This window comes from Syngnathus typhle, linkage group LG7 (genome assembly GCF_033458585.1).
Source record: "Syngnathus typhle isolate RoL2023-S1 ecotype Sweden linkage group LG7, RoL_Styp_1.0, whole genome shotgun sequence".
Classification (NCBI taxonomy): domain Eukaryota; kingdom Metazoa; phylum Chordata; class Actinopteri; order Syngnathiformes; family Syngnathidae; genus Syngnathus; species Syngnathus typhle.
The window spans coordinates 17,637,653-17,913,934 of record NC_083744.1 but is presented as its reverse complement, the minus strand read 5'-3'; the positions used below and the strand labels follow the sequence as shown (position 1 = coordinate 17,913,934).

Below are 276,282 nucleotides of genomic sequence, written 5' to 3'. Positions count from 1 at the left end.
AACCTTGGTGTTTGTTTGCGAGTGTGTGAGGCACATTTCAGCCATCAAGAGGACCCTGCACATTCCTCGGCTCCCCCTCCCCCTCCTCCTCGGAGCTTCCTACTCTGGTTAGGACGTGGGGGGGCGGGGTGCAACAAGGAGCTTCACTTTTTCTTCTTCTTCTTGGAGAGTATGTTCAAAAAATCCAATTGAATGATCTTGTAGATTTTTGGAAACACTTTTCAAAGGCAGCACGGTTGAGTCTGAGGTTGGGGGTTCAAATCTCAACTTCCTGAGCAAACTTGGAACGGATAGATGATTATCTCATTTTTCCACTAACACCGTGTTGTTTTCTTCATCTATTTAAAACTCTTGCCATCGATGAGACTCTTCCGGCCATGCCGCCAGCCGTGGCCTTCAAAGTCCCAGACAAAAAAAAAAAAAAAAAAGCCTTTAACACTTAACACTACAGACTTTGGTTACATCATCTCACCCAAAAAAAAGATGACTCATGTGGGCATAAAATAGCAGAAATTAACCTGCGGGAACGTTTGACCGATGTGTTTGAAGGTTTTTTTTTTGGATTCCAGCGTGTGATGGACGCTGGTAGTTGCAACTATCGATCGGGCCCACTGGATCAGAGTGTGCGAGGCCAATGTGTTCTGTCAGGATAATGTGGCACCCGAGTTTATGTTTCAATCACAACACTTGCCGGGCCTGTAACACACACGACGTGAACATCCAGACACCAGCAGCTCCCCAAACACAGACAACAAGGCCCTCCCCGCCCCGCCCCTCCCCTCCCCTTTCACTCCATTCATTCACAACAAAAGAGACATCGATTAAAAATGCAGCAGTGAACATTTCCAATCAGCGCCGTGGCCCTTCCCTGTCAACATCTGCATCTGGGCTTTTGAAACTAAAGGCAAGGCAAGGGCAGGATTTCATTAAGAAAATGATGTGCTGGCACTCACAAAGAGGGGAAGTTGGAGCCAGACCTCTAATTTAAACCGTACCCTGAAATGCGACAGCCCGACTGCACGTACTCCAGCCACACAGCCAAGAGCGGAAGAAAAGGCGCACGAAAGAAAAGACACGGATAATAAACATTTCAAACGTCAACAGATTTTTTTTTTTAAACGACTCAAGGGCAGGGATTAAGTCAATAGGGATTTATTTACACGTGAGGATGTTTACACATTCAAACTTTCAAGGGAATTCTACGAGTCGATGTTGTCAGAGGGCAAACGCACACAAATGGACAAAAGTATTGGGACAATCCGTGTATTTAAATCCAGTTCGTTGGAACATGTGTTTTCCCGTCATTCCGACTCAGCTGTCGCAATACTTTTCTACACTCTGGTCAACAAAGGCTCGAGGTCATTAAGACCAAGCTGTTTTGTTTAGTTATCAAAGAAATATTTCAGCTTTAAAAAAAAAAAAAAGGATATCTATGTCGACTCTCGGTCCCGTGTTGGGTCACGGCCGTGCGAGAGATTTATGCCCGGCGGCAGATCAGGTTTACCGTAATGAAGGAGAGAAAATCATGTTTCTCCAGTTACATGTGAACAGCCCGAGAAAATGAAGCGCTTTATTGTTCCTCTCTGTCCACAATGAGCTTCTGTGCTTCCCCCTCTCGTTTGGAGATGTCGACTGACATGGGCCTCTGCGGCTAATCCGCACACAGCCACATTCAAAGAATGCGCCGGCCGGCCGGCCCGCTATTCCGAGTTTGAAAACGACGGACGGCTAGAGAGCGGGCCGCAACTGTCCCAGCTCCTCTGGGGAGGAAGGGAAACAAATCGGGAGTCTATTTTCGCCCGCCATCGGACCACGGGGCCGAAATCATAGGCCGATGTCTGGATTTATAATTGTGGGCAAAAACGGTCAGGAAATAGAAACAGCCCGCCGCACGCCAGGCAAGCACATTTACAGTGGCGGCTGAAAAAAGGGACCATTGTTCCCCCCGCTCTCAGCCTTGAGAGGAGGCAGGCAGCACACTAAAACACTAAACTAACAGTTGGACATTCCATACATTTTTAATGGCATCGCACGTTCCTTATTTGTTGCCGTAACCTCCTGCCCCCCCCAGGACGGAGCTGAATGAATGGCGCCATTGCCGACGCGCTGCCGTGTGAAGCCGGAGAAGATGGCAGCGGAAACCCTCCGCACCGTTTGCTAGGATTTAAAAAAAAAAAGGGGGCAGAAGCCTTCTCAGAACCCTCGGTTGCTTCGACACTGTACACACAAACACGCACCTCATTCTGTCGGAACACAGCGCACTGTGTTACCTTGACTGACAAGCATGGTGCCGGGAGATTAGCCCGAGAGTCACGCATGAGGTTTTTTGATTAATCTTTATCTGTGAGCCCTTCAGAAGTGAGTCAAACAGCCGACAGCGCTGGCACCACACTGGCTGGCCAAGGAAGACAGATAAATACTCAGCCCGCATGCTTGTTTCTCCTCGTGGCACGAAAAAAGGTTTTAGGCGGCGTCGAGGACTGCTTTCCATTAGCGCTGCGGCCGGCGCGCTATTCTGCGCGTGCACGGGCAACATTCTGAGGAGGACTTTTTTTTTTTCCCCATTTGTTTTATTCCTGTAAAGATCCTATATATAACTACAATGTGGCTCAGTTTAGCACAAAGCTGAATTGTGAGCGAAAGGGAGGGACAAACGTGTGACGCGGTCGCAGTCTGTCCAATTGTTTGTTCGCGAGCCGGCAATTTCCCCAGACTTGTAGTGCCATTCTATAATTGCCTGTGCGGGAGGGGCCGGTCATGCCAGTGTGGCCTTGACAATAAATATTTTTAGTGAACACAATAAAATCATCTCTTCTACCAAAAAACAACAGATACAATTAATGTCAATGAAGTATCGGTGACTGGTATCGGCAGCCTCTGCGAGGACCCGATACTTCAACATAAGGCATCGGTACTTGCTCATCCAGCTTTTTCCTACGACCACAAACAAAGCGTGCCTTGGAACACATGATGCCATCATCTTTGTCGGAATCATAAGCGAGTGTCGCGCCGCTCTGATGCCACGCTAATTACGGGGCGGGCACGGCTCTCGCCATCTTGCCGCCACCCGCCGCAGGGAAGGACAAACCAGATGAGAGATTAGGGTGCTAAGCGGTCCCATGGTGAGTTGGGCTGGACTGAACCGGACGCACTTGAGGACTTCTCGACTCGGACAGCTCGTAAAAAACGGTTTTAAAAATAGGTCAATGTTTACTTGGCCTTATGTCGACATAACTTAAAGGACAAAAATGGATACGTCTTAATGCAAAGGCCAGATGGCTTTTTTTTTTTGGGGGGGGGGGGGGGGGAACAATCTAGTCTGCAATCAAGCCACAAACAATCAAAACAACTACAAACGTGCACACACACGCCCTTGCGTACACAACAACGGGACGGACGGACGGACGGACGGGGGCATGCTGGCGAAGCGTCGCCGAGGACATCGAGCGGCAGCGCGGCCTCCGAGAGGAAAAGTTGAAAGTGGATTTCTGATCACAGTCTAACAATGCTGAGAAAGGGAAAATGAGAAATGTGCTTATCGCTCTTATCAATGGCTGCTTTCTGTGTGTGTGTGTATGCGCCTGTTACGTAAGAGGAAACGGAAAGCGGCCTCCCAGGACAGGAACAGATACTTGAGACGGGAATTGTGGCTTTACACGGCCACGCAGAGAATAGAGCTAGGGACCCCCCCAGGATGTGAAGCACCGAGCTGGACGCCACAAACGGGGTGACGGGAGCCCCTACAAGATCGCTGGGCTCTCCAACATTCCTCAGGCTCCCCCCGCTGTCAGAGTGGCGGTCCGCCTCCTCGCTACTGCTACAAAAGCCAGGCCGCTTTTTTAAAGCAGGATGTTTGTCCGAGGACTCCTTCCCCTCAAATAAACAAGCCGCAAAACCTGATTTCAGGGGGCATGGGTGGAAGCACTCTAGTCACATTATTTCCACATCCCGTATCCTGGAGCGTCGCCGGCCGCTCCTGAGGGAGTGTGGGCGGCCGGGCCCTGGGACCGACCGACGGACGGACGGGGCTGGGAAAGACTCGGTCGGGTCTGCGGTGGAAACCCGAGCAAATGTGCCAGGCTGGCCAAAGATGAGCCCAAACTACAAGGTGCTGATGAAATCCTGGCAGCGACATCCCCTCGTTTGGCCGTGAAAATGTCAAACTCGTTGCACGATGGGCCGCTTTTGTCTTTGACATCACTGGGCTAGCATATTCCGCAGAGAGCCAAACAATTACTGCAGGGGGGGGGCTTTTGATAACCCATGACCTCTAGTAAGCGGTCATTCCAGGGAAGGGGGCACGCCATGTTTCCGTTTCTTCAGTCCAGCTTTCCTACACTGGCAGGAAGGGGAAGAAAAGAGGGCAGGCGGGCAGCCATTGGGGGGACTTTGCACGGCAAATGCGAGGGAGCCCTTGCAACCACGGTGGCGTGACAGCGCGCCGACTGCTACGTTGACAAATTGTGTCACGCAAGAATGCAGGCAGACTGGAGCCGCCATCTTACAGCAGTCTCGACGGCTTGCATCATTCATTGATCGTAAACATGGTCGGCTATTGCTGCCGCGTCTACAAACAAACGCACGCATGCGTTTTCAGACGTACCGGTTCAGTACTTCTTGACTATAAGTCGCACCGGAGTATAAGTCGCACCAGCCATAAAATGCCCAAAAAAGTGAAAAAAAACAAACATATATATGTATATAAGTCGCTCCTGAGTATAAGTCGCCCCCCCACCCAAACTATGAAAAAAAACGCGACTTATAGTCCAAAAATTACGGTATTAGGATTCACCGATTCATAACACCGCGACGCCAACTACTGGCGAGGAGGACATGAGCTGGTATCAGAAGCCTAAATATCCGATATGAATACCCCAAAACATTTCAAAGAGATCTTTTAAAACCCTCGTTTTGAAAAGTACAATTACTGCCAATGTATTTGCAACTTCACAGCTCCGTTTTATGATTTCATTGAGTCGACATGCATCGTCGTAACAATGCACTTCCCCGTCATGTACTACTTGCCAGGGAATTGTCTTTGAGCAGGCAGGCAGGCCAATTCCAGCTGGTGAAATCAAGTTTGCCCTGAATGAGAGAGTCGTAATAAAGTCAATATGAAGGGAGACAGCGGCCCTCAGACACTCATACAGGAAGCAATGAGGCCTGCTTCAAAGGCCTTCACTCCCATGTGCACACGACGAGTCCCGGGCGCTGAGGAAACAGGTGTGCGGCGGGCGGGCGGGCACGTTGGGAGGGCAGCGCAGTCCGAGCCGCACACACACACGCATAGCATACTTTGCGTGCACAGGCTCCCAAGTTGGCCTGACGTAAACAGACATCCCAGCAGCGTGTCTGCTGAAGGCTGTCTTTCTCCCATGTTGAAATAAACGGCTGGGAATGGTCCAGATGGCCATGAGCACATATTAGCTAAAGATAGCAGCGAAAGACGGCCATATTGATCATGGCCGCCGGCTCTTTCATGCTTATACACGCCAGCGGAAAATCATGATTGAGAATGGCGCCGATGATTTGGATTGAAAGGACATCAAATGCTTTGGAACAGAAGCGTTACCAAAGCAACCATTTGGAATGTGCAACCATCGATCATTTGCGCGAGCCCGGCCGGGACTGCATGCTGGGTTTGATTATTCCACACATGAAGACCCCACCCACCCGTGTTTACTTGTTCTTCTGACAGGGTTAGGAGTCTGGCTCCCATTCGCACACCAGGCAGGCCGGCCGGCACGCTCGTGAGCTGAGCTGCTGGGCGGATGGATGGCGTGGAGTGTGATTTCCAGGTCAGCAACACGCTAAATGTACGATGACTTGACAATTTGCACCACCGCCGGCCGGCAGGTCGGAGTGAGTCCAGCTGCGCCACGGACAAAAAGATGGGCAAGTCTGCGGAGACATCAGCTTCTGGTCCGCGGCAAGACAGTAGGAAGAAACCCAAGCCTCGCTTGTCTCCAACCTCCCTGCTCACCACAGTCTCACAGGGATTGTGGTGCACGCTCTGACAAGCCCCTCATTTGTTGACTCGGGGAGTGTCGCCGCACTGGGTGGTGACAGCCGTCTGGCAGGGGAGCGAGCAGCCTCTCAGACGGAACAGCCTCCGAGCGCTCCCTCGCAAATGGGGCGTCCTCCCTGGTTTCCGTGATGCCACCGGAAAGCCTTGTTTCATTTCAAATGAGAGGACAGTCTGTCTGTCTGTCTGTCTGTCTGTCTGTCTGTCTGTTTCCACTCACTTCCTTTGGCGCCTCGCTTCCACGACAGCCACGCATGTGCGCAAGTTATGCGTGCGTTCCTGAATGAGCCCGGATCTTATTACGCTTTTATCCCACTCAAATATTTCTGAAAGGAAAACAGAGGGTGGGGAGGCCCGCCCGCCCGCCCGCACGCCCTGCGGAACCGCTACTTACAATGAAACCTTTATCTGAGCAGCTCTGGCTCTTAATAGCTTTTAATGAGAAGGAATAAAAGACAAGGCCAAAATGAAACCTGGTCAATTTGTGCATTCATTCAGCCGCGCTAAATACAGGACTGACCTGTTGTCAAGGTGCTTGTGTGAGGAACTACCTTTTTTTTTCTTTTTACTATATACAAACAAACTGGTGGAAAGCACTTATTATATTCACACCGACAAGTTTGAATTTTTCTTTTTTTTTGTAACGGTCCGTAATTTCGAAACGTGCAACGTCCAAAAGTGGATCTCTCGCAAAAACTAATTTCTTTATAAATATGAAAGGCTCATCATGATTTTCTAAAACAGAACTATTGGTGTAAAAAAAAAAAAAACAACACAAAAAGCACACATACTTATAGAGTCATGAAAAGCAACCAAATGAATTCCTCCGTGTCCAAATCCGATCCTGATTTTTGTTTCTCTTTCCTTATTTGGAGACTGACGACAGTTGGAGGAAGGAGCACACCCACCTGAGAATTCCCCCAGAGTGACGTTGGGTGAGCCGGCCGCCTCGGTTTCAGTGTAAGACAATGTGGAGTCTGACAGGTCTGCAGGGAAAGGAAAGAGGAATTAGCCTCCTCATTAGGTGCATCAGGCTCCCTGCAATGTTGCTACAGGCCTTCTTCTCCTGCTACTATTCATCATTGCTAGTGTCAATATCATGTTCCCCATCCACTGAAGACTATTAGTTTCATCCCATAATAGATAACAGCGCAGGCTCACTAACAGGCTTTAACTGATGACATCTCCCTCCCTCCCAGTGCTTCCAGAACGCTCAGCTGGTCTCGTGCTAGCCGGCCGGCCCGGCAGCCAGGCGGCACTCGCTATTAAGGACAGACTCTTTTTTTTTTTTTGGAGTGAAAAATGGATACTTCACTGGATCCCAACCAGCAGCAGGAGACTGAGCCAGGATGTTTCCGTTAAAGCCGGTATTGAAAGAACTTCACTAAGTTGTTGTCGAGAAAGGCTTGGAAGTTCGAGACGTGGCATGTGAAGCTGACATTAGGAGTGCGGCTTACCCAGTGGCTTGTGTTCTTCATTGGGGGACAGCCTTGAATATGGAGGTGGGGGTGACTCTGCAAAATTCAAGATACGCTGGTAAAAATATATACATTACGGCACAAGAAAAAAGGAAATGATGTGCAAAATCGGCAAAATATAAGGCCGATTCTTCCCTTGTTGTCAAATTACCGTTTTTTTCCATGTATAATGCGGCCCCCACGTATAATACGCACCCTAGAAATGGCATGTCGATGCTGGAAAAAAGCCAATACGCACCCAAATTTTGACTCCTACTTAAGTCCGTAAACGTAAAATGATTTCAGAAAAAAGATCATCTTTGGGAACAACCGGATGTTATTCTGCCGGTCAGTATCACTCGCTAGCATACTCAATAGCGAAGAAATGTTTCGGATTTGTGTAGGGTACATTGTGACAGACAGCAAACGAGCAGGTGATCGAGCAAGCCTTGTCTGATACGAGAGCATTGTGTTCGTATGGAGCGTGTTTGAAGTGAACAGCAGAGAAGAAAGACCATCTGTAATGGCGGCCTCCATATCATCTCCGGATAAAAATAAAATAAAAATTCTTTTTTTTTTTTTTTTTTTTTTTTTTTTGTACCCATGTATAATGCGCACCCCAGATTTTAGGACAATAAATTAGTTAAATTTTGCGCATTATACATGGAAAAAAACGGTAAATACAAAAGTAAAAAGTCATGTCAATAAATGTTCTGGCCCAAATGTATATGTCTTGTTTGGACCAAAAAATAGGTTATTTAATTCATTATATTATTTTATTGATCGGTATACAAAGTACACATTACGCTGATAATAAAGGTTACGTGAACATTACAAACGATTATGATTGTGGGATAAACTTTAAGCTGGAAGACAAGCTACATCTTGATCCAAAACTCTTGGAGCGCCAATCCACTAATACAATACGACTTGATTTATATTGCGCATTTGGCCGACGTCGAAACTTCCAAAAAGCGTGCTACTTTCTGACAAGGATGCTTTCATCTTTTGTCACAAAGACAAATGAGGAGAGGAAAGTTAGGAGCGAGGTGAAAAGCAGAAGAGCGGCGAGTCCTTTAAGAGTGGCGGCCAGGATCTGAGCAGCTCACTCACACACACACACACACACACACACACACACACACACACACACACACACACACACACACACGCACACGCACAGACACAGCGAGTCGCTCTGGCGCCAGCAGTATGCAAACTTTATATTATCACCACTCCTCCACCTAAATAGCACGAGGGGGACCTCTTAGGACAAAAGGGCTTTTAAAGGCGCAACTTGAAACGGAGCTCATTTGAAATGTACAATGCCCGACCAAATAAAAGACGATGGCGGCGGCGGCGGCGAGATTCCCACAACCAATTTCAGTTTGGACTCCGAATTTTACGTTAGCGTTTCCCAACAATGGCCGAGCCGGTGATTAAGATCTCCATTCAAAGCTTGGGCCTTGAATAGCATGAAAGAAATACCATGGCTATCGGGCCACGCGTGGATGCATGCGAGCTATGTCTACTACCGGCCGGGGTCCGAGCTGAAATGTGAAGTCCCGTCTCCCATTTTTAGAAGGGAGCAAGCAAGACATTCCCATCTTCAAAAAAAAGAAAAACCCAACAACACCCAATGGTGTGTTGCTTTTAATTTGATATTGTCGCCCGCATGCCTTTGAAGAGCCCAAAGCAGCCAGCTGGCTTGTAAAACATGGATGTTATGGAAAATCCACCTCCTGCGCCAGAGAGGAGACCGAAATACCGACACTCGCCCATCTTTGCACATGATAGTGTGCGTTGCCATGGCGTCGCCGGGGGTCAAGTGGCACCGTGTTGGGGGGTTTAGCCAAACTGCAGTCTGATGTTTAATGTTTGCAATCAGTCAAGGAGCCCCACGACACGCGTACAATAGCCCAAGTTCGCTTCGTGACGATTATTACGACAATTATGGGTGTTCAATGGAATCCGATTCAAGGACGCTTGGGGAAATATATTCAACTTCCAAACTCTTTTAGACACGTGCAAGACATTAGTGAATGGTTGCAGTGAAAACGTTTTTTTTTTTCCTCTCTCTCTTTTCTCAAAGAGGCAAACACACGGCGGGCGTCATTGTCAGGCCGATATGTCACAGGCCGCCGGCGTGAGTGATGCTCTGCTGTATAGACTGAGAAATCCTTTTTTCATGGCCGTATACAAGTTCACGGAGCGTTCACATTAGAGAGGAAGAAAATCTGTACGAGTTGAGCAACTAGGAATGGGAGAAATGACCAATTTCATTCTTCCGACATTTGGATTGTTCACTTTCGGCAATGATGTGATTCGAATTGTCGGTAGTGCTTCGGTAAGACATCGAAATGGTCATATAAAGCGAATTGAAGGAATCCAGAAAGATTAGGAGTAGTTCTTTTGTATTTACTGATCATTCGAGATTGTCTGCCAAAAGATGAAAGATTCCCAACCAGTGTGCCACACGAAATGCTCCAAAAAGGCTTTTTTTTTTTTTAATGACAAATAATGTCAATTGGTTAATGCCATTTTTTTCTGCGATTTTTTTTCAACTGTAAATATTTCTCGGCTCAATCATTTGGCTTTAGATCAGTCGTTCTTTACTGCTCATGGGCTCCCTCTAGTGGCGCACAATAGCATCACTGAATCAAACTGCGTAAATATGACATACACTTTTCTTCTACAGGTTAGTTGTATTTAATCTTCTGGGGTTGTTTTTCAAACATCGACATGCTTGGTGACTGAGTCACTTTGATTTAAGCGAACGTTAATGCTCAAACGGTGCTAACAATACTTTGTAGGGACTAAAACCCAGCGTCTTGTTTTGGGATGAACGCTTGGGCCTACTAGGCTACTGTATTTAAGTCTGGGTCGGCGGCATTTCAGTGTTTTGGAGCTGGGACTCGGATAGACTTCTATCGGTGGAGTTCTTACCTGGCCCACAGAGGCGGCTGTAGTGATAAGGATTGCAGCATACAGTCGGACTGTCCGGGCCCCAACAGCTCTTGCACTCACAGAGCGGTTTGAGCTGGGCCGGGTGCTGGAGGTCGGCCCAGCGGTACAGTTTACACACCAGCAGCTGCGGGGGAGCCACAAAGCCGCCCAGCTTCAGCTCAGTCCGGGACACCAGCACACAGTCGCTGGGGAGGCCGCCTTTGGACTCCACCGCTTCCAGTAAAGTATCCAGCGCCTTCTCCTTGAGCTTTTTCAAAAGCAAGTGCGCGGCCGACTTGAGTTCTTGCTCGTGCACGGTGCGCGGCATGGCCTCCTGGCCGGCCTCGGGGGTTCCGGCGTCCCGCTGGCCGAGGCCCCTGAAGTGGCACGACCCGGGGGGGTCCCCGCTACCCGGGGCCGCCTCTGGAGCCCCGAGCTCGGAGTGGTCCCGCTCTTTAAATAAGCAGCACGTCACCGTCCGGGAGTCGCTGTCCTGCACGGAGCGGGGACCCCGTTGCTCCTGCACGCACCCAGCGTCCCCATCTTGGTCCACCACCTCCACGGGGCCCCCGGCGTTCCCGCTGGGGGTCACCGGTCGGAACTCCGTTTTGGGAATCTTCTGCGGGTTGTTTGCCAACGCATCGTCCCTGCACCCCTCGCTAGTTTGGCCATTTCCACCGTCCCCCTCTTTATCTGGAATCAAACGGCTTCTCCAGAGTCGCCGCACAAGACCTGAGCGTTTCGTCCTGAACATACGACAACTTGACTATCTATTAGGGTTGGGGGGTGGGCGGTCTTGGCTTAGGCTGTCCCAACGTTGCACACACTCGACATGAAGAAGGGAGCGAAAGGCCGTGCAAGGCATGCACAGCCGACCGACGACCACTGCTGTCCAAGCGGCAACATTAGACGCGCCACGCGCTGCTTGCGTCTACGCGCAAGAGAAGAAGAACATTAGCGAGCATACCGTGCACAAATGCAGCCAAATGAAAAGCTCAAGAAGGCGTCTGTTTACAAGCCAGCTCCAAACAAAAACAAAAAAACGCGGAAGACGTGGAGGTCCATCATTGAGGGGAGAAGGGGGGGGCAAGAAGAAGAAGGAAAAAAAAAGGAGCACCGCCAAGCTCCAAAATGCAGACTTGGAAGTTTGCCACTTTGTTACACGCCGAGCGCGGAAGCGACGATTAAATCCCAAAACGACGACGCACGGGGTATTAACATCCTCGTCCTCTTGAGACGTCACTTTGTGTTTTTTTTTACAATCCCAACAATGGATCCATGCGAGCGGACGCCAAGTCGAGGAGCGATCCCGGGGAGCAAGAAGCGCATTCCTGCTTCTCTCCTCACAAGTCCAAGCAAACTGCAAGCAAGCCAGCTCGCTTTCTTTCCCAGTTTCTCTCCTTTTCACTCCCCCCTTTCCTCTCTCTCTCTCTCTCTCGCTCGCTCACACACACGCACACACACACACGCGGGGCCCCCGAGGAGAGCGCTGGAGCCATTGGCTGACTACCATCATGTGCTAGTCTAGACACTTTGGCGGCTGGGAGCTGCACTGATTGTTGCGCAAACAAGGTTTCAAGTTTCTTAACTCTTAAAGGCGAAACGGCCACCTCTCGCTTTAACTTCAACTCACTTTAAAAAAAAACCAAAAAAAACGTATTTACATTTCAGCTTATCGGCCACCGCGGAAAAATAACAAGCAACTCCCATGTTATTCCCAAGATCCTTTTTTTTGTGGCTCTTTCATACCCGAAGAACACGTTTACATGCATCAACGGTCTTATTTGGAGTTGAAAAAAATCGGGCATATTTTGGTTCTTGCATGCTTTTATGTGGACTTCAAAACCCTGATTATTATATTGGGGTTCTAAAAGGGTGACATGTACATTTAGTCACTGATGAAAAGATAGAAAACATTGCTGGGCCTAATAACCCGAGTGCAATTTTCATGATCATAGAAGGATCCAGTCAGAAGTCGTGTACGAGTCTCGCATTTGATTTGTGTACTCATGTGGGTGTTAGCAGATCATTTTCAAGGGCAACGCTGCTGTTGTTATAATGAGCAAATAAGTTTAGTGCGAGTTCAACGCAGGAACCGGGCCGTGGATGTCGTTTTTGTCAAGGGGCATGCAGGGGTCAAGCTCTCCCGCACCACCTGAGCTGAAATTCGATTGCCAACAGCAGCGTTTCCATCGCGGCCGTAGGTTTTAACAAACACGATTAGCAGTGTTTGTGGGCGGGAGGCCAGCGAAGGGTCACCGTTTGCTGCTTGAGACTTGATAGTCAACACGACAAAAGTGGCTCAACAAAAAATGGAGTATTGAAGAAAAAAAAAAAAAAGGATTAAACTATTTTTCTTTTTAAGTTTAACCCCTACAAGCTTGTGCAATATGAAATGTTATTTATAGCTGTGACATTTTGGAAAAAAAATATCATCACCTGGTACTTCACCATAATCCATATACATGACAAAATATATAATTACCGTAATTTTCGGACTATAAGTCGCGTTTTTTTTTTCATAGTTTGGGTGGGAAGGCGATTTATACTCAGGAGCGACTTATATATGTTTTTTTTCACTTTTTTGGGCATTTTATGGCTGGTGCGACTTATACTCTGGTGCGATTTATAGTCCGAAAATTACGGTATATTACTATTCTGAAAAAAAAGAGTATGTGAAGTCTCACATTTAATTTTTTTTAAGATCACCTCAACGTGTGAATGAGTCGTCTTGCGTATGTTTTCATATCAATAAAAACAAAAGACGGAACGCCATCTTTACAAATTCCTACCCGCTTATGTAATTTGTAGTCAGATATACAGTAGAGTCAATATTACCAGCCACAATTAGATCCACTCACTGAAGTCAAAGGTCAAAAGGTCACCAGGAACCACTTGAGGTTACTTGCTCAAAGAAAGTTTGACACTGGCCCCACTCTCTCCGACTATTCCATGAGCGACCAGAGTGAAAGTCAATGTAATCCGGTCGCGATAGGTACGGCGTCCTGGCTCGAGAATCAGCGTGGCCGGCCAAGTCGCAGTAACAAGATGCTCGGGGGGAAAGAGTTCAAGTGTATGAATTGGCTGGCGACCCCTGCTTGGAAAAAGTCACAGTGTACAGTGGAATCATCTTTGAAGACCCTGAGATGCATCATCATATCATTTTGGGGCATCAACTTATCAGGTGAAGGGAGAATGTCGGCTTTCACTTCTTTTTACACTTGTGAGGCAGTCAAGAATGTTGATGATATTTTCTTAGTTCCAATGGGGGAGGGGGGGACTTCCTATAGTATTTAATTTGTTAAAAAATCCTGTATTCTAACGGCGATGTCATAATGAAACGTGCTTGAAAAGTAGCTGTGTTATTTTCAGCCGCCATCGTGTATTTTGTGCGCACATGCTCACCGCCGTCACCAGGATCATCTTTGAAGCTCTCAGGGTTGCACCCGCCAGGAGTCATGTTTCCTTGGCAGCCCCGGCCGGGGGGCGGGGGGGGGCTTTGAGCCACAGGGAGGTTACAGCGGGAGGACACGGAGGCCATCACGCCTGCGATGTGTTACGGGCACCTGTTGCAAATGCATTCTCCTCTGCAACTCAATCACAGGTCAGACAAGGAAAAGAAAACTGTTATTCCACAAAGCCGGTGTCAAGCAATTTCCAATTCATTGGAAGGGCACAAAAGGCTTATTATTTAGGTGGCTTAATGAAGCCTGAACCATATGTTCGCCCCCTGGTGGTTGATTGGCTTTCACCTCATTTTGAAGAAAGGATTTTCAAAAAGGTAATAATAGCCAACACAATCTGTTAGCGACAGATCCGGCTGATGTTTCGATGTGCCGTTTTAGATGACATCCAGTTAACACGACTGACAAGCATGCCATTGCCTAAAATAGGCTTGAGGCGATCTGCCTGAAATGTTGCTGTGGCAGCTCCGTGCAGATGTACACAACAATCATTAGTACCGCAGGACGACCATGCGCTGCGGTGTTACAGCGCAACCAAAAACCCCCACGTCTTAAACATGGCGCCATTTGTGCTTCTTAAGAGAACTTGATGGCTTTAAAGTGCATGATGAGCAGCTGGCTGTGTTTACCGCTGGTTGTTGGAATAGTTCAAAGCAAGACGGTAACTCCCTTGTGACTCTCCACCTCATGGATATTTCAGGAGCGATATTACAAAGAGCGAAGGTGGTCGATCGGAAGATTAGCGGCGAAATACCAAGCGTGCCGTGATAAACATCCGATTGAATTGTGCAAAAGGCTTACACGTTCATTTTTTTGGGGAAACGGTGCAGCAGCACTTGTAGACAGGCAATAAAACGACTCTCACCGGCATATATTCTTTACTGCCACCAGGTGGCCATGTGGAGCAAACCAGAAGGAGCAGCGCCAACAATTTATTAAAAGCATCAGACTGCGTTGCGGCTCCACAGTCCCAGTGCAAATTGCGCGTATCAATAGTTACGACGAGCTGAATTCATTTGCAACCAGTGTGAAAGTAATCTCTGTTGTCAGCCATCATGAATCAATGGTGATAATGTGCGCTCGGAAGCCTTATTGGGAGTTAACAAGCGGTCTACATTCATTATGACATTAATATTTCAAGGCGTGTGTCACACCCAAGGCATTAATATAATTGGAAGCCTAACCCTTGCAGTAATGATGATGCCCACAGTTCAATGCATTACAATCCCCATCAGGCAGCCATTAGCTCCTGGCCTGCAGTGCTAACGCTGAAACACCGCACATTCACACTGCAAGCGTTCGTACTAATGACGTGCGAACAAATCGAACTGCGTTTGTATTAATACATCAGCGGTTGAGTTGGATTCCCTCGGGGCAAGTCCGGCTCCGCCCCGCACTACTGGGTGTCTGGCATATTTGACAGCACGTAAAAACCCGGTGAGAGGATTGTCCGACAACCTCGGGTGGTCAGCAAAATAAATAAATAAATAAATAAATAAATAAATAAATAAATAAATAAATAAATAAATAAATAAATAAATAAATAAATAAATAAATAAATAAATAAATAAATAAATAAATAAATAAATAAATTGGAAAAAATTGGACAATTTAGGTGGGTCTTTTTTTTAACTGAATTTTTAAGAGTGTAGCTCTTTTTTTTTTTAATTGTAATAGGACTGTGCCATATTTTTCTCACATTTGCAAAAAACCCAAAACACGTGGTTGGAGTGAATCTATTTTGTCTAATGCGTTTAAGCGCAATAAAAACTCAAACATAATTGGTAAATAATGTTCCAATTGAATCTTGCTTCATAACATTGGCAGCACAAGTGAAGGGAAAGGAAACGAAGTTACATGCTTCAATTTAACCAAAGCAAACAAATAGAAACGGGAAATTAAAACTCATGCAAACAGAAAAACAACTGAGCTTTCTGTCAGGAGAACACGCTCCTTCTGATCAGTTCATTCTCCGGGCTTGACCTACCGGCTCCTTCATTCATGTTGGGTTAGGGTTAGGTAACTCTTGCCCTGCCTGCCATGCTGTAAAAAGGAAAATACCGTTCCTACCGACGAGCGTCGCGGCCAAAAGCAACTGGCACCCCGAGGTCATTTTCACACCTCGGGAAGATATCGTACACCCACGTTGGCAAAGCGCTCTCAGTTTCAAGTATCCACATCCTGATGAGTCAAAGCTTATTAAATCCATGTTTAGTTTCGCACAAGCGGGCAAAAGCCCTCGTGAATGTTTTTGCAAAAACAAACCCTCAATCATGTTTGAACACACACTTCAGCGCTCTCATTTTTTTTATTCAGTGAGAGCATCGGTTTTTACCGCCGAGTTCCGGTATAAGGACACTTGGTATGAGCCCTTGTAGATTTTCGTAGCGGCTTGTAAATCAAAACCTCCCGAATTCCAGAGTGAAATATTCGGCCAAGTATGACTTCACCTCCTCAGTGACACAATTTATGATTTTTTTTTGTCAAACAATTTACAATGGTCAGGGCCAAGCGGCCTCAGGAAGCAGTTTGGAAATGAGACGCCGCCACGCTCGCCAGCAGAGTAGCTGAACAAGTTGAGTCATTCACTCACTGATCATTTGTTTGGACAAACTATGCAAAGGCAAATTGGAGTGGATAATATGCGGTCGGTCAGTAGCTGTGCGCAAGTTACACTCTATATCATAGAAAGAAATTGGCCTACTCATAAGACCATCTAGTGGTGAGTGGTGATATTACAACATAAAATGTAGCTTTTTATCTTTCACAGATTTCTTTTTGCAATCTTTTTTTATTCCCAGGTTTTCATGGGTTGATTTTCCCCATTTCTCTTGGAATGTTCATCAGTGTAAAGACCACGGGGGTCATTCCCGATGCATATCGTCGATTCCTACGTTTTTTTTGTACTTCAAGGGAAAAAGTCGTCCTCATTTTGCTTACGTGACTGCCCTCCACCGTGACACCTCCATGAAGAATGGTGTTGTTCACGGATACTCTCCCCTCCGTTTCCCTGTTCTAGGATGCTCATTAGTCGACAGAGCAGCTAATCTGGTGTCGGGGTCCCGATAAGTGCCCTCGCTTGGCGTCACTCAAATAAATTGCCGTTACTCCCTGTTAAAAGCCGGCAGTAGATAGCGGTATCAGGAGACTGGCTGCAACGGGGGAGACAGAGTGTCCGGCTCCAAATGACCTCCTGAAATAGACCTCAAGGCCCGAGAGCCGCAGGCACCGACAGCCAAAGCAAAGCCTCCAAGACGGACGGGACGGGGCATTCTCAGGAAGAGCGTGTCATCGCAACCGTTAATGGTGTAGAGATACTATGCGAGGAAGGCGGCAGATATTCGGTGACCTCTAACCCCAAATGATCATGTGGTTCTCCGACTGACCACAGACAATTCTGAGTGGAATCGAGTCGACGTTCTAGAGCAGATGGTAACATTTTGTCTTCATAGTAAGCAACAAAGCCAAACAGCGAGGCTTGTGAAATAGGGGCTTGTGTTTATTTTGCTCCCGACCGAGTTCAAGGCTAGCTTCTCCACTATTGTTTTCCCTAAACACCTTGAGGTTCGGAACATCCAGACGGCAAGAATATTTGTGTTTTGCGAAATTTGGTGATATAAGCCCCGCCGGGGTGGGGCTGAGCGAGCCCATCATCCTCCACAAAGCATAGTTCCACTTCATCCATCCACAACGCCGGCTTGGGGAAGGCTAATGACCATCGCTGATGGTCAACTTTAACCGCTAGGCTCCAAGCAACGTCAATAACATGGAAGAACAGCAGGCACTGAACGGCGTATTGAAAGCGAGTCGCCCCGGCGTACGCTGCTCGAGGCGGCGTGAGATCAAGTGAGCGAACGAACCTCGGGAAGAAAACATTATCGCAAAGCCAGATGGAAGGTCGGAGGATTCCGGACATACCTGCAGCTCACATAAAAGATACGAGGCGTGATTTGATGTGGCGTGGCAAATAACTAACATCCACAAGGATTTCACCATGCACAGAAAACATTGTAAAAGTTATAACAAAACACATGGAGTGTTTTTTTTCTCCACATGTCCATGACAGACGCAAAAGATTGACAGCCTAACTTTGGCTTGAAGGACAACTTGTTTCAGTTTGGATTTTGGAGGAGGAGACAAGTATTCAAGCTTTGAGGAAAGCAAAAGAAGAAATACAAAACTAATCTATGGCTGGAATACAATATGAAAAGTGAGACAGTCACTCAAAAGAGAAGATGTCCCAAAATATTATCTTCATAACGCTGTGCGCCAAAGGAACAGTTGCTGATTAAGGTCCTTAACGACTCCCAACTATCTTGGAGGAAACCACGGCTCGCCTGCCAGTCTGGCGCTTGCAGTCTCCCCGTGTGACCTTGGTCCATAGAGCCTCAAAATAGGCGGTGCAATGCCAAGGCACTTAAAAGACGTGGCAAGGAAATGTTGGAAGAAAGGCGAAGCCAAATAAAAGTCATTACTCTCGAAAATGGGCTTCCCAAACAACTCGGGTATATTTGTATCTGTATTTTTTCCACTGATTATTAAGATTGATTCAATCATGAAAAACTATTGAGCAAAAGCTGACATTTGGTTTAGGATGGTACTGTCAGAGAAGTTTGGATTTGTTGTGGTTGTTGTTAGCGCTGGTGTCAGCCTGCGCGACATCATACTAAGACAAGCTTCCTAATTTAGCATCATGACAGCGAGGCTAACTGTTAGCGACACATCAGTAGTGCACGCCTCTCACTGAAACCTCTTCCTCAAGCAAAGCAAAGAGCTCGATTTAGCTTCTGCGGTAGAATCGAAAACACGTCGAATGTACCGTATTTTCCGGGTTATAAGGCGCACCTAAAAACCTAAAATTTTCTCAAAAGCCGACAGTGCGCCTTATAGTCCAGTGCGCCTTATATATGGACCAAATTCCTAAATTTAAACTGGCCCGAAGCATTGTGTCATGATATCAATCATAAGTGGCCCACTGAAGACTATGAATCATGAATCAAAAAGACTATGGACCATTATTTTGTGATTATCAAGTCATTTGTTGCGTCTGAAGTTGAAATAAAAAAGATAAACTGGAGAATGATTTGATTTGGATTCAAAATCTGACATGATGCATTAATGGTGCGCCTTATAGTCCGGTGCGTCTTATATAAGGACAAGGTTTTAAAATGGGCCATTCATTGAAGGTGCGCCTTATAGTCCGGTGCGCCTTATAGTCCGGAAAATACGGTACACTTCCACTGCGACAAATAGAACCAAAAATTGGCAATCAGCGAAGGTGAAGGGAAACATACACTCGTATCGTTATATCATATGATGCAGGGGTGTCAACAAATTTTTGTCGCGGGCCGCATTGTAGTCATAGTTTCCCTCAGAGGGCCAGTATGACTTTCAACGTCTTCTATATACAAAATGATGAATAACTAGAGACTAGTAAAAACTGTTCAAATAGTTTAAAAAAAATGAACGGTCATAAAAATCGCTAGCAATATCTCTATTTTTGAAAAGTGAAGACAATTTGAAATTTGAGCAATGACAAAGTCTCGGTCTAAAACGATGCGGCGGGCTGTATCTAGGCCCCCGGGCCTGGGCTTTGACACCTACGATATAATGAGAGGCACAAGACGAAGCCAGAAAGCGAGGGATTTCCCAGCATATCATCCCCTCAAGGTTATTAGTGTTTTTGTTACAGCCTCCCTCTGTCCTATAAACAATACCTCTCTTTGTGTCACTGACTCAAACAGGGCCCGAGTCTCTTAGGCATCGGGCCGGCTCGCCAGAACTCAGTGGGTCGGGGGGAACTGCCGCCGCGCCATTTGTCATGCGGTATATTTACAGCCGATGTCAGGCCAGGGGTGGGTGGACGCGAGACGTCTCCGCTCTGCGCCTGGCGTCGGCCGAGTCAGAACCTCCCTCCCCTCCCCTCCCCTCATTCATCTGTTTACTTTCTAAATATGCCTCTGTTTGGACTTGCATCAGCGGGGAGACAATATCTAAGAAAACGAGGAAGGAAATCTGTGGAAAACAAAGGAAAGGGAAAGAAAGCCTATGTGATAGAGACTGCCTCTCGCTGTTCCTGATTACGGGCGATTTGCGCGCCGGCGCTTGGCGCCATCCAAATCAGCCGGGCAGGCAGGCAGGCAGGCCGACTGCTCGTGACGCTAGAAAATAACAAGTAGGGGAAATATTTCAGTGTTTACGTCTTTTAGATGAACGTTTGCGCTTTGAAAAGCAGGAGGGGGAAAAGAGACAAACAGCTTTAGTAGTTACGAAACTTGTTTTGTACGCCAACTGGCCAATATAATTGCCCGCGATGCAATATTTGCCGCATGTTTTTGTTACATGACACATTTCCGCGCCGTATTACTTCACAGCAAGCGGGGAACCCTATCGCACATGAGATCTTATACAATGCCTCTCAAAGTGATTTGTGAGCCCACTTCCTTGGAAAGAAAGGTTGTCTGAAAATCCATTTTCAAAATTCGACTGACTAGGAGTTACCATCACACCCTTGTTTGAGAGACTAGGCTCTGACTCACTCATAGTTGAGTTGCTAAAAGTACAAACATTTAAAAAAATAGTCAAAAGACAAATAAATAAAAGTGAAGTCGCAATTCCTGGTAATATTTTTATGGGAAACGGTCCGAGGCCATAAATTAAAAAAGATCAAGCGTATCATCAAGCGTGAGAAGAAATTTTTTTCGACAATAATCTTTTATGACTTTGGGAGTGTTTTATCACTGTGTTTACAAAGACAGGCTAAATAATGACGCCACAATCTCACCTGACGCGTTAACTCCCAACACAACTATGAAGGAGGCCGCTTGGTTGACATCAAAACTAGAGATACGAGCTCCAAAACTTTGATAGTACATGCCCAGTTTACAGTGCAGTCAAAAAAGCCCGCCAAATGTCATCGTATGTCATCCAGATTAAAATACAAAATCTTTGGATATCATTTTTCTATTTGTACGCATGAATACTGAGATAACAAGAATGTTTGGGTCACAGAAATGAAATGGCATGAGTTGAGGCATTTGCAAATTGAAACATTTTTTCTTTTTTTTCTTAATTAACTTGCTAAGATGACAGCTTCCCGATGCTCAATTTTCACCCCCCCAGGGAAAATCTTTCAAAATGACATTTTTCTAAGTTGTCTGATCATCTCTTATCTTTTTCGGACATGTTGAAATAGGCTCTGAAATGATTTACAACATACGCGCTTCAGCGTCTTATTACCGACTTTGTTTTGGATCGGAACGCAGTGTTTGATTCCAAAAAAGAATGTGTCTCTTCAAATTCCATCTCGAAAACTTCCAAATTGTTCACAAGCAGCCTGTCGAATGAATAATATTTGTTATCTGCTTCGTACGCTGCTAAAGCAGTAATGCCTCGGTGTTTTATGTCGCCACACTAAGTCAGTCTAATCTCGGTTGAAAAGAGCAAGAACGCCGTAAAAACAACACGACTGGCTGGAGTCTGAGGCCAGAGTGAAGAGAGGGAGAAAAAAAGAATAATATCAGCGGTAAAGATTTGAAACAGGAAGAGCGTGGCGTCAGTACAGGCGGGAGATAAGAGCACTGCGCTGGATACACAAACACAAGCTTTCTGTGGCTGAGTGACTCCCCACTCTTGGTAGCTGTCCTTTCCCCACGCTCAGACTGGGGAGCACCACCCAGCCCTGCACGCAGCAGATCCACAGTCCTGATACACCCTAACTGACTCCAGGGGGGAGGGGGTTTAAAGGGATTTGTGCAAGCCCAGAGAACGGATGGCCTCAAACAGGAAACCCTGGGGGGGCAAAGTGGTCTGTGCTGCCTTTCGGACCTTCCCGTCTAAACGTCAACACGAGTTGAAGGTAATTGAAGCCGTTGAGTCTTGCGGGGGTCGATTCAAGCTGCCACGGTGAGGAACCGGTGAGGAACACGGAAGGCCGAGGAGATGCCATTTTTGTCATTGGCCCTCTGACAAACGAGGACATTGAGCACTTCTCTTGAAAGCACGCTTCAAATCCTATTATGGGGAAAATCCTGAGTCAGTGCATCTCACATGGATGCGTGGTATGAAATAAAGCAGCTCGGGCACGGGACAGAAGAATCCCAAAGTGAAAAATTGCAAAATGCTCAATTCCTTCTTAAAAGCTTTAACTAATTTGCTAACGCCAGTGTGCGACGATTTATTGAAGTGGCAGCAGCAAGTAAACCTTCCAGGCTGGGTTAATAAAAGCAGCCGGGTGGGGCAGTGTTTTTCCAAGCGCTCTCTGTGATGTTTGAGCGAGAACTCAGACAAGCCTTCACTATGTTGAGGCCCTTCAGGATTGCCGGCTGCTTCGGTTACACTATGACTTTCTCTCTCTATCTCTATCTATCCCGTTCGTCCTCTGTAGCAAAACATTTCATTGCCTTTTTCCCCCCCAAATCATACGCAAATAAAGCAAATCTGATCTCTTGACAGGCAAAGGACACATTGTTTGTCTGAAAGAACATCTAAGCAGCTCAAAGAAGCATAGGGGCATCCTCGTATTAGTCTGCACGGCTCGGCAAAAGACCCAAAAAAAAGATGAATAACCGTCGAGTCGACTTAACTGAGTCATCTTTGAAAAAGTATTCATTATTCACGGAGCCATGATCACAGACTGTTTTGTCTACTTTGTAAACAGTAAATTGTCCTCCATGGCTCCTATTAGTGAAACAAGTGGCTGGTTCTCATCCCGCGCTGTGTTTACAGACAGACTTGGACTAAGTGCTTAGAGAAAATTTATTATGTTGAGCTTTTAAACCCAGACACTTTTAGAAAGACCCCATAACAAATCTCAACTCGTGAAGCGATCACTGGAAAGGTACCGTGAATCATAAATATCCTCAAACAGGAAGCGGCACCATGTAAACGTTCCTCCTCTCGGGGTCAGATAAGGCAGCGTGTCGGAGCTATGACACCGCAACGCTCTCTGGGCATCCCAAACATGCATTTCGTCAAGTGGCGCTGATAGGTCCACGCCGTCGGACACTGAAGGTCCGTGAAGTATCGAAGGACTCCCACTATGTTGTGTCTAGCAACGGGCTAGGTGCCGAGAAATTTCGCTGACCTCTCCTGTGGTGAGCACTTGGGACGGGTCAGCAAAAAAGCACGGCGAGAGCCTGAGTGATGTCACTCGAAAAGTTTGTCCTGTTAAAAGATCAGCTGACTTTCCATCCCAAAGACCTTTGACCTGTTCATTCTTGCCCTAAAGTCTCTTCAGAGACTTTTATCTGTCCATCGGACCTCCTTAAACAGCAACCCGTGAAGAAAGTCAAACAGATTGGAGACAGAAGTCATATGGGGCAACGGTCAGGAAGTGGGGCGGAAAAAAAACAAGAGAAGCTTTGTTCAGACACTTCTGAAGCGTTGGGTGTTTTCAGCTCAGGGTCAGAACGGATCTGTCGTGTATAAAGATGTGGCGCGCTTAGATAGTGCTGTCTGCACATGCTGGAGTCGGAGCTCCTCGGACTGCAGATAAGACTGGGTGGGACAGTTCCAGAGAAAAAGAATGCTTGCAGAGCCAAGAGAGTCATGAAGGAAAATAGCTGGGCTGTGGTCAAAGTCCTGCAGTCCTTGCTTGGCTAATGCTAACGCTAAAGGTTTGGCCTTGACGGCTTTCTTCACCGATTGCACTGTCGCCGCCAACTGCCTTGAATTCCACGAGGGCGACACGGAGTTATTCCCAGACCAACTGCGAGATATAATCCGATGTCTCCAGCGCTTCCTCGGGCCTAAGCTTCGTGCCTAATGGGCATTCCCGGAAAACCATTAAGAAGAAGACATCTAAGAATCATCTGAAATAGATTGGGGAGACGTTGGGGAGACCAGATTGTGTGGACCGGATTGGACCGGGTCTTCACTTTGCATATCAGACGGCAACAACAGCATTTCTTTTTTATTTAAAGAGTCTGAATATAGAAATGAACCATAAGACAAGAAATGTAGCGTTATTCCACCTCAACACTTGCGAGCCTGACCACGGCGGGGCGGTCCAAAGTGATTGTCGTACTAATGGAACGTTGTCATTACCCGACAATTTTACAGCAGCCAGTCAGACTGTATGATATGGGCATGACAACCATTAAGGCTGACGTCCGTTAATATCAATTGAAGGCAACATAACCTGCTCAGCTAAAGACCAAAGGTCCAATTTTTTTTTTCTTCCCACGAGTCAGTGGTAATTGATTCATTTTGATGGAAAGTAAACAAATGGCTATTATTGGTGGAGCACTCCATTTCAATTTGACAGCTCGTCTAATAAAAGAATCCAATGCTGTTTGATATCAAACATTGTCGAAGCAGGATTTTCAAAGCAAATTTCGGGACACTGCGGCTCATTGATGTGGGCCCCGGCCGGGCGCCTCGCCGCAGACTGTTGATGTGAGCGCCTCTTTCTTTGCAGATTTAACGTGGTGCCAGAGTCAAGCGGCCGGCCGGCCGGCCGGGATGTGCAGTGAATACAGTCTGCGAGATAAACAGTGCCTTGTTGAGCCATTTCTTTGCCGCTGCTGAGCCAGCTGATAACAGCGGCGGTGGGAGGGAGGGAGGAAGGGAGGCTGGGCGGCTGGCTCTCCCTCCGAGGCGCTCGGAAAGGCGAAGGGAGGGAGGGAGGCAGACACTCTGGCAGCGACGGCCTTCACTCCCCGCCGCCGGGCTAATCTGGAGCCTTTCTTTTTCGCTCGCTCTTCACAAAGCGCGACTGTTCCGACGATGCGTCCCGCAAAATTGTATTTCTTTTTAATAACAAACGCAAAGGTTTATTACAATAAACAATACGGGCTGGTCGCATAGCTCGTTTTACCGCCAGCGGACGAAAGCCGGGAGTCAAAGTGCTCTCGGCAAGCTGTCGTCTCATTGTCTTGGCCCGGCACCAGCGGCCGGAGTAATTGCAGCAGTGCGGCATTGTGGGGAATGCTTTGCATTCCGACTTTCACAAAGAAGTTTTTCTTCTTTTTTCTCTCCCTCACGCTTGAAAACGTCTCCGACGCAATCGTTTCCTCAGGGATGCCGAGGTGAGGTCGTCACGGATGTCGAGCGAGGGCGCAACTTATGTTGCTCTCCAGTCTTGAATAAATGGGAAAAAATCTTCCCGACACATCGTGGGCCTTGGACAACAGCCGATAATGTAATTAGACAACGTGACTCTCGGAACCATCTCGCCGGCCGGCCCGAGCATCGGCAATCAATAACGTAGGAATGTCTTACCCGTGAAAACTCCGCACCCCCGTCTTCCATGACGACCCCACCCGTTTTGTGAAGGGCCCACATCTGTTTTCAATATGGTTGCCTCCGTGCTGGAGAGTTACGCAATCCTCATCGAGGGTGTTTTTTCCCCAAACAGAAACAATCACAAGTACGGATGAGGAGCAATAGCAACACTCTTTTATGGTAGGAGAACAAGATGTCACTCGGTGAGCTCGGAGGATGTGTTTAATAGTGCGTTGTTTGGAATGCAATCCAACTGTTGACATTTCCTCGCTCCTGCATTGCAAAAAAAAAAAAAAGATTTTGGAGGCTGTGCCTTGAAGCAACCGTTGAAGGGTGGTTATATTATTTTGGCCATGTTTTTGTTGCCTGCCAATTCTTGAGATTTTCATTCGCGGCCATACCCGAATCTATTATGCTGGCTAATTCCCGAATGTTCCTCTCATTTTTCTTCTACGTTGGACTAGTGGGCACATGCGGATGATCTATTCCCATGTTCACGACCATCCAATTAAAAGCCTCCACCAAACAAACACCTAGAGTAACGAGGTGCTTCTTTGTATTTTAACAATGCGCTTGAAAATATTCAAGCCATCTGGCCAGGCCCATTAAAGTCAACCGTCTCAGTGGGGAGCTCTTCCTCACATATGGGAATTCTCACGGCTGCACCAGGAAGGAGCCTCCATAAAATATGGTTACAGTCCAGATAGGCCGAATCATACGTTACGCAAGGTGCCGTATTTCAACTGGATGACAGACATTTTTTTCGTCACACCCTTACTTAGACGGGACTCAAAATAGCAGCCAAATTGCTGTGTCCGACCATAATTGAAATATGATTAGCGCTGTTCCGTCCGTGTTTGTTGGGCCGGCTAACATTCTTCTGAGCTTCATAGCACCGCATCTCCTTCCGTCATCACATAAAACATCAACCTGTCTCGCTTTTACTTGATTGCGTACTTTCCAAACAATGCCCAAACTGGTTCTTTACTGGCACCGACTATGATTCAGCCCAGACGGGGAAAAAAAAACGCCACAATGGACTGTGACCTTAATGAGTTAGATAAAGTGAGTATGTCACAGGAGCCGTTGGGTGATAACATTTATGACCCGCTTTGTGCTCCACTGGTGCCACTTTGTCTTGGACGCACAAGGCGATAGAAGTACGGTTCTTGTCCGTTTCCCGCAACCGAGTGCGAGCTCACTCGGCATCGTCGCGCATATCAGCGACACCCGTTGAGTCACGCCCGACGCTAGAGAGAGCCGCCGGCGGTATCCGCGTCATCGGACCCTGACGATAGCGAGGAGACAAGCGTCAGAACCTTCCGACGAGTTTGACGCCGTTTAGGGTTTCTGCTCCCAAATGGGATTTGATCCGGGTTGCAATTCGGGCAAAAACTTCAAGTCCGGTCCGCGCCAGCCAAGACTCCAAATACCGTATTTTCCGGACTATAAGGCGCACCAGACTATAAGGCGCACCTTCAATGAATGGCCCATTTTAAAACTTAAACCTTATATAAGGCGCACCGGACTATAAGGCGCACCATTAATGCATCATGTCAGATTTTTAATCCGAATCAAATCATTCTCCATTTCATCTTTTTTATTTCAACTTCAGATGCAACAAATGACTTTATAATCATAAAATAATGATCCATAGTCTTTTTGAGTCATGATTCATAGTCTTCAGCGGGCCACTTATGATTGATTTCATGACACAATGCTTTGGGCCAGTTTAAATTGAAGCATTTGGTCCATATATAAGGCGCACCGGACTATAAGGCGCACTGTTGGTTTTTGAGAAAATTCTAGGTTTTAAGGTGCGCCTTATAGTCCGGAAAACACGGTACTCTCTCTGCCGCTGAGTCGACTGAGGAAATAATGAAGCGCCCAGGCTTGTTTGATTTCCTCTGGAGACAGCCGAGTGGGAGTCTGATCCTCATTCAGCTCTGGCTCCCCGCTAACCCAATCTCTCCGTCTCTGACCTACAGACAGTGTCTGCGCAGGCCTTTTTAGGAGCCATCTACGCACCGTGATTTATTGTAAATTAAAACGCTGGGAGCCGGCTAAATGCCCTCCCTCTCGGACTACCTGGCCTTGCTCCATCCAGTCTGGGCTGGATTCCATTTGCTCTCATGTCAATGTTGTTGCTATTGTAGCTGACCGATCCTTTGCGTGGAATTGTGTGTTTTCAAGGGGAAGGAGCGTTGAGCCCTGACGTTTTGTGGCCTCACGCTAAAATTAGACAAGGGGGCATATATGAATATGATATGGACCGCGGTAGTCTGCCGTTTTGGCTGCATTTCACCACGCTGTGGTAGCCATATGCAGTAATTAGCCGCTCAGGGAAAGTCATGAGAGCGCACAACCCGGGCAGTATTCTTCTTCTGGGAAATCAGCGGCTCGGACCAACGAGCACGGAGGCAGTCGGCGCTGATGTGCCTTGGCAGGCCGAGCGAGATAGGGGCAACGCAGTCATCATCATCTGGCCACACATTCCGAGCCTATCTGTGCAGTAAACTGGATCTTTTTCTCCCTCTTATCAGCCGTGAGGAATTTTTTCAGCGCGGGCCCTCGCTCTCAATATCTCATTGGATTTTTTTTGTTTCTTTCTCCCTCTTCCTGTGCCTTCCTTCAAACTGACACAAAGCAGAAGCGGTTAATGGTCATTAAGATAAGGGAGCGAGGAGATGGTAGGCGGCTCCTAAATCCAAACAGCTCTGATGCATGAAGGGAAGCCCCCGTGAGCCCCCAGCGAGCAGCGTTCCATAACATTCATTTCTTTAGCTTTAGCAATACATAGCCACATGTGCATTTATTGGTTTGGGTTTGATTGATTTATAAAATGTAGGTCATCCCTGCAAAGGTTTTAAGGAAAATAATATTTCACCTCTCTGGCTAGCTCAAATTGTGAGTCGGTCTTATTCGAAGGCCGCTCTTTTCAAAATGTAATAAATGCTGGCTTTATAGGCGTGTTGATCTGGTTGCCGTGGCAACAACAACAGACGGAGGCCAGCGGACGCTTCACTGGGAGTCGAACGGCTTATAGAAAAGCGCAGATCGCATATAGTGTGTCGACGCAACAGCGTGTGATGACTCAACCCTTACGCCGAATGCTCGACGTTAGCTTACAACAGTGCTTCTCAAATAGTGGGGCGCGCCCCCCTTGGGGGGCGCCGTGCTATACCTGGGGGGGCGCGTGTGACCCTGGGGAACAGGCTTTTTTTTTGGCAGTACTAGAATAAAGTGTAATTGCGCATCTTCCCAGCAGGGGGCAGTGGCGCTCTCATTGTTACTTCTGTGACGTTTGCGACAGTGCAACATTTTACGACTTACAAGACAAGTTAGGATAGTCACGGTGGGGAGGGGGGGGCGCGAATAGTTTTCTTCTTGCTAAGGGGGGGCGTAACAGAAAATAATTGAGAAGCACTGGCTTACAACGACACAGCATCCGCACACGGCTGTGTAATTAGCGCTTCGGTCATAGGACATGACTTTTTGGAAGCGAGCAGCTGAACATAGGAGCTCCTGCTTCAGCGCGCAAAGTGTTACATGACATTTTGCACCAGTGCCAGAGGCCCTAAATCTTAAAAGTCTTTCATCCCAGTTGGAGTTTCCATTGGTAATCTTCCACTGCTGCCGCCGCGGCGGCTATGTAGCAATTAAGGCCAGAAGGGGCGCAACCAAAGCGAAATTCAGCGCACACTTCAATTTCGACTTCTATTACAGACATAGAAGGATTCAATAAGTCATAGAAAGTTTGTCATTTCAATTGCTTGGTACACTGAGGCAAGTCATAAAAGTGCTCTGGTGAATTTGCCTCCAATTCTGCTAAGCTCCAGATGAACTCCAGATAAGAGTGCAACGTTGCCACAGAGCTGCATGTGATCGCGCAGCAGACACGCAGGAATGCGTTTTGTCACTCGTCGCACGCACGCACGCACACAATCCCAAGAAAGCACTAGTCATTGGCTATCTTACCATCAGCGTGGAGGATGGCAGATGTGCGTCTTTTAGAAAGGCAATCTCCACAGCCAAAGCTAGCATCAAAATTTCCATCCAGAGGAACTTTTATTTTCCTCTGCTGTGAAAGTCGAGAGTTCTCCTGGAAGGACGACGGCATATGCGACATTTGTAAAAAGCCAACTTTTAATGTTTATGCTTTAGTTGTGATTATTTTGCATATGACTGTTTAGATGGTGAACTCACCTTGAGCAAGCATCTCGTTCCACTTCTTGAAGTCCTGCACTAGCTGTTAGCGTTTCCTTCAGCTGTCCAGGTTCTCCCCCCACCTCTCTCCACTCATCCAAACCTTTGTGGGCAAAGCACCTGGAAGGAGGCCAGTGTTGCTGTTCATTTGGCCTCATGATTCCGTTCAATCCAGCACAGGTTGCATGGAGCTAATGAGCAGCGCAAATCTGGCCTCCCTGCTCGACTTATTACACCAATTAGAGAGTGGAAAATGACTCCGGGGTTGTGGAGGCATTAATTGAAGACATGAATGAAGCTGTCTCTGATCAGAGTCAACCCAAAACTCTGACTGGGAAAATTTCAGACCTCATCTACCAGACGGAGTGGTCCGATTTGGGAACGGAGCGTCTTTTTGCTTTAGCAACATCCGCATGTCAAGGACGGAATGTTGAATTCGGAAGCTGAACCGCAGTAAACAAAACGTCTTATAATATAATAATTGTTGAAGCGCATCTATTGTACTTCCGCTTGTGTTTAGATGAACTAGGGTGCGTGCGTGTGTGTGTAGTAATCTCTTTTTGCTCTGTTTATTCATGAAGAGGCTTTGTGGGTGGCAGCATTTTTGTGCAACCAGTCTTGTATATAGAAGGACCCTGGAAGAGACATTAAAGTAAAAGTGGAAAATAGCTTTGGTAGAAATTAGTCACCTTGTAGAATATTACTAGACTAATAGATTATTTTCAAAGTACCTGATTATTAAAAAATATATATGTATTTTAATTAAATATACTTAAGCATTGGAAGTCAAAGTACTGTTATTCAAAGTATTGTTACTATCCTGTCATTGGAAATGTTAGCTCACATGCCTCCATATCATGCCGATATGCTAAGAGTTGAAATGTGTCAATATAGAGCTGCTAGCGGCCCATCGACGGCGTTTCGCATGGCGTGTCAGCTTTAAGCTAGCCGACTTTGACAGAAAAAGTTGACGTGGTTCGTTTAAATACACACATGTACTTCTCATTGACGTTGTTTAGCTTGACAGGAAACTTCATCTGGGAGTGGCAATTAACATCTTGACGCAAGTACCGTAAATTCCGGACTATAAGCCGCGACTTTTTTCCAAAATTTTGAAGCCTGCGGCTTATAGTCAGGTGCGGTTTATATAAGGATTTTCTTTCGTGATTTTTGTGATGACTTGATCACTTTTATACACTGCGGTATCTTGAAGAAAAAAACAACAAGAAAAATACTATTTTGAAACACTACTATGGCTGCTGCTTATTCTGGCTGTGTTGCTTGTGACTATTATGAGCTTTAGTAGGAATGCACGCTAGGTGACCTGCGTCAAAGGGCTCTAAACCCTTCGTCACAGGCAGTGTTTAGAAAGACATGTTAAAGTATGTTATTAAAACTTTAAAAAGGCTTTCTGTGAACGGTCTTTCCTTGTAAAAAGACACGTGTGCACGTGCGGCTTATAGTCCGGTGCGGCTTATATAAGAAAAAAACTAAAATATCCCCCAATTTTAGCTGGTGCGGCTTATAGTCCGGTGCGGCTTATAGTCCGGAATTTACGGTATTTGGCTTTTTTTGAAGTATTGTTACTATCTGCCATCGTGGCACTTGTGAACTTCGCTGCCACCATGAGTAAACACTACAAAAATAAACCTGGGGGGGGGGGGGGACAAACAAGAACCTTAAACCACCTGAACAAACTTAAAGTGCTCAAATAGTGCAAAAACACACACTTATAAAAATGTTCAAAGCTGTCCACTGCTCTGGCTCGTTTCTGTCTTTAGTAACGGGCAGGGCCTCTCTGTCATCTTGCAACTCAGTCAAGACCGTGAGAGCCTCCAAGGTTTAGGAGTTCCTATGTTTAGATGACTTTGAGGCTTTTTCTGTTGGAGCCGTCTCTAAACTGTCCAAACATGACCACACCGGCATTCATTTGCACTCCATCCCAATGCAGCTTATCCTGACCACACAGTCACAACGTTTCTTCTGGGCGATACGAAGGAGATAGCCGTCCAAAAAGTCTTTGAAACAAAACCGGCGGCTTACGGGGGGGGGCTCAACAAGAGGCTCCCTTTTCATATTAAAAGAGAGGGAAAGTTCAGCTTGCTGTTTCGGTTTTGGCTGAACGACGAGGCTCCGAGAAGAGGTCGGACCAACTCGGGCGGCACGTGACCATTATGATCACAGGTCTCCAAAAAGGTGTTTCATTTCTCCTCTCTTACGACAGGACATATGAATTCAGAAATGTAGATGACTTTAGGGAAGTGTCGCAATCTCCGTTTCAGGTTTTATTTAAGTGAGCTTTGTTCCATCGCTCCACTGAGAGCCCTCGCTGCACAGGTTTAATTAAGCGTGTGCCTGGCGACAGCGTACAGCAAATTCCTGTCACCGTATTGTCCTCTCGCGGCGGGCCCGCTTCTGCAGGAGAGCACTTAGCCGTGTTTATAGCCGCGCAGGTTCAAAGAAAGGCCAGCAGCACAATAGAGTGGGACGAGTCGGCCCAAGCGCCGCTGTGACCAAAACAGCCAGGACTCAAAACAAAAAATAGAAAAAGGAACAACTTTGGAAGGAAATGACCAATCTCCAGCCATTCAATTGAACCCTGACAAAAACATTTCCGCATCAACAGGGGTTCCTACTCTTATTTGTTTTACTGCCACGAAGTGGTAATCGTCAAAAACATTGTCCAAAATATTTTCCAGGGGATCGGGAGTTGCTGATGCCCGTCGGGGTCAGCCATCGAGTTCTAGCAAGGTGCCGCGTGGTCTCGTTTCATGCTGGCTTCCCGTCATTGGAAGCAAAACGTGTGCCCGTTTGGCTGACCGTTGCAAACACGCGGGCCGCATGAAAGGGATCGAACTGGAGTTGGAGCATTGAGTCAATGTTTAGCTAACACTGCTTCATCACCTGCTCAGCTTTTAACTAAATAGCGGGCCAGCAGCAAATAAAGTCCGGGCCAGCGGTGGCCTTCTCACCCCCAAGCAGCGCCTATGACCCGTCCTTCGGATGCTTTCATCCAGCTCACCTTGTCAAAAGCGCCAAACCTCATTCAGAACAAGCAGATGACTCTGTGCACGCCAGTGGCACCTATAAATAGACATTTCATTGAGGAGCAGCGGGCTGAATGGGAGCTATTGTAAACAGCGGGGCAGGCTAAAGCCTCTCGGGGGCTAACCTGGGAAAGTGATGGAAAGTGACGTGCTGCGGCCGTGAGGCACGCGGTACAATAACAAAGTGACAGCGCCGGCCTTCGCTTCACGTGCAAAGGTTTTAGTTGACCTTGAAAGTGCACAATAACCCCGACGCATTCCTTCCGTCGAAGCGACAAATCGTGCCGACTGATGGTTCAAGAAGAACCTCCAAAGTTGAACTCTAGCTGTTCTGTGACGTCGGTTGATGACGGCCGCGGAAGCGACTTTTCCGTTTTCGGGCATGTTTTTCCAGGAACTTTGGCTTGAACTTCACTTTCCAAGGAAATCGTTTCAAACATTCTGGTGATCAAGTTAAGTTAAAAAAAAAGTCCCAACTTCTTTCGAAATGACAAAGAAATGTGTGAGGAAATAAAGTAGATGTGCTGCTTTCTTTTTAGAAGCACAGTGGCCTTCTCTCATTGGCTACATTTCCTTTCTTGATCATTTCATTCCGGCAAAGACGCTTTCATCGAGGCACCTATGTACTAAAAGCATGGGGGAGAGAAGCCAGAGAGTGAGGACAAGAGCCGGAGGGGAGCTGAGCCACGTTTAAGCCACTCATTTGATTCACAATTCACACGCAGATCCCAGCCAGGGGGCAGGGATTTCGAGGAGGAGAGATCAGTAGCCAGGCTTAAGTTAAAATGTCAAACGCTTTACTTTGACTTCATGGAGAGAGAGAGCGAGAGAGAGAAAAAAAGAAGACAGTTCAGAGACCCATAGCAAACCGCACGCTACCAAACATTTGCCCTCCTTTTCGTAAAGAAAAAAAACATGAAGGCACAGGCTGGCTCTTTCACGGAGCTCTGACGGCCAGTGATACTCCATCATCACGCTGCCACTAATTGGAGAAGTAGTGCTCAGTTATTTGGAAGAAGGTGCCAAACTCAATGAACCATTTAATGCAATCCTTACTGAAATGTAATCTAAATAGAAGGCCTGCCTTCACAGAAAAAAAAAAAAACTGGGTGCATGCACACAGAGTTTCAAGTGAAACAAATAAAAAAGAAAGAAATTGTGACGTAGTACCACGGCTGACCTATGAGAGGCAGCATGTCATCTTCGGGCAACCAGACTACCGGAAATCTCAAAGAAGAAGAACAAGGATTAGTAGAAGAAGACGCTAGTTTAATTGTTAGCTTAGCTCGTCATTACTTTGCGGTAATAAACTTCTGCACTAAAAACATTGCTAATTCAGTCCTAAGTACTCCATTCACAAATTAAAAAGTGAGTTTCAAGGAACGGAACATTAATGATGCAAGAGTTGGACATGATCGAATCGATCTTTATTGTCAGTCACACATGTACAAGGATACCTGGTTGTGTGCCTGACCGGGACAGGAAATGGTATGTTTGCATTGCGCCTGCCTCATCTGAGAGGTGTTTTCCAGGAACTCTTCAAACGGCTTCCTCTGGATGAGCTGCCAGCCTCGAGCTTGTGACTGCATCAGAAATGCAACTTCCATTTCATTGGACACCTTTTCTTTCATAACACGAAGATTGCACATTTATTTGGGATGACAAAGAAATAAATGCCCCAACAGAGTTCTTCGGGACTGCACGTAAAGGCTTTGCTGAAGGTTAACACGCTTTTGATAAGCAGCGCCCTCTGGCGGTCAGTCTGTCTCCAAACGTGCAGCCTTGAAACTTACAACCACACGGCCAAGCTTTGAAACTTGCATTCGTCTCACTCGCAGACCATGAGAGGGGGAAAATGTCAGAATATCAAATATACAATAAGTATTCAGTTCAACTAAACAATCATTGGCCACCGCAATTAATCCCCCACAAAATGACGTTTAATCAAAGAAATAAAGTGGTCACCACAAACATCAAACCATGGAAAAGTGAATGATGGAAAGCCATTTTTCTCGTTGACTAAACCAGAACAGACACCCTCAGCAATGGTAAAAGTATTCCATAATGATAGATACCAACTGCATATTTGTCACGTCTGGTCCATCGGCCAATACGAGGTTTGTTTGAAATTGTCGAGACAGATGATTAGACATAATTCCATACAATCAGTAGCGGCAGTCGTGCATCGGGACTAAAGACATTTCATCTGGCTCGCTCGGTTTCTATTCAGCTCTCCAACAATAACACCTCCCCAATGAAAGGAAATTCCACCGCCTTCTCTGCCCTGGGCTGAAACACACTTAATCCTACTCTGGTAATGAGGTCACCCTCACAAGCTACATTTTCAGCACCAGGATTGGCTTTGATGGGACCTCCATCCCGAGTGAAAGTTCCACTTATTGAATTGGAGGAAGGTACTACTCCCACTTTTTCACGTTCTATCGAGAACCACGGCGAGATCAGAGTGGAAGTGACAGCGTGGCTACCAGACACGTTAGCGCTGGGAGGAAATTGGAGGTAAACGGACACAAAAAAGCCGGCGAGGCACAGGGGGCAGGAAATAAACTTGTATTTAAGCTGATTACCCGGCAGCCCGACTTCGCCGTGACCAATGTTGTTAATTAGAGATTGTTGAAGGGGGGGGGAAAAAAAGCCTGCCTTGTCAGACTGGCTGTAGTGTTCGTGATGGCTGGAGGAGGAGGGGGGGCGGGGGGTTTCACGCCGAGCTCATAATTGGGGCTGTATGCCGTATCGGTGGCCGGCCGGCGGGTCGGAGCGCCGGTGATGATTGCTGTGAGCAGGTGGCCGGGGTGGCAGCTCGGTCCCGGGCCAGCCTGTCTGTTCTCGTCAGGGCCCGGAAGAGTGAGCAGACAGCTCCCGAGCCCTGCCGCTCATTACGCCAAGTTGCCCGCCTTGTTGCCTAGTGACGGCCCCTCCATAACACTTCCTGCCCGGCCGGCCCAACAATGTAAGCCGCAGTCATGGCAGACCTCTTCAACTTTGTCCAAAGTAAAACATCAACCTGCTTTAGGTTCCATAGAAATGATTTTTGATGAGCTTTATGAAGTATAAACAAATCCGCCATGTTAAGACTCATTTGGGAAAAGGGCGTGTGTGGAAAAGTTTTGGCACAAGCAAAGAAGGAACCGCTGAGGTTTAACGATGACTTTTTCAACAGAGCACAACCTTAAAGTGTCAAAGGAGATGACATATTTGATCCAGGCTCGTAAAAAGTTGGAATAGCAACAATATGATCCGATACTGCGCTCACTAATCCGGCAGTAATAGATGCCTCTTATATATGACGTCTTGAATAAACACCGACTTTTTACGACACGTCTAGGATCTGCAATCGAGTTCATTTCATCCAATCGGCAATAAACCGACGACACCGGGTGCAAAAAGTCAACGTGAAATATATCACAGCCGCAAGTCGGAGACGTACAAACGTAAAATAATCGCCCGGAGCGGTCCAAGTCAAACTATTCCGCGGTGTTGACCCGGACTACAAGAAGGGAAAACTTCATTTATCATGCCAAGAGGCCCGCAGCGGTGGAAAGTTGAAAATGCCTTATCATTAGTCACGGGCAGGACGCCTGTCTGGAATGTCTCACTTTGGAAGCTCGGGCCGGGATATCGGTGGGCGGGGATCGGAACTACGCTCGCCGCGTCGGGGCCGTCAAAGCGAGCGTCGCTAGCGCAAGACGGTGAATATATAAATTGCCAATCTCTCTGTTAGCAAAATCAGTAGGAAACCGACCCAACGTAGTCTTTGGATTCATCTGACCCCATTCCAAAGCATCTTTCATCACATTGGGTGGGAAGGTAATTGGGCGTGTCCGACTCACCGATAGAACAAAATGATAAATGGAATCATTATGGAAAGCCAACAGTAAAAAAAAGAATCATTTTCTTCCGGCTGGTCTGACATTACAAGCCTGTTTAAGGTATCAAGGGAGGTGTGAAGGATCCTGCCAAAGAACCAGCCGGGCTTACCAGGGGGCTTACAAAATGAGGGAGAGGACAGGGAGAAAGAGAGAGGAAAGGAAAGTCATTAATCACACCGCAGACTCGACGTTCTGCGTGGAGAACGGCCAGCGGACGCTCTGTACGGGTGGTCAATTAGTTCATAAATTTCAACTCGGGTTCCCAACCAAACCGCGTCGTATTGGGGCCAAATTGTCATGCCGTGACCCCGTGGCGTCCCCCCCCCCTTCCCCCCGCCTGCGGCGCTCATTCCATTTCAAGCCCGGCCTGAACGGTTTGACTGCGGTTACATGGGACGGCCTAACATCCTGGATCTGCCAACGCGTTCAAACTCGGTTCACTAACTTTGCCGCTTCCAGGAGATCCGAACATTTGTCATATCTTTTCCATTTTGCACGCAGTCCCGCATGATTAAGTTGCAGAATGTTTCGGAAGTACGTCACTTGACGAAAACAATTGACAATCGAGATGCAACCTCGCATTAATGCAAGAACAACTAAATGGGGTCGTAAATTAGTCAATAACCTATAGAATATCCATTGTATTATTATTATTGCTATTTTATTGCCAATTGCGCAATGACAGTCTTTACTATTTCCCAATTCCTATTTTTTTTATTCTTTATTCGTCCCAAATGATGGCAATTTAAGATATTTCGGAGGTTAATTTGCATGAATTTAAACATGCGCAACAAATACCGTTTTTTTCTATGTATAATGCGCCCCCATGTATAATACGCACCTAAATTTTGACTCCTACTTAAGTCCGTGAACGTAAAATGATTTCAGAAAAAAGAGCATCTTTGGGAACAACCGGATGTTATTCTGCCGGTCAGTATCACTCGCTAGCATACTCAATAGCGAAGAAATGTTTCGGATTTGTGTAGGGTACATTGTGACAGCAAACGAGCAGGTGATCCAGCAAGCGTCTGATACCAGAGCATTGTGTTCGTATGGAGCGTGTTTGACGTGAACAGCAGAGAAGAAAGCGCATCTGTAATGGCGACTTCCGTATCATATCCGGATAAAATAAAAAATAAAATAAAAATTGTACCCATGTATAATGCGCACCCCAGATTTGAGGACAATAAATTAGTTACATTTTGCGCATTATACATGAGAAAAAACGGTACATCAAATACAATTGACGTTTTGTATTGAAGCTCTATTTCTTCTAACCTAACTTTCACATCAGCCTCATAGTTGTGAGCTTTGAGGTCCAAATTCCATCTCCACGTCTCTTGATTTCAAGCAAAGAATTTTTTTCATGCCATTCTGCGCCTACATGGAGATATTGGCCAGCAACGTATCCATCTCTATCCGTGGTGATGAGCGTCAAACACAATCAGGAGTCAGACGTGTGTGCGTGCAGATATGCACGACCGTACTGTATATGTGTGTGTGGGGGAGGTCGGAAACGGATATGTAAAGGCTGAGGTAGTTCCTTGGAAACAAAGGCCCCCGAATCACATGAGTCTTTCCTTCCACAGGCGCCTGAGGCTCCCGTCCACCTCAGTGGAATGCTTGAGAGAGAACATCCTGGAGCTGCCCCCCTCGTTTCCCTTCACCTGACCTAAAGCACATCGCGGCAATCAATAACGCCGAACAGCGGCGATTGTTACGACAACGCTGTCGTAATAGGCGCTTTGGTCGACGAACGTAGTCGAGTTATTTTTTTCAAAGAAAACAATGACCGCGTGACCTTTCTAACCCCTCACGAGACAAACTCTCAAGGTATCAGCTTTCGCTCTGGATAATCTTCATCTTCACCCCTCCGCTTTTGCAATGCTCTTTGTTTTACTAGCCCGACTGCACTGCTCAAAGGTCAACCCCGCTTCTCTTTTATGCCCCCCCCCCACCCCTACCGCCTCCCTTCCTCCGCTCCTTTTGGGAGGCCCCTTTTCCAACACGCCCAGCATTCCACAGAATGTGGGAGCACCTTCAAACGGCATAGCGGACGGACGCTGACACACGGCCACATGGAGGGCTGAGTGAGTCGTGGCCTCAGCTGCCGTTAAGCCGCCCGCCCGCGCGAAGGAAATGTCAGAGCGGCGGCGCAGTACGCGTGATGACAAGGAGAACGCAACTGCGTCTGGGGTGATAACGGCAACGCATTAGCCACTTGCAAGCTACCGCACGGAAACACGGCCGCCTGGTGCTGGTGAAGCTGGCAGCTGCTTCTCAGAGAGCACTTCTTCATCTGACCTCCCCGAATCCTTCAGGTCACTACGACACTAATCCACACCTAGAGTTTTCCAAGCAAGGCCAAAAATATCACGTGACTACAGTTTGGAGACGCTACGACTTCCGGCACTTCTTTTGACGTGTCTATTGACGAGTCGATTGTTTCTCCGGGCGGGGCTTTGGCTTTGTCTCCTGTCATGCCAGTTTGCTGTGATGATCACATCTGGATGGATTTAGCCAAGAAAGAATTTAATAGGCTCCACTCCTCTCACAGTTTTGGCGACCGACCGATTAAGAGGCGTTTTAGATCTCGTTCAATGAGCACCATCTGTGATTTATTAACTTTTCACTTGTTCGCCTTCACTGGGATAGATCATGAAGACTGATGAGGATTTGCATGCAGATTTGAGGAAGAGGGAAGGATGATGATGTTATGTTTCTTCGAAAATGACATGTTGACATTGCATTCACTCCCGAGAAGGGCAATTAGCATTTGCAACTAAACATCCAATGCAACAATGCAGCATGAGCTAGCACATCCCAGCTTCTGAGGCCTAACTGGCGTGACTCTTGTTGCTTTATTATTGGGCTAGAAATCATCATCAACTGTCACAAATGAACTTTCTCATGCCATAATGTTACAAATTGTCACTTCAGTTCGTGGGTTAACAGTCAAGTTATGTACAAAACCACATATAAACTACTGTGGAGTTTTTTTTGTATCAACCAAACATGTTCCAATTGTGTTTCAAGGCAAATAAATGTTAGGTAAAGAGTTGTTTTTGTTTTTACCTTATAAGTTGAGACTTGCACTTCAGTAGCGGGTGCTAGTTACTATTGTTCAGCACGAGGTGTCGCCAAATATCAAGTCAAGCTGACGCTGCATTTAAGGACATTTTTAACGTCGTAAATTCGCTAAACGTGCAACACTATCAACGGTCGCTTCCAGATAAATTGAAAAGTATTGAAAGTGTTCAGGATCAAATGTTTCATTTCATTCGTCACTCGTCTTGGTTTGTTATAGGTGAATAAAAGTACATGACCTGAAAGTAAAAATGTAAGATAACAAACTGCTGCCTCGCTTGGTGATGATGAGAATTCCTACGACTTCAAAAGCAAGCACACGTAAGTGACGTCACCATAGGAAGTAAACAGGAAGCGGAGTTTTGCACTTGCGGGCATATGCTCGTTCATAAATCGTTATTTTCAAAACAGAGTCTGCTTCCTTGCCACACTTTTGCCTCCGCTATTATGCAGCTCTAAACACAACGGACAACAGAGGTAACGCTTATATTCTACTTCGGGGAATGGAAAACACGCCGTTCTTATTTTCCCCGTTACAATCCATCCCAGTTCGGAATCAAGTCTTTGTGTTTTAAACTCAGTTTGACTAACGTTAGCAATGTCTTACTCGGCTCCGTTTTTCTCGCGTTTGAAAACGAAATGGCGCTACGACTACAACACAACGAATCGCTCCGTTGATTATTTGTGACAATTGCGAGAGGGAAAGAATGACAGACATCCTTTTTGTACTCGCCCTGCACAGCTCCATGCACAGCTCCATGCACTTCTCATTAAACGGGATCTGCATCGACCTTGTTCAAGTTGAAGCTCATCTCACCTCCATTTTATTTCAGTGTGTGGTATGCTCACGTGAAACCAGTAAAAATGCACAGCCGTCTACAAGAGTTGAAAAAGGAAGAGGAGACTCTTCTCAAAATCAAAGTCATGCTACAAGACCAACTGAACAGGTTAAAGGTGAGCATCCGACTTAAACTGCGTTTGGTTTGTATTCTCCATTTTGTTTGCTCTGTGTTTCAGTTTGAAGAAGGTGCCTTGAAATCAATTATTAGAGCTCAAAATGAGGAGGCGGAACCCAAATGCCCATCTCCAGAAATTGAGGTATCCTACCAGAGAATGTCCATTCAGATACTTAGCAAAACCTAATCACATGCAAGAATTGTATCAAGAAAATTGTTTTTGTATCTGCAGGACGTCAACCTCGACGATGAGAACAAAATTAACTGCACCAAGCTTCTGCTGAATACTGCTGCCGATTACAATATGGAGGAAGAAGAGGAAGAAGATGAGGAAGAAGATGAGGATGATGAAGAAGAGCAGAACGAAAATGATGATGATGACGACGACCAGTTTGTGTTTGTGCCCGATGGGGATGAGGAACATGACGGCGATTACTGAGCTGCTTGGGTTCTTCCTTCATGCTGGCCTCAGCATCTAAACACTCCAACCTTCTGTAGATGTGTTGATTTGTCCGACGGTGTAGTATTTTCATTTGAAAAGTTTAATTTATTGTCACTAGTTTGTGGCTTGTTGGATTTTAGTCTGGTGCTCATAGTATCCTCTCCACTAGCTCGTGAAATGCATTCGAATTTCAGTAAGTCGTACCATCTTTGTTTCAAATGTCGTTCGAAATGTCACACCGAAATATCCGGTCACGCGTAGGTGCTTTATTTTTTTTATCCATTTGATTATTAGGTACCAGTGTTTAGCTGAAAACCACAAATGTTAATGTTAAAATGTGCCTGTTAGCACTAAAAAGTATGGCTGGGCCATATAAAGATACCATAAGCACAAAATAAACCATTTTTTGTATGTGTTTTCATTTTCTAGAAGATTATTTTTATTGACATCTTCGTTTGACATTAGTGAAGTAGTGTGTAAAAGCATTCTTGTTTCTTGAATGTCTATCCAATCCAGCCAATGACCACGCTTTAATTCTTTCTGTATTCGAGGCCAATGAGTTATGCCGTGTAAACACTTTCTGCCAACAAACCATTCAGCGTTTTCCGACAGCGACAACAAAGCAGCGAGCCGAACAATAGGAGAAGCTTTTGAATGTCATCGCCGGGGGCCAGGTCTGCACACACGTGCACTACTAACTGCAGGAGGCGGCTTTACTCTCGACATCTGTACGCAGCTTTACACTCGGTGGGCTGCAGTCTCGGGAAGAAGGGAAAAAAAGATTTGCACTGGGACGGACGGGACGGAGATCACGTTGCCTACAAATGACCTCTTCGTAAAAGACAGGTAATTGGATTGGACTTTGTCACCCTTTAAAGGGGAAATGTGGAAGAAGAAGCAGATTTGTGTGCTTTCCTAAAGAATTGTAGTTTAAAATAGTAATAATACAAATGTAAATAATCACAGAAAAGTGCAACTATTTACTAAAAGTCTTAAAATGTTCAATTTCACTGGGTTCAATAACGCTTATTTTAAAATGTGGATCAAACATGCTGTGGAAAATGTAAACATTTGCAAAAGTGTTTTTAGTTTAAAAACCGAGAGCATTACAATCTGCACAACCGCTACATTCTATCAAATACTTTTTTAGAAATAGAGTCGGCCTAAATCTCACACTGCATAATAATGATTTTGCTTACAGACGTGATATCGTAGTTGTGTGAGTTGTGTCAGTCTCAGCAAAATAAGTTCACGGTTCATTGAATTTGAATGGGGGGGGGGGGGGTAATTGTGTGTTTGAGATGAGGGACCCCTCAGTGTCCATCACATGCTTCTGTGTCCAGGAAGGGGAAACTGGCAGCTCAGCGGGCCTTGATCAATTAAAAAACATAATTTATTTATTTATTGGGGGTGCGGGGGGGCACAAACCCCAAAGATCCTTTAAAAAAATTGTTGCTTGAGATTCCATATGCAATTGGACAGAGGTGTCCTGTAAAGCCAAAATATGTCAAATTATTGGGGAGGAAAAAAAAAAATCACTTCTTTTCATACCCACATTTTGTATGATGTGGACAGAAGTGTAGGAGAAGCAGACCCCAAGAGCGTTGCAAGCTGAAGAAGACCATGCACTCTGGCCGGGCGCTCGGTGTGTGCCATGTGCTTGTGTTGGTGTTGTGTGTGTCTGCGACTGAGGACTTTGACTGGACAAAGAACGACCACGGCTCCTTCTATTATGGCACTTTTCCAGCTGGTATGATGACCTCTACACACCAGTTCTATTAGCGGAGGAGATCAAGTTCTTTTCATTGAGCATTTTGAGGAGACCTTGATCGATTTGTCCTATTAGGATTTTCGTGGGGTGCCGGCGGTTCCGCCTATCAAACAGAAGGAGCCTGGGACAAAGATGGCAAAGGCTTGAGCATCTGGGACGTATTCAGCCACAAGAGGGGCAAGATTGAAAAAAACGACACAGGGGATTCTTCTTGTGAGGGTTACTACAACGTCAAGGTAAGAGCGTGCAGATGATGACAGTTCCAATTGTTCATTTGGTCGTACGTCGGACAGGGGGACGTGTCGCTGATGCGAGAACTCAAATTGAACCACTATCGCTTTTCCATCTCTTGGCCTCGACTTATTCCCACAGGCATCAAGTGTAAGCAAGTTGCGTGAGTTACTCCTACGCGTGTCTTTATTTGGGGTACGAAGGTATTTTAAAAATTCACTCCACAGCTGATCATATCAATGAAAGAGGAATTCAGTACTATGATGATCTGATTAATCACCTGCTGGCCAGCAAGATCACTCCCATCGTGACGTTGTATCACTGGGATCTCCCGCAGGTTGGTGCGCATAGAATACAACTACCGTATTTTCCGGCCTATAAGGCGCACCGGACTATAAGGCGCACCTTCAATGAATGGTCCATTTTAAAACTTTATCCTTATATAAGGCGCACCGGACTATAAGGCGCACCATTAATGCATCATGTCAGATTTTTAATCCAAATCAAATCATTCTCCATTTTATCTTTTTTTATTTCAACTTCAGACGGAACAAATTACTTTATAATCATAAAATAATGATCCATAGTCTTTTTGATTCATGATTCATAGTCTTCAGCGGGCCACTTATGATTGATTTCATGACACAATGCTTTGGGCCAGTTTAAATTTAGGAATTTGGTCCATATATAAGGCGCACTGTTGGTTTTTGAGAAAATTTTAGGTTTTTAGGTGCGCCTTATAGGGCGGAAAATACGGTAATACCCTGTTTTTTTGTTTTTTATTATTGATTTACTTCCTTGTGTTGCAAGGTGTTGCAAGAGCGGTACGGCGGATGGCAGAATATAAGCATGGTGAACCATTTTAATGACTTTGCCAGTCTGTGCTTTGAAAGATTTGGCAACCGAGTCAAGCACTGGCTTACATTCAGCAATCCGTGGGTATGTTTACGTCACAATTCGGTCGTGTTCTGCTTTTTTTTTTTTCTTCCTTCCTTCTATACGAGGCCTAACATTGTGTCATATATAGTCGGTCGCAGTGGAAGGCTACGAAACAGGTGAGCATGCTCCTGGACTGAGGACGAGAGGAACTGGAGCATTCCGGGCTGCCCATCACATTATCAAGGTAGGACCATTCATGAACGGATTTGGTCCGAAACGTCAGGATATAGGCGAAAAAAAAAATCAGTACAAGCAAAAGCAAGTATTCCAATTTTTGGATTAAAACAAAAATAATGAGTTGACTTTCATCGTAGGCAAAATTGAAGCCAAGAGAAAAATGACCTCAAATGTGAAATGCATTTTTCTATCTTCAGGCTCACGCTAAAGTTTGGCACACGTACGATGCGCAGTGGAGGCCAAAACAAAACGGTAGACAATCATCCCGCTCTTTACTATCTCCCAGAATCCATTTCTTTTTTTTCTGGAGCACCGCCTTCTGCATCTGCAGGTCTCGTGGGCATCTCCCTGACAGCGGACTGGGGAGAGCCCGTCGACATCAGCAACCAGAAGGACATCGAAGCGGCCGAGAGATACGTGCAGTTTTCCCTCGGCTGGTTTGCCACGCCCGTCTTTCACGGAGATTACCCTCAAGTGATGAAAGACTTCATTGGCGAGTTGACGTGGCAAAAATAAATCTGGGCCGGCCGGATGAGTGTACGTTAACACACAGGCCTTTGCGCACAGGTAGGAAGAGTGCCCAGCAAGGTCTCGGATCATCTCGCCTGCCCACGTTTTCTCCCCAAGAGAAGAGCTACATCAAGGGAACGTGTGACTTGCTGGGCATCAGTCATTTCACGACACGCTACATCACCCAGAAGAATAACCCGTCTGGCCGCGGCACCAGCAGCTTCTTCATGGACCGCGACTTGGTCGAGCTGGTTGACCCCCAGTGGCCCGACCCCGGCTCAGAGTGGCTCTACTCTGTGCCGTGGGGGTTCCGCCGCATGCTTAATTTTGTCAAGGTGACTCGTTGGGTTCGATTTTCATCTTATGCGGACCAAAAAGGAAATCTGATTACATTCCTTTTTTTTTTATTTTTTTTTTACAAGACTCAGTATGGAAACCCGATGATCTACGTGACTGAGAATGGAGTCTCTGAGAAGATGCAATGCACAGAGTTGTGTGATGACTGGAGGATAAAGTACTTTCAAGATTACATCAACGAGATGCTCAAAGGTGAACGCGGGAAAGCTTCACATTTTATTTATTATTTTATTATGTGTATGATGAATTTCCTTCTCTCATTTCAGCCCTCAGAGACGGTGTGAATCTCAAAGGTTACACCGCATGGTCACTGCTGGACAAGTTTGAGTGGGACGAAGGCTTCGGCGAGAGGTTTGGCTTATATTACGTGGACTTCAGAAATAAGAACAAGCCTCGCTATCCAAAAGCTTCCGTTCAGTTTTACAAGCGCATTATCAGCGCCAACGGATTTCCCAATCAGAGAGAGGTAAGCGGCGAAAAAGTTAAGTTGTAGTCCAACATGGTCAAGTTACAAAATATGATTTAAAAAAGAAAAAAAAAAGGCAAATACATTTTTATAAGCCACCTACCTCTTAGTTTGTGACTGTATTCATCTGAAGAATTTTTCCGGAACAACTCCACAGGTTGAAAACTGGAGGAGGAAGGCCGTGGAGACCTGCTCATCAAGTAACCAGCTCCTTGCTGCAGGTCAGTCTGTGTTTAAAAAAAGAAATAAAAAGCATCCCCATCACTAACAACTAGCTGGGGTAAACAAAGATTCTGACCTAAAAAGTAAAACTTCAGAAGCGAAATGTCAATCAAAATAATTACATTTAAAACAATTATTTATGAACCATCTAAATTGGCACTCGGCAGAATATAAATGTCCAAATGTTTTGTGTGGTCTCAATAACACCCCCTCAAAAAAATAACCTTGGCGGTTGAGGTAGCGACAATCCCATACTCAACCTAGCTCAAATTTTCTTTGTTTGCCCCCTCAGCTAGAAGAAAAGCAACGGAACATGCAGAAAAGCCAAGGGTTTGGCCTGTGCATGATGAAGTTTAGAACTTGATTGAGCGCCGGTCGGTACAAGTCTTCACTTCCGGGTGTGTCGTTTTGTGATCATTTTACTAACTTGCATGAAGTGTGTCGCCTAACCGTGATCAAACCTTTTGGGCGTTCAAACCAAATCAATTCTTTTGGAGTTGCTTGGTGATGCTGCAAAGCTGCAATTGCTGTGTGCAGTTCTCAAAGGGGTTTTCAATTATTGTTCATCAACTCTGAGTTATTTCTCTTTTTTTTAATAGAGGATCAGCGGAGTACTGCTGCCAATATTCTAAGACTTATACATGGTAAGGAATCACCTGTGCTCAAAAGGGATTCAATACAGACAATAGATAACATTTTTTGGGAAGAAAAACAAAACAAAACAAAAAGTCAAACCCTTTGAGTGCTGCAACATGCCTGATGGTCAGCGTCTGAGCCCGACGTCTACGTTTCTAAATAGCGTGTGTTCTTTGCAGACCCGCTGACCAGCCACATGGAGATGGTAACCGAGATCGTTGTTCCCACTGTGTGCACGCTCTCCATTTTATTGAGTGCCATCTTCCTCATGTTCCTGCTGCAGAGGCGAAACTAAACGGTGCGGCAATCACAACGTGGCAATACTGTACGCAAAAAACTAAATCGGATATTTCATGAATTGTGTGCTCACAATGATGACGTTGATTGAATTTTAATTTGACGTGGAAACAGTGTTTACAATGACAAGCTGCAAAAAATTTGGACTCTTCCCATTAAAACATTGCTGTGAAGTAGCCCCGCTGTCTTTCTTTAAAGAACTTGAGGGGGGAACAGAATTCTTACTCTTCTATTTCTGTGCAAATTCAAAGTTGACAAGGCTGCAGGACACCAAAGTTGAAAAGCAGACAGGCTTGTCCTCTGTTACATTTGTATGATCTAAAAGCAAAAAGAGGAAAAATGGTTACATACATGACTTGGATTTCCAGTCGGTTGGGTTGGAGCGGACAAAACTCACCAGGTTGGAAGACGTGATCAACCAGCGGTCTGTCGCTGACCTGTAAGGACGTCTTGACCTTGTCAGGCCCTTGCCCGCTGGACACTTCCACTCCCCACACAACTGGAGCCTCACTATAAGTAAACATAAACAGAAACACTGGCATGCATTCACTCACTGGACACAACAATAGGGACTTCAGCTCAATATTATTAATTTACAAAAATCGACATGAAGTGACAGGCAGACTCATAATTTTTTTCCTATTAAAATACCTGTAGACAAAATAACTGTGCTCATCTAAACAGGCCCACGTTTCACACGAAATATAATTGTAGGACAAAATGAGTAGCTTTGGTGAAGGTTGCCTTCCTTACTTCTGGTAGAATTGAGTGATCAACGCCGGTTTGATTTGCAGTTTGAACTCGTGTGTTTCATCATAGGGAGATGTTTGGTAATGCTGTAAACACAACCTGTGAAAATAACAAGAGGAAGACTCGAAAGTCGAATTTACGCAATGGGTTACAAAAAAATATATACAATGAGCAAACTTGACTTACTGTGTGAGCAGGAAGAGTCTGTCGTAGGGCAAATCTAAAAATGTTCTGCAGGTCACGATTACTTCCAGGAGATGGTGTAGTTTCTTCAGGCGGATAAATTGCTCCTGCAGATCCACCTCTGTGTTCAGGTAATAAGTCTGCATGGAATCACACATATTCAATATCCACTCTAAAGCTCACAGAATAATGTCTCCAATCTTACCAAGTTGTTGGGCGATGTCAATTCTTCCCCTGAGAAATAAGGATGGCAATACATTTAGGGGACAACTTCAAACACACACAGACAATCTTTCATAAAAGTGTTTGGCGGAAATTACCAACAAGGTAGTTGAAGTAATCTTTTCCCATCTTGTTCAGGCCCATTTCTAACAACATTTGGACAGGCGTGAGGCCCGTGAGCGACACGTGCTCCATCTTCTGATTGTAGGACTGCAGGATGAGCTTGCTGAGCGTGCTGCTATTGTCTTGGTGAATCTGGCGGCAGCACAACAATGAAGGAGACTGTCGTTTTTCTTTGTTAGCCGGTCGAGAGAAGCCTTACCCACGGCGTGATGTAGCCGTAAGTCAGGGCCTCAATGACCAATTTCAGGCTGTCTACGATGTCTTGATAGCAACCAACACCTGAAATATAGTTGTTTGGGTTACCGCCACGTGAATCCCGGTTTCTTGCCTTGATGACGCGGACTCACTCTTTCTCATGCGAACCCATAGCGTCTCCACAAAATCCAAACCGTCTCGTTCCAGGAAAGAGTCGAAAATTGGAGGGACACTTTTGGGGTCTGTCTTCAGCAGCAGACCAAAAATTAAGACCGATAGGAAAGGTTATAAATGATCCCTCTGCTTTACTCTTACCTCTGTTGGTTTGAAATCCTGCTCCTGTTGTGATTTTATGACACTCTGTAGCTCTAAAAGAAAACAAGATTATCAGAGGCAAAACTTGGAAAAAAAAACGGATAAAAAGAAGTAAATACCGTATTTTCCGCCCTATAAGGCGCACCTAAAATCTTAAAATCTTCTCAAAAACCAACAGTGCGCCTTATAGTCCAGTGCGCCTTATATATGGACCAAATTCCTAAATTTAAACTGGCCCAAAGCATTGTGTCATGAAATCAATCATAAGTGGCCCGCTGAAGACTATGAATCATGAATCAAAAAGACTATGGATCATTATTTTATGATTATAAAGTAATTTGTTCCGTCTGAAGTTGAAATAAAAAAGATAAAATGGAGAATGATTTGATTTGGATTAAAAATCTGACATGATGCATTAATGGTGCGCCTTATAGTCCGGTGCGCCTTATATAAGGATAAAGTTTTAAAATGAGCCATTCATTGAAGGTGCGCCTTATAGTCCGGTGCGCCTTATAGGCCGGAAAATACGGTACCTTGAATGTATTCCTTGGTCAGATCCACTGCTGACTTGCTTTCCAAAGGAGTCAACCACTCCACCTCACCCGTACTTAAACCATCAGCAAGAACCTGAAAGAACAAACGGGAACAGTTTAAAATTCTGGTGACTATTTCATTTTGAGGGTAAGCCTCCTAATGTGATTCAACATCACGTATGCTAGCTAACATTGTTTGCAGTCATAGCGGTTTCTGAAACTGCTACAGTAGCATACGTATACTCAAATACAAAACGTGTATTTTTTTTCTTTCCAGGGTCTTTTCAAACAAGTCTTTGTCATCACATACCTGAAGAAACTGCAACTCCCTGAACACCTCAAACATGGGGCTTCTCTTGTCTCCACTGGCAACTTTAATATTCTGACGCATTTTAAACGGTTGGTTAGAGTGAGCGTTACGGTTTGAGAGCTAGGTGACATTTGAGTGTGTCTTACTAATGTGGCTGTAGAGGACAGCGGGGGTGTCTCGAGTACACGCTCCACGTGGTTCCACTTGAAATCCACCGTCACGCTGCTTTGCGATTCAATTGTTGTGTTTTCAACCACAATGGAGCCAAACATGATAAACTGGGCACTCCCTTTAATTGTCAACTAGAGGCAATCACAAAAGGAGTCATAATCCATAACACAACACTCAGAAGAGAATCGATTAGGATATTGATTTACCGTGGATGTTGAGTGGTGCCTTTTCTTGTGCTCTCGTTTCAGCTCGTCTAAAGTCATGAGATCATTTTTGTGTACAACGGGGCCTAACAGTTACGTTGGAATACAAAAAAAAAAGTTTAAAATAAAATCACATAGCAATTCACTTTGTTTCAGGATCATTAAACAATTCCATTATATACAGTACCTGTGCATGTAACAGAATATAATTTGACACCAGCCACTTTATTGGCCACGGAGACACCTTCAGCTCCTAACCAAATGGTACGAGCCGGATCCGCCATGTCACATCGTACCCACAGAGGTCGTAGGGCAGGATCATCCAAAGCCTCAATGTTGGCATTTTGAGATAATGTGTACCAAGACAGCAGTTGCCTTTAAAATAAAAACGCAAACATTTTAGCTGATGATATTTGACGTTTAAGAAATGTGCCTCAAACGGTACCACTTAACGTTAAGTAGCAAGGCTGGTGAGCCTCACAAAGATCTTATGGCTAATCTTTTCATTTGTTTGGGGTCTTTTTTGACTTGGAAGCACCTTGCTTTTGTGATGGTGAGAGGCAGCGGTGCCAGTTGAGTTCGAGGAGCAGTCAACGCAACAACGCTGTCGGCGCAGTTTGATGTCTCAAGCGTCGAGTCTTCATCCGAGTCATTTAGTTTTGGAATCTACGAGACAACAGAAATTAAAGTTTATTTTTAAGATGGATGTTAATCCACAAACAACAGATTTTCTGTGGATCTAAAAGTTCTCACAGCTTTTTCACAAATGAAGACTTCCTGGTGCCCATAGTCCAATAAATTCAGAACTGATATTCTATCTCCATCCTTTTTCAATATTTGAACGTCATCCTGAAAACAAGAAATACACACGATTTAATAGGAAACATTTGAAAACTCATCGTCATCAAAAAATGTAATTACCTCATAAGTGCAACAATGGTTGTTCTCATCTTCTAGAAGATTCCTTTAAACAGAAAAGCACGAACAATATTCACTGCACTTCACAGCTAACGGCTACGAAAAGAAGGCTTTTCGATTTAAACATCCCAACAGCGAATATCCTAAAACAACACGTAAAACTCACCTGAGTGTATTAAAAAACTGTTTTACATGTGTTAAAACCTTGGTGGCCATAAGTAAAAATCTCTTTTTGTAACGACGTCAACTTGGCTGCTGCTCTTGTGAGTTTGACTCTCGCGCGCTCCGACGTCATAAATTCAGAGTTCAACACAAACAATCATTCTTATTAAAAAAAAAGAAATTAATAATGGGTGAGTATATTCGACTACTATGCGCTGTTTTGCGTTCATTGTGGAAATTAAACAATTATATAAAATGATATCGTTATGCTCATGACGTACTTCCTTCATTAAGTCCACGTTTGAAAACATGGCGTAAAGAAATAGTCCTCGCTAGAGGCACCATCTCTTAAATGTATACATTGGTAGCCAAATAATGTACAATCGTAACTCCGTTATTTAAATAGTCATTTTAAATTTAAAATATCTTTTTCTCGCTGTCCCAAAACCCTTTGTTAATATTTGGCTTTTGCCGGAAGTGGTTTTCGTATCGGCGGAGGCATAATCCTTTGAAGGCGAGTTACCTACTTCCTTTTACCAGTGGCCGCCATAGCGTGTGGAGCGTGGTTCCCGGCGAGCCGAAATTTAAATTACGATAATGGTAAGAAACCACTGTAATTCTATTTGTATAACGTATATGTCGTGTTCTTGTAACAACGATATCTCAAGGCTACCCGCTCCCCGAGTTATTTCCGATTGTAATTTAAGTTTGTGCAGTGCTGCCGGCCACGGCAACTAGCACGAGGAGCCATTTTGAACTAGTTGTAGGCTAGTTTTCTCATGACACGTGTATAGCCTTTCCACCCGTTTCTTAAATGCAAGCCTAATAATTCACATTTATAATTAATGCCAGATTAACCGCTAGCGTCTCTTACGCGTGTACTTTTTGAAGTGGTATATTGTGGTTCGACAAAATCCGAAAGTTAATGCATTACAGGTAACAGGCCTACGGAGTGAGGCTAACTGGTATGAGCTAACAGGCCTCACTCTGTGTATTCGCGCAGTCTTCTTGAGAGCAGGATCGAGTTAAAAACATTCATGCAGATTCAAATTGCATTTAGTTGATGACGGTTTGGTGCACTCTTGATATGGAATATCTGCCTAATGTAAATGATTGTGCTTTTTTGTAGGCCTGTGCCCGACCCTTAATCTCGGTTTACTCCGAGAAAGGAGACGCCTCAGGCAAAAATGTTGTCCTGCCTGCAGTGTTCAGGGCTCCCATTCGCCCCGATATTGTGAACTTTGTGCATACTAACATGCGCAAGAACAACCGTCAGCCCTATGCAGTTAGTGAGCTGGCAGGTGAGTGCATTAAACACTAGTCGGTACCTCATGTCAAAATTAGTTAGTGATGGAGTCATTTGTGTATTTCAGGCCACCAGACCAGTGCCGAGTCCTGGGGTACCGGAAGAGCTGTGGCCCGTATCCCTCGTGTGAGGGGTGGTGGTACTCACCGTTCAGGCCAGGGTGCCTTTGGAAACGTATCCTTGTTCTATTAGGCATTGTGCCAGGTAATTGTCCAACTGTGCGATGATGGTGTAATTTGCGTCCGACGCTGCGTCCAGTGACACAATGCCTGCTGTCAAATACTGGCTCAGTTGACTGATGACCATTGTGTCTGAGCACTCAAGTTTAGTAATACCAATAGTGTCGGTGTGTTCTCAATAACCTTAACTTTGTTAAAAGATGTGTCGCGGAGGACGCATGTTTGCCCCCACCAAGACCTGGCGTCGTTGGCACCGCAAGATCAACACAAACCAGAAGCGTTATGCCATCTGCTCTGCGCTGGCTGCTTCTGCCATCCCCGCCCTCATCATGTCCAAAGGTAAGCGACGCCTCCGAACGGATCCTAATCCTCAACTGAAAGTTGTGACCGCTTGCCATGATGGTGTAATTTGCGTCTGACCCTGTGAACAGTGACAGTTGCCTGCTGTCGATCAGCTGTCACGGGGTATTGATGTGTCTTTAATTCTGAGCTAGTTCCGTTGAATCCTTTATATTCAAGGTGTGGATGTTCCAAATGTTGACGTTATGTTTTCTGCAGGACATCGTGTTGAAGAGATCCCAGAGGTCCCTCTGGTGGTTGAAGACAAAGTTGAGGGCTACAAGAAGACCAAGGAGGCGGTGCTCCTGCTTAAGAAGCTTAAAGCTTGGAACGACATCAAGAAGGTAAATGACCAGGGTGAAGCATTTGATTAAATTGCACAACGCTATTTCATTCATAGTGGCGTCTAGCAACGTACGACTAACATTGCAAATCTCCGATTCGTCAGGTCTACTCCTCTCAGCGCATGCGTGCCGGTAAAGGTAAAATGAGGAACCGTAGACGCATTCAACGCAGAGGGCCTGTTATCATCTATAATCAAGATTCGGGCGTCACCAGGGCATTCAGAAATATTCCTGGTAAGTTTTCATTTTGTTCGAGTGGTTCACGTTAATTTCCAACCAAGTCAATGATGGGTTGTGTGACGCTGCACTTGTTTTTTTAGGCATCACTCTGCAGAATGTGAACAGGCTGAACCTACTTAGAATTGCCCCCGGTGGTCACGTGGGTCGCTTCTGCATTTGGACTGAGAGCGCTTTCCGCAAACTGGATTCTTTGTACGGCACCTGGCGCAAACGTTCCACCCTCAAGGCCAACTACAAGTGAGTTTAATGACAAACAGCAAATGTTGCTGTGCCTTCCGTGATGAGGTTTCTACTTCATGGTCCGTGTATTTGACACCCGTGATATGAAAGAAGTTCTGAAGATTGAAAACTTTCACTTTAAGGGGTTTTTTTTTGTTTTTTTCCCCAAATGTTTGTGGTGTAATTGATTTTTCCATTTCAGCCTGCCAATGCACAAGATGACCAACACGGACCTGAGCAGGATTCTGAAGAGTGAAGTGATCCGGAAAGCTCTTCGTGCACCCAGGCAAGTGAAAGTTTTGTTTTAGGAAACATTTGGTAGTGATATGGTGATACAGCACTTATTGGCTGTGTTGCTGAATCCTGATTGGTGTTAAGTCCTGAGCAATAATAAACAAAACCGAATCCTCTAATGTAACATTTGACAAGTGTCATGAAGAATTTGCCTTCTCCTTACAGTAAGAAGATCAACCGCAGAGTCTTGAAGAAGAACCCTCTGAAGAACATGAGAATAATGTTCAAACTGAACCCGTACGCCAAGACGTTCAGGCGTCAAGCCATTCTCAAGCATGACCCGAAGGTAAGAAACTGCCAACCACTCTTGGAAGCGTGGACCTTGGAATTGTGTCTGACTCAATTCCTTTGGTTTCAATAGATAAAGGCTAAGATGCTGAAACCCAAGAGGAAGCCTAAAAAGAAGGGAGTCCCCAAGAAAATCAAGGCTGCAGCGCTTCATTGAACAATAAATACATTTGGTTCCAATGAGCGGTCAGGCTTATCTTGAACAATATACGCTAGAACTAAATACAACCGAAAGTTCTGTGGTTAAAGTGCTTGACAGAAATGCAATTCCAAATAAAGAACATTTAAACGGTATTTATATCATAGTTATATTTGAGCCAAATATTCTCTGATCTTGGAGTGGAAAGTGGTTAGGACTAAGGTAAGAACAGCTACTTTTGTAAATGTCAACTCTTAGAATTTTTTTTATATACTCATGGGACTGTCTACTACAGGAATCACCGAAAGGCCCCCTACTGGTCGTCTTGAGTACTACACGCACTGGCTGCTTTCTACAAGTTGGATGAGCGGTATGTATGGTACAACGTTGATTTAACACTATTTTGAAGTGGAAAATTTTGACTAATATTTCTTCTGTTTCAGCCTGCCAATGAGCAAGACAACTTAAACATCACAACTGGATGCTCAAGTAAGTAAACTTTGGCTTTGTAATTATTTTTTTTAAAGCTATGATGATCCTCCATTTGGTCTGTGTTTATGAATCCTGATTATTTGGAAATACTGAGCAATGCACAGATTACAGAAAACAAAGAGTCTTAACGTGGTTCAGTAAGTTAACTGTAGATGCGACCGATTTCAGGCTGCCAATGAACGGGATGATGGGAACGCACCAAAGATGGATCCTTGACCATGACAACTGGACGCTCAAGTAAGCTAAGCTTTGGCTTTGTAACTATATATTTTTTTAAAGCTATGATGATACTCCACTTGGTCTGTGTTGATGAATCCTGATTATTTGGAAGTCCTGAGCAATGAATGCACAGATTACAGAAAACAAAGTCTTAACGTGGTTCAGTAAGTTAACTGGAGATGCATCTCATTTCAGACTGTCAATGAACAAGATGACTAGAACACACCAAAGATGGATCCTTAACCGCTACAACTGGACGCTCAAGTAAGCAAAGCTTTAGCTTTGTAATTTTATTTTATTTTTTTCTAGCTATGATGATCCTCCACTTGGTCTGTGTTGATGAATCCTGATTATTTGGAAGTCCTGAGCAATGCACAGACTACAGAAAACAAATGGTCTTAACGTGGTTCAGTAATTTAACTAAAGATGCGTTCCATTTCAGGCTGCCAAATGAACAAGATGGCAAGGGGCTCTATGAAGAAGCATTAAAAAGTATGTCCTTGCATTTCCGCTAACTTGTTTTATGGTTGCAAAATGATACTCCCACTCCCGGTCCATGTTTATCAATGCTGATTAGTTGGAAGTCCTGAACAAGACTGTAGTATCTAGCTAGTTGGGATGAGGTGTCTCACTATGTTCTGGTCTGCTCTTTCAGCACTACTGAAGAACTTGTGGGAGCCTGAGAACATGCACCCGCTTAAACCAAGGCATCTCGAGATGGAATATGAAGAAGGCAAAGGAGTCATGTTCACAGTTTATTTCACCAAACCTTCCACAACAACAATTCTGAGCTTTAAGCACACTTAAGATGGAATTATTTGATAGAAAAAGATGGCTTTCTAGGCAGGCTTGCAAAGCAGCCTGTTTTAGTCAAACGGTTGTAATTTCACTTGGCATGTAGGTTTGTCATTAAAATACATAACATTTCATTGCACTGTTTGGCCCAATTCCTAAGAAAAAGATGTAGAGACCCTGTCGGAGGATTAAACGGCACAGGTTTTACTGTACTAGAGCTGCTGGTGGTCACATTGCTGAGCCATGGGTGGGTGTCCCAGGCTGGTTGAGGCCAATGGTGGTGCACAACCAGCCGGCAAAATCAACTTGCTCTGCTTCTGACTGTCTGATGAAAGGGTGCACCTGCAGGAGGATGAAATGTCAGGTGAGTTGAAGCTTGAACTGTGCAACCTGGTGGGGGCAATGTTTAATGTGTCAACACTGACCATCAACTGTTTCAGGTCTGCCCTTTCAGCGGGATTCTTGATCAAGCTGAAATGGGAACTCATGAATTTGAAATATTTGCAGTAGTACGAACAAATTCCAAACTTTTTCGCCTTACCATTTATGGACAAAGTCCTGAAATTCTGAACTGAATAACATCCCAGGCAATTTTGGTGGAGGCTACAAAGGGGAATTTAGGTTACTGAAGCAGTGACCACTTTAAATTGTGTCAGCACTCACCTCGTTGACGATATAGTCAAGTAATTCAAAGATGGCCATTGGGGGCCTGCTGTCCGATCCATAAGCTACGAGTACAAAACAGATGCATCATCAATGCATCCTGGCAAAAGCTGAACCATATTGGACTCACAGCTGCCAGGTCGCCCAGTAGGCCCAGCGTTTGGTGAGGACTCTGCAGAATTTGCACCTCCCAGTTGAGTCCCAAAGATGTGCTCCAGCTCCTTTGTATCAGGCGGTGGAATCGGGAACCTTCCAATGGCCATTTCAACCAGGGACAGACCCATACTCCAGATGTCGGACTGGACCGAGTAATGGGTGCCCTGTAGCCGCTCTGGCTGTGGTAAAGAATAGAGAAGGGGGGGGGGGGGGGGGTGTAAAGTAGTCTGCAACAAAGTTGGCATGAACTAAGCTGACCCTAAAAACCTCGACTGTGCCAGTATAATTGCAGATTTTCGCTAGAGCGGCACACCTATGTCAACTTACAGACATGTAAGATCGTGTTCCCACAAAGGAGTTGGCCATGGAGTCTATGAGCTGCCCGCTAACTCCGAAGTCGCACAGCTTGATTTCACCGCGGGAGTTCACGAGGATGTTTGATGGCTTGACATCTGACAGAATGAGAGATGACGTAAGCGTGTCGAGGGAATAACATCACGATTGTCGGTGAAGTCTTGGCAGATGGGATGCGACCTAGTCCAAATAAGGGACCGAATGGGAAGATAGACATCGGTGGATGGTGACTAACCTCTGTGCATGATCTTGTGTTTCTCCCTCAGGTAGGACAGTCCTTTAATGACCTGCAAAAATAAAAATGGCATTTAGATCCTCTTTCGGATTCCCCATTGGCTATTTTAGTCTGAACCCACACGGAAGAGTAAAATTTGGAACTTGTCACTCCCTAGAGGTGTTAATTTATGCCTGCACGAATGAATCATTCTCGAAGTTTGTGAAATGACGGAATACAACATACAGCGATGCTGATTTTGCCGAGGATTTGCTCTGGGATCTTTCCAGCTTTCTTGAGTGACTGATCCAAGGAGCCTCCATCCTAAAACCAACAACAAAGGCAATATGGTTGATGGAAGACTTGAAAACAAATTTGAAAATACGAAGGCTACCATATGTTCCATGCAAATGCTAATTTCTCCGTCACTGTAGAAGGCGCCATAGAAGCCCACAATGTAGGGGGAGTTGCATTCATGCAGCACTTGAAGCTCCCTTATGATCTGGTTCCTGATGGCGGGTTTGATTTCTAAGTGGATGAGCTGAAACACAGGAAGGCTTGTCACGACTTGTCACGGTGCCGTTTTCCCGATCCGACAAACGCCTTTACCTTCCTGGCCATGATCAGACCGGAAGGCCTGTGGGAAACCTTGAAGACGACCCCACCGTTGCCTGCGCCGAGCTCGCATATCTTCTCAAAGTCATCATCCTTCAGCTCTCCCACTTTCTGCTTCTGCGTCAGGAAAGCTTCCAGACGTTTGCGTTGCTGCTCATCCAGTTCCAGCTCTTCCAGTTTCTTCTGCAGGGCCTCCAAGTTTGTTCTTGCAAAAAGACACAGTCATGTTATAAGAGCTTTACCAAAGGCCACTTTGCCAGATGTCTGTTCTTTTGAACCATCTCCTCCGTCCCAAAAGAACACAGGAAGCATATTTAGGAACCTGAGGCCAAATGGAAAAGACACCGCTTGATTCTGGTGATTTATTTGTCCTGTGGGGACAATGACAATCAACCAAGCAGCCAGAAATTCAGTGAGAGTGGCTGGCTTGAGCCTATCTCTCACACATATCACTTTTGTGAGGCGGCTTCTGTTGCTCCTTTGGTGCTGTCATGGCAACCGATTACCTTGAGGAGCCAAACAGGATGAAGCGGTAAAGAGCCCTTTAGACAGGCTGCTCTCAAATTTATTAGCGTGGCGCCGCATGAAATGCATCATCCCGAATCTTTTGATTGACACGCTCTGTCGGTTGACATTGGCGTGAGTGATAACAAAAGGGCTCCAGTTCTTTTAGTTCTGATCCATAACCATGGATACCGCATGCGGAGTTGAGCTAGCCGTGGGCGGCGTGGGTGTTTTGTCGACGAGTGAGAAAAAGTGGAGGTCGTCAGAAATACTGGAACACTCCACGTGCAACATGTGGGAGGAACCAAGAGAACCAGTATGCTGGCCACTTGAACTCCATCCACACAATAATCAAGGGCATCTGCTTCTGTACTTTCAATTGGAACCTTTGAAGGCATACTCCAAAACGCTGAGTGTGGAAAAAGCCTAAAACCAACCTAACATGACTCAATTTAAAGCTTACCCCCCACACAGTAATATTTTTAGTGTGCCTTTTTTAATATACCGTAATTTTCGGACTATAAATCGCACCGGAGTATAAGTCGCACCAGCCATAAAATGCCCAAAAAAGTGAGAAAAAAAAAACATATGTATAAGTCGCCCCCCCACCCAAACTATGAAAGAAACAGCGACTTATAGTCAGAAAATTACGGTATACATTTTGATGTTGCAGAGAAAAGGCAAATAAGGGGGACTATATCCTATAGTGGCAAGGTGTAATGAGATACACAAGATTCCACTACAGTTGTGAGATTTGGGATTTTGTGTGTACTGTAGACTTAACATGTTTTGTCAGCACTTGTGTGCCTTTTCTCTCCACACTCCCATGCACTTCCTCCCACATTCTTAACCCATGCATGCTTGCTTCACTGAATACTTCAAATTGTCCTAAGGCGTGACGATGCTGCTGTGTTTAGCATTTGGGCAGTCCAACTTTTGAATCTAATCACGACCGAGCACTCCAATGGAGAAGTTTGGCATGTCAGAGAAGGCAGAGTTTGCAATGTCATAAATTCTTCTGTTGTTTGTGTTCCTTGGCTAGTCACCACCTGCCTCATGCAACCAGGAATGTGTTCGACGAACATACCGACGGCATGTCGTCAGCAGCTGTAAAGCCATGGCAACTTTTTGCACAGATGATTCACGAGAAGTATGTAGGGTCTCATGTGTGCACTTTTATCTACCCGTTGATGTTCTGTTCTTATAGTGGCATCCAACCATTATGTCAACAATATAACCATTACAGTCAAAACGGAAATCATAAAGCTGTATTATGTGATCACAATGACAGCACATTAAGATATTCCGCCTCTCTGCAGCCAGCAACAGAGTGGACACATGATGTAATTCCCATCCAGGATGTTTCTATGGCCTGGTTGGGAAGTGAGAAGTAGAGCACAATGTCACAACTCTGCACTATTTCAATCAGTCGGTCGTGGGAGGACGCCCACGCACCCAACTTGTTGCGTGAATAGTGGCGTCAATTTATGAATCATGAATAACCACTCGCGTGCACATGATGCTTTTATTTTACAATAGAAGCGCATCTAAAATGTACAGTCATTGCAAAGTCCAAATTTGAATCGTATGAGCTCGGTAGAGATACTAACTAGCGTTAATAACCACGCAACTCGTCAATCTCTTATTGCGTGACACTCACTCTGTGGCTCCGGTGCCGTTGATGACATTCCCGTCGGGGATCGGGTTGAGTTGGATTGGTTCGGGCTTCCTTCTCTTCTGCATCGTGCTCACGAATGACAGGCCAAAGACTATTATTGTTATTAATAACAGGAAGATTAAGTGTTAAAGAGCCACTGCGGCACCGTGACGACCTACAGGACTGAGATAGTTATTAATGGCTGGATGGAAATCATCCGGAAGATGTGACGTCACGACAATATTTACACTCGTCTTCCGCATGGCCGTGAAGCGGCTTAGGGCACCCTCTGCTGGCGAACAGACGAATCACAAGCACTGTCGAACCACGGGGCCCGTTTGGCACATTTACGAGGCCAATGAAATAACGATATTGGCACAATTTCATTTCCATTTCAAAAGTTTACTGACACAAATGTGAAATACTCGCAGGAAGCCATCACCTGTGAAACAGCAACAGTTGTTCTACCTTCTGCCATCGAGTGGAAGAGCATTTCATTGTTCCATGCATAGAGAAACCAAGCTACGTCAGCAAATAACGAATTTGATCATTTCTGAAGCATTCAAGGCAGATCTAATCGTTAAAGCGTTTCACATGCCGAAATTGCTTGCAACTGAGTGCAAAAATGACATTTCCCCCTTTTTGTCTATTCCGTATAAATTTGCTTCCCCTTTAAACGTTTGGGTGCGCTAAGCTCAAAGCAGTCCCAAATCCGGCGGAACCATTTGAACACGCTGCCCGTGTAGCATGAAGATCCATCACACGTCAAGCGTGACGTGAGAAGTTGAGAGCCATGGAAATGTCAGGGCACATTGTCCTGCTTGCGGACACGTGCACACGACCATTGAGACGTGTCTGCCTGACCACAAAAAGCAACTTGCTGCCAGGAGATTTTTTTTTTTTTCTTCTTCCTAAAGCAGCACTGACAGACAGGGAGGAAAGATCAGCTGTGTCCTATGACTCCTGTCTCAGCCTCGTGATAAATTGGCTTACATGCACCCGCCTGACCAAAGCAGGCCTCCAATCCCGTTCTCCGTGTGGGGAGACCATAAAACAATTTCACTCACCGACAATTTTATTCTCACTGCAATTAACCCGTGAGAGTGATATGTGTTCTTTAGAGCCGTGTGATTAGACACATATTTGATTCCAGAGTTGTTTTCCAAGCTTTGTGCTACAGATTTATGCTCTGGATGAAATTTAATTTGTGACTCCTAAAATAATAAAAATAGCTGTTCAAAAAATGTAGTTTGTTTATTGTTACTTGGCTTGGACATTTGACCTTAACAGCGGCTGAAGGATTTATGTGCCAAAGTGAATCAAATTAAACCTGCAAGCAGAATTTTATAGCAAAGCATCTTCTTTTGAATCTAGCTGAGGCTCAACATAATCGATTTAAGATTATTTTAGAGTGGTATTAACTGGATGGAACATTATTTATAATCAGAATATTATTTTGCATTGTCATGGTGATAAAGCATCACCTACTTAAGAACTGGAGGGTTTCCTGACCTATTTTTAGTCAAGGCACTAGTTTGACACGCAAAAAAGATATCTGGAATAACTATGATCTTGTCTAAATGTATGCACAAGTTTACTTTGTGTGAAATGTTGGCTTCCGCAACAGACTACCAACTGCACATGCACTTGCTTCCAAATAGATATACCGTAAATTCCGAACTATAAGCCGCACCGGACTATAAACCGCACCAGCTAAAATTGGGGGATATTTTAGTTTTTTTTCTTATATAAGCCGCACCGGACTATAAGCCGCACGTGCACACGCATTTTTTTACAAAGAAAGACCGTTCACAGAAAGCCTTTTTAAAGTTTTAATAACATACTTTAACATGTCTTTCTAAACATTGCCTGTGACGAAGGGTTTAAAGCCCTTTGACGCAGGTCACCTAGCGTGCATTCTTACTAATAGTCACAAGCAACACAGCCAGAATAAGCAGCAGCCATAGTACTGTTTCAAAATAGTATTTGTGTTGTTGTTTTTTGTCTTCAAGATACTGCAGTGTATAAAAGTGATCAAGTCATCACAAAAATCACGAAAAAAAAAATCCTTAAGCAGCACCTGACTATAAACCGCAGGGTTCAAAACTTTGGGAAAAAAGTCACGGCTTATAGTCCGGAATTTACGGTACTATATTTTAAATTTGAATGACGTGCATTTGAAATCGTTTTTTACCAACTTGCATGAGGAGTAAGTCCAATGCTCGAACACGAGAGGGGCAATGGGAATTGTCAAGTGGCTCGCAGAGGCCACTAAACTTCCCTTTCCAGACTTCAGTCCAACACACTCCAGACGCCGTCTCAGGACTGCCAGTGACAGCAAACGAGACATAAAAGAGTCGCGGGCAGGCCAGAGAAGAGAAGCCGAGCGAGCACACTGTTGTTTGATGCTGAGGATTTGTTGCCTCATCCGCTGCTACTCCGTGAGGGGACTTGGGGATTTGCGGTCAGGGATTACAGCGGGCCGCGACGGCCGCTGCTGAAGCCGACGATAACGCCGGCGGCTCTCCGACGAGCCCGATTGTACAAATGGAACAACCGTGGCTGGCGCAGGATAGCAGAACTTCAATGTGTGGCCTTCAAAATGATGGCTGTCTCTGTGCTTGTGTGGCTTCTTGCTGGAAGTTCAAGATGCCCGGAGGTGTGGGGGAGTGAGCGGTTGTCTGGCTTGAGGGTCAAAGCGGTCGAGAAAATGGAAAGATTCATTCATGGGGATTGGCAGCACCGCGTAGAAGTCTGTTTTATTTGTGATGGACAGGATGGAAGACACACAAGACCAAGGATGTCAAGCTCATTTTTTGTTGCGCAGTTATGGTTTCCCTCATGGGGCCGTTAATCATTCATATATTATCACATACACGGAACAGAATCCAGGATAAAAAAAAAAGGAACCATTTTCAAAGTGGGGTCTTAATATAATGTTGCAATATATCACTGGAAGATCATTTACGATTTTGATATTTTAACAAGAAATATTGAGTCGACACACGGGTTGACATTTCAGTCCACATAAAATGATGTGGCGGGCCAGACTCAGCCCCGGCCGGGCTTTGGGTTTGCCTGTTATTGGCGTAAAAGAAGCAAACCGAAAGCTCCCGTTGCTTTGATTGGATGATTTCAAAGTTAAATATGACACCACAACTTTTTCACTTAAGCTTGTAATTTACTGTCAACTTTAATGCCCCTGTTTTGTTATTTAAATGGCCACATTAGAATAAGAGAGGCAAAATGGCCACAAGTCGTGTGAAAGCGGCCAGTGAGGGACAAACTCATCCAAAAACGTCTCTTGAGTTAAGTGATGGATTGTGACATTTCGTTTGGATTGTGCGGTTGTTTTCCGTCTGTTTTCCCAAAGATAAGTCGGTCAAGCAAAAGAAATACTCCTTACTAATGTTGCCTTTGACATTCAGGAGGAGGAAAGCCAAAGAGCACGCTCCGAGTGAGGACAAGGCCTGCACAATGTGAAAGCACATTTGCTCTCAAATGTGTTACTCAATCACTTCCTGAACGAATGGAACTCGCGTGAACCCGACAGAAAAGTGCATCGGTTATTTAACCATCAATAGACGGCATTCATATTGCACCTTTTTAATTTTCAAGGTTCACAAATTTCAGCAATGGTGACGTAAGAGGGATGACGCCGCTGAAGGTGCGTTTCTTGCCCAAGGACACTTGAGCTGGACTGAAACAATGCAGTGGATCAAACCCGTAACCTTGTGGACTGCTACGTTGGTACTCGAGATGGGTCAGAATATTTTGTGTCTTTCCACAATTTGATGTTGTGAAAGGCTTTTCAAGCAGGCACATTACAGTGTCTTGGAGAGGCCACACTTTGTGAGCCTACCTACGATGTTCTTCAGCAGTTTGCAATGTGAAGCTTGAAAGTTAAACAAAAGTTGGGTTGGGCCGCTATTTCATAGTTTTATGTTCATTCTTAGTTGAGTTCATTTAATGCCAATATTCTGACTACTATTCTGTGCACATTTAAAAAGTGGACATATTTGAAACCGTTTTTTCCCCCCAGACCGATAACACTACGAGTCGTCAATTCTTGAGAAGTGATCGATACCGATACCGAACAGTGATACCACCAGTACTCTTCAAATGAGTTCCTGATTATAAAACGGCCACAAGGGGGCAGGCTAACAACAGGTGGTCCGCGGCCCTCTAGTGGTCCGTGGCGGTATTGCAGGTGGTCCGCCAAATTGGAAATGGAAAATAATTGTAACATTAAAAAAAAAAATGGATTCATTATTTAGACTTTATTGATTTTCCAGCTAATTTTGTGAATTAGCTGAGATTGCCAAACTAGACATACCGATGCTAATAAATGGCTTGTATGGGTCTATCCTCCTTCTGTGTAAAATAATATCCCGCCAAACTGGTTGCTTCTGGGTTAAAATGGTGGTCCCTTGGACAAAACCAGTTGAAAACCCCTGATTGAACTGATATCGGTAATGATACCGATACCTGGTATTGATACCCAACCCTCCCTATTTAAGTGTCATTTTTTAACAGCATGACATGTTGAATAATGTTTACTGTTTCTTCACCACTTTTTTTACCCAATGAAATCCTACTTGCTTCATTTCAAATCCATTGATGATCCATCCACACAAGTGAGCTAGCGCAGGTATAAACCCAGCCATTGACCTTTCCAGTGCATCCTAATTAGTGATTTTTGCCGTGACTGACGTGACGCGAGAGTGCTTCGCGAGTTCACTTTGCAGAGGAACTCTTCCCGACAAGAGCTCGAGTCCTTTGTGATGTGTCGGAAACTAACAGTCTGTGAAAGTTCTCTAAAAAGAGCACACTTGAGTAGCGCTTTAATGATGCAGCAAGAACGGAAAAAGGAAATTCTTTTTTAGATAATACAGAAGAGCGTGTGCCATTCATTGTGCCCACATTAGGCACTCTTCTTGAGATGACGTCACGTGTGCGGTGTCCTAGCTGCAGTTTGTGGGTTCAAATATTCATCTGAAGCACCTGCAGGAGGAGAAAGTGCATCTCATTCCACCTTCTTTTCTTGCTCCAGCAGAGAACTAAGGGCGCACTCTTGCAGAAAAAACCTTTGCCGCGATCAGGATAATTAAACCTTTCCAGCCAATTTAGTCACTCTTCCTTCTTATTATATTGACTATTGCTGCCAATGGTCGGGAGCAGACGGAAGTAAGCCAAAGAGAATATTATTTGATTTATCATTTGGTATGGTAGAGCAGTCATCCTTCACAAATATCCCATTTGCATTCACTGTCACGTCTACGGATGATTTTGATTTTCATCCATTTACTCCTTATCATCCCTCAAGGGGAAATTGTAACTCGCACGGGGATTTGTGAAAGTAGCATTTGAAAAGTGTGAGTCTATCCAGTTTGTCATTTTTATTTCCAGCCTCCTAATCTGGCTCTCCAACATGGCGGAAATCAAATGTTTTTACAAAGTAAGAAAAATAAAGTGCAGATTTTTGTTTACAAGTCATCCCAAAAATAAATAAACGCTTCGCTAAAATAGTCAAAACATTTACCTTCCACCACTGATTGAAATGATGACCCCCGCCGCGCCCCGCCCCCTGTTTCAAGATGGGCGTGGCCTCGCTGTCGACGCCCATGACGTCAAGGTAGTTTAAAGTGGGCCGCGCTACCGCCTCAGATAAGCGTCCGCAGAGGAGGAGAGGAGAAGGGGAGGAGAAGGAGAAGACAAGGAGCCACGCTTGCTGCATCATTGTGCAACTCGGGTCCGAGGAGCAAGCATGTTGGGCTTGTTGCAATCGATCATGGGAAAGCGTGACACCTGCAAGACCCGGAAATATCGCTTTCTCTGAGGCTGACAACTTTGCGTCCCATTCACACTGGGTGAGTTTTATTTCAGCTCAAAAGGAATAGTACAGCGGCGATTGTATTTGGTTGTTTGGGTTTTTCTACGAGTTGGGAGCGGGCTGTCGTGTTATTATTATTTATTTATTTTGGAGCAGGGGGTATCGGGGATGGTGGCTTTGATAAATTGGGCTTTCTATTTAATTGGGCTGTTGGCGAGTCTTTGCTATGGAAGGAGGCGTCGTGTGCCAAAAGAAGGGGGAGAAGAAAAAAAAAAAAAGAACGCTGGATCAGCCAGGAGAGCTTTTCAATTTACTGCCAGCACAATTGTGTCGAACGAACGGCTGTCGCGCTCCAGCAACGCTTTTAGTTTCAACCTACATTTATGCAAATGACATGTTGGTGACTTACAGGCTTGTGAATTGAAGTGCAACAGTGTGCGATTTGGATTCCTCAAGTGAAGCTCTCATTTCCCCCCCGAATGGAACACTCCTTTCTTCCTTCTCGTTTGGCTTTAAATGGTCTCCCACGGTCTATTGTACAGTTTTCAAGTTTCTTTTCCTTCACAGAGGAGGAGGAGGTTCTGACTGATGTGTTCTGATGTCAATCAAAAGAGCACCACGTATTTCACAAACAAACCGCTAGATGGCGGTAGAGTGCAGGATAACCAAGCTGATTAAACTCCCATTAGTCTCTTCGTCAAAGTCGCCAATTGTCCAATAATGATGTTACTGCATTGTGGGAGAAGAAAGGCACCTAATCACGCCATTTAGCTAAATGTATTCACCCAATACTGTGAAATACGCACACATTGCAGGGTCGTGGCTGCATGTGAACTTCCTCGAAGCCATTAATCAGAAGTGAATTATCTGTACATGAGTGCATGTGTAGATGAGTTTGAATGCATCATTGCTTAGGAAAAAAAATATCGTTAACTTTATTTCAGAAGATATTTGCCTATTTATTCATTTGAAACTCGACAATTCTCTATTATAGCAGGGAGAAGCAAATAAATCACAAACCCCTTTAAAAAATATGGATACATAGAAATATTCACCAAAAACGCCCCAATGGTTCACCTTTATGCATATATTCATTTAACAATGTTTAATTGGATGCACAATTTGCTGAACAATTATATTCCATATTCATGTTTTTGACTGTAATAAATTTTCGCTGGTTCGCTGGAAACGACTTTAATGAGAGCGAGACATTTCCCTCAGGTGTGTGTTTGTGTGTACATGCTGAACAAGAAAAGCAAGCTATTGTTAAGAAGAACTTACAAGGACAAAGTAAGCGAAGCAAACGTTTTGTTTCTGCTTTGCAGTTTAATAAATACCATGCACTGGAAATCTTTCTTTTAATCAATACGTGACACTATTGCTGATGGGTGAGCATCTGAGACAATGGCGGCTTGACATTTCACCAAGTATGCTCTTTGTTGTATTTTCATATTTTCAGGGTTGATTAGAAATGATGGAAAGTTCCTGCGTTAATGTGACATTTTAACGATTAATTAGGAATAACCACAAGTGTTCCGCTTTATTCGTGCATATGCCAAGGATTGTCTGGTGGAGTTGCCGTGTGGATAATGATGCATAATGTCAAATGTGCAAGGTCAACTCACTTTAAAACGCTGTGCACTATGAATGGCGTTTTTGAACACCTCAACATATATTGTTATAATTCAAGTCAGACTTGAACTCGGTTGTTTTGTGCTGTTTGGTTCTCGTCTGTCAAAACAGCTCCGAAGCAACAGCTCCGATGACCTTTATTCGGCGAATTACGCCATTTTTCTGTTCGCCGCTGACTGATAGCTCTTATAATTTCAGCAAAAAGCGCATTGAACGTTGGGCAAACACCCCGGAGCCATAACAAGTGCATTAAGAGAACTTAATGAAATACATGGCGGTTGGGCCTGCACTTTGTTTTCTTCGCCGAAGCTGTGGCATTTACGTCTTTGGGAGGAGGGAGGGAGGGCAAAGAAAAGACAGAATGTAGCCTGTTGTATACAATAAACAAAAGAGGGCCTGACTAAAATGGATTTTTAAGGCGGATTCTGCAAAATAAAATTCCGATTACCGTATTTTCCGGCCTATAAGGCGCACCGGACTATAAGGCGCACCTTCAATGAATGGCCCATTTTAAAACTTTATCCTTATATAAGGCGCACCGGACTATAAGGCGCACCATTAATGCATCATGTCAGATTTTTAATCCAAATCAAATCATTCTCCATTTTATCTTTTTTATTTCAACTTCAGACGGAACAAATGACTTTATAATCATAAAATAATGATCCATAGTCTTTTTGAGTCATGATTCAGAGTCTTCAGCGGGCCACTTATGATTGATTTCATGACACAATGCTTTGGGCCAGTTTAAATTGAGGAATTTGGTCCATATATAAGGCGCACCGGACTATAAGGCGCACTGTTGGTTTTTGAGAAAATTTTAGGTTTTTAGGTGTGCCTTATAGGGCGGAAAATACGGTACTTGCAAAAATCGGCCAGTTTTTGGCTTTTTTTTTTTTGGGGTGTATTGGAATGTCACTTTTGTACTCCGAACCAGAATCCAATAGTGATACTCGGAAAGCTAAATCTTTGTATTAACGGTAGCCTTTTTAAAAAGTTCCCCAAGATATCCCGATCCAATAGGTAAAGTTGTCCGTCGGCCTGTGCTGTAATTAAGAAATCTTATCCTTTGTGCAGAAAATACAATCCATATTATGCACTACGATCTTTTATGAACAGCAGTCAAAGTCCAAAACGATGCTAGCCCCGCCATTCATCTGCACGGCACAGACATCGTCCGACCTCAGCGATTTAAATTCAGCTTCGTTAGCTGTCTCACCGAGCCTGTCTGCATCTGATTACGCTTGCGAGCATTTAATGAATAATTGGACAATTGCCGACGGTCACGTTGGTCAGCCCGGCGCTCTGTGGAGAAACAGATTGCCTCGCTCTGATATGCAAGCGAAGAGCACAAATGGCCGACACGGGCTGATTTTCCAGATAAGGGAGCTCCGGTGCGGCGCCCAAAGTGAACCCGCCTGCAGGGGTGGAATGTCTGAACAGATGAATGAACTCATTAGTTTTCACTCTTGTTTAAAGACAATCGTGTCCCTTGTGAGATTGCTCTGGAATTTCTGGACATGCAAGCGTCACTGCTGCCATGAAGTCACGGATGTTCAGTTGCAACATCTGTTTCCCAGCACGGGGTGTGGGAATGAGCTGCGACAAAAGCCTCGGCCGCGTCTGGGGTGCGTTGTGCTTGCTCGATAAGGCCATCATTCATCGTTAGGCCTGAGACAGCAGAAATCCTCTCTCCATCATCAGCATCAGGATTTCTACAGCCAGTTCCCCTCTTGGTTGCGCATCTGCAGATTAGATAAACAGTCTTTTATCACTAATTATAGAGGAGTTAAAAAATGTCATCCACTTGGCTAATTGATTTCCACTGTGGTCTCCAAAGTCTGGCCAGGGGACAGCTTGCGGCCCGGCCCCGGCCCGCAGCTTGTTTTTGTTGTCCCTGTAGAATGTTTGAGCAATACGATGAAACGTCGCCCCCTTTTGGCCATTTTAAAAGAGGCAATACGGGCTAATTAAATCAGATGAATCGTTTTGGCCCGAATTAGAACGTTCCTAAATGTCCTACAAATACTGAAACAATTTCATCACTGTACAATAAAGCAAATATAAAACCTAATTAGACTTGATTGCATTTAACAAGGTAGGCTACTCCTTAAGAATTGTATTTTTTTGCACTTTGGTTGATTTTGGCCTGCCTTTAATATTCTAGCAATGTTGCGCAGCTAACCAAAATATTAGCCGCGTCTCACTATTATGTTCATGGAAATACAGCCACACTAAGCCAATTATGTCAAGGTACTAACGATGTGCCGATGTTAATTCCAACTGAGCTTTAATTATCTTTCCAAAGGCCGAAGCTTTCATCATTTGTATTGGATTTTATTAGATGTGGCTATTCTGCTGTATAGTATAAGAAAAAAAAACACACACACTGACCGCTTGATTATATTTGACAACATAAAAAGGTTAACAAGAGGCCTAACAATGTTCTCCGGAATAAAAGCCAAAAAATCCCTGCTAAACAATGCCATCTTTTCCCAGCATCCAACAGCGGTGAAGATTCGTCAAGGTCCTAAATGAACGTCTCACCGCCGTTCCCTTATCATCAAACATTATTTAATGAATATTGAATAATTTATCAGGGAAGCTAACAAAAGAGTCTCGGAAGGTGAGGATGAACTACAGGAGCCGGCTTGATCAACTTTTAAAGCTCATCTGATGAAATGTTTCATTAACATGCAAAGCTGACCTGAGCGTGAACTACTTGCAGTCAGTCACGTGATCATCAGGTCTGTAATTAGACTTTATATTTGATACCAGTAGCGTGATGACTGCCTAGCGCAGTGCTTCTCAAATAGTGGGGCGCGCCCCCCTTGGGGGGCGCGGTGCTATTCCTGGGGGGGCGCGTGTGACCCTGGGGAACAGGCTTTTTTTTGGGCAGTACTAGAATAAAGTGTAATTGCGGGTTTACTACAGCAGGGGTCAGTGGCGCTCTCATTGTTACTTCTGTCACGTTTGCGACAGTGCAACATTTTACGACTTACAAGACAAGTTAGGATAGTCACGGTGGGGAGGGGGGGCGCGAATAGATTTCTTCTTGCTAGGGGGGGGCGTAACAGAAAATAATTGAGAAGCACTGGCCTAGCGTGACAGGCAGAAGACGAGTCATGTCGCTGAACCAAAGTCTGAAGACTTTCGAGAGTGGTGGAAAAGGAATATCTGAAGAGATGTAAAAATAAGAAATGCGTCATGCTGACTCACTGCGTGGCTCAAGTGTGGCTTTTTTGCACGCATCCTCAGATTAAGCTACAAAGGGTAACCCAATATAGATTCACCCTCATATTTTGAACTCAAAAGTTGTTGATCTTAAATCCAAAGGAAACAATGCTGCCATCTACAGGGATCAACTTGTAATTACATAGACAAAGCTAGAAAAAAAAATGAAAGAAAGCGAGCTCTATAAGGCCCACCTTATTTTGCGGCTTGTTCTTTCTCGACAGTTTCTAATATTCCATCTCTCACTCGCATAGCCGCACTGAACCGAAATATAACCTTTTGCTTTTGCATCCGGTCATTTTCTTGCAAGTATTGTTCAGTTTTTTTTAAATCTGAAAATGGCACTTTGGTAGCGTCAGGCACATCTGTACAATAAATCATGCTGTCTATATAATTAGCATCTTCAAGTGGTAGTCGTATGACGTGGATGGAAAGCCTTTTGTGTTCATGTTCAGGTGATCGCAGTTTGACAGCACTTAGCCGATAAAAACATTCGGGCCGTCATAAAGCTTATTAAATGAATAGCTGTCTGACAGTGTGAATTAGATCTGTGCATTAACTATAAAGTCGACATTATTGTTAGGAGTTGAATGCATGATGATTAAAAGTCGTTTTTTAATGTCTGTGATTGGCCACGCCCGCAGTCTGAACGGAGTTGAATTGAGCTGTTATCTTCTGCTCATTTTGAAAATATATATTCTGACTAAGTAGGCGTATTTTTGTTCCAGAGGACTGAAGGACATTTAAAAGGTCACAGTGGCAAAATTGGACGTAGAACTATTAATGCTAATGCATCGGATTTAACTTTCATTTCATCATGTGCGATATGGAGAATATTTTTAGATTCAGTGACCATTCCAAAAAAGTCCATGTGCTACGCGAGCAGTGGAATGAAGCAAGATGTGAGGAATGTGCTTCTCTCTTTAATTAAGTAAAAATTCTTTTGAACTTGTGAAAATATTGAAAAACCCGGATAGGGACATTCTATATTGGCTTCATACATTTTGTGGCATTTTTGTGATTGATGGGACATGTGTCCTGAAACTTTTCTTTTCTTCCCACGTATTTTTACTTCTCAAAACAAAGCGAGTTTCTCCTTTGGAGCTCTGAAGGCTTTTCATGTGCACCTAACGCAGCCATGCGTGCAGCCGTGCGTGCAGCCATGGAGCTTTTCCTCTCTCTTCTTCACACACCGCTTACCGGGCGACATTTGGCTCGAGTTCCTCACGTCTCACATCTTGGACACTGACACAAAATAAATGAAGACGCGCAGAAGAAGACGCAGGGTTCCGAGTTTGAAGGCTGCGTAGCTGAGGTGTGAAAGCACTGGGGTGTAAAATTGACCCGACAGTCGCGGCGCTGTTGTTTCAGCATCTGATTGGGAAGGGCGACACCGCTTGCTTGTTCACTGTCTTCTCATCCTCCGACTTGTCATACTGCAGATGACCGTGGGTCAAGTCTTATATATGGGCATATTTTTATTTTCTTCATGTCTGAAGTGCATTCTGAAATACTGGGTATTTCATTTGCTTGAATGTGGAAGGGGAGAGGTGACCTGGCAAAGCAAACAAAGCAAAACACCCACTATTGTTTTCAAGTACCGTTTTTTTCCATGTATAATGCGCCCTCCTGTATAATACGCACCCTAAAAATGGCATGTTGATGCTGGAAAAAAGCCTGTACCCATGTATAATACGCACCTAAATTTTGACTCCTACTTAAGTCCGTAAAATGATTTCAGAAAAAAGATCCTCTTTGGGAACAACCGGATGTTATTCTGCCGGTCAGTATCACTCGCTAGCATACTCAATAGCGAAGAAATGTTTCGGATTTGTGTAGGGTACATTGTGACAGCAAACGAGCAGGTGATCGAGCAAGCGAGAGCATTGTGTTGGTATGGAGCGTGTTTGAAGTGAACAGCAGAGAAGAAAGCGCATCTGTAATGGCGGCCTCCGTATCATACCCGGATAAAATAAAAAAAAAAAATATATATATATATATATATATATATATATATTTCTTTTTTTGTACCCATGTCTAATGCGCACCCCAGATTTTAGGACAATAAATAAGTTAAATTTTGTGCATTATACATGGAAAAAAACGGTAAGCAAAAACAACCTTTGTGAGCCTTTGCATATTTTAAATGGGAACATATTATTGAAAAGTGACATTTTAATTGCCTCTTTTTATAAACAATTGGGATGCCGGTGTCCCTGCGCACCCATCAAGTGTGAAATTAAATATCCAAATAGATTTGTCGTCTGCCTACTTCTGAAAATGTGTCAGTAGGCGAGCCATTCTACAAAAATAAGAGGCAAATACGCAGAACGGCTATATTGTTAGCTAGCGGAGATTGACGTGGCCGCTTTAGAGTGCCTTGTTGTTCGCTGTGAGTGCACGCGCATTAATGGACTCATAAAAACATCGATGAATGCCCCCCAGGGTGTTTTCCCAATTTCCGAGGCAGTTTATTGCTGAGATTTACTGTAATCATTTTATCTGAGCCCAATTTTCATTCTGCTCAATATTTGATGGCGGTGTTTATTTGTATTTGTGTTTTGATCAACCGAGCAAATGTTTGCTGCCCTAATCCATCGTGCGGCTGAAAACATATTCACAAAACAAACTTTAAGAGGAGGTTCCAACATTTGCTCTCAAGCAATTTGTCACCCCTGTTGGAGACCGCCTGAGAGCCAATGGGATGGTGTTTGTCTCCTCACGAAGCCTTTGCAGTGAAAGAAATAAAATAAATGAGCACCGGCTCCCTCCAACGGGCTGTGTCTGGTGTCGGCCTGCCTTTGCCTTGCCTTGCCTGCCCTGCAGTGAGGCAAGGTTATTCACATGAAAGATGGTGTTGAGATTAGTGAGCCCTGCCTTGGCTCGCGCCAACGTCCAGCAACACCGCGCTGTGTGATTTATGAGAGTCGTGATATCTGCGCCGGCCGCATGAATAAACCATGCGGTCGGGATTAAGCTCCCGTTAAACGTCGCGCAGCACTTTCCCGGGAGCCTCGGCGTCCGAGCGGGACTCCCCGTCAGGAAAGTTGTGCTCTTGTCTTATGGCGCTTTCATTAGGCCGCTTATTGATGGCAGGCAGTGGAATCTTCTCTCAGCAACCTACAAATTGCACATAATGAATGACTTTGAAGTTGAAGTTGGATTGCATTAGGTCCGGTGATGATTACAAGGTTGTCTGAGGGAAAAGAGATGGGGAAAATTAGAATGCTCGGAAGTTGACCACAAAGACAACTGCAGCGTTTGCTTCATTTTCACCCCACTCATAAATTGATTGCTGTTTAAAGTGTCAAATTGCAGCCAGAACAACATTTTTGGGAAGTTGAGCTTCAGTCATGTCATGTAGACGTTACACAATGGCACTACTTGTGCATGTAACATAGAAGTCCAAAATAAGGGCAACGTAGTTTTTAAATATACTTTTGGGGCAAATAAAATGATAACTGATTTATTGGATGGAAGAACACTTCTAAAAATACTCAATAGGGACAATGTCATTTTCCGACCACTGTGACCCATTTGCACAAATTCTTGTCTGCAGTCACTTCATTAGCACAGCAACTGTAAGTTTCAAACTTTCCTCGACTGATTCCCCGGTTAAAATTTCAGCAAGGATTTGTGTAGAGACGTATAAAATAACAACAAGGCTGTTAAACAGTTTTTCTCAGCTGGTAGCAGAAAGGAAGGTGAGAATTCACTTTGTAGTTGCGTTGCTTTATTTGTGACATAGGCGCGTGCCATTGCCTCCTCCCAGCCTCTAACACATCACACACACACACACACACACACACACACACACACACACACACACACACACACACACGCAGGCAGATGCAAAAGGAAGCGCCGTAGCCTCGCTAATGAGCCCTGACTCTAAATGACATCCTTTGCCTCTACCTCACATATGCACAAGAGCTCCGGCCAAGCTCTGATCTCATTGGCACGCCACCCTGCCTGCTTACACCTGTAACCTTTGGATCAGTCCACATTTGGCTGCTCGGGAATCCATCAGCGGTGATTAGCAAACAGATTGAACAGCGGGATGAATTCTCATAAAAAATGGATGTCGGCGCTCGGCTCACATTTAGACGATTGAACAAAGACGTGTTGCACCTCGCTGATCAGGAATTCTCTCTGTGGCTCTTCGCGAGATTGCAGCGCCACCTGATTTTTCTTTCTCTCGACTTGCTTATGTACCATTTTAAATAAACGACCGGCGGTGAGATGAACCTGGGATACGGTGAGAGAGCCAAAGATAGGACCCGGCCCTCTGTGTGATGAGAGGCGGCAGTCATGGAGGATTGCAAAGGCTGGTCAGCCAGGGGACACGGCGCTTAATTGCATTGCACTTTAATAAGTCACATGCTGAAGGCGCCCGGCCAGATGTCTCTGCTGATAAGAACTACAAGGGACATAGGGGGCGCCGCTCGCCTCATCAGTGTCAGGTGGAAGTCCGCCAGCGCCCTGTCGAGACTCCCGGATGCTTGTCCTCCATCGTACAAGAAGCGTCGCTCCATTCCGCAGAACTCAATCGTATTGCACGGTGTGCGGACTTCTGCAACTCATTTTGCTGCAATTCCAAATGCAAATTGTACGTGTTGTAAATGGCCCAGGTACAATTGCACAGACATTGAAAACACAAAGCGATTCATTCGATAATCAATTCGTTGCCGATTAATCGATTACATTTTTTTTATTTTTTTATTGGAAATTGAAGCTATGAGAATTGGGAAAATCTGAATTCCATGCCGTAGTTTGCTGCGCCTACTAAGTAAGCCCTTGTTGATCTGATCAAAGCGCCTTATCCAAAACAGTTAGTTGATTGGCCATTAGTCATCCTCGCCCGTCGTGGCTAACAGTGGCTGAGTCAACACGTCGACTAATTGGCGCGACCCAAAGTTGGTTGGCGTGCGAGTGTGCTTTGTTGACGGTAACGCGTTCAAGTTCTCTCTCGGGTTCGACTGCAGTGCTTGGTGGTTTTATTCAACTGTTTTGATCCAACGCAGAAACATTTTCACGGTCTCATCATCGGAGATAAGAGAATTCCAAAATGGGGAACAAAAATCTCTATTGTGGTAACAAATTCTCGAGAGGAGATTTACTTTGATGGAACGTGCATGTCTGATGTGTAAACCCAAGCAAAATGTCTTCAGCAATGCTGAGAAAGAAAACGATTCATCCTTAGTTCAATGAAACTCTGTTTGGGGAAAAAAAAAAATACACAAAGCAGTTAGGGATTGTATACATTGAAATCTTTGGGCTTCAATTGTAAATTGCGATTCACTTTCATGGCTCACTGCCTCCTTGATTGACTATGGGGGAAACTGAGCACTTAATTGGTATTTTTTTGGGGTCTAAATTTCTGCTATTGGCTCAGGACCAGTCCAGGGTGTGTACCCAACTTCTCGCCCATAGTCGGCCGGGATAGGCTTCAGCTCACCTGCAATGAAGAAACACATTATACATGGATCGATCGAAAAGACTCATTCACCGATTCATCAATAATTTGATCACTGCTTAATTATCGATTTGTTGTTGCACTTAAATACTACTGACTTGAAAGAAACGGTAGCAATCTGTTGGAACAATGTTGTCCGTGGCATTTCCATTTCTAGTCACCAAGCTGTTCCATCAGTGCAGCCGTACTAAATTGATTGCGAGCCAACCAAATATGGTTGCGGAATCACCCATATGCTTGTATTTATATATTTGTCCATCTGCCATTCCCGCCATCTATCTTTCTATTTTTCTTCTGAGCTAATTTAACGCCCACTCCAATATCGTTGACAGCAAAATATCTCTAACTCAAATAATTTGAGTTTTGACACATAAAATGATGTGGCGGACCGTATCTGACCCCCGGCCGGGCCTTGGGTTTAACACTTCCAAGTTCAGTATCACATGGCATCAGGGGACCAAAACGCTTAGTGACAGCATATTGTTTTGGCCGGCAGTATGAATTGGAATTCATTATTAAAATACAGTATATTGCATATCGTATTCAAATAGGTTACTTTCCTTTGTTGGCAGGTCATCAGCGAGACAAAGATATGTTAAACGGGCTTATTAGGGAGGCTAATGGAGTGTCCCTTCCTGGCAAAAGAAAAAAGACTGAATTATTCATGCGGCCAAGCCACAAAGTAGTCATATTGTGTTTTTGAAAAATTTCAAAAGTGCCCTCTGACCTCATGGTGGAATCATTAAGCGCTAGTGCATTTTAACGCCATCACATGCGGTGAGCCCGGTGTAAGCTTTGTTAATGAGAGCAGATCATTTGGCGGCCGAGCGGCGTGCGGGCGAGCGAGCGTTTTGAAGTGTGAACCGACGTCATCGTGGCTGCCCCTCTTGATTTAATGCAGCCTTTTTATTTCTTCAGCAAAGCGCTGAAAAGCAGGTAGGAGGCACAACTTAAAATAATAGGAAAACTGCAATTGGAGGCAGAGGCGTGCCTAAATAAATTGGCCTTTTAAGAGCGAGCAGCTTATGTGAATGATACCCCCATGGAGATTCTCCTTCCCGTAACAAATGTGTATGTGAGCGTGTGTTGTGTCTTGTGTGTGTGTGTCATCATAAGCTCATTAGTTTTCTTCTTGCCAACAGATCTGTGACCTGTCATCACTTCTCCCAGAGAGTGTGCGTCTCAACACAACACAACAGGGAGGCTTCAGAGAATCCCGACCGACCGACCGCCGCCGCTTCTCCGCGCTCTCTACACAAGTGTTACTACGAGGTGTCTCGTGTCTTTTGCTATTAGCCGATGTGTTCTTGTCACTTCAAAGGTTCTAATAACTTTGCGTGTAGCTACCATTCATAATAAGCCGACTCGCTACTCGAATTTTTAGTCTGCAAACTTTCCTCCATATCCGCAATCATATTATTAGAACCTCGTCATCCGTGGGTGGACGGTCCCAACAAACTTTGATGAGAATGTCCAAGGCACATCGAACCTTAATGATAGCAATAAAAAAAATAATTACCGTATTTTCCGGGCTATAAGGCGCACCGGACTATAAGGCGCACCTTCAATGAATGGCCCATTTAAAAACTTAATCCTTTATATAAGGCGCACCGGACTATAAGGCGCACATTCAATGAATGGCCCATTTTAAAACTTAATCCTTATATAAGGCGCACCGGACTATAAAGCGCACCATTAATGCATCATGTCAGATTTTTAATCCAAATCAAATCATTCTCCATTTTATCTTTTTTATTTCAACTTCAGATGCAACAAATGACTTTATAATCACAAAATAATGATCCATAGTCTTTTTGATTCATGATTCATAGTCTTCAGCAGGCCACTTATGCTTGATTTCATGACACAATGCTTTGGGCCAGTTTGAATTTAGGAATTTAGTCCATATATAAGGCCCACTGGACTATAAAGCGCACTGTCGGCTTTTGAGAAGATTTTAGGTTTTTAGGTGCGCCTTATAAATAAAATTATAAAATAAAATATACTATAATTTATAAAATACGGTAGTTGACGTTTTTCTTTTTTTTTTTTTTTCTTCAGAGTAGGGATGATTTTTAATTCATTTTGGAAAAAAATGTTTTTCCACATAGACCAGGGGGTATCCAACTCATTTTTGTAGTCCCTCGGAGGGCCATTAAGACTGTCAAGGTCTTTTATAGACATACTAGAAACTGTTTTGAAATCTAGTAAAAACTGTTCAAATATTTTTAAAAGATGAATGGCATTAAACAAAACTAGCAACATCTCTATTTTTTAAAAGTGAAGACCATTTGCAATTTTAGTAATGACACAAAGTCGATGCAAAATGTGTCTTCTCGGGCCACATAAAATGATGCGGTGGGCCGTAGATGGCCCCCGAGCCTCGGGTTTGATTTAGACATGGCAGATTTTAAATCCAGATCATGTTTTATGACATTCACAAAAACACAAGTGCCATTCAAAACTATGTGCACAAAGTTATCCAGGACATTGACACGACACTTCATGTAAGCACTTCTGGCCTCCCGCCATCCGTGAGGTCAGACGACATGCGATGTGGCACTCCACTCATCCAGAACCCGCGACGGTGAGTGGGCTCATCACCCGAGCGCTGAAAACCTTCTTGTCAATCAAGTCGTGGCCCCTCTTGTGTTTAACTAGATGATTTCAGCGGAGGCTTCAGAATTTGAAAGCAGCTGTCTCCTGTAACCGGCGCACACCTTGATTAATCATCCTGTTAAGGAAATGAACATGACAGTAACCCCTGCCTGCTCGGATGGACTCCTACTTAGAGCGAGTGAAGCTCTGATTGATTTTGCCTCACTTGTGAGTGAACTACACGCGGCAATCAATGCAGAAGATTAGCGCAACATGCGAACGCTGACGTTATTGGTTACGGTCGCTCGGATATGGATCTCGATTCATATCGAGCCCTGGAGTGTGACACATGTAAAAAAAAAAAAAAAAAGTGTGCCTACATTCTAATTCTTTAGAGAAGGTCTCAGACTTCCTCTCTACTCTAATGGCGTCTTTCTCTCCAAGGCGGATGTCAGTTTAGCGCCATTAGCGCTAATAGCATGCAGGTATTAACCTATGCTGCGCGAACTCCTTCTTTATAGTTGCTCCCCATTTGCTTGAATAAGATCTGCGGATGGAGGGAATTCATCGGTGTCAAGCATCTCCCATCGTACGTTATTGCTCTTTGCATGTGCGTCTAATGAAAGAAGCCGCTGAGCCCGACTAATCAGCGTCACCGTTGAAGGTCTCCTCGAAAGTAGCCCACGAATCAAAATGATTCAATCATTCGCTGGACTTTGCTGAGAAGGCATCATGAAAACATCTGTCCAAGCATCTTGGAGAACATGTTAAGATAAAATATGGCTGTCACGTCTGGTTGGACAGGTTGCAAAGTGCTGCATGCAGGATTTGTTTCCCCTCCTTCCCAGATTGTGCATGTTTGCTTGCTGATGAACATCATTGAAGCCTTGGCGAAGGTTTGCTTTGGCTAATTAATGCCAAACAAACAACATTTTGCAAAACGTATTGTGCTTGGGGGTAGTTTTTGTTTGTTTGTCAAGGAAAAGCTATAGGTGACTGTTTTGTTGTTAATATGCAACACGACTTTGAGACTTAGAGTGGGCCAAAAATTCAATTTGGCCAACGTGACAGTATTATGAGCGCTGGAATTTTGCAATATGAATAAACATGTTTCTTCATTATTTTTTTTAATTGATTGATCTCATTAAAGAGGACGTCAAATTAAAAAAAAAAAAACTTTACACAACATTCTCATTATGATTGTGTTTGTGGAATAATAGTTAAACAGCGAAATGCACCCATGTTTATCCATGATTGGTGGCAGGCGGCCATTTTGTCACTAGTTGTTGATTTGAAAATGACATCATGGTGCACAGATCGCCTGAATTTGATCATGTGACATTTGCAAGATGAGCCCTTTCTTTTTTTTAGCTCCAAATGGCCCGTTCCATCTTTCTGTTGTAAAAACAAACAAATAAACAAACAAACGTGGCCCTTGAATGCAAAAGTTTTCCTTCCCCCTGGTTTAGATAAAACAATTGTCTTTCAAAATGTCATGACTAAGTGATGCTATTATCAGAAGAGTGGAATATCAAAGGTCAACCACAATCGAGGCCAGGATGTCCGTCAACCTTCCATTTGTTCACATTTCAAAATACAAGAATGAATCGTCTTGTCCGTCACCGCCACAAATCCTTGATTGAACATTTCATTACTTTTCACACGAGTCTAAAAATGTCAAATGAGTAAAACTACCCGACAGTGTTTCTAGCCTCTGGGCCTGACCGAAATCAAAGTGTTATTCCTGTAAGTGAATTGAATCTGAATCCTGATCTCATTTTATTCCGGTTTCAGTTTGAGTGATGGGATCACCGGTTACTCTGTCGTCCTTGCGCCTCATTTTGGTCTTGACGGCTCACGTATGGACTCTTAACCCCGATGACCCCAACGTCTGCAGCCACTGGGAAAGGTCAGTATGTTTCCTCTTCTGCTTAAAAAAAAATAAAAGATCCCAGTTCAAACCAGCGCCACGAGCTTGTCGAGGCTGCCGCATCTATAGTGAAACAGGCTCTCTTCACCAAAGCCTCCGATCCATTCCGGGCCATTATAGCCGTATCGATCCGGCGCAGCCCGAGTTGAAGGATGGGAGGAGTTGCAGCATCAAATGAAATACGCAGGCAAATTGATCAGGCTACTCTCATCCCGATCAATCACAACAGCCACAGAGCCGGAATAATTATTATCTGCACCGGGTGGTGTCAACTTATGAGGAATAAAATGGAATAATTTCTGGGGGGGAGGAAAGAAAACTGCGGTGATATATTACCTGGGTTATTGCCTGACCAAGGTGAGGGTACTTAGGTTTGCGCTTCCACCTTGTTGGCATTGATATGAATCCCTTAAGTGGGCTTTGTGGTCGGCCAATATCCACCTGCTTCCTGTGGCACTTGCATCCATGAGATGAATCACCCAAAAGGTCCCTCATTTCACCGCTTTCATTGCAGCCGCCGACTCTCCAGACCTTTCCGCCGTCTTGTTATTTATCCTAGAAAAATGCGAGCCGCTTTCACCAAGGCTCAACTAATCTTCTCACATTTGGATCTTTTTAGCTACGCCGTCACCGTTCAGGAGTCTTACGCTCACCCGTTTGACCAGATCTACTACACCAGGTGCACGGATATTCTAAATTGGTTCAAGTGCACAAGGCACAGGTACGTCGGACTTTTTTTTTTTTTGGTTTGGCTGCCAGATTTTTGAACAAATGAATTATTGGGGTTTATATGGGAAATAATCCTCATTTCAGACCGTAGGTTGAAAGGTTGCTCCGATCATTGTACGCTGCCAGACAGGCATTCATCTTGTTGTTTAATGTTCCAACATAAATCCTTCCCTAAAACGTTTTGTCTCCAAACTAAAATTGGGTTCCCCCTCGCGTCTCACACTTACTTCAATCCATCATTTATTGACAAAACATTCCCATGTACATTTCCACTTAAAGGTTTGGGCAAATAATAAGTCAAAAGATTGTTTCCGGTCCGGAAGGTAACTTTTGGAAAGGCTGTTTTGGAGAATATCTAACCCAAAGTCATTGTTCCAACATAAATCCTTCCCTAAAACGTTTTGTCTCCAAACTAAAATTGGGTTCCTCCTCGCGTCTCACACTTACCGTATTTTCCGCCCTATAAGGCGCACCTAAAAACCTAAAATTTTCTCAAAAACCAACAGTGCGCCTTATAGTCCGGTGCGCCTTATATATGGACCAAATTCCTAAATTTAAACTGGCCCGAACAATTGTGTCATGAAATCAATCATAAGTGGCCCGCTGAATACTATGAATCATGAATCAAAAAGACTATGGATCATTATTTTATGATTATAAAGTCATTTGTTCCGTCTGAAGTTGAAATAAAAAAAGATAAAATGGAGAATGATTTGATTTGGATTAAAAATCTGACATGATGCATTAATGGTGCGCCTTATAGTCCGGTGCGCCTTATATAAGGATAAAGTTTTAAAATGGGCCATTCATTGAAGGTGCGCCTTATAGTCCGGTGCGCCTTATAGGCCGGAAAATACGGTACTTCAATCCATCATTTATTGACAAAATATTCCCATGTACATTTCCACTTAAAGGTTTGGGCAAATAAAAAATAATAAGTCAATAGATTCTTTCCGGTCCGGAAGGTAACTTTTGGAAAGGCTGTTTTGGAGAATATCTCACCCAAAGTCATCGGAATGAAAAATTGGTGATGATTCATTTGTTCTAGTCAGTGCAGGTAAATATTTTCTCCTGTCTCCTTTGCAATGTGCTTCAGCGACTTTGATTCCTCGTGACTCGTTTCCACTTGAAGGATCAATCAAAGCAAAACATTGCCGTGTTTGTTTTCCTGTCTTTTCGGAAGCGCTCTCACTTGCTGTACATGGCGTCTCCGTCTGGCTGTGTGTTGTTTCCTCAGGATCAGCTATAAGACGGCGTACCGGCGCGGCGTGAGGACCATGTATAGGCGCCGCTCCCAATGTTGCCCTGGTTACTTTGAGAGTGGAGACTTGTGTGTTCGTGAGTATCCATTTTTCCCTCCGCGTGGCTTTGCTCGGTTTTAGACGACTGGGTCTGATTTAACACGCAGGCGTAGCCTTTTATAACACCGAGCGCTCTCTGTATACAGCTAAATTAATTTAATTGAAGCCGTATAACAAGGGGAAAAGTTAACGAGCCGACCGGGCACGCTCTTAAGAGCAATCCGTTTTAGAGAGAAAAACACAAGGCGTGGAAATGAGCCTGAAGCGAGATGCTGGAAATAATCCTTAACTGATTATTCTCACATTAGACAAACACAAATAGATTTTTTTTCCTTTTTTTTTTTTTCTTCTCAACCTTAATTTGACTCATTACAGTCCGTTTCGACAATGTTGTTTGTGTTGAGCCGTTCTAAAAAGTGGCATCGTCAGGGGATCTGCGAGGCCTAACTTGGGGTCTGTTAAATAATTTGCAACATGTCTACCTAGTAACATTTAGAAACATGTACCTGGGGTGAAAAATATCAAAATATATAAGTGATTCTCCAGCACATGAATCACACCATGCCTCCCAATGTGAAAATGATTCTGCTCATGTCTGTTTCTTAGCGACAATTGAAGTCGCTGTATTTATTTGATTTTATTTTTAAAGAATGAATGGAAAAGGGGCTTAGCAGTCTCAATAGGCCACCCTGAATTTTTTTTTGGAGCTACTAGGAGCTCCTTTCTCTTTGTAGAAAGATTGTTAGCCGAAGCTGCGACGATGGATATTAATCGAATTTTTCTACTCATCATGGAAATGAACATGGAAATTTCCCCTCTGTAAGGCGTTTCTCTAAAAGTTCGCCAAGCCTTGCGCTTCATAAACTCTCTTTCCTGATATGCCTTTATGACTTTCAATTTCTTTTTACACTCTTGTACTAAACAAAGCAAGAGCAACAAATAGCCTATATTGTTCATGGTAAAAGTTAACAAGCAAAATAAACTTTTGCTCTCCACCAGACACTGTGAATCAATGTGAATCTTTCACTCCTGATTTTATTCTTTTATGACTAAGCCACAGCCAGCCCAGCAAGCTAAACTGGCCAATCACAGCACAACATTAAACCACAGCCTGCTTTTGCTTTTTAAAATAAGAATTCTAGCTAAACCAAGGTGAGCAAAATCTCTGCCTCCAAGCATTTTTCCACATGGACTAATGCTACTGCAGACTCGGGTGCAAATAGGTTGGTGCAATGGTGCCAAGCCAGGGAGAAAAATGTCGTTTGGGATCATTTCAACCTCCCGTGCAACACATACATCAGCTCTACAACTGCTAGCTAGCATAGAACCCAAAATAGACAAAATAGCTCCACGGTTTAATGCTTGAAAATCAATTTTAATCCGACGATTATGATCACGGATGGGATAATCGCTTCTAATCGTGTTCAATAGCTGCAGCCGATGTAAGTCACGTCGGGTTTCCGTTGCAGTTTGGATTGCGCAAGATATTCTAAGAAAGAAATTGAAATCCCATTCTGATATTTTCCAGATCTTTTGCATGACTTCCTTTTTGCTTGTCCTTGTCTGAGCATTACAATTCTGGGAAACAGGCCAAGAAAATGGCTCGGGGGGTCTTTCGGAGCGAGTCGCAGTTTGATCAATAATGTATTCATTAACCATCTGACCGACAATAAAGTTATGTACTCATTGACGACTTTTCAGGATGTTAACCAGCGCAATCTGCAAGTCCGGCCGTCGGATTTTACGCGTTGTTAGCTTTTAGTTTGATTTCATGTCAAGCTGAGGGGAAAAAGGCGGGCCACTGAGGGGCCAAGAGGGCACTTTTGCTTTCTGCTGCCTTTGCAAACTCTTTCAGCCCTTTTAATCCTAGCACTCTCACTTCCAGGATTAAGAGATTTGTAGTCCCGCAGCTGTTTTGCATGCAGTGACAAAAGGGGGCATTATAGCTCGGATCGACCCAAAATGAACCCAATTTGTCTATTTCACCACGCTTTGTTGGGTGTATGTAAAATAGCTTTTGTTTTGTGTTTTGAGTAAAAATTGTAGAATTGTTGGGTATTAAATATGCAGTAGTCCACCGCCATTTGTGGGAGATAAGATCGTGGATAGCGCCAAATCATGAGAGAGAAAAAAAGTTGTAATTGACAATGTATAGTTTAAATTATTGATATACAAAAAATACCCTTTAAAGCCATTTTACGGATTATTTGAGTCACGAAAAAAAATACCACAAGTGCGCAAGCATATGGACACTTCCTTATGACCAATTTCTTTTAATATGGAACTTTGGCGCCATCTTGTGGCATCTCATTGCAGTATAGGAAGAGATTGTTGTAGTATTTTTTTTTTTGTTCTATCGAACTGAGCTTTATCAGAAATGTTGGGCACTCGGAAACTGTTGATGACTTTAACGACACGCAATGTCGTTTGCCTCTCGTTAAAATAACTTTGTATGAATGATTAGCATTCAACGTTCAAACCTGAGCATTGTCGTATTTTTGTTTTCCTCTCGTACTATCCAGATTCCCATCTGCAGTGCTGAGGATAATTATCCAATTCCACTTAATTGGTCTCCAAGAATTATTTACGAGCGACATTGTTATTGTCACCAATCCGTCAGTGACATATTGTGACTGACAGAACAATTAATTGCTGTGTAGCAAGTGGCAGTCATACAAGAAATAGTAAAATAGCTTTGTATGCTCAAATGGGCACCGGCTTCACACAGAGAATGCAAATTTGCGACTATACCGATTGATAAGCATCATTTCGGTATACCTGTGTATTCTTTGTTGTGACATTTCATGAATTTCAATGAACCTAATTTGCCCAAAGCAATTAGCAATCAACAATAAAACAATTTCAAAGCTTGGGTGCCACCAAATCAACCAGCTCGCAATCTTTGAGTATGTTCTCTGTTTGTGTGTAATTAGATGCCAAGTTTTACCTGAGGGCTGGCTGCTTCATGAACGCGTGACCTTTGATCTGTCGGAAGCCCTTCATTACCTTAATCAGGAGCTCGCTCGGATGCGAGGAACTCATTTGCTAAGGCTGACAATCGTGGTGGAAGAAATTCGCTCAATAGGCCGGCAGACTCTTGGCGTGCCTTTGTAAAGCGCCAACATGTCTCACGTCACATCATTCAATGGAGATGGCAACTTGTAGACACTAGTACAACATGTCCTATTGGAGACACGAAAAAGGATTTCCGAGCCTTTGATATTTCTTTTTTTCTATGCTTGAAAGAGAAAGTTTTTAGAATCAAATCATTTCTTTCCTCGACGGAAAGTTTGGAGGGGCTATGTTTGATGTGTGCTCTCGTAGATTGATTTCACCGTAGGGGCCGTCGCGGTAGATCACTCCACTATTGCACACACACAGAGAAGCACAAACACGATTGTGTGCATGCTAGCACGCTAAAATGAGTCAATCGCAATTTAGATTTCTTGGCAAAGGTGACAAACTTAATGTAGTTGGTAAAACAAATTAGCCTCACAATCACAATACTTTGAAAAATTTTGAGGGCACCTTTTCACTTGTGCTCGAAAGCGAAAGCTAGCGATTGATCTTTTCGTCATGAATCTGGAAAGAAAGCGAAAATAGCGGCGTGACCACGCAAGACCATAACTCTTATTAAGGCTGCAGCACATTTAGCAATTAGCTCTATTGTTAACGGCGCCGATAACACCTCTCGCATAATAAGCTAGATTAGCCTTTTATCAAGATGAAAGACTCAATTTTCAGATTCCTCAGAAATGAGTTTCGCGGGGTGATTCATGAATTTCAATTAAAATGAAAAGACCTACTCCTGTTTAATTATGCTGTCCCTTTTTTTTTTTTGGGAAGCGCCATTCAGATGTACGAATGAAGTGTGCACTTCATCTTTTCTCCCTGGGCGAAATTTCATTTCCATGTTTCTTTTTGTGACACGTTTGCATTTCTCCTCTTGGTCGCTGATCAGAATTTGCTGATTGGAACAAAATCAAATGAGCTCGTTGTGGTGACATTGCATTCGACTCCTGGTTTTGAACACGAGGCATATCGTGGCCTCATTGATTACAGGTAGTCGATCCCGCACCTTCGTCAGCACAAACGGTGGACAGCCCCCCCCCCCTCCCCTTCCTGATTTTAATTAGACGCTCTCCTTGCCAGAATACTGATGCTCCGAAATCTGCCCTGCATTATCTTTCAATCTCTGGTTTACCGTTTTTGCCTGGGGAGCATTTCCGTGATTCGCAGCAGCTTGCGGCTGTTTGGGATTCTCCCTCTTGCTCCTCTTTTCCGGCCGGCCTCATCCCTCCCTCCCTCCCGCTAACGGCCGAGCCTAATGGAAGGCTGATTGAGCGATAATCTATAGCTGTAGAGTTGGGGCATGCCGCCAACTCCCGACTGACCTCTCTGGCTACGGGATGAGCGCCATGATATCCCACACATAGCTGGGAAAATCTACTCAAAGCTTAGCCTGCCGTGATGTTGTCATGATATGAGGAGGGAAAACAAAAGAGGCAGAATCCAGACACGGTCCAATCAGGATCGGCCATTTCTTCGTTTTGCTGCCCTTGCTTGCATCATCGCACCAAGATGGTGAACTGCTGATTCCCATCTTGCTTTCTTTCTTTCTTTCCCCGAGATAAGAACGTGTGTCTTAACCCAGCAGGCCTGATGACCTTGTCTTTGCTCTTTCATGCCCATCTCTGCCATGGATTTTAGATTCTTCCCGAAAACGACAACAGAAAACTGCAAAATCTCTTCTGGCCCGATCGTTTTGAAACTCTCTGAACGCGCACACAGGAATACAAATGGGATCCCAATGGCCGGCCGGGCGCTGTGTTGCTCAATAAGAACGATCAAGACACTTAGTAAACACGGCAGTGCGCGGCCTTGCTGTATTCAAGAATGAAAACATGACAAAGCACCGGCTGATCAAATTAGAGAGGATTTACGGCTCGCTCTGTCACGCCTCCGCCTGCTGATAACAGCTCCATCCGCAAAGTAAAACGGTGATAAACTGAGATGTTGATTAAGTCGACAGAGAAATGGTTTCGTCGGCTGTCAAATAACGGAGATGGATGTCGAATATGAGCGTTGAACAGCATTTGGCCCCCTTCAAAGTGATGCTTAAGCTCGCTCGGCATTTAACGCCAATCCAACTTTTCAAAAAAGATCAAACCCGCATTTGATTTGCTGACACGCTTGTTTGTTTTCCCCAGCTCTATGCACGGAAGAGTGTGTCCACGGCCGCTGTGTGTCTCCTGACACCTGCCAGTGCGAGCCAGGTTGGGGCGGACTGGACTGCTCCAGCGGTGAGTTCACTATTAGTTACTCCTCGGATTCATTGACGCCTAAATGGGCTGCTAGTTTGGAAGCATTTGGCTCTATCGCAAAGCTACTTAGCTTTGTATCTTCTCTTCTTTGCAACCACAGCCATTGGAACAGGTAAGTGCCACTGATTTCATTTGCTGGAAGTGGAAGTGATATGCTTGATGGAATCTGAAGAATGGATGAATGGCTGCAGCCCCGCTGTGTCTCACAAGCTCTCTGTTATGATCTTAATCATGATTAGACGGGTGCTTGTGACCTGTGGCTGCGCAAGGATCAATCAATGCCAGGCGCTAACGAGCTATAATGGCGGCTGTTCTATTCCGTGGCCTTTTCAACATGGCTTCCAAAAAGTTGCAAAAGATTTTTAAATAGCTAAATGCCAGGTTCTTTCTGATGCCTGATAGGATCGAAAGATTATCGATGAGCTTCTCTTATCGTATTTCCCCATTCAAATGAACGGAAATGCCATGAATCCATTCAGGCCTCACCAGAGAACAACAAAAAAACGTAATGGGTTTTTCTCATAAGTCAAATATTTGATGACAAAGGCAAGTCAAGAGCCAAATGGGGCTTTTTAGGTGGCTGGGCGCAGTTGGAAATGGCCGTCTGCGCCGTTGTGGGTGTGTACACAGCCCTCTTTATTCCTAGCTCCTCTCATTCCCTTTAAAACACAAATATGCACATACTGGCTTGTTTTTATGCCGAGCAGACTGTTTTGGAGGTACTGCCAAAAGGTTTAGTGAAATGTGCTGCGTATAAACCCATTTAGACCGAGGGATTAATAAAGCGTATTTATAATAAAGAACAGCGCTGGATGCTGCATATGCTGATTTGCAGCGTCATAGAAATGCACCTACTGTATACATTGAGGGAAATCAACAGTCACTTATTCACTGAGCTTGCATTATCATGAATATGATCTTCACATGGCATCATGCTTATTTTTGCTGCAGCCTCAAATGAGCAAGCCACGCTGCCAACTAGTGTCCGGGTGGTGTAAGTGCAAAGCAGCAAGTCTGCGTAAAGTCGCGCAACGCAATCGCCGTACACGACAATAAATCAAGCTGTCAGAATAAAGAATGAGAAATTATACCAGTAGTGTTAGTGTATGGGCTCTATGAATTTTCATTAGCAAGAAAGCCATTCTCTGATTAGCAGATGTGTGTAAATCAACCGCTCCCGCGTCAACGCGTCTCGCCCTGCCAGCCCTGCACGTGGGTGAGGCTGCAACAAGGGAGTGTGTGAGGCTTCAGGGAGACCCCCAGGAGACTCTTGTCCCACTCTCGGCTGGTTAGAGGCGCAGTGCGGCGTGCAGGTGCTTTGCTAATCCAACTTATTAAAAGACTTGAGCAGCGAAACAGAGGCATTATTCATAACTTTGGATTTCCATCACAGGCGCCAGTCCGGGCTTTTCATTTGCGAGCTTTCATCTGTTTAAAATGCGCAATCTCTGCCAATTCTCCAATGAAATCGACCCTCCTTTTCGCCATGTCTCGGTCCTGCAGATGTCTAACCTAGGCGATATCAACGTCCATAGATGTGCACGGACGGCTCTCGCAGGCTACAAAATTCCTATATTGCATTTTAAAAGGCAGTTGTGCGATTGGACCGGCGGGGAGAAGTCCCAATGCGCGCTGGTCACGTAGCGAGGAATGCGTGAATGCGATTAAAAAGCTTGGAGATGAAGTGGGAGGGATGCCGAGCAGCCCAAAGCTAAAGTGACAGCTTTCCAGCCAGTCCTTTGGCTCCCAATCAAAGGCTTGGACCTGGTTTGTGGAGCAGCACCTGGCAGGAAGTTGCTTTGTATATGTGTCAGGCCTCAAAGTGGTTTTTTGTTTTTTTGGGGGGGCCAGCAAAGAGAAGGCGATAAGCTTCCGGAAGATTCAGCGAGTTGTTTTGCAGCTGAAGATATCGGCTGGGGTTTTTTTTTTTGTTCTCTTTGCCGCCTACTGGGATCCACCTGCTGATGCCAGAAAATATTTCATCCTCTCGCCGGTTTTGAAACGAGAGTCCCACTGGGACCGGAGATGCCCTGTGACCTACGTGGAGTCCAAGGGGGCTCTTTCCACAAGGACACAGTGGCTAATATGAAGCCGCTTAGAGGACAAAATGGAATGTTTCTTGTTGACGGTGGCAATCCTGAGTTGAGTTTTGAGTTCTCATGAGAAATGAATGACTGTTTCATTGTTGCTGCTGCTTTGTGTGCCGTTTGTGCTCTTGAGCATATTGTGCGTTCATCGTTTTGTCGTTCTCCTCTCGCTTTACAGTGCACAGCATTAAAATGCATTCTGATGTTTTTGTTTTGGCTTTCTATGGTTTGGCTGTCTTGTGGTTTATGATCAAATAGTTTTGTCGTGTTGCTCCACAACTGTGTTCACTTTAAAATATGAACCGTGGCAGCGGAAAAACTATTTGCAAGACAATATAGGCTTCATTGTGATCATGTGAGGGATTGTCACTGGATTTCTAGAGCAGCTATTGTTGAATGTCAAATTCTCATCGATCCTGCTTTTTACGCTAATAGTTTGATTTCTTTATGATACGTCAAAGTCAAAGTCCGCTTTATTGTCAACGTCTTCACATGCCGAGACGCACAAAGAGATCGAAATGACGTTTTCTCTATCCCACGGTGACAAGACGTATTACACGATAGACGTACAAGTAAACGACGCAATATAAAAAGCAAGAAGGCACAAACAATAAATACCGTGTTTTCCATGTATAATGCGCCCCCATGCATAATACGCACCCTAAAAATGGCATGTTGATGCTAGAAAAAAGCCTGTACCTATGTATAATACGCACCCAAATTTTGAGTCCTACTTAAGTCCGTAAACAAAGATCATTGGGAACAACCGGATGTTATTCTGCCGGTCAGTATCACTGCGCATGCGCTAGCATACTCAATAGCGAAGAAATGTTTCGGATTTGTGTAGGGTACATTGTGACAGCATACGAGCAGGTGATCGAGCAAGCGTCTGATACCAGAGGATTGTGTTCGTATGGAGCGTGTTTGAAGTGAACAGCAGAGAAGAAAGAAAGCGCATCTGTAATGGCGGCCTCCGTATCATCTCCGGATTTAAAAAAAAAAAAAAAATCTTTTTTTTGTACCCATGTATAATGCGCACCCCAGATTTGAGGACAATAAATTAGTTAAATTTTGCGCATTATACATGGAAAAAACGGTAATAAGAGTAATACTAAATAATCAGATAACACAACAAATAGGAGCCAGAGACATCTCTGATTGTCCATGCTTTTTGTAAGGTGATAAGTTTGTTCATTTTCAATCTGGATGGTCATCTATGGTCCATGAGGTAACCTATTCCTCCCCCCGAATCATCTCTAAACGAGACATGTGTTGGTGTAACACCAGTTGAATTGAATGCAGGCTCAGAAGATTTGCGAAAGTCGAAATTGCTACAGCCAGAGGGGCTACTTACTTCATGTTAATTGTCAAATAAATCAGTAACATTATTACAAACGACATGACAGAGGATGCCGCGAGCAGCAACACCAACTAGTTGAACTATTGTCACAGAGCTCCACCTAATACATGCAGCGAGAATGTATTTGGGTGAGGATTCCCTCTGGCACCCGTCAACAATATTTACACATTATTCTCAGAAGTGCATGTAAGCCAGATGGTTCCCCTCCTCTCCCAGAGCAGCAGGACATTGCCATGCATCATCGTCCAAGACCTACAGGATGCAAATTACACACCACGCACGACTCCCCAGTCAGCTCCCCAGCCAATTCATTAGCCATATACACAATCTAACAAGGACTGTGGCTAGGAGATATTATATTTACCGTATTTTCCGGACTATAAGGCGCACCTAAAAACCTAAAATCTTCTCAAAAGCCGACAGTGCGTCTTATATATGGACTAAATTCCTATATTCAAACTGGCCCGTAGCATTGTGTCATGAAATCAATCACAAGTGGCCCGCTGAAGACTATGAATCATGAATCAAAAAGACTATGGATCATTATTTTGTGATTATAAAGTCATTTGTTGCATCTGAAGTTGAAATAAAAAAGATAAAATGGAAAATGATTTGATTTGGATTAAAAATCTGACATGATGCATTAATGGTGCGCCTTATAGTCCGGTGCGCCTTATATATGGAGAAAGTTTTAAAATGGGCCATTCGTTGAAGGTGCGCCTTATAGTCCGGTGTGCCTTATAGTCCGGAAAATACGGTATATACATGTTCTGCCTTGCGTATACACTATATTTATAGATGGCTAGATAGCTAAATAGCTAGCTAGAGAGACATCTAAATTGCTAGCTACATAGCTTGCTAGATAGTGATTTGGCCTATGAGTGTCCACCAAGTCATCTCCAGCGGACTACAATTAACTCCGTATGAATGGTCTACTTCGGAATAATACTAATAAACCATCAAATTGATTCACCGAGCTAAACGAACCACGCCATTGACATTATTCAACAGCTCTTGCTCAGTATGCAATCTAAAAATCTCGCACTTTTTACGCCCCAACGTTACGGCCGGCGAGAGAGTATTTGAAGATATTACTGCAAATAAAAATCGATTACATTGCTCATTAGAAAAGCATGTAACGAGACACGTTTACTGATGGCAACTACAACTATTTATTTGTACCAGTTAGGTTTCTATTTCACATTCATTTGATGTTTTATTTCTCCGGGGAAGGCTCGTATGTCTGTAGCACTTGTGGAGAGCAGTTGGATGAATGTGTGTTCATAAAGCCATGCATCCTGGAAGTATACTGTTTTCAAACATTCAATGAGATTTTGTACGCCTACAGTGTGTCAAGTGAGTTAAAGCAGTTGTTTCTGTAAATTGTTTTTCGGGGGCCCGGAGCACAGATTGACTCTCCGCTCCGCTCCGCTCTGCTCTGGAGAGTCTTGTGCGATCCCATTAAACAGGATTTATGGAACCCATGAGCTCACTCCTCCATTACCTTTGGGAATGTGTGTGGACATTTGAGCGGATGTGTTTTCATAAGTTTGAGACATTTACGGTGTGTCGGTAGAATCGTTTAAAGGCATCCCGTTCTGACAAGCGCTATCGCGCCGATGTTTGTAATTATCCGCTAAGAGAGCGTCTGGGAGTCTGCATAGATGGCCTCAGTTAAGGACATTAATGGGCCTTATCTGTTGTCCTGAAGAGAAGGTCAGCCCGTCTAAATCAGGAGAAATGCCATGATAACAGTTTAGAGAGACAAAATGTCTCCTGAATAGTGATTCACAACAAAGCTCATTTGGTAGTCTGGAAGTGGCGCTCCGTTTGTTTGGGTCCACTGGCATTTTTCGGGAAATCTGATTATTGATTTGTTTACATTGACGCGTAGATGCTCCGCTTTATTCCGTCCAACTATTTCAATGGCCTTCATATGCTGGGAGTGCTTTCTCATAGCTGCATCTTGTCAAGGTTGTCTAGTCATCACCTTTTCAAGAGGGAAGCAATGTCTTTATGATACTTTTAACTGTCCGAGGGCTCAAGCAGCGTGACCCGCAAACGTACATTTGTTCATCGTCCTTTTCATAAGTACCGTAATTTTCGGACTACAAGTCGCACCGGAGTATAAGTCGCACCAGCCATAAAATGCCCAAAAAAGTGAAAAAAAACATATATATGTACATATATAAGTCGCTCCTGAGTATAAGTCGCCCCCCCCACCCAAACTATGAAAAAAAAAAACGACTTATAGTCCGAAAATTACGGTATTTCAAAACGTTGGCAGAAGTCAATAATGAAAGAATAAAATCTTTCACTCTTGGTACTTATTTGAGTGCTCTGGGGCATACGGTTGTAAAGTGGAGCCACTGCGGCGGAGAAACAATGAAGTCTCGTTTACACATACGGCGACTATCTTCTCACGTTTACTACCCAGAGGAGCGAAGACACGTCCAAAGTCAAACTCTGTACCTTCTGGTCCTCTCCTGGGGTGACTTTGCTTCAATCTACGTTTCGGGCCAATATTAGCAGTCCCTCTTTGGATCCTGTGGTGCCCCTGCAATCTCCTGATGTTTAACCCTGCACTTCATCGCAGTGGCGCAGTGATTACAGGCCATCCTGAGGAACATCGATTGTCCCGCTCCTCCTAGGCGAGCCCCCCCACACAATGCTGACGAATGAACTCGTGGCCCTGCCAAGTCCAATTAACTGTCAGTGCCGCATCGACGGGCTCCTCCGTTTGTTGAGAGTGAGGAAAACAAACTTTTAATCAAATTTGCCTCCAGGCCCCAGGGTATTTGGGGGGGGGTTGTAGTCGTTTGCATTCTGCAGCGCTCTCAGCCCGCCTGCATTCCCGCCACCCTCTCAGGAGCTTCCATTGCACCGACCGAGATAGAGCGCCACCTATTCTATTATCTCGCACTGATAAATCACGGAGCATTTTAATCGGGGTAACAGGACTGAATGTATTAATCGGCATTTGCATTTCTTAACATCCGGTAGAACGCTCCAGGTTCTGCGACACAGAATTAGCCTGCAGGATGGTTTCTTTTCAGTCTTTTGTTTTGAATAGCAATAAAACAATTGACTGCTTGATCCATTAAAAAGCAGGTTGCAATCTAGCAGAATAGTTTTGGTTTTTTTTTCGACTCCTCTAAAGTATTAACATCTCCCCAAATCCCTTGTGTTAATTCTCCCAAGGTCGAGACAAACCACCGGGCTCTTCTCTCTGGTGATTAGAGTAATGCGGGCATTACAAGAGCCCAAATTCAATTAAATTGTTTGCTTTTGCCGCCACACAGGGGGACGGAAATCTACTATCTACTTTGGGCATTCCAACTGGAGTTTCCAAATATTGACAAAAGGCACTCTGAGTAATGAAGGGGGTCAAGCTGTGAAAAGCGTCGGAAGGCCTGAAGAAAATATGGATTCCAGTTGGACTTTGAGAGACTTATTTACACGTATGAGCATTTTTGCGTGCGTTTGTGAGCTCGGCTAAAACCAAGCTGCTCTCGGAGGTGTTTGAATTGAAACTCCTCACCTCATGATTGTCTTTGCCTTTGTTGCGGGCAGAAGCGTTTTCAAGAATGAATGACCGAAGACAAAAAGAGGAGCTTTCAGGTCTGCAAATCGATATCGCCGTGGACTCTCGCTTGGATTCGGTTTCTTACATCGTCTCCTTGTTTAGGGTAATCAAAAGTGACCAGTGATTACACGTATTGATGTGTGGTTTGAGTATTTTCGACGCTGCTCCTCCCCGTGCTAGTAATCAATCACAATTGAAGGCTCCTGCTGACAGTGGCTGGAACCTCGCGTCAAATCCTCAGATGACTTCATTCATTTGTTTGACGCTTCTTTAATGTAACTACAGTACGGTTTCAATCTCTCTCGCTCTCGCTCCCTCCCGCATAAGTTTACTTGGCTTTGACTTTGAGACTCCAGGAAGAATTATTCATAAGCTGCGTGAGTTTTCGATCGAGGAAGAACGACACTCTTTTCAGAGCCAGCACTTCATCTGACATGAACACCGGGATTTCTCTCTTTTTTTTTTTTTTTCCTCGAGTATAAGTCTCACAAGATTTCATTTTATCGCGGAGAGATGAAATTGGGGAAAAAAAAAAGATATATTTTTTCTTTTTCAGTCCCTTTGTACGATACAGCCATCAACTGCCTTCGTAGCAAATCGAACGTGTTCAATTTGTATTTTTGAAGGAATGCTCGTTGGAACACATTTGTACTATTTCAGCTAAATTCTTTTCCTCAACAGTGTATGTTATCTAAAAATTCAGGAATAATAAATACATTCCCGCTCACTGACGCCAGCAAAACATCCTTATCATTTCACTTTTTCTCAGCCGAAATAATACACGGTAATTGGCAGTGGTGGTGCGGGAACTCAACCCAAGAATTTATGACTCCGTAATGATCATTTGCATAATGTGATATCATTAAAAAGCAATTATGACTTCTTTTTTGTGGGCCCATGTCTCTGTGTTGTTTGGAGTCATTTAGTAGGTATTGGGGCCATCCAGTTCAATTGCTGGCGTGCTCATTTTTAGGGACACGTCTGTCCGTCACCTCTGGCAGGTACATTTATTGCTTTGGGTAAGAAAAGCATGCAGGCAAACAACAGCACTGACCTCAATGTTCCTCCAGAAACATTCTGATTATGCAAGTCCGTTGGGCTTTGGTGCAGTTGTGATGGAGAAAAAAATGTCATGGAAAGAGTTCCCTTCTGGGATTTTGGATCGAGCGCTACAACGACGAAATGCAAGGCTTGTATTGATCTCTGAAGTTCAACCATTACCAATTTGTCATCAAGCTCCTATGAGGATAGGCAGGATAGAAAATGGATGGATGCATTTGTGCTCCTTGGCAGACCATTTTCGACTTAACGGACGAAGAGGAACATTTTTGACAACATTGTCCGTCCGGTCTCTGTCTGGACTCCTCCATTAGCGTCCTGGCAAAAATGTCTGAAAATAAACTGAAAGGCTTTTCTTCCAGATCATTAGCAATTCTCGAAAATCAATTCAGAGATTTTCTTTGAAATGCTTTTTACACGTTTGAAAATAATAGTGCGTGCAGGTTAGAGCGCCTCATTGTTAGCAGTGAGTGCATGGAGAGAAAGGTGAAGGAATAAAGAAAAAAGAAAATCATTTCCTGAGAATTCTTCGGCTTTCTCATGCCGCTGATGGGGATGGGCCTTATCGACGTTCCATGAATGAACATCAGAGCGGGACCCCCTCATCATTGAGTGCCGATGCCCCCAGGCACAATCGTCTCCGTGCTAATTACAATTGATAATTGAAAAAAGGAAATCAATGTTTGCGAATCGGGATTGCTAAGAGTTGTTTTTATCAGGTTGACATTGTTTTTTTTGACTTGTGTGCGCTGGCTGCAGCACAAACATGACTCTGCAGTTACTGATGTGCCCGCACTCCACTATTATTCACCTCTCAAGGCTTTTTCGCTTGTTGTTATATTCAATGCAATCAGAAGGTCTCTCAGCAGGTGGAGGCGGGTTATTTTAAAAAAAAAAAAACAAGCCTGCCAGTCTCTTCGACAATATGATGATCCATACACTTTTATGAGCTGTGTGATGACACGTTGCTTGTGTTGCTAAAAATGGTTCTATTTGAAATATCGTAAAGTTGTTTACTCTGTCGCCCTTGTAGACCCGGCCGAGGAGACAACAGGCACCCCCGCATTGATTTGCGCCTCACACACGCAACACAAGTCGGAACGAACCATCAACTCCAATTTGCGATAGCAGCTCGCTTTTTTTCAATCGCAAACGTTATTTAGTCATCGCTTTTAATGATCCGGATAATCGGCCGTCACGTCCCTGTTTCCATCCTTCCGGTGGAGCCAGCTTGTGTGTCTGAGCAGTTTGTGCTTGGAGATTCTCCTCCTTATGTTGTTAACTTGGCCTGGTGCTCATCAGTCCTCAGGGGGGAGGAGAAGAAATGCACAGGGCAGATGATGAATTAAGACAGGACGTGAAGTAACACGCCCAACAAGCCAAGCTGCAAGCTGCAAGCAGGGCGCTTCTCCCATCTAGCAGAAGCACCCCTATGACTATTGGCAGCTTTTTATGGATGCTTTCCAAAATGCATTTGTCAAGCTAACGGCGACGTGGCCATGCTGTAGTCTTGTTTTGTTTCCCTGTTGCGGCTAAAAACAAAAGCTTGCGCCCAAAGTCAGCTTCAGATAATGGATGGATGGATAGATGACTTCACTGCTTCGCATTTCAATGCGTTAAGATTTAGCTTAGCTTAATTGATCTTATTTTAGCTTATCTAGTTTGCTTAAAAAAAAAAAAGCTGACTTTTTTGTTTTTTTGACAAAGCCCCAAAACAGCCTTTTTAGCGTAAGTCAGGGGTTTTCATGGTGCGGTCCCCTCGGTGAACATGAAATTGTTATTGCTGTAGCGGTGCTTATTTGTGCTAGGGTCCACTTGGGGATTCAAAGAGAGAGTTGTGGGTTACTTTGAATCTCTTCCACACAAATTTCAATGAATTCATTATAGAACTGAAACTATAGGTGACAAGGACAATACACAGGAGTTAACTCACTTAAAAAATATATCAATAGATCGATAAATCAGTAGATAAATAGACAAACAAATAGTTAAATAAGTGAATGAATAAATAAACAGGTACATATAAGTAAATGAATAAAAATACAATAAATAGTAAATAAATACATCAATAAGGTGCTGATACAAGTGCAAACAATTGAAATTTCTAAATGAGAGGCCCACCCTACCTCAAATCTACTCCCTAGCCACCAATAATAGCTATTGAATGTGACCGTTAAACCTGATGTTCCCAAAGAGGAACGAATAACTCCAACTCATAAAATATGAACCAGTCCAGTATCTGCAGCTAAAATAGCCATAAATGTAACCAAAGTGAGATCAATGTCTGGCTTTCCCCCGTCGTAGCCGTCCTTCACTTTATGATTGATTCCATATGCTAAGATGAATGGACGAATGTCCGAGAACGTTATTGGATGTCCCTGGCACCTGGTTACAAATCGCTCATTGTCCAAAAAGTGCGTAATGTGGTGTCAGCTGAATTGCGAGTGGAATTGTCATTGTTTCTGTGAAAAAGATAAATATTGAATGCTTGAGCATGGAAAGTCTGACTCACCGTGTTAATTCACATAATGGAAGTTAAATATTGCAGCTCGCAAAGACTTGGGTGTTGTTTTTTCAGATAATACTTTACTTTGAGAAATGACAAGCATACATTTTGCCAGATGTAACAAAAGTGCAGTAGAATCAGCTTTATTTCTCGTTTATTTCTAGCGTCCTTTATTCTGCTACCAAATACAGAAATAATGACATATATGTTCATCTAACGGTGATCGAAGACTTAGACCGTACTGTGAATGAGGCGTAAAAAGGGCTCGTTGTTTCTTACTCGCCCGGCAACAATGTACGTTAGTAATAGTTATGAGGCAAAGTCGATATTTTCACCTGAAAGGAGACGCATTGTGATTTTAATCTAAAATCCAGGCATCTAAACACCATCCAAATAGAGCAAGGATATATTCATTATTAATTCATTATATACCGTAAATTCCGGACTATAAGCCGCACCGGACTATAAAACGCACCAGCTAAAATTGGGGGATATTTTAGTTTTTTTCTTATATAAGCCGCACCGGACTATAAACCGCACGTGCACACGCGTTTTTTTTACAAAGAAAGACCGTTAGCCTTTTTAAAGTTTTTATAACATACTTTAACATGTCTTTCTCAACATTGCCTGTGACGAAGGGTTTAGAGCCCTTTGACGCAGGTCACCTAGCGTGCATTCCTACTAAAGCTCATAATAGTCATAAGCAACACAGCCAGAATAAGCAGCAGCCATAGTAGTGTTTCAAAATAGTATTTTTCTTGTCATTTTTTTCTTCAAGGTACCGCAGTGTATAGAAGTGATCAAGTCATCACAAAAATCACGAAAAAAATCCTTATATAAGCCGCACCTGACTATAAGCCGCAGGGTTCAAAATTTTGGAAAAAAGTCGCGGCTTATAGTCCGGAATTTACGGTATTTGTATTGCTGATTGCTGAGTATCTTTCTCGATTCAGCTTACAAAAGCAACGGTCAGTTCTTTTACACTACATGACAGAAAGCAGCCATTTAATAAAGAGGGCAAAAAAGTTAATTTCTCCACTTCAATCCTCCTTACTCCGTTTTGGATGTTTTTCTCAATCTAGTTTCTTTTTGTTCATATTTAGCACTTTCTCTTGATTGGATTTGCATTCTTTATTCTGGGCATTATTGCTTTGGGTTTTGTTTGCCAGTCTTTCAGGAAGCGCTTCATTGTGAAAATGGATGTTTGTCGTGCAGAAGCCGCAAACGTCGGACTGCAACAAGCTTTCTCACAAAACCTGCCATGAAAGAGTTTGACTCGACTATTTTAAATGGAGCTTTTGGCGACTCTCCGGGGCACCTTTTTATGACAGAGGGTCAATCAGCGTGTGCTCAGGAGGCCACGCTGAGGAGAACTTGTGAGCAAAGTCAGCTGCTGAAAGTTGTTTGTTCTTAATCCCACTGCAGCCGCTCGGTCGGTCGGTCGTTCGGTCGGTCGGTCACCCATCACGCCGACTCCTGAGCGCACTTCAAAGCTCGGCAGCAGTTTCTCAGTCCGTGCTTTGGACGTCACCTTGAAAACTTTGCGTTTGGCTCCCTCCTCACAATGCAATCTGTTTTGTTCCAGCCAAGGAGATTATATTCCACCTTGGGATTGTTCTTCTCCCTTGTACGTGCGGTTATCCTCATCCTTTTTCTTAAACGATACGAGCGCCGAGAGTCAGAGGCGCTTTGCGTAAGTGCCCGCTCGTTAGGCAGCCTGACCCGAGTCGGCGCAGTTAACGGGTCGGACGGTGAGCCGCGCCACGAGACTTGTTGACGCCGGCGAAAGCACTCACCGGGGGCGAGTCGTCACATCACTCCATTTAGCTGCGCTCTCAAGAAGCCTCTCCGCGTCAGCTCGGACTTCTAAATTACAGCTAACCGCCGTCCATGTCGGCAAAGTGAGAGACACCTGGGCAAAGTGGGATAATGGGCTTTTGCTCTGCGTGCGCCAGGCCTCCCTCCCGGCTGCAAGCCACGGGCGGCTTTCCAACTCCAAACGTTTGAGCTCATAAGTCGTTGAAAAGTACACAATGCACTTTTTTGGATGTGATCGCCTACAAGTGTTTGAGCTGTGCAAATGTCCATGAAGTGGAGAGGTGGACGCTGAATATTAGTATCTGGGGGAGGAAGTGCTGTTGACCCAAGTGGGCCGCTGGATCCTGAAAGGAAAACACTAGCGCCGAACCCACGCGCTCGATTTGAATTGTAAAATCGCTTCTTTGGATGGTGAAGGAGATGTGAAAGCCACATCTATGGAATATCCAATTTGGCCTCAATCTCCTAAACTCTTTTTCAACCACTCAACCTTAGGCCACGCGGGAGGGAGCCAATTTCTCTTCATTCGTGAGCCACCGGCCGAGCGGCGTGTTTGACGAGCGACCGCCCTCTGGGTGGACTCCGCCAAGTGAATGATCATCTTCCCGTTGTGCGCCTGGAAAAACAAGCTTGGCCGGCAAGCGCCAAATAGCCTTCATTGAGCTTCCATGTTAGTTGATCACACCTCTGGCAAAGCGAGCATGCGATCAATAGTGGAATATTCACCTAACAGGCTCCGGCGAATGGACCTCAAGCTGTTTCTTTTTTTGACATGGTGAGCAAGTGTCGATGGAGATACATCAGGGCCGAACAATCACTTAAAGCAGCACTCCACTCTGGGAAAGAACAATTAGGTTTGCTATCCTGCGCTCTGGGCCAATGTCTCTTCCCATAAAAAATGGCTGTTTATTTAACAGTGAAGGATTAGCTCTTTGCTTGCAGTTTGTGGGATTATTGAGTGGCTCTAAACACACCTGTCACTTGCCAATGGGCTTGCTTTACAACGCTCCCACTTGCTCATGTCATCTGACTATTTACTCGAGCCCATGTGAAGCGGCAATTTCCAAGAGGGTCAGTCTAACAAGAGCTAAGAGTGCCATTACGGGAGATGAATGTTGTCAATGACGCCAATGAAATGGTTTTGCAAACTTGTAAAAGCTAGCTAACACTTGAGCGTCAATGGGGCGGATTTGTTTCTTGTGTTCCCCGCAGGTTGCGAGAGCGACTTTTGGGGACCTCACTGCAGCAATCGTTGCCAGTGCCAAAATGGGGCAAAGTGCAACCCTATCACAGGGGCGTGCGTCTGCACCGACGGCTACCAAGGATGGCGCTGCGAGGAGCTCTGTGAGCCGGGTTACTACGGGAAGGCTTGCCAACTGCCGTGCCAGTGTCTGAACGGAGCCACCTGCGACCACCGAACCGGAGAGTGCGTCTGCGCAGCGGGCTACGCCGGCGCCTTGTGAGTGGTGACGGCCTTCCGCCGGCGATTTGAAACCTCGTCTGACTGTCCGTTTGTATGGCGGCAGCTGCGGCCAACGCTGCCCGTATGGAAGTCACGGACCGCAATGTGAGCAAGGCTGCCCTTGTCAGAATGGAGGCACGTGCCACCACATCACTGGGGATTGTTCCTGCCGCGCAGGCTGGACGGTAGGTCCAACTCTGGAAAAAAATCAGCCCTTCCGCATTTTCTAGAAAAACGAATCATCCTTGCATGGGAAAAAATGAAATGGTCTCACCATAATGTTTTTCACAGGGTTCCGTTTGTGGCCAACCGTGTCCTCTTGGGAAATACGGCAGCAACTGTAGTAAAGACTGTTCCTGCCGCAACGGCGGCCTTTGTGACCACGTCACAGGCCAGTGTCAATGTGCGGCTGGCTTCAGCGGTCGCAGGTACCACCGTGATAGCTCCATTTAGCACACCATGTGATGTTTAGTACGTCCAATTTGCACAGAGGTCAAATAACGGGAGGATATATCGATATTCCGAGTGACGGTTTCACGCCGACAATTACGCGGCCTGTAAAGTCCCTCGCTGACCTGTTCTCGCTGTTGACTTCCTAATGAGACGCCAACCTGTTATTTGAAAAAAAAGAACGGAAACGCTTGAATGAGTCCATTCTCGAGTGAAATAAGTTGCGATGAGCCATTATTCCATTTCAAGGTGAGCTGGAAGCTTCCACTAGTCTTGTAAATGTTTAATTAATCTCGTATTTCATACTGAGCGGTCAGGATTTCGTGTCTCCAGCCTTCATCTCCTTCTACTCCCAACTTGTCCATTGATCTCACGGTGGGCTACAGTCTGTTTGGGCTCTGGTCATCAATTATAAGTAATGGGTTTTTATTAAAGTCTCATTGAAATCCACACATCTTTTTAGTTCCCAGTGTCCGCCGGAGAAGCTCGGCTTTATTACTCCAGCTCAATCGTCTCACTGATGGAAACCTTGTCACGGCCTTTATTCTACCTTATTATTTTTTGGCCAAATTGCGCTCGTTCATTTTGTCAGCGGTCAGACAATTAATCTGCTAGGAATAGTCTGGGCCAGCCTAGCGTGAAGAGAGTTACAGTATAATGGGAGACGTTTGCGCACTTCTTTAGGTAGTCATGAGTAAGTCTGGAGTTGTAACTCACAAGTTCCCAAAAAGTCCCATGTTGTACTTAGCAAGTCGTAAGTTAGCTGCGTTGTACTTTGGAGTTAGCTTTAGCGACACATTCACATTTCTAATAGTACCTGTCTATATTATTGCCTTCTCAATTCAATGCATCATTGACATGAAGCTTAGTTAATGTTTGGTTAGCTAAACTAATGAGACGAAGTTAGCTTAGCTTATTCGTCTCTTGTGTCTCTTAGAGATGTAAATCTTGCTTGTTGCAATTCAACAATATAATCTCGACTGGTTGGAAATAATACACTAAATTATGTATATTAAACCACAGAGGCAAAAAAAAAAGGACAATAGTAGTTGTCAAGCCACATATTCACGCCTAAGTCAAAGTGCGTGTCAACTGGAGTCATTTTTTAAAAACTAGGTTTTTACAAAAATAATTCTACCAAAATCATCATTTTTTTGATCAACACTGTCATCGAGATATTCATTTAAAAAGATGATTATTATTAGATCAAAGCATTTGAATACACTTGTACCGTAATTTTCGGACTATAAGTCGCACCGGAATATAAGTCGCACCAGCCATAAAATGCCCAAAAAGTGAAAAAAAACATATATATGTATATAAGTCGCCCCCCCAGCCAAACTATGAAAAAAAACGCGACTTATAGTCCGAAAATTACGGTACTTCACATTTAAGAGAGAGACCCTCATGTTTGGGAGTGATAATGGTTACAAAGTCGGCCCCCTGCAGAGAGACTGAAGTGCTACCAGCTCACTGCAGGGATTTGCTTTGGCCCATTTTTTCCCTATAGTATGAATGAAAGATTTATAACTGTATTTATAAGTGTTGATACTAAGCGACTGTTTATAAATTCCAGTTAAAAATTGATTTCAACTCTCGAGTAGTCGCTTACGAAACTTTTGCAACAAACAACAGGCCAGAGCTTTCATTTCAAATGTGTTATTCACTTTTCCTCTTGGGGGCAAATGTCTTTTAAAATACAGTACAAAATGTGGTCGCCTAAATCATCACGTAGGCAATTTCTTGGCAAAGTACCTTTTGATTCGTTGTAATAAAGTCATTTGTTTGTGTGTGGCTGATGCAAATGATACTTTAGCAAGTTTGGGACCTTGGGACAAATTATATTTCTGACTTGTGTATTGAGCTAACCATTTTGGAAAACTGCCATTTTTGCACGTAGGCTTCTAGTCGTCGATCTTATGGGACACTCAAAAATGTATTCATTGTCATCATTTCACAGAGCAGCTTTAAAATAAATCGTCACTGACAGAAGGATGTGTCCTCCCTCACAGGTGCCAGGATGACTGTCCCGTGGGTACCTACGGCCCGCAATGTCACCAAAAGTGCGAGTGCCACAATGGCGCCAAGTGCCACCACATCAACGGCGCCTGTCTGTGCGAAACTGGTTTTAAAGGACCCGATTGCCAGGAGAGATTCTGTCCCCCGGGCCTTTACGGCCTCATCTGTGACAAGTACTGCCCCTGTAATGCAACCAACACTGCCAGGTAAGTAAATGGCTTTTGACTTTGCCTCATTTTGAATTCTTAAGCGCCTCTCATTCTGAAGTCTGAACACCTCTCGGCCGTGTCGCCCGGTTAACGTTTCATTGCGACCTCCGCTTCATTCATAATTCCTCAGCATTCATAGTTAATGCTCTGATTCTGGTTGCAGAGAAGTCACCGCAGAGTGAAGGAGAAAGGAGACAGCTCATTTATTCCAAATCGGCTCACACGTTTAGTTTAAAAATGCTCCGATACCACAACACCCGATACCACTTCATCACTGTCGTGTCCTCCCAATGGGCAATTTGGCAGCTAGCAAATGTTTCTTCCAAAAGTGTACACGTCTACTTGCTTGACACTTTCTATTGCCACTCCCGGTTAAAATTGAAAAGATTTCCAGGTTGTAAATTTGCTTTCACTGCATCTGTAGCAAACCCAAACACACCCGCCCGCACTTCTTTGTGTTGTTGCGTTTGTGTCTCATCTATTCTTCTTGTTACGCTCCAAGCTGCCACCCACTTTCCGGAGAGTGCGCCTGCACTGCGGGTTGGACCGGGATTTACTGTAATGAGACCTGCCCGGCTGGCTACTACGGGGAAGGATGCATGTCGCCGTGTAGCTGCAACAACGGCGCGGACTGCCACCCCATGACTGGCACCTGCATGTGCGCGCCGGGTTTTATGGTGAGGGTTTTTTTTTTTTTTTTTTGCATCTCGAGTGTTTGGATTCCATTGATGCAAAATGTTAAACACGTTTTTGCAATAATAACTACCGTATTTTCCGCCCTATAAGGCACACCTAAAAACCTAAAATTTTCTCAAAAACCAACCAAAAAGCCTTATAGTCCGGTGCGCCTTATATATGGACCAAATTCCTAAATTTAAACTGGCCCAAAGCATTGTGTCATGAAATCAATCATAAATGGCCCGCTGAAGACTATGAATCATGAATCAAAAAGATTATTTTTGATTATATTTAAAGTTATTTTATGATTATAAAGTAATTTGTTCCGTCTAAAGTTGAAATAAAAAACATAAAATGGAGAATGATTTGATTTGGATTAAAAATCTGACATGATGCATTAATGGTGCGCCTTATAGTCCGGTGCGCCTTATATAAGGATAAAGTTTTAAAATGGGCCATTCATTGACGGTGCGCCTTATAGTCCGGTGCGCCTTATAGGCCGGAAAATACGGTAAGCATCACTGGCCACTATTATAAGTCCTGCCCCAAATAACTGATGTTTTGCCCATAATTGTTAGTTATTAGGTGATTACAGCCCATTTTTCTAGCACTTATCAGTTGTTCTCTTAAGGTTGCAGGTGAGCTGGAAAAACGATCATTACGTGGCGTACATAGCCGCCAGTCAATCATCACATGGTGCATAGAAGAAAAATGTTTTTGCTGTGTCGGCTGGTTGAAGAACACGCAGAAATAACAATAAATAAATGAACTAAATGATATTATTTCGACGGAATTCTGGAATAATACAGCGAAATAAAAAATATTGAGCACAGAATACATTTCCACTCCAGTCCTTTAGGTGTCGCTAATGCATTTTACGCGGTGATTGATAACCAATAGGAGGACGAGAAGCCAGTTTTTGCAATGATGAAAATAAAACAAATTGAAAAGAAAAAATGGCGAAATGTAATGATCTTTTCTTTGGCCCAAAAAAAACCAAAATTACCATTTGCATTCATGCTAATCGTAAAATTAGATTTTTTTTTTCCCCTTATCAACCCTCAAGTTCCCACTAATTAGAGTGCATTTCATTCTTCCAATCTTACGGGAACCTGCTATATCACTGTTTCTCAAGTGACCAACATTTTCTTACATAACATCCTATTTCCATTCAATCATCAATTAACTTGTAATCATATTTCCCGTCACATTAACTTTTCATTAAGCTTCTAGACAGTCCTTGCTCACTGAGGAAAAGAAGGAGGCAAATATCTGAACTCTTAATAAAAACGTCATGCCCCCACTTTTAGTTTCCGAGATAAAAAAACAAACCGTAGTCCCTCAACCAACGCAATCTGGAGGAGCCGCCGCATCATCCCCTTTTGTAACTCTAATTATTTGTACAACTTCTCTGGCGTGTTTCTTGCCTCGCAATTTGGAGTTACAGAGCCACGGTGACCTGGAGAGTGCATTGCGAGCGACGTAACATTACAGTGGAAATTGACTTTGTCTTGGAGCGCGGGGGGGCAGGGGGGGGGCCTCCATGGCGACCGCAGACTGTGTCTTAATTTGCTCCACCTGTTCTTCCACGCCAGGGAGGTCTGCCAGATCCATTAAACAGACCTTGAGGGCAGGAGTCAGACATATGGAGGATGGCCGCGTGCTTCGTGTACAATCGAAAGACAGTCGGGTTTTCTTTGAGAGACCTTTAACAAAAATAGCACACGACACGGAGGCTGGGCCGCCGCCGCCGTGTCTGTTAGCATGTAACCTTTTGTCACTTCCCGCCCAATCATTATAGCGCAGGGTGCTTTTAAAAGCGCTTGATGATTGCGTCCCGGCTAGCATTGTCTGTGAAATGGCTCACCGCCGACGGGCCGGAGTCTCGCCTGCTGCATCTTTGTTCGCCGGCCCCATCGGGGTGCAAAGCAAGCAAAGGCGAGTGAGCTAGCATGCTTGATTTAACTCTGGTAATTGGACATGCGCTTTTTTGGACTGAGACGACAAAGTAATTACATGTTGCCTATTCAGGCAATGCCCCCACCTTTCACCTCATATGTACCGTAATTTTCGGACTATAAGTCGCGTTTTTTTTTTCATAGTTTGGGTGGGGGGGCGACTTATACTCAGGAGCGACTTATATACATGTTTTATTTTCACTTTTTTGGGCATTTTATGGCTGGTGCGACTTATACTCGGGTGCGACTTATAGTCCGAAAATTACGGTAGTCATATCTGCGCCATGTTTCTAGTATCTGCATTCTATTGGCACAACTGAATGTGAACGATGCGCGCATTAGCCAGTCCGCCAATGATTCCAGCCGGCCTTTGTTGGTGGCGAAAAGAAATGATTTCCTTGTCTCTCAGGGCTTTCCGAGCTCATCAAAAGGTTCACCGGTTCATTTTGTGTCTCGCCGCGTGAATTTTAAGATGCGCCCGCTCTCGGGGCTGTCAGATGAACTGTTAAGGAGTGAGACTGATTGGTAATTATCAACGTCATTTGCATCCAATCTCAAAGGGTAGCGAGCAGATCAATGTTGCTCTTCAATTACACGATCATGCCGAGGAGTTGAGGCCAAGGACGCGGTGGCGGCGGCGGCGGCGCTTTGTAGGGTGGATTCGTCACCTCGCTGTTACGTAAGGTCCTGCAGGGCAGACTGACAGCCCAGTGTTTTAATAATGACTTTCCACATGCATGCTTTATTGCTTCTAACGGCTCAAACGGAATATGAATCAGACGCTAATGAGGGGCTTTGTCTCTTGAGAGCGGCCCGGACCGCAACTCTACCTTTTCCCATTCCCGTGTCGCCGTGAAGTCGACGTGGTCATTTTGTCGAGTCCAGCGGTCATTTTGCGGAAGCTTGACCAGCCCCTACACTTTGAAAAAAAAATGCCGAACTGCTTTTCTTGGCCGCTGTCACTTCCTGCAGAACAAAGCGTTATTGCCGCCGATTGATCAAAATTTCATCGGCAGACAGGGGGCTTTTATGTGTCGCGCTGAGGGGGAGGGAGAATCGTTTTAAGATGCGCCTTCCGCCCTTGCTATCCTCCAGCACATCTCCAGCCTTCTGTTTAAACAGAGTTCAAAATGATAATGAGAGCGGCAAGCAGGCCGGGCGCCCGGCGGTCCCCCAGCAGTCGTGCGAGAGGGGGCCCGAGTCGTGCAGGACTCCTGCGAGCCCCTAATTGGAACTCTAAATCATTGTGTCACCTGTCACTCAAGCATCAGTATGCAATGGTGGCCATGTGGAGGAAGCGGGGGGGGTGGACTTGCTGTGATCTCCAGCTTTTAAGGACGTTCTAGACAGGTGCAGTTAGCCTTTAAAGCAGAGGCATTGGAATGGCGGCAGGTTATGAAGGACATGCTGGGCAATACAGCAGATGTGATGAGTTGCACCATAGTGGCCATCAAGCAGCCGCCCATCGCTGCTGTTATTAATGTGAATTCCAGTCTGTGATTCTTCAGACATCTCAGCGCCCACCCAGCGCTTGTATTAATCCGCCCATTTTCACCCCCAGTTTCAAGCAAGCCCAAAACGGCATTCAGGCCAATTGCGAGTATCCTCCGATGCGCTGTAGGAGAAATTCTTTAAATCCTCGCACGACATAATGGGGGGACAAGGACATGACCCTTGAGCTATTACTGTTCGCTAGGATGCAGAACCAAGCTAGAAACAATCTCTGGTCTCTATGGCAACTATATCCCCGTGGGTATCTTTTTTTTTTTTTTCTCTCTTCTTAACCAATAATGGGAAAAAAGATTTATATGCAATAATGTTACATTTTTGCACAAAATCCATCAAATAACAATTCTACATGCATGCATTGTATATTTCTTTATATATTTATTTATATAATATATTTTTATATAATTATTTATTTTTACATTCTAATATGTATATATGCGAGTGGTTCTTAGGCTGAGGACTTTATATTTTTCCAATGGTATTTTTTTTTATGAATATATCAGGCAGGTTCACTATTCATTATTCTGCCTTTTCAGTCACAATAACATGAATATGGCTCGATCAAGGTCGAAAATAGACTCTGTAATGCAAATGTTCAAAATTGCTAGGTCAGCCACGTTTATTTCTGCACTGTTTTTGCTTTTTTTTTTTTAATTCCCTCGCAGGGTGAAGACTGCGCCACCGAGTGTCCTCTGGGTTTGTTTGGACCGAGCTGCATGTCCACCTGCTCCTGCCATAATCACGCTTCCTGCTCGCCTGTTGACGGATCCTGCACGTGTAAGGAAGGTACGCCTTGCGTGATATCCTCCCACTTCAAATCATCGGGGGTTGCGTCTGAGGGCCAGTGATCCTCTAATGAACGACTCTCGAGGCCTTTCGCCCAACACCGACGGTGAAGCTCTTGTCGTAAGTGACAAGCTGCTCTCAAAGGAATTGTACTTTTCTTCAGGCGTTCTTCAAGGAGGTGAGGCCTCTGCAGCTCTTTGCTGTGTGGCCTCTATGACAGGTTATGTCTAATGAGGACTCCAAGGAGTGTGGATAGGATGGCTTATCATTCTTAACACTGAGGAGGGTTAGTGGTTCACTCCCATGGGGTACTGGTAGAGAAGGTTCTGGTCCAGGATTCTGACCTGATCGGAGATCTGTGTCATACGTTAGGTTAATGGTGCATGAAGAGAAATATGGCAGAGTGGAGCACCTGTTTTTGTTGGAGTAAAATTGGATCGAATGAAAACCAAAGAAATACTTCCTATAGGGAGTAATGTAAACCTCATTAATCTGTGCAAGAACAACAAAGGAAAATAAACTGGGCTAATTCCGGTAATAGGCCTCATGGGTAATCCTTTTTTTTTTTTTTTTTTTAAGTGAGCTGAGATTCCCTAACAAGTCAATAAACATTGTGGACAGGACCCTGTCATCGCCGAGTTTCACGAGATAAAAAGGTGCTGACAACTGTTGTGGTGGTGACACCTCGCCTGTCACCTTTTTTTTTGTTGCCTTGTGTATTCAGACGCGATCGCCTGCAATCGCCATCAATCACGCCACTGGCAAGGGAGGAAGGAAGGAAGGAATCAATGCTTGCTGTTAGACTTTGACACAGTCAGTGAGAAGAATGATTGAGTCAACAAGAGAAGGACTTTCCTCACTGTTTAACGGGCTGGATTGGACTTTACGATCAATACGCTCCGCATATCTGCCGCAGTCGATAAATGTACAGTATTATGCACAAGAGAGGAGAGCGGGGCCGACGCCGCGTCCCCCTCGGGGGGAGTTGGCAGGTGTTTCGGACGACGCTCCAAATTGTCCATTTCATACGGCCGCACGTGACGAGCCAATTGTGTCATGAAAGGAAGATTTGGAGAGAAATGTTCATGACACAACTCTCTTTTGGTTCTTCTCATCCAGACCGTTTGGAAGCCAACTCAATGACTGGGATTATTTTGGGTAAAAAAAAAAATCTCCATCATCCTTAATATTTTGGATTGTTCTCTTCTCCATCTTTCTCCAGGCTGGCAAGGGATGGACTGCTCCATCCTGTGCCCCAGTGGTCTTTGGGGTCTCGGCTGTAATCAGTCTTGCTTGTGCGCCAACGGTGCCGCTTGTGACCCGGTGGACGGTACCTGTACATGTTCTCCGGGCTGGCGGGGCGAGCACTGCAAGGAGCCCTGCCCTGTAAGTATGAAACTAAACTAAGAGGATATTGCAAATCTCCCCGTGACCTTGAACACAGTGTGGTGTTAAATTGTTGAACAAGGCTTAAGAGTGAGATCTTTTTTTTTTTTTTTGTCAGGATGGCACTTTTGGGCTGGAGTGCAGGGAGCGCTGTGACTGCAGTCATGCGGACAGCTGCGACCCAGTAAGCGGCTACTGCCTCTGCCACCCAGGCTGGACAGGTTGGTACTTATTCTGGTATAATTTTTTTTTTATTATTTCTCCCTAAGAGCGCATGAATATTTATTTCCTACCTTCAAAGCTGAGAGTCACCAGAAGCTAGACAGACATGAAATGAACCAGGAAGACAAATACGACAGCTGCCTTGAGTTGTAAAGCATGTTTACACTCTAAATCTAAGCTCTGTTGCGTTCATTAAATGTCCAATTTGTTTTTGCCGCTCGGCCAGCAGGTTGTGCATGAGAGATGTTGAGGAGCAAGCCCTCAATTTGCACTGGCAAACTCACTGGCCTATAATAATTTTGTATTGCATCCACGGAACCGGTAGATAAATATTCGGAAGTGGAATTTATTGTCCAACCGCAAATGTGCCAACAAAATTGGGTCGGCATCTATTTATTCGACCTCACTTAATTTGTTAAATTTCAGTGTAAATTTTGTTCACAAACATTGGACTCTGTTGATGAGATCTACTGTAAAAGCAAGAAAAAATTCAATTAGATTAAATAAATAAATAAATAAATAAATAAATAAATAAATAAATAAATAAATAAATAAATAAATAAATAAATAAATAAATAAATAAATAAATAAATAAATAAATAAATAAATAAATAAATAAATAAATAAAATAATTTGGATGGATTGAGCTGATTTGTTTGCTATTTTGGTTGCACTCTATAGTGGTGTAGAACTTGTTAAATGGTACCGTAATTTTCGGACTATAAGTCGCGGGGTTTTTTCATAGTTTGGGGGGGCGACTTATACTCAGGAGCGACTTATATACATATATATGTTTTTTTTCACTTTTTTGGGCATTTTATGGCTGGTGCGACTTATACTCCGGTGCGACTTATAGTCCGAAAATTACGGTACCTCCAAATTCCTTTGAAATGTTTTCGGACTCCAAAAAAGTGTCGTCTAAAAGTCAAACGCCGCATCAGAAAGTCCAAGTCACTAGTGTGTATACGCGGGGGTTCCTGCTAGTGTGGGTGGAGAAATGCACTCATGGAGGAAATAGATTCAGCGAGGAGGGTTAAGTCCGTGCGCTCGGCCTCCTGAGCTCGGGGCATTTATTCTAGGAAACTGTGGCTTTTATTATCTGCAAGAACGGACTTCTCTGCTCTAAATCCTGCTCCGGTCTGGACCATCTGTCTGACTTAATTGAGTCACGGGGGTGCAGGGCCAGGGAGCTGCCCAGCGGGTTGGACAAATACACGTTCATACGCGCTTGAAGCCATAGAACCTTCGTAATGGGCTCTCTGAGAGAAGGTGCACAGAGGCGGGAATTCATGGGAGTCAATCGGAGATGAATTGATACGCAAACAAAAGAGAGCCCGGTGTATCGGCAATTCCAGGGAAGTCAATATTCCAGTGTAGATTTAAAACTTCTCCGTGTGGGCGTGGCCTGCGAGTGGCCAATGGGGGCCGCGGCCATCTCAGGTAGCTCCGCCCCTGGCAGGAGTCGTATTTTAATATGCTCAATCATTATTTAATATTGAGCTGTTAACATTTATAACCAGCAAAGGGGCACGGCAATAAAGTGAAATGTGAGCTCATTGTTTGACAGGAAGTAGGTCACTCTCAATGTTCTAAACTGATAAGAAGAGTTTATTAAAGCTTATTAATGAATTCGTTGAAAATCGGTTTTGTAACGTAGCCAGGTAAGAAGGAGAAAGTTTCAGCATTGATGTCGGGGAACCAAAAGTAATATTTGTTTCCGTTGGATTGTTTTTCCGAAGCCGCTCGCTGTGGATTCTGATCCGATTGGATGACTTTGAGCCAAGGTTGTGTTCATGATTTGACCCAGCCAGCAGATTGGGTTGACATTTGGATTTGGGCTGCCCTGAAGAGCTGAAGGCCTTTTTGACATTTTTCTTCACTCTTGAAAGCGTTTGCTCAAAAAAGGGACGAAGCAATTGACCCAAGTCTCTTAAATGTCATGCTTGAATTCTACTTCACCACACTTCATTTCTGCTAAGTTTCGCCAGCTAATTTGAGTGTTTACATGGACTGTGCCTTTGCTTTTTTTCCCCCCCACCCTGAACAAATTGGATGGCGAGACCTCTTATTGCTTTGCTACCTCCTTTTGAAAACACTTGAACTTGATACGTTCTCTCACCAGGTTTCATTTGTTGCCACTTGTGTCCGCATTCATCTTCTGGTGTTTTCTTTTCACCCTCGGCACAATCCCGAACACAACCGGACGAGTGTCGTCCCCCATGGACGTGTTTTGCTTCCAAAATCCTCCCACCCTCGCTACTCCTTGGCTTTCAACCCTTAAAGGTGCCAATGTTATGGTATGAAATTAGCCCCCTGAGTTTGACGGCGGTCTAATTCAAAGGTGTTTTAATGGCCAGGCTATTCTCAGATATCGTCACTCAAAGGAAATTTCAAATGAGGCGTAAAGATAAAGGCTTGAAAGGATGCGGAGTGCGCGCTGCATAACTTAACATGTTAGGAACCTGCACACCATGCGACTTTGGGCCTCAGTTTTCAAAGGCGCCGGCGTGCTTGAGAGAAAAGGCACCGCTTCGATGGATGTGCTAATAGCTCCGCATGCACAGCCGGAGTCGCCGCCGCCGCCGCCGTATGGATGCAACATTTTGCCCTTCTCGCTCCGAGCTGATCTCAACGTAGAGTGACACTTGCCGCGCTGCGCCCATGTCGCCGGAATATTTCCTTTTTTCTTTTCTGTACCCTAAACCGACTCCGCTGAAAGAGAATGGCCGACAAGCCGTTGTTCTCTCGAGACGTAGCCCTGTTAATCAGCGCGGCGGCGCACTGGCATGGCGCCCTCGTCAGATCGAAAAATAAAACATTCACGAAGAACAGTGGGAGTCGAGTTTAAAAAGGAAAAAACATCCTCTTCTTTCTGGGTGGAAATCAATCGAGTCAACATCCCTCCCTCGGCAGGTCCGCTGTGATATGACTTTGGTCCTTTCTCGTACCGTGTTGGGTTCTTAACTTCATACGTCTGATTGTCATGGGCCCGCAGGAATCCACTGTGACAACGTGTGCCCGCAAGGCTACTGGGGCAACAACTGTTCGCTTAGCTGCCCGTGTCAGAACGGAGGCTCCTGCTCTCCGGAGGACGGCACGTGCGTGTGCGCACCTGGATTCCGAGGGACTTCCTGTAAACGAAGTGAGTGATCCCGGCGATCCAGTTTGTTCGAAATAATCCAACCGTATCTTTAGCTCGCTACGTTTTCCTCTCCGATCAGGATCCATGGGCGAAAATCGATATTGCCATCTAATCAAATCAGTCGCCTTACTTTTCCTAAATCGTGAGCTTTTGATGACCTTGGAGAAACATTTGCCAGATGAGAGGCAGTACTTCAGACGTCCGTCATTCAATCAGTGTGAGCAAGCAGCTCTCCCGCTGACCTCTCCACCTGCCTTTGGCGGTCAGCTCGCAGTGGGAAGCGCGGCGGCCTAGCACGGCGCTCGCTCATCGCATTGCGAGCGTCACCTCTGGTTTGTAAACGCGTCTGAAGCGCCTCTCAAGTGATGACTTCACTGATTGGAAGTGAATTTGCACTCACCGGTTTGTAAACATCAATTGGAGCTGAGTGTTGGAGACAAGCTGTGCTTAATATGTTGGTGTGAACGGAAGAATAGCGTGCGTCTCCGCTGATGCATTATGTCTAGGCTTGTCGACTCGAGTGGAGACGGCGGCCCTTCAGGCGATGATCAATAATTCTTCTAAATATCATTTCAGAAAAGCAGTAGAACCCATTCGAGATTCTCATTTTGTAGCTCTTGTGGATTTTTGGGGGTAAAGTCTCGCATTCATTTTCATGTAATTCCACTTTTGGCCATGAGGTAGCGAACCAGTCTTTTACACTGTGTACATTTAAAAGAAGAAGACTGAAAACAGGAAGTAGGTCAACAGTATTTTAAGATTACCGTCATTTTCGGACTATAAATCGCACCGGAATATAAATTGCAACAGCCATAAAATGCCCAAAAAAGTGAAAAAAAACACATATGTATATAAGTCGCCCCCCCACCCAAACGATGAAAATAAACGCGACTTACAGTCCGGAAATTACGGTAGTCGTTTTTAGAATCAAATACATCTTTGTGCATTTGTTTATTGTTATATATGAAATGATATGTTAGGAAAAGTTTTTACCTGAATGTTTACGTTAAAGACAAATAGATCAGTACTCTGTTGTCTAATCTATTGATATTTCGCAATATATGAAGTTTTTCAATTTGTTTTGTGTTTACAAACCTTCAAATATGGGCTCTGAAAATAATGGGGAAGTGAAGTTAAGCAGACCAATCCGCCTGTTTTTATTGATGTCATTTTGTCACTTGCTCACAGTTCTTTTTGGGTTTGGTCATGAGACGTTGGCAAGATAATCCCTTAGGCACTGTGATGTCATTTTCAGTCGACAGAAAGTCGTAAAATGGCAGCCGCAGATTTTGCTTTTGAATCCATATTCCACAAACCCAATATAAATCAGACCACGTTGAGACTAATGGGGTTACATAGAAACATCACAAAGAACATTTGGAGCTTTTTCTCCTGAACGCAGCAAAAACAGAACAAGTATTACATGAAATAAGCTGCTCTACTTATAAGTTCCACTTCAATAAGAGTTTTAACTTTCTTCCTCCTTGCATAGTTTCATGTTTGATCACCCCCGCACATCCCTATAACGTCACCTTATGGTGTAGCTCAAATGTTCCTAATATTGCTGACTTTTACCGATACGCATCTGCGAGACATTAAACAGATGTTCTCAACTCTCCGAACTCTTTATCTGATGTCTTCCTCCCTTTTCTTTCACTTTTGCCGCTTTAACACATGCAGATGAACATTTTCGTGTTTTGCATTCTTATGAATTATGTCTCTTAATATTTCATCCCCTCCCATCTTTTTTTTTGTCTAGCATGCTCTCCGGGCTTCTACGGGCACCGCTGCAGCCAATCGTGCCCGCGCTGTGTTCACAGCACGGGGCCGTGCCATCACGTAAGCGGCCACTGCGAGTGTCTGTCCGGCTACTCGGGTCCTTTGTGCAGCCAAGGCAAGTTGTCCCCCTTGACATTTTTTATTGCTGACAAATGTACCGTTTTTTTTCATGTATAATGCGCCCCCATGTATAATACGCACCCTAAAAATGGCATGTTGATGCTGGAAAAAAGCCTGTACCCATGTATAATACGCACCCAAATTTGGACTCCTACTTAAGTCCGTAAAATGATTTCAGAAAAAAGATCATCTTTGGGAACAACCGGATGTTATTCTGCCGGTCAGTATCACTCGCTAGCATACTCAATAGCGAAGAAATGTTTCGGATTTGTGTAGGGTACATTGTGACAGCAAACGAGCAGGTGATCCAGCAAGCGTCTGATACGAGAGCATTGTGTTCGTATGGAGCGTGTTTGAAGTGAACAGCAGAGAAGAAAGCGCATCTGTAATGGCGGCCTCCGGATCATATCCGGATTATTATTTTTTTTGGTACCCATGTATAATGCGCACCCCAGATTTTAGGACAATAAATTATTTAAATTTTGCGCATTATACATGGAAAAAAACGGTATTCACTGTGAGACTTTTTGCTGTCCTTTTGTCTGGAATTAGAATGCAAAATTAGTTTGGTCCGCAAATATTGAGACATGGCGCAAGGGTGCAGTCTGCCTTTCGCTTCAAATAGGATTCGAGCCCTTACTTGTAGAAATGGAAAATGAACGGATGAACGAATCGTTTGATTTGAAAGTGGTTAACTTCTCTTTATCCTTTTATGATAGTAAAAGTATTACGACGGTGGCAGTCTTGAATGACTGAACTCACTTTCAGTACTCGGCCAATTTGCAAGTCAAGCAGATTCCACTGTATGGTCAGTGCTAAAGCGATTAGCTCCAAAATTTGTCGGAGTAGTATTGATAGCATTGGCGAGCTGTGAATTTATAGAGAGGAAGAAAAAAAAACGGCAATTGAAGTTGACTTTAACAAGATTTGAGCTGTCCACCCAATCAGAGGACCAAAAAAAAAAAAAAAAATGCAGATGTCATCATAATCCATCTTGTTGGCCTTAAAATATGATGGAATCTTGATATGGAAGCTGCAATCCAATTGGACGAAAAAAATCAACTGAAAAACATAACGAGCGTAGTCTTTAATCACAACTTAATTGCTTTTATTTTCGTTGGATTTCTTTTTTCTACAAGTTGAGACATCTTACTCTAGACTTTCAACATCTAATCATTTTGAAACTTGTGGTAAAGTACAGAAACACCGCTAGGGTTTTTTTTTTTAATTCTCTTTCATGACTTTGAGGAATGTTTCATGTTTAATACGGCAAGGGAAGTCTTAATTTGTCGGAGGCGTCATGAAATGGCAAGCAGGTACGAGGAAGGAAGATGGCGACAACTTCTCGTTGAGCGCTTGTTTGCGTCCTCGCTGGCTCGGCCCGGCTTCTAGAAGGTTGTGAGCCTAATGAAGCTCTCCCGGTGTGCCGAGGCTCCAATCCTCACAAGGAGCGGGCGTACGGCGGAGCTAACCTCCCGGCATTAATGACAGCCTGCTCGGAGGAGCATGAAAGAGGTCTCGACAAGAGTGGAAAGGCTGTTGAAATGAAATCATTAAAATCAGCCCAGATAGCAGCCACCTTCCGTGATGTTGCTGAGTTATTCTCTTTATGTCAGACCTTTAGATGTGCCGCGTGTCCTGTCGCTGCCGTTTCCTCATCGTGATGGTGAGGAGCATCTGGGCTTAATTTTTCCCGCTGCCCAACAATAAAGCACAATGGAGGTTTCACGGCAAGCGCTATCTTTTATTGAAGAGTGCCGGGGAATGCTGAAATATTCATTTCATGAAAAATGGATCCAATGGTCCGTGTACATGGTCTGTTTTAATACGGTGACACATCAGTCATTCCTCTCCGGTTTGTAAAAATAGGGTAATTGTGCCACGAGGGGTGGTGATTGACTTTTTTCTTTTTTTTTTTTTTTTTTTTGTCGAAGTACATCACTTCACGTCCACTCAAATAAACATGGCCGTCCATCTCATTAGCCAAAGTCACATTGCATTTTCAGCATTGCGCACTTCTGCTGAGTCACTCAGAATAGTATTGAAACTTTTTTTTTTAGCTTATTCCGCGTTTGTTTTCGATATTGATTTCAATATCCTTCTATTTTGGGGTGATGTCACTTTAGGTATTTTTCTTATTCTTCTGAGAATTTCTTTCCCCGCATATTTACTCACATGCAATGAATCTTAATCTGCATTTTTTGAAGAATTCTTTGGGTTTATTAAAAAAATTTTTGGTTTTGGGAGGTCCGCCAGAGCACCCAGACACACTCAGCCTATCTCCAGCGTCCCCGCATAAATCGGCTTTGAGAACAGTGTCCTAAATTTGAGTGACTTAAACTCCTATCAAGTTCTATTGTGTTCTTTTTTCCAGTTTGTCCCAGTGGCAGATATGGAAGGGCCTGTGGCGAAATTTGCCGTTGCACCAACAACGGAACCTGTAACCCCATTGATGGCTCCTGCCAGTGCTTCCCCGGATGGATCGGGCAAGACTGCTCCCAGGGTTTGTCGGCCACCAAAACAATTACCGTATTTTCCGCCCTATAAGGCGCACCTAAAAACCTAAAATTTTCTCAAAAACCAACAGTGCGCCTTATAGTCCGGTGCGCCTTACATATGGACCAAATTCCTAAATTTAAACTGGCCCAAAGCATTGTGTCATGAAATCAATCATAAATGGCCCGCTGAAGACTATGAATCAAAAAGACTATGGATCATTATTTTATGATTATAAAGTCATTTGTTCCGTCTGAAGTTGAAATAAAAAAGATAAAATGGAGAATGGTTTGATTTGGATTAAAAATCTGACATGATGCCTTAATGGTGCGCCTTATAGTCCGGTGCGCCTTATATAAGGATAAAGTTTTAAAATGGGCCATTCATTGACGGTGCGCCTTATAGTCCGGTGCGCCTTATAGGCCGGAAAATACGGTATGTTCCGATTGATCCCCTCATTATTCTCAACCGAAATTTCCCACCCTCCACATTTTCCATGACATTTTTCCCAACCTGTTCACATAAATCAAAACGTATGACGCAAGCAGATGATGGATGATGCTGATTGTGTAATCGGACTTTATTCAGGACTACTCTGCGTTTCAAATAGATGTCGCTTCAAGCAATCGAGGCCGATGTAGTCCTTTTATTGCAAATTCCTAATCGAGTGCTTGAGCAGAAAAAGCTTGCAATGAATATTCTGCCTCACTCACAAGTGTCCATTGTGTGCAGCCTGTCCCTCGGACCGCTGGGGCCCGGATTGTCTCAACTCGTGTAACTGTCACAACGGAGCTCAATGCAGCGCCTATGACGGAGAATGCCGATGCGGATCCGGCTGGACCGGGCTCTACTGCACGCAGCGTGAGTCCTTCGGCAAACACACAGCGTCACCTAGAGGTCGCGCGGCTCAACTACAGCAGACGGACGGACTCCGTTGGAAACATCTGGACAGTTGCTAAAAGCTACTTTATCATTTAGATTCGAATTGAAGGCAGCATCAAAATTCAGACGCTACTAGCATCGGGTCTCATATTTTCTTCATACGCTGTCATAGAAAATCTTTTTATATTCACAACTCAATCAACATCTTCCGCCGCTGTTGGAAATATTTTGTCATTCGTGTTGTCGCTAATTCTGTTTCAATGTTGCAAAATGACCTTGGCTCTCAACATTGTGTTCCCGTCCGTCTCTTCCGCCGCTCCATCCCAGGCTGTCCCTCGGGCTTCTACGGCCGGGATTGCGGCGAAGTGTGTCGCTGCCAGAACGGCGCCGAGTGCGACCACATCACGGGCCTGTGTGTTTGTCGAACGGGATTCATCGGGACGAGTTGCGAGCAGAGTTTAGTGGGCCCGCCGCAGTTCGCTTTGTGCCAAAATCGCCCGGTGGATCAAAAATATGAGACGTGCCATAAATAATTCTTGATCCAGCCGCTCTGTAAGTGCTTTAATTTTGCAGTAATGCACCTCCTCTCCACGCAGAGTGTCATTCGGGTACATTTGGATACGGCTGTCAGCAGCTGTGTGAGTGTCTGAACAACGCTACCTGTGACTACGTGACCGGGACATGCTACTGCAGCCTGGGATACAAAGGAATCCGCTGCGATCAAGGTGAGGAGACGGCTCCGATGAGGAAAAGATCTAAAAGGAATGATATTCATCTATGTGGAGCAACGTAGAGTGAATGACAATTAAACAAAGGAAACAAAAATAAAAATATGCTAGAGGTGTCGCAATGGATTCATCGGCAACTAATCGATCATCAAATGATTATTTTGATAATCGATTCATCGTTGAGAGACATTTTTCGACCTTAAATTTGTCAAAGTGTTTGATTTTCAGCCTCTTTTTCAAATTTCAAAATACAGCGAGGTCACTTTATTTTTGGGCCCCAAAAAAAAAAAGAACTCAAAGCCACTCGCCATTATTCTGTGTACAGCGTCTCTCATGATGGAGGAGCTGAACCCCTACACCAAGATCAGCCCGGCCCGCGGCTCGGAGCGCCAGTCCGCAGGCGCTGTCATGGGCATCATCTTCCTCCTCCTCATCATCATGGCCATGCTCAGCCTGTTTGTGTGGTACCGGCAGAGACAGCGGGAGAAAGGACACGAAATCCAGCCCAGTGTGTCGTACACGCAAGCCATGCAGATGACCAACGCTGACTATTCGCTCTCTGGTGAGAACCGCTCGGCTCACGTTCAACTCGGAAACTTCATCATTTGAAATCCTCAGAGTGCGGAAGCACGGTGGCCGTAAAAAGCAGTGCAGCCGAGGTCCTTCCCAATCCAAGCGGCAGCGGTAGCGGCAGCCAATGCTTCGCCAACCCCAGCTACCACACGGTGGCCCAGTGCAACGTTGTCTCAACCATCTCCAGCAACCTGGACGCCACTCTGACCCTCAAGGTACGCTCACACGCCACACAAAGTGCCTTTTCCCAATCAAGCTGGGGTTTTTTTCTTACGCAGTCCAGCACTCTAAAAAACCGAAACAGTTCCGACTGGAGAGCCTACTGCAACCTCAACGATCTGGGTGAGTCTTTCCCTCATCCATCATGACTTTGCAAGGGTAGAGACGTGTGTGTCCTTTATGGGCCTGCACTCATGGCCTGGCCTCCCTGCTGTGAATGAAGATGAACCACGGAGTCTTTGTTAGGGGAGGGGGGGGAAACACCTCTGCTCTCATTTTCATTTGATATGCGGCTTAGCGGTCCTGAGGAGAACACGGGTCAGCGAGAGCTCGTTAGTATGGCTTCTCACCCTGCGTTGGATTTCTCTGTGATGGTTTACGCCAGGTCACCGACTGCACTCGAGGGATGTGGATTAGAGGAGCATTTATAATTGCTAAAATAGTTTAATGGCCTCATGAGAATACCAAGTTCTTGATAGAATACTGTATATTGAATTTAAATCATCAGAGCCTCTTTGGGTGAACATGATGTCATAATTAAAGCCACATTTTATGTGGAATTATTTTTTTTATATCATGTACTTGAGGAAAAAGTAGACTGAAATGTGCTAAATGAAGTTTTTCCAATGACACAAACAACTCCCCGCATAATAGTTTCCGTCTTTTAATAATTTACATAGTGCTTGTAATAATAATCATGCATGTTGTTGAACTCAGTGTTGACTTTCATTCACTTTTATGCTAGCAAGCTAATGTGCTGCCAGTTCCATAGCTTTTGCAGATGTTGTGAAGTGAATTTAAAAGATATTAATTAGCTCGAGAACAATGAGGGGGGGGGGGGGAATACATCATATTTGTGTGGGTTCTTTTTTTTTATTATTGTGGATAGAAGCAAGTAAATTTTAAGCTGTCACCAGGCGGAAAAGCCATTGGCCACGTATTTTTGTAAGCGATCAAACAAGTCTCGGAATCATCCTCATTAGTGCTCCTTGCTTCTCATTTTTTCCATGAGGCTGCTTTTGTCTTTTTTCTGCCTCAAAGTCCCCAAGATCACACCCAATCAAGATATGAACCACAGTTTATATTATTGTTACTATTTTTCTTTTTTCTTTTTTTTACATCGCTTCATCAGCCGTCCACAAAAAGTAACAAGCCTGTTTTGTCAGTTTCAGACTTTTCATCTAGATGGCAATTAACCTGTGTTAATTGAGAGTTGAGACTTTTTGTGTGAAATATAAATTTTGGCTCGATGAGGTGTTTTTTTGATTTTGGCCGCGTCGCTTAACATGCAGCAGGCTACTTAGAAGGCTCCGCGATGGAAGGCGATGAAGAATCTCTTCACCGTGATTTTGAAAATATCACTACTTGACCTCTGTTGACTGAAGGAGGTTATGGACGCGTGACAATTTGCAATTCAAAAAAAAGTACTCTCCTTGTCATATTCTAAAAAGGAGTGCCAAAACAAAACAAAAAGTTAGCCACAGATTGTGTCAATTATGCAACATCTGACTTTCATCTTTTGACATTTGTAGCAGATGTTCAACAGGGGGAGACGCAGGCTCCGAGAGGCTCCAGAAAGGGTAAATAATGAATTTTCAGCAACACTCTGCATGTGTACCTTAGTGGCACTCATAATTAAGTCTGTCCTCCAAGAGGAAGTCCAAAATTGTCTTGACATGAATATCTTGTATGAGCCCCCACTAGTCCAAACATGATATTCATATTGGGATATGAATGCCGCAGAAAAGTCTAGATGTTTTGATCACTCCTTTTACCTTGTGCTGTCGACTGAAAATGACAGTGAATGTCACATGAGCGCTCGAGAAAACCGGTAAGCCATGACGGTCGTTACCTCGGCCCCGGAGGACTGTGATGTCATTTCCATTTGGTATGAAGTCATAAAATGGCCACCCCCGGAGAAAACAGATGGATTTAGCGGCTTAATTCATATTTCAAAGGCCCAATATTGCGCTTCGACTTATCAGGGCACATTGAATATATAGTTTTGTTTGCCGTGACTCGTCCTTTCGATCAATTCCACCAAATGATGTCAATCAGTACCTGAGTGTAACCCCCGGTGTTCTCCTATCCTCCATGATTCATGTGAAGATCTTTTTGAACAAGATTATGATGAGCCGCACTTTTCTTCCAATCGTAATTGTAACACATTATTTGGTCTCCCACACTGTGCGGTCGGTCGCTGGCGACTGCCAGAGACCCGAGCGAGGGTGTGACGAGTGCTCTGAAGTAGCCATGCTGTGGTCCATAATAAGGCCTCATAGACTGGCTGATGAGACTGTTATGGATGTGATGAGTCATCCGCTCGCTCCTTCCAGATTACCTTCTACCGCTTTTAGCTCGTCGTGGCAAAAGAACTTTTGAAAGAAGCGCCGTGACTGAATATGCGTGTCTCTGCTATGGTAGATTACGTCAAGGGTTCCATGTGCAACAACAGTTCCTGCTCCTTGAACACCGAGAACCCCTACGCCACAATCCGGGACCCGCCTGGACTGGCGTGCAAGCACACAGAGAGCAGCTACGTGGAGATGAAGTCCCCCTCCCACCGCGAAGTTCCCTTCGGGGGCACCGCCACCCTCCTGGGCAGCACCAGAGGGAACATCTATGATGTCGGTGAGGATTAGAGTTGAACAAAATAAGGGAAAACTATTTCGTTGACGAAATCAAATGTTTTTGGAGCGTTACCACCACCCTACGGTGATTGGTGGTACTGCATCATAAATATCTGCCAACCCACCAAAAGAAAGATCACCGAATGGGCTGAGCTCTAATTTAATATAGAAAAGTGGCAGATGTGACCAATCTAGCAAAAAAGGTGTGATGACGCTGACTGTCCTCTCCCTTTTTGTTTCACCCCTCCCTTTCTCCCTCAAGCCATGGCAGAGCCCACGGTGAGTGTTTTGCAAGGGCCCAACGGGATGGCCACCGGCTTCTCCCAGAACCCGTATGAGCTCTCCCGCGGCGGCCACATCCCGCCCCACTATGACATCCTACCTATGCGCCACAGCCCCACGCACACGCCCTCGCCGTCACACCAGGAGAGCCCCAGCTCCCTCCTCTAGAGAACCCAACGCTGGAAACACAATTTTCATAGCGTCACTTTATGTGGTCAACAAGGACATGACAGCCACGGCTCTTTTGGACCCGAAAGGAAAGCCCGCACACCAGCAATCAGTCACCTATTTGATTTTGCTTTCCCAGATCCCCCAATCTGCTTCTAGGGTCTTTATGGACGCTCTGGAGCAGAAGGTGAATCTCCCACAGGCTGCCATGCTTGGATCGGAAGGAGAAGTTATTTACAGGGACAATTTAGTTTATAGAACGGCCAAATGGGCTTGACGTGAGTAACGGTTACGGTTACGATTGATCATGTACAGCAGGGGTGGGAAAGCTTTTGTGCTCAAGGGCCACATTTACTTTTGAAAATGGCTGGATAAAGAAGAATGTTTTAAAGGAGGGGGGGTTGCCATTTTCAAAAAATAATGACTTTCTATCGTATTTAACAAAAATGTCAGTATGACTTGATAATGTGAAGGAAAAAAACCAGCTGACTCCGCCCCCATTTTTTGCCTGTAATTTGATGACACAAAAAAACTATAAAAGCACCTTACATAACGGAGTGTTACTATAAAACTAAATGTTTTCATTTTCGACTTTTTTTTCTTTTTTTTTGCAAGGTGGAGTTTCCTGCGAATGTGTGACAAATGATTGACGCTTTGTAAGTCACTCCTTTTGTCTCTGGTTGTTTTTCCTCAGGCGGGATGGTTTCTTCTCGCTCAAAATTGAGGTTGAATTTTTTTCCACACATATTTATTATATAAGACAATAAGTTTGTGTAAAATATGTAAAATAGTACCCGTGACCTTAGGACAAGCCGGATGGATGTTTTTTTATATCTAATTCCAATATTAATTATTACTTTAATGAACCAATTATTTAATAAAATAAATAATGCAATGATTATTTCACTAATATTTCATTGTTTTAAGTATATAAAATAAAGCAGCTGCTAACAAGGTAAAAATGTAATACTCTTGATAAAGTAAATGCTCAGTGGGCCGAACTTGAGAAGGAAGCGGGCCCACCCCTGATTTACAGGAGATTGTCAGACGTAGGTGACATGATGAGATCAACTGCAGTGGAAACCTTGGAAAAACATGACCTCATTGATTTAAAAAAAATAAAATAAAAAAAAAGCATGGATAGAAAATAATGTCAGTCACAGTCAGTCTCTGTCTTTGCTGTGTGCCAGTAATGAGCACACCGTAATGAGATGCCGGGTCAAAGTGAAGAGCTTCGTTTGTGTTGCAGTCTAAATGAGGTTGTGATATTTGGGTCAGCAGAGTTTATGCGCTGACTGCATCAAAAACATGTCTCAACTTTTGGATTTGCTCCTCATTATTGAACTTGTGTTGTTTTTCTGTGCCGGAACTTTTCTTGCAAATGTCTGTACAGCGTGTCAAAGAAAGATGGGTTTGATGTTTATATTTATGCTCTTTATACAGCTAATCTATTTATTTATTTATGTTATTAGTGGTGAATCACATTTGAAAAAAAAAGATGAGCATGAACACATTATGGCTACCCACCGATGTACATAACACCAACCCGTCAAATTGATCTTCTTGTGAGATGTAATTTTGTGAAGCGTTTTAAAATGGAATTCTCTCTCTGTCGCTATCTTTCTCTCGCTTTGTGAGATTGTAAATTCAATTTTAGATTTTATCCACACACAAAAAAAATATTTTATTTGACCAATTCAACCTCCACAAATATGTCATTTACATTGGGGGGGGGGGGGGGGGGAGAGAAACCATCTGCATTAAACAAATGTTATTTGAATTGATTGCTTGATTCTGTCACTTGCATCACGGCCTCTGCGGAAGCAATAACGTGTTGACAATCATTCCTCCAACTGCATTTCATCTGTACTGGACATGATGCACCTTACTTAATTTCCTGTGACTGTTTTGTCTCTAGAGGAGTTTTATTTTCTTGACCACTTGCTGTCATACCGATGCTGTTTTTTTTTGTTTTGGTATATTTCGGATTAAAAAAGCGTTTTTGTGTCATCGCAGCTGTCTTTTAGTCAGGTTCATGTTTAATGTATTGCATTCATTTGGTCATATTTAATGTGCTGGTCACGGAAGTGATGGTGTTTCATGTTAAATATGTAGCATAAATATTAAATACATCATTAAAAAAAAAAAAAAGCTAGCAATCCCCTTTGTGAAGAAAACATGGCGGCAATGGTGTGTGCAGACCTGTGGACCATCATGGCAGTTTGTCTCTTTTATTATTATTTTTTAAATTATTTATTATGTTGGCAGTTCTGGTCCTCCATAGTACATGCCACCATGATGAACTCAATTGTCCATTTCTGGCATTGGCACAAGCTAGCAAGTATTGATGTTGCCCCTCCAGTGGCTCCTTTCACCTCTCCTCTCTTGTTTCCCAGTATGGCTGCCATACTCGTGGGGAGGATGGCAGGAAAATGTGAAGTCCAACACAATGGATTTGGCAATCCGACTATTACTTCTTGCAGGTGACTTGAACAGTTTTTGTTTTTTTCCAGTATGCACTCAAAGATGAATTTGTAATGATGTGCAATATAGCGGCCATACATCTCGTGTTTATTTTCTTTTAGATTAGAGCTGGAGATTGAGTGTTTTCAAATCAATCAGAACTGGAGTGGAGATGATGAACCCAGCAGAGTTTTATGTACCACTGGTACTTTGTCTTTGTTTTGGGCTCAAACTGCAGACACACACAATTCTATTAGCATTTCTCAGCCTACCAATTGCCTGAAGTCAGCTCTTTCATACTGACTTTCACTGCTTAATGTTAGGGCGCTTGGCGAAAACAATGTTAATTTTTAATGGCTTCATTACTGCTTACAAGCTGCGCTAAATGCTATAACAGAGACTCAAGTTTGATCATGGTCATAAAAAGCTGTTTGTGAACTCACTTGTAAACAAAGTTGTCTGCATTCAAACTAAATATGTGGGCCTGTCAATTGAAAGACACAGAAGGTTTACTGTGCATTTTAAGTTAACTACAGTTGTGCCTTGAATTTCAGTTGTGCTGTTTGATTAGCTTTTAACTCTTATTTACATGATTAAAACAATGTCCTTTAAATAAATCTCAGCAACTCATTAACGACAAATACTGTAACTGCGCACGTTGGCCGCTAGATGTCACCAATTCAATGCATTTCCTCAACACACAAAAGGGAGAAACTAATATGTTAGCGTGCACCATACTTGTTTGTAAAACATTTGAGTGGTTATATTTACGGCTTGTTTTTCCATCCAAACATTTTGCTTTGTCCCACGTGTAAATCGTCGTAAAGTTAGGACCCCCGTGTATTCAGAGTAGTAATTTCGCCACAAAACCAAAAGATGGCGCCCCAGTAAAGAAAAGTGACCATGCAGGAGGATGGACTGCACTGGAATCATTTTGGATCGACCGTTGTTGTTTTTGCAGTGACACTACGTGAACCCAGACGTACACTTAAAAAATAAAATAGTAAACTATATCTGAATTTTATTGTGGAAAATGCGAGTTTATAGAGTGTCTAAAATAGTTACAAAGTTCCTGATAGTCTACTTGAAGTTTAAATGGTTTGAAAATAATAATCTTTTTCAATATTGGGATTTTATTGTGAAAAGTGTGGAGTTTTCGGAATGTGAGAATTATTGTAATTTGAAATATAGCTCTCAAAATGATCTGACTTAGTTTAACAGTTTAATATTAGAATGGGAGAGATGATGGGACATTTTTCTTGACTGCCAAAATTAGGTTTTGTGTGGAATGGTTTAAATCTGAAACGCGGAAATAACCTGTTTTAATGAATAAATAGTTTTTTCATTGTTGTATCAACATCCGCTGTTTCGTCACATTTGGTTTTGGTGGCCCAAAACGTCACGCGTGACGTCATCGACGTGTGTAATAAGTCACGTGTCCCGCTTAGCTCCGGATAAAGCGCCGCTCAGGAGGCAAGGCGTTCATCATCCTCATCATCAACCCGCTGTGAATTCATTTTCTCTCGTTTTGACTTCCATTTGGAGAACGCAAGAGCAAAATAAGGACGAGCCCCTCATTTGACATCGACGGACATCACGCTGAAAGATTTGATCGTCACCTTATAGCGCCCGCTCGTCTTAAGACGTGAGTACGGCACAAACAAAAAGACGTTATTTAAACCACACGAGTTTGTTTTGACGTCATGTTTGTGATATTTTCGTATTTCGCCGCTTTTCATCATCCTATGATTCTCTGACGCGCCGTGTTTGTGTAACGATGCTTCTTCTAAACGCTTCCGACGATTTTTTTTTAACGATGTGCGTACATCGGTGCGTTGTCGTGTTTTGGTCCTGATGCAAGAATTCAGTGGGGAGCTGCTGCCTAAAATGGACTCTTAGGTGTGGAAAGCAGCCCCGTTGTGTTGTGCTTGCCTCCGCTTCTCTACCTTTGATGTTTTAATCCAAATCATTTGATCTATTTCTTCTTTGAGTACTATTTTAAGACTGCATTGACGTGTGCGCAGGAAGCGTCAAACGACACGCAATGCAAATGGCTGATGATGACGATGATCACGCTTGTGTTGGTGGTTTTAAAACACATCAAGTCAAATGTGATGTCCCCCCCGCCTCCTCCTCCTTCTCTCCTCCTTTGCTCCCAACAGGCCCTTTGAATCCCAAGCAATACTCCCAACATCACAACAACACGAGGGTGCCGGGGAGTGAAAGGCTTTCACATCCTTACAATGAGGTCAAATAGAAATGATCGATACATTTGGAGTCCCCTTTTTTTGTCAACAAGGATTCCTGGTTGAGTTCCGAGAAGATCAATATGTATTGATGATGTGCTCGGCGGCTCGAGTTGAGTTCCCTTTGCGGCTAGAGTTGAACTTTTGGGATGTCTCAAGCGATGTTACAAACTCTGATGTTTGGGCATGACTCACCGTCAATAACGGATGAGATTAAGGAAGTTGACTTGTTTAAGGAAATCCATTGAGTTGTTTGCTGCGTGCACTTCAAGTGGACTCTTAAGTCATTATGGGTTGTGCTCCAACGCCATCTGCGCGAGTCGCGCTGTTGATTCGGAGAGGCATTACGATGCGGAAAGCTCCTCACCTCCTTTATTTCTGGCTACCTTCTTCACACGTGTCACCCTGCCAGCATCTGCTCATTGAAGATTTCTCGCCAGCTTCCATTTAATCCCGCCGTGTTAACATGTGGCAGTATCGTTGCTTCAGCGTTTCAATCTTGGCTGTGACTTTCCTTTTTGTCTTTGTTCCACATTCTGGAAATATTCATTCCATTGATTGACGACTACATTTTCCTTAGGTGCAAATGCTTGTCTTCATGTATTATTGGCTGTCCGGGAAAAATACTTCCCATATGGTTGAAAACAGTCACATGTTTCATTTCCTCAAACAAACACGAACCAAAAGAAAAAAGATTGGCAAGGCACTGGAATTCTTTCTTGCTAAGTCATGGTGGTTCCCACTGACATTCAACACTGTAGCAAACAACCGAGCCAAAATTCGACATTATGTCATAACTTTTTTTTTTTTTTAATCTGCCAGATGGTTGACATCCATTTGTGCTCATTTGTGTCAATTAGTACAACCTTTATTGAACGGAATCCATGTGAAATGTGCTAAGTAGAGCAACAGGTTATTGGATCTTTTCCACATCAAGTCAAGACCACCAAAGATACACAGTCATTTTCCGACGGCAAGCCGAGGCACAGCCACGCTTGATTAGCGTGAAAACACGCACAAAGGATGGCCTGAGCGCTTTGGCCGCCCGATATCGGTCCACTGGTGAGGGTGCCGAGCGTGCCGAGAGAAATAAAACAGGCACTTAGCGCTTCGGGCTGCCAGAGCTTCATGCTTCGTGATAACATCACAGGCTCTCTTTATTTGACACGGCACCAAATGTTCTCTCCTCAAAAGCTCCCCCGAAAAATATCGTGTACCTTCTTATCGCCCTGGAGTTATGTTGCGATGCCTGATGTCTGTTTTTGTATTCTGTACAAAAGCACATGTTTTGTATTACATAATCAAGAGCAAGGTCGCGCCGGTCTGAAGCTTTTGCCATATTTCCGGGTGAAATATATTGAGAGATTTTTTTGCCGACAAGAGTGAAAGTGTTTCCAGATGCTCTCGTTCTAGTCGTATTAATTTGCTCTATAGGTTCCGTCTGTTTTACATTTCTGCCGCAGCGCCCATGTTTAATGCATCCCTTGAACTTCTACGTTATGCGCAGCGACACACTGAAATGTAATTCGACTTTTCCCTTTTACGCCAGCCGAGTGATTCAAATTCATAGGGGCCCTCTTCCTTCCTTCTCTTCTCCGCATTCCAGGCCTCACTTCGGGAATGGGAAATGATGGAGGATAAAGCGCCCCGTGTCGCCGACTACTTTGTGGTTGCGGGCCTCACTGACCCGACCAAGCTTTTGGAGGAGGAGCTGCACTTTGACGATACCGCACCGAAATCCGTCAAGCCAGAAGCGCCCATCACGGACGTTGCCGTGGTGATCCGCTCCCTGGGCGAAGAGGTACCCCCCGGTTTCACCTGCGTGGAAAGCACCCCCTCGGGCCTGTCGGCCGAGCTCAACGGAGCCAGTCTCCGAGGGCCGCAGATTTTCCTGTGCTTCAAGCGAGGCCGAGATAAGCCTCCGCTGACAGATCTTGGGTAAGCAAGCGCTAATCCTCCGCTGCTGACCGTTTACCCACCGGCGTCACTAATCGCTTCAATGCCTCGGGTCACATTCATCTGCTCTTAAACACATATCAAATGCACTCCCTGGACAAATGCGTGGCGTCAAAAGGGCCGTTTGCGCCGTTGTGGGGGTGAACGCAGTCGAGCCTTTGACTGTGACACGTCTCCCGACATTTATTTTCAGGGTTTTGTATGAATGGAAAGAAAAGCTGAAACCTGGATGTCACATCGTTCAGACCACGCCCTCAGGCCGCCCCGCCAACATCAGCAGCTCGTCATCGCAACGCATTTACATCACCTACCGCCGCGCTCCCAAGAGCCAGCCGCACACCTCGCTGGCCGTCACGGATGTCTGCGTTATTGTGCCCGGCAAGGGGGAGACACCCCCTCACACTTTCTGCAAGGTGGACAAGAACCTCAACAGCAGCATGGTGAGGATAGAAGTCGTGGATATCGTTTAGGAAATCCGATACATCCTTGACAAGCGGTGTCTTTTGTTCTCTTCAAGTGGGGATCATCGGTCTACTTGTGTTACAAGAAGTCTCTGGCCAAAGCAAACATGATTGCCTGCAAAGCAGGTACGGTTCTCATTTGATGAAAATCTGCTGCCAAAGTTCAAACACACACGTCGGCAAGTTCCAATTGTTTTTGTTACAGGTCTGCTGTGCAGGTACCCCGAAGAGGACCATGAGCCCTTTCCGCTGCCTGAGTCCGTGCCTATGTTCTGTCTGCCGATGGGGGCAACCATCGAGTGCTGGCCCGCTCACACGAAACAAGCGCTTCCCGTCTTTTCCACATTCGTCCTGACGGGAGCGTCAGGAGAAAAGGTAAAGCACGTTTTCGACGTTTGAATCGCTTGTATGAGCGTTGAACGTACAGATTAGCATTAGCGGATAGCATTAGCTTCCGATAAGCAGTAAACGGACGGGGTGGGGTGAAATCTGGTCGGTGTTCAAAATTCCAGCGAGGCAAAAAATGTCCGCATTCTGCAATTCTTGATGCTGGGCGTGTTTTAAAGTCACACGAATGCTATTTGACAGCTGGGAACTGCTTTAAATGGCGAGAAACGGCACAATGTCTCTCATTCAACGTCGTAATATTCCCACAGAGGACTTTGTTGATGTCATGAATGCGGTACGGTTTCCAAGAACAACAGCGTTTACTGACAGTGTCTCGGCTCTGACTGGATTCCAAACGGTCCGAGGGCTTTGTTGGATATAAGAGAAGACAGTTCTGGCTTTGCGAGCGCTGAGGCATCAAATGAGATTTTGCAGCTCATGTTGTGAATAATGGATAGGTCATTGCTAAACGCCTCAACGCTCACTCCTCGTCCGGTGCCGTCTCCTCTGCACGTGCCCGGAATAATTTGTCTCGTTTATTTGTCGGGAAAAACAAAAGCACCCGCTCTCATCGCAGTTCAAGAGTTGAGCTCTTGACATACTTGCATTTGGTCGTGACTGCTTTGCAGGTGTACGGAGCAGCGATCCAGTTTTACGAGCCTTACCCGGAGGAGCTGTCCGAGCGTCAGCTGTCACAGCTCGGCCTGCTCAGCTCCGATTTGGGACCCGGCGGGACCAGGAGCGTTTACAGCAACAAGAGCATCTGTCTCCTCTCCCACTGGCCCTTCTTCCAGTCCTTCAGGAGCTTCCTCACGTTCCTCTATCGATACTCCATCTCGGGACCACACGCGCTGCCCATTGAGAAGTCAGCCGCGTTTTTGGACGGTTATTGCGCGAGGGATGTTTTTTTCTCGGTTCTGACCCGGGTTTGTCTTTCTAGGCACGTGGCTCACTTCATGCAAAATGTGCCATTCCCCTCCACGCAGAGGCCGCGCATCCTCGTGCAGGTACTTTTCAATGGTTCGATTGGAATTTTGAGATGATCTTCCAGTACGCTCACCGTTTTGCGCTCTTTTCGTAAAGCTCTCGCCACATGACAGCCTGATATTGAGCCAGCCCGTGTCCTCTCCGCTGCCTCTCAGGTGAGCCGAAAAAATGGCAAATGTAAAATAGCAGTATGTCTGATTTCATTGTTTTTCCTCAAAGCGGCGGAAGCCTCTCCACGTTACTCCTGAACCTGGGTCCGAAAAACGCCGCCACCTTGCTGGTGTTGGCCGTCACCGAGCACAAGATCTTGGTTCATTCCCTGCGGCCCGCCGTACTCACCAGCGTTACCGAGGCACTTGTGTCTGTAAGACTTTTCTTTCCTCCGGCCGCTTTGGAATAGAAATAAATAAATACATTTTCAAAAGTTCAGTGATGAAAATCCAAAATGTCTTCCTTTCAGATGATTTTCCCCTTCCATTGGCCGTGCCCCTACATCCCTCTGTGCCCGCTGGCCCTGGCAGGTGTCCTCAGCGCGCCGTGTCCTTTCATTGTGGGCGTGGATTCCCGATACTTTGACCTGTACGTGCCCCCGGCTGACATCAGCTGCGTGGATTTGGATACCAACACCGTTTCCCAGTGAGTGACTGACGTCACATTTCAGAATGACATTTTGAGTTTTTACGACCCAAGTTCCACCCTGAGGTTATCTGCGAAAGCCTCCCTTTTGTCATAGCTGGAATGTGAAACATCCCCCCATGCTAAATCAACTTTACGGACGGCTGATTTTCAAAGGTTGTTTCACGGCGCGATTAAATTGTCAGTCCTGATATGAGAGCGTCTGACTCCCTCTTTGCTTCTTTTGGCAACTGGTCCTCCTGGTGTAATGGAAACCTTGTTGTGCGCTTGCAGGAAAGAGGATAAGAAGGCTCTAACGTGGAAAATGTTGCCCGGGAGAGCCTGCAAGAATCTTCTGAATTCCCTCAATAAACTCCATCAGCAACTCACGGAGGGTGAGTCAAGGCATATCTGCTTTCATGAATAATTGAGTTGCTGAGTCAGCTTGTACAGTGACTTTTACAGGAAGACATCTAACGCCGCAATCCAAAACAAGATCATTTGAGAGGCTCCTTTGCGGATACTGACAAATTGTGGTGTGCTGTCAGGTGGTTACCTAAGCCGCGAAGACGTTCACATGGAGCACGCGGTGGCTGACGGCGAGCTCAACGGTGGCAAGAGTCTCCAAACTCTGGAACTGGAGATCCAGGAAGCCTTTCTGCGCTTCATGGCGGCCATCCTCCGAGGTTACCGTTCCTACTTGCAGCCCATCACGCAGGCCCCCTCGGAGAAGACCACCGACGTCAGCTCCCTTTTTGACATTCAAGGTTAGCTTCAAAATGTTCCCATTTGCATTTGTAGCTAAAGCTGATAGAATGATGATAGAAAGAATTACGTTTTCCGGTGTTCTGTTTTCACTTTTAGGCTTCTTGAAAAGCCGAGACCGCTCGCATCAGAGGTTCTACTCGCTCATGACCAAGACCCAAATGTTCAGCCGCTTCATTGAGGAATGCTCCTTTGTCAGTGACAAAGATGCGAGTCTGGCTTTCTTCGACGAGTGCGCTGATAAGGTGACGCTTCATCTTAGTAATCAATCTTTTTTACGGGAAGGAACAAATATATTATTAATTCTCCTGACGCACACCCATTTGCTGATTCCTTTGCTTGATGTTCTTATCCCCTAATCCGTATTTCTTGTTGTGTAACATCTTCCCCCCCCCCCCCCTGCTGCTTTGTCATTGTCGTCACTGGCTGCTAGCTCTCCACGGTTGCTAAGGTAAATGCAACACAAAGCTTTTTGTTGTTGTGGTCAGAACGAGTTAAAGCCATCCGCCTCCGCTAACAGGTTCATGCGTGGTCTCCTCAGTTGACCTTAAAGTGCCGGTGCCGTTTGATTGCGTTGGGAATGCGAGTGCGCATTAGCTGCTTGGTTGTCTCAGCAATCGGCGCCATTAGAGTCAAGCGGTTGAGATCAGATCATGATTGTCACTAAAATCCTTCATGAGATCCAACTTTCCCCCCCCAGCCCCCAGCCGTTTTGAAATGAGAAAGCAAAAACATCCTCTTTTCTTGAACTTAGGGGATGATTGCGCTCGCAATCTTTTGCAATCAGGAAGTCGCACGTGTGTCCTGCGTGGGCCGCTCCATGAATGGTCACTGCGGTTAGCAGCGAGAAGCGGAAGCATCGATTCATTCATCGTCTTGCCGAGCTTGACCACGCAGGCGCGGTTGAGAAAGACCTCTCGGGTGTTGAGCGGAAGGGCAGCGAGCGGAAGAAACAAAAAGAGCGGAATCGAAACAAGGCCGAAGAAAGTCGCCGTTCTGAATCATCCGCTCGGGCGAGTGGAAAAAAAAAAACGCGCCATCCCAAGAGCTATTCATCTGTCCTAATATTTTAATTTGGTGAAGTCCAAGTTAGCTGATAAAACAGACAAATAAAGCAAGTCGCTGCATTTCATCCAGTTTTTCAGCGGCTAAACTTTTTCTCCAGATCGACAGCGAGAAGCCAGACGACGCCAGACTCATCGAACTGGACGAATCCCATCGCAGTGAGCACACCGTTTACGTCAACCCGCCAGAGCTGCCTCTGCTGCCCGAGGGAGAAGAGCATCCTTTGTGCTATAGGTATTATTCAATGTGGTCAACAATGTGAGTGCTCAAGGTCACATGATGTGTCTTTTCTCCAGCTACGTGGGCTTTCCAGTGCTCAACTCCCAACTTCTCCAACCGCCGGAAGGAGCGAATCCTCCGTCGGCGGCCACGGCTTCACGCCACTGCAGCCCGTCAAGTCCGACAGCCATCTTTAGACGCTCCAAGCAGGTCCGTTTCCTTTCCAGCCTAACATGATGTCAGTGGCTGTGAATGAGCTAAAAGCAGGTCGGCCTCTTGAATGTATTTATTTTTCCATTTCAGGAGATGAAATCTGCTCAAAAGATGGCGCAAGCGTATTCGTCAATGCCGCAGAAGTGGTCCAAGTGTCTGCTGCGTCACTGCTACGGCCTGTGGTTCATTTGCTTGCCTGCCTTGGTCGAAACGTGTCCCTCTAAAGTGCGGGCGCTGCGCACCGCCTACGACGTGCTAAGGAGGATGCAAGAGAAGAAGCTCCAGGCTCCTGACGAGGTAGCAAACGCCCACACGACGACAGCGTGCGGCGTTTGAAAGGGGCTGCGTAGCATTTCTATTTTTTTTTGTCCTCCTAGGTGTGCTACCGTGTATTGCTGCAACTGTGTGGTCAGTACAGTCAACCGGTTCTGGCAGTCAAGGTGCTTTTTGAGATGAAGAAGGCTGGGATTCAACCCAACGCCATCACCTACGGCTACTACAATAAGGTGAGAGCTGGATGGACGGTTCGTCGCAAAGTTCGCCAAGGTGCTAACGACGTTGTCGGCGCAGGCGGTGTTGGAGAGCACGTGGCCGTCCACCACCAGAGGCGGCTTCTTTTTGTGGGGGAAGCTGAGAAATGTGGTCCTGGGCGTCGGCCAATTTAAGCAAGTTGGGAAGAAACAAGCAGAGTCACAAAGAGAAACTCATTTGTCAGGTAGGATACTTGGAGAATGTTTCTATTAATGCCCCTCTATTGCGGCTTCTCGGCCCCCTATTTTGAATTCTTTGTCCTCCAAACTTTATTTTGGGTGTCATTCCACTGTCAACAGCTAGATGGCAGCACGCCATTCAAGTGATGAACTTCCAAATGAAAAAGGATTCTTTCTCCATTTTGCAATGCAGCTAGCTCTCGGTTGCTCAATACCACCAATCAATGTATAAGGAGGACTCCCACTCTGTTGCAGGCAGATTTGATGAACGATCCACTGACGTATAAAATGTCTGGCTCCCCAAAGTTCGTAATGGAAAAAAAACAACAACTCGTTGATCATGTGGGAGCTTCTTCTCTTATAACTTTCTTTCGTTCAATACACGTTGTTCCCAAGCAACCAACAAGTCCGTGGGTCTCTCAATTCCCTCGACAGCTCAATGAGACAGGCATTTTTGCCTGAGAGCCAATAAAAACAACCCTGCCATCAATCTTTCTGCTTCGCGGTGGTACAAAGTGCTAGATCTTTTACACAATAACAATAACCACGACAGAGAGTTGATTTATTACAAGATTTCAATAAAAGGGTCAAAGGCATACTGTTAAATCTTCAATTCACATTGCTGACGTCACTTGAATGGAATCGAATTCATCTAAAACGAGATGTTGACATTTTGCAACAAGCTTAGCATTTGATTTCTTTGAGTTAACGAGCACCAAATGAGTCCCGGCTTTCCGTCTTATTTCCCCCCCCCCCCCCCCCCAGACGGGAGCGATCTGGACACTGTCAGTCACGGCAGTTTGGACAGCGCAAATGACTCTGCCGAGCGCAACTCCATCGATGCCGACTTCAGTAAGATGGACTCCAGCGATGATGGATTTAGCACAGGTAGGCGGACCCGGCTGACTGCACCGCTTTTCTTTCGAGACTGAGGCGGACGGACGGACGGGGCTGCTGTTCATTTTTAGAATAAGCTGCAAGATGAAATAAAAAGTCTCCATCTCTTGATACAAAACCACAAAGGACTTTATTACAAATTCACATCAATCACTCAGGAGGAGAATGTGCCCAAAATAAAGCCTATCAAATCCGTTTCAGGTGGCCAGTCAGACCAAGGTTACGATTCTTTATCCAAGGAGGAGATGTGCTGCAGAGAAGGTGAAAATATTCCACCGGTGGAGGACAAAGGATTGAAGCTGCACAGTGAGTTACAGATGAACTGGGGTTTTTATTTTATCTGATACATCTCACATGAATTTGACTGTCACATCTGAACGAATCATCAAATGATGGCACGCAAAACAAATGTTGCAGTCTGGGTGGGTGTGTTAGGATGATGGATGTTATGTAACCGGATCATTGTTTGTGATTGGATTTGTCTTGCATCATCGCTGCAAACAACATTAGGGGTCATCTCTGCTCCGGCTTTCACGAGAGCGGCCTCGTTATACTTACAATGAGATTATTTTTCACAATTATTCAGTCCGCGTGTGTTTCTGTTACAGACAATACGGACAGCCTGCTTTCCAGTCCGTCGTTAAGCGACAACACGACCCGAGCGGAGCGGCCAAAGTCCCTGGACTGGTCGGTCGGATCGGGAGCGCCGAAGCTCACCGTCCCTCATCTCAACTCCAATAAGCAGCACCACGCAGCTGCTGACAAACTCAGCGGGTTGGAGGAGGAGGCGGCAGAGTCTGAGGGTGAACAGAACCCGACCCGAAGAAGCGACCGTGGACCATCCGGTCGATCGGATATCGAGGCGGGGTTTGATCCCTTGACCCAGATGGCCACGGCGCAAGAGCGCGCTCAGGGCAACGTTAGCACGCCGACCGCCCGCCGCCAGCTAGCCGAGGAGATCGAAATGTACATGAACAATAACAGCAGTCCGCTGAGGAGCTGCCGCAGTCCCCAGGCGGATTCGCCCAACCAATCAAGCCCCTCCTCGCGGTCCACCCGAGCTCCCGCGCTGATCCGTTCCAACACCCTCCTGCCGCTACCCGTCAAATCCCGAGAGCGGCTCAGGACGTCGCCGTCGCTCCCTCTCGGCGTTTGTAGCAAAGGCAGGGAGAGGCCTTCATCCTTGGTCTTGCCCTCGTCCCCCACTCCCTCCGCCTCCTCCTTCTCCATGGACTCCCTCTTCACCCCCAGCCTGGACAGCTTCAAGAGCAGCGTCCTCTTAGCGGGCAAGGGCGTCGCCGAGAAGGCCAGCCGCCTCTACTCCCGCCTTTCTTCTCAAACGTCATTAACGCAGGTCAGCTCAGCTCTGCTCAGCGGCGGCAAAATGCTCCTCACGATGATGATCACCCTGACCGCATTTCATCTCCGGCAGGATTCAAACTGCGATCGTATGAGCGTGTCCTCGTTGGCCTCGGGGGATGCCGACTGCACCTCGTTCGTTGATAACGACACCTTTCTCGACCAAGCGGACAGCTTGGTGTCGCCGCAGCACGCCGGTGCGGCCCGGCTCAGGAGGAGCCCCGGAGCGGGCCACAGCCACACGAGCAGCCTCGGCTCCCCCGACAGGGTCTTCCGACACAACTCATTCTCTGGTTTGTCCCCCCCCCCCCCACCCTTCAATGTCAAAACCTCTGACGAACAAGATCTCCAGCAACTTGTGTATGTTACTTCCAGGCGGTTTGACAGTTCCTTCGAGAAGTCTTCACACTCCAGATTCCTCACCCGACATAAACCACTTTCGTCCTTCTCCCACTTATACCATTGAGGTGAGTTCATTGGTGGACCTAGCCAAGTCCAAGTGGTCTCACGCCCGGCCCGGTCCTTCTTTTTTTTCCCCCATGATGCAGGTGATTATGTCCAGCTGCTCGCTTTGCAAGACTTGCGACTCTCTGGTGTACGACGAGGAGATCATGGCCGGCTGGACGGCCAACGACTCCAACCTCAACAGCACGTGTCCCTTCTGTGGCTCGGCCTTCCTGCCTTTCCTCAATGTGGAAGTCAAAGATCTGAGGCCCTCCTGCAGGCAAGTTGTTGTATTCAAACGCACACTTCCTTCCTCCCTGTGACCTCTTTAATCTGAGCCACCATGTCTCCTCTCAGATCTCCCCAGGAGTCTGTTCCTGTTGCCAAGGAGGACACGTCAGTGTCACTCAGCCCTGAAGCCAAAACGTCAGAGGCGGTCTCCTCTTCCCCAAGGAATGCTGGGACGTCCGAACCCGTGACTGTGCCCTATCTGAGCCCACTTGTTCTTTGGAAGGAACTGGAGAGCCTCCTTGTGAACGAAGGAGAGCAGGCCATCTACTCCCCGGGGGTTGTGGACCAACACCCCATTGTCTTCTGGAACCTTGTGTGGTTCTTTAGGAGGCTGGAGCTGCCTAGTAATCTGCCAGCTCTTATCCTGGCCTCCCAACACTGTCGCCATGGTGATCAGGTCAATAAATGTTTTATTTTTATTTAATTATTTAGTTGATATAATCATTCATATTAGGACTGGGCCAATTTATTGATTTATTTGTTATGGACTAACGTGGAATCTCGATTGCTGTTCTGCAGACGCTTTGCGGCGTTTCCTCCGAGGACAGCAAGCAGGTGCTGGTGAGGATCATGTGGGACAACCTCAAGTTGCACCAAGACAAAGTCCACCCTTGTTACATCCTTTGGAACACACATTGTAAGTTCCAAAGATATTGATTGTCATCTACTGCCTTTCAAGAACATTTAATTATCCCGTCATCATCATGCATTCAAGTAATGGCACAGTTGCGCGTAATTGAATTTCCGACCCGCCTGTCCTTTATCAGCGCTTTACTCCGAGTCGGCCAATTTGCAGTTACGGAGACGAATTGGCCTTTTGATTAGCATGAATTGAATTTCCACTGGGTCGCAGGCGCCAATTCTCTGGTTCGCTCGGGCCTGTGCGAGGAAGGCCAGCTCTTCACAGTGGAGCTCCTTCAGAATTTGGTGAGGAGCATCAAGAAGAGTGACATCTATCAGCCCATGAGCCAAATCCTCCAGCTGCTGGGGCCCGAGTTGGGTTTTAAAAGACAGAGGTGAGGAGGTGGACCTTTACTTTGGAATTCAGCGACCAACGTTGACTTTTGTGCACGTGTCCCATTTAGGAGCTTGTACAGAGATTTATTATTCCTCACTCTGGTGTCGTTGGGAAAGAACAACATCAATATCAGTAAGTTAAACAATTAGACATTTGTTTTTGTTCTTGCTCCAAACCCCCAAAAACTCTGAAATCATCTCGTTCCCCTTCAGATGCATTTGACCGGGAGTACAAGCTGGCCTACGACCGCCTCACCCCCAGTCAGGTCAAACTGACCCACAACTGTGATCGCCCCCCCGGAGCCGGGGTCATGGAGTGCAGGAAGACTTTCGGGGAGCCCAGTCTGTGAACCAGATGTCATACATGCACATACACTCACACAGGTTGGACTTTGGACTCAGGACCAGCCCACCTGAGCTCTTCTTAAGCACAAAGGGAACTCTTCAATGCAAAGCAACTGCCATGATGACATCTCTGCACTGTTCAGCGCTGGGACGTGCGGAGCAGTGAGTCTTGAGGAAATGCTTTTGAATTTTCACTACTAGCTACAACTGTTATTATTTTTGTATGTCAAAGGTCATGGATTCTCACTTTGCGGTCCTGGCGACCCTTGTTGAGATTATCGTTAAGCGTAGAGAACAAACTCCTTTTTTTTTTTTAAGCACTTTGACAAGATGAGCTCCGCATTTGTCCACAGCCAAAGATTTGATAAGTTTGACGGGGCCACGTAACACATTGTAATGTTTTTATGTCAAACATATAAAATACAGCTTGACCAAAAGCTAAATACATTCCTTTTCATCCTCACCGTGTACACACTTTAATACCTGATGACACTAAACTATGTGGTGAGATGTTTAAAAAAAAAAAAAAAGTAAATTATTAGAAGGGAGCACTAACTTCATTTATATGCGCAATGATTTTTTTTTTTTCTACAATGTACCAAAAAACCCAAAGGGAAATTCTAACATGATTTATATGGTTTTTAAAGCAATACTTTTTTTAAAGTGAAATTTCTTGATAGTTGTATGGGACCACTAAGGATACATTCCCTCTGTACAGTACAATCAAAGTATGTGATCGCCGGAAAAAATGAATGACTGTTGGATTAATCTCAATTTTGCTTTTGTCAATATTGTCACAGGACTTGTAGAGAATTTGATGTGTTTTGTAGATTTCATTTCGTAACAGAAATGAACCGCTTCAAGGTTTAAGCTCGTAAAGAGAGAAGAAAAAAAAAAAAAGCTGTGCCCTATCCTGACGTCACCATGTCCCTTCCGAAGCTGACAAAGCAACCTGTTACAAAGCTTGGAAGAAAAAGGAAAAGAAAAAACTCCCTCATTGATGTCTACATCTTGTGTCAAGGTTTGTTCTTCACCATTTGTAAGGTGGACACTAATTTATATGAAACTAGCTTCAAAAGAAGTGGATCTGTTCTTTGCGCTCATTTGGTAATAAAAACACTTTTTGGATGATCACATTCTTGCTGACATTGCTGATTTGAATCCATCTGAAACAACAGAGTTCCTTCACATCATGCTACTGAAATGCTTTCATGGACCATACTGAAGATGTGAGCTCCGATCCTGAATAGTCCAAATGTACAATCCATCAAAACAAGCAAACTATAAGCGTTGGGAGCTTCAGATAGACACTGGACAGATGATGATGCGGTCTTCCAGCATGACGCTAAGCACCAAGAAAATGAAGTAGAGCAGGAACATGGTGGAACCCAGAGCCTTGTTCATTTTCCACTTGCACGACGCAATGGAGATGATAACAAAGAGCAGCATGAGGAAGAGCAGCACGATGGCGCAGAAGAGCCCGTTGCTGCTGACGGCCACGGGAACAAAACCGTGGATGAACGAGTAAATCAGCCATGGCAACGGCAGACTGGCCACACACAAGAAAAAAAATAATTAACACAGTCAAATAAAGAGCCTAGAAGGTTTGAACTCACCCCACGGTGATGTCAAAGATATTGCTGCCCACAGAGCTGGACACGGCCATGTCGCCGAGTCCTTTACGGGCGACGATCACGCTGGTGATGAGGTCGGGGATGGATGTCCCGGCAGCCAGAATAGTCAGGCCCATAATCTCCTCGGAGATCCCGATGGTTTCACCCACCTGTACAGATCAACCAGAGCCATATCAAACAAAAAAAAACAGTCATTTGTAAGATCCCATCGAAGCTGACCTGATGTGCCCACCACACCATGAGGTACGAGAAGATGGCTATCCACAGAATAGAGCCCAGGAAGGTGACCGCGAAAAATTTCCTGGAATTCTGCCGGAAAAAGAAGAGCCGCACTTTGTTTCGCTTTTTTTTTTTCTTCTTCTACGATTCCAGAATTTGGATGACCTGTTTGCGGACGTCAGGGATGGTGAGCCACAGAGGGAAGACGATAGGCAGCAGGAAAAGGTAAGTGACTTGTTTCCTTGGCGTGTCGGGCCATTCTAAAGACAGAGGCTTCTCCTCTTCCTCCTCGTCATCTTCACTGGAGTCATCGTCGCTGTCATCTTCCTGGCTCTCCTCTTCATCACTCTCCTCCTCGCCGCTGCTTGACTCGTCTGACTGGTCTTCCTGCGCCGGCTGGTCCTCCTGCAGTGTTGTGAGCAAACGTATAGTGGGCACAAGTAGCAAGTACGGAGCGCGCTGCAAGCTGCTTCTTGGCCTTACATAGAAAGGTATCAAAGATTGACTTCTGGGCTTTTTGACATGCTTGGTGGAGTGTACCTTCTCATCTTTGGGTGGCTCCTTCTTTGCGCTTTCGCACGCAGGCGCAGCATCTTTGGCCTGCTCCTGCTCACCGTCTCCGTCTAACAAAGAAATGTTGCAGTTTCTTTAAATGGCAAGGTTGAATTAACGGTAAGCAGACTAGCAATATTAATTCTATTGTAATACGAACAACTCATTTGTGTTTTACCTCCACTCTTGTCTGCAATTTCACCTTCGGCCTTTCGCCTCACGACATTAGTAAGACTCTCTGCCTTGTCCTTGAATTTGCCTGCAAGCACAAAGAAACATCTGCACGTGGTGACTCAGTCAATTAATTAATTCCGGAGGGATGGAAGGGCAGTTCAACATTTTACCTGCAACATGACACCAAAATGTACATGATGCAATAAGTTGTATTAATAAATTGACATTAGAAAACACTGCCTAGCATGGGCCGGCAGATTTACAAGAGGGGGGCCTGCGCCGCTATGAGAGTGGACAGAGCCAGCTTCAATCATGGCCAATTACAGCGGCTTTTTTCCCCATTCCCTTTAAATGTAGATCTGCACCATGTGATTCCAATAATATCCAAAATAGATATACCGTACTTGTGTGTATTCCTGCATCATTTTTTTTTTTGACTTGATTTCGTTTGACTTTTCTCTATTTGACAGATAATACATGACGATGACAGCTCACCTTCTCCGAGTGGGTCTAAGGTGTGGATCATGAGTTGGAAAATGGTGTTCCTCATGGTGCTGTTGTGCAAAGATGCCGAACTTCCACCGCGTTGAAGAGATGGCTTCAACTCGGGGACAATACAAATGACGGCAAGATGAAATGCAGAGGTTGGTTGTTGCCACGGCGGTACAATGCAAATGAACAGGATTCAAAGTGGGCAAAAATGCGCCTTTCATTTTTACCTTTAACCGATTCCAGTAGTCTGGAGGAGGAGGCGGCGTTTTAACCTGACTCTCCCCATTGGCCTTGGTCTGTGCATAACAAATATTTGATTCACCTCATGCTTTTCTATTGAATTTTTTTTGTTTTGCACATGGAGACATACTGAGAGAATTTTGAAAAGATGACGAACGTGAGAAAAGCATTTCCAAGCAGATTGAATTTGCATCTCCATTTTGTCTCGTAAGCTTTTTGACAAGTTGACGCCACTCTCGGCGCTGAGGGATTAAGTTCGCTTTGAGAGTGTCATTCGACTCTTTTTGGCACGTTCATAAACGCGTTGGGATGGTTAAGTGTGATCCTTTTAAGGAATAAAAGTCGATGATGACAAAATTGCGACTCGCTGGTCGGATTAGCCGTCGAGGGGATGGACAAAAGTATTGGGACGGTATACTGACAGAAAGTAAAAATACAATTTTGGATTATGTAGGGTTATATTAGTTTTTAATTTTCTTTGTTTTTATTTTTTGGGCTTTTTATTTTTTAGTTAATTTTATTTTTCCCAAAACTGCTTCAGTTTGGTTTGATTTTTTTTTAGTATTTTTAATACTAGTTTTTTTTGACGAATGAAAAACAAAAGTCACAAAGTAGATTAAGGCCATGTGGCCAAGTCCAGATCAAAAAATGAAAAGTGCTATGTAAATCAAAACTTCTTACCACTTCTTGCTCTTCATCAGTAATAATTCGGACAATGCCCTTGTGTTTGTAAAGCTGCGTCTTGAACACGTGTTCTATTTGGGCGTTGAACTTCATGAAGACGACATAGAAGGTATAGCTGGCCACCAGCGTCATACTCTCCCACCACATGATGACATTGTCCAGGAAGAAGATGATGAGCAAGATGAGGTCCACAATGTAGAAGGACACATCTCTGAAGAGAGGCCACCAGGTGAGGTGAAGCACCTCCCGGGAAAACAAAGCGCACATGCCGATCACAAAGAGGATGTTGAAAACCGCCGAGCCCACGATGGTGCCGATACCGACGTTGCTGTGGGCTATGAAGACCCCGATCAAGGAGGTGAAAAGCTCAGGGGCCGATCCTCCAGCCGCCATGAAGGTAGCTCCCGCCACGTCGTCGGATATTTCTAATTTGTCTATGATGACCCCCAACGCGGGGACGAAAAACTCGTCACACACAATAGCAAGTGACACGAACATGTACATCATGCCGGAGATGTGCAACATCACCCAGCCTCGTCTACGTTCCTCCACGGAAAAGATATCTTCGGGGTACTCTCCCTTCATGTGAGGACTTTCACCAGGAGAAGATGGAGTTGGGGCCTCCTCCTTTGGATCAGGCGGGACATATATGCAACGCACAATCGTCCGGTTGGTGGTCGCCGGCGGTGGAGTTCTCCCAGCCACGGTTGAGTCGGAGCGGGTCGTCCACGCCGTTTGGTTTCTCGGCTTCTCCCGACCGTCGCCCGTGACCTCCTCGACCCATCCGCCTGAGCCTTCCATGAAGGCGTCTCCCATTTGAGGCGAAGGCAACGCTTCATGGCGTCCGGCGCTGACGGCCAGCTGGTACACCACGCAGATGAAGACGCCGGCCAGGAGGAAGATGATGCGCCTCAGCCGCAGTCGCTTCCTTCTCAGACAAAACATATTAGCAGATTGGGTGACCTATGATGGACTCTGATGCATGAGGGGCAGGCCAGCTCTCCAGTTCTCTCCCCAAATGATTGGGGCTGACAGGATCCCACACTGCCTTGGCGTGTTTCATTTCATATCATTGGACCACCTAAACTGAAAAAAAAAAAAAAGAGTATTATGATTATTATTGGGTAGTTGGAAAACAGTTTTAATTAAATAAATAATTTACTATGCAATGCCATTTTTTTTTTTTTTATAAAGAGGCATACTATGATTATTTTTTACAGAAAATAAATCCTTCTATCATGGTCATATTTTGCAAAAAAAAAAGCCTTACGATGCATAATCATTAAAAAAAAAAAAAAAAAGCCGTACTTACATGTTCATGATCTAGGGTTAGGGCCAAGGGCCAATCTATTAGGTCTATTGTCTATCTATTTATTAGGTTTTACAAATCTGACGACAATTTTAATTCAAACTTACCAAAATCCTGTCAGGTAAGAGAATGCAGAAATGTCTGACAATCAGTCTGAAGCTGAGCGGCACACACAGGGGAAGGAGCCAACAGTTTATTTAGGGCGCGTCTTCACAATGGATCAGCATAATGGCTAATACCTGCAGGCTTTAAGAGGATTAACTATCCAGTATTGTCTCACTCTCACTTCATCACAACCCAGCCTCAGTGCAATATCCACATTTCCTAAATCTTAACCCTAACCAACAGAGCCAAACTGTGGATGAGCAAAAGCAGCGTCATAATTTTGAAAAGATGGATGAAAGGAACTGTGCAAAAAATCCACTCCCGATGAAATTAAATAGTTATAATTACAATCTTCATAATGTGATTGTGATTTCATGTGCTATTTTATTTTCATACGTAAATGATAAAGGAAATATTTCGTATCATTTTATTATTGTGGTGATTATCAATATTATGCTTACTGTGTCTGAGGAACAAAAGCGTGTTTTTAAATGAGAAACATTTAAATGAGTGTACAAGTAGGAAAAGAAATGATAGCGGAACCATGTAATCTTGATTTGTTCCTCACGGACGAAAGGTGGACTGCACATGTCAACACAAAAGGCGCTCGATGGTTCCAAGGGGGGCGAGCTTAGCCTTAGCATCGAAACATCCATCATCCCTCAAAACCATTCGTTCGGTTGAGTCTATGCACGATTCGATTAATGGTTTACTTACAACAACTCGCAACCTATTTAAGAACTACTACATTGCGAAATTAGCTTAAAAAAACATGAACGCTCCCGTTAGCACTGCATTCTTCCTAGATCAATGCTAGCTAACTCCTCGTTTCTCCCCCCTATGCCTCTCGAGTCCTGACCACTATTGCAGTAAATCATGCCTACCGTGGTGTTAATGGACGCGTCCCTGTCCATGACAAGGCCGGTGTCGCTGGACAGCAGCGAAGAGTTCCAGAGGAAGAACTTAGCCGTCCACGGCCTCAATATGTTATTCGAGCACATGGCCTCCAACTACCGCTTGGAGTTCACCGCACTCGTGGCTTTCTCGTCCCTCTGGGAACTGAAGGTGCCGTTCACAAGGGATTATAACGCTTTACAGGTACACGCTGAGCGTCTTCCGTCCGAGACGGGGGGGGTCTTCTGTGTAAACCTTAGTCAACCTTCCTGCGCAGGACGCCCTGAGCAACCTCGAAGACTATGACAAGACGTGCGTGGAATCAGCTCTGAATGGGGTCAGCAACGTGGTGCAGCAAGAGTGGGGGAGTGCTTGTCCCTGTCAGGTATTCTCATAAAGTAGAGCACCTGAAAAATGGACGCATTGTCATTTCTGTTTTTGTTGTTCCGATTGTCTCCACGAGGTGGTGCTAGTGACCGACGGATCTCTCGGGATCGGAAAAGGCTCCCTGCGTCACTCCCTGCAATCTCTGAGGCACCGCGGGGACGACAAGAAGTTCCCTCTGCCCTTCCCGTTCCCCACTAAAATGTTCATCATGTGTGTTGCAAACACAGAGGAGGTACGCAAATTGTTTTCTTTTCACAACCCCAAAAAACGAGGGAGGTGTGACGTCCACAGTTTGAACATTTGACTTCAATTTCAGTGAACAGCAGGGGGCGGTGCCGCATGAAATGTTTGCCTCCTTGAATAGCTGAAACCTAGTGGATAAATTATCCTTCTTATTTCACAAGCGCAATATAAATCAGAATACAAAGTTTACGCAAGTGGGGACACAGAAAAGGAAAGTATTTGACTTCACTGACTTTTACTCAGCTTGGGAGCTTAAGATCAGGGGATGCTTTGAGAATAATTGTCCATTTCTGTCTATGTGAAGCCCTTTGAGACTGCTTGTGATTTAGGGCTATACAAATCGACTTGACTTGACTTGACTTGACCTTTACCGTCAATTTCAACTAGAAGCAGCAAACAGCTTGAAGACCATGAAAGAAGGCTTCACACTGCATCTGTTTTTGTATTCCAGTTACAAATGACGGGTGCTTTGGACAAATGGGAGGAGCTTCTTTGTCTCAGTGGAGGAGACGGACAGGTCTTCACCGTGGAGGGTCCACTTTGCATGCAGGGCGTTCAGGCAATGTTTGGGTACGTCTGTTTTTGTACAGCAATGTAATATGTTCACAAAATATAGACTTTTTTTTGTGTGTGTTTCCAGGAGATTAATTGACAGGGCCTACTCTCCCTTCCACGCTGTCTTGCATTGCGGAAACTTGTCCGCAGACGTTCAGGTGTTCCCTCGACCCGAGCCTGTCGTGGTGGATGAGGAGGTGGAACCTTTAGCCCGAGCTGTCAACCCAAGTGCGTTTACAGCCATGAAGCTGAATACAGATTGAAATCCAAGTTTGACAACTTTAGGGTTTTTTACTTGTTGTAGATCTGGAAATCGTGGGCTTCATTGAAATCGCCGACATCTCCAGTCCTCCTGTCACATCAAGACACTTGGTTCTGCCAATTGCTGTCAATAAAGGCAAGTGTCTCGCTGCCGTTTGACCAGAATAGACTTTCCAAATGACCTTCTTGGTGCCTTTTTGTTTTCGGCCGTTTCCTTCGCCTCATTATGTTTAGCCATCGTTGAACTATTCCAGCGTATTACTCTTATCGATCCGTGCACGGGAATGGCAAACAATCCTTTTACGACGAAGCGCGGTAAAGAATAAACAAAGGGCTTCCTGACGTAACGATGAATTCTGACTTTGTCTCAGATGTTGACGACGTCGGCACAGGCGGCGCAGACGAGCCGGAGGAGGAAGTGTCTGCGAGTCAAATGGCAGGGAAAAGTCCCAATTTCTGCGTGCTTCTACACGGCAGCCTAAAAGTGGAGGGCATGGTGGCACTTGTCCAATTGGGGTGAGACCGCTATTGACAACCGAATGTTCAGAGTTGGGAGTAGTGACACATTAGGGTCGGGATTGTTTTTCTTTTTTTTCCAGTGACACACGGCTTTTAATTTCTGAGCAGCTTCACCGTCCGTCTTTGCCGTGTTTGTCATAGGCCCGAGTGGTTCGGCATGCTGTATTCGCAAGCAGACAGCAAGAAGAAATCCAACCTGATGATGTCACTCTTTGAACCCGGCACTGAGCCTCTGCCTTGGCTGGGAAAGATCTCCCATTTGGGGCCAATCTCAGGTAACGCCCTCACACCAATGTTGGCCGTTTTCTTTTCCCCAGTCCATCTCACCTCACACTCGCTCTCTCCTCTTGAAACTTTATACACGCTCACTTGCGACACACTTACCCTCCAAACACATTTTCGTTTCAAAGACAAAGGACTTCCTGTGTGTGAACATCATCAGGAAGTTAATCATTACAGGCTATCAGCGTCAAATGATGGCCACTATGTATATAGTCGGTGTACTGCAGAACAACTTTTCCTTCCTGCCTTTCAGAGGCGGCGGAAAATCCCTACGGAGAGGACGACAGCAAAAGTCCTTTCCCCGTGCAGCCGCCCGTCAAACGAAGCTACGCGCAGAATGTCACCGTGTGGATTAAAGCCAGTGGACTCCAGGTGAAGTCCTCCAGGCTCATTCAAAGCGTCCCTACGGCGGCGGGAATTAAAAATATTTTTCCCAAAAGGGCGCAAAAAGATGTCAGGTGAAAGGGCAGAACTGAAATGTTACATTTGAAAATGGTATGGTCGTTAGGACATCGCAAGACTGACATTTTGATGGCGTAATGAGTTGACATTTTGAGTGCGGAATTTCTGAGGAGGACAGAACGAGCTTGCAAGGTATGCTACAATCTTGTCAGAAAACATACCGTATTTTCCGGCCTATAAGGCGCACCGGACTATAAGGCGCACCTTCAATGAATGGCCCATTTTAAAACTTTATCCTTATATAAGGCGCACCGGACTATAAGGCGCACCATTAATGCATCATGTCAGATTTTTAATCCAAATCAAATCATTCTCCATTTTATCTTTTTTATTTCAACTTCAGACGGAACAAATGACTTTATAATCATAAAATAATGATCCATAGTCTTTTTGAGTCATGATTCATAGTCTTCAGCGGGCCACTTATGATTGATTTCATGACACAATACTTCGGGCCAGTTTGAATTTAGGAATTTGGTCCATATATAAGGCGCACCGGACTATAAGGCGCACTGTTGGTTTTAGAGAAAATTTTAGGTTTTTAGGTGCGCCTTATAGGGCGGAAAATACGGTACTCCCTTTTTTTTTTTTTTTTTTTTTTAAATCTAAACCAAATCGTATGTGTTTGGATATGCAAACAGAAAATCAGAAGTACTACGAAAGCACCAATTTTGTGTTTATTGCCTTGACTGAGATTCTAAGGCCTTCATTTAACGTTCATTTCAGACTGATGTGCAAAAGATTCTGAGGAACGCAAGAAAGTTGCCAGATAAAACGCTGACCTTCTACAAGGTAAAATTGCACCGGTTACATTGTTTTGACTTTTTGTGGTTAACTTGAATCCACTTCCTGGAATCCTCCCAGGAGCTGAACCGCCTTCGTAAAGCCGCTTTGGCGTTCGGATTCTGGGACCTCCTCAAGGGAGTGGCCGAGCTACTGGAGCGGGAGTGCACGCTGCTGCCCGACTCGGCCCACCCCGATGCCGCTTTCCAACTTTCCCACGCGGCCCAGCAACTCAAACTGGCCAGCACCGGGGATTCCCAGTACGCTGCTTTTGAGCACAACATTGTTCCCATGCACACTGACTTCTCAAGCTGACTTTATGGGGAAAATGAAATACGGACAACGGCGCCGACCAATAGAAATTTCCAAAACCTTGTAACGGACAAGGGAGCCTCTAAGAACAATGGTCGCAAACTTTGCTCTTTTGGAAAACTTTTTTTTTAAACTTACGGTTAGTAAAGTCTTTATCAAATCATTGTTTAATATTCCCTGTGGATAGAAAATACCCAAAAGTCAAACATCTGGCTTAGCAACTGGGGGGGAGGGTCCAAGCATTTTTCGAAAGGGGAGGGGGGTGCTCTGCCACTGAATTAAATTGCAGATTTTATGATCTTGGCATTTTTTTAACTCATTCAAATTCATCTGGGATGTTACCAATTTTAATTGTAAATACTTTCAAACATTTTACAGGGACTTCAAAATAAACAAAACAAGGAGGCTTGTAGTAAAAATTATATTTGGACCCACAAGGGAAGCGGACAAAGCGGATTTAGTAAACAACAAAAGGTGCCTGTAAAACGAGAGCACCTCGAGGAAATGTTGAGGAGAAAGGATGGCGGAACGATGCATTAATGAGCCTTCTTCTTGGTGCGGAAGCGCCTCTGCCTTTGCTTGTAGAGATGACGGAAGTTCACGAAAAGTCCTGAAAGAAAGGGACGAATAGAAAAAGGACTCACTTGCCATCGCTCGCTCTTTGAAGCCGCATTTGTTTCGAAGCGCGCACACTCACCTAGAAACATGAGCACGAGGTACGCGCGCAGAAAGTAGGCGAACCTCAGGGATGTGCCGATGGCTTTTGGCAGCGGAATGCTGAACAGGTCGCTTTTGTCAAAGATGGGAACGGACTGTACGATAGCCACGGCTGTTTGGGATTGACACTCGTGTTTGGATTTGGACTTTGATCGACTTTGGCGGCGGCGAACGCAAACGTACCCTCGGCCAGAGCGCCTAACGGGTAAAGGGGCATCCAGAGGGAGTAGCGCAACCACGTCAGGATTTTCCACTCGGTGTTGAAGCAGACCAGCATGTAGAATGGATACCTGAAGCATTTAGCATTTATCCTGACATTACTTATACAGCAGTTTGAGCTTGACTGAGATATATTATTCTGAAATGACATTCCTCGTTTAATATTTTTAACGCTGGTGCATGGAAATCAAATAGCAAAAAAAAAAATATGACCATAAATTAGACGTTACACACCATCTGACTTAATTCAACATACCGTATTTTTCGCCCTATAAGGCGCACCTAAAAACCTAAAATTTTCTCTTATAGTCCGGTGCGCCTTATATATGGACCAAATTCCTAAATTCAAACTGGCCCGAAGTATTGTGTCATGAAATCAATCATAAGTGGCCCGCTGAAGACTATGAATCATGACTCAAAAAGACTATGGATCATTATTTTATGATTATAAAGTACTTTGTTGCGTCTGAAGTTGAAATAAAAAAGATAAAATGGAGAATGATTTGATTTGGATTAAAAATCTGACATGATGCAATAATGGTGCGCCTTATAGTCCGGTGCGCCTTATATAAGGATAAAGTTTTAAAATGGGCCATTCATTGAAGGTGCGCCTTATAGTCCGGTGCGCCTTATAGGCCGGAAAATACGGTACATCGGAAAAAATAATCAGCAAAAAGGATCGAAACAAAATAGCCTACCTGAATATTTCAATGGCACTCCACAGGTAGAAAACAAAGAATACCGCCGGCTTATTCTGCATTTCTTCCAAGCAACCAAATATGATAAAGAGGACAAAATTCCTTCCCAAAACCTATTAAGACAGCAACAATTACATTTGATGGTGACCGAAAGAATTGCACGTTGTCAGACAGACCTGTATAAGAGTCGGGATCACACCCGTTCTGACCAGCCCGAAAGCGGCGTTGAGGACCTCGACGGCCGCCAAAATCTGGCAGAAGAACATGACTCCAGATATGGTGTGAAACGTGTCGTAGACGGAATCTGAAATATGACACGTGGGGTGTTAGCGAGGGGGGGGGGGAAGCACTCACGCACGTGCTCGCTCACCTTGACCAAATTTAAGGAGGCGAATGGTCATGTTGACAAAGATCCAGGAAAAGCCGAGAAACTGCACCAAGTTGTAGGTGAACAAAAATCCCGTTTTCAGACTGATGAAGCCTGAAACGCAAACAGCAGCAGAAACTTCAGCCACTAGCAGATGGAGAAACGTCTCTCCGCACTTGCCTTTTTCGTTGTGCCGTGAAGCTTTCCACTTGTTTCTTCTCTCCTCCTTTGCAAAGAACAAGGCAATTTACTCACGACAAATCATTCTTTTTTTTTTTTTCGTCTTCACAAACTATAGTTGTCAAACCCAAGGCCCGGGGGCCAAATACGGCCCGTCAAATTAATTTTTAAAAAATAGATTGAAAGGTTTTAGCTCAAACAATTCCGGATCATTGCTGACCTTCTCCCTGATTTCCCTCTCGGCGTCCGACTCGTCAAGCCAGCGGTCGAAGTCGGGAGCCAAGAAAAGTGGCTTGCGTTCCCGCTTGGTCAACCTTTCCCACCAGCCTCGCTGGTTTTTCCTCACAGTGATGTTCACCTGCCGTTGAGTGGACTTGAAAGCGACCTGCAAACATGCCCCAAAGTCGTTTTAGGAGGAGACAATGAAGGGCATGAGGAAGTAAGAGCACTGCACATACCTGTGATTTTACAGGTAAAAGAAACTCCATGCTGAATTCGTACAGGTTTTGACCCCTCGCACCGTGGCCAAGAGCTGCATACGCAAAATAGGAAGTTTTAAATATTCCTCCCCCCCAAAAACATTGTGACCCGACTCACATCTGAAGCATGCACACACAAAAAAAACATCACCTTGAAAGTGAAGGATGTTTTCATGCACATGGGCCTCAATATTCTGCAAGGGGAAAACAAGTTTAGGCCCATTCATTACTAGTATTGTAACTCGTCATCTCCTGCTTTGATTAATTAAAAAAAAGAATAAGTAAATAACGTGTAGCGAAGGATTCGGTGAACGATTCTTTTGAACAAACTTTTTGAGTGAACCGATTCCAAAGATTCAGCTCACTTTAAACTGGAATGCACATCACTAGTACAAAAGAATGCAGGCTGCCAGGTCGAAATAGTCGACTGGTTAGTGACATGGGCTCTAACTTGGTAAGACTGTGGTTCGATCCCAGATGTACCTAAATCTGCTTTTAAACTTGGAACCTCGCTTTGTAAGCATTTTTTACGTTTAGCTCCTGCAGAACGTGAAAATGAACAAAATCTTTTCACGCAAGTGTGTTTAACAAGGGTAACTTGGTAAACATATTGGAACGCGACCCCGAGGACGAGAGCTTGACACCTGTGACCTTTGACCATGATATTTCCCTAATAAAGTGGCCTGTTATTAGGTACACTTGAAAATGGCGGTGTACCTAATGGAGTGTCCGTGGGATTCCCTCGTTAAGCGCACCTGCGTGAAAAGTTTTAGCTCCTGCGGAACGTGAAAATGGCTAAAACTTTTCACGCAGGTGCTTTTAACGAGGGTCACTTGGAAAACATATTGGAACGCGACCCCGAGGACTAGAGCTTGACGCCTGTGACCTTTGACCATGATATTTCCCTAATAAAGTGGCCTGTTATTAGGTACACTTGAAAATGGCGGTGTACCTAATGGCGTGTCCGTGGGATTCCCTCGTTAAGCGCACCTGCGTGAAAAGTTTTAGCTCCTGCGGAACGTGAAAATGGCTAAAACTTTTCACGCAGGTGCGTTTAACGAGGGTCACTTGGAAAACATGTTGGAACGCGGCCCCGAGGACGAGAGCTTGACACCTGTGACCTTTGACCATGATATTTCCCTAATAAAGTGGTCTGTTATTAGGTACACTTGAAAATGGCGGTGTACCTAATGGAGTGTCCATCTGATTCCCTCGTTAAGCGCACCTGCGGGAAAAGTTTTAGCTCCTGCGGAACATGAAAGTGGCTAAAACTTTTCACGCAGGTGTGTTTAACGAGGGTCACTTGGAAAACATGTTGGAACGCGGCCCCGAGGACGAGAGCTTGACGCCTGTGACCTTTGACCATGATATTTCCCTAATAAAGTGGTCTGTTATTAGGTACACTTGAAAATGGCGGTGTACCTAATGGCGTGTCCGTGGGATTCCCTCGTTAAGCGCACCTGCGTGAAAAGTTTTAGCTCCTGCGGAACGTGAAAATGGCTAAAACTTTTCACGCAGGTGTGTTTAACGAGGGTCACTTGGAAAACATGTTGGAACGCGGCCCCGAGGACGAGAGCTTGACGCCTGTGACCTTTGACCATGATATTTCCCTAATAAACTGGTCTGTTATTAGGTACACTTGAAAATGGCGGTGTACCTAATGGAGTGTCCGTGGGATTCCCTCGTTAAGCGCACCTGCGTGAAAAGTTTTAGCTCCTGCGGAACGTGAAAATGGCTAAAACTTTTCACGCAGGTGCGTTTAACGAGGGTCACTTGGAAAACGTATTGGAACGCGACCCCGAGGACGAGAGCTTGACACCTGTGACCTTTGACCATGATATTTCCCTAATAAAGTGGTCTGTTATTAGGTACACTTGAAAATGGCGGTGTACCTAATGGCGTGTCCGTGGGATTCCCTCGTTAAGCGCACCTGCGTGAAAAGTTTTAGCTCCTGCGGAACGTGAAAATGGCTAAAACTTTTCACGCAGGTGTGTTTAACGAGGGTCACTTGGAAAACATATTGGAACGCGGCCCCGAGGACGAGAGCTTGACACCTGTGACCTTTGACCATGATATTTCCCTAATAAAGTGGTCTGTTATTAGGTACACTTGAAAATGGAGGTGTACCTAATGGCGTGTCCGTGGGATTCCCTCGTTAAGCGCACCTGCGTGAAAAGTTTTAGCTCCTGCGGAACGTGAAAATGGCTAAAACTTTTCACGCAGGTGCGTTTAACGAGGGTCACTTGGAAAACGTATTGGAACGCGGCCTCGAGGACTAGAGCTTGACACCTGTGACCTTTGACCATGATATTTCCCTAATAAAGTGGCCTGTTATTAGGTACACTTGAAAATGGCGGTGTACCTAATGGCGTGTCCGTGGGATTCCCTCGTTAAGCGCACCTGCGTGAAAAGTTTTAGCTCCTGCGGAACGTGAAAATGGCTAAAACTTTTCACGCAGGTGCGCTTAACGAGGGAATCCCATGGACACGCCATTAGGTACACCGCCATTTTCAAGTGTACCTAACAACAGGCCACTTTATTATCTTGGAAAACATGTTGGAATGCGGCCCCGAAGACTAGAGCTTGATACCTGTGACCTTTGACCACGTCACAGATCAAACCAATCAGAAAGTTGGGTTGAGAGCAGGTGTGGCACTTTTCACTTTCCGTTCAGCTTTGACCATGATTTTTCCCTCATAAAGTGGCCTGAGATAGGTCCACCTGAAAATGGCGGTGTACCTAATGGAGTGTCCGAATGATGTCACAGATCAAACAGCCAATCAGAAAGTGGGGGTGAGGGCGGGTGTGGCACTTATCACTTTCTGAATTTTTCCATGATAAAATGTTATTTGGTCCCATTGAGATTTGTACTCAGGTCGCTGGGGTGAGAGTCCAGTGTACTGACCACTTCACTATGGAACCATTGCTGATGTTACATGGAACTCAAAGTCATCAGCATTAACTCTCCTACACTCCTGCCATGGTTTGATTTTATTCCATTAGTATGGTGAAGAATTGAACTGCAAACGCATCCAAAATGAAATACAACGTCACGAGTGTAGCAGAGGTTAGGCTTGGGTTGCAAATTTTTCCATGATAAAAGATTTATATGACCCCACTGGGTTTTGAACTCCAGTCACTGTGGTGAGAGCCCAGAAGACTAACCTCTACACTATAGAACCCTGACTGGTTTGACAAGGAAGACACGTACACTATATGGTTTAATGGAGCAGCTCAAGCAAGTTAGACCAGAGACTTGTTGAACTCAAAGTCATCAGTATTAACTCTGCTACACTCGTGACATGGTTTTTCATTTTCGATGCGTTTGCAGTTCAATTCTTCACCATACTGATGGAATGGAATTGAGAGGTCATTTGAATTCTACGCTCCTCGCGTCTGCATTATCATCTTTAATGTCTGCAGGCGCAAAGCATTAAATGTCGGTAATGACGTTGTAAATGTATATTTTTTTTGCAGTTTTGACCTTTTTGTTAACATGCACATCACATTTGATGTCATTGATTCCTGAATACTATAAATACTGTGTAAAAAAAAAAAGTCCATGCACACACTCTGTTCGAACTTGCTTATCCAAACATCACATGACAGCTGAGCTGAGCTCCCATCAGGCAATGATTTTTTTTTTCAGTGTTTGCTATTTTTTGCAGCCAGTCGTAAATCCAAACGAGACGTTTTGTTCAGCGTTTTTATTGAGAATTTGAACAGTTTTGGAGTCAGGGAAATTCCAAGTCGCTCTGACGAATCTGCAGTCGCGAAACACAAAACTGCGAAACTCGCCTTACGATAAGTCGTAACTCGAGACGGGGCGCTAGATAACATGGGAGCAACTTGACATGGAACACAGGTACAAGCTCACCTGAGCGTCAGCCAGTTCCACGCGGAGGTAGATTTCTTCGTGGCGTTGAGCCCAGTAAACAAGAGGTGTCAATGCCATCATTTTTTAGTATCAATCAATGATTTATTTATTTTAAATCAAACAAAACATTAGACGGCGTCTCCGTCTCTCATGCTAGCCGTAGAGCGAGCAGCCAGAACATTCCACAAACGGGCGCGATCTCGCGCTGTCATCGAAGCGACCAACGAGAGCGTGACGGAGTGACGTTGCATTGTTCTCCACTGTGATTGGCTGGCTCGTTATCCTCTAGTCCGATTGGCCACTGGGGTTTATTTGCGGAAGTAGAAACGGTGGAAAAGAATCAACCCTAACAATCGTTTGGAAAAGCCAAAACAGGGATAGGAAGAATTTGTCCTGCGGTAATATGTCAAAATGCAGACGGATCAAGATGATTCTGGTCCTCCGAGCGACTTGGTGAAAACTTCCGGGGCTTTTTGTGTGCTCGTGGGAGTGACTGGGAGCGTAGCTGCTCTCAAACTTCCTGTTTTGGTCGCTGAGCTTCTCCAGCTCCCTGGGGTGAGCTTTTAAGTTGGAAAGAAAGGAAAGGTCTTTAGTTCTTCAGTTCAGGGCTAATCGGGTCTAATAAGCATCAACCAAAGTCATACGTGAAAGAAAACGACCTACACACATCAATTAAAGTCCCCTGTTTGCTTTACTGGCTCTTGTGTTTTCTATTGAGAACAAAGTCAATATCGGAGTTTTCTTTTCTTTTTTAGGTGGACGTAAGAGTGGTCACAACTGAGCATGCCCAGCACTTTTATAACCCCGAAGAGGTGTCAGTAAAGATTTACGATGACAAAGATGAATGGGAGGTAGGTTTTGTTGTTGTACGCAATCCTGGAATCGGAACCTTTTGTTTCTATCTGTGCTTGTGTGGGTTCCTCACCAAGTACCTCAGCTCCCTCCCACACCTGAACAGGAGGGGGCGCAATTTTTATATCCACTGTAGGTTAACTGGTGTATATAAACCCAATTGTGTTTTTTTTCCCAGATGTGGAGTCAGAGATCTGACCCAGTGCTTCACATTGAGCTCAGACGCTGGGCAGACCTTCTCGTCATCGCCCCCTTAGATGCAAACACGCTGGGGAAGATCGCGAGTGGCATTTGTGACAACCTCCTGGTGAGAACACTAAATGTTGGGAATCTTTATGCTTCATTTGATATGACTCTGCGTTTATCACTGGCAGACGTGCGTGGTGAGAGCCTGGGATAGCGGTCGCCCGCTCCTCTTCTGCCCTGCGATGAACACCGCCATGTGGCAGCATCCCATCACAGCCCAGCAAGTAGACAGGCTGAAAGAATTTGGCTATGTGGAAATCCCTTGCATTGCAAAGAAGCTGGTGTGTGGAGACAAAGGTGTGTGTGTGTAGGGACAGGTGAAGGGTTCAAATGCAGGGTTGGATGGAAAGTGGCAGGTGACATCTTGAGAAATGTGTCACTTGACACTTGGGGTCAAAAGGTGGTGTATTTCTGGATGCATTTGCCGCTGACGTTTGGGGGTCAGATTAAGTTGAAGCAATCAGCTGAAGAAAAACAAGCATTTTATGACGTCACCTGTGTCCAGAATGAAAATTGATGAAGCGTCCACGTCCGCCTAAAGGAAGAAAAAAAGCAGATTAAGCAAGCAGGCCGCCCTGAAAGAGAAGTCTGACCGTTCTTACGACCCCCACCTGTTTTGGATTGGAGGGTAGACGCAGTTGTTTTTTTTGGTGAGAAAGAATCAGCGAGCCTCTATTCATTGTATTTGGAATAAAATGAAAACACATTTCAAATGGGTGCTCCTAAATTTTTAATTAGGGGGGGGGCCGCTGCGATCTTAGTGCGACAAAACATTAGGCTGGAACCCTGTTTGAGAATAAATACTACTAAATACTTGACGACCACAACAGTCGAGTTGCAATTAATTCTTGAGAACAAGATGACCCGGATAAATTTGAAGTATTCACAGGCATTCAGGAATATTCACGACTTCAAACAATCTTCCAAAAATGACCAAATGCAAAGAGACGCAAATGTGCTCACGGCTGACAGGCAAAGTTCAATCGTAAAAAGAGGAATAACGACGAGAGCACGTCGTGTCTCGGTGTTCTTTATAATTGTCAAATTTATTGCAGGCAAAGGCGCCATGGCGGAGGTGTCGACTATCATCAGCGTTCTCAAGCGGTACATTCAGCCGACCAGTGAGCCGTCTCCCCAAACATGAGCAGTGGGCGACACTTTTATCTTGGACTGACCTTGTGTCATCTCACCCAAAAATGTGGGACACGCGCTAACCAAGCCAAAATTCTTTGCTACACAAAGGTGGTCTGCGGCTGCTATCTATCAGTCCGGCCGTAACTCACCTCCCTAAACAAGCTCAACGGGAAGGGAGCACAGCGTGTACCGAGGGTTTGCAGGCCCACCGGGTCAAACGGATCACAATGTGTACAACGAGTTCAATAATAAAACTTTGGCGGAGATGCTGCCTGTCACGCAAGCCTGAAGTGTCTCTCGGAACGGATACGTAGTTGGGCTTCCACACCAACATTCGGGCTCGATGCTAGAACTCATCGAACCTGCTCGGGCAAGCGGCGAAACGGTGATCCCGTGCCCCGAGAAAAGTTCAAATCGTTCTTACGAGGGAAGGGCGTCGCACTGCTGGCGACAATTGCTCAACCGGTTTGGCTGCCCAACAGCTTTGTCATGAATCTTGTTCATTTAAAAAATGCCTTGGTATATAAATAAACATGAAAATAAACATTTTCCAACTTTTGTTTTTCTTAACGGACTTGACCCACGCAACTTATAGGTTGATGTTTTCCATCGGTAGGTCACGTTAGGTGATGCAACACTTGGATCCCTCACGATAACTGTTGGAAAAATATATATGTTATCATGCGTTCTCTTTTTCTTTCTTTATTACCATATTACGATAGATAGTTTACCGTTATATTAGTACGAATATATGCTTGTTGTTCTGCTTTGCTGTTCTTATGTTCACCACAGAAAAGGTGTGAGGTTATATCTTGGTCGGCGGGATGCAGCTGCAGAGAACACAATGTCCTGCAACAGCATTGTGTCTATCAATCATCTTTCTTGGTCAAGCGGCTGTCACCGCACCTCACACTCTCAAGCGATGGAGCAATAGGAGCGCCCCTGGTTTCCTGCTGATGTGGTTGCTTGAACTTGCTGAACTCTGTGTGCTTCTTCCTATATCGCCATATAAGTATATCATCTGCCGTTTTTTTACGTTTACCAAAGCAGAAGCCTTTGCGCTTCCCCTTTCCCTTAGCGGTTTCTGCTAGACGTGTGGGTAGGGCGAAGCCCAAATAAAAAGAGCAAGGATGCAGACAGACTTTAGTGTCGTTCGGGCATTGTAACCTGTCTGCACTGCACTCCTTGCGCAAGCTGCGACTCAATATTCCGCCTCACTTGTGGTTTGTCTGCTGATGCTTTTCTCTTAACATTTATACAGTCGGTGAATAAAAACCTGACAATAACTAAGCCAATCTATCTTCTGAGTAATTAAAATGTTTGCTGGGGTTTGTTTGTGGAAGCAAAAACATGCTGATTAAGAGAAAATTGCTCACACTGCCATTAAATGACTCAAATAAATGTGGTAGAAAAACATATTACTTTTCAATTAAAAAAAAACAAAAGTATAATGGGCCTGGATGGAAATGATGGTGCTTGAAAAAGATAATGCCAGGAAATCATTTGACTTATAACTCCACCCAGGCGTGTCCACTAATTAGCAATTATCTTCAAAGTTAGTCTCCCTAATGAAAAGGTGACAAGTCTTTAAGGCGGCGGCTCTGGTTAGCACGTCCGGTTTTGGGGCTACAATGAAATCTCAAGCCATCAGGGGGATTCCAGAGAGAACTATGTCAGAAAGTTTGGTCACAGGTCATGACCCAAAAAGACCCCCCCCCCCTCCAGAGGAAACTCATTTCGACCGCTTACATCCGTGATTTTACTCTTTTCGGTCACGACCCGATTTAATCTTATTTTCTTGCATTTGCTTTGCCGTCCGTCCATGTCAATATTTGTGCACGATCGAGCGCGCGTGTGTGTGTGTGTGTGTGTGTGTGGTGTTGTCTGATGCAACTGCAGCGCACGATGGGCTCATATATTCTTGAGGGATTACGTGGCATGGTTTCATCAGGCGTGATATCCTGAGAGAGCACCTGTAGTGCGTCACACAAGGTTCTCGCTACAAACAGTCGAAAGAGCTGCTCTCCATCCGATTCCCTTTGTAGTTTATTTTTGGGAAACTCGAAAAGGGATGGCAAATGGTCGTTTATCACGACTTGGTATTTGTCCCCTAACTCAATAACCGGTTGCCCCAGAATGTTGCTAGAATGTTGCAGAACCTCATCTCGAGGTCACAAAAGAATGGCTGCGCATTCTTTCTCCGGATTTTCTGGTAAAGCGCAGAATTTATGGTTCCATCAATCGTCCAGGTCCCCAAGTGGCAAAGCATCCCCAGATCATCACACTACCAACATTGTTCTTCTGAAACATTGTTCTGGCTTGCTTTATAACCACCTTTGATTTGTTTGATTTATTTTCAAAATTAAATCGAGAAAACTCAGAAGAGGGAAAATACTTTTCCACTGCACAGTACATTGATTTCTCGGGGGGGACTCGTGAAGACAAATTGTGGACATGCCGTACTTTGGCTCATTTTCAATTCAAAGCAACATGAAATAACGTCCTCTTCTCATTGAATGATTCGCTCCCATTGATGGTAAATGAGGTTTTCCGGGTGATTTCATCCTTTTCAAAAAGATCTTTGTCCCCAGTCATCAAGGTGCAGGGCTCAAATTGTCAGCTCCGTGATGCCTTGCGTTGCTCCGTTGCCATGGTAACGGGAAGTGTGAAGCCGCTCTGATGGGAAAAGCCCAGCGTCTCTTTCATTTGAAGCAAGCCAGACTTCGCCTGTGAGGCCGCAAGGACCGCTGGGAGCCGGGGACGAGTCTAGACCCAACTGCGGCAGTCCTTTGGGGGAGCATGAATGAAAATCCAACTCACAGATGAGAAGGTGAGCTGGGATGATGCAAGTGCAGCCTTGTGTGAAGTCATTCTGGATCTGGACTGACTTTGTCCTTTTAGAAAAGCAAAGCTTTCTACTCTTTCTTCTATAAGGAGCTCACGTTCCAACATAGCCTGAACGCAAAGGATCTCGGTGCAATTCTTTGTGACATCTCAAAAGACCTTTGTTGTGCTATGATATATTTCATCATTTATTTGGTCATAATGTTGAAAGAAAAACCGCAAAGGATTTTTCTCTATGTTTATGACAGCGGGTACAGTTTGAGCTAGTTTTTTTTTCCTTTCTTTCTGGAAGGGTGTCGTGAATAAGGACATCAAAGCGGAACATAGCAATCTTTGAAAGACATCTAAGAAATTCTTGTGAGACGATGCCACGGCATCATTTCTGTGTCATCGCTTTCTTTCGTTTGACCCCGACTTTGATCACCAGGCTCGAAGTTAGTTCGAGACCGTCCGTTTGTTCCCGTAGTAAGATTGGCTAACATTTCTCAACACTATAGGCATAAAAATAACAAAACAACACGTTTACAGTCTGCTGAGTATGAATATTTTCATGATGGTGGGAGGTGGAATTCAATGTTTGAAAACCACAGCAACATATCTGAAATATTCGTTTAGATCAGGCAAACCTGAAATAAGGGCAAACCGTTGGGCATGAAAATGAAGAATCGAAAAAGCTCGATTTTTTTTCAACCGGGGCGCAGGGAGTCCGAACCGGGGCGCCGCCCCGGCTCGCCCCGGCTTGGCTACGCCTCTGCCAGCAGTCTTTTGGCCGATAGGCGGGGTACACCCTGAACCGGTGGGGTCACCAGCCACGCAGGCACGGGGAGAACATGCAAACTTCTCACAGCCGGAATCAAACCTCCGAACTGTGAGGCAGACATGATAACCAGTGTAACCAAGGGTAAACTAGTAATTGAGTTTTGAGTAACTTGGCACATTCCACGCATGACATCCTGTCTGAACTTAACGATTTAAGAACATGACGGAAGTATTTAAAAGCGTTAACTCGTGAACTTAACGACTTAAGAACATGACGGAAGTATTTCAAAGCGTTAACTCGTGATAGTAAAAGTTGTCTGACGATCACGTGCTGCAAAACTCCGCCTATTGATCCCAGACCGTCCTTCATGTTCTTCATGTTCCTCCTCCCCGTCGTCCGCCGCCTGCCTCCCTCCCTTTGTCTTGCTCCTCACTGTGTTCACTTTTCCCCTCCAAAAAACGCGTGGACACCCGCAGGGCGCGGGAAAGGCTTTGAGGGCAGACCCCACGACCACTAGAACAAACCCTGGCCACTTTAAAAAAAAAAAAAAAATCTTTTCCTCCACAGGATATTTGGGCGTGGGTGTGTATTCCTCCGCTTGAGCCGCTGACAAACCGAATGTTCCCCTTCTTTTGGACTTCTCACATGGAGTGTTTTTTTTTGTCGAAAGTGCCGCGTGACATCTCAAATCAAGGTAAAGAAAATTGACTTGATATGCAGATTCATTTATCTGAAGATGATAATCGGAGGATAGAAAACAAACTAGTTGCAAGTTCCGTCGCGTTTGAATCCACCAAATGCATGTCATCGTCAGTTTGTTGAAGCCACTTTTTTTTTTACTTGTGACATTCGCTCGAGTCAATTATTTGATTTCAAGTCGTCTTTCAAGTCACCCGGTGAAGGGAGGAGAAAAAAAAACCGTCTATCAAAGAAACTTTAATTTAATAGCTCTCTCAATTTACTTAGGAAGTTTAACTGGTTTCCTGTGGACTAACCGTGGAAGTGGTGTCACGTGACACGGCGCATAGCTTCGTGCCTTGCTTGACACGCTTGATGAAAATATTCAAACTCTTGACACGAGTTGTAACGTTTGTCATCACCAGAGCGTTTTTTTGGGTTGATTGGTTTATCACTGAGAACACGCGAACTCATCCAGATAATCGAAATAGTTTGCCCAAATATGCCTGCTGATATTGACTTTCATATAAAACGACTTGTGTGTGTGGCTGACTTTTAACATCTTGCACTAGAATGCACCTTTGTTAGCTTCGAAAAGCGCGATACCAAAATCGTAACTTTTATGTATTTTTAAAAAATATATATATTTTTTCTATTCTATTACTTTTAAGTTCTTAAATTAGCAAGAGGAAGACGAGCAATAAATGGCATGTGTTCAAGTCATCAGAACTAATTAGAGTTTCAGTGAAAAGGTCAGCCAAGTATGTAATAGTGACTTAATTGTTTTTTAACTCGGTTGTGTAACTCAGGCGGTGCTCTCATCTCGAGATACTAATTGTACGCTAAGCAGCGGAATGGATTAGAAACATCAAGGTCGCTGATATTTGCGAAACACATCCAAACCAGGGGTGCCCGTCATTTTTTGTCATTGTCGAAACATAATGCCGCAATAAACTTTTGACAATTTTCTCAGGTTTGGAGCCGGCATGACGAGAAGATGAGCAACCAGTGGAAGCAGGTTGAGATGTTTTGAGGCAAGATGCCTTTATTTGACGAATCCGTAGTATTTGCTGGACTGCCCAAGTCATCAGACATGTCCGGGTTTATCGTAAAGCCCGTGTTCCCGTACGGCGGGGCCCATTTTTCCTACCACCCCCGAGGAAAGGATGCGGCGGAGTTCACGGCACCCTGGACTAACGCAAGCGCGGCGAGTCCGACACATCGAGCGTCTGGGGTCAAAACGGGGGGCGACAATTCCTCTCTACCTGACAGTCCTGTTTACCTCGCCATCCCAAAAGCTCTGTATTTACATAACCCGTGTTGCCACGATCTGGCTTGCGTCATGAGACACCGCTACAACATGGAGCACGGCCAGACGGCGGCGCTCAATGCTGATTTGGAGCGCAACCGGCCTCGAGGAGAGCCTTACCGCAGCCCCAGATCAGGCATCCATCAAACGGCGCGAGACAACCCGCGAGATTTACAGTCGGATTCCTGCGAAGGACAAATCGAGAGGATGACTGCGGAAAGTTTGAGCGGAGGAGGAAGGCCGAGTCGAACGGAGCCCAACTACGGCGGCTACCCCTGCATGCCCCCTCTCGCCACGCTGGCTCCTTTGAGCGAGCAAAGCCGACATTTACAGCCTCCCCCCAGAGGCTTTGCAGCCTTCCCCCCCCCCACCCATATGACCTCAGAGCTTTATCAAGAATGTTCTCCCATGTCCAAATATGGTCATCCAACAAAGCAGCCAATGTTTTACTACCCGCAGGCCAATGTGGAGGTCGAACGCAGAACACACGGTCGGGATATTGGCGGCGAGCAGAGAGAAGACGTTCCCGGTATCCGAACGAGCGCTATCCCGAGCCCTGGGGAGTATTATACGTTCCCGCCAACGCTTCAAGGCGACATTCCTTTGTTTTTTCACGGCACCGAAACGCAACCAAATCACTCCTTTGTGCACGGCTTGGGCTATCGATGTTACGCACATCCCGGGTTTCAAATTCGAAACGTCGAGCAGCAGCACGCGCCAACCGGGCTGCCTTCGCATCGACTTGTTTTTCGCGGATCAGACCAACGTCCGTCCGCCGCCGCCGCCTCAGTTGGCCTTGAGAAGAGCGAGCAGCACGTGGGACCGTCGGAGCCTTCCCACGTTTTGCTGCGGGTGGAGCCCATCAGTCCGACCGGACCCGTCTGCCAATCCGTTTTACCCCCCCACAGCCTGTATCCTTCCATCACCAGTCGACTAGATCATCAGATGGTCATTTCACCTTCTGGCATGACCCAAGACAGACCGCTGGACTTTTCTTCTTATGTAAGTCAGATTAAACCCGAACACCGTAAAGTCTTCCCGGTTTCCCCGAGGACGCGGCTTCCCCAATCTCCCAAACAAACGTCAGATTGCATGTCCAAGCTTGAAAGGCTCATGGCCACGGATCAAGTGGACGAAATTGCGTGCGACTATGTTCTCAAAGACAGCCTGAAAAGACGTTTCCCTTCGCGTGTGAAAGTAAAAGTAGAGGAACCCGATCCGTACGAAATTGATTTGACTCCAAAACGACGAAAGTCGGACACCAAACGAAATCGAGGGACCCGCCCTCAAATGCCGGTTATCCGAAGCGTGTTCAGCCTAGCACAAGAATATCTAAATCCTCCTGAAGTCGAGCCTCAAAGAGGGGCGCAGTTGGCTGACCACTTTCAAATCATACCCACGACAGCCCTTAAAGGAACCAAACCCGATCCGAACGGAGCACCCCGTTGTACGTGTCCGGAGAAGTGTGAAGTCCAAATGATGGAACCCACAAAAATTAAAGTTGAAAAGATAAACCAATCCGACACGTGTGGAAAATCTCCAAGTCCGGCTGCTTCCGGCGCCATACGGGATCAAATCAAACCGCAACCTGAAGATGCTACTTTGTCGGACACCAAGTCCATGCTGGCCACTCAAGTACGTGAACCTGAGAAACTTTTATCAGTGGAGGTCAACGATGCTTCACAGCGCCCCAAAGCGCCCGGGTCTCTGGAGAACGACAAGACCTTGCCGGAGCAAATGGCCGAAGCTGAGCCGAAACCGCTAAAAGCAGCTGATTTTGATATCACCTCCATTCCACTGGATCACCTCAACCTTTGCCCCAGCTACGATATCCGTCTCCACCGTCCGGCCGCACAACAGGAAGCGCCTGCGCAAATTCAGGCTGAAACATCACCCGTACCACAGGCGGCGGTTCGCAAGCGTTTCCTAGAGCTTCACCGCACCCTCTGCAAACGAGTATCCAAACGTGTATCTGCCACCTCGGAGCAGCAGCTCACAACCTGGCGCTCTCAGTTGGAACTGGCAGAACCCTCATCCAACAAAGTCCAGAACGTCTCCTCCTTGCTGGGGACTCAAGCCAGGGACGAGTGGCTCAACGAGGAGATCCACTCTGCCCTCGAGGAGGTCCTGGACAGGTTCAGGGAATACATCATCCACGAGCGCTGTCCTTTTCCACACGTGATGAGAACGGGGGCGGTGTTTCTCCCTATGCTGGTGGTGAAAGAAATCCTTTTTCCCGAGGTGCCCGTCACCTTCATCGACCAAGTCCTGCACGAGCACAAAGTGCAACTGCGACCCACGACGCTGTCCGAGGAGAAGATCCTCACCCAGCTCCACAAACCCTGCTCGTCACGCCTCAAGAGGCTGATGTCGCTCAAACATCTGCCCGACGTCTACGCCGACGTGCTCAACCTACTCTACTACTCCAACGTCTGCAAGCACCTGGGTGAGTAACATTTTGAGACACTTCCAGATGTCGAATTGGGTTTTCTTCATTGAACGTCCTACGTTTGGACTTGGTTCATTGTTTGCTTCAAGCCGCATAAATCTATCCAGTGCGACAAAATGAAACATCGTAAGTAGCAAAGCAAAATATGTTGTGCTGTGACAATGGTTGGAAAATTTGGCAGTACGCAACCACACGGAAGGCCACTTTTAGGACCACAGCAGAAAAAGCCTTCTTTGTCACTCATGACTTTCATTTGGTTCCACTTATTTGAACAAACGGTCGCTTGTCGTCCAAGAACTGGCAAGTTTCTAGGCCGCTAGCAGAAGCCGTATTCCAAATAAAATGCATTATATTTGTTTTTTTACAGACTCAACGTCGTCTGATGTCCAAAAGACTAGCCAGGTATATGTGCATCATTTTTATGTTGTCAGTTAGGGAACCTCATTTGGGTGAGTGAGTGAGTGAGTGAGTGGAAGTTGCATGATTTGCACTGCACTTTTTCAAGGTGGGCAAAGATTGAGCGAGAGAGGGATGAGCTTTGCGCAACGTCTTGGCGAGTGAGTGAGTGAGTGAGTGAGTGAGTGAGTGAGTGAGTGAGTGAGTGAGTGAGTGACTGAGTGAGTGACTGAGTGAGTGAGTGAGTGGAAGTTGCATGATTTGCACTGCACTTTTTCAAGGTGGGCAAAGAGGGAGCGAGAGAGGGATGAGCTTTGTGCAACGTCTTGGCGAGTGAGTGAGTGAGTGAGTGAGTGAGTGAGTAAGTGAGTGAGTGAGTGAGTGAGTGAGTGAGTGAGTGAGTGAGTGAGTGAGTGTGCTTACTGGCTCAACAAATTGTGGAGAAATGAAAACCCAACTTTGTCATCTCACTAATCTGTCACGGACAAGCCGACTGAATCCAAATGTTTGAACTGTTCACATGATTTGACCTCTCACGCTTGACTGCACGGAATCTTCCTTTTCTCTTTTACTTCACTGAGCAATCACTTGTTTTGCTTTTTGATTCTATTTTGGGAAATCAAAGGGGTGGACTTTTAAACGATTCATTTGTCGCTTGTCTCGGAACTTACCCTGGCTAATAATGGGCGAGAGAGAGGTGGTCCGCTTGTGGGCCATTGTGACTTTTGAAGTATCACTCAAATGTGGCATGTGCTTACCCAGTCCCCCGAAAGTAGCAACGTGCCAATTTAATTGTGTGACCTTCTTTTCGTTCTTCACCTGCATTGTATTTCACGCTTCAATCACTTTGCCTTGCGGAGGAATGACTAACACACTAACTTCACGCCCTGACTCAATCTATTGTTGAAGCATTTCCTGCTCGCTCTGACCTTTTGTATGTTGCTGCGTTCCAGGAGTAGACGTGAAGACTTGGGAAGGCTCCAACATCAGCGGCAGCTGTTCAACAGCAGAGGACGCCAAAGCCAAATCCCACAAGAGGAGCGCGACCAAGACCAAAAGCAGGGTGAAGAGCAGCTCCAGGCGGCTGTTTCTGGACGACAGCTTGTCTGACCAAGAAGACAATCATTCCAAAAAGCACATTGAGAAAGGATCAGGCCATAAAACCGGCAGCGAAGATGCTTCACCATCAGATGATTCCTGGACTCACCCTTTAACTTGCGAGGACTTTCCCGGCAGCGGTGTTGAACCGGAGGAGTCTTCCGCTTCCCCAGACAGTTCGGGAATGATCATCAAGCTGAAGCGGGAGGAGGCAGAAGAGCACGTGACCTTCAAGTGGCAGCGCACGGGACGCCGGGGCCGAAACCTACGTCCCCTCAGCGGCTCCCGAAAGCCAAAGACCAGATCGCTTCTGAAAATCAAATACTGTCCTTACCTGTCGAGCCGGGTCCTGCGCTCGGCCGTGCGGCGCGCCCGCGGCGCCGTGAAACTCACCCACCCGGACCTGGTGGGCAAGAAGATCCGACATCTTTACGAGGAGGACGACAAATCCGAGGTGTGGTACCGTGGGGAGGTGCTCGGGGTCCACGAGGCTCACAGCGACCCCCTGAAGACCATCTTTGAGGTGCGCTACGACAGCGAGCCCGAGTGGAAGTACTATCTGGAGCTGCTCATTGATTACCAGAAAGGATGGCTCATCATTGAAGAGGAGAATTGATGGCAACAGAGGACAGACACGCCCACTTTGACACCTGTCAAATTTGAGTCAATTGGTTCAAAAATGACTAGTATTGGTTAGTCCCCTTGTGCGTTTACACTGGTCAATACTTTTTTACTCATGTTTTTAATATGATGCAAGTAAACAAAATGTTTGGTACAAATTCCCAATCTGGTCTGGTTTTTTTTTTTTTCTCAAGCGTATCAGGTCTTCATAATCATGTGATATTTTAATATATTTTGTCGTATTTATGAAATGTTAGCTTTAGCAAGAGGTGGATTTTTCCTCAATCAGTGATATAGGTCATGGTAGAATACGTATTGCGCAAGCTTTTACAGGTCAAACCAAATAAAAATATGCCAGAAAGACTTTTTGAAATCGGCATCAGAATAAATTTAGGAACACAAAGGCACATTTGACTAAATCTGCTGTTGACCAGTGACCAATTTTAAAGAGAGTAAGGTTTTCGAGAATCTTTCCACAATGCAGTGCAGCTTTGGAGTTTCTAAGGGTGACTGTTCTGCTAGGTCAGGGCCTTGTTTGGTTTACTCACCTTCCTCAGCGCATGGCTAGCGAGCGGTGCCAGGTACACAATTTATCCGAATAATTCTCCAGTTTTAAGTGTGATTTTTGTTTTGTACTTTGCAGTGCCTTTTTTTTGTACTTTGCAGTGCCTTGACTAGCCACAAACTGAACAGGTAAAAGGTTTCTCTAGTGAAGCCGCTTAGACTGTGACCACACTTGGGTTTTTTTGTATTGATCCGATTAGATTGTGTGAACCTAATGAAGTGTCTAGTGCAGTGCTTCTCAAATAGTGGGGCGCGCCCCCCTTGCTATACCTGGGGGGGCGCGTGTGACCCTGGGGAACAGGCTTTTTTTTGGCAGTACTAGAATAAGGTGTAATTGCGCATCTACTACAGCAGGGGGCAGTGGCGCTCTCATTGTTACTTCTGTCACGTTTGCGACAGTGCAACATTTTACGACTTACAAGACAAGTTAGGATAGTCACGGTGGGGAGGGTTAGGGTTAGGGGGGGGGCGCGAATAGTTTTCTTCTTGCTTGGGGGGGGCGTAACAGAAGATAATTGAGAAGCACTGGTCTAGTGAGTGATTGTTGGAAAATAATGTCATCAAAAATACAAACTCTTGCAATAATGTACAGATTGTTAGAACCTAATCAAGTGTCTGGTTGTGTTGGCACAGAATGTCATTATCGAAAATACAAACCGCTCCAATGCAGTTAGTGACCACATTTTGAATGGTTTCTGACCAATTTTATTAGTGGTTGCCAGTCTACAAATTGCTTGTTATTTTTTACTAAGGTGGCTTGAAATCCCCCTGGCCGAATTGTTTTCCGAGAAATGTTTGCATTTTATAGATGTGTATTAGATAGCAGCTTAGAAAGTTTGTCTTTTAATAAAGGTTTGTACTTTATTCTGACTGGTTTGCTCAGTCTTTGACTGGCGGATACTTTTGAACAATTTGCGGTGCAGAGAAGGCAAACAACGATTTGTCGCCACCTGGTGGTGTTACGAAGACATTGCATGGGAACCACAAGGGCGGACCTAATTGCTACCAAGTGCTAAATAAGGGCAGGGCATTTAATTGAATAATCTAATGACTCACACAAACTTCGGAGTCAAGATTTTCTCGTGACATTTATTCAAATAAACAATACAGTTTATAATTTTCTACGATAAAATAAGTCTGAACACAAGAAGCATTTTGAGACGCAACTGTCCCCCCCATAGTAATAGAAATGGGCTGCATTTTTATGGGGGTGGGGGAGGGGTGCTTGACACTATGTCAATCCCGTGACTTTTGATCAGTGCCTGAACACGCCCGACCGACCTCTGCGGAGAAGGCCGCCGTGTTCAACACAAAACACCAAGGGAGCATTTACAAGTGGAGCCGTCCACAACCTGCAGCACTGGGCCACCGACATTTCGTTAAGGTCAAATCGTCAAAAATAATAAAAAAAAAAAAAACTAAAACAGATGAAGAGCAACCTTGTCCTACCACCGAGACATCTATACATTTAAAATGATGTTCAACCTCCCCCCCCTTTGTGAGGAGTCACATCATTCCACTACGAGTATTCCTAGCGAGAATAAGAGAAAAGCCCTCCAAACAGTTTGGACGCCAACTTAGCAGCACTGCCACGGCAGGTGCGAGTGGCGCTCGGAGATGGGCCATCTCAAGCCCATCTCAAGGGGGACAGCATCAAAACAAAAGAGTGAATGTCACTCAGTCTTGCAAACAATCAGCTCTAAAAAAAACAAAAAACAACAAAGTGTGTCGGGCAGCAGGTTAGATAGAAGCAGGGACATAAAGCAGACGCGTGTTGGACACCTTTTAAAACCTTGGCCGGCCGGCTTGTGGTGTCCTTTCAGAGCTCCTGGTGAGGTCACCTGTGCGCTGCTCCTTATTGCCAAACATCTTTGACGATGTTTGTAAAGAATAAATAGGTCAAAATGATGCAAACACGTGCCACACTTGCCCTTTAACTTCCATGCATATGGACTATTTACAAACTGAAAAAAAAAAAGACACTACTTCCCCCCCCCCCCCCCCCCCCATTTTTTTTTTTTCATGAAACGTCTTTGCCCCTTTACAATCAGCCCAGCGCACAAAAAGAACCTGGCGCCACATACTGCAGACGTGGCCAGGACGATTAAAGCTGTCTTTAAAACATGTTCACACTAACGGGAAAAAAGAAACAAGAAATCGGATAAGATTCACAAGCGAAAAGAGGCAAAAGCTGGGGGGGGGGGGGGGGTGTCGGTGTTACAATACAAACCAAGAGGATGTACGCTTTTGTTGTAAGATGGACTTTCTGCTGCTAACAATACTGTAGTACACTTTTCTTTTTTTGGATGACTCTACCTTTTTATTTAAATATAATTTACTTTGATATTGTTAAAGAAAACGATGCAAAAGTGGTAAGGTTTGCCAAAGGAGAGGCAGCAGAAGGCCCATATTGCCCCCATCGATCAATTGCATCAGCGCTCTCGTTTTTGTCACGATACTCCCGACCCAGTCCATAGCATTGGGACGTGTCCTCAATCCTCAATGTACTCCCACAAGTCCTTCTCGTAGCCTTCGTGCACGTGCTGCAGCAGAACCCGTCGCCGGCTCTCACAGTATCTGCGCGCGCGCATACGACACAAACGGTCCCGTCAACACACCCGGCCGTCAAAGCCGGACCCTTGGACTTTGTCCCGCTTTGGCTTTCTCTACTAACCTGTACTTGTCTTGTACTTTCTGCTTGATGTCTTGCAAGGAATCCTGGGAGATGTCTCGTTCTAGGTAGCCGGACAGCACTTCAGTGGCGTTTTCCAAGTCGGCTTGGTTGTTCTGGAAAAGGCAGCAAAATGCGCCGCGCTTACCTTTCAGACAGAATTTTCAAATACCAAGCGAGTGCCGTCCGTCATGCACTCACCAAAAAACGTTTTAGGGTCAATTAAGCACAAAGGCTACATCGGGTTAATATTTAACTCGCTATCAGCGAGCCAAACTCTTAAGATAACCGAGCTAGCTTAACTTCGCAATCGAGAACGCTAGCTTAGGTGCACCTCGACGTCAAGTGCTTTCCGCTGTCGATCAACGCCAAACCTGAAAGGAGGGACGTGGTTGGCTGGACTGAGCTTAAACACGCGTGGCAAGGTCGTTTCCATGTTATTATCTTGACTGCTCGTTTCTTCATTCTCATACGATATATTGCCCAAGCCAAATTCGCACTTTGGTCTGGTCTTTCTCTAGTCCATGTTTTGGTTGCATCTTTCCATTTCCAAAATGTGAGTAGAAATGAAAGGCCTTCACGGAGACCACGACTTCCTTCATCATCATCATGCATCTTACCTCAAAAATAATGGACTGGTTGTTCTTCTTGAGGTAGAAGGCAAATACGTAAGTGAACATGAGCGTGGAGCGGCACTGGCACAGCACGTCCACGGCCTTCTTCAGGAACTGCACCTCGATCCAGGACATATTGTGCTGCTGCATCTCCTCCATTTTCTGCTTGACCTGAGCGTACAGCTTGTGCTCAAAGCGCAGGCTCTGCATGTGGTTCATGTAGCGGTTGCAGTAGAACAGGTACCTCTGCAAGGCCGCCCTGGAGCGCTGCCAGCCAACGACATGATGGTTTGAACGCCGATTCAAACGCAAAGCCGCATCGCCATTTCCAGACTTACCTCTTGAGCGTCTCTGGCGGCCTTGGCATCGTCTTCATTGTAGCGATTGCAATTGTACCTAAAAAAAACATGTTAGGATTTATGAAGTACTATTTTATTTTGTTGGCCTTGTTTTTTTGAATCATATCAACACTGAGCAGTTTTTTTTTTTACCAAGCAGAACCATGAGGTTCCCATGGTCCCAGGCAGACCCAGCAAAACTCAGCTTTGCAGTTCTGGTTCCGACAAACCATGTGATTGCACCCTCCATCTTTCTCGATGGTCACATGGCACTTTGGACACTCCTACAAGAGACAAGGAGAGTTTGATCATAAAAATGAAACTGTATGAAATGAATAGGACGCACGTTGCGTAAAAGACACATTTCTAAACAAGGTGTGCGCAGCTCAGCACGTGCATGTGGTTCACAATGTCGTTAAGTTGGTTGGGCACAGGTTCCCTCTGCTGATTATGGTGACGCAAATAGGAATACAACCACCTTATCTCCAACCTGACCCATTTAATTGACCGCCCGCCCTCTCGGTTGATCTGCGCTTAGCCTATGAGATTCCAACCTCACTGCAGCTAGGACATAGACAACAAAATGATTTGCTAAAACAAGGATTTTATTATTGTTAAATCCAAAGGTGGCTCGAAAGAAAAATAAAATCAGTCAATCGTGAATACAACAACATCGATTTGACTTGTTTACCTTTGTATTTGCAGCAATCCAGTTTGAAGTTTCACTGTCATCGTCACATTTCTTAATCCACTTTCTCAGCCACTGCAAAAGTAAATTGGTGTCGGAATGAAGACATCACTCTTGACTAAGTCCAAAAAAAATACAACTATCCGCATTAACGCTGGGCCCTACCTTGCACTTGACGGGATCGTGCCAGTTCTCCCCACAGTTGAAGCTGCAGCAAGACGCAAATATTTTCCCCACATCCAAAACATCTTTTCTTTGACATTTGTTTTTCCTCCTACCAGAACTGACGGCCACACTTGCACCTCACTGGTTTGGCATCTGGGTACTGGACTTTAACGACGTGATGGCAGTCTGGAGCGGGGCACCACTTTAACAGTCGATTGCACTGAAGACGACACGCAGCGATACAAAGGGCTCATGTCACAAGAGTGCCGGCAGCGAAATGTAAAGATGGACTCAGTTATGTGACACTGGTGGACATCGAAGCTTTATTAACTCCTTTCGTAAGTGGCAGTAAGTTAAAAAAAAAAATGCCGTCGTGGTACCTTTTGTGCGTCACAAAATACATCAACAGCAAAAAGTTGCCATTCGTTTTTTAGATGATTCAGCTTAAGTCTCACGACAGACATTTTGTCGACCACCTTTGTTGCCTGGCCGATAATCGGTCTCTCTCTTTCTATCGCTTCCCATTCCAACAGAGTTAAAAGAGAAGGAACGAAAATCCAACTTACCTCTACAAAACTATTTGTAATTAAATGCTGGTACTTCAACTTGACTTTTGAGTCTGTGATGAGCCGCCTGTAAGAGAAGTCAAATGATTTGTTAGCATTTGGTCAAATTCAAATGTTTGATTGTAGACAATAAAATACCATTTTGGGAATCACAATCCAAAATGACAAACATTTCAATGTATTTCTGCTGTCTAAATGGATCAATGACAAGACGGCGGGGTATCTTGTTAGGGGGCGACCACATTATGTAGGTTAAGACAATTAGTGTCTGCTTAAGAGCCAGCCTGAGCGCTAAATCAGGTAGCGACGCAAGCATTCAAATTCAAAGGACTACCTCGGTCTCAACATGAAACAAAAAATATCAGAGTAGGACAGTGTTTTCATTTTTTTTCTGAACACAAGGAAAAAAGCAAAGCAATACTTACATGACTGTGTTGTCATCAACCAAAATGTCACAACTATGAGCAGGGCAAGAAATGGTCTGAAGGGGAAAAACACAAAATGTACATTATCATGAGCGACACAACACACATTATTTTTTTTTTTTAGATGATATGTTTACCTGTCCCATTCCTTCTTCTATAATCTTAGTAGTCAGGTAATCACCCCAACACTGCATGCAGAACTTGTGTCCACACTCCAAGCCGGTAAAATACTAGAAAATGGGACACGCAGCAACAAAGTGCCAAATTGGTATGATGTCGGTTTGGCATCATGTGTCACAGAAATATACTTGTGCTCGTGTACCGCCACAATTTCCACATCGATACACATTGCCTGAGTCGAGCACGATGACAACTTACAGAGTTGGGGAAAATCAGATAGCAGATCTGACAGGGCATGTCCTGCACGGACGATCGGGTGTTGATTGGAGGACGGATGCGGGGTTTCTTGCTGGGGTTGATGACGTGACATTCTGAGAAGAGCTTGTCCAGGTTGCCGTCAAAATACCTGGGTGAGGTGGAGAACATGGAAAAGAGCAATTTGCGAGATCAGTTGGAGACTTTTAAGGAGGCCGGGAAAGAAAGTAGAGTGGCGTTACCTTTCCATGAGTTTTTCTTTATCCCAGTTGAAGTGACTAAGAAGGATGCGTGTAATTGTTGCAGGATTCTAGGGAAATCGAGAGAAAGCCTGTTAGACATGAAGATGACCTCTTAAGATTGTTCACGATGCTACAATTGATGTCATTTCACCGAATATATCCACAGACCCATCTGTAACGACAATTAGCATTCGAGGTTAGGACAGCGGCGCCGCGGTTTTGTCGACTAACCGCTAAAGTGAGCTAAAAGCTAACCTCGTTGCCTCATTTCCCTGCTTCCAACATGCAGCATAAATGGAGACGTTGATTACTTGTGCTCGATGCCTTAATTTTAATCAAAAATTGATGGAGCTGTATTGCTTGGCAGTAGACAGAGAGAAGCTGACAAATAGCACCTCTTTTAGAAGATGCTCAAGAGAGGGTGCATAAATCACGCGTCGAGCTCACTGACGGCAATATGGTAACTTCGAGAATCAATTGAAGATGTTTGTTTTGATATCCAACACTGTATTGGGACGCTTCTATTGAGCTTTGCGCAGCAAAATGACACCTTTAGTAAGAGTTGCCGTTATATTCCAAAGCTCCTGCAGAAGCTTTTCTACTGTCTAGTAGTAGATGCTAAATCCAATGTTGTGTCAAAATATATGTAACAAACTGTGATATATTGTTGTGTGGTGCTGATCAGGGTTTGTGATGAGCACTTAGGTTGCAAACAAGACTGGTGTTGGAGGACAAACTATTGACTAAGTGGTAGTCGGTTTCAAAAGTTTGAGAACCACAGTACTTTTATCTGCATTACAGGTCAAGAGCCCGGGATTGCATGATGTAGGTCCAGTGGACACAAGATGGTCAAAAGAGCCGAAAATGACCTCCACCTAAGAATTCTCAAGCCCAGGGGAAGGTGGGTGTCTCATGTCCACTTTACAGTGTCTCCGATCGGTTTTTTTTAGTATTTGTAGGTCACTGTAAAATGATAAAAATATGCATTGCTCAGAGGTCATTCACTAAGCTTGAATGAGTCACGGTTAAGTGAAAAGCAACTTGTCATATTACTGGACTATTTCAGCCCAAGCAGTAAATTAGGGAGGTTTCTAACCAATGGTTTAAGAGATTCAAATGTTTTTATGTCCTGTGTCCTGTTGCCAGGCGCTGCTTGTTAAAAACAAAGGCAACTTTCAGTTTTGCCCAAGTGTCGTACAAGAGCAAATGGAGGCCCACATCACGACTAGGTGTCACTCCAGTACGTTTCTTCTGCAGCCATTACCTGATAAATAAAAAAATAAAAATACTAAACACAACTACACGCTAAATAACAGTCAACCTGGGTAACCCTCTGAAAAATAACACGCATTTGTCACCGTAAGTGACCTGGGTATGTAGTCAACTCACGTCAACTAATTCGATGACCAAGCTTTTCATTAAGTGGTGCAAAATAGCGTTGACGCTATTGCTACTTGACCAATGATGTTAATAACGAGACGTTCGTAGATGCATGCATTGCAAAGTGTTAATGGACTGCGTTAATAGAATCAAATGGTTGCCTTCTTAGGATAAAAACACTACTTGTGGTTTGGTAGCTAGTATGGTGGCTGGCTAACTGCAAGCTAGCATTAGCATTGGCAACCGTTGCTGCCAACTTCTCAATAGGGATTAGACTATTTCCTGGATCAACAACATAATTGAAATTTTACGTTGAACGTTTAGACGGATACCCTAAGGACTACAACCGCGTCCGCTATAGGTAGCCGCCACTGCGGGTTAAGCTGTCAAGTCCCGGCAAGTGAACTACTCCAAGAGCTAATTGCTAAGCTAACAACCATGGCCTGTTTACGGTTCACCAAGAGCCCCGGACCTTGGCTTTACTGACGGTGACACGACAAAAGCTCTACCTGGATAACCTCGTTGACCTCCTTGATGCACTCCACCATATGCTGGAGGATCTGCTCAGCGGTCAAAACCTCGAAGCGATAGTCCTCCTCCTCTTCCTCGCCGGGGCCTTGACCGCCTCCCACCGTATCGCCGCACTCGTCCCGCTCCGCGGCGGCCACAACGGGATCGACCAACTCCACCTCGCCGAGCTCCAAGGTGTCGTCCTCAGGCTCCTCTTCGCCGCTGTCCTCGCTACATTCCTCCTCTTCGTCGTCGTATTCATAGGTATAACCCTCGTCTGAGTCCATTCCTAGGGGCGCTTATCAACTTGTGACAAACTCACCTAGAGGTCGGTCTATCAACACAGTGTGCGTGAGTGCGTGCGTGCGCGCGGTTGCTCGCCGAATGAGGCAAAAGAGGCGAAACAATCCGAGCTTGTTTTCCAGGCAGCTGCGAAAATAACAAAACGTCGCCGCTGTTAAGCCAACAAAGGGACACGGCGTCACAAATTGACGACGCGCTGACGTCACACGGACCGTACAGGAACTCACCCCAAAATTTTAAAAAAATATACCTCCGTTCCGAATTAAAGCCTTCCCGACGTGACGAAACACTTCCCGGTTCTGTAAAACGTTTCGAATTATAAGATATATTCGGACACTAAATTAGAGTCACATTCGGAATGACGTCAACCTTTATTTTCATATATTACACCCGACCTAAGGTTGTGTTATTATTAAGTCAATTCAATTGAGTGCTTTTCTACTTTTTCTATCATATATTTTAAACAAGGTTTGTTTCAGAAAAGGGTTTTCTACAAACATTCCATTTTGGTTCACTTTCTTTTCCAATAACACTCGTGTCGTGTTCGACTATGGGTAAACCATTAACTGAAGCCAGAATACTTTCAAAATTGACAAATGTAAACAAAAGTAGTTCAATTCTGTCCTCGAATAGTTATTTAAATAATAAATAATGCCCTGATATCGCAATAAATCAATGCGAAATGCTAAGTGTAGTTTATTCAAGTCATATTTTACAGACATTGGGTAAAATACTTAAAAAAAAAACATAAAATTGTTGTTTTTCGTGTTACGTTGTGTATTCACTCCTGAGCACGACTGCAGTAATAATTATCCATCATATCCTCAAATATACTCCACTAAGTGGCACTGCAGATTTTTCATATTGCATAAATGTCACCCAATCCAATGTTATGCAGTACTAATGATATTACAAAACATGGAAAAAAAAATACACCATATATATATATATATAAAATATATAAAAGTGTGGCACATTGCAAGTAATGACTGAATACAACCACACTTCAAAACGTACAAAATGCATCAATTCTGGAGGTCGTGACTTGACAAAATTCAGAAGGAATTGTTTGCATTTTAAAACTACAGTATATACGCAAATCTTGCCATCTTGCGCAATAACCCGTTCTATACTGTTCAAACTGATCTGACATAATTTTGCTATGGAAAGGGGACAAGTGAATTAGCCCTCGCGTGGATTACATTAGGGGCAGCAGATGGCAAGGGCAATCCATGCTGCAGTCAGAGTGCTGACACCTTCAGCTTGGCACTTGGTTTTCACCCACCATTCTCTATCACTAGCTGCTATATAGTGCTGAGCGAGGCACTTTCACAAGGTCAATGTTTTCTCCCTTTCCAATGATTCGCTTGAGATTTTTACAATACAGATTGTTTGAATGTGGCACTAGCGGATCTAAACAAAAGTGAATTGTGTTGTTGTTGTTTTTTTGCTGTCGCCTGCCTTTGTTGGTGGGATTGTTGTATTATACTGTATTATGCGGTATTGAGGAAAATTTGAAGACAGGGAATAAATAAGCAAGCCATGCGATCATACCATTTGACATGGCTTGATGAATGGCTATGTATTGCGACTGATCGGTTTGTGTGTGTGTGGACAGTACCGATTAGGAGGATGACAAATCAGTATTTTCTTACACAGCATTTGGTGCCAATCTTGTCCCCTCATAACAAGACCCCCGCCTCACTTGGAAGACATTCATGATGGCTCTGAAAGAAAGAATACAGAAGCAGCATTGCAGCAAACCCAGAGAGAAGCTGCTGTGTGACATGTTGAAAAACATCTCAGAGAAAAGCAGGGCCATTTTTTGGCACGTTTTTCACACCAAAAAAATGTTATTGGCTGAATACCAGTGTCAAATTTTCCTGACACATGAATGACACAGAGTCAATGCAGTTTTTGTTTTATTACAACCCCTAATTGAAGTCACTTCTTTGGTTGATGACTCATTATGACACTAAGCAGTGGAATCATTTAGGTCATGTCCATAGTTCAAATATTTAAATAATAAACAATGCTAGTATTTTCATGTTATGCTTAAAAATAATAGATCTGTATGCGTGTTATTATGCTTTCTACCCATTTGTTGGAAATGATTGTAATTACGATGTTGTGACGATAGGCGGCGCTAACGTCATCACGGTTTCACGCAGTGAAGAAGGAAAACACGGAAAAACGAACGAAGCAACATGAGCTTCACTTAGCACTAGCAAAACACCACTTACGTTATCAATATTTATTTGAGTTTAAGCGACCATTTAATTTAAGAATGTTTGGGAAATCTTACCAGCGTCTTTCTCAGACTGACCCGATCGTACCGCGGACTCCCGGACTATTTGTCTCCACTGACAGCTACTACCATAAAGGGCTGTCCTTTGATTACATCCCTAATATTTCTGAAAATGACTTCAGTGGTAAGTTACGTAACAATTTATGAAGTAGTCAACTAACTAACTACATCTTTATGACGTATTTGACGTCCACGATGAAGTGATGCATCATTTAGTAACTTCCGGTGCAGTTCACTACGACTAACCAAATACGTAATACGATACACTACTCTTCTTCTCTTTTGTAATGTTTTAAAAACTTTTTATTCCTCGTAGATAGCTCCCAGGGATGGCTGTCATGGATCTGCAATCTAATTGTCATCTTCCTCGTCCACATCTGTACTTTTGTAACCTTTCCTATAACAGGATGGTTTGTATTAAAAGTAAGCACTTCCAAACCGTGTCCTTTGTGTGTTTGGTGTAAATGACCGATTTGGATCTTCTTTGCAGACGGTGCCAAACTACCAAAGGGTCGTGGTGTTTCGCTTGGGTCGTGTCTGTCCTCCAAAGGGCCCTGGCATCGTCCTGGTGCTGCCCCTTATTGACCAGTGGCAGAGGGTAGACCTGCGTACCCGTGCTTTCAATATCCCTCCATGCCAGGTAACCCAACTCCAGTTGAAGCCACTCCTTGACCAAACAGATGAGAAGTCCATCAACTGATGAGTGTGTTGTTTAATTTGTCCAACAGGGGGCAGTCATGGAGCACAGATATTTCAAGGAGTATTTTTTCTGTTCTCTTTTTCATTCAAGGTACATACCAGGGATGGTGGCCTCTTCTTTGTGGGAGCAGACATTCAGTTCAGGATTTGGAACCCGGTCTTGTCTGTGGTGTCAGTACAGGACCTTAACGCTTCAACCAGGATGACGGCACACAACGCTTTAACTCACAGCCTGGAGAAGAAGACCGTCAGAGAGATCCAAACAGAAAGAGTGAAACTGGGAGAATATCTTGGGGTAAGAAAACATTTGAGCCACCATCTCCGATGCTTCACGTTCATATTCGAGCCTTTTCCCGCTGTCCGCAGGTGGACATAAATGAAATGACTCGGCCCTGGGGGCTAGAGATTGACAGGGTGGAACTCACTCCAGGTTCTCTTCTCAAAGCCCCTGAGGAAGGACCCCCAGGGCCTCTTGATGTTCCTCCCTCTGTACCTAAAGTGGAGGACCTCACAGGTACCCTTCAACAACTTGCCATGCACTTTATGAGCCACAGCTTCCAGCCTCAACAAGGTAAGGCCGGCCGGCTCGCAACAAATTAAGACGAGAGTCTCATTCCACCACTGCTGCTTCCTGTCATCCCATTATAGAGAGCAGTGTAACGTTTATGGATGAGCAGAGTGGAGACCGTCAAGCTGCGGCCACAATAAATTCGATTGAAGAGCTGCTCCGTGCAGTCCAGCTTGTCCTCTCTGAAACTTTGGTGAACCAGGTCGGCGCCTGTTTCCAGTTTGAGATCAGCTCAGGAGAGGGACAGCATTGCACGTACTATGTGGATTTGAGCCAAGGTGCCCACCACCACCATCATCACACACACACACACACACACACACACACACACAAAATGTGCCGTCATATGAAAGATTTCAAGCTGCACATATCAGATATTCACACTATGTGTGTTGTCTAGGTCATGGTGCAGCTGGCGCCGGATCCCCGTGCTTAATGCCAGATGTAACTCTGACTATGTGTGAGGAGGACCTTCTGGCCATGTTTCAGGGAAGACTGCAGCCATTTGCTGCCTACAGCAGTGGGAGACTTCAACTTCAGGGCGATATTCAAACGGCTATGAAATTGGAAGAACTCATAAAACTGCTTAGGCGGTAAACATTTTATTATTGAGGAAAAAAAAATGATGGAATGCACTGGTTTTTATTTTATGCACTGATTACTTTTGCTGTAAATGAATTTCTACTGGACTTGTTTTGTTTTCCCCAAACTTAAAAAATTAAATAAAAACTTTTTATTTTTTTTAGTTTTTTTTTTTTAAAGAATTCTAAAAAATAATTCCATTTCACTGTGTTTTTGTTTTCTATTCAAACTACTGTTCTGAAGTTTTTCATAATCTAATTTATTGACATACACCTGCGATAGCAAACTTGTTTAGTTTTTTTTTGCTTTACATTCTTGATGTCATTTTGTAATTTGCCGTGTTTAACTGAATATCAGATGAATATAACAACAAACCTTTTGATACATCTCCCATACTGCAGTGCATCACAGTGCACACGAAACTTTTTAGCGGGCCTTGAGGACGAGGGGGGTGGGGGGGAGGACTATTTAAGCCAGCCTCCAGTTCTTCAACCTCCTGCTTTTGACACAGCAGTGGTAGGGATGACCAGGTGGAATTTGTGCCATGGCTCCTCTGCGAGCTACCTGGAAAAAGTGATGGCAGCGGGCGTCTGCAGAAGAAGAAGCAGCAGCAGCAGCAGCATGCCGATGGTTAGACAGGCGTTCCCGGAGAACAGCAGCATCATCAAACCTTACAGCGAGATCCCCGGGTTATGGAAAAATGGCATCGCCAACTTGTACAATTTCTGGAAGCTGGATGGCTTCAGAAACCTTCACCGAATCATGCTGCAGAATTTTAATACTTTTGGACCCATTTACAGGTATGACGGATACATTGTGGAGCCTAAGTACTATCAATGGCTTGAAATGAGTTTTTAACATGGTACAGCTATCACACAGTGCTTAGAATGTGGGCTTATTAACCTCATGTTTGATTTTTCCCGAGATCCAAGGTTGGCTAAAGTGCCCTCGGGCAAGGCCCGTAGCTATTTGAAAGCTTCACATGCAGAAACAAAAGAAAGTACAGATTTATAAACAAGTCAGATTGCTCATTTGACTTTTCTTCTCTTGTTGTTAATCTTAGAGAAAAAGTAGGATATTACGAAAGTGTGAATATCATCAACCCAGAAGACGCAGCTATCCTGTTCAAAGCAGAAGGTTCATACCCGAAAAGACTGAAAGTGGAAGCCTGGACCTCATACAGAGACTACAGGAATCGGAAATATGGAGTTTTACTCAAGTAGGTCTTGTCGTCCAATGAGATGCTTCTTTGAAACTCTATCGACGCAAAAGAAGAGTTTCGATAAAATAGCACAATGAAAAAAACCCAGACCCAACCACTGATTGATTTTCCATCAGGAACGGGCCAGAGTGGAGGTCAAACCGGGTCATCCTCAATAAGGAGGTGATCTCCCCGAAGATGCAGGGGAACTTTGTGCCCTTGCTGGACGAAGTGGGTCATGACTTTGTGGCCAGAGTTCACAAGAAGATAGAACGAAGCGGACAGAACAAATGGACCGCGGACCTCTCCCAAGAGCTCTTCAAATATGCTCTGGAGTGTGAGACACGGCATCCAATGGAGATGTTGACGGTACGACGGTGGTCTAAGGTGGTGACTCTTTGTTGTGTCCCACATAGCGGTGAGTACAGTTCTATACGGGGAGCGTCTGGGCCTGATGCTGGACTACATCGATCCGGAGGTTCAACATTTCATCGACTCCATCACCCTCATGTTCAAGACAACCTCGCCCATGTTGTACATACCTCCGGCTCTACTCAGGGCGATCCGAGCCAAAGTGTGGCTGGACCACGTTCAGGCTTGGGATGCAATCTTTAACCAAGGTAGGACTTTTACAAGAACCTGGGTTGGGTGAAGTATATTGCTTTTCCTTCTCAGCTGACCGCTGCATCCAGAACATCTACAGGCAGTTACGCCAGGAGACTGGTCATAGCAAAAAATACCCAGGAGTTCTGGCCAGCCTTCTCATGTTGGACAAGCTGTCCATCGAAGACATCAAGGCCAGTGTGACTGAGCTAATGGCTGGGGGAGTCGATACGGTAATCCAAAGTCCAAACACAAGCTTCATCGAAACTTTCTGAGGTCAACATGCTGTTGTATATTTCAGACTTCCATCACATTGCTCTGGACATTGTATGAGCTGGCCAGACATCCAAACCTTCAGGAGGAGCTGAGGGCTGAGGTGTTGTCTGCCAGGGCACAAAGCCAAGGGGACATGATGGAAATGCTGAAGAATATTCCTTTGGTCAAAGGAGCTCTGAAGGAAACACTAAGGTGATCAGAATCTTGGAGGAAAGTCAATGGCAGCATGTTTCCTACAGAAGCAACAACATTCCTTCTTGTTCCATTCCTTCAAGGTTGCATCCAGTGGCAGTGAGCTTGCAAAGATACACAGCGGAGGACATCATTATTCAGAAATACCACATTCCAGCCGGGGTAATTCCTCAGATGATACTATTAGAGCTGTCACAATTAACCGATTATGAAATGAATCCACAACTATTTTAGCAATCGTTTTGTCATTTATGAATGATAGTTCGATGGAATAATCAATACAATCAGCGATTCTGAAAATGTTCGATTGTTCCAGGACTGGTCTCACACTAAGAATGTTAATCCTGCCTTCAGACCTTGGTGCAGTTAGGGCTCTACGCGATGGGGAGAGACCCCAAGGTGTTTCATCGTCCGGAGCAATATCAACCCTCTCGCTGGCTGAGGAGTGAGAGCCAATACTTCCGCAGCCTGAGCTTCGGCTTCGGCCCTCGCCAATGTATAGGACGCAGAATAGCCGAGACGGAGATGCAGATCTTTCTCATCCATGTGAGTTGTACTCGAGCAGCAACGTATTTTTTCACACCGTTACGTTTCACACCAACGGCCACGTTTGCCTTGCTTCCTTTCCAGATGCTTGAGAACTTCCGAGTGGAGAAAGAGCGACACGTGAATGCGCAGAGCACATTTGAGCTCATTCTCCTACCAGACAAGCCCATCGTATTAACTCTGAAGCCCCTGCAGAGTAGTCGATAACATACTTGTTGATAATTAGCACTTCTATAAAGGCATTTCAAAGTGAACTCAGGAATTTAACAAGTGCCCATATGTACCATATGTACTGTGAGAATTAAAAACAAACAGAAATTTCATTTCATGTATGCTCTGCACACACATGGAATATTATTCTCATAATACGGATTCTCGCATCTCAATGACTGCCATTTTTTTTTCCTGTACTATTTCGGTTATATTTGAGTTACGTGTTTGAAATATTTTCCCCCTTTTATGTCGCTAAAAACGGTATCCAAAATATTAGAGACAGCTTTAATGTTCCGTCAGCAAGTGTATATGCAATTGCTCAACATGTCAATACATGAAATATATCTTGAAGCTCGGTTGCTTCTCTACTCCGATGCCAGAAACGACAGAAGGTCACATTGTGTCCTTCAGGAGATAAGAGATGTTCTATCCACAAAGCCTATCAGTGGGGTCCATGGTCAGAAATGAGACGATCAAATAACTGCGTGTGGATAGACACAAAGATGAGCAAACACTCCAGGAAACCACATGGCTCATTTCTTTCTGCATTATAATAAATAACGTGAGTTCCTATGTCTACCGCAAACCATCGAATTTCTTCCCAGCTGAGCATTTATAATAATGTGCATAGTTTTATAACTACCAATCGTCACCGCTAGGTGTCTCTTTCACCCTATCTGACAATAAAGCTACACTGACACAATAGCTTGCAGAATTATTTTTCAATCCACTGGTTTCCAACCTGTATTACACGAAGGTACACAAAGATTAATATATAAAGACTGCAAAAAAAAAAAAAAAACTCTAATTGAAGGCACAGTTACCCCATGACTAACTTCTGCCATCTAATAGAAGGCCATTTAATTGTTCTGGCAAAGATACATTTTGTCAAGTGTCCTCTGCTCTTTTACACGTGTCGCCATCAAGCTGAACAGACAGTGTTGAATGGAGAGCGAGTGTTGCATGATGATGGGGGTCGCTGACAATTATGGGATTCCAATCCGGGATGGGATGGTTGTGACTCCCATGGGACGGTGGGGTGAAATTGAGCATCTAATTGAAAGGGCAATGGATGAGGGGACGGTCATGACGAGAGATGAGAAGGGGGTCTCGGTAGGCGCATGACGGCAGCATCCCCATGACAATGTCCCTTTAGACTGAAGTGGCGTGAAAAAAAAAAAGTCTGCTGCTTATTTGAAGACAAGAAGCGGAGCCGGGGGGGTCAAACTAATTATCATGTGACAATCTTGGGACATTGTTGAGTAGATCTAATTTTCAGGAAATGAAAAAAAAAAAAAAAACACACGCCATGAAAAGGTCTTTAAGAAGCAATTGTCAAATACACAGCAGCAGAGCCTCATCGGGTTTCAGCGACTCGTGTGCAGTCAGTGTGCAAAATGCTAATTTGATCTTTGGAGCCATTTTGTCTGCTGCCTGCAAGCGTCTGTTGCAGCATCATTTTTCTTTCCCCCTGTGTGGCTGTTCACTAAGCAAACATGACTGCATCCATATTTGAAGCTATTAGAAAAGGGCTCTATTAGAAGAATTTATTCTGAAATAATTTGTGGAACGACTCCATGAAAAGATCTATTTGGTGGATCTGGTTAGGACGCACAAAAGGATCTCAAGGATTTTGAACAGGAAGTCGGCCATTTTGATACGGAGTCGCCATTTTGAAAGCAATCCCAGGCTCTCAGCTTGACGAACTCAAACAATGGCAACCTCCCGAGCTTTTTAGCCCATTGCCATCGAATGTGAGTAACACAGTGCCTCCTCTTGAACAAGAGAGCTTTTAGCAAATAACCCTGACGTCCTTCAAAGATTCAAGTTTATGCAGTCAAACAGATAACACAATGAGATTCCATGGTAGAGAGTCATTTTGTACAATGAGCAGCCTACGAACAAAGTCACCTTCCATTTTGGCTGCATAGAGAGTTGGATGTTTTTGAGGTGTCGGGAAAATCAACTTTGGAAGAGGGACTTTCAGATCAAACAGCAAAGAAGCGGCACCGTGGTTACAATCCTCAGAGGAACGCACAATGGAAAGTGTCTAATGACCGCTGGGCGATGCGCTGATCAGCACCTGTGGCTCTCTCCACGGAATTCCACAAAAATCCGTAATGTGAGACCGCACTTGCAGTCTAACAAAAGTCATTTGATCTCTGAATTGATTATTTCTAATTCCAGGTTTCCCTATTGAAAGAATCCTTTCAAAATTCTGATTGGATTATTTTTCGTTGCAGCATTTTATTGATCTCACTCCCAGATTGGCATCTTAACGTTAGCAAGAGCTCATATGCATTTTGAAAGGTATATCATGACGGATCAATATGAGAACCGCTTAGGTTCCTCATTAGCAGCGATGGCTACAGACACTTATTGATAGTTAAATAATGCATGCAGGAGAGTCATCGTCGATTTGATAAAAGCTGGGCTCTACCAACAGCTAAGTGTACAAAACATCTTTGCATGTAAAGTAATACCACCCTGGCAGTGCCAATCAAATCACTATCTTTGAAAAGGTCGTTTTTCTCTCACATTGAGAATTTTGCAGGTATAAAATGTAGTACCGTATTTTCCGGCCTATAAGGCGCACCGGACTATAAGGCGCACCTTCATTGAATGGCCCATTTTAAAACGTTGTCCTTATTTAAGGCGCACCGGACTATAAGGCGCACCATTAATTCATCATGTCAGATTTTTAATCCAAATCAAATGATTATCCATTTTATCTTTTTTATTTCAACTTCAGACGCAACAAATGACTTTATAACCACAAAATAATGATCTATAGTCTTTTGGATTCATGATTCATAGTATTCAGCGGGCCACTTGTGATTGATTTCATGACACAATTGTTCGGGCCAGTTTAAATTTAAGAATTTGGTCCATATATAAGGCGCACCGTCGGCTTTTGAGAACATTTTAGGTTTTTAGGTGCGCCTTATAGTCCGGGAAATACGGTATGTTGAGTCTTAAGACAAATATTATGATAACTGACTGCCGAATGATCAATTATTCAAAGGATCCTCCCAGCTATGTGTTTTCTGAGAACATTTCGAATCTCTATTCCAATGAGAGAAAAGACGCAGTCTAATATCACATTAGCATGTATGAGATTGCCCAACACATTTGCTCAAATGATTCCGCTCGTGTTCTGAATGCTTGTGACCCTGTTACATATCATCAGCAGCATGTGGGCTGTGTACCTCCACAAAAGAGCGAAGAGGGGGGGGCTACGAGGTCTCTGAGAGACCGTCTACAGTGTAGACCAGTGCTTCTCAAATAGTGGGGCGCGCCCCCCTTGGGGGGCGCGGTGCTATACCTGGGGGGGCGCGTGTGACCCTGGGGAACAGGCTTTTTTTTTGGCAGTACTAGAATAAAGTGTAATTGCGCATTTCCCCAGCAGGGGGCAGTGGTGCTCTCATTGTTACTTCTGTGACGTTTGCGACAGTGCAACATTTTACGACTTACAAGACAAGTTAGGATAGTCACGGTGGGGAGGGGGGGCGCGAATATATTATATATATATATATATATAATATTTTTCTTGCTAGGGGGGGCGTAACAGAAAATAATTGAGAAGCACTGGTGTAGACAATCAATACCAGTGTAGACTCTACACCTTCTGCTAACATCATCAGAATTCAGCACACTGCCGGTAAAATGCAGCAAATGGGCTCTTCGTCGGAGTGACAGCTCCGAGGCTGCTGCCTGCCACACGGAGCTTCAATTAGCCTGCGAGAACAAGGCAGCTCCCATGGGGGGGGCGACGTGAGGAGCGGCCCACCTCCTCGCGAGCACTCTACCTTTCCTGCCCACTGGCTTCCTCCCTCACGTGACCCCCAACATCACACCATTTCTTTTTTTTTTGGCTTCAGTGTCCTTTTCCTTCACGAAATAGCGCTCTTCCCCCTGCGCCAGCCATCAACACATCACGAGCCGAGCGGAAAGACTTTTAGGGTGCTAATGGACACAAAGGGTGAAGGTTGAACAAATGTCAGATACATGATGACACAAATTCAGCAAATTGCTACAAAGATTCATTATAAAAGTACAAATACATTGAGCGGATCCAAAAAGTCTACACACCCCTTGTTCAAATGCCAGATCAGTTTTGTGATGTGAAAAAAAAAAACCAAGTCCACCTAACCTAGAACATATATAACGCAACAGAATTGAAATAAATCTTATCCGTAGGATTAAAAGTAAAAGAAATAGTGAAATAATACAAATTGGTGCTCGGTCAAATGTATTGAAAATGCGTGTGCGCGTGTTTGTGAGTCAAGGACAATGAGCAACTCGGATTCAAGGACAGTTGAGAGCCAGCCAGCCAGCCAGCCCCCCCATAGAGCGCTCCAAGTCAAGGTTTAGCGGCGAAGCAACATCTATCAATGCTGCCAAACAAACATTTACGTAAAATAAGGCTTGGCCCTGAGCGTAATGAGGCGTGTGGGTGACGAGTGCATCCGAGCCCGGTCAAAACAAAACATACGACCTTCCCCCGCGTGCACACTTCAGAATGAACTTCTTGATTTTTATCATTCCACTTACAGATTGCAGAGTATTACCAGAGGGCACCAGTTTATCACGGTCATTTTTTTTAATCTTCTTAAATAAAGGGGAAATAAAATGGCATGAAATTGATCAGTTGTAAATAATTGCAGCTACACATAAAAATGCTTTTGATTTATTTTTCATTTATGTATTATTTATTTTATTTATTAAACGGCTTAATTATTGGAAAAAAAATAATTCAAGTCTATGATTGGATACTTGAATTGTCTACTATTAATTTAAATTTGATTTTATTGTCTACAATTTATTTTCTCATAATGATGACATTCCTCTAAATCACACTGCCACCTCGCAGTCGGCAGGGTGTGACAGCACATATCAATGCAGCTTTTCTTTTTTTTTTTTTTTTTACCCGTCGGCTCAATGTAACCTTTCCAACATGTTACGGCAAACCATTTTTAATGACTAACACAACTGTTGACATTCACAACAGCCAAGTCAGAAGACTCCCCAAGGTAAAGCTATCGAAGGCAGTTTTGTAAATAACACATGGAACCCCGCATACGTGCAATCCCGCGTCGGTAAATTCACAGAGTCGCTGATTTTCTTTCGGAATCACGGCTGGGCTTCAACTCCATCCATGACATACAAATAATCCAACATTCAAAGTTCAGATAAATTCAGATTTTCAGAAAATTGGCTTTCACATTTTGTTTTGAAAGCATTTAGTTCCAAATTTACTTTCAAAACAAGGTGTGAACATTAGGAACAGACAATCAATACAAAGAAAAATATAATATTGATATTAAAACCACGTTGTCATTGATGAGATGGATGAGGGAGCGCTGGGTGTGCCTGGTGTCCAATACATCAACCCGACTTGCACCTGGATTGAATTGACATCAGCAATCCCACAAGTGACGCTCCGACGTGCACGGCCAGCCTCACGCCCCGTTCCCGAAAGCACGCTCTGGAGGTCAGAGGTAGCAATGACGTGATTGCAAATCTAAAAGACACCGCCCGACCTCTTCTCAGCCTGTCAGGAGATGAATATCTGAAGGACACTGCCGTCTTTATCCAGCTACACTGAGGGACCTTGGAAGAGCTGGACCAAAAAACGACCACATGGTCAATTGAATCATGTAGATAAAATGAATATTTTGATTACATTTAAAGAAGCGATGCATAGCGAAATAAATCCTGTGTAGCGCTGAATAAACGACATTAGGGGGTCGTTCGGAGGGTTAAAGCCTTCCATTAGCTTCTCATCGATTGATGGAAGTGAAGGCACGGCGAGGTGGCCGTAACGTGTACGCCGGCCGGGTACATGGGTTAATCAGATAAGGCTGGCGAATAAAGACGTTAACCCTTCAACCCTTTTTGGTGGAAGACAATGCCGGGCCTCCTTCATAATGGACTGCTGTGCATAAAAGGGACAGATTATATCCCATTATCCACGACACAATGGTCGAAAAGCTTCTTTGGAAGGTAATTGAAATGTCTTCCTGCACACATTTCTACTCCAGCTGTGTCTGGACGATATGCAGGCACTTCAAAGTGGCCAAGCCCGGCAACTTGCAGTTTTCCTCGAAGGCTCTTATCAGACAGCCACAGCAGAGTCAGGTAAATGTGGGCAAAGAAGCAACAAATAAGCTCGTAAGAAGATTGAAATGACTTTGTTGGTTGTTAGATGCCATGGAGTTCAAACAAGAGCAATATGGCGATTCTCAATATTTCGCTGCAAGGAAGGGCATTTGCATCCGTCCCGATGAAGACAGAGGGAGGCGTGGGTTGCATTTGCGCTCGGTGTTTTCAAGGTCTATTAAGCTTGCAGCTCTGCGTGAGACGTCAACATCCACAGCCCCAAAGCCTCCACCCACTTTGCAGCTTTTGTCTGTCAAGGACAGCGTACTTCTTCAACCGCCTCGCCAGTATTCAAGTCAATGCGTTTCATAGCAGCAGCAGAATGTTCCGATAGTGCAGCCCAACAGGACAAAAAATATATATTATATTATATAAAATAAATTATATAGTTATGCCAAATCATCTTTCTCCATCGAAGTAAAAAAAAAAAAAAGTCTTTAATCTGCTCCACCAACACAAAAACTCCAAGCTTTGTTTTTTGATATATAAATACAGAAAAATAGCACGCAATTGTACTAATGTAAAGAAATAAAGTTAAATGGCGTCATCCAATTTCATTCTGCCACTAGGTGTCACTGTGGCCACACATCGCCTGCTGGTGGACACACGCACACATGCTCACACACAAAGAGGGGTACATGTCTGTGCTGCTTGGTTGAATAGTGTGTGTGCATAGCTATGTGTGCAGGTCCACGAATCTCATCCAATACTCAAGACAACAGAGCCCGGCGGCTCACAATTACTGCCTATAATGCACCTCTGCTGGAGCGAGAGTGTGTATATATTATTCTGTGCCGGAACCTCGCTCGGGTCCTGCCAATAGGGAGGGTGACAAGCTTGCCAATAAAAAATACATGAATGTTACAGTTAATATTGAAAAAGCAAGACAAAAGGCATATTCCCATATCCTCGCAATTCTCATACATGGGCTATATTTGATCAAGATTAGTTTAACAGCTATATACGGTGGTGTAGATAACAAGATGGAAGCTCCCTCTCTTTCCTTTCCCTATTTTACAATCACATTTGAAAAAGCAAAGCGAAGGTATGAATGAATTTGTCCGCTACTATCAAGCTTGTGTTTGCTCTGACTGACAGAGGAAAAAGTAATGCGACCTTTTTGAAGGCAGCATTTGCACAAAAAAAATCAATAGCACATAAGAGAGCATGATGAATTTGAAATTTGGGCTCTGAGTGGATATTGATCAACCTCGATCAAAAAAACAACAACATGTAGATGCACGCACACGCATGAGCATACAAAGCTTTCTGTCCTAAAATGTCACCCGTTTGGTATAATCCAAACTCCCACAGCATCTCAGAATTTTTATTTTTAATCAAATTTGGGCGACACGGATAGCAAGACTGGGTGTGGTCCGGATCTTCTGGTTTGCCTCAAGCGGGAGAGATGGATCTGCCTCTGCAATCCCTGGCTACTTAATACCAACAAAGTCAATGCATTAGCGCTGCTATCACATTGCTCAGACACCCAACCCCGATTACAGATGATTATCAGCAGCCTCACCAAATAATCCCGTGGCGACGTAATATACACCCAAACGCATATTAGCTTGTATCATATGTGTGATTCAAACTGCCAAGATCCAGTTTCCCTTTGGTCCATCAGACACGGGGCTGGAAGCTTTTCTCCAGACCCCCTGTGTAATATCATTAGGAGCGGATACGCTGATATATAGCTGCTGCCTGTGATTATATTTTAGACTAAGAGGTTCATCTGAGCAAAAGTTCAATGCCACGGTGATTTCCGGGCATCATCAGTTAGCGGGAAAATACTTTAGCGTTAAGCGGCAAGGAGGAATTTAGATCGACAATTTACGTTAATCGAGTGGGATCGAGCACATCTCAAGGCTGAGGAGCGATTTAGGATTCGATGCCGTCTAACACGATGCTCCTCATCAGTGAGCGTTCAGCAACTAGTTGCAGTCAAAGCCCCCCCCCCTCAGCTTCCGTGGAGCTGTCCATGGTGCTGAGAAGAACAAAAGCATCAAAGCCGAGTTGGCCTTCTCGAGTACGGGGAGGGGCCACACGGTGAAGGGGGAGGCGCCATGTGTACTTGATTCAATTAAGCAAGCTGTAAGGCCTCCCACGGGAGCAGCCTGCAAAGAGGGCCCGCGGAACAAAGACGTTCAAGCCACCCTTTGCTCGCGTCTTCTGAATTCGCCTCATTAGTCCGTCGAGCGAGCGCTAAAACATCACAAACGCCGTCCTCTACAACTAACAATATCATGGGGCGGGGGGGGGGGGGGGGGGTTGTTTTTTGAAACGCCTGTCTGGCACCATTAAAGAGAACACGAAGATTGGTGAGCATTTGCACCGACAGATAAATGAAGAAATAGAAAAAATCAGAGCAGTGATAGAAAAAAAAAAGATCTCCAGGTACTCAGATGTCCCGGCGCCTCACATCTGCTGTTCTACGAGACCACTTGGTTGCTTTTAGCCATCCTAGGAGATAATGGCTTCACCATTCACACACCTGGCCCGGTCCGGCTTGTCCCGCTGGAGCCGTGTAGCTCCAGTCAACCAATAATACTTGTCTAAATGATTACACGGCACTTTACGGCAAAGCTGACAGTTCTCATTTATTCCTCCAACCAACTGGAAAGAAAAAAACACAAATTAATCTGGCACTTTAGGCGCCCACCCCACCCCTGTGAATAATGTATTCGTACTCCCTCAAACCATGACAGCAACCATCCCTTCCCCCAAATAACCACAATTACTCAACCTGCTTTGTATGGCTCTCAGCCTCAGACAATGCTATTAAGTAATCATACCTTAACAGGAAGTGGACGTTTGATTCATTTATTTAAATTTATTTTGTATTTATTTTGTATTTTTATTATTTCATTACCGTATTTTCCGGACTATAAGGCACACTGGACTATACCCTTCAATGAATGGGCCATTTTAAAACTTTGTCCTTATATAAGGCGCACCAGACTATAAGGCGCACCATTAATGCATCATGTCAGATTTTTAATCCAAATCAAATCATTCTCCATTTTATCTTTATTTCAACTTCAGACGCAACAAATGACTTTATAATCCCAAAATAATGATCCATAGTCTTTTGGATTCATGATTCATAGTCTTCAGCGGGCCACTTATGATTGATTTCATGACACAATGCTTTGGGCCAGTTTAAATTTAGGAATTTGGTCCATATATAAAGGCGCACCGGACTATAAGGCGCACTGTTAGTTTTTGAGAAAATGTTAGGTTTTTAGGTGCGCCTTATAGTCCGGAAAATACGGTATTTATGTTAGCATTTTATTGATATTTTCATTACTCATATTTCTTTCTTTATTTAACCGGACCTTAACAGGAAGTGGACATTTTATTCAATTCTGGTTGGGGTCACACATAGCCATCACTTTCTAACCAGATGCATGACAAACATAAAAGGTAAACATGGACAAAACATGTGCATGAATGCATCATGCAGGCTCTTAATGTATTTTTGATGATGGTCCTCGTGCCCACCTGATCTACTTTGTGGTCTGGGCATGAGAACAGCAGCTCAGTGACAATTATCACTTGTCAGCCCAAAGCCCAGTAACACCTCTCCCTCCCCGAAGGAGACTACAGACTTCAGACCTCACACTCTCTTGTGTGCCATTATATTTATGCAAATGAGACACAAATCAGGGGGAAATCTGGGGGCATCCTTTCCTCTTAGTGCTAATTAGCGATGAGTGCTATATGGGATACATTATGCATGAAGTCTGTCCCCATGCAGCTATGCATTCTGACCTTGAACACAAGGTCCGGTCTAGCGGGTCCAATAAAAATCACCCTGCCATTTCATCACAACCCATAAAAGAAACGGAAAGTAGATCAACAGAGCTGGCAGATACTGTACGCTGCAAAATGCATGAAAGTAAAATATCGATGCTCCTATAAAAGACGAGGGTATTATGACGATAACGTGAAGAAACAACGATCAAACTTTAGATTTAGAGGCCTCTTGAGGCAAGAGGGAGACATGGGAATGAAGAAGAGAACGAAAAGGCAGCAACTCGGGGGGGAAAAAACTTGCTCAGTGGCCAAACAAGCGAGGACACTTGTAGATGCTTCTTTTGTTTTTTGACTCCATGCATCTAGCTAAGTCTGCTTTTAGGGTAAGTGGCGTCTGACAGAGAGTGAGATTTATGCAAAGATCAACAGTTGGCACATGGAGTGTGATCTCAGCAGGTTGTGCTGTTGTGGCCTGGCTGGGTGTGAGAGCGTGCCCAGCACCTGGCTGGTGTCCTACGGGGCTGGCAGATGGGACACACGCATCCACAAATAAGCCTCCGCTCCCGAGGAAGGGCGAAAAGGAGGGATGGGGGTATAGGTGAAGGGAAGGGTTGGTGCTAAAGATGAGCAAGCGGGCTCACAGCGTTATAATCCACCTATCTGCAGAGTAAAAATAGAAATAAGCACGATCGGGAACTGATGATCCAGACATCATCAGTGTGTTCCTGCCAAGCATGCTATTTGCAAAGCACCCAGTGTGTGCTCATCCATGCGGACCTTTCAGCTTCAAATGTCGTTGGCGCAGCGCGCAGAAAGGTCAGCGGTGACACTGGCTTCAAAGTTTCTTATTGATTCCCACTCCAGCGGCATGATGCTTAGCAATTACAGATGGCACTAAAATGCTAATGAACCAGTGAGTGGACTTTTAATGTGGTGTCAATGAATTCAATCTAAGGTCAGAAATTCCGATGCGAGTTGCAGCGGCGCACACACAAGAGTGTCCCTCCGCACTGGATATATGCCGTACATTACACTGCCATAGTACATGCTAAAAAACGGAGATGGGTGAACCGACAGATTTTATGATGACCTTTAAAAATTGTCATTACAATTAAAACATATTAAAGTATTATTATTGAATTATTATTCATTTTTATGATTAAATTATTATTATTATTTAATTATTAAAAACATGTTTGATTGTGGTCTTATTGTAGCTTTGAGTAAGGGAGTACGACCTTTAAATTGTCATTAAAATAAAAATATATGAAAGTATTGTTATTGAATTATCAATTTTATTATTAAATTATTATTGATTATTTAATTATTAAAAAACTATTTTCAATGATGGGCTTATTGTAGGTTTGAGTGTGATATTTATTTTTGGGTCAGATGACAACAAAGACTGCCGTATCCATTCATATGTTTGAAATTATATCCATATTTATATGCACCAAGATTCAATGTCACATAATTTCTCATGCAGAGTGCTGCTGTCTTCAAATGTAACTAAAGCAGACTACGCCAAAACAGATCCATGAGTGTGTGTGTGTGTATAGAGCTGGTTATTATGTCAAGTGGTCTGATGACTGCATGAGCACAGATGGAGGCAGAGCAGGACGTAGCAACCTGCGTTTTGGCCCACGTGCACACGCATATAGAACATGGCTAATACGCATGGGTGCATCCTGGACGTAAACAACACATACATACAGAACCGAGGAGGTGAGCAGCCAGAGAGCAGCACATTTGTTTGACAGAGATCAACAACCACATCCCGCCATACTCGCTAATCCAAACCTTTGACTTCCTGTTTTCGGCGACGATGCAAAAGAAAGCCAGACATGTCCATCAAAGGCTGACTGTGGTTCACAGAGACATGCAAGGCCACGCACGATAATTTGTGCACCCGGCTGATCGATACACCGGAGGAAGAGGGGTTAGGGTTATGTAAAAAAAAAAAAGCAATCGAAAGAAGAGTTGGAAGAAAACAGCAAGAAACTCACTGGAGCCGATTCAATTCACTACAAAAGGATAACACACAACATCATGGAAAGCACGTCAAGCTTTTTCAATGCACATCAGCAATATTTATAATGAATACAAAGCATGAATGAAGAGTGAAGGATGCAACCTATTGATTCCTCGCCAAAGCTACCGAGCGCTCCCCGTGTGAGCGAGCAGACGAGCGGTAAAGACTTGAAGACAAATGGCAAGACGTAAAAGGCAAGAAGATGGATAGATGAATGCAGGTGATCGATCGGAGGAAGAGTGGAGCACCCCCCTCCCTCTCCCTAAGGGCGGGCGAGGCCTTTTTAGCACCGAGAGCGATGACGGCTTTTTGTGCAAAGATGTGTGTGTATGTGACTACAGCGTGGTGTGCCGTGACAGACGGTGTGTACTCGCAATAAATAGAGCTCGATGAGAACGGAGAGGAAGACATACTGGCTCTCCGTAGCTCAGCTCCCTGCCATGATTCCGGGAGGACAGCCATGCCCGGCCGGCCCACCCTCGGTCAGACATTTCCATTTGGCTTAAGCTAGAAATGTGTCCCTTCGTGAAAGGGGGAAAAAATGACTCGGACTTGGATCCTGATCAAAAGTAATATGCTTATCATTTAGTTTTCAATGTACCGTATTTTCCGGCCTATAAGGCGCACCGGACTATATGGCGCACCTTCAATGAATGGCCCATTTTAAAACTTTATCCTTATATAAGGCGCACCGGACTATAAGGCGCACCATTAATGCATCATGTCAGATTTTTAATCCAAATCAAATCATTCTCCATTTTATCTTTTTTATTTCAACTTCAGACGGAACAAATGACTTTATAATCATAAAATAATGATCCATAGTCTTTTTGAGTCATGATTCAGAGTCTTCAGCGGGCCACTTATGATTGATTTCATGACACAATGCTTTGGGCCAGTTTAAATTTAGGAATTGGGTCCATATATAAGGCGCACCGGACTATAAGGCGCACTGTTGGTTTTTGAGAAAATTTTAGGTTTTTAGGTGCGCCTTATAGGGCGGAAAATACGGTAATTAAAATGTATGAAGCTTAAATGATGACAGAAAAAAGTCAGTAGAAACATAACCTTCTGGATCTGGATGAATCACAAATGGAAATGATTTTTCTTGCAATCTGTGAGTGTCATTCCATTATCATAGTAAGGGCAAGATGATTTAATCATAAGCCTTTATCTGGACATGTGACCAAACCAGCAATAGCGAGTCACAATTTCAAATTCTCATCCTCGAGTGGTGTTTTTTTTACCCTGCAATGTCCACAACAGATGTCCATTGTCCGTCCTAATTGATGTCAGTGCCCTGAGGGGGCAGCGCTCCATTGCAGGATGTGATTTTTTTTTTTTTTTTTTTTTAAATAAAAGAGAACCTCGCCCAGCAGCTGCACAACACAGCCAAAGCACATTGATTATGCTGCTCACGGAAGCAGAATAAAATCAAGGGGCGTATGTTTCTCTCTGACTCATCTGAAAGCAAGTTGGGGTCTGGAAGGGTCAAAAGAAAAAACAAATATATATATATATACATAAAACAGAAGCTGATTTATCGAGGATGGGCGGGGAGGGAAAGATTGAGCATGAACAAACATCTCCACGGAGCAGGTTAAGTTATGCGCCATCACATCTACACATCTCCTGGTGGGCAGAGCACATATATTATCTGCCTAACGTTTGACGGGAGGATATTCAATCCAATTCAAAAAGCTGATACGGCTCAAAGGTACAATTCAAGGTGCGCCGAGCGTGTCGTGCTAGTGTGGGTTTGCTTTCTTGCTCACGGAAAGAGACCTCAGCTGGAAAGAGAGTCGCGAGGCAGCACAATAACAAGCGAGGAAATGGCTTCAATTTGGCACCAGTAAGTTTACTGCCACAGTGGGGCAGTAGTCCATTAAGATATCATTGATGGAATGAAAGCTCTTCTGCTTCATTCACTGCCTAATGGATGAAGCAAGTGTTGGTCAAGCTAGTGATGCTGATGTATGTCTTTTGAGATGGAAAATGAAAAAAACAAAAAGAGATTACCGTTTTTTCCCATGTATAATGCGCAAAACTTAACTAATTTATTGTCCTAAAATCTGGGGTGCGCATTATACATGGGTACAAAAAATTTTTTTTTTTTTTTTTTTTTTAAATCCGGATATCATACGGAGGCCGCCATTACAGATGCGCTTTCTTATCTGCTGTTCACTTCAAACACACTCCATACGAACACAATGCTCTCGTATCAGACGCTTGCTCGATCACCTGCTTGTTTGCTGTCACAATGTACCCAACACAAATCCGAAACATTTCTTCGCTATCGAGTTTGCTAGCGCATGCGCAGTGATACTGACCGGCAGAATAACATCCGCTTGTTCCCAAAGATGATCTTTTTTCTGAAATCATTTTACGTTTACGGACTTAAGTTGGAGTCAAAATTTGGGTGCGTATTATACATGGGTACAGGCTTTTTTCCCGCATCAACATGCCATTTTTAGGCTGCGTATTATACATGGGGGCGCATTATACATGGAAAAAAACGGTAATACATGTAGGGACTTGACATACAGTGATTAGACCTCGTAGGTCTCAAGGGGGTCCTTGGTTAACAACAAAGCACAAATCAATGTTTATGACCATCATAAAAAAACTGCAAACTAGAAAGTCCCCTCAAAGCATCCAGAAAATGTCTTCAGAAGCTGATCCTGCTATTTTTCCTCTGATATCATTTAATCTAATGTTCAACCATAGGATGTTTGTGGTTCAGAAAATTAAGAATGAATGAAAACAAACAGAGCGAGAGGATTTTCCGAGGAAAGGTAATGGGATACACAGACACACAGCAAAGGGTAAAGAAAGCATGGATTATTCATGTCTATTCCCAAAGTAGAAAAGGCTCCTTTTTGATGAATGGTGCCCGCGGCGCTCCTTCCTACTCAATATCAACAGTCCCAGGAAGCCAGACACCATGATGAGCCTCCCCCGCCATCACAGACGGGGCCGGCGGCTCTCGTCTGCTCGCTATCGTCGGCCATGATGATGATGTGGCCCGAGTCGAGGTGATCCCGAATTTAAAAAGAATTCATCATGGGGGACATCTTCAAACTTGCCCCGCAATCGGAGAAAATCCATGATACAAACAAGCGTGGCCGGCCGGTATGACAGATTAGAAAAAGATTCAAGACAAATCAAAACACAACCAGAAGACAGGTGAGCCATGACGCCCTGTGATGTCATTTTCAGTCGACAGTAAGTGACAAAATGGCCGCCGCCTGAGATCCTTTCAAAAAAGGTGGATTATGTTGCTTAATTCACATTCCACAAACACAATATTAATTAAAATGCCGTGTTTGGACATTCCTTCTCTTGTGAAGACTTTTTTTTGACTTGACTTTTTCATTTATTCAGTATCCTGGATTTCAGGAGAGTTCTAACCTGAGGATGAACTCGAGCTTCCTCTGTTTTTTTTCTTTTTAAACAGGCCTATCTCCACACAGCATATGTCTGCCAAATTTCTTTAGGCAGACTATTTATAAGAAGTCGAATTAAAGGAGGACCAGCCGATAGTGGGTCAAAGCCCAATAGCACATGCCGCCTGCAGCCAGCCAGCGCCGACGAGACGATGTCGATCATCGTGTTGTCTGGGCAACAGATGAGAAACTGATTAATGCTGAGATTTTCACACTTGTCACACATTCCATTTCCATCTCCTGGCACAAAAGAGGCGGATGAAAATGCTGTCATGGCCAAGTCGCCATTCAAAGGACCTTAGCAACAGTTGTGGCGCCGAATCGATTGTCGACGTGCGACTTTTCTCTCCACCAATTACGTGGGCTTGCCGCAAGTGGGAGGAGTTATCCGTAAAGGCGAATGCAGCAGCCTTGTGAACAAAAGGGAGGATTAAAAAAAAAAAAAAAATGTTCAGCTTGGGCCATCAGCATTCCCTTCACATTTTCTGCTATCACTCCCGCACTCAACAAAAGTGCTTTGTAGCCTCGTATGTAATTATTCCGTCTGAACCGAGCTGACCAATTAGCATCGGCGCTAATGTTTTGGAAATCACTCACTGGGTCTGACCTTTCGCTGACAACACGGTCCACTACAGGGAAACGTTTCGTTAAGCATTCCGAATTAGCAGGACTATAAAAATTCAACACTTTTTCTTCTTTAACATTTACCGTTTTTTTCCATGTATACTGCGCAAAATTTAACTAATTTATTGTCCTAAAATCTGGGGAGCGACATGGGTACAAAAAAAAAATTTTTTTTTTTTTTTTAATTTTTTTTTATCCGGAGATGATATGGAGGCCGCCATTACAAATGCGCTTTCTTCTCTGGTGTTCACTTCAAACACGCTCCATACGAACACAATGCTCTCGTATCAGACGCTTGCTCGATCACCTGCTCGTTTGCTGTCACAATGTACCCTACACAAATCCGAAACATTTCTTTGCTATCGAGTTTGCTAGCGCATGCGCAGTGATACTGACCGGCAGAATAACATCCGCTTGTTCCCAAAGATGCTCTTTTTTTTATGAAATAATTTTACGGACTTAAGTAGGAGTCAAAATTTGGGTGCGTATTATACATGGGTACAGGCTTTTTTCCAGCATCAACATGCCATTTTTAGGGTGCGTATTATACATGGGGGCGCATTATACATGGAAAAAAACGGTATTTTGGAATCTGCTAAAGAACTGACGACATATAACAAAAATAAAGTTTGCCAAACATGACCCAGACACTTTGACTGCAGCTGAATTTGATCTTATTTGCACTCTCAGCCTCCGTATCGGCCTGCAGCTCAATGGAGAGTCTCTCTCTCCTCTTGCTGTGCGTAGGTTGCGATGTTTGCAAGCGCTCACTCCTGACTCGTCCACCCACAGCAAGTCACCCTGCATCCATTTACTGACATTTGCAACTAAATGGAAGCAATTTGCTTTCCCTGGATTGGCTAATTATGCTGCTGATCACAAAGAATGACCAAATTAGGCAAAAACAATCCCCCCACGTGTTGAAATATACTAATGCTAAGTCGACATCCAAAGTACCAAAGGTACCAAATGTGTCACCTGCTCAGTGACATTTTTTTCTTTTCTTCCCACTCAATTGCATTTATCATAAGCGAAAGAAAACCACATTCCACAGGAGTCAAAAATGTTGCAAAGCAATTGAGATTGTTTCGCAAGACCTCACTAAGCGCACATGCAATGAAATCAGGAGTGCGGCTCAAAATGCCAAGCTAATCACATGAACTTTTCGGAAGGCGCTAATCAAATATGATCCCTCTCCCTTCTGAGGCCTCTAATTCCCTCTTAGCGGGGGGACGCAAGAAACGTGCCACCTGCTTCCAGTCATAGCGCTCGGGGCTCAAGCGCCCTTGTGACATCATGCTGCCCGTTAATCCGTTGAAGAAACGCACAGTTTCATCTGCATGCCACCACTCCGTCCGAACCGGCCGCCATGAATAAACAGAATGGCCATTGAGGCTATCGTTGATGTTCACGCGGGCTTTAAAAAAAAGTAGCAGCAGCCCTTTTACGGGAACAGATTGCTCAGAAAAGGATGCAGACGTCAGAATACATTAGCTTTGACATAGACCATCACCCGAGACGATTAAAAGTGGCGAGGGAAAAAAAAAAGTCATTAAATTTGCAGCCTTTTTTGTGCACTCCACCCGTGTGCTTACGGGAAGGGGACAAACAGCAAGTCATGACCGGAAGCTTTTACCTTAGTGCATCTTCATGCTTCTCATTCATCTTACGGGGGAAAAAAAATAACCAAGATCAGAGATGCTTTATGCCACTGCAGTAGTCGAGTGTATTTTTTATTTATGAGCCAGTGAGGACACACATTCAGCTTCTTAGCATTGCAGTACTAAAAATAATATTTTGCCTGTGGTTAATAGCAAGCTAATTAGCAATATTTCAAAATAAAGGCAGGTGTTGCACATTTAGTCATGTGTGTAAAGAAAAGAAATAAACTTGACGATGTACAAATATTTGTGTGTCATGAGGAGATTTGTTCATTTTATGGCTTTGGGAAATATATTTGTGCTGTTTTGTTATAACGGCTATTGTTGGGGAGCTGTGCTTGCTTTTAATAAATGTTCTCTTATCCAATTTTGGTAAACAAAAGATTTTTTGTTGTTTGACATTTTGCATGCTCCCTCCCTTCCTCCCCCATCTCTCTCTAGCTTTTGTCTCAGAGAGCCACGGTTCGTTGTTCCAAGCCCAGAAGCGGCAGGCCGCTGCCTCGTTGGCCTTCCCCCTTTTGTCTCCTCAGAGCTGCTGGCAGATGAAATATTTATGACGTTATGGCTTGAAAAGCTCACATTCCATTTGAAGTGCTGCAGCTGTTCTGATGCTGGCAACCGCCATCTTCACTCGGCCAGCACTTTCCCTCCCAGCGGGGGGTTCGGAGCGAGGGCGGGACGGCGTCCACGGCTTTTCTGCTTTTCACAACTCGACATTTTCGGGGGGGTTGGTTGTCGTATCTATTAAAATGAGAACGTCCTCACACATATGTAAATCATTCAGGATTGTCTGGACTGTAAATGGCTAGCAAGTGGTGACCCTAATAATGAGCCAAAAAATGGTTGGATAGAAGACATTTTGTAATTTTCCAATATCCCCCTTATTATCATACATGAATACAATCTGATAACACCTCACCATCTATTCATAACAACCTGACAATGTGTTTTCGCGAGTCAGTGTGCGAAAAGAGGAAATAAACATATCAAGCCTACGGTTAGCGGTAGCTGCTAACACAATTAGCATTCCCTGTTCGTTTCGTTCAGCCGCAGACGAAAGTCAACTCGTATTTTAATTTGGCATTTCAGCATCAAAATTCTCATCTTAACAAAGGCTGTTCTTTCGCATGCATGGAGTCACATGGTTCCTAAGCAACAGGCCGTTTGAAAACGCTTTCCAACAGGTTCAACCTTGAGCAAACAGCTCCGCTCGCTCCTTAATAGAAGTCGGCCGGATAATTAGCCGCGGCACAATGAAGCAGCATTCATCTTCACCGCAAGGTCTTCTTGGGCGCCGTGTGAAATCGACATTCCCCTGCGCAACCTGCTGTCGCCGGGCAAGACTCAAGTTGCCGGGTTTCAACGGTTATGATGGAAGATGACATCCCAGAAGGCTTTTTTTTTTTTTTACTTTTCTATATATTACATGATGGTGTATTAAGATACAACATGTCAGGCAGTGAAGTTAAATCCCAGCAAGTATTGAGTTAGGTTTAATGATTCAATGCCTGGGGAATGGACTGAAAAGTAATTCCAAGCAGCACATGCTATACGAAGGGGAAAAAAAAAAAAGCTAGCAGAGAGTAGATATGGGATGTGGAGGTTTACACCTGTTTGCCGCCTTCTGACCCTGAGCAATTATGTGGAGCTGAGGCTTTCTGGGATTCAACCTGTCAATCAAATAGTCTCAGCGAAGGAGAAGAAGTCACTGTTGCCGATATGCTTCATCCGACCGAGAATACGAGTTACTAAAACAACAGCGAGATCGATCATCGTCTTCGACGTAGATGCGAATCATTGAAGATTAGTCGCGTGTCTCACACTTAATTGCGGGCTGATATTAAAACGTTCACCAGATGAGATGATACTGTAACCAGGACTACAGCACGGGTTGGACACATGCAGAGCATAGAAAAATGTTAACTAGCTTGTAGAAACAGTTTAGAGTGTCAATTTTCATTTCAGACTGTTACTCTATGTCATGTGTAATCATGTGTTACAAGCCAATCATGGCTCGCCTCCTCTGGAGTACGGCGAAGGGACCCCGAGGCGCCGCTCGTTATCTCCTCCTCGCCGCGGTGCGTACGTGCTAATGACAATCTGTCACCATCCTAATGAGGTAACGTGCGAGCGGCATAATCACATGCTAAAAAAATGGCGTCAGGACTTCAACTGGTAGCAGCATTATTGAGAAAAGCAAAAAAAGGGGGGGGGGGAGGATGTAATTCGAGCTTGCCGAGCGTTACCAGTGACTTACCGTTCCCTGATGAGATGATCATCCAGCCTTACTTTGGAAATATGAGTCGATTGAGAGTGTGATGACCATTGCCGGAATCAATCTTGATGATGTCAGCGGGCGGGATCTATAAAAAAAAAAAAAACAATACAAATATTAGCCCGTTGTCTTTCAACGTTTCCGACCAATCTAAGCGGCGTCCCATCTGTTTAATTCCGAAACAAGTCCCATGTTGAGTTCAAACCTGATTTACGGTGGCCGGCACCCCCATACCGGTGTCAGATGAAACCAACTCTTTGTTCACGTGGCAACATGTGGAGAGCAGCCTTTTGCTAATGGAGGCCGGTTTGAGTGATCTTTGCAGGGCGGGGGGGGATTTTGCGGTGCCACGGCAATGTCTCAATGGGACTGGCGCACACGCACATTCCCGTCAACTCGGCCATTTGGGACAAAGCGAATTTACAAATCGTCCCAGTGAGCGAGCGCCTCCCAAGTCTTCAAAGCAAGCACTCATTTCTTGACGGTGACACGTAGTGCTGTATTTACGGTACTCACAATTATTTTATCTTTTTTTTTTTAAACATGCCGAATTTTTATTTGTGAATATATCTCAACATAAAAGACATTTTTTGGAGCATAAGAGGATGTGGCGCATAGTGGCTGATAAGCCGGACTGGCGTCTGATTCAGCCTCATTCCAGCAGACACGTGTGAAAGTCAAATCTCGGTGAACACACACACACACACACACTCGCTCTATGAATACATTATTCATCAGGACCAATGGAAAGGCAGACCAGGAGGAGAGAACCACATCTGTATGAATCCTACAGAGGTACTTTGCTGATAGACTAATAGACTTGTCCTTCAGCATTCACCTTAAATGGCTGCTTTGCCATCATTTTGTGTTTCTATGTGTGTGTGTGTGTGAATGATTGCAATTGTACAAGCCCACATGATCAAACAAAGTCATCAGTAGTCGCTACTCTCAATTTGCTCTCGTTGAACATTTGGGCAAGCGTCCAATTTTGAAATCAATTACTTCTGCCATGCTGGGCAGAAAATTCATCTCATAATTAAAACGCTAGAGATGTGAAACATGTTAATGGAGCCACGTTGCAAATCTAAATTCTTTTTGTATCAGACTCGCATGATACTTGATTTTTGTGGACAGGAAAAACACATTTCGTTTTTGCAATCTGATTTGAAACACGTGCACCGATATCAGTTTATTTTCCAGCCTTTAATTCTAGTGTTACGTGATAACATGAAAGTGTTCAAAAAAAAAAAAAGAAGCAAGCCACAGCACAACATAAACAACATCCAAACCAAAAGCAGAGCCTTTAAATTCGTGTTTACAAGCTCTCTCAAAAAATAAAGGACACAACAAGAATGTCCTCAATCACATTGTAAAACAGAAAATAAATATCTGTAAATCTCTGTTCACAAGTCTTTTTTTTTTTGCACATTTATCTATTTTATTAGGGTTGGTGGGAGCAACAAAGCAGTGCGAATCCGAACATGTTAAAGGTGACCCACAAAAAGCCAGATAGATCTCTTTTAAGACAAGCAGATAGTGAAAATTCAATTCAAGAGTATCCCTACACCAATTTAGCTGATGTATCGTCTACGAAGCGTTTGTAGAGTAGATGATGACTGCCTCCATCCTCTGATTCACAGACCAAGCTAACTAATAAAAAAGGAAGATTTGTACTTGTCACCTTACATTTAATGTCTCATTTTCAGAGCTCATAAAAGAGGAGATCAATCACATCTTTTCAGACCGGCCTAAATCGGAGCAATACATCGACAGACGAAATAGATTTTATTTTTTGTCAAGCGAATGCTTAGGGGGAAAAAATGAAATCAACATTTCACATCCTGAAGAAAATCATGGAATCAAACTGTCACCAAATATTTTAAGACCTCGTCCAGATTTACTGAAACTGCCAACGATTCAACGTTATCCCTTTTCACATCGGCTTTAATCTGCATTGCTTTCCACAAATCCAATTATGTCCTAATTGAGTGTTACAAGGCTCATTGATTATGATAGCAGCAGCGCGGCACCGAGCACATGAAAAATATTGCTCGGAATTAGCCGAGACTCACGGGAAGGCCTTCGGGGGACCGGATTTCACACGGAGGCAATATTTCGCCATACGACTCAATTTGAATCGACTCGCCAACAACCTTAGTGGAGCACAAAATGAAAGCATGGAACGAAAAGGATTGAAAGCAATGCATGATTTCCCAAGAGCTTAAATCAAAACTTGACAATTAATGGAGCGGTGAGGCGTATGGCCAGTCTTTGCACCTGCTCATAGGAAAAGACAGATTAAATAAATATCAGTTTATAATGAAGATAAAACAAGCACGTTTCTATGCATTGATTTGAACTTGACCCCGAGTCACTTCTCTTTCACAAGACTTAAGTCGTTCAGTAAGGTCGCTGCCAAAGCAAGATAAAGACGTTCAAAGTCCTCGCACACGCACACGGCATGAGACAGACGCACAACAACTCAATTTAACTTGTCTTCTATCTGGATGCCACTGACACTTTTGAAATGGTGCACAACTGAGGAAGTCTTTAGGTTAATACGGTAAGGTGGCTAATTGAATTCGAGTGTGGCGTGTCATTTGTAAGTTCTTTAAAACCATTTGTATAGTTAGGCAATCGATAATATTAACTTGATTCTGCACTATATTTAGATGTGACGTTTTTACAAGTTAAATGATGCACACATATGCACAAATACAGACGGTTACTTTCAAGAGCAACCGAATTACGTTCACTTTATGATCGATTGTACAGTGCATTCTGGGAACTGTAGTCGTCTTACTAGCGGTAGCTCGTTGTGATAATCATGCTAGCCACGACTTCTGAATTATTAAAACACAATGTAAATATAGTATGGGTGGTTATGTCGCCACAAAAAGGGTTTAAAATGCGTTTTCTAGACAAAACCAGTTGTTTCTTCAGCACTCAACGCGGGCAGCAGCTGAGTATAAATTGTGTGGTCTGAAAGTTGTCTGGGAGTTAAAGAGAAAGAAAAAAAATGAAAGACGATTTTCTTTATCTGACAGTACTTTGTTGGAGTAATCTTTGTGTTAGTTTGTCTTAGAGCTCACTTTCAAAGTGAATACATACTTGTGCTGTCTCGCCTCACGCTCGCGTGACCTATGACGTCTTCGGATGACGTCACAGACGGACGCGATTTAACGCGTAGAAATATCGCGACACCATTGTCACGCACCGCCGACCGTCACTTCCACACTATGCATACCTCAATTTTGCCCATTAACATAACTTTAAATGAAAGAAAACGCAATTAAATGCAAATCAGCTCATTTGGATGTGTGGTGGCAACATGAATATTGGTGAGGTGCAGTGATGTTGCATCCTTCAACGCACTTTGCTTTGCCTCCTCTAAAAAGGTCTTTTGATCCAGCCTCCCTAAATCTGATACAAAGCGAGTGTCCGGCGCAATCAAAGTCCTTCTGTGTGATGTCATTAGAAGCATTCAAAGCATTCTTTGTTCAGTGACCCCTTTATTTGACGGCCTGCTTTTTCTGCCCAGAGCACATTGGATGTGGTGGCTTACTGTGCTTGAGAAGCAACCTTTTCTCAGGGGTGCTGGGAAGCAAAGTTGTGTTGCTTTCTAAACTAAGTGTAGCTCTAATCCCGCAATAATGAGTGTACACCGACATGGAAGCAGTGTTGCGAAACGGACACGCTCTCAGCACCGACCGAGGCTGATGGCAGCACAGCAAATCTCTATTCGTTCACCTTTTTTGCCTCCAGGTGCTCTTTTGCCATTTCTATAGTTGTGTGAAGACTTTTGTCCTATTCATAGGAAAAGATTATAATTGGAGCAAAGGTGTGGCTATGACCTTTGGCAACGTAACGCTCACACACTTTGCTTTCACTTAAGCTTTTTCGAGCATTCCTTTCCTTAATACTGTTCCCGAGCTCCGCTGTTGTGCTCGTTTTCAGTCGCTTTCATACGATTTGCAACATTTATCGGTTTCGCAACGTAAGATTTATGAGCTTGTCGGCATCTATTGCGATCATTTTAAAAAAAAACTACACTACTTTGCTTTTTTAAAACAACATACTATCCCATTTGAGTACCGTATTTTCCGGCCTATAAGGCGCACCGGACTATAAGGCGCACCTTCAATGAATGGCCCATTTTAAAACTTTATCCTTATATAAGGCGCACCGGACTATAAGGCGCACCATTAATGCATCATGTCAGATTTTTAATACAAATCAAATCATTCTCCATTTTATCTTTTTTATTTCAACTTCAGACGGAACAAATTACTTTATAATCATAAAATAATGATCCATAGTCTTTTTGAGTCATGATTCATAGTCTTCAGCGGGCCACTTATGATTGATTTCATGACACAATGCTTTGGGCCAGTTTAAATTTAATAATTTGGTCCATATATAAGGCGCACCGGACTATAAGGAGCACTGTTGGTTTTTGAGAACATTTTAGGTTTTTAGGTGCGCCTTATAGGGCGGAAAATACGGTAACTTTCAATGTAGACTTAATATACAATTTCTAAGGAATGGAAATAATCATTTATCCATTGAAGGTAAAGTGCCAAGTTCAGTCTCGATCCTTATCAAGGTGTTGGTCTCTTATCAACGCAAGGCTGAGCCTCGTCTTAAAAAGACGGCGCGTTATCGTCACGGAAGGCCACGCGGCGTGCTCGGTCGCCTCGGCCCGCTCACCCGGTGGCAGCTGTAGATTGAGAAAGCAGCACACCTGACTTCAGCAATGCCACCTCACAAGTAGATGTAATCCCAGTAAGCAGCAGGTGGCCTTCCACATTGGCTGCCCGTTCCTCCACTTATTCCCTCCCACCCTTTTCCCAGTGCTCCAGTGTGGTGGTACCCTTTCACAGGGCCTTTGGACGGGAACAAGGCACGCCGTGGCCCGTAGCTGTGACAGTCACCCTCTGTGCCACAACAGGACCGGGACACCTGAGCTGACCCAACGCTAGGCAACCACAACGCCTCCGAGGCAAAAAGCTTGGGACTTGGCGCGGCTTTGCGGAAGGAACTATCACATCGGTGTGCCGCTTTGAATTGTGCTGAGAAGTTCCCCTGGGTGTTTGGAAAAAGAGACGGACGGCGCAATGGATAAGGATGCTCTGCTGGACTACGAGTACCCAGACTATGACCCCGTGTCCAAGAAGATTAACATTGAGTGAGTAAAATGACTCGTGTTGTATTCCAAGTAGAAAAATGTGCGGTATGGGAACGGGCAGTTTGCGATATTTCACGTCAGAGTTTGTAGGCTGTTTCATTTTTCACAACATAGTTTTGAAAGTTTTAGAAAGAGAACATCCGACAAAGGCAAGCAAAAAAAAAAAATGATTCCGTCTGCCGTTAATTCAAAGGTGACTTCCCGCAATGCGATTGGCTCGGTTTCCATTCTTGCACAAATTATAATTACCGTATTTTCCGGCCTATAAGGCGCACCGGACTATAAGGCGCACCTTCAATGAATGGCCCATTTTAAAACTTTGTCCTTATATAAGGCGCACCATTAATGCATCATGTCAGATTTTGAATCCAAATCAAATCATTCTCCATTTTATCTTTTTTATTTCAACTTCAGACAGAACAAATGACTTTATAATCATAAAATAATGATCCATAGTCTTTTTGAGTCATGATTCATAGTCTTCAGCGGGCCACTTATGATTGATTTCATGACACAATGCTTTGGGCCAGTTTAAATTTAGGAATTTAGTCCATATATAAGGCGCACCGGACTATAAGGCGCACTGTTGGTTTTTGAGAACATTTTAGGTTTTTAGGTGCGCCTTATAGGGCGGAAAATACGGTAATAAATGAAATAATAATGATAATAATAATTCATTAGATTTGTATAGCGCTTTTCAAGAACCCAAAGACGCTTACAGGGAACAATGCAAAGACATACAACTATAGTTCTCGGATAGTTCCTTCCGCAAATATGACTACAAAAATGTTTTAGCTCACCAGCGGATGGCGATAAAACAAGGGATGTTTGTCAAATAATCCCACGTTCCCGCTATAAACCTCGAGTTGTGGTCCTTTCCGCTTTCATGTCGCTTCTTAGTGCTTTTAGCAGCTTTGTAAACACTGCAGAGCCTGTAGTTGTGAATTCTGACATTGCTTTCAATTTACATGCGGTTTGATGTGATGCCAACGTCTGCTCTTTCAACCACAGCCAAATTCCCAATTTGCTTCAATGTTTGCACAGGTGAGAGGCTCTTGTCAACTCTATCCCGAATGTCGTAACGCGCCCTCCAGGAGAAGTGCTTGCGTTGTGAAAGCGGGCCCGACCGGGCGGGCCTCCTTCTCGCTCTCGTAACGCCAACATAGGGCATGGGTTGTTTCCCCCCTCGTCACGCCGAGAACAATCGGGTTAAATGCAAATCTCTGCTGCGGGATTTCAGGTTTAGTTTACAACACACGCACTGATTGTTCTTTTTTTTTTTTTTTTTAGAATAATTCCTCCATGTGACCCCACTGCAGATGACAGGCTATACCACATCTGCATCAGCGCAGTATCAGTGAGTGTCTTTTTTGATGTTATCGAAGCTTAGCAACTATTTTTTCGGACACACCTCGTATGTGGCTGACAAAATGTCCTCGTGTGCGTCCTGAAGCTGACTTTACGTCTTCGGATAAATCAAAAGCTGTTCCAATTAAGAGCAAGGCATTCTTCTGCTTTGGCTTTCCTAAATGTGTTCCAGGTCATGAAAGGTCACTGAACTCTCTGTGTTGGATGATCTTGACAAATGATGCCACATCCACAGGGGGGGTCCTAATGAGCCTCTGCCTTTTGTGTTTTTCCATCGACACCAACTTTTACAAGTTGCTGCTATTCGGCTTGTTTCTAATGTATCTCCTCTTCCAAGCTGGTCGTCATGATGATCCTCGCGGTCCTAGCCAGACGCACTAAAACGGGCCGCCAACAGAAAGGACTCCCGGGTTTACTCAGGTGAGGCTCAGATAAAGGGCTTTAAAATTGATGAAAAGGTAAAAGACTTTTTGAACGATCATCTCAGCTGCGTGCTACGTCGCTAACATGCGGGCTCTTGCTTTTCCACAGTCCCGTCAACTTCCTGGATCATACCCAGCACAAGGGCCTAGCAGTGGCTGTTTTTGGAGTGCTCTTATGCAAACTCTGCGGCATGGTCATCTCACCAAACCCTCTGCCCTTCACGACGGAGGCTGAGAACAAACGTGAGGTCATTTTTGCGCTTCTTCCTCCGACCGCGGTTGTCCTCGTTTGTTTGTTTTTAAAACCGACGCGAGATAGCGACACATTGTTATGTCCTCTGAGATTGGGGACGAACTTTGTACTCGCAGGCTCATGTCGTTACATCATTGGATTGTTTTCCTTTTCTGAAATGAAATTATATAAGAATTCACTGAATTTTGTCAACCCCCTCCCCTCTCCGATACTTTGCACAACGCCAAAATCAGATTTAAAGATTTAATTGGTAGAGTAGGTTTAACACAGTGTGACCTGCAGTCGCTCAGAGTTGGTTTTGGAATTAGTCAGAGGATGTTGTGCAATCATTTTTTATTTATTTTATTCCTTATTTGCACAGAGTGGACAACACAAGGCTTAAAATATAATCTCAAAATTGATGCTTTGGAATAGCGGATTGCGAAATATAATATGGGCTTTTAAAGTCAAGATTTATTCATGTTTGATTAAAATACATTTTTTTTTTTAGAATATTAATTTTGAACTACCATTGTTGTTGTTTTTAACTTTGTTTACTAATGACCTGGCCCATGTGTCATTTTTAAAAATCAAATGTCTTTTAGCAAAAAAGTTCCCCAACTCCTGCCCTTGATTTAGGAGTTGAATGTTTGGATAGAAAAAGTCTAGACACCCCTGGTCAAATCATCAGCATGATTATGGAGGGCAGAAGGGTTTCTGAACGTATCATTTGATTATACTTTTTGCACACTTTGACTTTTTGCCCATCTGCAGAGAACTGGATGATTCTGGGAGTGTTCTTTTACCCCGCACTTTACTACCCTCTCCTGGCATGTGGCACCCTGCATAATAAAGTGGGCTACGTACTAGGAAGCCTTTTGTCATGGACGCATTTTAGTGTCTTGGTTTGGCAGAAAATTGACTGCCCGAAAACACCGCAGGTATGCACCCATCACAACACACACACAGTCAATGTCTGTTGATTTATACTCAATCGTTTGCTCGGGATGACAGATTTAGTACCATTTGTTTTGTTTTTTTCCTTCTGTGCAACGAATGATTCAAAGCAATTAGTTCCCCTGTCTGGTGGTCTTAATTAAGAAGCTTGGTAACACTTAATCACTTTAGTGTGTCTCAGTGCCATCATTCATTATACATTGTGTAACGGTTGTCTAAGTTGCCAGGGTCATGTGCCAGGCTGAGCTAAATGGAGCCTTTATTAAAAGTCCCCAAAAATAAAAGGCTACCAAAATTGATTTTTTTTTTGTGTAATGTCACTTATTGTACGAGTGACCAAAATTATTTTTCCCCCCCCCCTCCCCTTTTTAGATCCAAAAACACTACTCGCTGTTCTCCAGCCTGCCCCAAATCGCTTGCTTGGCATTTCTTAGTTTCCAGTATCCTCTCCTCCTTTTCAAGGGTTTGAAAGGCACCGAAAAGAATAATGTAACCGAGGTAAGTCACGTTGCCCGCATTCGATCCGCTCGTGTTGAATTTTTGCTCCTGACATCATTTGTAGGATTTAAACAGCAGCTACTACAGCGACTATGTGAAGAAACTACTCAAGAAGAAGCAGCAAGTGAAAATCAGGTCGGAGAGCCCGTTCACATATGAATAGAAGAACATATGAAAGTCACATGATCTGAGCACGATTCCCTGCTCGTCTTTCATTGCAGCACCGAGAGCCCCAAGCTGCCTCAAAGAATAACAGATGCGGTGATGTCTTACATTTATACACCAGAGGAAGGTGAAGTGCCATTTTAGTTTTTCTTCTCACATCCAAGTGCACAACTTGACATTGTTGACCTTTCTTCACAGCTTTTAGGTTCCCTCTCAAATTGGCCATATCTGGAGTGGTGTCATTTATTACACTTTATCAGGTAACTGGTGTACACTCCGATGCTACTTTATTTTAATGTCTGGAGTAATGTAACACATGTTTCAGGTGGGCTTGCTACTAATCATGGCTGTGGTGCCTTCGCTCCAAATCGCCCGCATGGGAGTGGATGAAGACATCGCCAATGTTTTAGCCGGTTTCAGGATCGTGCTCTCTCCAGATAAACGCCAAGTGGTCCAAATAGTGGTCCACTACATGTGGTCCGTCGAAGGTGAGCCAGCAGCTTCTATTTCGAATTCCATTGCGATCACTCTAACCCAACACATATGCATTTCTTTTCTGGCAGTGTGCTACATCTCAGCGATGACCCTGTCAACCCTCGTCAACTTGGCAATGTTCATGAGGTCCATGGTCCTCCATCGGTAGGAACAGATAATCCCTTTCTAGCCTTCTTTGCCGCAGGAGCCATAAGCAAGTGTGACATTATGATTCTGCCGTATAACACAATAGCACACACGGGTATTATTCGGACATAATGGGCTGGTAATCTTCTCGCCAGACAGAAAAGCATTTGTTCTGCATGAAATGGCGCAAGATGCGAAAAGGGCTATTAAAATGAATGAAATGTCCTGCTATTACAGACAATTGCTTTTGCTATGCCTCAATTCTGCAGGGCCAACCTAAAGGGGCTGTACAGGGGAGATATCTATCATGTTTATAACTGCCAGAGAAGTATTCGGGCGTCCCGGCCAGCTCTGGTCTGCTGGATGGGATACACCAGCTTCACGGCGGCTCACGTCTGCATCGGTAAGGTTGGAAGATGAAATCAAACAAGAGCCACCGCTTTAGCTATGACACCATGTCATGAAATGGAATGCGTGAGATGAAGCTTTAAAGGACACCGTAAAGGACACAAAAGCAATGGTGGTCCATTTTTCCCAGTTGATGTCTTTTTTGATCAAGAAAATAAAAAAGTTAGCATGTTCCATTTCATCCATTCATTTTTGGAGAAATAATGAAACAATTCATGCCTTTACAAATGCCCACTTTGAATGGCACACACCCCTCCCCTCCGTGACGTCACGATTTCCCCATTGGAAATCATTGTACAGACGTCGCTTATACTCTCAAAATAACAGGGCTCAACGTGGAAAGCTCTACTTAGACACATTTCAACCCCTGAAAACCTCATAAAACAATTCTATAGTCGAGTGAAATCGGCTTCATTTAACTTACATTTCCCCTGAAGTCCACGTATGGAGTACCTCCGCCGTCTATCCGTGCTTTAAACGGCCACGGTCATCTGAAGGCTCGGCCTCCTCACTGGAGGTTCGGTGCTCCCAATGTTAAAAAAAAACACGACCTCCGGGTCTTGTCTTGCAGTTATTTATCCAAAATTGAATTGGAATCCGGCCAGTAATTAATCCGAAACTGATTCGGTACGTGGTCCACGACTAAGCTCATTTCTTTCGGCGTGTTGCTACACACTATTTATTTATTCCAAAACAACATGTTGGCTAAGCATCGTAAGCAAGCCAGAAAACAAGCCTTCCTGTCCAAACATGCCTTCACTTCCTTCTTTGACGTGGTCAGCCTGATGTCAATTAAGCAAACGCCACTCCATAAATGGGCGTCAATAAGTCCAAGGGAGAATTGTAGAATCATTTTTGAAGACCGACCAATCCTACAATATAATATTCAGCCCGGTTTAATATCCCTTGAAACACTTATTGTATTACTGCTACGTCCCAACCTGTACAGAAATAACATTAAAATACAGATACAGGCCTTGTATTGGATCTCATTAAGTTGCTTAGTGAGTACCGTATTTTCCGCCCTATAAGGCGCACCTAAAAACCTAAAATGTTCTCAAAAACCAACAGTGCGCCTTATAGTCCGGTGCGCCTTATATATGGACCAAATTCCTAAATTCAAACTGGCCCGAAGTATTGTGTCATGAAATCAATCATAAGTGGCCCGCTGAAGACTATGTGAAGTTGAAATAAAAAAGATAAAATGGAGAATGATTTGATTTGGATTAAAAATCTGACATGATGCATTAATGGTGCGCCTTATAGTCCGGTGCGCCTTATATAAGGATAAAGTTTTAAAATGGGCCATTCATTGAAGGTGCGCCTTATAGTCCGGTGCGCCTTATAGGCCGGAAAATACGGTATATTGTCTCATTTTAATTGGGAACTAAATGCATTTTCTAGCAATTCATTTAAAACGACGGAGTAGTTGGATTGCGGTTGGATGCATTCAAGCTGCAATCTCTCTTTCTCTCTCTCCACTGTAGGCATGATTGTGCAAACCATGGTGTTCTTCCTCTGTCTTCTCATCGCTGTCTTCCTCATTCTCATGCCCATCCTACACGGACAGAACTTGCTCCTCTTTCAGATCCTGTGGAGCATGTGGTGAGAATAACCCTTGTAACTCAAGGTAGACCATGTCATGAGGTCTGCATGAGGTTTCCACGTGTGTCTCTCTCTAAAATGAACATTACAAGAGGGTTTTGGGGATTTTTGTCCTTTTAGGCCTTTCTGGCTGATGATTCTCCTGGCAGTGTTGATTCAGCATATCACTTCCAGGTTTTGTTTTATCAAAAGGATGGCTGGCACACGAGACCTTGACAACAGGTAATGTGGACTGTTTATGAAAACAAATGCAGGAAAATAATATCAATTTACATTAGCGGCGCTAGGCTATATATATGTTTACATTCTGTTAGATGTACCGTCCTCTTTTATTTTATTATTGTTAACTTTATCTCCTATCTTCTAGGGGCAACCTTTTCCTGCTGACCTACCTGCTGTTTCCAGTCAATGTTCTCATCGGGGTGCTGCTAGCAGTCTGGCGCATGATCATCACGGCTTTGTTTAACATTGTTCACATGGGACGCATGGACATCAGTCTCCTGAACAGAAATGTGGAAGCATTTGATCCAGGTCAGCCTCGTGTGTCCATTTCTGTGGGAAAAAAAAATGTCCTCTGAGCAAATACTTGCTTAGAGAATGGAAATCTTTTCTTGTACGATATGCAATGCAGTGCTGGGGACTCTAATTGCACTTGCTTCTCTGAAATGGCATCTGTTGTCAGCAAAAGCAGGTGCTAAAAAAACAGGGGGAGCCCATGATTGTAGTCATTATGTGTGATTGCCTCAAAGCTCACATTTTTTTTTTCTTTCCACCTCCTGTGTGCGTCTGCAGCCTACCGCTGTTACGCTCATTATCTGAAGATCGAGGTGAGCCAGTCCCACCCTGTGATGAAGGCTTTCTGCGGGATGCTGTTGCAGTCTGCAGGCCAGAAGAACAATGTCGTGCAGAGGTCACGGGATGCTGAAGAGGGTGTGTAGCACTTAGAGAAAAAACAGCTCATGTAGAATTTGCAGGAAAAAAAAAACTGATTGATTGAGACGAATTTGTTTTACCGTATTTTCCGGCCTATAAGGCGCACCGGACTATAAGGCGCACCTTCAATGAATGGCCCATTTTAAAACGTTGTCCTTATATAAGGCGCACCGGACTATAAGGCGCACCATTAATGCATCATGTCAGATTTTTAATCCAAATCAAATCATTCTCCATTTTATCTTTTTTATTTCAACTTCAGACAGAACAAATGACTTTATAATCATAAAATAATGATCCATAGTCTTTTTAAGTCATGATTCATAGTCTTCAGCGGGCCACTTATGATTGATTTCATGACACAATGCTTTGGGCCAGTTTAAATTTAGGAATTCAGTCCATATATAAGGCGCACCGGACTATAAGGCGCACTGTTGGTTTTTGAGAACATTTTAGGTTTTTAGGTGCGCCTTATAGGGCGGAAAATACGGTAAATGTGAACAACAACAAAACCACTTTGAGTCATTTAGCGACGTTTTAGAATTCAGCGGCGGGTCTCGGGAAACGTAATCCCATCAGGACAGCGTCTGGCACGCCCGGCACAAATGAAAGGCGAGCTGATTTAATATGCGAGGAGCAAATTGAGTCACGCGTGGAATAATTCACAGTCCTGCGGCTTACGGTCTCAATAAAGCTTTGTCATAAAGGATTCAGCGCTTCTATTGGTTGGCTCACTTTGGCCAAATGTGTTATTTCAAGAATAGAAAGAACTGGGAAATTTGAATTCGGAGGGGAAAATAAGGCAATGATAAATGAGGAGGTCATCCGAAAAATACATCAGGGACCTTAAGCTGTGAAAAATAACCCAGCTTGCTTAATGAATGAGCGATAATGACAATCATGTGTTGTATTACAACGATGAATTCTTTCGTAGCCGATTACGCGCTAATTGCCTGGTTAGTATTCATGTAGTCGAGGGACTGACACTTTTGGTGTTAATGGCCAGACCTGCGTGCGAATATTCCCATCACGTCTGGAGGATTACAATACGATTGCTTTCTATTATTACGCCTCCTATCGTATCCGTGTGCTCCTCTGGGCCCTTCAAATTTTAGCGTTGATTATATTCTGGAGATTCTGAGCACAATATTAGGGACACCTGCAAAGAGACAATTGTTAGGGGTCCGTTTTATCAAGACAAACTCAAAGATTCCAAATGTGCATTTTGTTGATAATGAAGTAGTTATGACTTTACCTATAGTACAAATATAATAACTCTGTAAATCCAATATTCATCTGTAATCCATTCTAATACTCAGGATGCCACGAGGTGGCGCCAAAGCCCAGTTATGATAGGAAAGTAATTTTTGGTGTTAAGACAGTACTGTAAATTGAAGTAAATGGATCTTGACTGATCTTTAAGTGTATTAGAAAGACTTCTCTGAGTGTGTACGTTTGTCATCTTCAGGTATCCAGCTGGTCCAGCAGGAGAAAAAGCACCCGAAGGTGTCCAGCGCCGAGCGAGCTCGGGGCCACTGGCAGCTCCTCTTCACGCTGGTCAACAACCCGTCAGTGGTGGGCACCCGCAAACACTTCCAGCAGCGCCCGCCCACCGACAGCTTTGTCAACGGGAGCCTGAAGGGCAGCGGCAAGAAGGAGGCCGAGGCGGCCGCCTGCAACTGAACAATGAGGCCTGCGTGGCGAGCGATGAATGATGCGCTTCTGTTATCAACACACACACACACTCTCATCTTATAGACGTGCAGTTAGAGATCATTCTGCTTTGTTCTGTGCATGTTCTCCACAGGTGGCTAACATGGGTTAGGGGGGCCTCACAATCTCCAATATCCATCATGACGTGAAATCCTCCACTTATTTGCTTTTACTCAAAATATAGGAAGGTGTCATCACTTCAGATCATGCAAAGTACCCAAATGAATGTGATAAGTAGCATTTTGAGAAGGTATTTATTTCAGAACCTGACTATTTATACAATTATATAATCATTGCATTTCAATTTTTTGTGTCATTATAAATAACAGAGTTGGGAATGATCAGGAAAATGAAACATTTGATTTGTGGTACGAAAAAAAGAACACTACTTGCCTTTTCCTGTTGTCGCTGCATCTTCTCTATTTGCCGTTGAGAGATATTTTTGCATTTAATTGCCAAATGTCCAATTTTAAGTGAAAGACCCGCGAATATCCTTATTATTGACATAAAATAAACACGAAAACTTGCGTCATTGTGTCGTCTGTCAATATGGAATGTTTATCAAAACAGAGGGATACGTACGCATATTTAATGATTTCTTTTTTTAATATTATAAGTTAATAGCAGCTACTAAAAATAAATCAACTCCGCGGTTGAAATGGCTCGAGGTGTTTTCGTCACCGTATTTACGAGTCGTAAATAAAAAAAAATTTTTTTGTCTGTGACGTCAATGAAAAATTCCCGAGAAGCCTTTTTTGTTTTTTTTTTCAAACGTTTTATTAATTCCACTCACAAGAAATGATATCCAAAAATCTTGAAAGCTCACGTTTTGTTTCCGTTGGACATATTTCACAAGAAAACTCACGAGGTATTAAAGTACAAGAAAAGAGAAGCCCGTGAACGCTCTCCTGCGTCCTTTTGTTTAATCGGCTTCATAGAAACTCATTTTAAAAAATTGTTTACACTTCACAGTACAGGTGGACAGCATCTAAGAAGAAAATCAAGTCATCTACACTGGGAGAAGAAAAGCACACGAGTCATAAAACAGCATCATGCCATGGATGATTTCGGGTGATGGCTCGGCTGCACATTTAAAGCATCACGTCGTGTAGAATGAGATGTAAATTTAAGATCTACATTTTAAGAATGAAACATTTCGGACAAAAGTCTCCTTGAAGTCGTTTGGCGTGTTTTTTTTTCCCAACATGTTTGGCATCCGTGCGGCAATATTACCTGAGGCTCTTTTTTTTAATTTATCGGATTCTGAAAAATATCTTGAAAAGATTGATCCCAATGCACGTTATTTTGTCGTTTTTTTTTTTACATATGTTTGTGCTTGGTGATTCCAAATCACATTTAGAGACTATCCATAATTGGTCCAACAGTTATTTCGAACAATGAAATGCCCTTCTCTGCGAATCCATCATTAAAATAAATACGCTATGCATTTTGTGACTTTTTTTTTTGTTTTGTTTGTGCCGTGAGATTTTTCGAATGTAAAATATGTGCCATGGCTCGAGAAGGTTGGGGGTCGCCGGTAGAGTAATTGCAGAAGAGCAGTGAATTAGCGCCACGTTGTTTAACATTACAACAACCGCTTACAATCTCAGTGACGGGTGAGGTTTTTTTTTTTTTTTTTTTCCCGAGGTAAAGACAAAAAAAAAAGATTTGGCGCAATCAAAAAGAAGAGGATCTTACAGGTTCTCAGCGGCTCGGCTCCTTGTAGTTTCCGTTGATCTCCTCGGAGATGTTGACCGCCTCCGCACCCAGCGGTAGTCTGTCACTATACTCCGAGCCAACCTCGAACTCCTCCTGGTTGGTCTTGGATGATGACCCGGGGATGGATTCCGTCGCCACGCTGCCCTCGGCTTCACCCTCTCCCTCGGGGGCTTCCTCCTCCCCCTCGCCCATCTCGCTCGGGTCGAAGGTCTTCTCGGATTCCACGAAGGACGTCCTGCGATCAAAGTCCCCCGGCATTTGCTTCTCCATCTGGTCGGGATTGTGCGCCTTCATGATGAGCTTGTAGGTCTTCCCTTGGTATTTGTAGAGAAGGTGGCAGCAGGTGGCCCCCAGTAGAGGCACCGTGGCCAGGCCCAGGAGGAAGATGCTCACCACCACGATAATGAGGAGGGAGGGGATCTTCTTTCTGGTTGTGAAGACCACTTGGACTTGGCAGTCTTGTCCTCCATAGGTGAGACAAAGAGTGTAGTTGGTGCCCGGGTGTAATCCGGTGAAGTGATATGAATTGACCCCCTCTTCAATGTTGGACCACTTGATGACCGAGTGTCCGTTTCCGGTGTCCACGCAGATGTAGAGCATGTCCGGGCTGGGTTTCCCCAAAGTGGACTGGTAAAGACCGGCGGGTTCCCTCACCACCGTCTCGGTGTTGTCGCTTTGACTCAGGTGAAGGTTGGACTTGCTTCGGGCGAGCTGCAGCGGGTTCAGCTTGACCTTGGCCTCCGTCTCGGACACCTCCAGGGCGATGACGCCGAAATCGAAGGTGTACTGCTTGAGGTCGTCCAGGGTCATGTTGAAGGCGTGGTTGGAGACGTATTCGCTGCCGTCTCGCACGCCACACTTGCTGGCGAACGCGGGGTCTTTGGAAACCCCCTCCTCGAGGGCGTCATCTTGTTTGTCTGAAGGACCGTCGGGCTCGATCTTGGTCCTATCCTCGCCCTTGGACCAGTTGATCACGTTGTTCTTGGAGTTCTTGGGCAGGGTGGGCTTGTTGTAGGACGGGCGGATTTTGTCCACCGTGGAATCCACGGCCGCGTGTTTTTTGCTCAGCGCCGGGGAGAGTTTCACCGTGCTCTCGGCCTTGCCCAGATCGTTCACCGCCATGCAGGTGTAATTCCCGTCTTCCTTTTTAGTCAGGCGAGGGACGACCAGAGTCCCGTTTTGAAAAACCAGGAAACGATTGTTGGTGGTCTTGTCGTTGACCGGCAGGTCGTTGGCCTCGCCCGCGGAGGGCAAAGGGAACAAGAGATTCTGATTCCCTGCAATCACCTCCCAGCTAACCAGCGGTTTTGGACTTCCCTTACTGTCACAGTTCAAGACCACCGTGGAGCCTTCGAGCAGCTCCGCGCTAGCAATATCGGGCTGGGAAGTTATGGTGACCACGGGAAGCTGGCAGTCAAGGTTGGGGATTTTGCTAAGCAGGACACCCTTCAAGTGATCCGGAGACTCACACAGAATGGAACTGGCCTCGGGGATGGAGATCTGAGTGGTGGCGATCCAGTCCCTCAGCCACTCCAGGCTGCAGGAGCAAGAGAAGGGATTGTTGGAGAGCTGCAGGTGGGACATTGAGGACAGAGCTCCGAAGGTGCCCTGGACGATGGTGGTGAACTTGTTGTTGTTGATGCGCAGAGAGCGCAGATCGTTGAGCGTGGAGAAGGCATCCCTGGGGAGGTTCACCATCTCGTTGTTGTTCATTTTGAGGAGCTGCAAGGCGGTGAGATTCTGCAAGTCCTCCCATGGGAAGTGGACTATTTTGTTGTGGCTGATGTCCAGGTTGCGCAGCTGGATCAAGGGGGCCAGCGTGTTGGTCTCGATGGAAACGATCTGGTTGTGGGCCAGCCAGAGAGAGGTGACCTGGGTGATTTCCACGAAGCTCTTGCTTTTCAGAGATTTGATCTTGTTGGCCGTGAGGCCCAACGTGGTGACGCTGGAAGGCAGACCCACGGGCACGGCGAGCAGGTCTTTGGAAGCGCAGTCGGCCACTTGGTGGGTTTGTTTGTCCAGGCAGCTGCACTGCTCCGGGCAGCACTGCACTTTTGCCAGCAGCGTCAGCAGCGTCAGCCACAAAGCCACGAGTGCCGCGTGTCTCGCCGCCATTTTCTGCACCTGCGAGCAATAAAGAAAAACAAAAATGATTCTGATACGGAAATGCACATTAGTGATTATTTGAATGAGATACAGAACACAATTATGGGTTTAGGGACATCATTGGATAGTTGTACTAGGTTCATCTTGTTTTTTTCTTTTTCAATTAATTCTCTGGTTCTTCTATATCAAACAATTTGTTTTAGTTTTATTTACCTGACATGTTTCGGCGGATACATTTGACACAATTTGGTTTTCTTTATTTTGTCAACAAAACAAAACAAAAAAAGGATTGTTCTGTTAAAAAAACCCAACAGTAACCCAATTTTGGGCAAAAACTGGAACAGATTAGTACTTGGGTCAACGTGACCCACCTCTCTAATTTTTGTGTGCAAAACCCAAACGCTTGGGTCGAATTGCCCAAAGTAGGAGATTGGTCCAATTTTTACTCCAATTTTATTTGTATTGTATTTTCATTTATTTCTACTTTTTTGACAGTTTTAAGAATGCACACGCAACCATTTAAAATCACATTTTATGGACAATTTGTGTTTTGCATGTGCAAAAAAAAAAAAAAAAAAAAAAAAAAGGTGCAACTATCCAAGGATGGGGAGAACATGCAAAATCCACAGAGCTGAGATTCGAACCTCAAACCCCTAAACTGTGCAACAGACCACTACTTCATAATACTGCCCATTTAAAATGTATATTAAATGTATATTTCATTAAAGCTCAAGCAAAATTGAACACGACACCAAAAAGATTCACATATGGCTATTACCAACATTTTCTTTCACAATTCATCCAACCTTCGCATTTTTCTTTCTTTCTTCAATAACTGGCTCAAAAATTCAATTTTGAATGGACTTACTGTGCAATGGTAACTTCAGTCCCGCGCTTCCTATCGATCACAGGTGACTTTTCAATCCAAAAAGCTTCAGAAGAAGTGGAAAACAATTTCACGAGTGGATCAATTCACATGACTTTTGCAGTGATGAGGGCGATGGAGGCAACATGTTTTGGTCCCGGTGAGCAGTTTGCGGTCCGTGGGTGATTCCCCCCCCCCACTCTCCCTCTTTTCTGCTGCAAGTGTTGGATCTTCTGCGCGCGCGCTCCCGTCGCCAAGCAGCCAGCAGAGGCATCGTCGGGAGCGCGCAGCCTCTCCCACATCCCGCGCGCCTCTTCTCTATTAAAGATACAGCAGCTCCACGTCCTGCAACCAAATGAATAATTGACGAGCTTGATGATTAATTGATCAGTCAGACCTAAACATAATCTTTGACCTCATTCGGCTCGCCTGCAGTGTCCTTTGTGTCTGGAGAGAAACGAATAGAACATTTCACAACACGCATAAGAGATGGATAAAAAGAATGGTATTAGTTTCAAAGATGCTGCACATGAAGGAAGGCCACATATCACTTTCGTGCAGTTGCAAAATGCCATTTTGTATGCATGCACAGTACATTGCATACACAATCCAAGGAGAGTGAATACAAGATGATTTAAAAAAAAAATCTGCTGATTGGTTGAGTTTATTTGCTATATATATCATTTTAGAATCCACTGCATGATTGTTTTTGCTTCATCTACACAGGAGAAACAAAATATCAAAACACTTCTCAATGTGATGTTCGACGCAAAAATGATTATATTATTATTGGCATAAAACCAGATTCATTTTCATTTATTTATTATACAGCCGTATTGGTTCTGTATAAATATGAAGTGTAAACTAAATTTGTGGCCGGTGATTTTGACTCCCTGGTGTTTTCCAGCATTTTCAAGTTCTTTCAACCAACACTGCCATCTACTGTTAATATGGTGTTATTACAGCTGCCTGTATTTTCTTAACGGTTTTATTATAAATCATTTTATACAGTACTTCAAAAAACAAATTTACTAATAAACATAATGTTAATTAATTTTTTTAGTTTCAATAAACAATGGTCATAATAATCCCAATTTATCTTTTCAGTTCTTGTATTGAATCAAGTGCGTAAAAAAAAAAAGGTTTCATAGCACTGCAGTTTTGTGCACTATTACAATCTGTGTCATGCGTCGGATTTATTAATAATACAGTGAGAGTGCTGTTTGTTTAAAACGATTTCAAAACATTGATGTGAAGCTGTACAATATGAGTTCGAACGTTATACAGGACGACAACGACCTCTGCTGTTAACAAATAGGAATATTGTGACGTAATAGTGCCGCAATTAAGTCCCCCACTGACAAACATAATTGCAGCAATGGCCAAAAAACATTGACGTCATTTCCTGGTTGTGTAAGGAACTTCCGTAGTGCCAAGATGTGTTGCAATTCATCTTAGGTTGTTTCAAGATTGGAGAGGAAGGATGTGGTTTTAGTTCAATGTTTTTTTTTTTTACTTCAGCTTCCTTCCTGTACTTCCTGTTCACAGGAAACAGGACAATTAGTTGCCCTAAACAGTGGCGGACCCCCCCCAGAGATTCAAGGTCGATTTACGCCCAGCGGCCTTCAACAGAATCTGTCGTGCAGCGCCCTACAAAATGACAGCTAATAATAGTTGGAGAGCTTCTTCAAAGTGCTTAGTCAAGCAAGACTAGTCGAAATCCCATCAGCTAAGCTTTCCAAATGCGAGATTGTCATGACGTGGACAACGGCGTTGCTATTGCCTACTGTTTGTTATCCCCCTCTTTTTTTTCCCCAACATACATTTGCTAAACATCAGGCGGGTCCCTCGAGGTTTCTACGCACCATCCTCATGTGACGCATAGAAACAACGGGCAAAACAAAGAAGGCTTGTAGACTGGGTGGGGGCATGATACATAATCACATGCTGCCAACCAGCTATTTCTCAATTCAACTGCTCAAAGAGAATATATTACTGAGAGTATTGTTGTGTGTCTACATGTGTTGCTGCGATGTGAAGGACTTACCCACAGGATAGAGAAAACACTTGCATGGAGCACTTCGGTTCCCTGGCTTTTATTGTAAACAAAAAAGCAAAAACTTCATGTGATTACGCTTGTTACATCAAAATCTATAGGACTTAATAATGCAATTGACAAATGAAGCGCATGTATCACTGCATTTTGTGGATTAAAACAATGATCATTTTGGAAATAAATAGAAATCGCCTTTTGTTGATTCATGCGCTTCATTGAACAGAGCCCAGACATTAAATGAAAACATAAATAGTCTTGAAGGAATGCAAAAATAATCTTTTCAACAATCTGTTGACACCATTAGCCCAAAGGAGATTTTCTGATTCATATTATGGTTGTGGAAAAACAATTAATAAGATGAGGCTATCCATCTCAGGGGACTACCATCTTTGTCCAATATTGATATTGGCCGAGATGGAATTAATTCTAATTCCACACTTGTAATATCAATCAGAAGACCATGATCGGTGCCACATAAGAACATTTTTGGGTTTCGTTTCCCTTTAATAGACGTAATTCAAAGATTTGTACCAAAATGTAATTTGCTAATAAATATACTCATATTAATCTAAACATCTATAGAAAAATATCCAAACGATAGTCCAGTAGTTGAAATAAAGTTTCAGTAACAAAGGCTGTCTTATTGCACGTTTTACAAAGGCCTCCTTGTCCTTGAGTTGTTTTCAGCAGAGGTAGGTAGCTAGGTGGTGGTGGGGAACAAAACAAAGAGATCTCGAGGGGGGTGCACACAAGATACTCGCCCAATAGGCTGGAAGAGAGCCAGACGGCACTGCTCCTTGTGGACTAAACCACCTGTCTCAACATGTGCGAGAGAGACTCGCTGTTTGTGAACAAGAACTCCAGAGCACTGACTCACTTTGTGGATGAAGCTGAGGGCACAGAGGACACACATACAAACACAAGGGCATTCCTTCAGTTTCACCTTTCAAATATCACTTGCAAAATGCTAGACTGGCATTTCTGGCGCTGTCGGAACAAACTCGGCGTAGTGTTGAGGCTACTTAGTGCGGTACTTGTCGAAGATTAATTAGACACGAGAATAATTCATAGGTCATGTGTTAGTGTTTATCGTGTAGTGTAGATTCATGATCTTGGCAATTTTTTTTAACCATTCAAATTTGCCTTGGGAGTTAACAGCAGTCCTCTTAATAATATAGTCACTTTTCTTGAAATCATTTGGAACACAAGATAAAACTTGAACAAAAACTTTGGACCACTAAAAGCACAGAATTTTGTCATTAACCTACTCTTGGTTTACGATTTTGTATTATTATTGTTGTGTACTCTTTGGACTCTATCATCAGGTATTTGTTGAACTCTTAGCGGAATCTTAGTGTTTTTTTTTTTTTTTTCTACCATGCCTTAAGATGCTACAAGATGGCACCAACGCCTCGAGTAGGAAAGTAGTAGTAGTCAAAAAAAAAAAAGAAATGGAACTTTCTTTGAGCTTTCTAGCTGGATGGATGGATGAATGCGGGGTGAATATGTTGCAGCCACATTTTCACTCAGTAGTTCAGTTTAAAAACAAGGCAAGGCTAAGTCCAAGAGTCATCCACAATGTCTGTGCTACTACAGCCGATGCTTTACCTGGGTTGCCCTTGGTACGTCGGCCATCTTGCTCGATGCGATATCTCGTCACCACCTTGACGTGGTCCCTCTCTTCCGAGACGCAGTCATAGTTGCCGTAACTCTCGCGGGTCATGCTGGGGATGAGGAGCAGGCAGTTGGAGTGCATCTGGAGGCAAGGGCTGCTCTGGTCACCGTGTTTCCACGTGTAGACGGCGTGGTAAGAGTCAATGGGACACGACAGGTAGAAAGGGACACCCATGGGCAGGATCAAATTCTCCACGATGGGCGGTGCGGCGTTTCGTCTGGTCCGGTTGACTTGATTATGTTTTTAAAAGGGCAAGACCGAGTGGGAGAAAAGAACAATGGCATTCATTATGTGGAAACTTGCATTCCCCAATATAGATCACAATAATCATGCTTAATAATGTATGTAATAAAAATAGCCTTTGTTTTTTATATAATAAAATATTATATATTATATATATATATATATATATTATTATTATGTTATATTAAATATTTCTAATTCCTACAGCAAAAATGAGGCTGAGTTTGAAACACTTCCTGGTTCTTCTTCTTTGAACACTGTTAAACACAATCAGTTTCCTAGTGGCCAAAAGTGGAATTACATCCCCAAATCAACTGAATTGAGGGACAAATAAATCGATCTGCAAAATAGCGGGATCTGAACCCGTCATGGTATTTAGTATTTGAGTACCTGATGTGGTTGCAGAACACACGTTTGTTCTCCCATCAACAATATTTTGAATGCCCTCACTGTAGAAAAAAAGAAAAACATCCAACCTTCAATTAAGGAAAGATTCATTCTTCTATATTTCAGACTTACGGGACAGTTGGGGTGCATCCAGAATGAGTCCAGGAACAATAGGGGTCCCGAGCCAGAACACAGTCTGCGCAGGATTTGTTATACTCATCACAACGCCGGAGGTCCACCACCGAGATTTTCTCTGCGAAACTCACCACCAGTTTTTTCTAGGCGGAAACAAAAAAAAATGTGAAACCCAATAGAATACAAGATCTTAAATAGAAATTCTGCTCATCTCCCCTCAAGACTCCCACACAGGTACACTCATCTAACAACATTTTGTGGCTGTTTTACATGCTTTAAAAAAAAACATTCAAGTCAACCCCCCCCGATCGAAAACCAAAACATTTGCTGAAAAGCACTCAGTAAATGTGCACAGCTAGCTCGTAAAAGAGTTCAAGAACACCAACAAATAGTTTTTATTGAGCTGTACCTTTTTAGAGTCCAGTTTCATCGACTGTATGCTGGAGTGATTTGAGATTTCCGTTTGGGAGATGATGAAAGGTTCCGATCCGGACTCTAAAATTTTATGGATCTTCCCGGAGTCTATGGGAAATGATAAGCATGACAAAATAGTCACTACTAAATGATTTCAATAGCAAATGGACTGCAGTGCAAAAAGCTCATTGAAACACAAAGCTTGTCGTGAGAAATGAGGGACAGGATGTGTTGAACAAAACGAGCCAAAGAAAGGACTAAAAATAGTCCAACAAATGTATTGTTATGCAAACAAACAGGATGGAACCTACCAGTGGCCAGCAACAGAACATTGTAGGCGCTCAGGTCAGCCGCCTGGACCCGGTCCACGACTATTTTGGTGTAGTTATCGTTGCTGACGTAGAACGGACTGGTGTAGTGCACAGAGTGGACCCAGTCGCTCATTTCGGGATAATCTCTCACCACGCTGACGGTGGCTAGCGGCAGTAGGCGGCTGTTGCGTACGCACTGAAATGACACAAGATGTACTTTTTCCTAAACATTTTGTTTCTAACTGGAACTTCACATCTTCTCGCGAGTAAGCCTCATCACTCATAAGTGATGAACGTTCAGGCCTGAAGTTGGGAACCACCCTTGGTGAGAAGTGGTGATGCACACAAACCTTCCATGTTTTGTCAAGGCTACACAGCTCAAGCACATGTGTCACATAAAAATAAAACTTACAGTTCCTGGCCTTGGTTGTGGAACAGCCTTGTCATAGCCCTTGAAGGTGGAGTTGTTAAAAATGCCTTCAATGGTTTCCATGGAATAAATACAGACTGCAGTGGCGTTCCTGTAAAATGAAGAGAAGGAGTCAAACGTGAATAAAGTGGATTCTGATGGAGCGTGACAAAACTTGAAGGGAGTGTGAGATGGTCATGTTTTGTCGTATTCACCCGTTTATAGTACAAGTCGATTTTTGGGGAACATTTCAAAATGAAGACAATTTCAAAACTGCCTGTCATATTTGGCCCCCGTCACATGACGCCCACGGGGGCCAGAAAGGTGATTGCTGTGGCGGTCGGAAACACTGACTGGCAGAAACCATAAGCATTGCTCCATGTATGATGGTCACGGGTTGTCTAAATTCAAACTCCAATGTTTACTCATCGTGCTTGAGTAATACTCGTGGGAGGGAGGGAGGGAGGGAGTGAGTGAGCCACAGCAGAAGAGGCTGCACCACCCTGAATCTTTATGACATTACATAAGTACACGCCTCAATTTCTCCGAGTGTTATTGAAAGAGGTTTGCACTGAAACATAACATGTTTTCACTATCCAGATGAAACAGGGATGCTCTGAGAAGGTTAACCAAGGATTATTGATAATTGATTTATTCACAATATGATATACTATTAAATCCTAATCATAAATTATTATTATTCGCTTGTATATCAATATTTTAAACATTTACTTTTTTTATTTACAAAATAATAGAATATTAGGATATTACTTTATATAAAAAATACGATACTATCCTTTTATATAATAACAGTTATTACATTATTTTATTTTGCATTCTTAATAAAGAAAGAAATATACAATTACTGCTACTACCATATTGTATGTATGTTCCCACAATAATTCACTTGTAAGTGTACCTAAGTACCAACCGATGGTGCACCATCCATTCTGCAGAAGGAGTAAGTCATAACCTTTACATAGAGCTAGTTAGTCGCCATTTGGAAATTTGGTGCCATCCACTTTGGGTTGCTACGCAATCAATCAAATGAAGGGAAAGTGTCAAACCAGCTGCTGGTGAAGAGGGCATAAACCCTTGTGTCCCGCCAGTCTGGGGCGTGCTGTACGTAGACGTCCTGCAGCCGGTTGAAATACAGGGACTCTTCTGGAAAGCCGCACACCAGTCGAGCCTTGAGAAAAGATGTCCAGGTGTTCTGGAAAAATCGCTTTGATCCGCCTTCATCAGTCTGGAAAACAATGAATGGCAACTCATGTTACCTGACACTGACAGCTTTCTGAGAAATAACGTGGATGGAAATCGGATTCTCCCCTAATGTCATCTGAGTCACTGTCTATTGTCCAAGGTACCTTGCAAACTCTGGCCACTCTGGAAATCCACGGATCAGCTTCCGGGTTTTGGTCAGAGTTCTTTTCACGGAAAAAGATGTAGATCTTTTCATTTTCGGGGTCGTCTTTACGCTTCACCCAGGAGGCAGAGACAAATGTGGGCTCTGTACGAGAAGGACGTTGATACTGATGAGTCAAAGGACGGGACGTGAAGAGCAGGCAGGCTTATCTGATCCAGAGTCCCCCAAAAACATCATACATAAATACAAATAATAATAATTTCCCGTTATAATATTATTTTTATATTATTATATACGTGATAACTATTGATGCTAATTATTAGCCTGTCTATGGGATTTCCTATGTGTCCCCCAGAGTCCCCCAAAACCATCAGAAATAAATACAAATAATAATAATAATAATTTCACGTTATAATATTATATTATTTTTATATTATTATATACGTGATAACGTTGCAACTATTGATGCTAATTATTAGCCTCTCTATGGGATTTCCTATGTGTTAGCATGAAGCTAGTGGCCGACAACTTTTGTGTGGTTGTTTTAAATCGAAAGCAAAATTGTAGTTGTTGGATTCGTCCGAATAACGACACTGCTGTATACGGTTCCAAAGTCCGAATTACAGATTTCAACGACTTTTGTAAATGAGTCCGAATTAACGACTTTTGTAAATGATTTACCCGAGACCCAACTGTCGTACATCCAGACTTTGGCTCTCCTGCCTGCTTTCCTTCTGAACTGTAAGGAGCTTCCATCAGTATCCAGCGGTGCGGCAGCGTATAGATCGCCCTCTAAAATAAGCAAACACGAAACCAGGCACCGGCACGCTATTATTAGGCACCTTTTATCACTCCCAGGGATTCCACATCACATTCTCACGCCTTGAAGAAACACGTAAGAGGCGCCATTTAACATACCAACAGTGAGGGACAGTGAGTTCTGCGTGTACGAAAACGGTGAGATTCCCGTCCCTTCCTGATGCTCAATCTTGTCAGTGGCCTGAAAGTGGAAGAGAACAAAGTCAACAGGATGTTTGTCACATCAAACAAATCTTAAATGGCCCACAAAGTGGCTCCTGAAACGAGTCCATAAAAACTGCAGCAGATGTGTGATGCACTTACAGAACTTCCAAGCTTCCAACAGTGAGGCCTGTGTCCGTTGGTCCCGCAGACAAACAGACTGTCCCCAAACTTCTCGATGACAGTGATGACATATTCGCGAGGGCCCTGTGGAGCGGGCATCTGATTATTTCCACCCGCCACACATCATTCGAGACGTTTTCATGGTTACCAACCTCCTGCCACGGCTCTTCCCCCGTAGCCTCCAGATGGATTTCCTGCACGGACACAAAACTAATGAATGAAGAATTTGCAGTGTCCACAAATGGAGGTTTGTGTTGCTGTTAAATGACATTTTCCTTCAATGGCACTTAAGATAATGGCTTGTGGAATAATAGTAAAGTTGTGATGGAGTTGCAAGTGAGGAAAACCAGAAAGGTTTCCAAAAGTCAGCCATGATGAAGCATTGCCTGAGATACTAATCCTTTCGGGCGCAATCTAATTATCTCTTCTGCTGCATCAACGACTCAGAGTGAGTGCGAGCTGATGGGCATGGGAAAGTGCAGTGAAAAGAAAAAGAGCCACCCACCTGAGCAATTTGATAGCCGTCCAAGTCAAGCTGGAACACAAAGTCAGTTCCTCCTACGTATGTCTCCCCAGAGTCTTCATGATAAAATAGAACGGTGTGGTTTTGATAGGCTGGGTGGACAAGGTTTGTTCCGTTGACTTCTGGAAGATAAAGCAGCAACAATGTTTTCATTCGAGAATGTGAGTGAAGGTCATCGCAGCATTTTTGGAGCACAGTACAGAGGCCGACCACATTATTAGGCACACCTGCACAACCACACCAATGCAACAGCTGTGTCAACAATTGCACCTTGGCAAAGATCAGCAGAATGTGAACCTTCACCAAAGTTGAACAGTTCAGTTGGACAAAAGTCCTTTTATGAATATGTTTGAATTTATAAATAAGATTCCTGGAGATAAAAGTGTCAGAAGACTTGCTCAACACCAAACAGACCAGTATTAATCCAACAATGTTTGTTATTGATAAATATTTTGTCTACTTTTCTATAAAAATAGGGTCGGAATATTGGGAACTTTTCTCAGCTCTATTGATAAATATTTTGACTACTTTTCTATAAAAATAGGGTCGAAATATTGGGAACTTTTCTCAGCTCTACTTCACCTAAATAGAACAACAATGTAAATAGAATTTCCCGTTATAAATATGTCTGATAGTGATAGCGAGGTATTCCTTTTATTAAGCAACTCTCAAGACTACTAATACATTTAATTATTTTGGTTTTGGTTTTGGTTTACCTTGACTCAGAAGTCTTGGGATATTCTTAGATCCAAAGGTTGGCGTGTCCTCTGAGCTGACGTGGAGGCTCCAAAGAAAATACGGCAGAAGACTTGGAATCAGCTTCATCTTGCATTCATCAGTGGTCCAGCGACTGACTCTCATGCACGCGAGAAACCTCCTTTCTATATACTCAGCAGTGACTCACTCACATACGCCCCCTGCTGCAGAATGTTAACAAATGGCTCTTCCAAGTAAACCACTTAAGAGCCAGACAAACCAAAGACTTAAGTGGATGTTAAATAATAGCTGATTGATGGCAAATAAAAATCAATCAACGTCCTAGAAAGGCTTTCATGTCTTTTTTATGCGTTTGTGTGTAGCCAATGCCATTTGGAGGAAAGCACGAATCACGTGACCTAATGCGTCATTAGAAGCGTGCTTAGAATGGAAGCTACATGTTTTGAACAAGCCAACTTCCACATGTGATGAACATTTCAACCTAAATCTAGTTCAATACCAGACCATTTTAAAAAACTTTGTAATTATTACGATTTCAATGATCTATTTAATCCGAATGATATATTTTTTATGTCAAACGACAATATACTATATTTTGTATTCAACATGGCCACTAAGTAATAAAAGAAACCGCTTGCCCATCTTTGCTAACGTAAATTTCTCCTTCTGAAATCCAAGTAGAATTTTCATGGTCCAAATACTCAATATTGGGTGTGTCCTACAAAGGATAATTCCTGTTTATATCTGGTTATGGTTGTTATGTAATCATTTGAGTGATTGTTTGTATTCAACCTCGAAAAACATTGACCGGATCCTGTGATAGAATTGAGCAAAATATCTTCAATAATATAGAAATAGAAAGTAGTACACTGGTTACTCTGTTTACGATGGTCATACAACATTTTGAGGTTACGACCGTCATGCATTGCATCCAAATAAGTTAGATTGTAACTTTACTGCTGTGTTACTATGTAACAGTTCAAGCAAAATTCGTCCGTCTCCTTGCTACACTCTCGGAACGCTGCGCGTCGTAAAGCGAGGATCACTGCGTACCAATGAGCGACGCCCCGCCCACTCTCTTAACCAATCAGCTGTCAAGTATGCAAGCCACTTCCTTTTCACTTCCGCGTCTCGTCTCGTCGTCTAGGGTTAGCAAACAATGGTAAATAGAAATTCTCATTCTCTCTGTGTATTTGGCAAGTAATGCAATGGAGCAAAACTTTACCAAACTGTATTTGATCACTAATTTTGCCCCAATTGATCGTCGCTCAGCTAATGACTAGTAGAATGGAATTATGGCTTGCAAGTTGCTGTCGCTCATCATGTGATGGTTTTCCTTTCAGCGGTTCCGATTCTGTGGAGATTTGGACTGCCCCGATTGGGTACTTGCCGAAATCAGTACCCTGGCAAAAATGGTGAGTACTCAACAGGTTTATCAACGCGACAAGTTGTCATTTCAATTGTATCATGGACTTATCTGTTCTTTTAGTCCAGTGTCAAAATGAAACTCCTTTGTGCCCAAGTGCTGAAAGGTCTCCTCGGGGAAGGTATTGATGTAAGTATGGCCCCATTCTCCCAAATGTTTTCCAAACATAACCAGTAATAACCTGCTATCTACCAATATTTCAGTATGACAAAGTTACAAAGCTTACAGCTGATGCAAAGTTTGGTAAGTTTCCTTCTGCATCAAATAATTGCTAATATGCAGCTACTAATATATGCTGCTAATATTAATTTCTGTGACTTCATTAATTTCTTGCAGACAGTGGAGACATCAAAGCCAGTGTGGCCGTGCTCAGCTTCATTTTATCCAGTGCGGCCAAGCATGATGTCGACAGTGAATCTTTATCCAGTGAGCTGCAACAGCTCGGTCTGCCTAAGGGTTGGTTTGCGTACTGTCAAATTTAAGATGAAGTGTTTTTTATTTTTGCTTAATAGTGTGACAACCAACTTGGAGCTTGCAATGGAGGGTGTTTACTGTATTTTCTTTAATTGCTTTTGACTTTTGAATTGAATAACTAAAATAAGTATATATATATATGGATCATTCTTTCAGAGCACACAATGGGGCTGTGCAAGTCATATGAAGATAAACATTCCGCAGTGCAAGACAAACTTAGAGAGACCAGCTTGAGATGTAAGTATTAAATTGCGCACTCCGACAAAGAATGCCAATAAATCTGTTCTCTTATGAATTTCAGTGGGTCGACTAGAGGCGGTCTCTTGGAGGGTGGACTACACACTCAGCTCCAGTGAGATGAAGGAAGTTAACAAAGCGGTGGTTCAGCTAAAGCTACAGGCTCAAGACGCCGAGTCGGGCTCATCAAAAAGCACAGTGGTCTCGCTCTCTGCTGACAAGTTCAGAGTCTTACTTTCAGGTTTGTCCCGTTACAAATCCCAAATCATTCGGCAACCAATGATGTCATAATGATTTTCTGTTTGTGGATTTCTTGCAGAGCTCAAACAAGCCCAGACTATGATGAATGGTTTACAATGACCAAAGCTAAAAGCAAATGCTTTTACAATTTTTCTTTGTGTGTGTGTATATTTCTGATTAAATGTACTAATGTACTGCTCTTGAACTAATATTTAGTTGTATTTTCTACCTGAATGTTCTCGTGTTAATAAAAATATTAAAATGTCTAACTTCACTCTGTCCTACCGCCACTGACAGCTGTGCCTTGACTACATTGACCAGCATGCATTGCGGCAAACGTCACTGTGCTTACCCCTCGGGTAATAAAAGGATTTTAAACAAATATGACTTTAGCATATTTATAACCATGTATTAGCAGGACCCATATTAAATATTTTTTGGTGTAAAATTAAAATTAAAAGAACCCTTTCCAAAAAGACATCTCGCGATATCGAATGGCTTGCTGGCGGTAACGTTACGAAACATGTTTGGTAACAAGCACGCTTGTTCGTGACAAGCGCAACCTCACTGCCTCGAAGCGAAACCCCTTCAACGCAAATATACTTGAACTGTTATCCGAATTGTTCCATAAATAAAGTTAGATTTTCGCAGAAGTGACGTCCGGTTCGTGGTAAGTACTTTAAACTCAGGCATTGTAAACGCCGTCTTTCTTTGCGCTGTTTACAACAACTAGTGAAGATGTTTACCTTTCCCAATTGTCAACAAAATCCGACGTGTATGGACATTATGCCTTGTGCGTAGTATGCACGGTGTGGTCTAATAATTAATAGATGAAGGGGTACCTGAATTATTCTTTCGGGCGTCATTGGGAGCTCATCTAAAAGAAAAAAAAGAATATGTAGGTAAGATTAGGGGTTGTGGCTGCAGGTTGAGAAACACTTTATATCTTTAAAAAAAGAAAAAATGCTGCTTTCCTACGAGCCTATTTTCACCTGAATGATGCTTAAAGGTACTCTAATTTTCAAAATACAGCAATCTTCTACTTATTGAGCAGCATATGAGAAAAAACGCTGCAGTGCAACATGACCGAGCCAATGTTTTTGTGCAGTTGTGTAACAGTTGAGTGCATTCCAACAACGATGCCTGAAGGACCCGAGCTGCACCTGGCCAGCCTTTTTGTGAACAAAACGTGCGAGGGGGTGCTGTTTTCCAGCCCGGTCCGAAAGTCCGAGGTCAGCAAGAATCCAGACGTAGCCTTCGCCTGCGAGGCCTACCGCATCCATGCCACTTCCAGAGGGAAGGAAGTGAAGCTTACTCTGACGCCAATTAAGAGTGATGACACGAAGGCGGAAGAGACACAGCAGCCCATGGACATTGTGTTTCGCTTTGGCATGTCGGGCTTTTTTCGCTTCACCGCGGAGGATGAGCTGCCCAAACACGCCCATCTGCGTTTTTATACCAAAGAGAAGCCTCGCAAAGTGCTCAGCTTCGTGGACGCGCGCAGGTTCGGCAGCTGGCAGCCACACGGAACCTGGCAGCCTGACAGAGGACCATGCATTATGTTTGAGTACAACAGTTTCAGGTTCCAGGCGCCTTTCATTCCTATCATCAAATCTAAAAATGTCAGCACCTCACTTGACGCATTGATGACTACCTTGCAGGGAAAATGTGGTGTCGCACCTGTCTGACCGAGCCTTTGACAGGCCCATTTGTGAAGTCCTGCTCAATCAAAAGTACTTCAATGGAATTGGCAATTATCTGAGGGCAGAAATCCTTTACAGGTGAAGAAAGATATTTTCCTCCTGCCATGTATTAGTCAGTGATAACAATATTAGTAGGAACGACACAAGTGTGTTTGTCGGTAGGTTAAAAATCCCGCCCTTCACGTGTGCCCGGGCTGTGCTTGAAGGCCTTGGGTCAGAGGATGCTTGTGAAGACGAGAAGTCAGTAAAGAACGAAACTTTGAAGCAAAAGGTGAACTTCAACAGAAACAATCTTCCCCTCCCAGCACCACAAATGTTTCAACATCTAACAATGTCTCACAGCCAGCTCGAAAGATCACCGTGAAAGATGAGAATGCTGACCTACTCGGGCTGTGCCACACAGTTCCCCTGGAGGTGGTCCATTTAGGTGCGCAACAATAACGCCTGATTGAGGATCAAGATTTAAAGGTTGATCCTGAATAGTAAAAGAACAAAACGGTTTTTCGGTTAGGTGGGAAAGGCTACGATCCAGAGAAGGCCGACTACTCCGCCTTTAAGGCCTGGCTGCAGTGTTACTATGTGGATGGAATGAAGTTTCTACGCGACCACAATGGCAGAACTATTTGGTTCCAAGTAGGTCATGCGCTTCCTATTCTGCATTAGTGATACTAATGGCAAATATTGTAATTACAGGGCAATCCAGGCCCCATGGCTCCTAAAGGTACATTTCTGACATCAAATATCTGACCCAAAACAAAAAGTCTAATGTGTGTCAACATTTCTCATACAACAGTTTCTAAAACACCAAAGGTCAAAAAGAGAACAAAAAAAGATGAGGATCACGAAAGCAGCGAGAGAGAAGTACAAGCCATCAAATCGTATTTGGTCGACTTACAAATGATGTAACATCTGTGACTTGACATCATCATAGGGGGCTGAAAGACAATCTGAAAGCACACAGAAGAAAAAAACGGTCAAAAAGGAAATGAAAGCGGCAGAGACAGAAAAGGATGCGCGGCCAAAAGAAGCCACAACCCGGCGAGCTGTGAAATCCTTGAAAGTGAACGAGCCACGATGTGAAGACGAGTCACCTGGAAGGAGGGAGAAGATGGCAGAAGGTTGTGATTTGAAAAGTTGACAAGGAGAAAATATTGAAATACTCAATTGTGAAGTCGTCACTTTTTTTTATTTGCAGGTCCTCGGAGGCGTAGCGAAAGACTGACAAGGCAAAATGTCAAGTGAAAACAAAGCATCACTGGATTTTGAAATACTATTTTTAATCTTTTGTAAAATAAAAATAAAAAATTGGGAAATATTTTGAAGTACGTAAAGCAAAATGACCAATTTTTATGCATCGACAACAAGCAAAAGTGATCTGACTTGAAAGGGGCTGAAGTTGAGACTAATTCCATTTTCAGTCACGTGTGCCGACTCAGCAGTGTCGATTTGCTCGAGAAGATTACAACTGAAAAGGAAAACGGTACAATTCAACATGATTGCCTTTTAAAAATGCATGAAAGAAACATGTTGAGGTCACTTACTGCCAGGCCTCCTTGACCGGAAACATCACGCGGAGGGTCGCGGTCACGCCGCCGCCGTGAGCCTCGTACAGTCTGACGACGACGGCGCCTTTCCTGTCCTCGGCCTGTCGTGTTGCGTGACCATCAGCGCTCTTGAGTGCCCGCAACCGAGTTGAACAAGCGACGGGTTGGTTACCTGTTTAACAGTCTCCAGGATGACGCTGGCTGGGCTGACGGAAAAGGCGCTCCACGCGGCTGCGTCTGGCGAGCACGGCGTTAGCCTCAGAGGGAAGTTGAGGTTGTAAGCGCATTGGATGACTGCGGCATCTTGGAAGGACCCTAAAAAAACAAATATGTTTATAATGAAGCTTTAAAAAAAAAAAAATAGGAGAAAAAAATATATACCTTTGTGTGGCATGATGGCATAGGTGAAATGATGTGTGCCCATATCGGCGTTGACATCCGGAGCCTTTGGTGCCCTCAACCTGAAATAGATGTCAAAACATCATGATTCACTGTGACCCAACAGAACGGCTCAAATGTGTTCCACAAGTGATGCGAGGTCTCACAAGGAGAGCGTCATGGTGTTCTTCTGGACCGAATAGCCGTATTTGCAGTCGTTGAGCAGGGCCACTCCAAAATTGTGCTCGGACAAATCGGCCCATTTGTGACCCCAAACCTGAAAGGACCACAATTCAGCAGACTAATAATTCGAGTGTCTTGTTACACACTCACTTATGAAGGCCAATACTGTATTTGCTTCTGGAGGTATAATTATCACATGTCCCAATACTTTTGTTCATATTGTGCATGTATCTACTTCAAATTTGGCCCAGTCCCACGATGTATTCCTGTGCGTGGGTCTCTGCAGATGTCCGAACTGGATCTCATAGGTAGCGTTGGGGCTGTGCACTCGTACTGGGAACTCAACCTTCAGAAACTTGTGCGACTCAGCCCAGTTGACCTGAGAACACATTTCTCGATATTCATCCACAAATGGACTCAGCGTTTTGAATCCGACATACCTGCGTGTTGAATTTAATGTAAGGACACATGGCATCCATCACAATCTCCTGCGTGATTGTGCTCCTGTCGCTGATGGAAAGCGTGAAGGTCACGCTTCCTCGGAGTTCGTGGGATGACAGCACATGAGCAGGGCGCAGTACCTCCACCAGTGGTTTCCTGTGGGGAAGCGGGCGGGGCTGGAGTTATTGAATGCCAATGGGTGGAACGGCAATGACTCACACCTTGTTTGAAGGTGGTAATCCATGACGTCCCAAGCGTCCCAGTAGAGAGGTACGTCATCAAACACGACAAACTGGTTACAAGCGAAACCATCCGGGATGGCTTCCCTGAAAACAACAGCATTGGAAGAAAGAGTAACAGTTTTTTTTTTTTAATTTAGACAATAATTAGTTAAAAAAAAATCTCCTTTTATTAAAACCAGCACATTTAAAAGCACAGTACCTGTTTGCATTGATCAAACACAGCGACGTCAGGGTGCCATCTTTGTTTACCACAGCCCGCACAATCCCGTTTTCCATCAGAACGCTGCCGTCGGCCTGTCATGTTACCCGCAGTTCATGATGCAAATTCACCCAGCAGGGAGTAACACAACGCAATGAAATATACCTGAACGGTAACACAGACAGGCGTCACGGGCTTTGCGTCTTGAATGGGAGATACGCCGACGCTCGGAACTCGCACCAGAGCTGTGGTGCGACAGACGTAATCATTTAAAATAAAAATAAAACTGAACTTTGATGTTAAATCCCATCAGACATACCCAAATTGTGTTGACTGACGCCATCTTGTATCTGGAGGACTTCAAGGCGCTCCCAAGGCAGAGAGTTGAAGACACCCGTGGCCTCGCCCTGAGACATGAGGGCTCTGAGGCCATCTTGTAGGAGAGCAGCACCGCTTCCCTTGATATCTAAAAGACATGTGACGTTACGAGCAATGACTTGACCTCCTCATAAGTGAGGCCCATTCCAAGATCCAATAAATAAATGCACAGAGCTCTCCATGGTTGACTCAATATTCAACCCACCTTCATAATACCTCAACGCATCCTCCACAACCATCTCTATACAAGTGCCCGGGATGACATCGTGGAACTGGTTCAGCAGCAGAAGCCTGAAACACAATCAAAACGCACTTGGATAGCTGCTAGCAATTTAGCCAGGTTCAAAACACCGACCTCCAGAGTTCCTGCAGCTTCACGGCGGGGTACTGGAATGTTTTACGGTGACACATTGCCAAGCTGCTGACCATCTCAACATCATGCAGAAGCGTCTCACACTGGCGGTTGCCCCGCTTGATCTAGAAAAATGAGATTATTTGGAGAACCTGTTACTTTGAGATCGGATCTGATGTATCTACCTGTGCCTGTGTGGTGTACGAGCCATTGTGCAGCTCTAGGAAAAGTTCACCGCTCCACGTGCACAGCAAATGCGAGTCAGCCCAAAGCTGAGAAAAGAATTTGTCGGGACTGGAATTGCAAACCCTGAAATGAAAAGACAGGAAGTAGGGATGGAAATGAGCAATGGTCCGGTTCCAACAATACCGTAATGACTTCAATAAAAATGAATAATATCCTTCTTATTTAAGAATGAGGAAAAAAAACGGCGAGTTGTTCATCGGGTGCGGTTTGGGCCGAGCAGATGTTTCTGCCCGCTCCCATCTGTGAACTGCTGAGTTCATGTGCAGGAAGGAGGAACTGACTTGGGAAGTCCATCTGTGTCCTGGACCCGTTTGAGTCGATCCAACATCAACTGCGTGGGGCCGCCGCCACCGTCACCGAATCCAAACAACAGGGCGCTGTGATTGGCTCGGCCTTTGTCTTTGTTTTGCTTGACGCTTTTTACAAGCTGCGGATGGAACCGAAACACCCGCGGATGGGAGTGTGGTCAGAGGTCGGGGCGACGTGTGGATATATTCCCAGACTAAACAAAAAGATGTTACGTTTACTCACGTCTTCAACCTTCCCCATCATCGAGTAGGAATTCCCAGGAGGAAAGTGAGTCAAAACCGCGGAGCCATCAAGTCCTTCCCAGAAAAACGTGTTGTGCTATAGAAATCAGAAATCTGAATTTGCATTGATTTGTCAGTTTGGTTTTCCAACTTACAGGGAAGGCGTTGACGAGGTTCCAACTGAGTTTCTGCGTCAGGAAATTGCGAATTCCGCAACCGCGCATTATCTGAGGGAGTTGGGCCGAGTAGCCAAATGTATCTGGAAGCCAGAACTAAATCGGAGAAAAGTGATGAGAAGCAGAGCAAAGCGATAACGGCGAGATCAACCCCCGCCACCCCGCCCCCTTACCTCTTTGCAACGCTTTCCAAATTCTTGCTCAAAATAACGCTGGCCCAGCAAGAACTGCCTCACCATGGATTCTCCTGACGGCAGATTGCCATCCTGACAGACAGACAACGCTCAATGAGATCATTCAATAAAACGCACCATGGCTCATTCCCAAGCTCGGGCGTTCACCATCTCCACCCACGTTCCTCCGACAGGCACAAACTGTCCCGTCTTGACGTAATGTTGAATCTCGGAGAAGAGTCCCGGGTACCAGCTCTTGACCCATTCAAATTGTTGAGCCTGGTCGACAGTAAAAGCATTTGAGCTGACACCCATCGGCAAACTGGACACGTATTGATGAGCGAATGAATGACCTGAGAACAAGTAAAAACAAACTCGGGGTTCTTTTCCATAAGACGGACGGCGGTCACCCAGCTCCGACCGCATTTGCGAATGGTTTCTTCGTAAGGCCACAGCCAAGCTGTGGACGCAGTCAAAAGGAATCAATACAAGAGAAGCATTTTACTTGACTTTTCAAAAAGTCAAAAGTTTTCCATTGACAGTGTCAGAAAGGTGCTATCATTGTGATTGCACTTTATAACCATACTTAGTCTAAATTGTCCTTATGAGAGTAAAATTGGATATTTCTCTATACATGACACTGAATGGCATCAGACCAGTGTGTAGATAGATGCCGTATTTTTCGGACTATAAATCACACACCAGTCGTACAAAGCAAAAGATGCTCCTGAGTAGAAGTAAAAAATAAAAATAAAAATGAGAAAGAACAGTGATGCCCACACTTTTGGTCCATTACCACCACCTCGTGGCCACGTGTGGTAATGCAACAATAGTATTTGCTAACCACCAAAACAACGGAGATTTTGGGTGCCAATTCAAATTAGAATTTGAATATATACACAAGTGGCATATGACCCGAGTATAAAACAGGTGTGTTACTTATAGCTCGAAAAATACGTCCCTAAATCTCTCATGCAAACCTGAGTCGATGTGGCAGTGACCCATGGCATGGACACTATGTTGGCTTTGGCCATTGTGCTGGCTGAAGAACTTGTGAGCCAGAGCGTGCGCTTTGGAAAAGGAACTCGGCTCGGCCGGGTCGCTCACGTTAACCATTTCATTCACGGTGAAGAGCGCTTGGAAGCCCCGCTGCTCGCTCTCGCCCAGTTCCTATCAAAACCATGACACCCTTTTCCTCTTTTGCCTGATTTGGCTTCCAAAGAAAACCGACCATACCTTGACGATGTCAATCAGCATCTCAAAATCAGTCAGCAGTTCCCTGACATCTCTGTTAAATACAACCAGCTCCGCCTTCCCCACGGAGAAGGTCCTATTCGGATCCGGAGCTGCAATCATGGACCCTTGACCGGCTCCAAAAAGACCATTACAGGCCAGCTCCACATAGAAGTTCACACTGAAAGAAAAGTAGATAAGAGCAAGCCGACAATGTCACCCGTGGGCTATTGAGATATCAAGTGAGCTGCCATATTTGTTTTTGATTGATTGTCATTTCTATTCCCAATTTACCTGTGTGGCTCCTCCTCTGTGAGACAGTCAGAAAGGATGTAGCTTGTCTTTTCACCTTCTTTAGTCAGACCCTGCAAGAAAGGAAGTCACAAAGGTGTCTACAACTCTAGAAGCTAACAAGGTCTTCTTTTTTTGTTACCTGAACTGGCTGTCCATCCCTCCAGACCATCCCCTCGCCATCACTTTCCCACAGAAGATGGACTTCTTTTCCTCTCCAGGAAACGGGGATTTCCACGACTACTTTAAACCAACACGTCCACCATCTAAAATAAACTTGGTCAATTGTATTGCTCTATACTTTTCTTTTTAGGAAATGGTTAAAATTAAGAATACTCACGTTGGTCCAAAATGATCACCAATTTTGTAAGGGCTGAACTTCTGCGTTTGCGCCTCTGAGAAGGTTATTCGTTTCGATGACATAAACGAGCTGATGGATTCCACCGGCTGGGAGTCTCCATATAACCTGTACAAATATAATAATTGATCAAAATGGATCATGAATTCAAGAGGAAAGTTGCCGTTTGGATCCCTACCGTCCTCGCAGGTTGCAGTCTGTGAAGTAAACACTAGAAACGAACTTCTCGGCCCTCTCCAATAGTGTGCGGCGGTTCTTTAATACGGGTTGGTGATACATAGCGGAAAAAAATAATAATAAACGACTGAAACAGTTTTAAATGGACAAAGGTCGTGTTGACGTAACCCGGAAGTAGAAGTCAAGACTGTGTTATACCCATTTGACCGCTAGGTGGTAGTATTTCTCCACTTTGCCATCTTCTGCCCTTCTATGGTCATCAAAACAGTTACTGTCGTGTAACTGTAGTTAATGAAAGTTACATTATGCCCGTGGAATAATCCTATACGTATACAAACAAGACGGTTATAAATGGTTATGTACAAATTGAATAAACAAATGGGCAAAAACATTGTGCTTGTATGAAAATATCAATAGGTAAAAAAGGCATACTTTTTTTGTTTGTTCTCTTATTTAGTTTTTAGAAAAGAGTTCGAGGAAGCCATAAAATCTTAAAATGTTGTCAATGCTTTAAGGATTAAGGATGTTATGACAATTTAAAGATGTCGGAAAAGGTGCAAAAATGCTTCAATAACAAAATCATTGAATGGCCTGAAGACATCATATTGGAAAATTCAGAATGAAAAATCACTTTGGTATCACACAAATGATACATACTCTACATCCAACAAATGTATGTCGGTCATCCATCTTTGTCAAGGTTGGATATGTTTAAAAATGCCCTCTGCATTCCTCACTCATAACGAGGGGTTATTTGACCTACAGTTCTCTTCAATTAAACTTCAATCCAAATCTTTCTCCTCTGTCCTTTATTTATTTACGGACCATCCATCCCATTTTTTTTCGGTACGGGTTGACCTCAATAGGATTGCGGATGAGCTGCAAATGATCCTTGGACCCTGCTGACTTTAGGCCAGAGGTGGCAGACTGGTGGCCTGCCAATCGCAGGGCGTATTTACTGCCCATATTCTGAAATCTTTTCGTTTCTAACGTCCCCAGAAGTCCACGGTGAAACTCTGGTTATCGCAGGGAATACCGTATAGCTATATTCCTATAAGAGCATACAACCAAGCCACAACATACAGACAGTCTGGGAGGCCCAGAGCACCAATGATGACATTATCCAGTGCCAACACTGAATCACTCTGCATTTTTAAGATTTTATAAGCAACATCAGAGGAAAAAAACCCAAAACATTTATCCCTCAAACGCTCGTAATGTACAATAATAAACTCTTGTGATGTAAAGCTTGGAAATGGTAGCTTACAATGCGGTGAGAAGAAAGCTTGCAAAGATGATGAAGTAATACCGCTCCTGCAGTTAGTACACGATCAACGCCGCAGAGTGCTGGGAAGCCGGCAGGGGCTCGGGGTCATCTTGAAACTTTCTTGGCAATATTCACATGTTTGTTGCAATGTTTCCGTGAAGCCAAGAAGCCTTTTATTATGATATCACGAAGCAGCTCTAAGTACAGGCTTGGTGCAAATGTAGGGGGAATCCATCCTACTCACGCCACACCCTACCATCAAGGATGCCTGTTGACTCCTGTCCCCTCATTGTTTGGACTGCGGTCTGAGCATCGTTCCAACGAGGCAGGAAGGCCCAAGGGAACGGATGACGCAGTCCTGACTTAACCCGGCCGGGACTTTCAGTGGTACGGTGCTGATCTTCAGCAGACCACAGCATTGTTTGCCTGTAAGAGGAACAGGATGAACTTATCAACTTGACAACCTCATGGGATCAACAATGAATTCAAGCAGAACTGTCCAAAAACATGAAATGAGATCTTTACGTGAGGAAACAGTTGATGCACTCCCTATACTTTTGAAATTCTTGTGGGCAGTGACGCGTTCTCCTCACACTTCACCTACAAAATACAAAATGAATTATTAACAATGTCAGATGAATTGATTGGTCTTGAGGTGAGATTACAAATGGGCCCTTTTTTAAAATCATGCTAATAGCATATATTTCAATGCCCTCTGAATTGTAATGTATCCAAATGTAATAATAAGACATTTTAAATGTGAACCTGTACAAACAGGTTCGAAAACAACAGCATAAAAAAAAAACAAAGATAGAAAAACAATTCTTATTGAAGGATATTTGCAATTTTGGCTGTATTTATCAAGAGACGTGAAGTGGACACTCGTTTGCTTTCACGGGCCACGAAAAATGATTTGGTGGGCCGGATCTGGCCCTCGCGCCGTGACTTTCACGCCGAATGGAAATACGATCAAGACCTCTGAAAATGCCAATCACTGCTATGTGGGTGATATAGAAGTGGTAAACCTGTTTTTCTAAATGCTTAGGCTAATTGAGATCATGCATAGGGATTAGAGCAACTGTTTCACTTGGATAAAATCATACCACAAGTTACGCAGTAATGTAAAGCTCTTAAGTATACACTCCAGGGCAGGAATTCTTTAAAAGAAGAGGAAAATGAGACACATCGTTTTTCAGGCATCATCACATTTTCAGAAGTAACTCAGTGAGATGTGTGTAAAAATCACAGATTCATTCTTTTTAAAACTGTAAATCGTGTTGGGGCACTCGAAAGACATTGTACCGTTGTTTTGGAATATTTTACAGATTGATCCACAAAGATGTTTTTTTATTTTTGAAATAGTTTATTTAAAGCTTTTCAAAGGCATAACTCATCGTGTATCATTTGGTAATACAAACAATCTTTTTCGTAATGACAGTTCAATACGGCCTTGTTTGAGAATAGAAATGATCACCAAACTATTTTCTATGTGCACACATTGCAAACAATAATTTAATTGTAATAATATTAATTAGAACAGATGACATGCTAGAGAGCGCAGAGCACGACTAAAAATTCAACTTTGACTATGCTAGCCACACACGGTTGATGTGTGCTACAGGAAGCGACTTGAGGGAATCGTTCTAGTCCTCCAACTCCCTTTGCAAAAGCCAAGGATGCATTGTGTAACTACCGAGGTAGGGGTCAAGCAAATGGAAATCCTCGTCTTTCTGCCACAGGGGCCGTCCGCTCATGAGATACTTGATGGTCGCGGGGGCCAGGTCCGCCTTGCAGCTCAGGTAGCTTTTGATATTGAGCTGAGGGAGAACGGCCTCAGCCAGAGAAACGGACAAGTTCTTGGCCATGGTGGACTGTTGGATCTCCAGGGACTTCTGCTGCAGCAACGAGCCGAAGGCCATTGTCGGCTGAATCGTGTCCTTCAACGAAGATGCCCTATTAACTGACGACTTATATTTACTCGTTGCTTGCTTTGATTCTGCTTGCGTGTACTTCTGGGAGAGCAACTTGTAGGTACTTTTGGGCAGTTGTCTACTTTCAATGACCTCATCCAAATCACCCACCAATAATTGGCGAACCAGTGCCTTCCTCTGGGAGATGCACTTCGATGACATACGGGTAGTCACTCCTGTCGTGGGCAAAGAACACCAGCGCGACGGTTAACTTCGTCCGAACTCGGCAGCTGATCCCAAAGCAAATCAATTGCATTGAAGCTACTGTGAGATTGCTTATGCAGCAGCATTCTTGGAGATCCTTCTTACCTTGCATAAAGGAAGCCAGGACAACACGGTTCTCAATCGGGAGTGGACTCCTGTAGTTGTTAACAAGAGGCACGGCGCTCGCTTGGTTGGCCAAGAGGCTTGCCGTTAGTTTGTCATACTGCAAACATGAGGGGTGTCAAAAAGTTGCGAGTGTTCAGACGGGAAAGCTGCTTGCTGATTTGTACCGACCTGAGCTTGAGAGATGGTGACGGGATTCTTGAACACGGTCCACAGCACACTTTGATAGCAAGGCGGTGAAGTCAGAGAACCGTCGTAACGGAAATACTCATCCAGGCGCTGAGGCATCAGCTGTCTGACGTCAAAAGCGGGAATCTTATACCTGTTTGCTAGAAAGAAACATTTTCGAGTCTTACACATTAACCCTCACAGCGGAGCAAATTGTGTTGGACTCACATCTTTTGGGGATTTTAGTAAGATATGAAAGAATGTTGTTATAGCCCGGATTGAAGGCTCCAATCTGTTTGGGGGATAATCAAAAAGAAAAAAAAAAAGGAAGATGGTCATATGGTCAGATATACGTGATTACCGTAATTTTCGGACTATAAGTCGCCGAAAATTACGGTAGTTGTGTCTAAGTATGATCACCTCGATGAAAACGCCCAGTACAGCCAGACCGTCAGATTTGTCAAAAGCCATGGATACATTGGGATACTTTTCGGAGTTGTAGTGAACAATGTGGAGCTGTAAGAGAAAACACAAATGGCTTACTGATGGAAAATATTCGGATTTTCTTCTGATTATCTGGGCAGCAAACTCTGAGTGGCTTCTTACAGAACATACAGTAAATGGGTTCGTCTGTTTATAGCGACATGCAAAGTCATGGTCGTCCCTGATATCAAATAAGAACGAAATGTATTTATGTAAGAGTTTAGGGGAATCAAAGTAGACATTTTTTTGATTATGTCCCGTAATGCCGTGACTCCAAAAGCAACATGTCATCAAACAAGTGCGGTCGTGGATTCTGGAGTGACTTGAAAAGACATGTTGACAACGGAGTCCTTCTGTCCACTAAAAAACACAGACCACAACACCTCACATGTGGCTCTGCAACTGCTGGCACACACAGGTAAAAAATAAAAATAAAAAATTTCAAGCAGGCAAGCATTTAGGATCCAACTTCCTGAGACTCAAAGTGGAGCAATCTGCATCGATTTGTTTTGCATTGACACAAAAGTTTTTCAAAGGCAGAATACTTCAGGAGACACTTGTGGCTAGATGTGGTTGGTGCATTTTTCGCAAGATGTGGAGATGCCATCGACTTGTTGTTTACCTCTGCAGCATACTGCTTACTGTCAACCGTGTGCTCCGAACCCAGAGGATTGTTTTTGGAGCCCCAGTGAATGTGGAGCTGAGCTGCAGTGTAGCGTTGAGGGAGGCCAGAAATGCTCATCGCTGAGGGAAGTACTACTTGGACTGTTGAGCAGATGACACAAAAGCCACTTATTTCTTTCATTATTAAAGAAATAAAATTAGAAAATAAATAAATCAATCATGAGGTATTATGTGAAACTGGACAGTGCACAGTGTAAATTAATTCCTAAATTCAGAGAGGTTAATGGGATTAAATGGAACAATCCTATAATGGGTTCAGATCCTACTTGGAGGACAGAAGTTGTTAGATTGGGAGTTTTTATTCTGTTCGAGTGGCCATGACATATGGGGTCCCTCAAGGGTCAATCCCTGCACCCCTTGTGTTCGGTATGTATATGTTACCCTAGGATGAATTACTTTAGAACGCCAAGTCTGAAATACTGATCGACTCTGACCTGGATTTCAGTAGTCGTTTCAAATTGATCAATATAAGAAACCTTTTAACCAGTTGGGGGTAGTAGTAGTAGTTTTTGATGTCATGGTAACAACCCATCCACATTAGCAATCCAAACAGTGCAGACGTGAGAAAGCACCTTTGAGTGACTTGAACGTCAAGGCACTGTAAATCAGTGCATGATGAGTATTTTGAAGTGGAAGCCTGTTAACACACACTCAGAAGATGATCCGTGCCACCGCTTCTGCCAATCAGCCCAGTACATGTACCAATTATAGCAACTGGTTTGTTGGTCTGCATCACCGCAATTGGATCAGCAGATTGTTGGCATAGTCCAGCTAACAATTGCCGGTCGCTGACGTTAAAATGAACGCATAAGAGATGAGTCAGTTTTGCTCACCATTTCCCGGAATAAATACGGCGCTGGTTCATTTGATGAAATGGCTGCTGAGAAATGAAGAGTTCAAGTGGTGGATGTTAAAACAAACCAGAGCCACCTATCATTTACTGCTCCAATTTTGTAAGGATAATTTGTAGTGATTTGTTAACACCACATTCATGTGGATCTATTTTTTGTTCATTTCTAGTGCCCATACGAAATGAAGTGTAACGCTGGCGCAATTTACCTAACTCGGTTTAAATTAGGGATGCAAAATGATAAAGCGTATTTTTTGTGTTGTGTTTTGTTTTACTTGATTTATTTATGTCTTTTGTGGCAATGTGATTACCGTTTTTTTCCATGTATAATGCGCCCCCATGTATAATACGCACCCTAAAAATGGCATGTTGATGCTGGAAAAAAGCCTGTACCCATGTGCACCCAAATTCTGACTCCTACTTAAGTCCGTGAACGTAAAATTATTTCAGAAAAAAGATCATCTTTGGGAACAACCGGATGTTATTCTGCCGGTCAGTATCACTCGCTAGCATACTCAATAGCGAAGAAATGTTTCGGATTTGTGTAGGGTACATTGTGACAGCAAACGAGCAGGTGATCTAGCAAGCGTCTGATACGAGAGCATTGTGTTCGTATGGAGCGTGTTTGAAGTGAACAGCAGAGAAGAAAGCGCATCTGTAATGGCGGCCTCCGTATCATATCCGGATTATTTATTTTTTGGTACCCATGTATAATGCGCACCCCAGATTTGAGGACAGTAAATTAGTTAAATTTTGCGCATTATACATAGAAAAAAACGGTATATGTGAGCAAGTTTGGGTCTTGGGGAAGAACCAAATATCTCATTTGTGTCTTCATCTGAAAAAGTTTGGCCACGAAACGATGCTGCGACATGCGTTACCGCGTGGATGGAATACTCACGTGAATGTCCGTTATTTTTCAGAGTAAGATGGCTGCCGCCCGTCAGATTGTAGTTCTGGAGCACAACTGGGCGTAAAGATGAGTCAAAGATGAGCTTCCCTGTCTTGAAGTCAACTGGAGACTGCATTGGTCCAGCACAATAGGGAAAATGTGTGTGCCAGTGTCTCTCTCCGTTTGAGCCTGGAAATAGACTCAATGTCAGTCCGTGCAGACATTCTTTCATTTTCTATACAGCCGGGCCAAACAAAACCCAGCTGACTTTAGGTGCGAGTAAAACACATGGTTATTCTGAATGAAGCAATATGTTGGAAAGGATCCCATGCCAGCTGCACGGAGGTCGCCTATGTGAACCACTTCACGGGAAATGGGCACTTGCTGGAGAACTGTATTTCAACCAAAACATAATTTGAGTCCAAGCTGAGAAGGCTGCTGGAAGTAAGGCGTGACAAAAAGACAGACTTGTTCATTCAAATGTTTGTCGGATGACTGTGTCTCCAAATTGAATTTTAGAAGATTGGTTTGATGTTTGTTTCGGATTAATAATGGATAGATGTCTCATCATGATGCTCCTTGAGCTGTTCTACAAAAAAGAAGGTGCTCAATGAGTCGACCGTGAACTGGGATTGTGGCCTCCGGCTGGCCGGACTCTCGACCGCTAAGATGAGCAACCCCCGGAATGCTTTGAGCTTAATTGAAGGTGAACTCTTCAATTCTATGTTTGACAAGAGTACATGACTCAGTACGTCACTATGCTTTTTTTTCAAAGGGCTTTATTATAATTCGCATGTACACCAAGTGCAGATGTGTGATTACTACGTAGAGCACAAAAGCCTCATCCGCAACTATTAATGCCAAACCGCAGGTATGATTTAAAAAAAATAAGATAAAAAAATCATTTAAACCTCCGCTGAAAGAAAAAACGGCAACTGAAGAAGTTGAAAATTCTGCATCGATTGGTCAGGCAGGACATGAGAAAGACCAATTTTGTAATTTGGGGGATAAAGCAAAACAAAGTTTTTGGCAGGCTTTCGAGTTCACAATTATAGTTATTGCCAAACAATTCAAGAAGATACATAATGGTTACAGTAAATAGATGCCTCACGATTGTCTCCTCTTATTTCCATCTATTAATTAAGTCGGAAAATAACATCCCGCCGGGGTATTCGATAAACCCATTGTTGCCGTACAAATGTAACCGAAGCCATCACGAGGTACTTTGTGAAAATGATTTCAAAAGAACAATGAAGAAAAAGTTTTAAAAAAGTATAATCACTTACTTGTGTAGCCCCATCTGGCCCCTGAAACAGACAAATATGTAGTTTGCGCTGTAAATTAATATGCAATTAGGAGAATTCACTCCGAGGTTGGAAAGAAAATGAGTCATTCAAACTTCGAATCAATAAAGTTCACTGAACAGCAATAATAAAGAACATTTCTTTTTTTTCTGAAAGCATCTTACCGTAAGCCACGAGCACTTGCAGTAGTAGAGCGATGGGTGTGAGGCTCAAACGCAGCATCTTGGCGTCCTCTGACTGATTCCGATGGATGGCTCCGTGCAACAAACCACAAGCCTCCGCGTGGCTTTTAAGCGCACGCCGTCTCGCATGGTAGCCTCCTTTGACGTCACGGTCGCAACGACACGCCAGCCCGCTGCGTCAAGTCCGCAGCTTCCACGCAACGGAATCTTTGTCAAGTGTCTCCGGCCAAGAATGTGAAGAGTGTGTGTTCGCAGTTTGACACCAGAGGGCTCCAACTTTTCCATTTTGATTCACGATAGGACACCAATCTGATCATCAGATCATAGTTTGATTTTGTATATGATATGTTAAACCAATTATAATTCAAAATGCCATTACTGCCTAAATAAACTTTTGAGTCCTTGTTGTTTTTTTACTGTTGACTGACTTTGGAGAAAGCGTATCGTTCCGTTTCACGTGACAATCATCGATTCGGTGGCTCAAGTGGGCTCAAGTGGGCTACGCGCGTGTCGGAAATACCGAACACGTACAATTTTTGTTAATGCCGGTAGCGAGCATTTTCCAAACAGCTAAAGAGGAACAATCCCTCCCACCCCACACCACAGGATAATCACTCAGGATAATCTTTCAGAGACATCCCATCATCGGGCTACAATTACAATCTAAAATTGTCTATTCTATTCATTTTATAGCATTTATCTTGGCTGTATCGCTTTATATAAGTCCAAAAAAACCATTAGGAAGAAGGTCTTCCGCAATCTCGCAGAGAAGGCTCCACAGCTGTCTTATCGATCTTTCTGGCATACATCAAATAGTTAAACTGAGAGAGAAGGCAGCCTCCTGCTAATTACTATTAGCATAGCGAGCATTAAATCTGGGACGGTATCTAACAGTTGGTTAACGTTGGTTTCGATTGGAAAGGCGTTGTCGGGGCAAAGGTCAGGCCCGACAACCCGCTCTCACAGTCGTTTACAAGCCGGACTCAGTGGGTGAGAGAGCGAGCGACCGCTCAGAGGCAAGCCTCAAGATGAAGCACTTACTACTTTTTGCTATTGTCTTTGCTGCGTTTCACCTCGGCCATTCTATTATCCCAGGTAGGTCCTGTCATTTTCCAATCTTTGTTGTATCCCAATTTTTTTTTTTTTAAAAATCTTGGTTTCCAAAAAATATGATAGTAGATATCCAAAAATACGAGATTATTTTATAAATCTGTTAAAATTGTATTCACGTCGACTTTGAAGCCTAATTCGTTTTGAACCACGATAAAAGCCGACTTCCTGTTGAGTTGGCGCCAGAAAAAAAGTCGATCTGTAAAAGGGACTACATTTGCAATTGTTTTTCCACCTCAAGAGCACACCATTTTATTTTTAAGGCTTTGATTTTGCAAGCAAAAGCCAACAGGCTGTCTGAGTCCGATGCAAAAGTTGCATTTTCTATTTTCTATTGAAGCCTATCCCAGCTAACTTGTAACAAGCTGGTACTACCCTAAAAAATATTGATGTATTTACACGTCGCTAAAGACGAAGCTTATCAATCAATGACTAATGCTAGAATCACTGATTGAGACAATATATAAGGCTCACTTTTCATTCAAATAGATTATGAGCAAAAAAAATGGGTGATAGAATATGAAACAGATTGCCCTTTGAGGAACTATGAAGGGCAGGAACCTAACGTAGGTGGTGCCTTTTATTGCCATCGTAAAAAGAGGGAGTGATGAAGTTAAACATTTATGGAAAGATATCACAAGCCCGTGCAATGGTCACGTTATTACTATGTCTTGTCATCGCTTAGTATACTTAATAAAAGTGGTATTATTTATTCATTTTTTTCTCATCCAACAGACTTTTGCCACCAACCCGAAGAGGAAGGCATTGGACAGAAGTTTGACTTTTTTTTCTACTACGACGTCAACAAAGACCAGTGCAACCCGTTCATATATAAAGGGGAGGGGGGCAACGGCAATCGATTCGGGAACGAACGGGAGTGCATGAGGAACTGCTCGGCCATCATTGAACAAAGCTACCCCAAAGATGGTGAGATTAGATGGCAGGGACCCCAACAGATAAATTCAGTGGAATAATAATAATAATTAAAAATATTTGGTAGAAATAAGATTTTGTGACTGAGAGAGTTTTATTATTATGTATGTGGGCAATACACCACCAGGTGGTAAAAAATAAAAAGGCCGACTGCTAAGAATCTACTTATTTATGACTTTGTTTTTTCCTCTTAGTGACAACACTTTGCCTCCTGAAGAAGCTCAATGGTGGATGCAACGGCAAACATCTGAGATTTTACTACGATGCAGTTCATGGGAAGTGCAAAAAATTCCTTTGGTCAGGCTGCCATGGAAATGGAAACCGTTTTTTTGACCATGACAGTTGCAACGCTACCTGCGCCGGTATCCATGGTGAGCGTGACCCCGCCTCCCCAATCTTGAGCATACGTTTAAAGCAGATGTAATTATTTTGACATGTACTCTTAGATGACCATGACGAAGAGGAAGAGGAGGAGCCAGACACGCCAATTGGTAAATAAAAAACAAAACATTTTATCCTGACCACTAGATATTTAGAAAATGGGCACAACTATTTTATGGTGTTGTGTGCCCATGTTGTGGCCACAATTGCAAATGTTTCCAACCATGTGATGTCTGGTACAGACTTAATGGAATGTTAACCTGCATAGTATTTGGATTGACTCACTTGATGCTCATCTTCAACAGCAATCATCTGTGGAGTTTTAATTGGGCTCGTCGTCGCATCAATCATCATAACTATCATCGTCTTGACTGTTCAATCTAAGTAAGAGCAAAAAGTTTTGGAGAAGAAAAGAAAAAACATCGCTGATTATGTGTGCGCTGTAACCTCTGACTGTGCTCCTCCTGCAGGAAAAAGCAAAAGGCCGCGGAAAGAAGAAAAGACGAGCAACCTCGAGCTCCTCTCAGGGGGGAGAGTCTTGAAATGGCGTAACCCAACAAACACCTTGTGTGCGCGTGTGTGTGTTTGTGTGTGTTTTTTTTTTTATATGCTGATGCCATACTTATGTGTGTGATTCTCACTTTCTACGGAGCACATTTTCTTTTCGTCACGTGCAACAGTATGGCATCAAAGTAAGCATTCAGCACCCAGCAATCATAAAGGCAAGCTCCATTTGGTTATTGTGAACAGTTCTGTTTTCTATTGAGTGACATTTGAGTTCAACACTTTCACGTTTTGCCGTGTTGTAGATTCGCAAGTCACTCCATACTATATTCTTTACAGGCACTGAAAATAGGATGGGCTTTTGTTTTATTTTTCAATGCAAATCAATTCCAACATACAGTATTTAAACTGTTTACTGTTGTACACGCTGTGGCATACTTGACTTGTAAATGCCGATTGTAACAATGGAAGCTTAGAATGGAAGTGTTGAACTCTTGTAACTCCATAGATAGGCTGTTTCAAATAAAATACGTCCAACTAAATAAGATGCAACGAGTGATTTTGTTTTAGCAATGAAGTAGTAAATATGCAAAGTAGTTATAGGAAGGCCTGGAACTTAAAGGTACCAGCAAACTAAAGTGCATGTTGCATTGCCGCCTCAAGTTTCCTCGCTATTTAGCCAAGTTTATCATTCATTCCAGCTGTTACTGTGTTTTTGCATCTTCAGACATGACAAGTTGAGCCTCTTGCAGCCCAGGCTGGTCAGCCAGGACAAAAAGCTACTAACCTTGAGGAGAGCTCACAAACAATGGGGCAAATAATTCCATACATATCTAAAAATAACAAACAGTATTGCCAGTCGGGGATATGTGAAATGTGCTTCTTTTGTTGGGCCAGGAGCAGGAAAAGAGTACCGTATTTTCCGGACTATAAGGCGCACCTTCAATGAATGGCCCATTTTAAAACTTTGTCCTTATATAAGGCGCACCGGACTATAAGGCGCACCATTAATGTGTCATGTCAGATTTTTAATCCAAATCAAATCATTCTCCATTTTATCTTTTTTATTTCAACTTCAGACGCAACAAATGACTTTATAATCATAAAATAAGGATCCATAGTCTTTTTGAGTCATGATTCATAGTCTTCAGCGGGCCACTTATGATTGATTTCATGACACAATGCTATGAGCCAGTTTAAATGTAAGAATTTGCTCCATATATAAGGCGCACCGGACTATAAGGCGCACTGTTGGTTTTTGAGAAATAATTAGGTTTTTAGGTGCGCCTTATAGTCCGGAAAATACGGTAACTGGGCATAAGTCTAATTTCTGGTGTATTTCTGCATTTCATTGTATTCACTTTAATAGTATATTCACCGCAAAATAATACAATATGTTGAGTGCTAGCTTTTAATTGTTTTTAATATTAATAATGTGTACACGTGATCTCATGTGCAACGTTTCTAGTAAGTCACAATGTCCCATCACGATTAATCTAACGGCGCAGTGGGTTGAAAACGGATGGCTATAATGACATAATAATAAAGGTTAAAAGAAAAGATTGACCTGACGGAATTTGTGATAGATTTGAGTTTTAAGACAAGATAGTACCCCTCCAGCAGTCTGCTTGTCGTCTTCGGGTCGGCGTTCTCAAATGCGCATGCGTGACGCAGCCCGTCATGGAAATTCGACTACATCACGGCTTCCTAAGATTGAGATACGCAAATAAAGGACTTAATTTTTCTTCAAATTCTATTTTAAGCGCGGGTTAAAAATACATTATGAATAGTCTCACTTCTTGTTTTTTCCCCCCCTCATTGTTGTTTCATTGTTCGTCACAGTCCCCGGCCGGCAAACGTAGACGACGTCACTTCCTCAGGTTATTTCCATTTGTGTTACGACCGCTCTATTACCTTGAGTATTATTCATCAATAACTACCTTTACATTTCTGCCTTACAACATGTCTTAGCGTTTGGGCTGATTCGTGTCACCCACGCACTCGCTGACTGTCGTGGCAAACGACGAGTTAACGTGGTGCTGCATAAAAAGGAGTAAACGTGCACTGGAAAACATAAGTAGTTGACCGGTTGCGGCTAACGTGAGCTAGCTAGTTTATGTTAATTGGGTGACTATTGTTAGCTGACCTTTTGTTTGTATACGTGCCGTGATCTTTGGTTCTGATCGCTACTCTATGACGTCGTCGCCGGAGATTTAAAACGATGGAGTGTCTTCATTTGGGCTCAAACGTGAGCTTTGCTGGCGACTCCTCCAGGCTACCTAACGGCGCGCCTTCCTCTTGGTGCTGCAGCGGTGAGTGACCACCATAAACACCGAACGGCCGGCCGGGCTTAACCGTCCGTACACACGTCAACTAATTCACTTTTTTATCTTGGTCAGTTTGCAGATCGAATAAAAGTCCATGGCTTTGCCTCACCTGCTTGGTGGTCCACTGTGGACGGTAAGATCTTGTCAAGCCATGCAATTACATTGTTATCTAGTCTCTGCGCCCTCGTCATTCGATGAGTGCACAGAATTGTCTATTGACGAAAAACACTTTAATTGATTGTATTCCCCCCCCAGATATGTGAATGGACATGCAAAGAAACACTTTGAGGACAGTCAAGTGTCAGGCAGCAGCCAAAGGAAGGTTGACAAACAGGAGAAAGAGAAAAGTCAACATTCGGTTTGCATGGATTCTGGCAACTACAGTGTGTTCTGGTGAGTGTCAAGTCTAAAACATGTCCTTACTTATCGTGGAGATATATCGAGAGTGTTTTAGAGAAGAATGTAGCATCTGATCCAGATTTTATAGTTACAGATGTGATGAATTTGTTGTCAATGACACCAAACTTGGGCATGTCCAAAAAGTACGGGAATATCTCCAGAATTTAGAAAAGTAAGTGTCTCCCCTCTCAAGGGAACTTGAGTTACTATCGTGTCTTTTTTTTCCCTCCCTTATCTCTGAACTAAACATAAATCATGTGTTATACAACTTCTCGTAGCTCAGCCTTGACTGGTGACAAACACAGGAAAAGAAAACTTCAAGACGGCCAAACCCCGGACAAGAAGATGTTGAAAGAAAATGTAAGCCGCCAAAATTGTACACAGGCTCCGACGGTACCGACATAAGTCATTTCAGGATTGTACTTTTACTCGACGTCAGCATTGTAATTTGCCCTGTGCTTGTCAGGAGGGGGCCGCTTTGGGAGCCACTGGCCTGCGTAACCTGGGAAACACGTGTTTTATGAATGCTATTCTGCAGTCGCTCAGGTGAGCCTTTCAATGAAAATGAGAATTTGAAGCCAAAAAAAAAAGATTAATTCCCACCATTTAAAAGAAAAAAAAAAACTGTGGGCGAAAGAACGACCGGTTCTGCATAAACGCACATTTGAAATGTTCTAAGGTGGCTTTTCACACATTGAAGCTCCAAAGTGTCACATTTCCTTGGCAGCAACATCGAGCGCTTCAGCTGTTATTTCAAGGGCTTGCCGGCGGTGGCGCTACGCAGCGGTAAGACGGCCGGGAGGAGGATGTACCACACTCGCAGCCAAGGGGACACCAGTGTGTAAGGTCCTCCGCCCGTCTGGCAGGAGGAGTAACTCGCCGAGTGCATGCGTCTCAAACTAGTGTCAGTGTGCAAATTTAGGAAACCTACTGCAAATTTTGTGTCTTCTCATCTTCTCCTAAATTCTGCAAGATTTCCCGTGACAGTTTAGTCTCAAATGTTTCCAGACATGCATTCTCAACAATCAATTCTTCATCCCCTAACAACCACAATTATCCATTACAATTAGGATAATCACGATAGTTGTCGTAGTTCTTTCTCATTGGGTGGCAGTAAAGCAGCGAGCGTGTGTAGCAGGTGCTCCAGCCAGCAGAGTGACGTGTTGCTTTCTATTCAACAGGTCACTGGTGGAGGAGTTAAGAAAGACCTTTTGTTCCCTCTGGCAAGGAAACCAGACCGCCTTCAGTCCAGACTCCCTATTTTATGCGGTGTGGAAAATCATGCCAAGTTTCAGGTAAAAAAAAAAACCCATTATAGCTGTTTGTTTCAGAACAATTTGACACCTATGATGGTTATCTTCCCACCTAGAGGCTACCAACAGCAGGATGCTCACGAGTTCATGCGCTACCTGTTGGACCACCTCCACAGGGAGCTCCAGCACAGTCAGAACGGGGCAGCGGAGCCGAGCTCGCCTGGGGACGGGCTCCGACTCGCTAGCGCCGATGACAAGAGCTGCTTGTACGGTGACCTGTTACGATCGTTTGCGTTTCGTACCGGTTTTTACGACATAGTCGTTGTGTCGACGTTAGTCTCTCAGGTCCATTGCGGTTCCCCGCCGACTAGACAATTCTTTCATTGTCAGGTTGGCTGTATAATTTCTGCCATAAAAAGACATTTGAATCCCTTAGAAGTCCAGTACATAATTATATCCAGAGCTACTTTTGACTTGAACATTCCAGCGTCATTGTGATGTGACACTGCATGTTTTGTACGCGTGTTGATGTCATGTGTTGGTCTCGCGACAGAAACGGCGCTCCCAGCGTTGTCACGTCTATTTTCGGTGGGATCCTTCAGAACGAAGTCAATTGTTTGATATGCGGGACCGAATCTCGAAAGTTTGATCCGTTTCTTGGTAAGGCTCCTACGAGAAGCAAATCAACCTCTCTAAATTAGGTTTTTTTTTTTCCTCTAGCACATCAGATTTTCATACGACAAAAAAGATGACTAATAATAATATATTATGAAACATATTAATATTTATGTAATATTTACGAATTACATTCATTCCTTATTCTCCTATTTAGATCTTTCTTTGGACATTCCCAGTCGGTTCAGACAGAAGAGGAGTAAAGATCAAGAGCCAGGTCCCACATGCACCTTGCATGGTAGGATATGAAATGGTCTGCTGTATCCCTATTATTTTGGGGGGCGGAATGTCAAGCTAAATGACTCTTTCAGAATGCCTACGAAGCTTCACTGACCTGGAAGAGCTGGATGAAACCGAGCTGTATTATTGTCACAAATGTAAAAAACGACAGAAGTCCACCAAGAAGTTCTGGATTCGAAAGCTTCCGAAGGTAAAAGAAAAGTCGTTATCACGAAGCTGCCGCTTACCATAAATTGCTATTGTGTCGATTGGGGGGGGGAATCCACTTTACTGTGGTTTAATACAAGTCTTTGTTTCCAAATGCAGGTTTTGTGCCTGCACTTGAAAAGGTTCCACTGGACTGCCTTTTTGAGAAATAAAGTGGACACTTATGTGGAATTTCCACTCAAAGACTTGGACATGAAGGGCTATTTACTCGAGGTGAGTTTGGACACAATCTTAAACTGCCATCATGGAGCATTACAGAAAATGTCCCTCCGGAATGCGAGCGCTAAGACCACAAAAGTACATACTAAGCAGGTCGCTATGAAGGAGTCCCAAATGGAATCAACTTACATCCAGAGGGAGCAAAGTGTGAACGCAGCCTTAGGACAGATGTGCAAGGGCCTTGTCAGAGTCCTTCAGACTTGTTGATTCCGGCCCGGTATCATTTCTTTGTACCATCAGGTCACTGCGATCTGCCCACTTCTGTTTGAAACCATCTTGGCCACTTTGAAAGTTGTCCTGTATGTTAAAAATAAGAAAGAGTATTTACAGTCTGTCAACAAAAAGCTAGCAGCTAGTCATTCACTTTGCACGTGTTCACTTTTAGGAGGTGCTGTCGAATGAAAAAAGACAACAGACTTTTAAGCCTGAAGCATACTGGTTTTAAAGAAACGACTGTAGGGGGCGCCACTCTACAATAAATGTCCTATTTGAAAATCTGCACGTGTCTGAATGAGCAGGCAGACTGATCACTTCCTAACCACTCATTTGTACTCAAATTCTTCCCGGGACCGTTTGGCACATGATAAACCCTCCCAACCAGAACGTGGTTGTACTGCTAATCCTCTTTTACCAGTCCACATAAAATGAGTCCAAACTGTATTGTTAATATCGCCAATTATTGCTTTCTTTTGTCGCTCTCCTACTGAATTTCCAATCAATAATGATACATCCAACCACAGATGGCAAGTTTAAGCAGCACAACAGAACAGGCTTTTAAAAAAATAAAAATAGAGAGCTGGAAATTCTAGCTCTTATTGGAGTTCTATTCGAGCGACAGCAGAAAGCAACATATGATGGCACGAAAAATGCACTCGCCTCACTTTTATCTCTTTAGCCAGAGAATTCGTGAGCCGTTATTGGAGTTCTATTTGAGCGACAGCAGAAGGCAACATATGAAAAATACACTCACCTCACTTTCATCTTTTTAGCCACAGAATGTGTTAGCGGAGAGCTGTCTGTATGACCTGGCGGCCATTGTAGTGCATCACGGCTCTGGGTAAGTCAAAGAAAAAATTTCTATATCACAAACAACCACAGTTTATGTCTTGTTCCCCCCCCCCCCGGCGCTGTTTGATCATAGACCTCTAGGGGGCAGTGTTGCGCCAGACGTAGCCGATCCCCACCTCAGCTTTTTTTGCAAAAATGTGACCGAGGCCACGTGTGTTTCGGCAGGGTGGGATCGGGCCACTACACGGCGTACGGCAGCCACGAGGGGCGCTGGTACCACTTCAACGACAGCACGGTGACGCTGGCTAACGAAGAAACGTTGAGGAAGGCCAAGGCGTACATCCTCTTCTACGCGGAGAGGAGCGAGCAGCCGGCCGCGACGTCGGACACGTGCCGCGCAAAGGTTTTGAAAGACCAATCGGCGGTAGACACAGCCGGAGCAAAGGAATTGATTTCTGAGAGAAAGGGATCGGCCAAGGCCTCTGCGTACATGGCCGATGACGTTGAAACGGCAACGCAGTGATTCAGACCAATTGCATTCTTCACCTCAGTCACACCCCACAATCCTTCCGCTATTGTTTTTTTTTTTAATATCCTTATGACATCATCCTTGGTGTTTTGTAATTTGGTGGTTATTGTATTGGTCACCTGCAGAGTACGGGATACACATACTGATGTTTCTTAACTTTAACCCGAAATTTGCTCCGCCTTACTCACGTGGGACATTTTAGCCGTTTTAATTCAAACATCTTTATGACTGACAAAAACTCATCATGACTAGAATGAGAAAGATTTTTTTGTTTGTACTTGAAATAGCATGTGAAAGCTAATGGGAAATGCGTTGCAAATGTTGTTTGTTGAAGGATCGGGCTCTGTAGAAAACGTTTTTTTTTATATACGATCATTTCTAACCATGAAATAATTACATTTCCTCATAGAATCAGTTCAATGACTTGAAGACAGCATCCATGTTTTTTTCCCTCAATGACTCCGATCAATTAAAAATGTAAAACCACAATTTGTCGGATGGTGAAAATGATCATTGGTGCAACCTGAGATTCAAACGGCAAGCGAAGAAGACACGGGTATACTCATGCGATTGAGTTTGTAATTCGAATGAAGCCAGCTCGTTTTGTTTCGATAACGTGCCCTCTCTTTACTTGGAATTAAAAGTAGTCTTTTATGTTCAAGAGCGATATGGAAGGTGCCGGTGACCCTTTGTTGTTAGTCCAAAACAACACACACACTGGATATGAGTCAGTGCATCTCGGTGCAAAACAACGCACTGCTGCTCTCACGTGGCTCCTTGAAAACATAAATTCTTTTTTTCTCTAAATATGACGCAGTGATGCTGTAGTAGGCTGAGCACTAAAGAGCTCACATTGAGCAGTGTTTTTTTTTCCCCCCCTCGCTGGTCGAAGGACATTGTGTCACAGTGAGTCACGATTCCGAATGTATTCCCGGCACTCGTGTTTCACAATGTCCTCAGAGTGTGTGTGTGTGTTTTTGAATGATAGAGGGTAGAACAGGACATGACTGGCAGTAGTATGCGATGATGATTGGGGCCATAACGGCATGTCCTCTGCACTGCTCTTAAGCAATTTCAGACAGTGACTGGGTCACAGATCCATTTAGAGAAAGTATGGACTAACAAACATGTGACGACGGTCGCTCGCTCACATGGAGGAGTTTTTTTCCCCAACGTCATTATCTTGGGTACAATACAGGGAAGTTGGCAAAGTGAAATGGGTCAGGTTGTACTGTACTCCCTTTTTTTTTTTTTTTCTCCGAGTTCCGCATTTCCCGGACTTACAGTCTCACATTTACATGTCGTGGTCGATGTGTGATATATATATATATTTTTTTGACTGTCTCAAATATCTTACAATGTTTTCACTTTCATGAATGCAAACGTTTGGCTCCACGTCAATATGAGGGAGAAAAAAGATTCCAATCAAAATGGCTTACCGTAATTTTCGGACTATAAGTCGCACCGGAGTATAAATCGCACCAGCCATAAAATGCCCAAAAAAGTGAAAAAAACATATATATGTATATAAGTCGGTCCTGAGTATAAGTCGCCCACCCCCCCACCCAAACTATGAAAAAAAACCACGATTTATAGTCAGACAATTACGGTAGCTTGACAGGCTACTTTGCCAATTTGCCATCTGAATGAATGAATGAGTCCTGCGCCATTTCTAAGATAGACCATTCAAAACATTTCGCTATATGTATGTCAAAGTGGAACCGTTCTGTTCGATTCGACTTGTGTCTTTTAAATCGAAACCATTTCCCAGTTAAATCTTTTATTTTTTTTGGTCACACCCTACAAATAACGCTTTCAACATGCAGTATTAACGAACAGCATCACGCACGCCGTGTGTCAAAGTCACTCCCTCCCTTTCTCCCCCGTGTCACTCAGGGTGCGTTTCCATCAGATAACGAGGCTACCCGGCCGGATAACATCTGCTTTCCCCCGGTGGGCCGTTTGGCGCCCGTGGAGAGCCGCGACAGATGGAAAGGGAGCGTGCGGCTCCGACACTTGCCTCTCCGACTGCGCTGGCAGTTGTCTTCCCAAAATAGCCTCCACTGCACAGCCTTATATGTGCAAGGCCTCCAGCGTGCGCCCAAGGAGGTATCATGTATCTAGGCCACACAATCCGAGCCGAGCCGCGAGGCTCATTGTTGCTGCCTACCATCAGGCCTCTCGGCGCCCAGGGGACGAGCGAGGCCCCTGCGTGGCTCTGGAAACGGCCACGCCATGGAGCTCATCCAGCTCAACCGCGAGTGTCTCCTGCATCTTTTCTCCTTCCTGGATAAGGACAGCCGCAGGAGTTTGTCTCTTACCTGCGCCCACCTGCGGGATGTCTTTCTGGACCCCCTCCTGTGGAACGTGCTCCACTTTGACTCGCTCTCTCAGCTGAGGTGCGCCAACTTTGTGCTAGGAGGCTTTTTGCGTCACCTGTCCATCTGCTGGTACTCCAGCAGGGTGCTGAAGGTGTGCAACATCGAGGACTGGTTGAAGAGCTCCTTTCAGAGGGACATCTGCAGAAAGCACGACAGACTGGTCAGCACCTTCCTAGCTCGTGTCGGCCACATGTGAGTGAGCGCTTGATATGTTTTTGGAAATGATTGAGCCAAGGCGCAGATGTTGCATTGGAAAAAAAATTCACGGCGCTCCGCCAAACAAAAATGTGACAAAAGGTATGAAACCTGGAATTGTGATCTCATTTCAATCAATGGCAACAAATAGCAGGAAAAAAAGAAAGGAGCAAAAGCCTACTAGAACATCTGAGCTTTATTTGAGGTTCCTCAGAAGCGCCTCAAATGGTGACAGGTTTGCTGTAACTCCAGTAACATTTTAGCGTCAAGCATTATCAGATGCTGAAGGCCGGTCAAGAGTCAAGGAAACCATTCAACATCTCATGGCGTGCCAGCAATAATGATGGTATGATGTCATCTCAATTGACTTGGGCCTGTCAGTTGAATAAGGAGCTATTATTCCTTTGTATGAATCGAAACGGGTGGATACACAGGTTTATTGTCATTTAACGGAAGGGCAATTATCTGTTCTGCGCGTAACAATTCATAATACTAAAAGGCTTTCGAACAAATGAAACGAAAACGGTTCATTTCCGACTTCTCACGCAGCAAGCATCGGCACCCTGCTTAGCAATCACCAACATGGGGGGAAAAAAAAAAATGGATGGATGGATGACAGGTTTATTTTTTCAGGAAGGAAAATCATGCAGGTGTAATTATCTCTCGCCGACAGGGAACAAAATAATTAGCGGCGGCTCGTGCTCGAGGATTTAAAAAAAAAAAACTCAAAGCCGACACGTGATTGTGAGGAAATTGCAGTGCTGAGCTACGTCATTACCTTTCATTGACTAACGTGGCGGGCGGCGGCGCTAGTTGCATTTGATTGGTCACTGGCAAAAGAAAGGAAAGCACGTCCTGTCATGTGAGCAAGCCCAACCTGTCATGATGCCTCGGAACATCCACGCGCCACAGACAAGTGACGCAGCTGTGGAAGGGGCGGGGCTGCTTTGCGTCTGTGAGCAGGGGGGGGGGGGGGTCTTGCATGAATGACCCTGTGTGGATTTCCTGTTGGGTGAAATGTGAGAGCTGCGAAACCAGTCCAAACTGGAACTGCCTACTTTGTCTGCCACGTCCATTTTGATGCCTTGGAGCCTCCACTCATGGCATACTGATAAACCCGCCCGCCCCCAAATTGTGAGGAAGGCTTGTGCGAGCCTGGGAGGGGCGCTCGAGAGGGATTATGGATGGCCTTAGCCCCGCCCACTGCGTGCATGCAGGTGGAGGCTACAATTGACTCTTTGTTGTTGACAGAGGAATCTATCGTCTTCCTCTTCTCATGGCTTTTGATGGGAAAAGCTGTAAAACATCTACCGGGCCTTTTTTCGAGCACGCCATCTAACATGTCGACGACGTTTCAAATGAACAAAGTAGTGTATTTGTTTCGACTTTGCTACTTCCCACCGCCGCAGTGAGATATGCGGTGTTTGAATAAATGGAGGCTTTGAGCGCCGGCGCTAACACAAGCGCGCCTTGTCGAGTTGGTTCAGAGATTTCTAAAAATGTTCACGGAACGTGATGGAAACAAAGTATGTCAAAAAGCTTTTGGGGTTTGTTGGCATCATTTGACCAAGCCTAACCAAACAGGCAGACGGTGGCATCTTCGAGAATCGTGCGATTGTTTGGATTCTTTTGTTTTCATGGGTACTTCATTCATCAAGAACTGACGGAAAGCTTAAAAAAAAAAAAAGTCATTATCAGGCCCGCAATCAGAAAGAACTGCAGGGTTGCAAGTTTCGATTTTAGAAACGGATCAAGATACATCTGCTTAACATAGATCGTTTCGAACGCTTGAGCTTGAAAAGGTGCGGTTACTTTTGGAGAGGTGCCCAAAAAAAAAAAAAACTCAGCTTGTAGCAGCCAATTTTCTTTTAAAGCTTTTGAGGGCTCCAATTAAAATGGAATATGTACACTCAAATTAAAAGGGAGTTGCTATGAGTGGGTGGATGATGTAACTTTAAGACTTACTAGCCCTTTCACATCCCTTCCCTCTTTAACAACCAACAGAGAGAATCTCCATTTTTTTTTTTTTTTTTTGATGTTATTGTCATGCTAAAGCTGGGCACTGGCACGTTGCTGCACGTGGATGCGCCGCTATCACATGCGCGGGCGGAGGTTAGTGGGGCAGCACCCGTCACACGGACGGGCAGTCCACTGGAATATGTTTGGCTCACATGTGGCAAAGCGCTAAGATTATGTAAGTCTTTATGTAAGCTGCATTAGTGAACGACATGTCTCTGCCGCCCGCGTGCTCGTCGTCCCTGCCAGCCTGACGAGTGTCAAAGATGCTTGCATGAAAAAAAAAGGAGTTCAAATCAAAACGTTTGTTAAGATGCCCGTCGTCCTGTTATTGTTCTGCCCACTAAAACGGGACGCCCTGAAAGCTTTCTTGGACGAAACGCATCGTCCCAAAGCGCCGGCAGTATCGCAGATCATATGGCCGCCTCTCGGAGCTTTGCTTTTCAACACGTGTGTCATCTTCTCCAGCTGTAACTCTCGATTATCTCGCCTCCACCCCCCCCCCGAGGCCCGAGGAGCAGCCTTTGGCAAATAAGCACACGCGCCAAACAGCAGTGCTTACTTAGGAGTAGTGAGTGTCCCTCTTCAAACAAAACTAATCCCTCCTTGCTTTTGCTGTGTAAAAATGACTCACAACAGGCTTGCGCTACGATTCAACCTCCGTTAATTGTGTGTGTGTGTGTGTGTGTGTGTCCACAACAGGTACCGTATTTTCCGGCCTATAAGGCGCACCGGACTATAAGGCGCACCATTAATGCATCATGTCAGATTTTTAATCCAAATCAAATCATTCTGCATTTTATCTTTTTTATTTCAACTTCAAACAGAACAAATGACTTTATAATCATAAAATAATGATCCATAGTCTTTTTGAGTCATGATTCATAGTCTTCAGCGGGCCACTTACAATTGATTTCATGACACAATGCTTTGGGCCAGTTTAAATTTAGGAATTTGGTCCATATATAAGGCGCACCGGACTATAAGGCGCACTGTTGGTTTTTGAGAAATTTTTAGGTTTTTAGGTGCGCCTTATAGTCTGGAAAATACGGTAATAATCTGCAATATAGTCAGACAAAAAATGACACAAAATCAAATTGTAAACTACAAAAACATCAACCAAACAATCTACTGTAATTTCCCCTAATGATTGTCCGCTAGCTTAATGCTAACAGACAATACGAAACGTGATAGACCGGCTAACAGAAATGAGCTGTTACAGTTATTGTGAACCTTAGTTAGTTGGGGACGTTTCTTCTTGTTTCTTATTAAGGGGAAGCTCTATTAGTAGAATTTAGTGCTGCCTGACAAGTTGCAGCAACGTTTGGTCTAAAGTTTGAATTAACACAGAAATGTCCGTATGTGCAAAATTCAGACATTGCAGAGTACCGTATTTTCCGGACTATAAGGCGCACCTAAAAACCTAAAATTTTCTCAAAAGCTGACAGTGCGCCTTATAGTCCAGTGCGCCTTATATATGGACCAAATTCTTAAATTTAAACTGGCCCGAAGCATTGTGTGAGGAAATCAATCATAAGTGGCCCGCTGAAGACTATGAATCATGAATCAAAAAGACTATGGATCATTATTTTGTAATTATTAAGTCATTTGTCTGAAGTTGAAATAAAAAAGATAAAATGGAGAATGATTTGATTTGGATTTAAAATGGGCCATTCATTGAAGGTGCGCCTTATAGTCCGGTGCGCCTTATAGTCCGGAAAATACGGTAATTGAGCAATTTTGTGTGCTGCAGGTGCCCTCACCTGCTATCCTTGAAGCTCTCCGGCTGCGCACACATCACAGATCAGGATGTAATGGTTGTCCTGCAGAGGTGCGGGAAGCTGCGCCACCTCCACCTGGAGAACTGCGTCGGCATCACAGACGGCATCCTGGATGGGGCGGCGGCTCACGGTGTGAGCCTGGAGGAGGTCAGGGTGGACTTCTGCAGGAACATCACAAAAGAGGGGCTCAAGGTCATGCGAGAGAAGAGGCCGGAGCTGAGGCTGAGTGCAGAGAGAAGCGCAGGCATGATCCCAGATAGTAAGCCTGAGGAGAATGTGCCGCTCAGGAGAACCTTGCAGAAACTCTTGGAAATCTCCTAATGGCTTTCCCAAGGACCATTCATTTTTATTCACAGTGTGATTTTTTTAAAAATTATTTATAGGGTCTGTCTTGACTTTATTTTTACTACTTTATATTCCCGACTTTGTACTCTTTGCCTTGATTTGAGTTGAATATTGTCCTACTGTGAATAGCAAAAAAAAAAAAAAAAGAAAAGCGTAATTGGCACCCTTCAAATTTTTAAAGCTTACCTTTAATATTACCCTTGACGATTTAATTTCAACAAAACAACCACAATGTTTCAGCCCGGCACTCGTATTGGATCTCATTTGCACTTTTGTTAAAGACACACATGCTAATTTCATTATGAATTCCACAAACGCTTGAAATCAAATCTTAAGAACACTTGGGTTGTAATCACACCCAATCACCAAGCATACGTCGCCATGGCTACATATTTCGAAAAGGGACATTCAAAATGAAGACGCTAGGATGAAAATATCACCAAGTAGGGAGAGGAGGAAGACGTGTGTCTTAACTTGTGTGTCGCTATAATATATTCGGGAATGACGCCACCATCAGCATGTCTGTCCTTTGAGAGTCTTAAGTGAACATTAAAAATGTATATTCACAACAATGCTTTCACTCATTCACTGCCAGTGACGGCTATAGACGTTAAAAAAAAAAAACTATTTTAATTGGGCTGGCGTTGAAGCAGTTAAATCATCGGTATATTTGCCATTTGGTTGATTTTGCTTGCGTGTCATTCCATTTTGCAGACATATATTTTTTTGTATGTAACGGCTATGCAACGGTACTTTAAAAAAAAAATAATAATAAAATAAAATGATAGTGCTGGCTGCCAAAATTAATATTACAATCTATTTGCATTAAGCAGACCGCAGGCTTATCCAAAACAGCACGTTTTAATCAACGTCTGACCCGCCGTCTTGAGCAAATGAAGAGTTTCCAGGTGGACTCGAGCCCAAACAGACAAGTGACTGCATGTTTGGCGTGTAGCAACATGAAGCCATCAAAGCGGCCCGCGTTTCCACTCGGTCGGGGGCTTCTTTTTACGACCATACCATTTTTAAACAAAGACGGGTCTGGACCTGTTGCGGCGCTCATGCGTGTCCGTCCTTAAAGAGACAAACAAGCCGCGTGTTCGCTACAGAACGAAACAACTTTGACACCTCACCCACGCTAAGACGTCACGCTGCATGTCGCCTTACTTCTACAGCTTCTTTTGTCTGGCTAATACGCTATGCATGCAAGGCGGGCCTCCGCACTACAAAGTGTCCAAAAAGACACAAAGCTAGTTTGTTGCTACATAGAGGGGCTACTTTAGTCAATCTCATTTCCTCGATGAATGGAACAAAGCCATACTGTGAATATGACAAGTGTCTTTTTGTGAGTGGTGTTTTGTGAAGGCATCACCTGGAGGAATAAATCCATCAGTGTCCCTTCATAGACTACTTTGCAATGACTGCTCCAAGTCAGCTCGAGCTTTTCCATCGAGAGACTGACAGGAGGATATTTACACCATATTTTCAACTGAAAGTGGCGAAAAATGATTTTTCATTTTCTGACACTACAATGCAGGCGGGAAAATGGCTTTGGGAAAAGCTCTTTTTATTCTTGAGATCTGAACATGCACGATTGAGTTGTATTTTTCCACTTGCACGAGTATGCTGCAATCAAAACGAAGGAACCGCTACGTTGTTACATTTGTGTAAGGTTTGACAACACTTTTGTGTGTGTGTTTCCCTTTGCAGTGGTTGTGGTACAAGAGATGCCATTAGCGAATTAGGTATTGATAGGAAACTAATCGTAGGAGCGGCTAGCCTACACGTGACCTCCCCCCCCCCTCTAGCGATGAACTCGACAAAGCCCTTCAGACTGCCATCTGCTTTAAACTGCAGACCAAAGCGTCCTCCCGGACTGGACTCAGCAGGATGGCGGATGCTTTGGCCAAAAAGAGCCATTATGAAATGTTCCAGTAGACACAGGTAGAGCTTGTCTTCAAAAATATTATTTTCCCTCTTCAGAATTTATTGGGTTTCCATTGCGGGAATGGAAATTCCAACTAAGGATCAGCCTGGCTTATTCATCCATCTGCGATGTCTTGTGTCATCCTCAAGAAAACAGGAAGTAGCCTGCTAGATAGTTACAAATATTTTGACCCCTTTGTTTGCAGTTTAGCCTTGGCAGAGGTCCCTTATCCTACGGTTTTGCTCCTGGGTCACGTTACACTGTAGCTGAGCTTAATAAAAGATTTGGCCTCGACTTGGGTTCACATTTAGTCTTTTGCTAAAGGCACAGCAAATGAAACAATAGGCGTTTTCCAACACTTTCCACAATGGCTAATCTAAAAATCCACATGATCCGTGTGGGAAGTAAAGATTTTCAGATTTTGCACTTGAATGATCGAACAATATTCATACTGACCAGAACCTCTTCAATAACCCGAGACCTTCACGGCAAGTAGCTCATTTGAATGAAAAGCACGCTTCAAATCAGTGCCGTTGTGCAAAAAGGCTAATTCTGAGGAAGTTGATTGAATCCATTACTCAAACTCTATTAGACTAACTAATTTCATTAAAAATCATCCGCCAGATAAAGGTAAATTCTCTCTAATCATTTTAATTAGCTGCTCTGCATCACGCGGGGAGGAAGATGCTAATGGTGGACAATTTGATGCCGCCGCTGCTTGGAAACACTTGGAAAAGAACTGAAGGGGCAATGTACGTCGTATACGTGGGTAAGTAATAGAGTACAAATACACACGCTTGGACATACAGTAGCTTTTGCTTCAGGAGCTTTGCTGAAACAATAGCGGAATATCCAATGGTGTAAATTTAAAAAAAAAAAAAAGCATTTGGATGGATGGATTATACAGACGTACCTAATGAAATGTCACTTTTTGATCACCTTACACTGCTCCGATAGGGAAAAGGTTTTGTAGTATCACCAAAAAATGCTTCGCAAAGGTGCTTTTAAGATTCAAAATCCAGTTTCATATTAGAATCCAGCAGAATTTGTTTTTAAGCCTGTTGTGCATTTGTGCGGTTGCACAAATAGCACACAAGACATTTTTAATGATGGAAAAAGTGAACCAGACCATCAATAAAACCAAGAATTCATGCTGTCATGAGCTGCTCTCATGATTTACACACACTGGGCACAAACATTTAGGTGGAGAACGGAGAAGTTAAAGCATTATGCCGCCGACGTTTTGCAAGGTCCGAGGCCCGTGCGACGCCGGTGCCGCACGACCTGCGCAATGAAATGTAAAGTCGTTGTAAAAAGGAGAAGGGTGGAGGATTGTGCTTTCAGCGCCTGAAGCCTAAAATCAGCAGTTTCCTCACGCCCTTATAAGGTCAGCCATGGGAGTTATTTCCAGTATCACTGATTACTCACCCCTGGTGGAGGGAGGACAAGGCGTGGCGAGGGAGGTCAACGGAGGGGCGGAAGGAAAAGGACAGGGGGAGGGGTTGTTTTAAATTTTGCTTTTAAGAGCGTCCCGAGTGGCAACTTAATGCACCTTTTAGCGCTACTAATCACATCACCATTACAGAAAAGCATCAAATAAATAAATGAAGTCAAATAAAAATAGATAAATCAATTTAATACAAATGTGGAGTGATATAAGTTTGATGATAATTTTATTTTTCCACGTGTGTCGGTTGCAGCCGTGTGTTTTGGAAGCAGTAGGTAGGTGCATCCTGGAGGCACAACGTCTGCAGATGGAGAGACCATTTGAATCATGTTGCAAGGCTTTGAAGCCCTCTCGTGTCCCAGGATTCTTCCATCCTGCGAGAGTCACTCAAAGGCTCCTTGCCCGAGGCCTCGCTCTTTGGGTAGGTACTGTAAACTCTCCGGAGACCCAAGCCTGGATTGCAGGCTATGAAATATTTACAGCTTTTTTTGTTTTGTATCGAAGCCAAGCAAAAAAACACCAGCCGTCTGAGGTACGACACGAGTGCGAGGATATAGAAAATGGAGATAAATATCAGCCCTTTGCTTTCCTTGCATGCTAACGTGAATGAGATTGATGGCAGAGCAGCGAGGGAGATGAAGAGGGCCGTCACGCACAGATGCATACCTGCGCCCGATTCAAGGACAGCGAAAGCCAGGCGAGGAGATGGTTCATGTCTGCTATAGAGCGGTATTATGAATTTGAATGGATTTAAAGAAAGAAAACGAGACGCAAAAGTCACGGAAGCCGCAACCCAGATGGAGCTTTGACTCAGTCGTTGGCGGTTTTTCACCACCCACTTTTGCGTGCTGTGAAACCACGAAGATTTTTTTTCCCCAGTTCTTCATGCTGACATGAATCGGCCGTCCTGACGTTGAAGCATTCAAATGAGGACAACTTGGACTGCAGAATTACGCAATTGTGCAGCCCATGTCAAATCTGAAATTCTTACGTAAAAAAAAAAGGACGTCATGACATCCAGCCGTTTAAATTGGACGCTATTTTGGAATTTGTGCTTAACCAAATATTTAATGCGGCAGGGATGACAGCAACTAAGTCCCGCTTGGATTCAAATCCTTTTCTTGTTTACAGTCTTACTGGAACCAATTTTGTCTTTAGTCGTCCTTAAAAAAATACCGTTTTTTTCCATGTATAATGCGCCCCCATGTATAATACGCACCCTAAAAATGGCATGTTGATGCTGGAAAAAAGCCTGTACCCCTGTATAATACGCACCCAAATTTTGACTCCTACTTAAGTCCGTAAATGTAAAATTATTTCAGAAAAAAGATCATCTTTGGGAACAACCGGATGTTATTCTGCGCTAGCAAACTCGATAGCGAAGAAATGTTTCGGATTTGTGTAGGGTACATTGTGACAGCAAACGAGCAGGTGTTCGATTTTTTTTCCTTTTTGTACCCATGTATAATGCGCACCCCAGATTTTAGGACAATAAATTAGTTAAATTTTGCGCATTATACATGAAAAAAAACGGTACATTTGAAGGGTTAGGCGTGGATTTCAACAGACCAGTCCTTTCATGCATGGGGGGCCTCGCCTGGACGTTTGATCAGAAATGCTGTAGTCATCCCAAACTGCCATTGTGAAGTGCTTTCTTCTCCGAGAGCATCTCCCAATTCATCGTTTTGCTTCTGTCTCGCAAGTCGCATCATCATCAATACGCCGCTGTGGGCCGGTCGGTTCCGTTAGTAGCCACGAATGCCGCAACACTGCCGCCGTCACTTTTGACAAATGATGCACTATGCTTTGGATCACAAGCTGTTCTTTCCCTTCTCCCTCTCCTCCTCTTTCCGATAAAAGTTGGAGAAGAATCCTGTCTTGTCCATTAACGCAGCACGACATAAACAAAATGTCCCCTTCTTGTCTGACAAAGACCAAAGCGTCATATATCAACCTATATTCCGAACAATAAGTATTTATGCACTCGTAAATCTCCTCCTCCCCCCCCCCCCCGAATGATGATCTAATAACCCCAAATTTGATTTCCCTGTGGTTCTTCTCTAACTTGTTTTGGCCTAAGGCGCAAACGGAATAGGAGGCAGAAAAGTGGGGCTACTGCTCCCCTGCGAGCCAGACGACGGGTCTATTTGTGGCGCTATCTCGGCCTCCGTCTGGTGAGGCGTCCACAAAGGCTGCAGAGCTTTGGCCGGAGCACGTGCCAGGGACTAAGTGGAGCACCGAAGGGGACGCTCTCTGCGATTGCGTCACAGCTTTCAAAACAACGATGATGACACGGCAAATGTTGAGGATTAGCATTTCTTAGGAGATACTGAACCAAAGCGGGCGGTCCTAGCACTTCCGTTAAGGAGTTCATCAATATGCAACCTGATGCAGCGGAACGATAAGGCTCCTCTGCGACAATGTCAATTCAAATCAATTAAATGATTCAAGGCAGATCTTCTGCAGCTAATGTAGCAGCTGTGGTACTGGATGTTGTTTACAACATTTTAAAGGGCCTGGAGCAAAATAAATAAATAAATAAAAGCGCTCATTTGAAAATATAGCCTGCTATATTGGAACGTCGTCATGTTGCAGAAGAAATCTGCAAGCAAATTCATTCACGGTTGCACTTATTACCCCAAGATTGACTATTGAGTGCGTGCTTTGTTTTGGTGGTTTATTGTAGTCATCTGCTAATCCTATTAGCATTGAACTAATGGATTTAATGTGAAAATGAGTTCAGAAGGACAATCCCTTTTTCAGATTGTCTTTTGTTTGGGAAATTAGGAGTGACGATCATTTCAGGAGATGCCGCACACTTTATGACTATTAGGAGGACGAGGCAGCTTTGTGTGATGTAAGCTCGTGGGGGGGGGGGGGGGGGGTCCTTCAGATGATGTGGTAAGGGAGTGGGCGGCTGTAAGAGTCACAGCATGGATACAAGAACAAGCTCATACTGTACTTCTAATGGCAGCCTTTCAATTTGAGCTCACAATAAAATTCCTTGCTACGTTGTCGGGGGGGGCGGAGCTTGGAGGAAGACGAGACGTACGGTACACAAGGCATGAATGGGTTTCTTACCTGAGCACAAGTGAGTTTGTCACTCAAGCTCACATTCTGTGATTTCTATAAGCGGTCGGTCAGTGGCAAACGTGTGCAAGCCATTGAAAGAAAAAGGTCCGCACCTCACCGCTAATGCATTTTCTCCGCTATCGAGGCCATCCGTCTTTCGTCTATTTGAAAGTGGGGCTGGCTACAATAGCGTTGAAATTCACTCTAAGTGAACCAAAGCACAATCGAAAATAGGAGAAGCGGTTTCGAGAATGAATGGTGAACTGAGCAAATATGCAGTAAGTAAAGATGTGTTTCATCATCCTCGCGCATATTTATTTTGCAACTCAATATTTCCTGCGTGACACACGCACTCGTACTTTGTTCATGAATGAGACAAAGTGGATTTTTCTTTTTCTTGCACATATATCAGATGCATGTCCATATTTGTCGTCGATGAGCAAACAAGATTCAGTTCATTTCAGCGCGATAGAGAAGTTGAACTAGGGATCAGGATAAGTTTATTTCCTGGACAAGAGCGAGTGAGTTAACGACTGCAAACAAAAGGCAGTACATTTGAGGTATTGTTTGGAATGGTGAACCTTGATTGACCTCACTATAATTTTGGATCATATCAAAGAGATTAAAAGTCAAAACCTTTCACAATCTTTGCTCCATTCCAGATGTTATCCGAATACTCATACATTGGAGAGGACAAATAACATTCCATCCAAATAATATCAGGGGATAAATCATTCTTATACACACTGATTTTTTTTTTTTTTTTTTTTTTACATCTCAGCCACACTGGGTCTTTTATTTTTATTTTACACACTATTTTGAAGTTCCGCCATGTCAATCAAGAGGTCAAATGCAAGATTCCCTGAAATTTGAATCCCTTTGAAAGAGCTCATTTTTATATCATCAAATAATTGGCTCTATATATTAGTTTGAATGGAAAATGCAGAAACGCCCAGAAACTAAGC

General features: G+C 44.2%; 26 protein-coding genes, 2 long non-coding RNA genes and 3 other non-coding genes across 42 annotated transcripts in view; 19 read left to right on the top strand and 12 right to left on the bottom strand.

The window, feature by feature from the left end:
- The window catches only part of smad6b (SMAD family member 6b), a 16,790-nt gene extending 4,773 nt beyond the window's left edge, over positions 1-12,017 (bottom strand). The window contains exons 1-3 of the mRNA XM_061282526.1: positions 10,429-12,017; positions 7,483-7,539; positions 6,934-7,011 (exon numbers count right to left, since the gene is read on the bottom strand). Of these exons, the coding sequence (XP_061138510.1) occupies positions 6,934-7,011; positions 7,483-7,539; positions 10,429-11,182 (889 nt within the window). The 5' untranslated portion in view covers positions 11,183-12,017. The remainder of the gene's footprint in view (positions 1-6,933; positions 7,012-7,482; positions 7,540-10,428) is intronic.
- Positions 12,018-39,659: 27,642 nt separating this feature from the next.
- On the top strand, positions 39,660-41,164 carry snapc5 (small nuclear RNA activating complex, polypeptide 5). The gene is made up of 4 exons (XM_061283272.1): positions 39,660-39,822; positions 40,179-40,299; positions 40,363-40,443; positions 40,534-41,164. The coding sequence occupies exons 2-4, from the start codon at positions 40,210-40,212 to the stop codon at positions 40,738-40,740; spliced, it is 378 nt and encodes a 125-aa protein (XP_061139256.1). The 5' UTR covers positions 39,660-39,822; positions 40,179-40,209; the 3' UTR covers positions 40,741-41,164.
- Positions 41,165-42,321: 1,157 nt separating this feature from the next.
- lctlb (lactase-like b) lies at positions 42,322-46,525 on the top strand. 2 transcript variants are annotated; one of them, XM_061282535.1, is made up of 14 exons: positions 42,322-42,493; positions 42,590-42,750; positions 42,808-42,895; positions 42,973-43,082; positions 43,556-43,684; positions 43,773-43,868; positions 44,059-44,113; positions 44,193-44,354; positions 44,429-44,706; positions 44,794-44,920; positions 44,995-45,194; positions 45,352-45,415; positions 46,016-46,060; positions 46,232-46,525. In XM_061282535.1, the coding sequence occupies exons 1-14, from the start codon at positions 42,367-42,369 to the stop codon at positions 46,345-46,347; spliced, it is 1,758 nt and encodes a 585-aa protein (XP_061138519.1). In that variant the 5' UTR covers positions 42,322-42,366; the 3' UTR covers positions 46,348-46,525. The 2 variants fall into 2 exon arrangements, with proteins under 2 accessions (XP_061138519.1, XP_061138520.1); XM_061282536.1 differs by lacking the exon at positions 46,016-46,060.
- zwilch (zwilch kinetochore protein) lies at positions 46,428-50,588 on the bottom strand. The gene is made up of 18 exons (XM_061282524.1): positions 50,439-50,588; positions 50,276-50,318; positions 50,108-50,203; positions 49,893-50,020; positions 49,542-49,729; positions 49,358-49,440; positions 49,127-49,282; positions 48,981-49,052; positions 48,671-48,764; positions 48,138-48,190; positions 47,975-48,068; positions 47,827-47,906; positions 47,603-47,759; positions 47,488-47,516; positions 47,286-47,422; positions 47,103-47,198; positions 46,747-46,859; positions 46,428-46,667 (listed from the first exon to the last, which is right to left on the bottom strand). Exons 1-18 carry the CDS (start codon positions 50,486-50,488, stop codon positions 46,579-46,581), a joined length of 1,758 nt encoding a protein of 585 aa, XP_061138508.1. The 5' UTR covers positions 50,489-50,588; the 3' UTR covers positions 46,428-46,578.
- A 289-nt stretch (positions 50,589-50,877) lies between these two features.
- On the top strand, positions 50,878-53,937 carry rpl4 (ribosomal protein L4). The gene is made up of 10 exons (XM_061282529.1): positions 50,878-51,034; positions 51,564-51,735; positions 51,808-51,914; positions 52,120-52,258; positions 52,478-52,602; positions 52,707-52,836; positions 52,923-53,079; positions 53,264-53,347; positions 53,521-53,641; positions 53,717-53,937. Exons 1-10 carry the CDS (start codon positions 51,032-51,034, stop codon positions 53,798-53,800), a joined length of 1,122 nt encoding a protein of 373 aa, XP_061138513.1. The 5' UTR covers positions 50,878-51,031; the 3' UTR covers positions 53,801-53,937.
- LOC133157680 (small nucleolar RNA SNORD16) lies at positions 51,960-52,058 on the top strand. The gene has a single exon (XR_009715085.1). It is a non-coding gene; the product is annotated as a small nucleolar RNA SNORD16 (small nucleolar RNA).
- On the top strand, positions 52,312-52,411 carry LOC133157679 (small nucleolar RNA SNORD16). The gene has a single exon (XR_009715084.1). It is a non-coding gene; the product is annotated as a small nucleolar RNA SNORD16 (small nucleolar RNA).
- Positions 53,115-53,185, top strand: LOC133157677 (small nucleolar RNA SNORD18). The gene has a single exon (XR_009715083.1). It is a non-coding gene; the product is annotated as a small nucleolar RNA SNORD18 (small nucleolar RNA).
- Positions 53,938-55,235: 1,298 nt separating the features above from the next.
- map2k1 (mitogen-activated protein kinase kinase 1) lies at positions 55,236-59,687 on the bottom strand. The gene is made up of 11 exons (XM_061282528.1): positions 59,455-59,687; positions 57,285-57,495; positions 57,070-57,216; positions 56,922-56,999; positions 56,697-56,748; positions 56,435-56,559; positions 56,082-56,286; positions 55,952-56,016; positions 55,830-55,891; positions 55,714-55,759; positions 55,236-55,630 (listed from the first exon to the last, which is right to left on the bottom strand). The coding sequence occupies exons 1-11, from the start codon at positions 59,535-59,537 to the stop codon at positions 55,517-55,519; spliced, it is 1,188 nt and encodes a 395-aa protein (XP_061138512.1). The 5' UTR covers positions 59,538-59,687; the 3' UTR covers positions 55,236-55,516.
- A 5,423-nt stretch (positions 59,688-65,110) lies between these two features.
- megf11 (multiple EGF-like-domains 11) lies at positions 65,111-125,743 on the top strand. Of its 2 annotated transcripts, none has more exons than XM_061282520.1 (26): positions 65,111-65,321; positions 76,769-76,898; positions 80,019-80,133; positions 80,774-80,875; positions 82,121-82,221; positions 87,395-87,487; positions 101,137-101,383; positions 101,451-101,571; positions 101,678-101,814; positions 103,849-104,061; positions 104,567-104,741; positions 108,875-108,995; positions 110,218-110,381; positions 110,500-110,602; positions 113,599-113,745; positions 115,505-115,639; positions 118,019-118,147; positions 118,873-119,001; positions 119,350-119,478; positions 119,619-119,747; positions 120,076-120,312; positions 120,369-120,538; positions 120,602-120,665; positions 122,078-122,122; positions 122,967-123,173; positions 123,435-125,743. In XM_061282520.1, the coding sequence occupies exons 3-26, from the start codon at positions 80,027-80,029 to the stop codon at positions 123,620-123,622; spliced, it is 3,393 nt and encodes a 1,130-aa protein (XP_061138504.1). In that variant the 5' UTR covers positions 65,111-65,321; positions 76,769-76,898; positions 80,019-80,026; the 3' UTR covers positions 123,623-125,743. The 2 variants fall into 2 exon arrangements, with proteins under 2 accessions (XP_061138504.1, XP_061138503.1); XM_061282519.1 differs by having other exon boundaries at positions 122,075-122,122.
- A 1,788-nt stretch (positions 125,744-127,531) lies between these two features.
- Positions 127,532-141,196, top strand: dennd4a (DENN/MADD domain containing 4A). 2 transcript variants are annotated; one of them, XM_061282517.1, is made up of 30 exons: positions 127,532-127,730; positions 129,938-130,269; positions 130,481-130,727; positions 130,805-130,874; positions 130,954-131,123; positions 131,765-132,000; positions 132,076-132,142; positions 132,219-132,277; positions 132,342-132,486; positions 132,583-132,758; positions 133,032-133,132; positions 133,286-133,504; positions 133,602-133,747; positions 133,936-133,953; positions 134,668-134,801; positions 134,864-134,996; positions 135,090-135,296; positions 135,377-135,505; positions 135,570-135,714; positions 136,475-136,597; positions 136,808-136,912; positions 137,215-137,960; positions 138,039-138,258; positions 138,341-138,432; positions 138,514-138,689; positions 138,767-139,097; positions 139,220-139,337; positions 139,554-139,716; positions 139,786-139,850; positions 139,931-141,196. In XM_061282517.1, exons 2-30 carry the CDS (start codon positions 129,959-129,961, stop codon positions 140,065-140,067), a joined length of 4,989 nt encoding a protein of 1,662 aa, XP_061138501.1. In that variant the 5' UTR covers positions 127,532-127,730; positions 129,938-129,958; the 3' UTR covers positions 140,068-141,196. The 2 variants fall into 2 exon arrangements, with proteins under 2 accessions (XP_061138501.1, XP_061138502.1); XM_061282518.1 differs by lacking the exon at positions 133,936-133,953.
- On the bottom strand, positions 140,450-146,055 carry slc24a1 (solute carrier family 24 member 1). 2 transcript variants are annotated; one of them, XM_061282522.1, is made up of 10 exons: positions 145,474-146,055; positions 144,055-145,143; positions 143,361-143,429; positions 143,137-143,245; positions 142,646-142,726; positions 142,399-142,538; positions 142,081-142,320; positions 141,916-142,005; positions 141,679-141,845; positions 140,450-141,611 (listed from the first exon to the last, which is right to left on the bottom strand). In XM_061282522.1, the coding sequence occupies exons 2-10, from the start codon at positions 145,000-145,002 to the stop codon at positions 141,362-141,364; spliced, it is 2,094 nt and encodes a 697-aa protein (XP_061138506.1). In that variant the 5' UTR covers positions 145,003-145,143; positions 145,474-146,055; the 3' UTR covers positions 140,450-141,361. The 2 variants fall into 2 exon arrangements, with proteins under 2 accessions (XP_061138506.1, XP_061138507.1); XM_061282523.1 differs by having other exon boundaries at positions 142,456-142,538.
- On the top strand, positions 146,041-150,574 carry ints14 (integrator complex subunit 14). Its single transcript, XM_061282525.1, has 11 exons — positions 146,041-146,569; positions 146,643-146,750; positions 146,829-146,984; positions 147,447-147,565; positions 147,636-147,778; positions 147,855-147,947; positions 148,183-148,327; positions 148,472-148,605; positions 148,866-148,984; positions 149,801-149,866; positions 149,939-150,574. The coding sequence occupies exons 1-11, from the start codon at positions 146,348-146,350 to the stop codon at positions 150,170-150,172; spliced, it is 1,539 nt and encodes a 512-aa protein (XP_061138509.1). The 5' UTR covers positions 146,041-146,347; the 3' UTR covers positions 150,173-150,574.
- Positions 150,575-150,576: 2 nt separating this feature from the next.
- On the bottom strand, positions 150,577-156,928 carry hacd3 (3-hydroxyacyl-CoA dehydratase 3). 2 transcript variants are annotated; one of them, XM_061282531.1, is made up of 11 exons: positions 156,707-156,928; positions 152,981-153,023; positions 152,809-152,882; positions 152,571-152,735; positions 152,351-152,393; positions 152,174-152,284; positions 151,980-152,107; positions 151,804-151,916; positions 151,070-151,176; positions 150,867-150,998; positions 150,577-150,779 (listed from the first exon to the last, which is right to left on the bottom strand). In XM_061282531.1, the coding sequence occupies exons 1-11, from the start codon at positions 156,785-156,787 to the stop codon at positions 150,706-150,708; spliced, it is 1,071 nt and encodes a 356-aa protein (XP_061138515.1). In that variant the 5' UTR covers positions 156,788-156,928; the 3' UTR covers positions 150,577-150,705. The 2 variants fall into 2 exon arrangements, with proteins under 2 accessions (XP_061138515.1, XP_061138514.1); XM_061282530.1 differs by having other exon boundaries at positions 152,351-152,396; positions 156,707-156,926.
- Positions 156,929-156,996: 68 nt separating this feature from the next.
- Positions 156,997-159,497, top strand: ppcdc (phosphopantothenoylcysteine decarboxylase). The gene is made up of 5 exons (XM_061282534.1): positions 156,997-157,261; positions 157,462-157,557; positions 157,737-157,865; positions 157,933-158,101; positions 158,860-159,497. Exons 1-5 carry the CDS (start codon positions 157,118-157,120, stop codon positions 158,946-158,948), a joined length of 627 nt encoding a protein of 208 aa, XP_061138518.1. The 5' UTR covers positions 156,997-157,117; the 3' UTR covers positions 158,949-159,497.
- A 1,952-nt stretch (positions 159,498-161,449) lies between these two features.
- Positions 161,450-170,521, top strand: lg7h15orf39 (linkage group 7 C15orf39 homolog). 2 transcript variants are annotated; one of them, XM_061283598.1, is made up of 4 exons: positions 161,450-161,768; positions 164,194-166,975; positions 167,346-167,380; positions 168,328-170,521. In XM_061283598.1, the coding sequence occupies exons 2-4, from the start codon at positions 164,260-164,262 to the stop codon at positions 168,331-168,333; spliced, it is 2,757 nt and encodes a 918-aa protein (XP_061139582.1). In that variant the 5' UTR covers positions 161,450-161,768; positions 164,194-164,259; the 3' UTR covers positions 168,334-170,521. The 2 variants fall into 2 exon arrangements, with proteins under 2 accessions (XP_061139582.1, XP_061139581.1); XM_061283597.1 differs by lacking the exon at positions 161,450-161,768 and adding an exon at positions 162,622-163,236.
- A 205-nt stretch (positions 170,522-170,726) lies between these two features.
- Positions 170,727-178,145, bottom strand: arih1 (ariadne ubiquitin-conjugating enzyme E2 binding protein homolog 1 (Drosophila)). Its single transcript, XM_061283609.1, has 14 exons — positions 177,631-178,145; positions 175,742-175,809; positions 175,503-175,650; positions 175,262-175,354; positions 175,125-175,180; positions 174,700-174,766; positions 174,247-174,353; positions 174,134-174,176; positions 173,972-174,043; positions 173,434-173,564; positions 173,281-173,338; positions 172,949-173,209; positions 172,332-172,444; positions 170,727-172,234 (listed from the first exon to the last, which is right to left on the bottom strand). The coding sequence occupies exons 1-14, from the start codon at positions 177,916-177,918 to the stop codon at positions 172,150-172,152; spliced, it is 1,590 nt and encodes a 529-aa protein (XP_061139593.1). The 5' UTR covers positions 177,919-178,145; the 3' UTR covers positions 170,727-172,149.
- Positions 178,146-179,839: 1,694 nt separating this feature from the next.
- LOC133157234 (uncharacterized) lies at positions 179,840-211,211 on the bottom strand. Its single transcript, XR_009714975.1, has 4 exons — positions 211,070-211,211; positions 205,064-205,169; positions 181,041-181,173; positions 179,840-180,909 (listed from the first exon to the last, which is right to left on the bottom strand). It is a non-coding gene; the product is annotated as an uncharacterized LOC133157234 (long non-coding RNA).
- On the top strand, positions 180,222-182,250 carry stoml1 (stomatin (EPB72)-like 1). Its single transcript, XM_061283612.1, has 7 exons — positions 180,222-180,366; positions 180,559-180,665; positions 180,733-180,882; positions 181,033-181,236; positions 181,308-181,512; positions 181,590-181,787; positions 181,910-182,250. Exons 1-7 carry the CDS (start codon positions 180,222-180,224, stop codon positions 182,104-182,106), a joined length of 1,206 nt encoding a protein of 401 aa, XP_061139596.1. The 3' UTR covers positions 182,107-182,250.
- LOC133157233 (cholesterol side-chain cleavage enzyme, mitochondrial) lies at positions 182,364-185,815 on the top strand. The gene is made up of 9 exons (XM_061283614.1): positions 182,364-182,891; positions 183,155-183,310; positions 183,430-183,629; positions 183,709-183,912; positions 183,968-184,128; positions 184,197-184,363; positions 184,447-184,525; positions 184,718-184,909; positions 184,994-185,815. Exons 1-9 carry the CDS (start codon positions 182,410-182,412, stop codon positions 185,114-185,116), a joined length of 1,764 nt encoding a protein of 587 aa, XP_061139598.1. The 5' UTR covers positions 182,364-182,409; the 3' UTR covers positions 185,117-185,815.
- stra6 (signaling receptor and transporter of retinol STRA6) lies at positions 207,557-219,718 on the top strand. Of its 5 annotated transcripts, XM_061283602.1 has the most exons (18): positions 207,557-207,644; positions 209,936-210,269; positions 211,560-211,626; positions 211,975-212,057; positions 212,169-212,302; positions 213,066-213,232; positions 213,621-213,746; positions 213,811-213,881; positions 213,968-214,038; positions 214,110-214,171; positions 214,237-214,399; positions 214,475-214,550; positions 214,802-214,935; positions 216,428-216,545; positions 216,666-216,767; positions 216,913-217,076; positions 217,338-217,475; positions 218,947-219,718. In XM_061283602.1, the coding sequence occupies exons 2-18, from the start codon at positions 210,199-210,201 to the stop codon at positions 219,159-219,161; spliced, it is 1,962 nt and encodes a 653-aa protein (XP_061139586.1). In that variant the 5' UTR covers positions 207,557-207,644; positions 209,936-210,198; the 3' UTR covers positions 219,162-219,718. The 5 variants fall into 5 exon arrangements, with proteins under 5 accessions (XP_061139586.1, XP_061139587.1, XP_061139585.1 ...); XM_061283603.1 differs by lacking the exon at positions 207,557-207,644 and having other exon boundaries at positions 209,829-210,269; positions 211,589-211,626; XM_061283601.1 differs by lacking the exon at positions 207,557-207,644 and having other exon boundaries at positions 209,831-210,269.
- Positions 219,719-220,068: 350 nt separating this feature from the next.
- islr2 (immunoglobulin superfamily containing leucine-rich repeat 2) lies at positions 220,069-224,431 on the bottom strand. The gene is made up of 2 exons (XM_061283599.1): positions 223,885-224,431; positions 220,069-223,034 (listed from the first exon to the last, which is right to left on the bottom strand). Exon 2 carries the CDS (start codon positions 223,023-223,025, stop codon positions 220,896-220,898), a length of 2,130 nt encoding a protein of 709 aa, XP_061139583.1. The 5' UTR covers positions 223,026-223,034; positions 223,885-224,431; the 3' UTR covers positions 220,069-220,895.
- Positions 224,432-225,961: 1,530 nt separating this feature from the next.
- Positions 225,962-233,760, bottom strand: sema7a (semaphorin 7A). 2 transcript variants are annotated; one of them, XM_061283608.1, is made up of 15 exons: positions 233,260-233,751; positions 232,526-232,665; positions 232,173-232,214; positions 232,000-232,104; positions 231,796-231,877; positions 231,559-231,669; positions 230,879-231,021; positions 230,579-230,757; positions 229,515-229,623; positions 229,103-229,298; positions 228,787-228,899; positions 228,375-228,520; positions 228,246-228,304; positions 227,546-227,842; positions 225,962-226,827 (listed from the first exon to the last, which is right to left on the bottom strand). In XM_061283608.1, the coding sequence occupies exons 1-15, from the start codon at positions 233,402-233,404 to the stop codon at positions 226,811-226,813; spliced, it is 1,884 nt and encodes a 627-aa protein (XP_061139592.1). In that variant the 5' UTR covers positions 233,405-233,751; the 3' UTR covers positions 225,962-226,810. The 2 variants fall into 2 exon arrangements, with proteins under 2 accessions (XP_061139592.1, XP_061139591.1); XM_061283607.1 differs by having other exon boundaries at positions 225,962-227,842; positions 233,260-233,760.
- A 573-nt stretch (positions 233,761-234,333) lies between these two features.
- Positions 234,334-235,906, top strand: commd4 (COMM domain containing 4). Its single transcript, XM_061283613.1, has 8 exons — positions 234,334-234,422; positions 234,604-234,675; positions 234,750-234,815; positions 234,890-234,929; positions 235,023-235,142; positions 235,317-235,397; positions 235,462-235,638; positions 235,717-235,906. Exons 1-8 carry the CDS (start codon positions 234,420-234,422, stop codon positions 235,755-235,757), a joined length of 600 nt encoding a protein of 199 aa, XP_061139597.1. The 5' UTR covers positions 234,334-234,419; the 3' UTR covers positions 235,758-235,906.
- A 259-nt stretch (positions 235,907-236,165) lies between these two features.
- On the top strand, positions 236,166-238,665 carry neil1 (nei-like DNA glycosylase 1). The gene is made up of 10 exons (XM_061283611.1): positions 236,166-236,307; positions 236,746-237,219; positions 237,299-237,418; positions 237,503-237,611; positions 237,683-237,767; positions 237,852-237,973; positions 238,034-238,061; positions 238,134-238,201; positions 238,272-238,458; positions 238,536-238,665. The coding sequence occupies exons 2-10, from the start codon at positions 236,777-236,779 to the stop codon at positions 238,580-238,582; spliced, it is 1,209 nt and encodes a 402-aa protein (XP_061139595.1). The 5' UTR covers positions 236,166-236,307; positions 236,746-236,776; the 3' UTR covers positions 238,583-238,665.
- Positions 238,505-244,433, bottom strand: man2c1 (mannosidase, alpha, class 2C, member 1). The gene is made up of 26 exons (XM_061283596.1): positions 244,243-244,433; positions 244,047-244,172; positions 243,849-243,972; positions 243,710-243,780; positions 243,419-243,596; positions 243,163-243,352; positions 242,536-242,642; positions 242,351-242,461; positions 242,183-242,275; positions 241,989-242,105; positions 241,835-241,930; positions 241,585-241,730; positions 241,243-241,366; positions 241,061-241,182; positions 240,911-240,996; positions 240,647-240,793; positions 240,493-240,572; positions 240,328-240,422; positions 240,108-240,212; positions 239,886-240,042; positions 239,681-239,824; positions 239,430-239,539; positions 239,266-239,345; positions 239,057-239,199; positions 238,882-238,985; positions 238,505-238,805 (listed from the first exon to the last, which is right to left on the bottom strand). Exons 1-26 carry the CDS (start codon positions 244,341-244,343, stop codon positions 238,688-238,690), a joined length of 3,075 nt encoding a protein of 1,024 aa, XP_061139580.1. The 5' UTR covers positions 244,344-244,433; the 3' UTR covers positions 238,505-238,687.
- A 2,407-nt stretch (positions 244,434-246,840) lies between these two features.
- On the bottom strand, positions 246,841-252,486 carry ca12 (carbonic anhydrase XII). Its single transcript, XM_061282686.1, has 10 exons — positions 252,351-252,486; positions 252,169-252,189; positions 250,892-251,071; positions 249,079-249,221; positions 248,394-248,489; positions 248,202-248,265; positions 247,977-248,134; positions 247,788-247,905; positions 247,096-247,654; positions 246,841-247,053 (listed from the first exon to the last, which is right to left on the bottom strand). Exons 1-9 carry the CDS (start codon positions 252,406-252,408, stop codon positions 247,152-247,154), a joined length of 1,341 nt encoding a protein of 446 aa, XP_061138670.1. The 5' UTR covers positions 252,409-252,486; the 3' UTR covers positions 246,841-247,053; positions 247,096-247,151.
- A 339-nt stretch (positions 252,487-252,825) lies between these two features.
- On the top strand, positions 252,826-255,844 carry si:dkeyp-73b11.8 (BPTI/Kunitz domain-containing protein). Its single transcript, XM_061282688.1, has 6 exons — positions 252,826-253,463; positions 254,214-254,405; positions 254,606-254,782; positions 254,858-254,902; positions 255,098-255,176; positions 255,263-255,844. Exons 1-6 carry the CDS (start codon positions 253,397-253,399, stop codon positions 255,342-255,344), a joined length of 642 nt encoding a protein of 213 aa, XP_061138672.1. The 5' UTR covers positions 252,826-253,396; the 3' UTR covers positions 255,345-255,844.
- A 1,135-nt stretch (positions 255,845-256,979) lies between these two features.
- On the top strand, positions 256,980-262,642 carry usp3 (ubiquitin specific peptidase 3). The gene is made up of 15 exons (XM_061282685.1): positions 256,980-257,608; positions 257,696-257,756; positions 257,879-258,016; positions 258,111-258,194; positions 258,301-258,382; positions 258,489-258,568; positions 258,750-258,863; positions 259,204-259,317; positions 259,392-259,541; positions 259,829-259,935; positions 260,108-260,188; positions 260,262-260,380; positions 260,497-260,610; positions 261,606-261,673; positions 261,850-262,642. Exons 1-15 carry the CDS (start codon positions 257,518-257,520, stop codon positions 262,145-262,147), a joined length of 1,701 nt encoding a protein of 566 aa, XP_061138669.1. The 5' UTR covers positions 256,980-257,517; the 3' UTR covers positions 262,148-262,642.
- Positions 260,584-265,130, bottom strand: LOC133156757 (uncharacterized). Its single transcript, XR_009714898.1, has 4 exons — positions 264,911-265,130; positions 264,475-264,672; positions 261,587-261,669; positions 260,584-260,913 (listed from the first exon to the last, which is right to left on the bottom strand). It is a non-coding gene; the product is annotated as an uncharacterized LOC133156757 (long non-coding RNA).
- Positions 264,030-269,443, top strand: fbxl22 (F-box and leucine-rich repeat protein 22). The gene is made up of 2 exons (XM_061282687.1): positions 264,030-264,726; positions 268,499-269,443. Exons 1-2 carry the CDS (start codon positions 264,389-264,391, stop codon positions 268,845-268,847), a joined length of 687 nt encoding a protein of 228 aa, XP_061138671.1. The 5' UTR covers positions 264,030-264,388; the 3' UTR covers positions 268,848-269,443.
- The last annotated feature ends 6,839 nt before the right edge of the window (positions 269,444-276,282 follow it).

Bases quoted from the DNA above. Each gene is read 5' to 3' on its own strand.
- fbxl22 (XM_061282687.1), top strand. From the start codon at position 264,389: ATGGAGCTCATCCAGCTCAACCGCGAGTGTCTCCTGCATCTTTTCTCC. The intron at 264,727-268,498 runs GTGAGTGAGCGC...TGTGTGCTGCAG, and splicing joins CTAGCTCGTGTCGGCCACAT to GTGCCCTCACCTGCTATCCT.
- lg7h15orf39 (XM_061283598.1), top strand. From the start codon at position 164,260: ATGCCTTTATTTGACGAATCCGTAGTATTTGCTGGACTGCCCAAGTCA. The intron at 166,976-167,345 runs GTGAGTAACATT...GTTTTTTTACAG, and splicing joins CAACGTCTGCAAGCACCTGG to ACTCAACGTCGTCTGATGTC.
- sema7a (XM_061283607.1), bottom strand. From the start codon at position 233,404: ATGAGAGTCAGTCGCTGGACCACTGATGAATGCAAGATGAAGCTGATT. The intron at 232,666-233,259 runs GTAAACCAAAAC...TTTATCTTCCAG, and splicing joins CCCAAGACTTCTGAGTCAAG to AAGTCAACGGAACAAACCTT. The intron at 231,670-231,795 runs GTATGTTAAATG...TGCTTATTTTAG, and splicing joins CTCACTGTCCCTCACTGTTG to AGGGCGATCTATACGCTGCC.
- slc24a1 (XM_061282522.1), bottom strand. From the start codon at position 145,002: ATGTTTTGTCTGAGAAGGAAGCGACTGCGGCTGAGGCGCATCATCTTC. The intron at 142,727-143,136 runs GTGAGCTGTCAT...TTGTGCTTGCAG, and splicing joins CTTAGACCCACTCGGAGAAG to GCAAATTCAAGGACAAGGCA. The intron at 141,846-141,915 runs GTCAGCTTCGAT...TGATCTGTACAG, and splicing joins TGGTGTGGTGGGCACATCAG to GTGGGTGAAACCATCGGGAT.
- megf11 (XM_061282519.1), top strand. From the start codon at position 80,027: ATGGGATCACCGGTTACTCTGTCGTCCTTGCGCCTCATTTTGGTCTTG. The intron at 87,488-101,136 runs GTGAGTTCACTA...TGTTCCCCGCAG, and splicing joins CGGACTGGACTGCTCCAGCG to GTTGCGAGAGCGACTTTTGG. The intron at 108,996-110,217 runs GTACGCCTTGCG...ATCTTTCTCCAG, and splicing joins ATCCTGCACGTGTAAGGAAG to GCTGGCAAGGGATGGACTGC.
- islr2 (XM_061283599.1), bottom strand. From the start codon at position 223,025: ATGGCGGCGAGACACGCGGCACTCGTGGCTTTGTGGCTGACGCTGCTG.
- stoml1 (XM_061283612.1), top strand. From the start codon at position 180,222: ATGTTTGGGAAATCTTACCAGCGTCTTTCTCAGACTGACCCGATCGTA. The intron at 181,513-181,589 runs GTAAGGCCGGCC...ATCCCATTATAG, and splicing joins CAGCTTCCAGCCTCAACAAG to AGAGCAGTGTAACGTTTATG. The intron at 181,788-181,909 runs GTGCCCACCACC...TGTGTTGTCTAG, and splicing joins CTATGTGGATTTGAGCCAAG to GTCATGGTGCAGCTGGCGCC.
- lctlb (XM_061282535.1), top strand. From the start codon at position 42,367: ATGCACTCTGGCCGGGCGCTCGGTGTGTGCCATGTGCTTGTGTTGGTG. The intron at 43,869-44,058 runs GTAGGACCATTC...TTCTATCTTCAG, and splicing joins CTGCCCATCACATTATCAAG to GCTCACGCTAAAGTTTGGCA. The intron at 44,921-44,994 runs GTGAACGCGGGA...CTCTCATTTCAG, and splicing joins CATCAACGAGATGCTCAAAG to CCCTCAGAGACGGTGTGAAT.
- man2c1 (XM_061283596.1), bottom strand. From the start codon at position 244,343: ATGTATCACCAACCCGTATTAAAGAACCGCCGCACACTATTGGAGAGG. The intron at 241,367-241,584 runs GTCAGTTCCTCC...TTTTCATTTCAG, and splicing joins GACACAGATGGACTTCCCAA to GGTTTGCAATTCCAGTCCCG. The intron at 240,794-240,910 runs GTGGGTTGAATA...CATGTCTTTTAG, and splicing joins TGCGTTGAGGTATTATGAAG to ATATCAAGGGAAGCGGTGCT.
- ppcdc (XM_061282534.1), top strand. From the start codon at position 157,118: ATGCAGACGGATCAAGATGATTCTGGTCCTCCGAGCGACTTGGTGAAA. The intron at 157,262-157,461 runs GTGAGCTTTTAA...TTTCTTTTTTAG, and splicing joins AGCTTCTCCAGCTCCCTGGG to GTGGACGTAAGAGTGGTCAC. The intron at 158,102-158,859 runs GTGTGTGTGTGT...AATTTATTGCAG, and splicing joins GCTGGTGTGTGGAGACAAAG to GCAAAGGCGCCATGGCGGAG.
- hacd3 (XM_061282530.1), bottom strand. From the start codon at position 156,787: ATGATGGCATTGACACCTCTTGTTTACTGGGCTCAACGCCACGAAGAA. The intron at 152,736-152,808 runs GTATGTGCAGTG...GCATGTTTGCAG, and splicing joins TTTTACCTGTAAAATCACAG to GTCGCTTTCAAGTCCACTCA. The intron at 152,285-152,350 runs GCAAGTGCGGAG...TTTGCGTTTCAG, and splicing joins TTCACGGCACAACGAAAAAG to GCTTCATCAGTCTGAAAACG.
- rpl4 (XM_061282529.1), top strand. The intron at 51,736-51,807 runs GTGAGTGCATTA...TGTGTATTTCAG, and splicing joins TGCAGTTAGTGAGCTGGCAG to GCCACCAGACCAGTGCCGAG. The intron at 53,642-53,716 runs GTAAGAAACTGC...TGGTTTCAATAG, and splicing joins TTCTCAAGCATGACCCGAAG to ATAAAGGCTAAGATGCTGAA.
- dennd4a (XM_061282517.1), top strand. From the start codon at position 129,959: ATGATGGAGGATAAAGCGCCCCGTGTCGCCGACTACTTTGTGGTTGCG. The intron at 131,124-131,764 runs GTAAAGCACGTT...ACTGCTTTGCAG, and splicing joins CGGGAGCGTCAGGAGAAAAG to GTGTACGGAGCAGCGATCCA. The intron at 139,098-139,219 runs GTCAATAAATGT...GCTGTTCTGCAG, and splicing joins ACTGTCGCCATGGTGATCAG to ACGCTTTGCGGCGTTTCCTC.
- neil1 (XM_061283611.1), top strand. From the start codon at position 236,777: ATGCCTGAAGGACCCGAGCTGCACCTGGCCAGCCTTTTTGTGAACAAA. The intron at 237,419-237,502 runs GTGAAGAAAGAT...GTTTGTCGGTAG, and splicing joins AGGGCAGAAATCCTTTACAG to GTTAAAAATCCCGCCCTTCA. The intron at 238,202-238,271 runs GTACAAGCCATC...ACATCATCATAG, and splicing joins ACGAAAGCAGCGAGAGAGAA to GGGGCTGAAAGACAATCTGA.
- si:dkeyp-73b11.8 (XM_061282688.1), top strand. From the start codon at position 253,397: ATGAAGCACTTACTACTTTTTGCTATTGTCTTTGCTGCGTTTCACCTC. The intron at 254,406-254,605 runs GTGAGATTAGAT...TTTTCCTCTTAG, and splicing joins ACAAAGCTACCCCAAAGATG to TGACAACACTTTGCCTCCTG. The intron at 255,177-255,262 runs GTAAGAGCAAAA...CTCCTCCTGCAG, and splicing joins GTCTTGACTGTTCAATCTAA to GAAAAAGCAAAAGGCCGCGG.
- commd4 (XM_061283613.1), top strand. The intron at 234,676-234,749 runs GTGAGTACTCAA...CTGTTCTTTTAG, and splicing joins TCAGTACCCTGGCAAAAATG to TCCAGTGTCAAAATGAAACT. The intron at 235,143-235,316 runs GTTGGTTTGCGT...TCATTCTTTCAG, and splicing joins ACAGCTCGGTCTGCCTAAGG to AGCACACAATGGGGCTGTGC.
- zwilch (XM_061282524.1), bottom strand. From the start codon at position 50,488: ATGGCCACCAAGGTTTTAACACATGTAAAACAGTTTTTTAATACACTC. The intron at 49,441-49,541 runs GTACTGTATATA...CGTAACTGTTAG, and splicing joins ATATTCTGTTACATGCACAG to GCCCCGTTGTACACAAAAAT. The intron at 46,860-47,102 runs GTAAGGAAGGCA...GTTTACTTATAG, and splicing joins ATCACTCAATTCTACCAGAA to TGAGGCTCCAGTTGTGTGGG.
- arih1 (XM_061283609.1), bottom strand. From the start codon at position 177,918: ATGGACTCAGACGAGGGTTATACCTATGAATACGACGACGAAGAGGAG. The intron at 175,355-175,502 runs GTAAGTTGTCAT...CCCATTTTCTAG, and splicing joins ATCTGATTTTCCCCAACTCT to TATTTTACCGGCTTGGAGTG. The intron at 174,767-175,124 runs GTAAGTATTGCT...CTTCTCTTACAG, and splicing joins GTTGATGACAACACAGTCAT to GCGGCTCATCACAGACTCAA.
- ints14 (XM_061282525.1), top strand. From the start codon at position 146,348: ATGCCTACCGTGGTGTTAATGGACGCGTCCCTGTCCATGACAAGGCCG. The intron at 146,570-146,642 runs GTACACGCTGAG...CTTCCTGCGCAG, and splicing joins GGGATTATAACGCTTTACAG to GACGCCCTGAGCAACCTCGA. The intron at 147,779-147,854 runs GTGCGTTTACAG...TACTTGTTGTAG, and splicing joins AGCCCGAGCTGTCAACCCAA to ATCTGGAAATCGTGGGCTTC.
- usp3 (XM_061282685.1), top strand. From the start codon at position 257,518: ATGGAGTGTCTTCATTTGGGCTCAAACGTGAGCTTTGCTGGCGACTCC. The intron at 259,318-259,391 runs GTAAAAAAAAAA...CTTCCCACCTAG, and splicing joins AAAATCATGCCAAGTTTCAG to AGGCTACCAACAGCAGGATG. The intron at 261,674-261,849 runs GTAAGTCAAAGA...GTGTTTCGGCAG, and splicing joins GTAGTGCATCACGGCTCTGG to GGTGGGATCGGGCCACTACA.
- map2k1 (XM_061282528.1), bottom strand. From the start codon at position 59,537: ATGCAGAAGAGAAGGAAGCCCGAACCAATCCAACTCAACCCGATCCCC. The intron at 57,000-57,069 runs GTAGCCTTCGTA...TGTTGGTTTTAG, and splicing joins GCATTTGCATGGAACATATG to GATGGAGGCTCCTTGGATCA. The intron at 55,631-55,713 runs GTCAGTGTTGAC...ATCCTCCTGCAG, and splicing joins CAGACCTGAAACAGTTGATG to GTGCACCCTTTCATCAGACA.
- LOC133157233 (XM_061283614.1), top strand. From the start codon at position 182,410: ATGTCATTTTGTAATTTGCCGTGTTTAACTGAATATCAGATGAATATA. The intron at 183,311-183,429 runs GTAGGTCTTGTC...ATTTTCCATCAG, and splicing joins AAATATGGAGTTTTACTCAA to GAACGGGCCAGAGTGGAGGT. The intron at 184,526-184,717 runs GTAATTCCTCAG...TCCTGCCTTCAG, and splicing joins AATACCACATTCCAGCCGGG to ACCTTGGTGCAGTTAGGGCT.
- ca12 (XM_061282686.1), bottom strand. From the start codon at position 252,408: ATGCTGCGTTTGAGCCTCACACCCATCGCTCTACTACTGCAAGTGCTC. The intron at 248,490-249,078 runs GTAAACAACAAG...TTTCTCTTACAG, and splicing joins GTAAGCAGTATGCTGCAGAG to CTCCACATTGTTCACTACAA. The intron at 248,266-248,393 runs GTGATCATACTT...TCCCCCAAACAG, and splicing joins TACTGGGCGTTTTCATCGAG to ATTGGAGCCTTCAATCCGGG.
- snapc5 (XM_061283272.1), top strand. From the start codon at position 40,210: ATGCACAGCCGTCTACAAGAGTTGAAAAAGGAAGAGGAGACTCTTCTC. The intron at 40,300-40,362 runs GTGAGCATCCGA...TCTGTGTTTCAG, and splicing joins ACCAACTGAACAGGTTAAAG to TTTGAAGAAGGTGCCTTGAA. The intron at 40,444-40,533 runs GTATCCTACCAG...TTGTATCTGCAG, and splicing joins GCCCATCTCCAGAAATTGAG to GACGTCAACCTCGACGATGA.
- stra6 (XM_061283602.1), top strand. From the start codon at position 210,199: ATGGATAAGGATGCTCTGCTGGACTACGAGTACCCAGACTATGACCCC. The intron at 214,400-214,474 runs GTGAGCCAGCAG...CTTTTCTGGCAG, and splicing joins CTACATGTGGTCCGTCGAAG to TGTGCTACATCTCAGCGATG. The intron at 214,936-216,427 runs GTAAGGTTGGAA...TCTCCACTGTAG, and splicing joins GGCGGCTCACGTCTGCATCG to GCATGATTGTGCAAACCATG.